General features: G+C 32.7%; 16 protein-coding genes and 3 long non-coding RNA genes across 26 annotated transcripts; 7 read left to right on the top strand and 12 right to left on the bottom strand.

Annotated features, from left to right (window-relative positions):
- Nucleotides 1-769: 769 nt before the first annotated feature.
- Nucleotides 770-2,632, bottom strand: LOC148623061 (uncharacterized). Its single transcript, XM_088574171.1, has one exon. The coding sequence runs from the start codon at nt 2,630-2,632 to the stop codon at nt 770-772; it is 1,863 nt and encodes a 620-aa protein (XP_088430297.1).
- Nucleotides 2,633-14,047: 11,415 nt separating this feature from the next.
- Nucleotides 14,048-18,632, top strand: LOC148623060 (uncharacterized). The gene is made up of 4 exons (XM_088574159.1): nt 14,048-14,057; nt 14,557-14,863; nt 17,957-18,061; nt 18,467-18,632. Exons 1-4 carry the CDS (start codon nt 14,048-14,050, stop codon nt 18,618-18,620), a joined length of 576 nt encoding a protein of 191 aa, XP_088430285.1. The 3' UTR covers nt 18,621-18,632.
- A 6,130-nt stretch (nt 18,633-24,762) lies between these two features.
- Nucleotides 24,763-69,326, top strand: LOC148623059 (mitochondrial outer membrane protein SLC25A46-like). 2 transcript variants are annotated; one of them, XM_088573557.1, is made up of 10 exons: nt 24,763-24,960; nt 30,122-30,164; nt 31,531-31,591; nt 32,189-32,266; nt 35,071-35,171; nt 38,859-38,915; nt 39,217-39,274; nt 49,181-49,405; nt 62,601-62,814; nt 69,180-69,326. In XM_088573557.1, exons 1-10 carry the CDS (start codon nt 24,801-24,803, stop codon nt 69,209-69,211), a joined length of 1,029 nt encoding a protein of 342 aa, XP_088429683.1. In that variant the 5' UTR covers nt 24,763-24,800; the 3' UTR covers nt 69,212-69,326. The 2 variants fall into 2 exon arrangements, with proteins under 2 accessions (XP_088429683.1, XP_088429682.1); XM_088573556.1 differs by lacking the exon at nt 69,180-69,326 and having other exon boundaries at nt 62,601-63,626.
- A 12,495-nt stretch (nt 69,327-81,821) lies between these two features.
- Nucleotides 81,822-94,221, top strand: LOC148623058 (homeobox protein orthopedia-like). Its single transcript, XM_088573555.1, has 3 exons — nt 81,822-84,419; nt 85,167-85,426; nt 92,923-94,221. The coding sequence occupies exons 1-3, from the start codon at nt 84,356-84,358 to the stop codon at nt 93,469-93,471; spliced, it is 873 nt and encodes a 290-aa protein (XP_088429681.1). The 5' UTR covers nt 81,822-84,355; the 3' UTR covers nt 93,472-94,221.
- Nucleotides 94,222-112,852: 18,631 nt separating this feature from the next.
- On the top strand, nt 112,853-114,674 carry LOC148623057 (uncharacterized). The gene is made up of 3 exons (XR_015920902.1): nt 112,853-112,979; nt 113,724-113,829; nt 114,331-114,674. It is a non-coding gene; the product is annotated as an uncharacterized LOC148623057 (long non-coding RNA).
- Nucleotides 114,675-117,652: 2,978 nt separating this feature from the next.
- On the top strand, nt 117,653-125,204 carry LOC148623056 (uncharacterized). Of its 4 annotated transcripts, none has more exons than XM_088573551.1 (2): nt 117,653-117,671; nt 121,931-125,204. In XM_088573551.1, exon 2 carries the CDS (start codon nt 121,937-121,939, stop codon nt 122,819-122,821), a length of 885 nt encoding a protein of 294 aa, XP_088429677.1. In that variant the 5' UTR covers nt 117,653-117,671; nt 121,931-121,936; the 3' UTR covers nt 122,822-125,204. The 4 variants fall into 4 exon arrangements, with proteins under 4 accessions (XP_088429677.1, XP_088429676.1, XP_088429679.1 ...); XM_088573550.1 differs by having other exon boundaries at nt 117,657-117,820; XM_088573553.1 differs by lacking the exon at nt 121,931-125,204 and adding an exon at nt 118,349-119,410 and having other exon boundaries at nt 117,657-117,820.
- A 22,320-nt stretch (nt 125,205-147,524) lies between these two features.
- Nucleotides 147,525-156,346, bottom strand: LOC148623055 (large ribosomal subunit protein eL36-like). The gene is made up of 4 exons (XM_088573549.1): nt 156,308-156,346; nt 150,974-151,077; nt 150,044-150,178; nt 147,525-147,843 (listed from the first exon to the last, which is right to left on the bottom strand). Exons 2-4 carry the CDS (start codon nt 151,073-151,075, stop codon nt 147,754-147,756), a joined length of 327 nt encoding a protein of 108 aa, XP_088429675.1. The 5' UTR covers nt 151,076-151,077; nt 156,308-156,346; the 3' UTR covers nt 147,525-147,753.
- Nucleotides 156,347-159,774: 3,428 nt separating this feature from the next.
- Nucleotides 159,775-188,362, top strand: LOC148623054 (uncharacterized). 3 transcript variants are annotated; one of them, XM_088573544.1, is made up of 26 exons: nt 159,775-159,842; nt 162,897-162,938; nt 164,567-164,954; nt 166,568-166,638; nt 168,192-168,376; nt 169,986-170,020; nt 170,849-170,930; nt 171,969-172,036; nt 172,853-173,001; nt 173,867-174,618; nt 176,552-176,611; nt 177,521-177,718; nt 178,169-178,287; nt 178,767-178,880; nt 179,150-179,248; nt 179,509-179,657; nt 180,304-180,441; nt 180,880-181,009; nt 181,284-181,479; nt 182,425-182,615; nt 184,797-184,926; nt 185,473-185,690; nt 185,991-186,120; nt 186,373-186,564; nt 187,723-187,844; nt 187,979-188,362. In XM_088573544.1, exons 2-26 carry the CDS (start codon nt 162,916-162,918, stop codon nt 188,201-188,203), a joined length of 4,164 nt encoding a protein of 1,387 aa, XP_088429670.1. In that variant the 5' UTR covers nt 159,775-159,842; nt 162,897-162,915; the 3' UTR covers nt 188,204-188,362. The 3 variants fall into 3 exon arrangements, with proteins under 3 accessions (XP_088429670.1, XP_088429669.1, XP_088429672.1); XM_088573543.1 differs by having other exon boundaries at nt 170,813-170,930; XM_088573546.1 differs by lacking the exon at nt 176,552-176,611 and having other exon boundaries at nt 170,813-170,930.
- A 4,149-nt stretch (nt 188,363-192,511) lies between these two features.
- Nucleotides 192,512-209,728, bottom strand: LOC148623053 (asparagine--tRNA ligase, cytoplasmic-like). Of its 2 annotated transcripts, none has more exons than XM_088573547.1 (18): nt 209,584-209,728; nt 206,537-206,616; nt 205,692-205,760; nt 205,299-205,391; nt 204,207-204,296; nt 203,545-203,623; nt 203,160-203,230; nt 201,568-201,654; nt 200,837-200,923; nt 199,611-199,667; nt 198,848-198,925; nt 197,645-197,722; nt 197,187-197,308; nt 196,467-196,602; nt 195,880-195,993; nt 195,361-195,492; nt 194,898-195,029; nt 192,512-193,974 (listed from the first exon to the last, which is right to left on the bottom strand). In XM_088573547.1, exons 1-18 carry the CDS (start codon nt 209,597-209,599, stop codon nt 193,843-193,845), a joined length of 1,653 nt encoding a protein of 550 aa, XP_088429673.1. In that variant the 5' UTR covers nt 209,600-209,728; the 3' UTR covers nt 192,512-193,842. The 2 variants fall into 2 exon arrangements, with proteins under 2 accessions (XP_088429673.1, XP_088429674.1); XM_088573548.1 differs by lacking the exon at nt 209,584-209,728 and adding an exon at nt 209,464-209,532.
- A 252-nt stretch (nt 209,729-209,980) lies between these two features.
- Nucleotides 209,981-248,391, top strand: LOC148623052 (integrator complex subunit 3-like). Its single transcript, XM_088573542.1, has 32 exons — nt 209,981-210,316; nt 213,652-213,735; nt 214,059-214,142; nt 215,804-215,917; nt 216,887-216,971; nt 219,468-219,534; nt 220,205-220,346; nt 220,679-220,808; nt 221,174-221,271; nt 222,519-222,566; nt 222,772-222,915; nt 223,789-223,876; nt 224,223-224,302; nt 225,622-225,713; nt 226,113-226,204; nt 228,538-228,675; nt 228,932-229,061; nt 230,300-230,357; nt 230,512-230,612; nt 233,436-233,480; nt 235,357-235,476; nt 235,984-236,077; nt 238,788-238,847; nt 239,560-239,628; nt 240,461-240,536; nt 241,471-241,584; nt 241,829-241,877; nt 242,406-242,573; nt 243,098-243,189; nt 243,991-244,063; nt 244,529-244,712; nt 245,320-248,391. The coding sequence occupies exons 1-32, from the start codon at nt 210,239-210,241 to the stop codon at nt 245,386-245,388; spliced, it is 3,066 nt and encodes a 1,021-aa protein (XP_088429668.1). The 5' UTR covers nt 209,981-210,238; the 3' UTR covers nt 245,389-248,391.
- A 925-nt stretch (nt 248,392-249,316) lies between these two features.
- On the bottom strand, nt 249,317-250,720 carry LOC148623051 (von Willebrand factor C domain-containing protein 2-like). Its single transcript, XM_088573541.1, has 2 exons — nt 250,388-250,720; nt 249,317-249,511 (listed from the first exon to the last, which is right to left on the bottom strand). The coding sequence occupies exons 1-2, from the start codon at nt 250,653-250,655 to the stop codon at nt 249,351-249,353; spliced, it is 429 nt and encodes a 142-aa protein (XP_088429667.1). The 5' UTR covers nt 250,656-250,720; the 3' UTR covers nt 249,317-249,350.
- Nucleotides 250,721-252,284: 1,564 nt separating this feature from the next.
- LOC148623050 (toll-like receptor 4) lies at nt 252,285-254,471 on the bottom strand. Its single transcript, XM_088573540.1, has 2 exons — nt 254,388-254,471; nt 252,285-254,030 (listed from the first exon to the last, which is right to left on the bottom strand). The coding sequence occupies exon 2, from the start codon at nt 253,853-253,855 to the stop codon at nt 252,329-252,331; it is 1,527 nt and encodes a 508-aa protein (XP_088429666.1). The 5' UTR covers nt 253,856-254,030; nt 254,388-254,471; the 3' UTR covers nt 252,285-252,328.
- Nucleotides 254,472-256,293: 1,822 nt separating this feature from the next.
- LOC148623049 (toll-like receptor 4) lies at nt 256,294-259,198 on the bottom strand. Its single transcript, XM_088574158.1, has 3 exons — nt 259,145-259,198; nt 256,950-258,786; nt 256,294-256,427 (listed from the first exon to the last, which is right to left on the bottom strand). The coding sequence occupies exons 1-3, from the start codon at nt 259,160-259,162 to the stop codon at nt 256,294-256,296; spliced, it is 1,989 nt and encodes a 662-aa protein (XP_088430284.1). The 5' UTR covers nt 259,163-259,198.
- Nucleotides 259,199-260,530: 1,332 nt separating this feature from the next.
- On the bottom strand, nt 260,531-263,955 carry LOC148623048 (toll-like receptor 4). The gene is made up of 2 exons (XM_088573539.1): nt 263,902-263,955; nt 260,531-263,543 (listed from the first exon to the last, which is right to left on the bottom strand). The coding sequence occupies exons 1-2, from the start codon at nt 263,917-263,919 to the stop codon at nt 261,051-261,053; spliced, it is 2,511 nt and encodes an 836-aa protein (XP_088429665.1). The 5' UTR covers nt 263,920-263,955; the 3' UTR covers nt 260,531-261,050.
- Nucleotides 263,956-265,658: 1,703 nt separating this feature from the next.
- LOC148623047 (toll-like receptor 4) lies at nt 265,659-268,712 on the bottom strand. The gene is made up of 2 exons (XM_088573538.1): nt 268,659-268,712; nt 265,659-268,300 (listed from the first exon to the last, which is right to left on the bottom strand). The coding sequence occupies exons 1-2, from the start codon at nt 268,674-268,676 to the stop codon at nt 265,808-265,810; spliced, it is 2,511 nt and encodes an 836-aa protein (XP_088429664.1). The 5' UTR covers nt 268,677-268,712; the 3' UTR covers nt 265,659-265,807.
- A 1,268-nt stretch (nt 268,713-269,980) lies between these two features.
- LOC148623046 (uncharacterized) lies at nt 269,981-273,576 on the bottom strand. Its single transcript, XR_015920757.1, has 2 exons — nt 273,411-273,576; nt 269,981-273,053 (listed from the first exon to the last, which is right to left on the bottom strand). It is a non-coding gene; the product is annotated as an uncharacterized LOC148623046 (long non-coding RNA).
- Nucleotides 273,577-274,731: 1,155 nt separating this feature from the next.
- On the bottom strand, nt 274,732-278,327 carry LOC148623045 (uncharacterized). The gene is made up of 2 exons (XR_015920756.1): nt 278,162-278,327; nt 274,732-277,804 (listed from the first exon to the last, which is right to left on the bottom strand). It is a non-coding gene; the product is annotated as an uncharacterized LOC148623045 (long non-coding RNA).
- A 1,190-nt stretch (nt 278,328-279,517) lies between these two features.
- LOC148623044 (toll-like receptor 4) lies at nt 279,518-283,002 on the bottom strand. The gene is made up of 2 exons (XM_088573536.1): nt 282,913-283,002; nt 279,518-282,555 (listed from the first exon to the last, which is right to left on the bottom strand). Exons 1-2 carry the CDS (start codon nt 282,928-282,930, stop codon nt 280,063-280,065), a joined length of 2,511 nt encoding a protein of 836 aa, XP_088429662.1. The 5' UTR covers nt 282,931-283,002; the 3' UTR covers nt 279,518-280,062.
- A 1,237-nt stretch (nt 283,003-284,239) lies between these two features.
- Nucleotides 284,240-287,756, bottom strand: LOC148623043 (toll-like receptor 4). The gene is made up of 2 exons (XM_088573535.1): nt 287,666-287,756; nt 284,240-287,308 (listed from the first exon to the last, which is right to left on the bottom strand). The coding sequence occupies exons 1-2, from the start codon at nt 287,681-287,683 to the stop codon at nt 284,816-284,818; spliced, it is 2,511 nt and encodes an 836-aa protein (XP_088429661.1). The 5' UTR covers nt 287,684-287,756; the 3' UTR covers nt 284,240-284,815.
- Between the last annotated feature and the right edge of the window lie 602 nt (nt 287,757-288,358).

Here is a 288,358-nt window from a genome sequence, read left to right as displayed (position 1 = left end):
ATTAAAGAAAATTTAACACGGATATTAAAATGGAAATTCATGTAAATACAAATCTCCCGTAGTATAACACTTGTTATAAATGTTTACATTGTTGTAAAAATATTATGTTTTGGTTTTTTTATAAAGATCCTGAAGGGGAATTGTGATTGACAAAATACCCTCCCACTCTTGTATTCTTTTTTATATTTTTGTATGTATGTCCATTCAGTGCAGTGCAGGTATATTGAAACAATCATTGAAAGTTGATGAGGTCCAGGTTTTTATTACATGTTGTAGTGAATGATATAATCAATGTAACCAATCGTGTATTACATGTTTTGCTTTTGTTATTGTTGGGTTTTTTTTAATGTCAAAATAATTAAGGAGTAATTACATTACGGACTCGGTAATGCAAGTTAAGAGGGAAATATATTATTAAATTTTAGCTTTTATCTTTATTCATCGCAGAATATAATATTGCACTTCCAACGTTATATCTGCTCGGGACAATATATTTACCAATATAAATGCAATAACCCAATACTATCATTACACGTTCAAAATACTTATCAAACCTAATTTGTAGGATGTTATAATAAAAATAGAACGTTTAAACAAGTAAATGTATTATGTACATCCATTAAGTACATATAGTTGCGTACAACTGGGAGAGAGTCGATCTATAAAGCAACATATTTAAAAACTTTTTTTTACTTAAAAACACAATGTATCACACTACTATTCCTCAGAATGCACCATATACATTAAAGCACTTCTAATACATATTAACTTAAACGGTCGCTTCATAGTCATATCTCATACCGTTTAACAGAGCAAGTTGGTCAGATGCCAGCGTTTTTATGCCTGATAAGTCTATTTTGCTCTCTTCTATTCTTAAGTATCTACACTTGTTTACATCTTTCCATGCTGCAGACGATCTTCTATATTTGTTTTGTTCGATTTTCTTTTGTTCTTCTTCAGTAAATTTCTTTTGTCGTCTGCGATTTACCCGCTTTGTTTGAGGGTTGTCTAATTGTCGTTTAACTAAATCATCCATCGTTAGCATTCGGTCATTGCTTATCCAATCTTCTTCGTCACTTTTTTCAACTTTTATTTTTGCATTCAATTTGTCCATAAAACTACAAATTTTGTCTTCTATTTTCATTGCGTTACTTTCCTCCTCTTGAAGTAATTCTTTTCGAAGTTCCCTGTGTAGGTCATGTCCCAAGTTACCTTCGATACAATCACGTGATAAGAACTTAGTTCGACCTTCTTCTAGAATGTTAATTTTAGACTTCGATTCTCTTTCAGCTCGCTCAGCTTCAGCATGGCAGTCAAATGGAGCCTTTTGTGGTCCTTTCATACAAGCAATGATATTTTTTATTGCCTCACTGCCTCTTTCTGATAATGCAGATAACCCTTTACTCGTACCTCGCGGAGTACAGGGATCATTACTCCCAAAAGAGGAAGCAGGTCTAATCTTTGAACTGCGCTTTTTCGTATTTGACTTATTTTCAACGGATGCGTCAAAAGCTGTTCGTGGACGTATTGTTTTCTCTGTGTTACTTCTCTTTATTTTAGCTTTGTCCTCTTTTGGTTTGTCATTCACGTACTTTTTCTGTGTAAAACTTATTGACCGTAACACTTTTCCTTTTTGTTTCGTGGCCGGAGTAGATTTTTCTGTTGGTTGTTGTATTTTTGAAAAACATTTTTCTGAATCGGATGAAACGTCCTTGACTTCGTTAGGCGACAATGGAGCTTCTGTCACCATGACAGATTGAAAAGTGGTGTTCGAAATGTGTTGTGTTGGTGTACTTTTTACTTGATTCCTTACATATTTAGAGGTTGAAGCAACCTTTGACTTGGATTTCTGTTTTCTTCCATCTGTTTCAGGCGGACTGTCGCTTTCCTGGTCTACTAATTTGTATTTCCCTATGCTAGTAGCCGGTCGAATATCATGGTCAACAGAATGTTTATTAGTAAACTCAAAAGCAGTGCTTGGTCTTAAGACCGTTTTGTGTTTTCTGGTTGCTTTACACAGAGATTTATTTTCATGCACAGCTACTTGGTCTATTTCATTTTGATCAAGCACATGTTCTGTAGTATGCTTCGTTTCTCTCTGTTCAGTTTCTTTGAAAGCTACGTGGCCTCGTTCCATCGCCCTTTCTCTCTCTGCAACAGCATTGAATCGTTCATTTAGTTCACTTATTTGTCTGAGAAGGATCTCTTTTCTCGTCATATCTTCTTCACAAAACGGATTGAGGCTGACTAAATCGTCGCTGTGCTTGGCTGATGACGCTGATTTCATGTCATCATAACCTATGTGCAACCGCTTTGCGTATGATGATATTCGTTGTGAAGAGTCGGGTTTTATGATTGACTTAAACAACTCAATTTTGCCCTCATCCTCCTGTCTTCGGTAGTCGTCGATTTCCTTAACATTAAGATGCGTTTTGATTTTAGAAACTTTGTCCTTCAGTGAATTATAACTAACTTTTATGTTTTTGTGTGTCTGATTGATCAGTTTGATAGAACATGCTCCTTCGTGTTTTAAACAGTTAATCTTTTTCTCCAGACACCTTTGCTCGTTATGGTTGAATCTGATGGCCTGTATTTCTTTCTCTGTACATGACCGCTCCCGTTCTGTTGGCATTATGTCTGAAATTAAGTTAAAACTTACTAAAACATTTTTCAGTTTTGTACTGTCAATGCTTTGAAGATGACATCAAAGTAACCGCCTTTCATCTTTAGAGAAACAAAAACAAAAACGAAGCAAATTTGAATTTTCGATATTAATTTTTGTTTGACATTTTGTTTATCTTGCCTGTCGATAATTTACGACACTGCAGAAAAAAAGGATCTCATTCTTGCTTTGTATCAATCTGTTTAACTATCTGTAATTATATATGTGCCACGTTTTACAAGTTCAAAATAAGGAGTTACTGACTTCAACAACCCGAATTTACTTACTCGTTATTGTCTTAATACGAAATGTAACAAATCAAATAGCACCCGAAAAGAATTTGTTTTTACACTTCACACTATATCAAACTCGAGTTACTAGTTACGTAATAATACATGTATTAAGTGATATAAAAATAGGAGATGTGGTATGATTGCGAATGAGTCATTCACCATAAGTCAAGCAACAAACAAAGAATCCAAAAATAAAGGAAGTGAAACTGTTAATAAAAAAACGAAAATCGACCTAAGCAATAGAAAAAACGTAAAACGAAAAAAAACACATTAACATAAAAAAACGACAACCACTGGACTGCAGGTTTCTGGCTTGGGGCAGGCATATATAGTATGTGGCGATGTAAAACATGTTTGTGAGAGCTCAACCCTCCTCTTTCTTAGGTCAGTGGTGGGAAAATACAACAATAATACGAACAATAAAAAAAGCTGTTGAATTCGGATTTAACTCTTGAGATCGGTACAGAATACAAACACTTTAACAAATATAACAAAAGACAACAAGCTGTATCTACCTCGATTCTGTAACCTACTTCAAAATTAAACAGATAAGCACACCTTAACTCAAACAAAAATATCAATAAAACACGTGCAACAGGATTTAGTGAAAATATATCATAAAATGTCTTAAGTAAAACAAGGTCTTCGTGCAAATGCAAAGATAAAAAGCAATGACGTTCACATGGCATATTAACATAATAATGTTACGTCAGATTCGTTAATCTTGAACTTTGTGGAAGAACTATTAAGCGCCACTGACATACTAGAAAACATGGAATAGAGAACCTTTGTAAAACACTTATTAATTCAATCGACAATGCAGTTGTCTGTACGTTAACCAATAGGATTCATTGAATAATATAAAATGTGTAAGTAAAACGAAGTCTTCGTGCAAATGCCAAGATAAAAAGTAACGACAGAAAGTAGGACGAAATGTAATAGAGTTAATTGATATTTAATTTATTAACAAAAGAGTCAATGTGTAAACAAATAATAACATAATTCAAACATTTAACCATGATACAATGAAGGTAACCCTTACGGATAAGTTTATTCAAATATTTTCTTTTCTCACTAAAAGGATTCTGTTGAAACTTTCGAGCTTTATTTATTACATTACCATAAAAACTAGGATGTGAAATCCCATTTTCGATTAAGTTACGACAAGTACAATCAAACTTCAGTACCAAATCTTTATATTTATGAAAGAATTTAGTTAAATTCTTAACTAATTTATGGTAACGAAAACCTTTACTCAACACACAATTTACAGGTAATATAGAGATTTCGTTCAATAAAATCTAAAACATCGCTACAAACACGGGCACATCGAACTACTTGAGAAATATATACACCATTGCAGCGGACAAATGAACGTCCCCGTCAAGGGAGGTAATATTATATAAATAGCATATAGCTAAGAGGGTGATAGAGCAATTTGTTACCCCGAGAAAATAGTTGTCACCCCGAGGGGTAACCGAGGGTGACAATGTATTTTCAAGGGGTAACAAACTCTCTATCACCCTATAAGGTGTATGTTATTTATTGTCGTTCTTCTTAAAACTAAGTCTTAACAAAAAGCTTTGTATTTTTGTCTTTGGTCTTTATATTTTCTTTTTCTTCCAAATTCTGTCAAGAAACTTTAACGTCCCCCTTTTGGGACCGTTATTCGATGTATCATCGATGGACCTTTTCCCTTCTCACAAACAGAAATGTGAATAGGATGTCTTTTTTGTTTTGTTTTGGTTTTTTTTGTATTCGTTTTGTCTTTTTTCTGTAATAAGTTTTCTTGTATTTAGTTAGTTCATCCAACTGTTTACGAGGCAGAATAAACAACAACAAAAACAAAATAGGTCCAGAATTAATACAGTGTATGGAAATTCGGTTAAGTTACTTAGTCCAGCGCCCTAAACCACCAAAAACATTGCTTTCGCTGGCCGGGTCATTCCTCCTTGTAGAATTGGATGAAATATATATATATATATATATCGTTCATTCGAATTCCGTTGAAGGAGCGACCAAATTGACATTGCCAATTTGCAACCTCGCATCGATTCTAGAGTTGGGTGTAGTTTAGACTATATATATATATATATCATCGTTTGTAACGATCCATTACCCCGTAAGAGTGATTATATATAACGTCTCAGAATGTGACGACTCTATTCGCTACACTGCTCCGTCGGATCAAATTGATACAGGGAAGACAATATAAACTTGTAGAAGGGTATGACAAATCCCAAACGATGTTAGAACTGTCAAAATTGCGAGTTTGCGAGTTTCGAGTCCCGTGTATACATACATACAAACACACACGCACGTCTGATGATTTTCATTTAGTAATCGATGTTATAGGAACGCACGTCGCGCATATTGATTCCTTCAAACGCAAAACTGACTAAGATTGAACTGGTACCTATTTTTACCGAAACCAGTTTAGCTTTTCACGAGAGGGGAATAGTAAAAAAATATCACCCTCTGAGACATGTGATAAAGCAGAATAATATGGGGTAGGCATTCCCTAAATCAGCGAGCACCGTGAGCTTTACCATATATGCACCGTCTGTGCGACATTACAAAGGGGGGGGGGGGTCGAACCGGATGAAAATGTTTGATTCGCTAGTACAGTATTATTATTTATATTTAAGTAACGAGCAAAATCAATATTTCTATTAGAAAATCTGTCTTGTTAATTAATGGGGGAATTTTTTTTTCAATAAATTAAATGAATAACTTGAACAGTTTATTTTCCCAAAATTCCAACCCCATGAGCCCTTTCCCTCGCTCTCAAAATGGTCAACAACTTTATAGCACTTCGCAATACTTTACTTTTTTATCCCTTAAGGGCATCTCTAGCAACATCCATTTCAGTTTTGGCCTGTCAGATTAATCTGTACAGATACCGGAAATATTACAGTTCTCCACGGATGGTGGGAATATTTTACACATATCATGTGACGTTAACAAAACTCAGACGACAGCTGCAGATTCCAAACAAGAAAATGATTGCATTTCCTATCTTAGAAAGGCTATGCTTCGATTTTTCCCGAGGCGAGTTAGGTTCTTGACAACAGCAGCAGTGGAACAGCGGAGATACACACATACGTACATCCGGCACGTGTTTCCCGAAGTTTTTATAATCAAAACATTTACTTATTTAGATAAGTAAAACAAATTAGAAAAAGACTTGAAAACTATCAGAAAAGATGTATTTATTTCTACTGAAAAGTAATCTTAACCTATATTTTTATGTGTTTGGTTGAAGGAAATTATGAAATCTTTGCGTGGGGACAGCCACTTTTTTTACTTCCGGGACGTGACTTTTTTCGTTAGTATTTTGGGGAACCTCAAGGGAAATTTAGAAAGTACATGTTATAACGGTAGAGCTCACACTGGTTTGCCGCGCTCGGTATTACCCTTGTATTGAACCAATCAAAATTCAGCAGATTGACATGATATATAATAATAACAACTGGAAACGGGAATTGTCAACTCTTGTCGTAAATTTTAGTTTTTAGTTTATCTTGTGAAATGGAAACATCAAAATCCAGAAAAGGACAATTAAAACTGTCCTTATTAGCTTTTATTTTAAGTCAATTCTTTAGGGTAAGTTTCAGCAGTTTATTTGAAAAAGGCAAGCGACTCGAATTTAATAGGGTTTGTAAGTCTCGTTCTGGCATCAGTTTCCCTTCCGGAATTTCTGATGTTGAACGTATTGAAATCCGAAGACCGATCTGCATTTTATTGTTTACTTCCGGGAAATCGAAACGCTGTAATCACAATGCAAAATCTTCTGTTTTATGCTTTTCTTAACATTTTTATTATGTAGAACTAGATATTGTCATTTGTTATCAGTATGTATACACACAAAAAATGCTTTTGATATTGAACCCATTGATGTCTTAATGACGAATATCCATGCATTTGAATGGTAGACGAGGACCCATTCTTATAAAATCACGGAGTCACGTGACGAGACTTACATACCCTATATCGGAGAAAATGTACGAACAAATGTATTTTGTGTCCTGTTACATTTGTAATAATGCGTTTTAAGACACGAACGAGCAATTTTCAATCCATTTTTTTAGTTATTTTTAAGACGTAAAACATAGAAATATTGCACAAAGACATGGTACGTATACGCTTCCGAAATATTATACTCAAAATTTGACAAAAGATAACATTTATATTGAAATATTGATTTTTTTCATGATCAGATGAAAAAATAAAAATTAATTTATAACCTGAACATCAGAAATGAAATTAATGATGCTATCGTTATTTAGACAGAGCATAAATATTGAGAAGTACAGATCAACATGTAATCGAACTCATGTTGGATGATTAGCCATGTAATTATTCGACCCGGGTAATTCAACAACGCTTTTAAATTGTTTAAAGCATTATGTCCTTATTAAATATCATAATCTCGACCTATAAGTAACAGATTAGGAAGAAAAATTACACGTTTTCGTTACAATAATCTTTTGTCTAATAAAGTACAAATGTATATGTTAATAAACCCCGGGTAAAACGTTTTAGGTGTAACACTGTCAAGCGAGAGAAATAAACGTGAAAAGATCGATATTATAAGTCAAATACTACAGTATCATCGTGAATGGGGGACGTTTAGGAGCGCGAACCACTAATTAGGAGATTTTTAGTTCATTTTTTCAAGACAAGACAATACTTTATTTGATAAACCTCAGACACACAGGTGTACAAGAGGACATATATACATTCAAACATAGTCACAACAAACAACTATTTTGTAAACCACACTCAATACATTCACAATTTTTACAAATACATAAAATTACATCACAGAAAACTTTGAAATCTTTTTATTAAATGAGCGAGGTCTTTGTACACTTCAGTATGACATAGTTTTAATAAATTAATAAATTTTTGTTCAGTTGGATATTGTAAATAATAGCTAGGCATATATTTTTGCCTAAGTTCTAGAATTTCTCTTTTCTGACAAATGAATAGGTAATGAAATTCATCGCCTGTTCCCTTTCTACATAATTGGCATGTTCCTTTATCTCGTGGGATTCCTGACCATCTCCCGGTTTCAATGGGGATCTTCAAATTTGAGCATCTGAATTTAGAAATAAACAGTCTATCTGCTTGTTGTAAACGTAGCAGGTAATTTTCTAGGCCAAAGGTACTCGAAGCATTGACTTTAATACTTTCTTTTCTAAAGGTATTTGGTCATCCCATATGAACGATAATCAGTATCATCAAAAATCGATTTAACATGGGTAATCCATTTGAGTTTGTCTGGTTCTAAATAATGTGATTTCTACATAACTTGATACATGATTGAGAATAGTTTTGTATTGTTGAGCAGAAGGTTGTTCGAAAACATTACCATTCTACATTTGATACTAATATTTAAATGAAATCGACCTAATTCTCCATAGGTCATATAGTTAGGCGTGGTATATCGAACTCTCAAAATTTTCTTACAAAATTTTAAATAAATTCTTTCCATTTCATCTGTTTTGTCGAAACCCAAAACTTCAGATGCATATCACAGTATTGGACGTCATATCAATGAGTCAAGAAGTTTAAGCTGTAAATCAATTGGTATGCTTATTTTTATTATTATTATTTTTTTTTTTTTTGCATACAAAGCATAGAGGGCCTTTTAGCTTTGACCACACAACCTTTTCTTTGTTTTGTGAAAACTTCCATTGTAACTACACACCTGAGTATGAATAAGTGCCTACAATATCAATATCTTTTCCATTAAGTTTGAATTTATGATTTAATATTGTTTTCTTTTTACTGAAAACCATAAGTTTTGTTTTACTTGTGTTCATACTTAATTTCCAACGCTCACAGTATCTTTCAAACCATGTCAAACTCTTGCATATCATTTACGCTCTCTGATAATAATGCCGTATCATCAGCATAAAAATAATAAACAATTTTACAAATATTCATATAGACTCTTGACATACCTCAGAAAAGGTCCTAAGACTTTCAACACTGTTTTCTGTGAAAAAAATCTTCCAAATCATTCAGAAATAGGGAAAATAAAAAAGAAGACAAATTTTCTCACCAATGTCTGACGTAAAAAGTTCGAAATTTCTTCACCCCTTTTAATGAACGATTTGGTGTTTTGATACATACTATGAATTACATTAAATAATTTTCCTTTGATATTTGACTTACGTAACTTTTGCCATAAACCAGATCACCAAACGGTGTCGAAAGCACTTTTAAAATTAATGAAAGTATTTGATAATTTGCAATTTCAACAAGCAAAGCAAAGATGTCTGTCGAAAAAATCATTTAAAAAGGATATGAAGATATGTTTCATTGATTTTGATATAGACAGTTCTCATGATTATTTTCCCCAAACGAAGTGGGGGAAAATGTTGTTTTGTTTGGTTGTTTCTTCTTCTTGGCATCATTATTACTGCATGCTTATCTCAAAGAAGAACTCATTGTGTTGGACACCAATACAGATTTTTTTCCAAACGTCCCATTGCCACGGGAGATCCGAAAATCAGTCTGTACGGTTCCATGAACTAAAAATATCTGGTTGTTGATTTTTTTTATTTTAATTTTCGACTGATGGCCATCTTGGAATGGGGATCATTTTTTATTTTATTTTTTTTATGTGGCCGATCAAAAGCTCTTGTGATTACCTATTTGTAAACCAAATATTAAATATTACGATTTTTTTTATAATTTTTTGTCCATTTAAACGGCGTCTAATTTAGATTTCTTGATATGATATTGCACAATGGCAGATAACGCCTGCTTTTAGTGCCAAATTTGGTTTCATTCTGTTCAGCCGTTTCTGAGAGCCTTCACACTGAAAGCAATACTGATAATAATATAAAGAAGAAGATACCGAACAGAACGACCATGTGAACTGTAAAGTGTGCATATGTATAATAAAATTATATGTAATAAAGAGGGAGTTTTAAGTCTTTTTACATGTGCTTGATCCAATTGGAAAATTAACCGCCCACTTAACGATCATTGTAAGTATAAATCAGTCTATACAATTTCTAAAAAATAAAAACAAATATGACAATAGATAGAGCATCTTAAATGTTATTCCCCATAGATTGTTAATCCTTAACTACCTGCAAAATTGAAAAAAAAATCCTTTTTCGTGATAAAATGTTTCCTTTTGCATTTTCTGACAAACTGTTTATCAAAATCATGAAACATTTCTTATATCCTGTGTAAATTGTGACCATTTGATAGGCACCCTTGCTTTGTTTGCATAAATTATAAATTCGTTATAATTGTTGAATAAGTGACAAAAATAAACTGAAAAGCAATAATTAGTGCTTCTCGATGCTAAATGTTGACTTGTATTATCGATCTGTTTACGTTCATTTCTCGCGCTTGATGGTGTGATGGGTTGTTACTGGAAGCTTGGCAAAAAAATTGATAAAACGATTCAAGTTTTCACTAGTATTCAAAGGTTTATAGAAGTAACTGTATTCAATGGTTAAATAGAGGAATGCTGGCGTTATCAGACAGCAAGGAACGCATTATGTTGCCAAAGCATTCATACCACTACGGGACATGCTTGATTGGTCTATATGAACACACTGAACGAAAAGCCATCGACAATGTCTGATGTTGGCGCTTAGAGTACGGAGATTTTCCAAAAAGGTCTGATGTTGGCGCACCATTTAAACTTACATTCAACGGTAGCTGTTTTCACGTCTGTTCTATAAAACTGTTTTGACACTGTCGCATATATACCAGGAAGTTGAAGTAACAATTATGTTATGATCAAATTACCACGAACAAAACATATATTAAGAGCAATTTCTTAGTTGTATTGCTGAAAAAAAACTTTTCATTTGCCGAAGGCTGAAATGAGATAAGTTTTAATGTTATACTGTTGCCTTTGAAATTCATCGACAGTGCATGAGTCAATTTTCAGAATGAGTGCTCCAAAATGTATTCAATGTCCAAGTATAGAAATCAATTTTTTTTCAAGCTGAAAAAAAGATATATACTTTCGAACGTCATGTGAGTATGTGCAACTGAAAATAATCCAATATTTGCATGTATTGTAATTCCGGTATTTTGTCATGCGTCACGTATATATATGTAGTTCCATTCGACTCCAATTGAGCTTTGTGCTATTATGTATCAGTATGTTCAATTATAGTTTACTGATACAGCACGAACGTTTTTAGTGTATTTGTGTATACGTTCGGATGGGATTGATGCTATATATTTAGATAACGTTCAGGAGTGGTGCATTGGACAACATTTGGTACAATGTACCTAGGGATAAAATAACAAATCGGTTTTAATGGATCAGTATTACAAGCAGACTCTGAAACAGAATAGCTAGTTTTGTTTTTTTTTTTTTTTTGTTTTTTTTTTTTTTTTTTAATTTTTATGACAACCTGCAGATGATAATTATATTAGAGTTTCATATGCAACAAAGAGTATCATATCGGTGGTTAGAACTGGGTGAGAGAGAGAATAACACTCCTAACAGATAACTTCCACTCTATTCTCAGAAGCATTTATACAATCGAGCACGTTTTGAAATGTTAAGCTAGGACCCATCAACAAATATTTGATAGAGTAGTACCACAGAACAATTAGACATTGGTTTTAAGTATTTACTAGTTGATATTACCCCTATTCAGAAGATATAAAGCGGTGAGGTTCAGTAACCATACAAATATTGTTTAGAACTACTTTAACATTTTTATAGCGTATTAGGAATTATAATTGGCATTTTATACTTGTGTAAGTTTGTAAGTGTTTAGTATTACTTTCTTTAAAGGGCACAAGAATCTCATGTAAAACGTGATATGTTACTGGGTTCCATACACACGAACGTACATGTAGGTTACAAGAATATTGAATAACAACTGAAGGATACATCACGAAATAGCCGTTATCATAGAGATAATGATGATGGCTTAAGCATTCTTCTGTCAAAAATATATTAAAATGGATACATTTTAACAAATATTCAACTTAAATTACATAATTTTCTAGTGCCTACCTAATAATCTTCACTTTCCTGTCTATTTACAACTTAACGTTGCCAATATGAATTAGGTTTTTACTGAGACTTCACTTATACACATAATCATTTAATTCTCTGTTGAGGGGGATTACCGTGTCGAAGCTTGGTAATCCTAAATCGCTGTTTACATGCATTGCTTCACGATTATTAATTATAATAAATAAGTTTTAAATTCAAAGTAGATGAATGTATAAATGTCTTCGAGAAGCAATGCTGTTTTAAATATTTAAAGTGATTAAACGTAATTGAACTCTTAACATGACAAGGGGTTGTAGTTTATCGCATAATATCCTCGTATATTGACACTTGGTTCCACCAGGATCGGCGCTATAAATATATCCAGAATAAAGATGTTGAATTCTGTGCATAATCATATCTTTATTTTGTTTGATGTAATATTTCTGTACCTGACCAGGGAAAAATAGATTACTATGTTAACCATCAACTTCAGCGCTGAATTATCCATACGGCATAATGGTGCGCTCATCATGCATGTAAATTTGATGGTTCATTAGTGTGTTTTTTTACCTATGCTAGTAATAGTTATTTTCATTAAAGTCATAAGCTGGCATGTTTATACTACTACCTGGGTCATTGGGATTGTCTTATTTCAAACTGTCTAAAAAATTGTGATTGATAACATTTTTCTCTCTAATAACTCGTCAAATATAGGTGCATGTTGATTGAATTTATTGCTTATGCTATTTATTCAAGTCAATATTTTATTTATAAGACATCTGTACAATTCGTCCCTGTCAATAAATTGTCAAACCGAAGTCTAAATTATGTGTATCACTAAGGCGATTTATTTCAAATTTGAACATAAATTACAGCAGTATGACATAATATTTGTAGATCGTTTTAATTAATTTCTTCTGATCCAGTTCTGTTAAAATGCATGAAAAATGCAATATTTAAAGTACCAAGTTCCTTTCAATCCAAAGGGACAAATATGTGTATAACAGATTACGGATAACCCGGAAAATATCACTTTTACATAGTAAGTTTCTTGTTCTTTTCCTCTCTGCCTAAACTACTATATGCATACATATCTACCATATATTCACTGCGATGATTTGCGTTGCTTCATAACGTGTGATTTTTTTAGCAGCGACTTTGAACTTCCATGTGTCTACGTGTCTAGGATTTAGACTTCAATGTGACTTTTTTTTATTTCTGTTTGTTCATTGTTCAGTGAAACACATCATTCAACGTAATGCACTACAGAGCGAATAATACGATATTATGAAGTCGGTTTAAACATTACAAGGCCTTTGAGGAAATACGCAGAGAATTGTGGTTATGAAGTAGCACATCATGTATGTCAAATTTGCATCTCTGTTCGTGGTAGAAAAGGAGTACTTTTATACGTATCTCATTAAAGCAATGGCATATAGCTGATTAAAGCGTTCTGTGCGCACTATTCCTTAACTATATGACCTATGATCTTCTTTGCATTTACGTGCGACCTCAATATTTTGTCTGCTATCAGGCCTTGGGTTTCATAAAAAAAAGTTCTTGATTTGAGGAAGGAATCGAGGAAAATCTTTTGTTCGACTGACCTGTCAACCATTACAAATAATGCTTTTGAGGATATTTATAATGCCTTGTACGTAGATCATGACAAAGGGGAAAAAATGACATAGGAACTATACAAACACAGGTTTTGGGGTAAACTTTGGTTTGTTGTTTTTAGGAGGTCTAAAATTTTCAAGTAAGTCAATTCTCAGTAAGTATATTCAAACAGAGTATACTAGTATTTTGAACCTTGAAAAAAATAAACCCAATCCAGTAAAAATACAGCAAAAAACACAATTGAAAAATCTTTGACTAAATTCTGTTTTGTAGTCATTTGAACCCTCTACATTAACATATTTATATAAATCATTATTTATGTCTGTAATTTATACATGTAGTATGTCAAATCATAAACTGTACAAACCTCTAATTAGCATACCAAAATTAGTTAACGATTAATTTAGTTATGTATGACTTACTGGACTGGAGAGTTCCCTACAGTCTCCAAATCTGCACTCTTAAAATGTTAACATGGATGAAGGTAATATTTTTAAACAGTAACTTGCTTACGGTTGTTATATTGTCCCATATATAAAAAGAAAAATGACAACATATTAATTTTAAAAAATGATAAAACTTTTCGATTAGTGAACAAAAACTACTATAATATTAAAAGAATAGGAATGAAAATGATAACATCGTCCTGTAGGTAAAAGATAATTCCGGACTGAAGATGAACTGACCATTTCCTATTGGTTAGAAGGCAGTGTTAGATAAACAATAGAATATCAGTTTCCTTTGCGTGGTTTGATCTTTAATAAAACATTTCTGACGTTATAAAATGAACCATTTGTTTTCCGTCTCACACAAATATAACTTCAAATAACATTTGGGGAAAATTATGAATAGCGGAGCAAATAAAGTAAAATATACCTTACAGTTTGATAAACTGCATCCTTTACTTAATACATTGTGTTGTCCGCCTTAGGTTTCCCTTTTTATAAAACCATTTCTATCATGATGTTTGTGCTTTGTTATAGGAAGAATGACGAAGTATCACTGGCTTGTATTCATGGTATTATGTTGCATTTATGGATCTTCAAATTCTTCTCATCAAAGATGGTGGAAAAAACATACATGTCACTGTACTCTGGAGCCTACTACTCCTACGGAGAAACCCATTCATGAGATTGTTAAAACGATGTTTCCCGGACTTCTTCTGAATTCCAATGAACTATCTAAGTTACCTATCATAAAACCTGCTGGCACGAAGCGTCATCGCGAGACTAGTTATGTGGAAAACATAATACCTAGCCAGGGATCTGTCAAGAATTCATGTTGCCAAACGTAAGTTTATTATAGGGGAATTTTAATGAAATTTCAACTCCTTACTCATGTTGCAATTGGTAAATACTGCACTGAAGTCTGTTGAAAAACATGTTTAGTCTCATGATTGAATATTTCACAATTAACAACTGTCTTACAATGCTCTGAAGGCGTCTCTTTGTCTCAAATGATGTTTTCGAAAGAGTCGAAAAATAATATTAATTCTTACTTTGACTGTTTTAGATAGGTGTTAGGATGGTCCGGAATTTGCAACGCATTTATTTTTGTTTTTTTCTTTTAATCTTTCTTCTATATTGATTATCCGTCTGATAGCTATTTGCAATTTGCGGATTATCTTGTGGTTATAAAAATTGTATTTAATTCATCTTTCAATTATACTATCTTAATTTGAAATAAAAAAAAATAATCATATAAATATGAAATTGCAAATACGATTTTAATATTATGCAACTACCAAAATCAGACCGTCTTTAAAAGATCTATAACAGAAAGCAATATATTTTTTTTATATTAAAAATTTAAATTTGTATTTATCTAATACTATTCTTATTTTTCTTTATAAAAAAAACTTTTTAATGTATGTTATTCGAAATATTACAATTTTTAATATTTCAATTTGTTATTTGAGAGAAACATTTTGTATTCTGAGAATCAAGTATATATGTATTTTCATTAATGTCCTCGGATCATCTGACCACAGATTGTCATTAAGATTATGGCCAGGATACAGTCTGTGTTCCTCAAGTTAGATACTGTCGAAACCTCATGCAGATTAAGTAGGGCTCCCAGTTTCCTTATACTTTCCATTTAGTTAAAATGTATTAAACGATGATATAATGATCAAACAATATAAACGTTATAAAATTAAGAAAATATTGTGTAAAATGAAAAAGTAATCAAGGGAACCAAGGTTATAGTGGTAATCAAAGAGTAATCAAGGGAACCAAGGTTATAGCGGTAATCAAAGAGTAATCAAGGGAACCAAGGTTATAGAGGTAATCAAAAGAATGTAAAAGGCTTCAAATGAAAAAAAATATTTATCTAGATACTATGTATGTAAATATGTATATGTTAAGGACACCACGATCGTTTAAAATCTAAAATCATGTCCTAGAACCATGTTATGATTTAGAACAAATCTCATGATAACTTTCCATTTGATTCTATCATACTTTGACTGTTTCTAGTTGTTATTTTCGTTAATTTAAAAAATATATATATATTTCTACATACATTACCCATTTATTGTTTATTTTATTATGTAGTCGGACGTTTTGTCGGAATTTCAAACCCTTTCCTCAAAAATAGTAAGTAACATAAAAATGTACTTATAAATCGAATTAAAAATGATCGGCAAGAATGTTAAGATGTCGAGCACTAATAACTCCAAAAAATTCTAAAAATTTACAAAAACAGCGTTTAAAAATAAATTAATCCCAAAAAGATTAAGTAAATAGAAAATATGACTTCCTTGTAATGGCACAGCTGCAATTGTCATAAATTGGAGAAAATGGATTCCGTCTCTAACTGTATTATGTCATATTCCCGATGACTTATAACTACAACAAATATCTACATATCTTCCAGTTTGAAAAAAAAACTGGAGATTTAACATAATTCAGATGCGATTCAAATACACGACGTCTCGTAAGTCTCATAAAACCTGTTTACCAATTAATAACCCGAATAATCAGTTTGTTACATCGGGAGGGTTGAAGAAATTGAATTAATAAATTGGCACAAGATATGCACATATTTACTGACATCCATGACAAGTTTCACACCTTCTTTGATTAAAACATTATACAAACTGAGCCCCGCGTGGAATCAATTAATTACTTGCTAATAAGTAAACTATTCACTTCATTTATAGAAATAAAAACTTTCAATTAGTTAAATACTTTCTGTAATATTGAATGCCATTGACACCTTTTCGATATTTCATATTCCTTTTAAATATATTTCCTTCGTATTTTTGATATGTAAATAGACCAAAGCAAACACATTTTACTCAGGAAATCGTTATATCTACATCATTTCTGTCTAATATATGTGTGCTCTTGATACATTGATTGTATGCACTGAATGAAAAGTCTTGTGGTCTAACCATTCGGTAGAAATTACCGAGGATTCAAAAATTGTTTTGCTTACGAATTTCTTTGAAAGTTCATTGTTCATTCACAAACGTGTATGTTTCACTGTTTTGTACATAAATTGATCAATTGTATGAAACCAGAATTAACTGTAAATATTTCCTGTTATTCTGACAGATGACTTTTATTGTGTGATGATTTGGCGAAATGTACTTTTTTAAGAAACCACAAATTTGGCTGCATATTTCTGATACGTCAATTACCATGTTTGATTGATTCCTGTCGTGTTTAGTGTCAAAAGATGTTATTTTTGGGATGAATATTTATTTTCTGGTAATAAATAATTATTGAATGTAAGTTTTTTCACTTGAAGATTTGCTTCATATTGCAATATTTAATAGACAAAGAAGGTACAGATAAACGAAAGATATATCAAAATCATAAAGCGTTACTGATGATATAAAGTGGAGAAGGTTATTGAACAATCTACGTGTCAAAATGACAGTTTTCTCATTGTCGTATGTTGTACCGAATAGACTTAATTTATAAAATCTGTGTCTAATTTTTATAAAACAATAAAAAATACCTATCCGTTATAACTTGATATTGTAATTGCCCGTTTTGTTAGCATTCAGCCTAGCACCGCTGAATAGAATACCAGTAAACACTGTAAAACCGGACCAACCGTACCTTAACAAATCGCACCATATCAATGTATGGGATGTATTTATCTCTAGCGTTTAGAGCATTTTACCGACTTTAGTGCGAGGTTTGCAGCACATTGTAAGCCTTGCTAAATCGTTGGAACTGTCTATTTGGCGATCTCGCTATAAATGTGTCCTTTTTTGTTCCTTTGAGAAACCTTTATCAGCAATAAAAGCATTTATCAGTAATTAACGATTAACGTACTAATGAGTTTAATTGTTTTCGTTTTACATATGCATGTTCTTTCATGATGCTCATCAGTGAAATAATAATTAAATACCTTTTTATATTGTAGAGAGTTCTCGTATGAGATAATAAATGATACAGTCTCAAACAACAGGAATTTAAAAGTTGTACATTTTAACGATGCTTACCAATTTGTTCCTACTGGAAAATGTCCGTAAGTAAACAACTCATATAGAACATGTTGAAAGTTGTACCACAACCAGCAACATTGACTGAATAACTAGAAAAGGGACGTGAATAATTTGATTATGATATGATCTAAACGATCCTTAAGTTTCAAAATCATTTAGGTCGAATATTAAGCAATTCAAAGTCCTCCTTAGTTTAAAAGAAAAAAAAATGGACAATATCCTTTCCCGAATCGTCTGGGAAAAAACACTAAAAAAATAAACAAAAAATGTGAAGATAAACGGTATGTACTTCAACTACATCATCTTGCTGACATGACAAATAACGTAGTCAAAGATGTCCTACAACTGGCGCATATTCTTCTGTATCTTGATTATGTATACATGTATTATTTTAAATGACTATTTATCAGTATATCCGATATTTTCAGAGAGAATTCCACATGTGGTAGGGGGAGTTGTATACAAATGTATCGCCATCAGTGGTTGCTGATATGGGATCATAATTTACCGCATTATCCCCCTGTTACTTTCGCTGCTGTTGAAGTCCCATCTCATTGTGAATGTGTAAACATTGGAACTTAGTATAATATATATATTGTGGTTGATGGGATTCTATCATGTGCCAAATAATATTGTATAAAATAGTGTGTAAACTCGTATAAATATACTTTATTATCTCACAATATTGTCATGCAATACTATTTTACCATAATTAAACCAACATACTGATATACATAATTGTTTTTAGCGTCGTAAAAATGTGTATAAGATAGATAATGATAGTGGAAATGATTTATGTAGGACAAAGGTTTTTGCATCTTTTCAACTTGTATGAGTTATTACTTATTAGTCTGTTTTGAATTCTATGGTTCTTCTAACATATTAGAAAATTTATCAATGATTTTCCCCGATTCCTTTTTTTTTCATTTTGATTCGTTTGCCTATTATTTTGTTTATCAAGGGAATCTGTTTATTTAGTTTATTATTGGGAATTTGTTTATTTATCATTATTATTTCTTTCAGTTCTCTCACCCAAAACAATAAATTACCGAATATATAAAGGGTCACATAACTTCGAACGTTAAATGAGAAAGATATTATAACACTGTCATGATTATAAACAATTAACCATACGCTACAACCTTATTGATAGCGAGTGGCCGATGGCAAAATATTCAAGGAGAAAAAAAGAAAGGTGCCCCTTTTGAAGGGAAACTGTTGGTGATGAATACCATTACATAGTAGAATGTAGAAGTCTACGACAAGATAGACAACTTTTTATTGATAGAAAACACTTCTATTCGTTACGAACGTTTTAAAATGTAACAGTATCATAAGCCAGAAACTACAATCAAAATTACGAAAACTTTGCTAGAACCATAAATGACAAAATGTTCTCTCTCTGGCCGCTGTTTGTCATGCTTCCTCAACTATTGTACAGTGTATTGATTTATTAAGCAATTTGTTTTATATGCAATAATTTATTTCCATAAACTCGAATAAACTGTCTTAACACTGACTGAGGAAATGGTAGCTCACAGCAACAGTTTATAAATAACACAATTAAACCTACCTAAAAATCAGTTCAAAAAGGTCGGACAGAAGCAGCTTATTACGAAACTATTTTCGTGTAGTGTTTTTAGGCTAACTGATTTGCAGTTGTACTAAACAGTAATTCAATATTATAACATTTTCAGTTCGAGTCTGACCCTGGCATTTAAAAAAAATTGTGTTTTTGGTTAAAATGTTATTAAGTGTAGGACATATTCACACAATGACGCTTATTTTAAGAGTTTAATAGACCGAAAAATCACACGGTTGAATTTGGTATCATTTTGAAGGTGTTTAAAAGGGGCTTCGATTAAAGCCTGTTTGAGAAGGTTTCCATGGTGCAATTTTCGAAGTTTCGAGGTCAAAGTTCAACACCAAAAACTTAATAGGATAATATAATTTGTGTGTAATTTTTTTGTCGTTTTCTTCGCGACCGTTTGACTAAACTTGACGAAATTTGTATACAGTTTCGCTAAGGCATTTCACCGAATTCAAAAAATGGTCAAAAATGTTTGCTTTTTTGATTCTTAAAATATGCATCATCCTTGAATACCGAAGAAATTCAAAGAAAAATTAAGGGATTCATGATTCTGGCAGAAATCAAAGAATGTAATCCAGGGACAAAGACCAAACATGAAAAAAAACAGACATAAACAACAAAGAACATATAATAACCAGAATAATACATACAAAATAATAAAAGTAAAATGAGCAACTCGGACTCCACCAAAAACTGGGAGCATGGGCAAGGTGCACCGTTAGGGTAAGCGTCCTCTGCTTTTCTAGAAACACCCGCCGAGTTGCTCATATAAAGTCAAGTCACGGGTAGACGAAAGACGGAAAGAAAAACTGACATGCCGTACAAATCAGTTCTCGATACACCATAACGATCCACGTTTTCATGATGACAAGCTTAAAACTTCTGTAGTGATGACTTCAACCTTGTAGCAACATAACCCTGTCCAGAAGCTTAATTGTAAGACGTGCAGTGCGATACAAAAACGGCAAGCTCTGGCTTAACATATGAGTTGTGATATTAAAACTCCATACGCAGGTGCTAAAGAGATGTTGCCACGGATAAAAGGTAAGTTGACAATACGGAATGCATTGCCTCATAAGAGTGAAGGAATAAATCAGCTAAAAGAGGAACATAGATTTTCCCCATTGGAATGCCGACTGTTTGTTCACCACACTGGACAAGTATGTTATCGAAAAAAAAATATTCCAGCATGTTGAAAACATCTTTGGTATGTTTGGAAAATAATTGTGAAAACAAAAGCAAAAATTATCGACCTTTAGATTTTGCAACAGAAATATATTGAGATATATTAAGACAAATCGGATGACAAAAAACACGGTTTTGTTTATGTTTGTCTGTGATGGCATAATTTACAAAATCAAAGTACTCATGTACTGAATCAATTTACTGATCGTTTGAATTTTTATACCTCGAATAGTCGTTAAACAAAACCTTTCATACAGGAAGTCACGATGACTTAAGTTGCAAATTAACAAACTCAATACATGTATATGGATTGGAATGCAACTTATGCGGTCTAGTATATGTCGGTGAAACACGAGAAAGATTAAACAAAAGAAGGTGCAGTCATCATTCGGGAATTAAAACCACCAAATTCCCGACAGTTTATCAACATTTTAATCAACATGATCATTCAATCCTCTCTATGAAAGTTCATATTCTAGAAAAAAATTACCACCCAACGAACAGTCCCGTTCTAAGTAAAAACAATCGCAGGAAAAGATAGGAATACTGGATACGCAGACTAGGTACTAGTACTACAATACCTTATGGATGCAACGACAACATCAAAGGTATAGGAAACCTTTCAAGCGAATATAACAATAGCATAAACGTGATGAATTTATTTGACAAATGTCCAAGACAAAATGGGAGTCATGACCATCGCCACTATACGTCACCTAAGATGCATGATGCCTCCAAAGATGGTCTCTTTCCTTTCATACAGAAACCTTCTGGACTTCTCTACTACACTCCTTTTACAAAACAAGTCTTTACACTCCTGTTTCTGAACTTACCTCATCATTATAAAGACTTGTGACCATCATTTTAGATATTGATTTTCACAGACTCTTTAAACCAGTTTGTGTGAAAGGTCAAGATGAAGAAAAAAGATCATTTTTTCCACTACCGTATGTCAACAAAGGTATAGATACGATTAATTTGGCTAACATCCTCCATTTCAAAAACGTTTCCAACAAAATTCCCCCATATTCCAAGGACAAATCAATACCGATTATTTCATACTCCTATACTTCACCTATTGCATCCAAAATTTTCAATTGTAAAGGTCTATTGTAGGACCTCGAGATTGCGGATTGGAAGGCTAAACCACCTGACTGTTCTTGCAAAACTCTCAATTCAAATATGGTTCTTCCAGTCACGTAATTACGGGAGATTTAAAAACATCATCGAAAACGAATCTTTTCGTGAGGTCCTTTCCAAAGGTCGCAAGTACCGTGAACAACGCTCCATAAATTGAAATTAAAACTTTAAAGTTCTTATGGATGCCGTGGAGGACTACGCAAGAAAAAGGATTAAACGAGAACAAGAAAACATGCATTTTCTGTCAGAATGGGTAAAAGCTGTGATATCTTTAATTTTGAATCGTTAGAAAGTTTTCAGTGGTCAATGAGTATCAATGCTACATCAGTTTTCAAAGACCCCGATGTAGTAAAAAACATTGTCTACTATACATGACAAATATGTTGTCGTACCAGCAGGCAAAACAAAAAAAACATTGTTTTTGTCTGCAAAATATATTATATCCAATGTTTATTATCAGGGGTAGATAAAGAAAATAATAATAGTGATAAGACCTGTACTGCTTACACACTCTCCAAAGGAGAGATAGTGTAAAACCATAAATCTGTGCTATCCTCTTTTGGTCTCTCTACCAAAGATGATGATTGTGATTCCTAACAAGAATCCATACTAACAACGCTACATAGCTGGATCTGAAAAATGTACCACCAGACCTCTTTCAAAACTTTTAACTTCTATACTCACAACTGTCAAAGAGGGTCTCCAGTTCTACCACGTAGTGTTGTTAATTCAATGTGGAAATTTGACAATTCTGAATGAAAAGTCATCATGTTTGTCGTAAAGTTTGGTCAATAGTCTTCCTTTTCCATCGATTTTTAAGTGTAGGTCAAGATATGAGGCTGACTTCACAGTGTATGTAGTATCCTTTATCTCACGTTCTTTGGGGTAGATGCTATGTATCAAATCCCCAAAATTAGGATTGTTTAAAGATAATATGTCTTCTTTATAGCGGAAACTGAGATTAAAGGATCTAGCTAAACGATATTCTTACTTTCTGATCAGATCAGCTATAAAGTCAGCCTCATAAGAGTAAAGGAAAAGGTCAGCAAGTAGAGGAGCACAATTTGATCCCATTGGAATGCCGACCGTTTGTTGAAAAACGCGTCCACCACACTAGACAAATATGTGGTCGATTAAAAATTCCAGCATTTTGTAAACATCTTCCTCTGTTTATTTGGAAGATGATATGGAATTACTTCTTACAACGTATGAGGAATCTCTACCAAGAACTATATATTTGTATCTAAGTGTACCATCTTTTTTGAAAAACAAACAACGATATATATTTTTTTAAGTCGGGATTTTAACTGAGTATGGGGAATAGAAGTATACAGTGTTGAAAAGTCATAGGTTTTAATGTTACTACTAGTATATTCTGATAATAGTGTTGAACTGATTGTCTCAAAAAGATCTTTCGAATATTTCAGGATCCACAGTGAATTAATACCACTACGGGAGTAACAAGTGTTGTAGTAGGACTACAGACACCCTTTGACAGCTGTGAGTATAGAAGATAAAAGTTTTGAAGACGTTTAGTGGTACATTTTGCAGATCCAACCAGAAATCGAGGGGTGGCATCACAAATACTAGTACAATGGTTATGTAGCCATCAGGGTTCTACCACCGAGGGTTGTTCGCCGAAGCCAGACATTCCCCTTCAACTCAAGCTTGTCACCGAAGGCAAGCTCCAGTGGTACCAGCGTAAGAAGAGCAGACAAGTCCAGGATAAAGTGTTTGCCCTTTGGAACAGCTACGTCGAGAGGGATATCAGCGCTAGTAGCTCTTAGGGGAGTGTGCCTTTACCTATGGACTCACAACAAAGTGAACATTATATGACTTGTGATGACTAGTGATGACGTGTGGTTATTGAAACAATATGCCTTAAACAAATTTGTGCAATGTCTTTTTGCCTTGTCTATAGTTTATATGTTTATAGTGCTGTGAATTACAGTAGTTGTATTGTATAGTGCTTCTATATCTATGGACCAACAGTACACTGAACATTATACTTCTTACAATGACTTGTGATCAAGTCGACTTAATTTTACTTTTTAATGTCTATGACATGAATTTATAGTTATTTTGTCTGGTGCTTAATATAATGATTATATGTAGTTCTCAGTTGGTGTGGATGTATATTATATCATGATATTAATTTTTTTTTTAATATATGCCATCTTTAATTCATAGTGCATTATGACTTAAAACTAATAGTAAAACCAAAGTCCAGGGTTCACTGTATTACTTCAACAAATATTTCTCCCTGTATAATCCATGACTTGACAGACTAGTCACTCCCACAGGTTATACAATATTTAGTATCCCTTCTTAAGATAAAAATACCAGAAACTCAGAGGACTTTCATTCGCTACCTTTGGAAACTGAAAATCGAATGAAAATCAAATTTTCGAAAAACAATTTAAAAATCAATTAATCTAGCCTAGCCATCATATCATTCTGTAAATGTGGACAAATTATCAGCTGGAAAGATCACGTAATGATGAAGAAATCGGCAAAAGAGTACCAGGCGCGGATCCAAGGACTTACCCTAAATCGGTAAGAAAAAGATTTTTCACCACAAGTTTCACCGCATAGTATTTTTTGCTTTGCTTTGCACGGCATTTAGTTTAATTAACGCCCCCCCCCCAGTCTCCCTAACCTCAAATCCTAGATCCACCCCTGAGTACTTGGGTACAGGGAAAATTGGTGCCGGTACGGGTGACGCATTTCGGTATTACCGTATATTCCCGCGAATAAATTTACTTTCGTTTTAATACCGGAATTTACCGGAATAGACCGAAGTAGGGAAATTACCCACAATGCTACAGTAACGGACACCCTCGAAAATGAGTGGCAGAAGTCTCAATTTAACGGACCCTTCTCATTCCGAAGAAAAATATAGAGAAAGACCTACAAGTTTACACCATGGAACACCGATATCTCACAAAGATGAACCATATCATCGTTGGACTAAAAATCGTCCTTCAGATCGACAACAAACGCCCGGTATTGATATATTTACCGTATCAGCCTCTTACTTTCACTTTATCTTGGACGTTAGGCCAGAGATAACATTGTTTGTTTGTTTGTTTGTTGGGGTTTAACGTCCGAGCAGCAATATTTCAGCTCTATTCAGCCGATGAACATGAAATTGATGATAAAATGAACATGAAATGATGATGAAATGAAAAATGGGATGGGACACAACGACAATGGGGTCGACAAATTTTGATTGCCACTGGAAATAGGGAGAGGTGGGTAGGGTCGGGCAATTTAGCCTCCTGTGGCGGAGCCTTATGGTTCCTACTCCGGGAGAATACCACAGTAGGGTTCTTTAACGAGCGAGGAACGTGGCATCTTTCCCAACACGGTGCACCACTATGGTTTGCGGTCAGCTTTTCCATATTATAGCCTGACAACCCCAGCATGTAAGACGCCAGGGGTACCCCATTCCACCACCTGGGGCACACACACCCAGTTGCTTTGTGGGCAGAGCGCCCTAGCCCCCGTCTAGGGTTCTGGGAACAAGCTATTTAGTCGCCTTCTACGACAAGCTTAGCGCTGCTGCAGGCCTATTCTTTTAACACCCGGACCTACACGGGGCCCAGAGAAAACAAGTAGATCTACTATCTTAAAAAAAAAGATGCTGTAAAATTTGTTCTTATTACTTATAATTTTCTACAATTTTTTCAGGAAATAATACATGGCACACAATTTCAATTTTTTCTACAGTTTTTTTTTTTGAAAGCCAATAAATTATCCTTAGACCTTACCTCACCTCTGTCCTCAGGATCAAAAACCCCTTCGAAGAGGAGTCATAGTCATAGTCATAGTTACTTGACTGCATTCAGCAGGTGCTAGTGCTCAATACATTATATTTGTGCTCTTCATTATTTTTGCCAATGAGCCTATAAATAGGCTTTTCATACCTCTATATTTTGCCAAGAGCCTATATATAGGCTTAACAACTGTCGTCTACACATTTAGCAAGTTGATTGTTCTGCAATATTGTCATTGATGTCACAGTTCTGACGTGATGATGTTTGGTGTGCTTCACAGGGTAGACTGTACATATTAAAACATAATCAAAATAGTTCCTTGCAAGTTGTGTTCTTATTTCTACTCGTCGTTATTTATTGATCACAATATATGTGAATATATATATATTCACATTTTATTTACTTCTCTTTGTTTTTACCTTTAGTGCAATCTCCTTAAATAAACCTGCTCTTCATGTATTTCGCTTTCGGAAAAAAAAATAGAAAAACTTGTAAAAGAAATAACAAAAAAAGCAAAACAGAAAAGAAAAACATATAATGATTAATTTTAAACTACATTTTTTTATACAAACAGATAATTTCAATGATAAGTTATCTAAATGTATTTATTATTTATAAAATCGGACATATTGCACAATGATTTCACTTAAAGTTGACATCGATTGTACAGAACATTTTGTCAGCTGAACATATGATTATGAATTTTAATCTTCTCACATGCACTAGCCCCAAGTATTTTTTTAGAAAAATAGGCCATTGGAACGAAGGTTATTTATTTCTAGAAGTTTTACAAAAGTTTTGAGGATTTCTTTGAAAGTCCCGAATAATTAGCTTAATTTATAAAGTTCAAGATCAAAACAAGATTCTGAGAGAATTGTACTGTGCAAGATTCATCCCCTCCCACTAACACGAAATAAAATATAAAATCAATATGTGTGACTATGTCAAAAGTAGATTATTAACTTTATTTATAACTGCTTACATAAACAGACCATTTAACCAAACACAACATTGCAAGCTAGATCATATAGAAAGAAAAAGAAACTGCTCCTATTTTCGAGCTTTGGAATGCAGAAGGTGTCATTTCATGCACCCCATTAGTTTGGATAAATGGAAGTAATGAGTAAGCTCTCTTGTAGGATTTGTCATAAAAATAAACGTAGGTCCAATTCAAATAATTAGGTTGTTTATCTTTAAAGTACAAACATTTTTACTCCTGTTTGTTTGTTTGTTTGTTTTTTTTTAACTATACTTATTTAAGTAGAATGAATATGAAATTCAACTTCTTCTTTGACGTTTTAATAGCTTATTATATCCTTTTCAAATAAATATCATTGTAAATATAGCGGCTTGTAAAATCTTTTTGCTTGCTAACAATGGGTTTAAGTATTAAAAGGTTTAATGTGATAAATAAGATGTATTTATTTTTTTTACAGAAATCAACAAGTGAAATGTCTAATTATATGATTTTTATGGTTTTTTTTTCACTTTTTTTTCTTTCCTATTTTTTGATACATTTTTATGTATGTAAGTACGTCAATGCGTATATGTACTAAGTTGACAACTTGACAGTATAAGATATATTTGAAAACACCCAATTGATGAATATTTTATGTCTATTTCTTTTTGCGTTCGATCACCCCGCCGTTGTGCTCTTTCTTGTGACGTTAGGTTATTGTTGACTTCATAAGCAGGACTGTTGAATTTGAATCTCAAATATTTCATTGGCAAAATAAGTAAAAGCCTTGGAACTCAAAGGGTTAATGTATCTTCATTTTAAAAGATTTTACTATCTAAAATTTTTTTATTGTTCTTGAAATATTATGCACCCTTTTATTAGACTGAAATGTAAAATTTTGAAAAGTTTACAATTCAGGTTTTCATCAGTATTTGGCCAATCAGGAAACAGAATTGCAATCAGGTGACATGTGTTTCCATGGAAGATGGTCTTTAAGGTCAAAGGATAAAAAGCAAAACTATACCGACTGCGTTGTGTAAAAACTAGTCTGTTAAGGTTACACTACCTACCCTAACGCACATTTTATTGGTATTTTCTTATGAAATGCCACTTTACCATCTATTTTAAGTTGAGCACTATTCAATTTTAAGTTTAGTACTATTAGAGTTGAGAAATCCTCCCATAAGCCATGATAAGCAGTTTGGGAGCAAGAGTCAAGTCCACTCAATACCTCAAATTAGGGTTAATCCCATTAAGTGGTAATAACCTGATGTGGTGCTCATTATAAAAAATTAAAGTTTTCTAAATATGAAAAATTGTTAAATAGTGGGAATACTTGTATAATTTTAAGTAACTTTTGCAAAAGAAATGTATCTTATTTTCTATATTTTAAGAGTTACAGACCCAACTTGGACCAGATGATAAGAGTTTTGATGGGCTCAATAATATATTTACATTTGATTGACACCTCCCATGAGGATATTGTCAGTCACAGTCGTCTGGTCTAATTACCGTTAATTTCCTTCAGTCGTAAATTGGTCATGATCAGTTAACTCCGACCAGGTGCCAACATAATTTGATAATTAGAGAAAATATCCCTTGCTGATAAACTTCTTGTCAATTTTATTATACAGAACTTAGGCGCCAAGATAATCGCCAATTGGTAATTTTTGTCGCCAGATCAAATAAAAAATCGCAAATTGCAACATTGGCAAAGCCCAGCACTACCCCTGCCAAGTAAAATGTAATATTTCAAGGCTCACATCTATTTAGATACTGTAAAAGTATTAATTTTCAAGGTAAATATAAAAGGGCGGAAAATAGTGCCCGCAAAATTGATTTTCAACACTATATAAGGCTTATCATTTTTTGAATTAATAGTGAAAATTGATACCCACAAATATTGTCACTTGACATAATCCTTGAAAATTCAGTGTTAGAAACTTAATTTTTGGTCAACATAGACCCATCATAATTTTATGTAGACCGCACTGTACATTTCAGAGGAAATTGAGCCAGTTTCATGGTAGACCTGCTTGAAAATTTGTAGACTTGGTCCATAGGTCTACTGCTAATTTCTTTATCTGAAAATTAAAATTTACAGTATAAGAAAAAAAGCTTACTTCCTTCTGAAAATACATTGTCTAGTAAATCAAAAGTGATGTTAGCACTGGCAAAAATTTCAAAGATTATGTGATGTAAAATAAAACTTTAATCATAATATGTATGATTTTAGTTTTGTATTGCATGATAAGGGTCTTAGACAACAAAATTTGAAACTCTCAGTTACATGTAAAATGTATTTCATAAAATTTTTGGTTGAATGAAGGTAAGGGATGTTGTCAGTGTTCCCGTCCATAGACACTTGGATTCATTATAATATCTTGAATATTAGTTGATTGATCTTTATAAAATTTTACAAGATTTCAAACGACAAGTGGAAGGTTGGTTTTGATGTTGAGCATTATGGTCCCAACCATTTGTGTAAATTGGCACAAAATCATACATTTCATAGACTTAATCAATATAAATGTAGTAAAAGCAAATGGATGTCTTCAATATTGTTTTACAATACTTTATACCACAAAGATTATACTTTGATTGACTTGAACAATTAAGGAATTAGGGCCAAAAAATGGGCCAGAAACAAATATTTTCGTAGTGTCAGGATGATAACTTGAGTTAAAGGGAAAGGATTTCTTTTGAACTGTACCACAAGGAGCTGTACCACAAAAAGAAAGACTGGGATTTATATTGGGGGTTAGGATGCACACTGAACAGGAATAGGGGCACCAAACAAGCATTTGATGATTTACAGACAATAACTTTATTTTATGGATCTGTTTGAATTTGTACCACAATGTACCATACCCCATAAGGAAAGCTGGAAGTGATTTTGGGGATTATACATGTAACTTGAACAGTTTAGGAATTAGAGGCAAAAAAATAAAGGGTCAGATTCATTGTGTCTGGACATCCAATTGATTATATGTGAATAAATCTCTTTGAAATTGTACATTATTTTGTACCTGAAGGTGCCATATACCAGATAAGGAAGGCTTGGATAATTCGATAGATTTTGGGGGTTGTTACTTGAACCATTTAGGCATAAGGGGCCACCTTGATTCTGGCCAAATTCTTGTAAATATTGAAATGCAATCAAAATTCAGAGCTGTATCAAGCCTAAAGATGTGTCCATACTTGCCTCAACTGTTCAGGGTTTTACCTTTGGGGTCATATTAAGCTGTACCTTGAGAAGCATTTTATTTAATTCAGTGATTGCAATAAAACCATGTATGGCTTGTTACACTTAAAAAACCTTTCAATTATTCCATTCAGTTTTAATTTCTTATCCCAGATCTATTGTTTAAAACTATTACATTCTTTTTTTTTTGCGATTGCCTATCTTTTTTTTCTTGTTTATTTCTAGATCAAATACAGACATTGGCAGGATGGGGTATTGGCATATCAAGGTATATATTTTATTATATATTTTCTGAATTGACATACTTCATATATTCACAATAATATCCTTCAATACTACAGATGTTTCAAATCAAAATAGATACTATAGTCAATGTTATTAATATAAACCTACTCAATGAATGGGTAAAATTGGAATCACCTTGTTTGTCCAACATTCTGCCTGTCTAAATTTCAACCCAATTACCTTCACTCCAGATGGATGCATTGATTTAGGATGTCAATTTATGGAGCTTACATGGTAAGCAAATTTGGTCAGATATCAGCTTTTCAAGTGGGGGTACATGTTGAATCAACAATATTGCTCGTTATTATACGCCCGTCTAAGACGGCACTTATTTTTGTATACCATTGTCTGTCTGTCCATTGTCAACACTTCGGACAATAACTCAAAATTACTTTCACTAACTTTTATGAAACTTGGGTGAATTGTTCATATCTATTGACGTAAGCTCCCTTTTGATTTTTATAAATTTCTGATTTTTCGTTTCTGTGTTGTGAATTTTTATACTAAAAAAAAATGGGGATTTCAAGTTTTCGGAAATAAATTGAAAACACTTTCACCTACTGTTATGAGGGCAACGAGTGTATCATGCTCTTAAAGCACATATTTTTATTAACAATGCTATATTTCGACCAAATACAATTAATTGGTAAAGTTTCATCCCCTCCCACCCCTAAAAAATTGACTAAAATTTAAAAAAAAAAAAAAATGGGGTGGGAATTTCAAAATTGTGATTTTTTTTCATATCGGTTTTTAGTATTGTGGTACTATAACACACAAATCTTCCATTTCTTGGTGACTAATATGATGTTTCTTCTTTGAAACTGATTTGGCTATGGATTTATAACATATCTAGACTTCAAGTAGCTAAAATTAGGCTAGCAAATATCTGGTAAGGTATAAAAAATAAAAAATAAAATCCTCCAACCACCCCATATTTTTTGTGAAAATCTACCATTTAAGTTTTCTTGGCCTTAAAAAGCTTAATAATTCTGTGAATAGAAGAAACATAAGACAATGAACTTATAGTTTTAATGCATGTAACTATGTAGGACTTACTGTGTACTAACTATTTTACCTCAGTTCATTGTTGGACATGCATATTTATAGTATTTTAATTTCAATTGTCAATTTTCAATTTCACCTCAGATTAGGTGTGCATTGAATCTTTTATGTTCTAAACATCCTGAATGAAATGTATACATGTGTATGACCTTTTCATTAGCATACGTCATATGATTCTAACCTTTTTTGCCAGTTAATAAGTACCACTGTACATCAAATTATTTTCTTTGGATTGATTTTCTATTGAAGTTATTTCAAACTATAGTTCTGTACAAATATGATTTTAGTGGAATTTTAGCAGAACACATTTTGGCACATCCATGCAAGGTCTTAAGACGACAATGTCAGGTAAGTCTGAATTTAAACTACTTATGAAGGAAGTAATGGGAGAGCCAAAATATTGTAACTAGTGAAACATGACCTCAAGATTAAAGTAATGGCATTTTTTCACCTAAAAGCAACTCATCAACTAGTAAAAAGGTCATGTGATATAGTATTTTATCTCCTGACATCCAGAATTACAATGTAACTTGATATTGTCCTTAAAGGATTGATACTGAAAATATAGCTCTTTTCAATTGTTTAAATGTTTTATCTTCAGATTTCCTTCTAAATTATTTAAGGTCACTTCTAAAGAAATTGATGTTAATTTAAACATGTGCAAAGACTTCATCAAATAGCATAAAACTTTGATACAACCACAAAAAATGCAGTCATATATGGTATCATGCTCCATAGACATTTTATGTCTGGATAATAAGTTGAGTATAAGTATAAATATTCCACAGGGTGCCATACCACAAAAGGCACACTTTTTTTTCATTTTTTTACAACAATACCATGCCTGCTTACTTATCATGGCATTTTATAAGTGCTTTTTAAGTTATTTTTAAATATTTTTGTATTAGTTGCATTACAACAAAATACTTAATACATTTTACAAAGGTGCACTACAACTCACAGAGATATCACCTGACACCTTTCACCATTCTACCTGTAATGTACAACCTTCAACAGCAACAGGTAAGGTTTATAGTAATGTCCTACATATGTACAAATGTAGATCCTCTGTTAAAATATGATTGGCTCAAAATCTTACTGTCAGAAGTGGTGTATGGAGTTAGGATGTGATAGTTTAAAACTTCTAAGGCTGACACACATCATGTGTTAATTCCTATTGGTCAAGATATCAGCGATATAACAACATTGCATTATCAATGAAGTTAAATGTGATTTGAGTACAAATAGGTCCGTCCCTCATAACCAAAGTATAAAATTATATTAAAATAATACTGGATGATTTCAAAGGGGAATAAAACTGAAATTTATGAAATTTGTTGCCCAGCCAGGTAGAAAGGGGGAACAGCTTCAAGAGGCCGCATTAAGTCCTGTCTACAAGTATCTGTGATTATTTTACCAGGTAACAATGATCAACTTGTTTCCTTAATCATTTAATCATTGAGTCACCAGGAAATTATTACTGCACAATAACCATTTGTTGTACTTTTTCGAATTTTATGCTGAAATCAGAATTTTGGTATAGAAAATTGAAATTGTGATATTTTTTTTCTGTTTGTTGTAAATTATCCTAATCTCATGAGTTTCAGCTGATACAATCACCTTGTTTCCTTGGGAAATAGTTTTAGTATCCTTTTATACAATCCTGTTTTTTCATTAAACATTATGTATGAATGTGTCCTTTGGAAACAATATATAAGAAGTTTCTTTGCAAAACTTATAATAAGCATTTTGTTGGGAAAACATAGCAGGAAGCATCATTTAACACATCCTCACCATATAAAGGCTCCTGTATCCACTTTTGTCTGAACATGATTCAATTACGTCAAAATGAAATACATGGCATAAATGTGAACACATGAAACAGACATACACAGTGTAGCTAACTGAGTGAAAAAAGATTACACATAAAAACTAAAGATAACGAAAACAAGAGGTCACACAAAAAAACTAAAGCACAAAAAATGGGAGTGACATCAGGAGCTCCCGAAGGGTGAGCGTGTCTTGTTCCACCAGCACCATCCACCATATTGCAAGTGAGTGTAATACGGTAATAATCTAGCAACAGTTATGCAGTTTCATGACTAGTTTCAAACACTGTTTACATTAGTGTGAAATCATTCATTTTTAACTAAGTATCATTTTGTAAGCAATATATAGTAGATAACATGGAAATAGTGGACAAATATTGATATTGACTAAACTAGATAAAGGTAACAAAAAAATCAGCATAAAACATAAAACGTAGCTGCTATCAATATATAGGGCCCCACCACAAAAGTGATCATTCAGTCGATCTGTCCATCCGTGCTTCTGTCCCTTACAAAATAGTGTCAAGACGTCAAAGTCAAATTCCTGTTAATTTAGTGACAAACTCATGTCAGGGTTGTAACTTTTTTGTCTTTTGATGTAGGCTTTTGATATTTAACATGTGGGTAAACTTGATATTATAAAGCAATAAAAATTAACATATGGCTGAAAATTTACTTGAAGATTGCAAAAGAAATAAAATGTTTATTTCTCTAAATGCACTACCAGGATAGCACAAGGTTTTCATATTACAGATAAAATGATTAATATTTTTTTAGCAGGACCTACATATGGATATTTTTGTACCTCGAATATAGGTTTAAAGCTGCATTAGCTGTCATTTTTGTAAATTTTTGTTTCTGTTGAAATATACCTTAACTTTTAATTATTTCTACCAAATTGTACTTTTCCTGTATAATTTCATTCCATATCCACAAATAAAAAGTGTTAAATACATGAAATAGGTTTCTATATATTTATTGTCTTGCAAGACAAAAAATCGACCTTGATAAATCCGTATGCAAGGGACTGCATGTGCTGAAATGGTCTCTTTTTTTTTTTTTAAAGCAAATCTTGATTGTAAAGCGAAATTGGTAATCAATGGCAATGAAGACCGTCGTATTCAAGCGTAAAAGACATAAGTTCGAATATAATGCAAGGATCCTTTTAAACTTTACAAATTGTGATATAATGTGGCACAAATATGGTCATTAACTGTCATTATTTATTTGAAAACTAATCAAGAAAAAAAACATTGTTTTCACAATATTCTGAAGGTATCATCGACATTCATTGCTTCAATTGCATTACTACAAACTTATTTCATTTTATCAGCAAAATACAGTAGAATCAAAACTGAACAAATTTGACAGCTAATGCAGCTTTAAGAACATTTTATTTAATTAGATATAGACTAAAACTAAAAATAAAAAGCATTTTGAAAATGCAAACCCGTGGCATTGATACAAGAGCACAGTCATTATCATATTGAAGTTCACTATCATTAGAAAAAAGTTAATTTTAAAACACATTAATTTCATGGAGAGGGTAAAATAAATTTTATCTCTTGGTGTCAAGTTAGGTGGGTACTCGATCCGATAAGAAGTCAAATCTAATTGAAGATATCTTGTATCATCTAGAAGATTGAAACTTCGTATTGGCTAACCGGATTGATATTACATGTTATGTAAAACTTAAGTTACAACTAGTATTTTTTCTTTAATGATTGCTTCAATTAGCACAAAATGAATTCAAAATTATTACTTTTTTTCAAAATTACCTAGTTAAATGAAATCAAAAAGGCATACTTTAGAATTATATTGGTTGTTGTTTAGAGCTTTCAATGACCTAGTGTTAAAACTTAGACATTTACTTATTGGTACATTTGTTTTTTTCAGAAATTTGGAGTAAATGAATAGTCTTACAATAAAGAATGAAAATAAAATAGTTGTGAATCAAGTATTATGTTGATCATATTAATACAGCTTGACATTTTTCAGGGAATTTCTGCTTTATGGAAAGGGATATCAAGTGTATTTGTATGTGATGGCATACAAATGGTCAGTGAAACTGTCATAAGTGAAGTCACTCCCCTTCCAAAGTAAGATAATTGTTACTTATAAGTGTATATGCACAATAGGAAAGAAGGACATTGCATGTAAGAGTAATCAAGGGAACCAAGGTTATAGCGGTAATCAAAAGAATGTAATTCAGGGACAAAGACCAGACATGGAAAACAGACATACACAACAAAGAACATAAAGTAACTAAAATCATACATACAAAGTAACAAAAGTAAATGAGCAACTCGGACTCCACTAAAAACTGGGAGCATGGATCAGGTGCACCGGTAGGGTAAGCGTCCTCTGCTTTTCTAGAAACACCCGCCGAGTTGCTCATAAAAAGTCAAGTCCGGGGTAGACGAACGAGGAAAGGAAAACTATTACCCCGTTGAATAAATCAGTTTTCATGGTGCTGATGGATACACCATAATGATCCACGAGTTCATGATGACGACCATAAAACTTCTGTAGTGATGACTTCAATCTTGTAGCAACTAAACCCTGTTCCAGAAGCCTATTTGTTAGAGTTCTAGAACATGTCCTATTCTTAAGATATAATGTTTTGCACCATTATATCTACTGCTGCAACAGGGACAAGGCAATGAAGGTCAAAGTGACATGGTAAAGATTAAGGCAGTTGTATATATTCATTTTTTTTACCAGTTTTGATAAAAGTTATATCAATAAGCTGCTCTGATTGCTACAACATTTTGAATGCTTTGCCATCCTTGGCAGATCGAATCCTTTGATCTTTATACCCTACTCATTAGGTTGGAAACTATATTGCAATTACCTTGTCTGTCTGTCTGTCTTTTCTGTAACAGATTTCTCAGCTTCTACGGGAGGAAGTGATTAGATATTTGGTTTATCGTTTTTGCATGATGACTTGAACCTGTGTCTCCCCTTTTCAGGTTTGTTGCTTATCTACTTTCTGTTTAACAATCTTCTTATTAGTTTTTTGGGTGATGTATAACGAAAATTTTTGCAACTGATTTCTCAGCTTCTGTTGGAGGGAATGCTTCAATATTTGGTGTATTGTTTTTTTTTCACAATGACTTGTATACTATCTTCTCTTTTCATGTTTGTCTCTTATCCACTTCCTGTTTAAAGATCTACTTAACAGTTTTTGGTTGTTGCATAAAGAAAATTTTGTCACAGATTTCTAAGCTTTTATTGGAGGAAATGCTTGAATATTTGGTTCATTGCTTTAAGTCTCCCCTTTTTGGATTTGTGACTCATCTACTTCCTTTTTAACAAATGACAAAGTGATTATTTAGGTCAAGTGTAATGTAAATTTTTGTAGCAGAATTCTCAGCTTCTATTGTAGGCATTTCTTAGATATTTGTTTGCATGATGACTTGTACTTTGCCTCCCCTTTCCAGGTTTGTCACTTTTTTCTTCCTGTTTACCGTAGATGTTTGAGTCAGGGTATTCTTAGCAAGATGTAGCATGCAACATCTTGTTGAAGCTATCCTAATATAAATTGCATTGTAAGTACTCTCATATCTACATTTATTGAAGTTTTTTAAAAATATCTGTTGTGTTGGTTTCCTGACAAAACTTAAATTTGAGTGCTGTACCATCATTTTTGTAAAACTACTATAGAAATTTGAATCATTGTAGATATTGAGTAGACATTGACTATATAAGTGAGCACCCTGAGCTTCAACATTCTTAAAATTTCATTTATTGCTCACCATGCCATAGGCCAAATGAGCTATTACCATCACTTGGCCTCTGTTGTTGTTGTTAAAAACTTTTTAAACATCTTCTCGTCTTAAACTACTGAATGGATTTGAATGGAACTTAGCATGTTGGTTATTTATCTCTTGCACAAAGTTTATGCTTCCATTTTTGATTTGTCAAAAAACATGCCATTACTTAAAATAGAACATAGGGGTAAGACAGCAGGTTTTTTTTTGCATATATCTAAAAAAAAAAAAAAACATTAGGTTTAGTTAATTTCTGACACTGCTAAAGTGTTCAGCATGATTAGATCTATCAATGGTCATTTTTTGGGGTAAATCTGTAGCACCATGTTGGAGTTTTTGCCCTTTTTTGAAGTTTTTTGCTATTTTTAAATCACCTGGCCATAGGCCATGTGTGCTGTTTTCATCACTTGGCATCCGTCCTCATCATTGTTAACTGTTTTTTCAAACACATCCTCTGCTGAAACTAATGAATGTGTTTGGATAAAACTTAGTTTGATTGTTCCTTGGTGTATCTTGCATAATACAAAAGCATGGTACCTGTAAGTACTTAGTTAATTGGGCATGGGTTGCTAGGTGAGCGATTCAGGCTCTTTGAGAGCCTTTTGTTAATGTAATTTCTTTAAAACTCTTCTCTTTTAAAACTACTGGGCCAATTAGAACCAAACTTGGGATCATTATTTGTAGGGTAGTGTGCATAGAACTCATGTGGGCATTTTTTAACCATCTAAAAACGTGGCCGCCATTACTAAAAATAGAACATAGGGTCAGACAGACCTTTTCCGCATATATATCTCCAAAACTATTAGGTTTAGTCAAATTCTGACAGTCAAATGCTTAAGTGTTCAGCATCATGAGATCTATCAATGGTCAATTTTTTTGGTAAATCTGTAGTACCATGTTGGAGTTGGAGCCCTTTTTTGATTTTTTTTTTGCTATTTTTAATGTTATTTTTTTCAAAAATTTTCTTGTCAAAAACTACCAGACCCTGTAGAAGCAAACTTAGTATGAATGTTCCTTAGAATGTTTTGCATAGAGCTGATCTGGGGATTTTTTATCCATTAAAAACATGGCTGCCATTAATAAAAATAGAACAGGGGTCAGACTAGTTTTTCGCATGCATCTCCAAAACCTTATGGTTAATCCAAATTCTTATCCAGGTAAAAATGTATAGCATTATGGGATCTACCTGTGGTCAAATTTTTGTGTAAATCTGTTTAGCTGTTTAGTTATTGCCCCTTTTCGACCTTTTTTTGATTACTTTTAATGATATTACTTTGAAAAAAAATTTTCTTTTCAGAAATTGCTGACTGAATTTAATAAAAATTGATATGATTATTTCTTTGTAATGAGCATTAGGAATTTTTATCAAAGAAAAAACTTGGCTGCTTTTACAAAAATATGATGTTGCTAGTTGAGCCAGAGGAGCCATTCCGGCTCTTTAGAGCCTCAAGTTGATGTTTTTATGCTATTTTTAAGATACATTTGTACTTTGGGAGTCCTGCTTAAAATAATCTTTGGATTTTTTGATTTTTGAAAAAGAGAGGTTGTTGTTAGGATATAACATAGGGGTCAGACAGCAGTTTTTAGCATATATTTCCTAAACCATTTGATTTCTTAAAATGAGATCTTTTTGTGGTTCAATTTTCGTGCAAATTAGTTCAACCATGTTGGAGTTATTGTCATTTTAAAACTTTTTTTTTTTGCTATTTTCAATGTTATTACTTTCAAAAATTATCTTCTCAGGGACTTTTGGACAACATTCTTTGAAATTTGATTGTTCCTATGGTATGAGCATTAGGAAGTTTTATCCTAGAAAAAACATGGCCTGTTATTTAAAAAAATTAGAATGCAGCATATTAAGCCTGGTGAGCAGTTCAGGCTCTTTAGTGCCTCTAGTTTTTGGTAAGCGTGATAATTTGTACACATAATCACTGGAACTTAAAGTTCTGATCTTATCTATGTCTTTACACTTATTAGTTTTCCTTCAATTTAGATGTTGGTTTTTTTTTTCAGGGAAATTAGTCGACATCATACAATCAAGAAACATGCTGAACATCTTCTATTGAAAGGGTTTGTAAAGATTAAGAATAAGAATGTATTCTGTACATCCAGATAACCTGATAATTGGAAAATTATGTGTAACAATGCTATACATCATATTGGTTTCTTTAAATTATCAGTAAGATCAAAGGAAAAAATATCTCAGAATCAGGAAGAAAAAATTAATATATATATATATATATATATATATAAAATGATTTGAATGATAATAATCTCTCAAAAATGACTTTGTACATGTAAATTGTTTCAGTGCTTAATGTATGATACATGACTACTATATAATTGAGTTATCAATATATTTATCTGGAAGGTTATCCATCATAGTGACAACACCATTTTTAGTATCAAGTCTGGTAGAAACTGTTCAGGTAAGGTATATCTGTTAGGCTTCTATATAACCCTGCATACAGAGCAATCATTCTGTCTGTCTTGTATATGTACCTTGAAAGTCTAAATCTTGAACTGTTCAATGGATTTTGATGAGATTTGATGTAATGATTGGGCAGCAATTGTAAATTTGCAAAGGCAAGATATTAATTCCTTGATGGAAGGGAAGATGATACTATAAGGTCTATTTGTACTTAATCGGTAATTTGTAACATTTTTCTTTAATGCATACCAATCAAAAAGGCTTGTTACAGCGTACTGGCCCTGATACAAAAAAATGACCGCTCAGTTTATGAGCAGGCATGCATGAAAAATCACGAAGGAATTCGCTCCTCAAAACATCCAATTAAAAGATTTGTTTTGTCACAATGAAATCTATGTCAGCAGGTCATGTCTATAAATGTTCTCACTTCAAATGTAAACAACACAAATCATTTATAAATTAGTTTTTAGAAAAATTAAAAAAAAAACAATATAAGGTAAAATTTCTCCCCTCAAAAGACATAAATCATAACTTAATGAATGTCCATTCACAGGTAGAATTTTCAATGAATAACTTTGACAGCAAATGAATCATATCACTCCTGGATCAATCCAGCAAAATTGGCAATTTGAAAATATTCTTTTTAAAGCTGAAATTTGGATTTTTGTAATTTTATTGACATACGAAAAAGAAAACAATTAACCGATAAACAGAATTTTCAAAGAATTCAAGTTTCAGATTTTTTTAAAAACATAAGCAGTCTTGTAACATGTTATGATTTGGAACATTTTGCATGGTGTTATAATTTTTTTCTCCTGGTTTTAGTACAAAAACTTGAGTAAAAGTGTACAAACCTCTCATAAATTATATTATCAGATTTTATATCACAAAAAGAAGGTTTCGATGGATATAGAGGATACCTTACATTACTTTTAAGAAATAATTAACAAAAATTGGGTCAGAAATGATCATTTTTTTTTTTATGGCTAAATACAAAATTAAAGTTCATTGACCACTTTTATTATGGTTAGAATCATGTCATACATTTACTCAAAATTAAGTGGTTTATCAAGTTTGATGTTGTGTCCATACTTGACCCAGCTGTTTAGGGCTTGACCTCTGTGGTCATATTGACCTTTCTCCTGCTGGAAGCAATTTATTTCATTTTAAAGTGCCTAATCTTACTTTACTTAATTTTACTTCATATGAAAGTTAGCAAGATTTGTTGCTGCAGTTATCTTTCTTGGTATTGAGAAATTGAATATATGCACATAATTGATGATGTGTAAATGACATTTTTGTTTCCCTTTTGTACAGACATGTGGATTTGTTATGGAACAGAATTTTAATGTCATATATTGGTATAACATTGTCATTCTCGATAGAAACTGTTTAAGTTATATGAAGTTCACTGCTACATGAGATTAGTTGAATTTATGAGAAATTGGACATTTAGGATTGAGTTGACAAAAAAGTTTTGTCAATTATCAAATGCTTTTTTTTTATTTTTGTTTATATCATATTCAGGATTTTACAAATCCCTGTACATTACCACCTGACAAGGGTATTCAGGGAAAAGTAGAGGAAAAATGATATAAACAAAGAGAACAAAGATTACAATGTACACTGACTATTAATTATATAACAATCTATATAAATTTATCTGAAGTAAGTATAACAAAAAATGTTGAAATATCACACATACACACAATCAATTCACATATCATTTTTGAAATCTCAATAGTTTGATAGTTTTGTTTGCCATTTACATTTTTATATGATCAATGAAAGAATAATAAAATATTACATGTTCAATTAGAATATGGTAAAAAATACTGAAAAATGACATTGAGAGGGGCCCAAAATCTCTCATGATTCATAAGTTTACCATTTTTAATTGTTATCAAATATTGGAAGGAATCATATTGCTCAATTTTTCACTGAACTCCAATAATGTTTGGTAAAGTTTCATTTAATTTACATGTATAAATATACTTTTTTTGCAATGAAAAACAATAAATTTTGATTCCTTGATATAACCAAGGAGAATGTCAACTTTATTAAGAGTACAATTCACAAAATATAACTTAATATTATTATGAAAGCATTTCCAGAACTAATGAGTCACTCTACAGCTATAAAATAAATGTTCTACTGTTTCCTCATCAGTTTTACAGAAGATGCATAATTTGGATTCCTTAAGTTTTACTTGATACAAAAAACTATTTGTCAGAATAATTCTATTTAAAAATTTATACTGAAAGTTGTATAGGTAGGAATCTTTACATTTTTTTTTTTCACAATAACAAAATATTCAGACCAATCTACAATTTCTAAAAATTTTGTAAAGGTAAATTTACAATCTTATTGATTAAATTATTGTACAAAAATTTGGGTTTGTGACATTCCATTAATTTCTCAACAAATTTGTCTGTAGATAATACAATACTATTTTTTTAAAGTTTTACTGACTGTTTTTGATTTCTTTAGGAATATTTATAGACTATAATATCGTAAAAAGTTTGCATATCCTAGGTTTTGTTGCATTTAGGCAAAAGTATGGAATTCCTTTGACTGCTTGTCAATAACATCATATAAGTGATCAACACCCTTTTTCCAAGCAGCATAAAATAAGATATCTGATACTGGACAAATGTTCAATACATCCAACGACAGTAAATCTTCCACATTATTATTAGTGTAATAATTTACTCTCTGTAAACAGGCAAAAACATCCTTCCAAAAATCATTTTTTTTATTTTTGAACAATGTCTCTTAACTTGTCTTTTTGCAGATAAATCAATCGCTCTCCTACATAGGGTTTTAACAATTTTATAAGAATTTTCTGCCAACTACCCTCTATGTTGGAAAGAAATCTATTTATCCGGCTAAGTTTCAAATATAAGGTGAATGACTCCAGATGAATCATTTGTAGTCCTCCCTGGTTTATATCACCAATAAGAGTGCTATGTTTTATTTTATTTTGTTTATCATTCCATATGATGCTATAGAACATCAAGTTTATTTCTTTTACCGTTTTTCACTAAGGTTGGGTAAAGCAGTTAACAGATGAACTAATTTAGGAAGTGCAAGGGACTTTACAACAGTAATCTTGCCAAATAGTGTCAGTTTTCTATGCTGCCAACTTTTTAATATACCTGCTAATTCCTTTATTTTCTTTGCATAGTTCAGTTCAGTCATATTGTCCAAATCTAGTGAAAAATCAGTTCCCAACAATTAGAAATTTGAAAGAGACCAGTTCAGATTTTTATCTGGGCAAAGTTTTAAATTTGAATACCTCATGCTTCCCACCCAAACAGCAAAAGTTTTGGATGTGTTCATCCTTAAATCAGACTTATCACTAAAATGATAAAAACAGTCAAGTGATTCCTTCAAGGAAGTTTCACTTCCATCTAGCATAAGAAAAGTGTCATCAGCATATACTCCTATTATAAAAAGGAAAGTGTCATCAGCATATACTCCTATTATAAAAAGAAAAGTGTCATCAGCATATACTCCTATTATAAAAAGATAAGGATACAGTAGGTCTCCTTGTCTACAACTGCTTTGTAATTGAAACAAAAAATCAGACTAATATCCATTATTTATTACACAGCTTGATATTTCAAACCATTTACAAATAGATGGACCAAAATTAAAACTTTCCAAAGCTTTTTCCAAAAAATACAATGCAATAGAATCAAAGGCATTTTCAATATCTATCATTAGCAACAGTCCTTCATGATTTTTCTCTTCCAGATTGTGCATTAACTTATATAATAGGTGTGTATTATCACCAATAAAACGATCTTTGATAAATCCCTTTTGTGTGTCACTAATAATGTTGGGTAACACCTTTTTAATACAATAAGCTATAACTGCTGAGGCTATTTTTATATCAGTATTTAATAAACTAATCGGATGCCAATTATTCATATAACGTCTGTCTTTCCCTTCTTTAGGGATACAGGTCATGATACTTTGGTATTGAAATTAGGAGAACCAAATTTGTCATAACCAAAGTTTAAAGATCTAAATAGTAAAGGATTAGTAGAAATCTGCAGTGAAATCATCAGAGCCTGGACTCATACCATTATTCATTAGCTTAAGAGCCTGAGCAAATTCATTTATTGTAAGACTACCCTCACATAATTCTTTTGTTCTTCTGTGAATTTAACATCATGATTAAAGAAATAATTGTCATAACTCAAATTTCTACTCAAATGCAGTTATTCAAAGAAGGATTTTTCTTCAAGGAGAATATCTGACTGTTTTGACAAATATCTTCCTTCATTATCAATGAATTCACACACAGTTTTTTGGACAAAATTTTTCTTATCCAATTTACAAAAATATTAATTTTTTTGAGCATTTTTCACCATACTCATGCCACTTTGCTCTTGATCTTAATAACAACCCTTCTATTTTTGTGACCTTGCCTTCTCAACCTCTGACTCTTTATCCTGTAAAGTTTTAAAGGTTGTGGTTTTGCATTTATCAAGTTTTCCAAATCTTGAATATCTTTCTCTAATTTTCTCATTTTCTCACAGCATCTTTTTCATGTTTTGATTTAGAGATGCCGTAATCAATTGATAATTATCATGTCTTCATTTTTAAAATTCCAAAAAAATAATTGATCATTACAAATATGCAACTTCAAATAGATCAGCTATATCACCAGAGACGTAATACTCAATTACTGTGTCATGTATACAAGATTTAACCTTTTCAATATAATCAGGCTCTGTAAGAAGTTTGGGAGTTAACTTCCAATATTCCTCCCCCTTTTTCTAACTTGGCTGGGTGATCTGTTCTATAACCTGGAAGTATAACAGAATTCTTTGAGAATGAAAATATATCTTCTGAAACTAGAAAGTTGACTCCGTTGTATTAGTGAGGATGCCATGTCTCATCTTGGGTGACAAGTAAGCCATGGATCAACTAATTCAAAAGAGGCAATAATTTCTCCTATTTTCTCCCTACACTGAAGGTTTCTGTTGTGTAATATATTGTATTTATCAAAGTGTGTATCCTGGACAACATCCCAGTCACCACACATAATAATACTTGTATTTTCAAAAGAAATGATATTCTGTAAAATATGATCAAATAAACTGTAATGATCTTTATTATATCTATATAAGGATACCAAATAAACTGTAATCATGTTTATTATATCCATATAAGGATACCAAATAAACTGTAATCACGTTTATTATATCCATATAAGGATACCAAATAAACTGTAATCATGTTTATTATATCTATATAAGGATACCAAAGTAATTCTATGATTATACAATGTAAGATCTAATATAATGTAACGTCCTTCATTGTGAATGTAGGAGTTGTGTACATAAACACCACCATCTTTTCCAAGCATAACACATACACCAGAACTTTTACTGTTACCATGACTGAGAAAACATTTGCCTCTCAATTGATCACACCATTCTGTTTCTACTTCCTTAACACCGTGTGTTTCTCAGAAGCATACAATTGAAGTGTTTTTATTTCTTGTCCAGTCAAATAAGTCAGTTTACTTTTTTATACTAGATAGTAGACCCCTCACATTCATTGACAGTAAAAGGATACTATTCATAACAATATATGAAGCATTGGCAAACAATTAAATATACAGAAGCACTCACACATACTCTATATTCATCCACACATACCAAATAACTACAAGTAAGATGGCTTTTTTGTTATATAGTACATTTTGTATGCATTATGTACTTGTATTTATTAGCAGTTAGATTGAGTTTTTACAATAAGAATTGAATTATATTTATTTCCTTTGATTATAAATGTGACATAGTCTCCCCTGGATAAATTATAGAATCCAGAGATAACCCACCATTTTAATCATCATAGTAATCCTCAACATAATTGTAATTGTTGTTTATAATTAAACAGAAACACAAATATAAAAATACACACACTAAGCAGGCAGTGCCCATTTTGTTAATTTACAAGATTGATAGATTTGTGGAGCTGTGACCAACAGAGGTCCAGGGCATGTGGCACAGTTCAACAAGCATAGCAGCAATCAAACAAAGCAAAACAAAAAGTAAAAAACAACCAAAAAAAACAAACAAACAAACAAGACAGCAACAACAACAACAAAATTGCAAGTGGTATAATGAATTAATGAAATGATAAATGACACTGAAAAACAGAAAAAAATGTTTTCTACAAAAGACCATTACTGTAGATAGTGAGATAAGACCCATTGCTTCTAGAAAATGAAGTTCAACTCAGACAAAACATTGTAGTGATTCATTATAGAAAGTCATGGTCCTGATCACTTAATTTTCTGTGTCCTTGCCCTTGTTTTTCTTCACCTTGTCACTGATGTTATCAAAGATGTCAAATCTAATGCCACACCCCTTTTCTGACAGTTTGGTAAACACATTACAATTGTAGAACCACACATTATAGAAATTATAGTCAACATCTTTCAGTCTTGTCATCAAAGCTAGGTTCTTTTGAGTGATATCATCTTCAGGTTTTTTTTCTTCCTCATAATGCTTATTTTTAGCTCAGTGTCTCTCACTTTGGCAATTTTAGGTTGAACTTGCCCTGGTTTTCCTGGTATACAATGGATAGCAACAACATCACTTCCTACCAGATTAACCTTCAAGTCCTCTTTCACCATATTTACAAATTCATCTTTTCGATTTTCACTTGGTTTCTCTGCATAGTTAATTATTCTGATGTTTTGTTTCCTACTATATTGTTCATTATAATTTGCTAGCTGCAGTGCTTCTGATGGTCATATTTTGTTGTTCCTGATTTGCTCTTCAAGTATTGAAATAGCTCCTTCCTTAGAGCAAACACTTTCCTTTCATTTGTTATGAGTAAAGGGTCTATCTGATTTTGAAGTTTACCAGTTTTTTCCCTGACTTTAACTCTCAAAGGTTTTGGTTAATTTTTCTTCAAAATCCACTAATAATTGTTTCACAGTGTCTGATACAATATTGTTTCAAATTGGATTGTTTAAGTAAACAGTTCATGGCATTGTCCAGATCATTCTTAGATGGTGTTTCCTTGAGGCATTCTTTAATCTCTTTTTGAAATCTTGTTGAATGCTCATCATATCAATGCCTTCAAGATTTTCTTCTGACACTTCAAGAATGTGAGCATTTGTTTAACTTTGAGGGTTTTTCTCTTGATTCATCTCCTTTAAGAGGTACTAATAAAGTTTGTACACTTTTACCTCCAGGTTGTTTAGACATGGTAGTTGTATGCTAGGGTAATAAGCTGAACACTCACCATATGTTATTGAATTAATATTATCCACTATTTTTGCAGTTTCAATTTTGAATCCACTATAAATACACCATTTTAATCCTTAATGAAAAATGATTCAGATGATACAAGTTCCACATCACAACTCAATTAAAAAACCCATAATAAACTAAAAAAATCTGCTTTCTCTACCTTGGCAGCCATCTTAATTCTATCCAATGCTTTTGTTTTGGAACCCATTTTGGGCTATCTTTTATGTTGTTCTGAATTTAATGTTAGTTGTTTTGCATATACTTCATCCAAATGATAAATGATTTATGGAAGGGGGCTCAAATTCTTTTTTTTTTAAGTGTGACGAATGATTTGTAACCAGGTTAGCACTAATAACACATTAATTATACACATGTATTCAACTTCTCAATACCAAGGCATAGATCACATGTCATGAAGTATTTTGCACAATCTTTTTGGACTGTTGAATAGAAGGGTGCCCCTCAAACACCAGCACTCTGTGTATTGTCTTTCTATGCCACCCGGAAATGTTTGTAAATCATGACCTAGGCATAGTATGGGCTGCTTCTTTTTTCTTCACATGGATTGGTACAGGTGTTGACTTGTGATTAATAGGCAGGTGAAGGTATTCCATAATAAATGAATTATGCATATCAGTTACTTTATGGAATTTGAAATACAATGTAAAACATTGCAAACTTGATACTCAATAAGCATGTGCTAGTTTTTACAAGAGCTTTTCTGGAACAGATATTTTTTGTTTGTTTTTTTTTTTCATTGGTTAGTAAAAATAGAAATTTTTATTATAACTTGAGGAACCTTTTTAAAACCGATGCAAAAAATCTGTTCTGATCAAACTTACACAAACCTGTATAACCGTACTTGTACCATGAACTTTATATTGCCATGTACTTGTAATTACACAGGGCTACACTTCCTGTGTAAAAAAATTAGTGAAAATCAATATTTTGACCATAGATCAAGATCTGAACAGTTTAATAGCCTGGAATATGAATATATATTATAAAAAATGGTGTCCATCCTACATGACAGAACATTATGAAATTTTCTGTGGGTTATTGTTTGGACAGAAGGGGAATCTTCTAGTCTTCAGAATAATTTATTTCTGATGTAGTTTCTCTTTTTTTTCAAAGTGGTTACAATTGATACAACTGAATGTAAAGATTTGCTGGCAAACCAGACCTTTCCCTTTTTTCACTTTTGGTTGTTAAAGATAAATATATGGACCCAATGCTGCTTTTTGTAATTAATTCAATATTAAAAGTATATATGAAAGTTCTGGTTCTGATAAAACTTTCCAGAATGTAAAGATTTGTCTGCATTAAATTATTTTCCATAACTTGTTGAGTCCTCTTTTCATTTTCTGATTTTCTTGGTTTTAAACTTACATTTCCAATACAATTGGTAGCTGATGAATGAAGAGTAATTTGAAAAAAATACACTCATGTCTTCATTAACATGGTTTTAGTTATGACAACTGGTTTATAGTGAGTATTACAGCATGTAATAATTTGGAAAATGAAATTGTTAAAATAATTTTTTCAAATACATAATTTTTTGTCAGACATCTAATGGTTTGCCAGTGATAGTCAATATTTGTTTGTCCACACATCATATCAACTTAAAACAGCTCAAGAAGTTTTAATATTTTCATGCTGCAATATTTCATTTTTTTAGGAGGAAGCTCTTTTTCCTTGATCTCATTATTCTATACTTCCTTTCAGAGTTATAGGACTTACAATTCAGCAATATCCTTGAGAACATTTGCTATCACCTGCAAGTGAATTTTTTCTGATGCATGTGTACATGTCACTGTTTACCAGTTGACGCTCGCCTGCTTCAAATTATTGAACACTGTCTGCTCAGTAACTGATAATGATATTTGTTTATTAGTCCCCTACTGGTGACTCTTTAGATTGGCACTTTGTCCATCATCAGTTTTCACCACACAAATGTTTATTAGATTTTTGGTACATCACTTTTCCAAGTAACAGTTCAAGTATAAATAGGGTAGGAAACTCACTCAAATTCTAGCCTGTCCTGAATACAACTTTTCAATACATTTACTATATCGCTATATAGAATTTTGCTAAAATTAGCCAGCCCTGCCAAAAAATAGCCAGTTTCGGGCTGCCGGGCAGGCTTCTATTTTTAACTTTGGTTTAAATATTGTTTAGTTCTGTGATTTGGGTTTTTTTTGGCTGACCTATGGACCTTGGACCTTTAAAAAAAATACAAACTTGAAGTTTGTTAAGAAAGTTTGCTTTTTTTTCTCTTCAACAGAAATTCCTTCTGATAGGGGACTTTGTATTGCTATACAATACTCCCAGAATGCTTGTTTGTTTAGAATTTCAGCATGGGACACTTCACTGAGTTACTATGTAGACTAATGCCCCCTCTACATCCTGTATTCCTACTTTCTTTATACACTTTATACATGTATTTACTGTTTTGGATACCAATAATATTGTCATTCCTTTATCACAGCTATTTGGCTATAGTATATGGTCTTATTTAAGCTCACGACAGGTAATCTAAGAATGTTGAATAAAAACAAGAGGGATGATATGTTTTGGTAGGAAGTAGCTCACAGTTTTGTTTGGTTTTTTTTTATTAGTCAGATATTTCCAGTGAGAGGCCAGGTGTGTTTAACTGTTTAACAGAAGGAGCTTCACGTCTAATGAGTGTTGGGACATCTCCATTTACCAAGCTTGTACCAATCTGGTGGCTGGCTCTCCCTTCAGGATTTCTTGGATTGGCTCGATATATTATTATACAAATGGCAAGATATACAGTGGTAACAGCCATACAACAGGAGGAACAGGAAAAACAAGAAAGAAGGGTAGGATTGTCTAACAGGTCCTACTAATAGTTCTATGATCAACATTATCTAGAACTATACCAAATCATTTATGCCCCACCTGTAAAAAGAAAAAAAATTCATGGAATTTTTCTTGTGACATTTGCAAGTTCCAATAGCACAATTTTTTGTTGAAATTAACTTGCCTATAAAGTGGTTTTTTTTCCCTTTATAGATGTCTATTTTATTAATTGTTTTTGCTATTAAGTAGGTTAGTTACTGTGTTACTGGCTTATTTTAAGAAAATATCTTTTGCTGAAATCAATTGGTACAGTGTGGTTCTACAGTAAAATATTTGGTACAATGTGGTTCTACAGTAAAATATTTGGTACAATGTGGTTCTAAAGTAAAGATATTTGGTACAAGGTGGTTCTAAAGTAAAGCTTATTTTGGAGCTTGCATTTCATATTGTAAATGTATTTTACTTCCTGGTGTTGCAAAATTATAGAAAATCCAACTATTTTAACCTGTGGTTATGGTAAAATTTGGCATACAGACATTTGACAAATGCAGGAAATTCAACTTCAAGTTAATATCTGCCTTTAGCACATACAAGCATCAATTTTAGTAGGCTATAGCTTTCATCAAAATGTCATAAAAGAACTGTTGGTATGTTGAGGTATTTGCCAAAAGAAAATGTGTGGACTTGGTCCTCTGTATATTTGGTTTCAAAATGATGAAAAGATTCATACAAAGCTGTAACACACATAGCTCCTACCATATAGAAAGGTTGGGATAGAATCTGGAAATTGTGGCGTCAACGTTAAGAAATTAGGGTTCAAGAGGTACCAAAAATGAATATTTTCATGAAGATTTTAATAAGAAGAATTGCTAATTTCTTGACTAAATTCTATAGGGTTAGTTTTAAAATTTGAGTGTAAATCATGTTTGTGTATCAGTTTAACTGTTTTAAATATTTAATACACACAAGGTTCCTTTTTGGTAGTATAAATTGTCTGATAGTGTAGAAATGTCAACACCAGATTCATAACAGCAGAAGGCAGTTTGATATGATTTTGGCTGGTGCAAGGGCCTGAAACAAGCTTTAAATATGTTAAAACCATCAAAAATAAAGTTGATGGCTTTTTTAAGAAAGCTCTTGATCTGTATGTTTTTCCACATATTTTGTAAGTGCAATTTCTCTTAAATCAATGAATTGATTTTGAAGAAACTTTATAAGAAGGATGTACATGAAGGAAGGTACTTGTAGTGTTATTGTTCAATACATGCAACATGATATAATTGATCTTAGATATTTACTTGTTTACTCTTTGTATACACAAATCCTCCTAATTGTGACATTGCGTTTGAAAAAAAATTATAGATAGGTTAGGCGTCATATGTAAATGTCAATAAAGAAAGTAATTAATGTCAGGATTCCTGCAAAGAGTGATGCTTTAACATAGAAATTTTTACACGTAAAAAGTTTGTAGGTGCAACTCCTCCTAAGCCGGGGATTAGTAAGCCCTTTAGTTTTTTGTAGGGTAATTAGTGCTGTTTTTTTTTTTTTTACTTTTAAGTACTTTTGTGCTGAAAAAAGTTATACTCCTTGTGTCTGGTAGTATATGCAATAAGAGCTACTTCCAACACCAAGGAGATAAGCGTTCTTATATCAAATTAAACACTGTACAAAATAAGAAGAATGTGATACATGTAACATTATGATGTTATGATATGAATTGTTTTGAAGAGAAATCAGTCCTATTTATGTAGGTGATCCGAAATAGGAATGGCTCAAAATTATTCTGTTGAAGAAGTGATTGCTTGATCTTTTACCACAAGTGCAAGTTTGGTTAAACTACTACCAAACATTTGGGTGGTATTATGTTATGATATCATAGTTTTTGTTATTTTTTTGAAAGACTGTACTTTAAAAATCTCTCATCTGATGGTTGTTAGTGAATTGATCCTTTAACATGAGCTTTAGGAAGTATGCTAGTAAGTTTACAGTTTTCATTAACTCTTTTTGAGAAGTTATTCATGGAAGCACCCTGAAAGCAGAACTTTTTACAAAATTAGAATATTGTACAATATTGTATCAAAACCAGCTGTTGTGTCCATAATGAATGGTAAGTCGCTATGTTTAAGTTTGTTTGAAATTATTATTGTGTCCACACTTGTCCCAAGTGAACAAATTTCAACTGGCTATGGTCATATCATGCTGTGCTTGGGGAATCTTTTTATTTTTGTTTTGTATTTTTGTATTTTTTTTTGGTTTATTTTTAAAAAAAATTTTAAACCAGCCACACAGCATGGCGATGTATTATGTTATACCCACCAAAGAGTTGCATGTCCTGTCTGTTTATGCCCAGATGGTTTCCAGATGATAACTTGAGATTCGATCATTGAATTTTTGAATTTGTACAGTTTAGTGCTTAAAAAAAAACAGGTCAAGTTAATTTTCAGCAAAGTTCTGAATGTTGTTTCAAAGTTAGGCCATTTTAAACAATTTGCTATCTCCCTTTTCATATGGCAGGGTATCACATTATGTTCCATTATTGCCCTTTATTTGTCCCCTGTTGCAGCTTTGAAGGGGACATAGAAATACTGGTATCCTTCTATTTTTCCCTCCATCTGGTTACACTTGCGGACTCAATTCCTGGAAATCTGCTTGATGGATTTTTAAAAAATTTTGTGGGATTGTTAGGTACCATTTGTAGTTGGTCACTATTTTGATACGACAAATTTTACCAGACTTTTGCACTTCAAATTTTTTTGCAGCAGCGGGGAACAAATGGCTACAAGTTGATTGTTATTTTTCATACTTTTTTTTTAAGGGATATCTGGTCTTATTACCTTTGATTGGCTCTAGTTGTAAATTGGTTTAGGTCAGTTAACTCTGATCAGGTGTCAACATAATTATTTAATTAGAGAGAATATCTTTTGCTGGCAAACTTCCTGTCAATTTTAATATACAAAACATAGGCGCCAAGAAAATCGCCAACTGGTAATTTTTGTTGCCAGATCAAAATAAAAGATCACAAATTGCGACATTGGCAAAGCTCAGCATGATTCCTGGGAAACAAATAAATGAAACAGGGATGTGAAATTACACACTTTTGACTGAAAATAAAAGTTAATAGCTATATTTGAAAAGTAATCAGCTTTTCAGAAATATGGTCGGGCGTCATGAAAAAATTATTATTAAAAACTGCAACTGGTAAATGAAATCTGCTTTGACAAAATTATCATTCATGTCACTTTTATTTTTCATGAGCACAAAAGCCCTTCCAATTAAAGTATTTGAAAAGTAATATACAAGCATTTTGAACTTTGTGTGTCAGAATGTGTGACTGTGTACCAATATGAGTTTCAATACAAAAACAAAGAGTAGAATCATATTATAGTGTTAGCCTGTATAAAACAATATTAGTATATTGTTTGTTATTGCTCCTTACTTAGCTATTAACACATTTCATTGACCTTATTATTATATCTTGACATTTCCATGCAAGGTCAGTTTTTCTAGAGACACTGAAATACAAAAAAGTTGTTGGAGGTTGACAAAATAACAATAAGTTCTTTAGGTGCTGTTCATTCAAATATGCAAGTCATTCATCAAAACGTGACGTTTCATGCGATATAATAGTCCTTTTTCATATTCCTTACTTTGACTTGGTTTTTTAAGATTTCAAGCAAAGGGTAGTAACTCTCCAACCTGATTGACTGGTTTACTGTATCATTAGAGCAATGGACAGTAGTAGACTTGAATTGACATTTTCATTCTAGTAATAACAAATGCAATAAATCATTCTTTTTTCTTTTACTTATATATTTTACTTTGTTATGGGCAACTGTTATATTCGACTGCAAAAAAATTGTGGTCATTTTATATAATGGTGCAGTTGTCTTTTTCTGTGTGATAACTTTAGTTGTGGATGGCCAATTGTTCTGAAAATTTTATATGATTTTACTTACCACTAGAGGAAGGTTCTCATTAAATGTGGACTTTGTTGCCCTAACTGTGTTAGGAAAAGGGGCCAAAAAGGGTAAAAATAGGTGTCTTATTCAAACCCATGTAGGATATCTTTTTTTCAGATTTTAATTATGGTTTTTTTTTTTATTGTATTCTTTATTTAATTCTAGTAAAAAAAAATTTATCAGCAGATTTTATGTGTTTTGGACAGTTTTAAAGTGATAGGGGGTCAGGTCAAAATTGGGCAAGGCCCAAAAATTCAACTTCTCTATTTTTGGTCCAATTTCAAGAATTCTTTTTTATTGGATTTCTCATAAAAATCCCTGCCTGCATTTCAAAAGCAGATTTCAGATATCTCTTACAGTTTTGGAGTTATGAAGGTCAAAATGGCTACACCAAAAAAAAATATACTTTTTAGCTCACCTGGCCAAAGTCCAGGTGAGCTATTACCATCACTTGGAGTCATCGTCATGGTTGTCGTCATCGTTGTCTGTCATCATCATTAACAATTTACCAAAACCCTTCTCCTCTGACACTGCTTGACCAATTGGAACCAAAGTTGGTATGAATGTTCCTTGGGGTATCTTACATAGAACTGATGTGGGGATATTTGATCCGTCAAAAAACATGGCCACCATTACTAAAAATATTACCTAGGGGTCAGACAGTAGTTTTTCCCATATATCTCCAAAACTGTAAGGTTTAGCTAAATTCTTACTTGGGTAGAGATGTTTAGCATGATGAGATCTATCAATGGTCAAATTTTCATTTTAATCTGTTTAGCAATGTTGGAGTTATTGCCCTTTTTCAACATTATTTGCTGTTTTTAATGTTATTTCTTTCAAAAATCTTATACTTGACCAACTGATCCATTGAAAAACATGGCAATTGTTACTAAAAATAGAACATAGAGGTCAGATTAGTTTTTCGCATATATCTCCAAAACCATTAGGTTAAGCCAATTTTTTTCAATAGCTAAAATGATTCGTATTATTAGGACTACAAAAGTCTTTAGGGATTAAAGTTGTCAGACAACTTCTTATTGTTATTGTCCTTGAAAGGGGAAAAATGACATTTTTTTAAAATTTTTTTAGTTTTCAGCCAATATTATGAAAACTATAATAGATAGAAAGAAAATTTCAATGGCTGAAATTATTCTTATGAAAAGTCCTACCAATGTCTTCTTGAGTCAAAATTGTTGGACAACTTCTTGTTAAATTTATTGCCCTTGAAAGGCAAAATTCAACAAGGTGAGCGATTCAGGCTCTGGGAGCCTCTTGTTTATATTTATTTTTATAAACAATTTATTTCAAACCTTTTAGGTTCTTACCAAAGTAAAAATAGTTTAAGTTTCAAAGAAAAATGTTTACTGTTCTTCCTTTCCCCAATCAGACTGTGAACCAAGTTGTCATGTGCTGGTGGGTAGTTCCTTTGAAAAACATGCTAAAATAGCTTGCATTTTGGAAATATGAAAAAAGAATTTTTATACACCCACTCACTAGATTTGGAGTTACTAAGTATCTTTCCAGTTTTCTCCCTTATTTACTTCTAGTTTACCCTTTGACTTAATTTGACAGATTGAGTGAGGTACTTTTAGCATAACGTTACAGCTTATTAATTTGAGTTACAGTTAGCAGGTGAATATAACATTTTTCTCTATTTTAAACTTGTTTTGACCAAAGGTTTACGTGAACTACGACTGGTCATTTTGTCTTTATCATTGTAACTTTTTTAAAAAATCTTCTTAGAAACCACTGTTGGAATTTCAATACAACTTTTGTTAATTTTCAGTTTCTGTAACTAAAGTGGATGAAAAAAATTATAATGATACTATCTACATCCCCACGTCAAACTTTTTCAACCATTAAATTTGCTTCTAAACTATGATGGATGCATGAAAAAAAAATTGTGAACAAGCACCAAAAGTTTGTGCACATAAAAAAAATGCCTATTTCTAACAAATGATTCATACCCCCTGCAAACAAAGTTTTCCTACAGCTTCATGTATACAGTGACCCCTGTTAACTAGGTGATCGACTTACTAACAGATCCCAAATAATCAAACCTATTTAGAATTAAAAAGCTATTAGTGTGAGGAGTGTTATCAGCAATATTTGTTTACTTGTAAAATGCAATGTAAAAATGTACCAAAAAAAAAAAACATTTTATGACTTAGACCAGTAAAACATAGAAGGTAATATTGTTTAAAACAAGATTGTATGGGGTAGATCCAGATGTTTTGAAAAAGGGCAGTTCTAGGCAAGTATTTGCTTATTTTTGCCCTAATTTTGCACAAAATTAACAAAATTTTACAGCAAAAGATTGTTAAAAGGTGATTTGCCATTATTGTTCATTTGCTGTTTATCCTGAAGTGCCATTTTTGGCTTAGTTCTTAAACCCATAAGGATAGAAATAAACTTTTATTGGTGTAAATATTAAAACTTCAGGCTGATGAACTGGTAAGTTGGTATGCCTTATAGTTGTTATTTTCCTTGAAAGTCCACTATGTAGGCCTTTAATGAAATGTTTGATAGGTTTACACAGGTTATTATTGGGTATAGGCTGTTCTGTAAGGGAGCTTTGGTTCTTGAGAAATCTTCTATATCTCCATTCCATACTACCAGTAAATAAACTACCATGGGTTACTAATTTGAAGTCCTTATGTTTCAGTAAAAAGTGTATGTTTAATTGCCTTTAGTATTATAACATTTTCTACTTGTATCTACCTGTGGGTAACGGAAGATTTTATTGACCATTTATTCACAGTTAGTCTGCCAGTGTTGATTTAACTTAGTTGGAATAAAAGGTCATGCTCAAATCCTACTTGGTCAAATAATGTGGCTGCTGAAAAAACTTATGTCCCAGCCAATAATTGATTTTGGCAATTAGTTTTCTTTGTCTGTCATTCAATTCTTCCACTCCAAACAGTCTTCCAGTCTTTTTTTAAAGCTTATTTATTTTTAGCTCACCTAGCCATAGGCCATGTGAGCTATTGCCAGAACTTGGCATCCGTCATTATTGTTGTTGTTGTTGTTGTTCAAACATCTTCTCCTCTGAAACTACTGAATAGGTTTGGATGAAACTTATCTTGATTGTTTTTTAGAGTATCCTGCACAAGATGACTGTATGGATTTTTGATTTCTTAAAAAAAACATGGCCACCATTACTAAAAATAGAACATAGGGGGCCAGTTTTTTGCATATATCTCCAAAACTGTTAGGTTAAACCAAATTTTGACAGGAGTGATATTTTTTGGTGAAGATCTGTTGATCCATGTTGGAGTTATTGCCCTTTTTTATGTTTATTGCTGTTTTTGATGTTATTACTTAAATCTTCTCCTTAGAAGTTGTTATACAGAATTCAGTGAAAGTTGGTTTTACTGTTTTTTAGGGTATCTTAAACAAAACGATTGCTTGGATTTTAAATTGATGAAAAAATTTGGTTGCTGTTACCAAAAATAGAACAAAGGGGTCCAAATACAGTTTTTTGCAAGTAACTCAAAAAACGTTGAATTTAGCAATACTCTGATGGGGGAGTAATGTTGTTCACTATCAGAATATGGACCTTTGCTGAAATTTTCAAAATGATTTATTGCCTGTTATAGGATTTATGGCCCCTGAAACATTTTTTTGTTGTTGAAATGTGTACAACTCTCTAAAACCAATTGCAACAAAACATAATAGAAGTTGGCGTAATTTTTTTAGTGTTTGTCCACAAACTGATCATTTAAAATTTTTCATTGATTAAAAAACATGGCCGTCATTACTAAAGAATAGAACATAGAGGTCAAAATGTTTTTTTTTTTGGCTATTTTTCCTCAACTATAGGAGAATAATGAAATTGAATGCTACCCATTTGATAAACATGTTATTCTGAGTTGACTGGCAGTATTGAAATTATTTTTTAGATGGCCATTTTATGACCATTTTCACCAGTTGCTCAGATTCCATCTGTAGGAAACTAGGTGCTTTAAGTGGAATGGTGAAGATGAAAGATCGTTCTGGGCAGCTATTTTCTTGCTAATTTTACACTTGCTTTGATTTCAATAATAATTGGTTTATATAGTAAACATGGTCTCCTGATATGAATGGTGATGATGAAAAATTTGAATTGCCATGGTTTAACTTCATTTTATGTTCTTTTTCAGCAAATGTTTACTGGGCTAATGCCCACTCAGACCTAGTGGAATACCAGGGCATGGGGGGCACCTGCCCAAATTTTTTCCAGAAATTCTGAAAACACTTAAAAGGCATTTCCAACATTTTACAGTGCCTTAGGTACTCTTTTGTAGTTACAGCAATCATCAATAAATGCTGTTTTTCAGCAATTTCTTGTCAAGCATTGTAACAAAGCATGATACCTTTAATTATTTAGTTAATGGGGTATGGTTTGTCAGGTGAGCGATTAAAACATTCACAAAATTTTTCAACCAATACATAGAACATTGTCAAATAGAGATGTACTTGTAAATGATTGATACATGCAGGTATCTATATTATATAGCAATATTCATCTTAAATTACGAAAAGGTCAGTACTCAACAATAAGTTGACTAAACTGTTGAGTAATTTGTAAGGGATATAGTTATGTCTAATCATTAAAGATATTATTTTGGTATTAATGACGTTGATTCACTCAAAAGCATCTTTATATAGAAACTAACACACTATATTTAAAGGCAGTTTTAGCATGACATGGTTTGCATGATTTATGATGTACCATGGTTCCAAACCCCGCTGTAGGTTTAAACTGGTCTGAAGCAGGTATTTCAATTAACTGCGAGTAGTCCTTAGTTTGTACATTTGTATAATTTTAATCAGTTTATTTTAGTTGTAACAAGAGCCTCAGACCTTTTTGAACTGATTTTTAGGTGTATGGGGGGGGAGGGGGGTTATTTGTGTTTGTGTTTCAGGCAAAAACAAAGTGAGCAATCTAAATACAGGTTATTTTGTGAATCACATGCTTCAATGTCAAGTGTAGGGCCATCTCTCTTATTTGTTTTTGATAATGTATATTCAAAAGATAAACTTTTAACAATGTATTTTCATGACTTTTTATGAGCAAGTCGGCGGGTGTTTCTAGAAAAGCAGAGGACGCTTACCCTACCGATGCACCTGGTCCATGCTCCCAGTTTTTAGTGGAGTGCGACTTGCTCATTTGGTTTTGTTACTTTGTACGTATGATTTTAGTTGCTTTGTGTTCTTTATTGTGTATGTCTGTTTTCAATGTCAGGATGTCAGGTCTTTGTCCCTGGATTACATTCTTTTGATTACTGCTATAACCTTGGTTCCCTTGATTACTCTTTCAAAATTAAGTAATTACATGTATATCTTAAAAAACTTTCTATGATAAGTGACATTATATTGTTGTTAATTGATTTCCCTTCATGTCTTGTTTGACAGCAATCTGTTTCAACCCACTCATATATTTTCATGGGAAAAAAGGCCACTATGTTCAATCTCTCAACAGTTATGGCATAGATTTTCACACATAACAGGTGATACTGTTACAACTTGTAAAGACATGCCTCTCAGGTTTTTTACCATCAACTTCTTCCAAACATTATTCTAGATTGAGTAACAATATAAACATTCCAAAACAATGAATTTAATTGGGATATATTAGCATCTCTTTATGGATATTATGTCTCCCCCCACTTTGGTCTCTTTGACTTTGTATCACAAGGTGTCATACTTACCACCAAAGGAAGGCTAAGATTGATTATTGGGGTTGTAATATGAATAGTGTAGGAATGATGGGCCAGAAACAAGTAGTTTTTTGATGTTCAGACAATAATTTGAGTGATTGTGAATTTCTTTTAGATTATAGCATATAACATCACGAACTTCAAACAACAAATAAGACGACATATACGAGAAAATCATAATTTTATTGACAATTATAATGCATAATATCAAATTTTATTGAAAATAAAACCCTATAAACCTTTACTTCCCCACTCCCTTTTGTCAAATTACCTGAAAAAGAAACGTAAATAGTATCATATGTATCTGAAAATAGCCACATTTATCGTCAATTTGGGTGCGTTTTATACTCGGGTGCGCTTTATATGTGGATTTTATCCTTATTTTCCACAAAAATCAACCCTGCGCCTTATTCACCGGAAAATACTGTATGTGTCATTCCACAAAAATCAAGTTGGGGTTGGATTTGGAGGTTGGGACTTCAACCGTTAAAGAATGAGGACCTAAAATGGGCCAGAAACCTTACATTTTCTTGTAAAATTGACTGCATCTCTTTGAAACTGTACCATAATGTACCAAACCATCAAGAAAAGTGTGGATTTATGATGCAACTGCAAAAAAAAAAATTGTGTTCTTTAATGAAATCATACTGTCATGTGGTTTGCATTGTCATCCGTAGACACCTTCATGTCCAATCAATAGCCAGAGTATAAGTGTTATACCATAAGGTGCCATACTAACAAAAGAGAGCTTGGGATTGATGGCTTGAGTCATTGAGGAATCAAGGTCAAAAAGGACCAAACACAAGTATTTTCATGATGTCTTTTCAATAACTTGAGTAGATGTGAATGGATTTCTCTGCAACTTTACCACAAGGTGCCATACCACAAAAGAAATGTTTGGGTTTGATTTTGGGAGTTGTGACTAGAAGTGTTTCAGAATAAGAATAGGCATTGTCCCGATACCTGGATAATGACTTAACGATAAGTAATTGGATCTCTTTGATATTGTACCACAAGGTGCCATACAACCAATGGAAGGCATAGGTTAATTTTGGGGGTTATGACATAAACACCAGAAATGAGGGGCCAAATTTAGAGGCCAGAAACAAGCATTTTCTTCATGTTTGGACATTAATTGGAGTAAATGTGAATGAATTTCTTGTAGATGTCTTTGAAGGAATATCTGATGACTCCTAAGGAAGATAATTGAGCTGTTAGGCTAACTCCATCATTTGAGATCTCACTAATCACTTCGAACGTTCCCATTACTTTACATGTAAAAAAATAATTTTCAAAGTTTCACTGTGAGTTCCCAGGACAAATGACATCTTAATGTTGCATAGTATTGTGAAGGTTGGAAAATAAGGCTTTCAAAATTATTATGCTATAAACGATAATTGCTGAAATTTTTCACAAATTTGACTTGAATAAATAATACTGAAAATCTACATTTTTACCTTTTCTGCTACCTGATAGCATGGAGGCAAATTACTCACACATGTAAACAATATATTCATACACTTTTGTGATAAACTACAAATATGATTTTAAAGACAACATACTCAGCTGCAACTAAAATACAGATTATGCTCTTACAATGCATAGATCTAGGTTCAGTGTGTGTTTGGTACTATATAGGGGAAAAGCCATTTGACTTGGAAGGGGGAAGTGAGACCTGAAGCAAGGGGAATCTGTTTGTGAGTTTGCTCACGGTATTTCTAATTAACACTGTTCAGGTGTTCACTGGTGTTACTATTATATCATTGTCTTGTCCCAGGTGGTCTTACAGAAATGAAACTATGGGTATTCTTTGATATGTTTAATTTTTCAGTTATGAATATTGGGTCAAATTCAGGAAATGTTTCAATGGAAGTTTTAAAGTTCTTTGAACAGTTCCATTCTCTGTCAGAATCTTATTCTGTGTTAAGTATTTAATCACAATGCAAATTCGAAACTATATTAAACTTGAAGGTTTTGTCCATATTTCCCTCAACTGTTCAGGGTTAGACCACTGCAGTCATATCAAGCTGCACCCAGCAAAGCATTTTATTTGGGAGGGTTGTGACTTGAACCAATTTCCTGTTGTCCAGACAGTAATTTGAAATCTCCTTAACTTAAAACTATACCTCAAGGTGCCATACAGTAAAAGGAAGACAAGGATTGATTTCAGGATATTCAAGGGGCCACATCATTTCTGGTCATATCCTGTGTCATACCTAATTCAGAGCTGTATCAATTAAGCTTAAATGGTGTGTCCATACTTGTTGGTATTGAACCATGTGTTTTTGTCCCATGTGGTCTTACATAATTGATACTACGTTTTATTTGGCATGGTTAGTCTTTGAATTATGAATATCAGGTCAAATTAAGGACCTGTGTCAGAATCTTATTCCGTGCCTAACATTTAATCTCAATCCAAACTCTGAACTGTATTAGGCTTCAACATTGTTTCCATATTTGCCCTCACTGTTCATGGTTTCATATCAAGATGTACCCTGTGAAGCATTTTATTTATTTTTGGTCTGATTTCAAAATTATTAGTTTTATTGGATTCCTTTAGAAAAATTCTCCCAGCAGTATTTAATTGGATTTCAGACATCTCTTATGGTTTTTGAGTTATAAGTCAAAGTGATCACACCCCAAAAAATTTACTTTTTTCAATCCAGTTTCAAAAATTTTTAATTGAATTTCAAATTTGTGCTATATTGTGTCCAACCAGTTGTTGTGTCTTCCAAAAACTGAGAGTCCCTATGCTTAAGTGTTTCAAAACTAATTTTATGTCCATAAATATGGCTATCTGATGTTATTTTTGACATATATTCATACCTGTTCATCCATCTATTGGTGATATGAGTTGTTTTTTAACATGCATAGTAATTAACAGTCATTTTTTTTAGAAATAACTTTGCTGACAAGGTCTGGTTTTAAACCTTGCTTTTATGGGAAAAAAAGGAATACATTGTCAAATGTAAAGTATAAAAAATATTCTGTACTCGATTTAAACAAATTATTTGACTATTAAACCCCCACTAAACTAGTGGATGGTGTATTGGAATCACCTTGTCCATCTGTCTGAATTTTAGTCACAATTATTTCGGCTCCCATTGGATGGATTGATTTCAGATTTGGTGTGTGACTTTATATTAGATGGGGCATATATTGTAAGCAGTTTTGAGTTCTGTTCGATATCAATTTTCTGTTTAATAGGACTTTGCCATTTTTCATTTTATTGAAGGATAGTGTGTCACAGTGTGTTGCTGATGGGGCATACATTGAAAGGGATTGTGAATGATGTCATATAACCTCCTATATGAGTGGGCATATCCCTAGAAAAGACAATGTGTGTAACTTTATGTTCTAATTCATATAAATAAATGAATATTGTTTGTTTTAAGCATGTTATTTTTTTCTTTTGTTCAGATATCTACACATGATATTTTTGATAGTTTCCTCACCAGATATCTTCACATATTTTTGATAGTATCCTCACCAGATATCTACACATGATATTTTCAATAGTATCCTCACCAGATATCTTTGTTTTCTATTCATAGCCTGGTCATAATGAAGAATGGATACCAGCCAAGTCAATGTATGATATTCACTTCCCTGAGATGTTGGCTAGCTTTACTGGACATTTACTTGCTGACATGATGCTGTTTCCATTTGAGACTGTGCTACATAGACTTTACCTACAGGGAACCAGAACTATAATTGACAATACTGATTCTGGGCTGTCTGTTATTCCATATTCCACTGACTATAAAGGTATCATAGACTGCTTCCGTGATATAGTTTTAAATGAAGGAATTGCAGGACTTTATAAAGGTATTGGAGCACTTGCTCTTCAGTATGCAGTTCATGCTGCTATACTTAGATTGGCAAAATTCTTTTTTAATAAAATTTCTGATGAATATTATGCTAGAAGAGAAAGGCAATAGTTTCAAGGACTATATATGTTGGTGTATTTTTAATATATGGGGGTATTATCTCACCTGGAGTTTGATGACTCACCTTATTGGCCATGAAAGTGTCACCTCACTACCTACTTTATGCTGTTACATCTGTATCTTGTTTTTAACCAAAAGACTCTTGTGTAAATATATGATTCTATGCAATTATGTATTTCAAAGACTAGAAATTACAAAATTGTTACGGTAAGAGTATTAATTTCTGCGGTTTACAATTTTTTGCTGTTTTAAAAGCATGAAGATTAGTTCCTGCAAAACTGACTTTTAACACAATAATAACACTTATCATTTTTTTTAACTGCAAGAATTGATACATACAAGTATGTTCACTTTACCCAATCCTCAAAAATCAATATGTTTACAGTATTCCATACTCAATAACATTTATTTTATTTTTTTCCACTAGTATTTAGTACTTTGCCTTTTATTGCCTGTATACAATGATGTTTTGTAGAAATTTCATACAGAATTCATTGATGTTTTTCCTTTCTGTTATTATTTATTACTGGCTATTAAATCTAGTTACATGTAGTAAAGTTGACTTTATGTGAGCCACTTGGTTGTAGTAATAGATGTTGTTCTGATTAATAAATACTAGTGCCCTTCACACTTGGCATGTTTTTATAAAATATAAAACAAGTGAAAAACTTAATAAAAATGGATGGAAGTTGTACGACAATAGTAGACAATAGTAGCACCCTGTCTCATTGTTATCATTGGCATCCATTAACTTCAATTTATTTACGAAACTTGAGTAAAGCATTCAATTGTTTTGAAATTTTTACACTTTGTTCCCAGGAACATTGCAGAGGACCCTATCGTTTTAGAGGTTTTCGCCCCACCCCTTTTAGAAATAAGGGGCTTAAAAAGGGGAAAAAGGTGTTATCATAAGATTCGACAGAAAAAGCTTATTGATGGACCGATTTTTGTGATTCAGATGACAATCTGTTTCTTTTGAAATCCTGTTTTATTTTTTTTACAGGGTAGGCTTTTCTCTTGCCGTTTTGATGTTAAAGGGTTACGAAATTTGGCCACGGAAAAAAAAAATAACTGGATTTAGAATTTTTTTCACTGGATTCCTTATGAAAATCCCTGTCTGCTTTTTTACTAAGATGATATCTCTTTCAGTTTTTGAGGCCACACCCCTAAAAATTTACTTATCATTTTTGGTCCAATTTAGAAATTTCTAATTTAATTTCAGATATGCTAAATTGTGTTGAAACCGGATGTAGCTGTAAGCCCCTTTGCTTAGGTGTTGCAAAAAAAAACTTATTTAGTGTCCACACCTGCCCTTAATGAACACAGTTCATCATGCTCTTCGTTGGCTTATTATAATTGCTCAGATATGATAACTGATAGAGAGAAATACAAAGTGCAATATACTATTATACATAAAAAGTTTGTTTGAAATCATTAGTTGAACGTTTAATCCTATTTATTACTACTTTCAAGTTAAAAGCCCAAAACTGCATAATTGCCTTTCCAGATAAATAACTCGTCTTAATCAGGAATTTTTTAACAACTTTTGCTCAATAATTACATTTATTATACAAATAGCAGTGTTTTATAGAATTTTCCCAGTGTAATAAATTTCAATAATTCACACTGTGAAATAAATTCGGTAATTTCACTCTCGCACTTTCTCCCGCTGAAACTTCACAGTTTATCAGTCCGCCAATCACAGAATTTAAAATTCATATTAAAAACATTGATAAATTATGAAGAAAATATATATAATAAATAGGATAATCAATTGGTTATCGTGAATAATCAAAATATTATCATTTGTGCCAAGAACACTTGAGGATTTAATTCAAGCGCGGAACAAATTCCACACACTCGTTAAAGGTTACAGACCACCAATTCAACCAATGAGCATTCGGAACGTACGCAAAAATAGTCCTACGCAGAAATTACCCCTGTTCCTCGTAGTGCTGTGAAAAAAGTTCTTATTTTATTTTAAAAATGTAAACAGTTTCTGAAAGGAAAAACATTTCTGTACATTTTATAGGTGATTTTGCTTCTTGTGATGTGAAGCCTAATCTCCATAATGATTTCTAAATATACCCTTATCTTGTGAAAACACTGGGATTTCCCATGCTATTTATAGGTTACAGACCACCAATTCAACCAATGAGCATTCGGAACGTACGCAAAAATAAGTCAAGTTTTGTGTAGATTTGAGCAAAAATTAGGTTAGAAATGAGGAAAAACTCACTTTCATTACTGCGGTTAAGGCCATATAAGCATTCCCCTATGGCAACATGGAAAATCCATTATTGAGTACTTTTTTTGCTTTAGGTGCCCTTTACTGGTCATGTTTTAATGTGAAAACACTGTATTTACAAATTTAAAGCCAAATATATCACCTTTTGTGAAAATTTAAAGATTTAGGATTTTTGACATGTGATCAAGAAAAAGGGGGAGGCATGTCAGAAATAAATTTTTAAAAATAGACCAATTTCTCAGAAAATGATTACTTTTAAATCTATCTCTTTATTAATATTGTTAAAAAACAAGTTGTGATTGATTTTTTTTATTTGAAAAGTCAGAAAAAGTTCTTTGCAAATATTTAATGCATTTAAGTATGGTAGAATATTGTCACTTTTTTGCTCGCGCAACTTGGTTACCCTATATTTAAAAATCTAATATTTAAAAAAGTGCTTGTCACATTTCACTGAAACTTTGCAAATGCATTCAGTATGTGTGTAGGAAGATACCTGTATAGTTATTTATTTTTTCTAAGACAAAAAGTGACCTTTTAGGTTACAGACCACCAATTCAACCAATGAGCATTCGGAACGTACGCAAAAATAGTCCTATGCAGAAATTACCCCTGTTCCTCATAGTGCTGTGAAAAAAGTTCTCATCTTATTTAAAAAATTTAAACAGTTTCTGAAAGGAAAAACATTTCTGTACATTTTATAGGTGCATTTTGCTTCTTGTGATGTGAAGCCTAATCTCCATAATGATTTTTAAATATACCGCTATCTTGTGAATACACTGGGATTTCCCATGCTATTTATAGACCCTTCACTTCCGGTGACCAGTACTGCACTGCAAGTCTGCTAACCCCACATGCCATTCTGAGGAATGTGAGCTGACACATGTAGAATCATGCTGATATATAGTCCTGCAGGTTAAAGTTAAGGTAAAGTCCAGAGAAGTCATTGAATATTGTGAAATTTGTATAGAAGCCTATGGGAAGTGGAATTAGTGGTTTCTAGCCTTAAATCTAGGCGTTCTTTTGCGCTTGATAATACTTTGGTTATTCACTCTCTCCAATTAATTATCGTATAAATAATTACTGTCTTTTGTTGAGGTAAATGGCACAGTGTTACTGACTAATGGGAGAAAAGATCATATTCATCGTATGGGGAGGAGAATATCTGAAGGCAATTTGTGGGCCTAGCTAGTAATAAGGATATTTCTTTAATGATAAGTTTCTTAATATCAATAACAGTTTTCAATATGTAAATCGTATTATTTTTGTCCACATGTGGGGAATTTATTTGGAAATTCGGTATGGGTCAATAAGTGTGGGTCAAAATTTTGATCTCGAACTCAGTTATTTAAGTTCTGCATGTACGCTTAAGATATAAAAAAGTGACAACATAGAAGTACTTGTATATAGTTAGGGCCCTTTTGGTGATATAGGAGTCTCCGGTTGATACGGCTTTGACATGTCATGTCCATTATATCATATATTTCGACTATACTTAAGTGTGTTACCTTTTGGGGGTTCGATAAAGGTCTAGGGTAAACGATATAGGGTTAAGCAATCACTTATAATGCATATATATAGAAAAAAAAGTTTTATTTTAATATAAGTCAATAATAACAAATAATCAGAAAGTTTACTTTTTCACTTAAAAAATCGGGGTATCATGAATTACCAGATTAATCTTTGAACGTTCTATTTTCAGTCACTATGTATAAATGATTTCTTGGGCATACCATAAATTGTTCTTTAAAAGGTTTCATACACCTTCTTTTATCCTTCTATAACATTTTATCACTGAAATTCGGTTAACATTCTTCTTTGAAATTTTTAACAAACCTTGCCAATTGTTTATGGTAATACCTTAAATTTTAATATAATAGTCCTGCTCTTCTTTTCTCTCGTTATGTGCACGTGCAAAACATTGTGCACGTGTTTCGAACTTTGATTTTAATTCGAAATGATAAATTGATTGATTTTCATTCAAAGTCACAATTTTTCATTGCTTTTATAAAGGAGTGAAGAAAGCCTCTAATCCATAAACCGGAAGTTTTACTCTGAAACGCTTCTCGTTTCCAATTCTGATATTCATTTGCATTGATAAAGTTAATAAACAGAAAATATCGCCTTTTATACAATTAACTGTTAATTTACCAGGGAAAGACGCTGGATTCCGTCTGGCTAAACACTGTAAATTTCTATTGAACTTCGCTATAAATCGAGCCAGCTATAAATGCGATACATTTGCAAGCTTCCGCTTAATAAAGTTATTTATTTAATCTTATTTTCCCCGCGATTTAACTATTTGAAAACGGCGTCTTTAGTGCAATTAATTTTAGGTCAAAGCTTGCTCCTATTCTTAAGACTTCACTTATATTCAACTTTAGAACAAACTTCAAACCTTGGAAAACATGTCTTCTTAGCATGTCTTTACAAATGTAATTTTGGACTGAACAACACTGGAGCAAAGGTAATTGGGAAGGGAGACAACTACCATAGGGTTGTTTTTATTATTTAATTAAGAGGTTAATCAAATGATTCAGCTATAAATGACATTGAACTGAAAAAAAATATACCGGTAATGTGCATGTACTAGTATTTTAAAATTTAACTTGATCAAGCAATTCAGGTCTTCATCTTCAGACTACATACTCCTACGATGAAAAGAGCTGCCCAGTCAATAGTTCGTTTAAGTGGTACTAAAATAAATTGGGTTCATCTAATTTTGTTGAAATAAAACAGTGTCCAGAAAGGCAAAATCACGTAAATTGTCCTTTATGAAGTATATTTTAAAAAAAAAACATTTAACTTTGGAGGTTCATGATTTATAATTACATGATTATTTAGGTTTTTTATATACATATAAAGCAGACAATAACTATGTCAACATAATTGAAATTATTACCGTGGTTTTTGGCGTAATGGATATATTCTGTTTTAACCGTTTCCAGTCCTTCTAATGCCATTGAAATGACTAACTAGATATTTTGTCTATCCCTAGCAATTCATTTTACACTTTCTGTCTTATAAGTGCATGAACTGCAAGCAGCAAACATCTGTCTACGTTACTTTGATTGTCAGGGACGAATTGGATACAAACCGAGTACACTCCTATGGATACAAACCGAGTATACCCGTATGAATACAAACCGAGTACACCCCTACGGATACAATCCAAAAATAAAACGGCAATAATACATAAATTATGTTATCAAAAAGGTATGTCAAAGACTAAATTTTTAAGGAGACTGAAGTTGTTTGTCGGTAGATTTATATGAGAGAATATATATATCAGATTTATTAGACCTATGAATGATAGTGACTTTAATCTGTTTACATGTACACATGATTTTGCTATTATCACGTGATTATCATATGATTTCGCTATGGATAGAATAGTAGTGAGCCAAACTCGGTGTTTTACCGTTAACTGTTGAGTTTCTGTATTTTACAAATGCTTAATGTGTTTGAAAGCGAGATTGAGTTACATATGAGTAAAAATCGTCGCTATGATTGATCAATTCAGTCGGCATTTAGTATTTAAACGAGTTCATCGGCGCGGTTTATCGCTTCTTCTATGGATAGCCATTCAGGTGTGTAGCACACCGTTTTACGCTGTAAGACTTACAGTCTGTATGTTCTTTGCTTCTAACTTATCTACGGTTATGCCGTTTTCTCATAGGAATGTAACATTCCGAGAGAATACTTTGGTTTAGATTTATTCGGACCTTTCGACTTCTTTATACACTAAATTATCATGAAATTATATGTATTTCTGGTTTATGTCGAGCTACAAATAGTGTTAAGCCTTTCCGGTTAATTTTGAAGTTATTAAGCGTTATGCATTTATAAGCGATATGCACCATAATTGTTTTATATCAAATGCTTAGCACTTGGTCAAATAAACTATGTGTTTCTAAAAAGAGTTTTCATTTTTACAGGCCCCATGCAGGTCCGGGTGTCAAAAGAATAGACCTGCAGCAGCGCTAAGATTGTCGTAGAAGGCCACTAAATAGTGCTCAGGAACCTAACCGGGGACTAGGCGCTCTACCCACAGACCAACCGGGTTGTGTGCCCCAGGTGGTGGAATGGGGTACCCCTGGCGTGTTCCATGCTGGGGTTGTCAGGCAACGGTACGGAAAACCTGACCGCAAACCATAGTGGTGCACAGTGTTGGGAAAGATGCCACGTTCCTTGCACGTTAAAGAACCCTGCTGTGGTATTCGATAGGAGTAGGAACCTCTGTGCTCCGCCACAGGAGGCTAAATTGCCCGACCTTACCCATCCATCCCGTTTCTAATCGCAATAAAAAGTTGTCGACCTCATTATCCATGTGTCCCATATTCTTTAACAAAAGTCTAAAATACCTGCTTGGGCGACAGATACCTGTTTTTGAGTTTGGATTAAAGTAGTCATATTTTTACTTTTTACCTGATAAATTTATTTAAATTACAATCATTATAGTTAATTTTATAAATAAAATTGAAATACTTGGGAACATTTCCTTCAATACCAATTACAGTTCAAATGTGCGAGTACGGTAGATGGCACTGAAGATCTTACAAGGCTCTCCATGTAGGTACACGTATTTGAATTATATTTCAATTCATTATGCAGCAAGTGTATGTTTTTTTAATACGGAGGTGCAGTCTCGTATAGATAAAATTGAGACTGTTCGACTTCACTTTGTACAGGCACACATTTGGGGGGGTATGGATACGTGAATACTGAGGGATACAAAAGGGAGGCGGTACGGACACAGGAAAGTCGACTTTAAGGTGTTGGTTTAAAAAAATGAGATAGTTAATTGAACAAGCGATTATTTCCCGGAACACTTTAATTATCAAGCGTATTTTTCGTTATGTTTCTGGTGGTGACAGTATTTCATAAAAGGTCGAACATATCAATAGTTCAGGGTGGGTGTCCATGCGAATATCATATGTTTAAATCTCATTCATTTCCCTGTGATTTATTTCAATTATAATTTATTTACATTTTATTGAGCTCTTTTGAACGATCTAAAACAAAAACAAAATAAAATTTGGATTTTAAAGCCTTCACAAGACACAAAAATCCAAATATTGCGTATGCCGACTGGGGTTACAAATCAGTGAAGATAGGGAGAAGGAATATACCTTAAATACGGACTTTTATAAGATATTGAAAACTAAATCGGATCAGTTGGTGTGATGTGCATACTCTTTAGAGGGGTCTCTTATTTGCTAGATTTGTTTTACTGTTACGGTTATTTATTTTTGGTTAAGGTTCACGTGAATAGGAACAGGGTCTTTTGCAGGACTTTAGATGGCTGTTTAGATCTCTAAATATTTTTTTTAACTTTTTTGTTCTCGTGTCTTCTTTTATGTCTGTCTAAAGCGTACTTGTCTTTAAACTGTCACATACATCACATAATTTTGTCATTTTCTTTATGTTTGATTATTCCCGGATCTCGACCCCTCCGCTCCACATTGCCCTTGCTCCTCGTCCCCCATATATTCATTGCAAAACTAAGTAAAACTATTTTTAAAAATGTAAATTTACGGTATTAACAAGAAATCGACTTTGTTTCGAGATCGTTTTATTACCCCTCCCCAATGGTGTTGCGTGTGGAAATTGGTACCCTATCGTCAGCTTAAAAAGGTAGAACAATGAATATGCACAGCAAGATCTTTATAACTATTTTCAATGTCTTGCATCAAAGGTCATGGTCGATATGGAACTTGTTGATTTATTGCCGATATCGTTATGAAAGTTATAGAATAAACATCCATCAAAGAATTTTAACCAAACTTATTACGATGAATGACTTACAAGGTCAGGCAACAAAGGTCAAGCTTGTTAAGTTTGTTTGTTTGTTTGTTGGGGTTTAACGTCCGAGCAGCAATATTTCAGCTATATTCAGACAATGAACATGAAATGGATGATAAAATGAACATGAAATGAAAAAAAAGGATGGGTCACAAGGATAATAGGGTCGACAAATTTTGATTGCCACTGGAAAAAGGGGGATGGGTAAGGTCGGGCAATTTAGCCTACTAACGTTCCTACTCCTATCGAATACCACAGCAGGGTTCTTTAACGGGCGAGGAACGTGGCATCTTTCCCAACACGGTGCACCACTATGGTTTGCGGTCAGGTTTTCCGTATTATAGCCTGACAACCCCAGCATGTAACACGCCAGGGGTACCCCATTCCACCACCTGGGGCACACATTCCAGTTGCTGTGTGGGCAGAGCACTATTTAGTCGCCTTATACGACAAGCTTAGCGCTGCTGCAGGCCTATACTTTTAACACCCGGACCTGCACGGGGTTCAAGCTCGTTAAGAGACATATTTTTATATTTATTCTTATATTAACCTAGCCATTTTTCCTAGTGGTTTAAAAGTGCTTTTAAAAGCATTTCCAGCATTTAACATGCACTAACCCAATTCAGTTAACAATTTCCATGAGGTTCTAACAAATACTGCAAGTTTTAGTAGATTGTCTTTACATAGTTAAACCATAAAGTATGCTTAGTCCGCCCACTCTACATGTATCAGAAACTATATAGAGTGTCCATCTTGGTTCGCAAAATATTTCGTGGCGAGGAGAAGCAAAGATCGGCGTTGCTCTTGTTATGTCAGATTTGTTTTAAAGGGGAGATGCTTTAAATCCAGAGCAAAGAGAAGCATACATTTTTTTTGTCTTGAGCCATTGGCCCAGAGTTTTCTATTTTCATGAAATTTTGCAATTTTCAACAATTAGCAAAGGCTTTCGGTTGGTCTTGTATTATCATTTTCGTATCCTATAATAAAATGTACGTACATGCATATGAAGGTGTAACCTCCTTTGAATACTCGGTACTTTGCCTGTTTGTAGGGACTACTTCGGACATTGATTACCGTAGTCTGAAACTTAAATAGAAATAGTACTCAAAATATTTGTTATTTGGTACTTAATGCTTACATTTCAGAGGTAAAAATGCAAAACCACAGGCTATAATTCAACATTTTTACTGTTAATTTCAAAAGTTACTAGCATGTCTAATGTTTCGTTCAATTCTGATTTGAGTTTTAATTTTTTCAACGTTATTTTGAAGTGTTGAAACAAAAACTAACAATGATTAATGACAAAAATGTTCAATGAAATACAAAATTAAGACATGAAATAACCCATGATCAAGGACACTGTACGGATCCTTGCTGGTTAACAAAAGCAAGAGTATGGAACCAATTGTGGCAAGTTCAGACAGTTCATAGAAATGAATACTAGTAATATATGACAAAATATTTATAAGCAACAAGAGACCCTCTAAAGTGTATGAACACCCCACCAATTTATCAGAAATGCCAATTTAGTATTGAATTTCTTATAAAAGGTCGTTTTCTAAGGTATATTCCTTCTCCTCTATCTTCACTGAGAATTGTACCCCCAGTCGACACACGCAATATTTGGATTTTTGTGTCTAAAATCCCAATTTTGTTTTGTTTTTGTTTTAGATTGTTCAAGTGGGCCCAATAAAAGGTAAATAAATTATAATTGAAACAAATCACAGGGAAATGAATGAGATTTAAACATTTTATGATCTGCGCACAGACCCCCGTCCTGAAATATTGATATGTTCGGCCTTTTATGAACACTTTCACCACCAGAAACACAACACAAAATACTCTTGATAATCATCGAGTTCCATGAAATAATCACTTGTTCAAATAACTATCTCATTTTTTTTAAACCAACACCTTAAAGTCGACTTTCCTGTGTCCGTATCGCCTCGATTTGATACCCACGGTAACCACGTATCCATACCCCCTAATGTATGCATGTACACGGTGAACTTGGTGCTGCTAGAATCATCACAGGGACAACGAAACTTACATCCATACATTATGTGGTAACTGAGTGGGAAAAAAATGACATGGTCACAACACGCCGTTGGACTTCGGCTTGAGGTATTTTCAATGTTTTCAATGCAACTACTGTATCCAAGCCATACGACATATGGGTGTAATTGGCAATAAAAAATACATTTTCTTAAACTATTTAAGATGCATTGCCTCGAGCCTATAATAAGATGTTGTTCAAAATAATACGTCTTGTTTTGATTTCAGTCACTTTCTACAAACTTTCAATAACTAACCCGCTAACCGTCCAATAATACCAGTATGTAACCAAGGGTAATAGACTGTCATTAGATGTTTTGTTTTTTTTTTTTTTTTGTTCTTGTGTCATTTAGACCGCTATTGTTTTGGTTTCAAGTTCAGTGATGTACACTTGCTTCTTACATCGAAAACTTGTACACCTTTCTTGGATGGCTAAATTAATGCTCCAAATGAAAAGAAAATTATGATTGAAGATAAATCAAAATTGCACATTTTATTTTACATCGTTATTAATTTGTGCTAAGGCTCGTCGTAAGATTTGTCAAATCCATCATTGTCTGCGGGATTCCATGTAAATCGAATTCTGTTATGGCAATGGTAATATTTTATTTATTTGAGGAACTTGTTTTGAGATCAAAAGTTCGTGTTGGTGCTATTAAATCTAATAATTGGATGATTATATTTCGTGGAGAAGACAAACGTGTTTAAAATCAGGAATTTATCATCACTGTCTAACTAATGGCTTTTATATTAGGGATTGTACGAATACAATTACGGAATGAATTTCTTCGGCTTTCTTAAGTGTAACACTGCAATAAACGAAACTTTCTAATAACAATTCAGAAAAATAAAATGTCTGTTTGAACATAATGTAGGATATGAAGTGGTATTAATAGGTAAACATGGGTTAATATTTTGAAAACTCGTCCTTCCCTTATGTTTAGTTGCGAACCGCATTGGAAATACAAGAAAATCGCCAATCATAAGAATGTCGAAAATGTTTTCAAAGTGTAGATAAAATCGGTTGTCTTACCATTTGGTGGTTTTGAACAAATAAAGAATCAATGTGCATTTCATGACGCGAAACTATTTCTAACTACCAACATATACATGTTTTACACAACAAATTTAGTTGGAGAGATTTTTTAAAGCAATTTAATTAAAAATAAACAATATATGTGCATAATTTATGGCACACCGTATTTACGTATATTCCAATTTGTATATATCTTATAAAGTATATGAGATATGTTATATACTTTATCGTTTAGCTGTCGGATCCTTTATTCTCAGTTTATGCTTTATTATCTTTAAACAATCCTAATTTCTGGGATTTGATACATCGCATCTACCCCAAAGAAATTGAGATAAAGGATACTTCAGACACTGTGAAGTCAGCCTCATATCTTGACCTACACTTCGAAATCGATGGTAAGGGGAAATAATAACCAAACTTTAAGACAAACGTGATGACTTTTCATTCAGAACTGTCAACTTTCCTTTCATCTGTGGCAACATCCCTGCAGCATCTGCGTATGGAGTGTTCATATCACAACTCGTATGTTATACCAGAGCTTGCCGAAACTACAGAGACTTTTTGTATTGCACTGGACTTCTAACAAGTAGATTCTGGAACAGGGTTATGTTCTACAAAATTGAAGCCATCACTACAGAAGTTTAATTGTCGTCATCATGAACTCGTGGGTCGTTACGGTGTATCCATCTACGCCATGGAAACTGATTTGTTCAACGTATCATAGTTTTCCTTTCCAATTTCGAATACCCCGGACTTGACGATTTATCAGCAACTCGGCGGGTGTTTCTAGAAAAGCAGAGGACGCTTACCCTACCGGTGCACTTGGCCCATGCTCTCAGTTTGTAGTGGAGTCCGAGTTGCTCATTTGCTTTTGTCCTTTTTATGTATTATATTAGTTACTTTATGTTCTTTGTTGTATATGTCTGTTTTCCATGTCTGGTCTTTGCCCCTGGATTACATTCTTTTGATTACCGCTAGAACCTTTTTTCCTTTGATTACTCTTTTATAAGATATCTCATTAAAAGAATTTTATTTGATGTCTCATATGGTATATAAAATATCTAATTAACTTCATAAGATATCTTTTCAAATATTCAAGATACCTTCTTATCTGATATACTTTATAAGATATAATATATATAAAATACCTCGAACGTCTCCAACTGCTCCCTTGCTTGACCGCTTCAACTGCTGGAGCGTTGGTTTTGGTCACCTATTGTCAAATATCATGAGGCATTTTCTATGGCTGCACGAATAGCATTCAACAACTGCACTTTCTCGTCTTCCATTTTTGTTCTGTTTTCGAGAATTACATGATTAATTTTCTGCGGTCCTAAATTAAGGGATCCTCTATTGTTACTATACCACTGAAAGTATGTAATTTGTAAGATATCTCATATAGATATTTTATATTAAAAACGTTATTATAATAAGATATCTTTTAAACTATATCAGATATCTACTAAGATTTCTACTAAATTAAAATCTTGGTTCTCTTGATTACTCCTTTATAAGATATCTACAAATTGGAATAAATTTTAAGTATGACTTGCCGCAATAATTAACCTCTATATTGTTATGCACATTTGTTGTCGAAAATAAGAAAGGTTACCATTGTCTACAGTATAGAACCGCCATAGTAATAAGCATGCAGTATACGTTTATATTATTCTAAGAACGAAGCGTCATCACTAATTGGTTAAAAGCCCCGTATAAATGTGTTTTCCGTCTTCAAATTAGAATTGATTTATTACAGAGGGATTTGTTCCTGTTAAATGTTATGACAGAGAGACATTAACCCAGTGTATTGCCATGCAATTATCCCATTAAACATGTGAAATGCAAATAGATAAGAAAGCCAATACTTCAGACCAAAAAAAAAAGAAAAGTGTTTAATTAATTCTTCAGCATGTTGGAACGTTTTCTTCTTATTCCGGTTTTGCATTACCCTGTAAGACTTTGTGCGAATGAAAAAAAGAAAGAAAAGTAATAATTGGTATCTATCAGACCACTGAATTAGAATAAACAACTATACACTAACATTGGCAGGGTTACTCTAAATCTGAGATCGATACATTGTGAATAGCTAACACCCTAATTTGAGTGTGTGGAAATATTTTCAACATAAAATAATAGCGCTTTCGGTGAGTTTGAGTTGAAATAATCGATATTTTCAGTATCTATATCATTACTCCTCAGTTCATCATATTCCAATATTTTACTGGTTTAAATTTGAACTGAATTAAATTAAAGATGTATGAGTCCATGTTTGATTCAGATTCCAATATTCAGTCCTATCCTTTGCTTTACGTATGCACAATGAATGGATACTATTAGTCTTCTGTACAAATTTTACACGTGAAAAGAGAGTACAACAAATATACTTGGTTAAAATTAGGCTTCGGTAGGTTTGTGTGGGCATTCCTTACATACGATTTATGTCGTTGGGTATCATGTTCCGGGATTCGTGACTGGTGTATTTTTATAATTGTGGGTTCCTGCGTCAATTACACGATGACAAAATGTCACGACATTGGTTGTCATTACCCTGTTTTAACTTTTGAATAATAATAAGCCGAACTGTGGCTTCTAATTTTCCATTAACGGATCATATTTCACCCAATTCTGACATTTACGAATTTTGTACGCCGCTTCTCAGGAAGTGAAATTTCTCCAACGGAAATAGCTGTATCGTCTTGTTGTGATGGTACGCCCGCAGTATTCAATTTCAACAAACTGATTAGGCATGGACGAACAGGTAGCGACACGTGCCAAGCTAAATGGTCCAATATTTACAGTGTCAGTAGTAAATACCATTATCTGATAGCAATATTCTTTGGTTTAGATGGCTTATGACAACAAATCGTCACAGGTGACTACAAAAGCGGTCCGTTATTCAGTTAATTAATGCGAAGTTAATGGTGGCGCATTAGAGAAAACGATTTCCGTTTTGATGGCGGTCGGCAGGCGAGATGATTATCTCTTTCGTTGATCTTGTTTGATCACAAAACAAATCGACCAACTAATTCAATGGTAACGGATGAAATTGAAATGTGAATTTCTGATCCAATAAATTTGTATTTTACTTTGATTGAAGCTACATTTACGAGTGACAAAAGATTCAGTCCTAAAACCTGACATTGGTATTCATGTTTTATATAGCTGTCCCTGGTGTTAGCAATATGCAGTAAATCTTTGTAACAATACTTTATGACCAATCTTGTTAATTCGTCAATTTCGTCAAAAGATTAATTTTATGACGACCAAATCGAACATTTTGGCAAAACAGAAATATTGGGATTAATCTACAATTTATTTGGAATGTAAATGTCAACGTTGCTTAGACAAGTTTTATGTAATGTCATATTGGATCAATCAAACTGAGCAGAAAAAAATACGATTGAAATTCCCATTTTCCAGGGCATTTCAGAAATGTTTTGATATACTATAGAGAAAATGTCTTGGTGTCTCACTTCGGCGATCGCTTTGAGCATATATAAATTAGTGGTCTAGGGCGCTAGACTTTGTGCTGGCGGTGTTGCGATAGATGTCACAGCGGTACTAGTTCGAGTCCCGCGGAGGGAACGACCAAAAATTTGCATTGCAAATTTGACAGTTCTAACATCGTTGGGAATTTGCCACAGAGCAACTGGGATGTGTGCCCCAGGTGGTGGAATGGGGTACCCCTGGTGTGTTACATGCTGGGATTGTCAGGCTATAATACGGAAAACCTGACCGCAAACCATAGTGGTGCACCGTGTTGGGAAAGATGCCACGTTCCTCGCACGTTAAAGAACCCTACTGTGGTATTCTCCCGGAGTAGGAACCATAGGGCTCCACCACAGGAGGCTAAATTGTCCGACCCTATCCACCTCTCCCTCTTTCCAGTGGCAATCAAAATTTGTCGACCCATTGTCCTTGTGTCCCATCCCTTTTTCATTTCATCATCATTCCATGTTCATTTTATCATCAATTTCATGTTCATCGTCTTGGTATAGCTGAAATATTGCTGCTTGGACGTTAAACCCCAACAAACAAACAAACTTTAGCGTGATCACAACCCTCCCTCTTTAAAATCTGGCCACCGTGGAAAAAATATTACACACCTAAAATCAGTTCAAAAAGATCTGAGTTCCTTGTTACTACGGAAATAAAGAAACTAACTGGATATAAATTACACAAATGCACAAACTAAGGACTACTAGCAGTTAACTGACATGCCAGCTCCAGACCAGTTTGAACATTCAAAAAGTTAAGTCCCCATTACATATCAATCCTAATTCTTCCCATTTGAGGTTTAGAACCGCAGTACATCATTAGTATAGATTACAGACTATGTAGGTAAAAATATGACTGTTGTCATTTCGAGTGATTTTTTTCATCAAATCTTTGAGCTTTTCCGCAAATATTTAATTTCAATGAGTTTGATTCGTCGAAATTTTTGTTTAGGAAAAAATGCAGAAAATATCAAGTTGAGCTATGTTACATGTATGAAACAGGACACGTTGTCTAATGACTGCTTAAAGGCGTTTAAAATATCATCCTCCGTCCTTATATACACAATTAAAACTCTGTTTTGGGGGATAAAGTGCTGGTAAATCAAAACACAGAATTGAACACTTTCGTAAAACTTTCGGATCCTCGTTCCATCATATTTTTTAATTGATAACCAGATTCAATATAGTCGTTCTTTATTGCAGAAAAATGGTGATCAAAGAGTTTGTCGCACAATATCATTTATTATTCCTTTTGACGACGATTGCAAAACTGTAATATAGACTCGCCAGAGTATTACCAGAAAATTTTAGTCTGAGTTGAACATTAATCATGTTATCAGAATTAATTTTATTCTGTAGTGAAGAAAGTGGGATATTTTATTAAAGCTGATGTATGCTATCAACGAATCATTCTTTCCTTAAACAGTAAATTTAGGTCCAATATCTTTATTCATTTAAGCAATTTGGTTCGCCTAATGAACCATTTAACTGTGCGCCCCTTCAATTTGCAGTCTCATAAACAACCCACCGCAGTGTGTTTTATTTAATCATGACTCTCTGTCGCAAGAGAACTATGCTTCAGAGTAATATATATGTTTTCTATGTGGAACCCCTTCTGGTTTTCCTATCTTCTTACCGAGAATCCAAATGTACTATCACACAGATCCGGATATTAATCTCATAATGAAATTGGCGGGAGACTTCATCGTGAACAAACTGAGAATGTAATGAAAGAAATAAAATATTTAGCAGCCATTCATTTCTCATGTTAGCAAACAGTTGGAAACAGAGAAATTGAGAAATCTTTCTAAAACAACTTCGTTTTTTGACTGTGTCAATTGTCTCAAACTAATTTTTTCCCGGGGTCATAAATATCGGGAGAAAAAAGGCGGCAAATGAGACCATGCAAAAAAAGAAAAAAACAAGGATAGAAAAAAATAATAAGTTAATTTAACTTCAAACAATAGTTACTTTTTATTAAAGTGTAAATACATACACGTATACCAGTCATGTTATCTGGAAGTATTTTGTCCACAGTTGTGTCAATACATCGTGTTTTCGTGGTCGACGACGCCCGAGGGCAATGCTCTTTTACAAATATAAATTGTGTATTTTCGCCATTTTGTTTGGATTTGCCCATTTTTGTTGCACTTTTCACGTCACTTCCCATGTTACGAATGCATTGATTGCAAAACAGTTTTATTAGAAATAAGCATATATTTTACCAAACATCGAGGAAAAACTTGTTTTTATAATTTTAAACAGGTTATACGAAATAGCTGCGAAAAAACTTTTAACAATTCGAAGTATAATGGCAGATTTGTCATTTGATTTATAAACCGAACTCACCATGCACTTTCAGTGTATTTTGTGTGTGTGGTGGACGGGGGTCCTTTTGTGCCAATTATATAGATGTATCAACTGAGCCACAAACCTTTTTCTAATAGTTTGAATTGCGTCAGAATAGGTAGTCCGAATTTCCTCTGACCCTTTTTTATTTGGATATTGATATGCCCGACCACGACATATCAATATCCAAATAAAAAAGAGGAAGGTTGCAGTGCCAGAGAAAATTCGGACTATTTGAAACTCGCTTGCGCATGTACTAGTCTGCCGGCACAGGTATTGTGAATGATAGTATGTATCATAAATGTATGAAACATGTTTGGTAAGCAGACGTACAAAAATTTAATAAGTACTGGTATATGAACTGTGAAATAAGTCGTCGAGAAAATGTGTCATGCCTCAATTTAAACAATTCTTATGTTTGAATGTATTTTTCGGTTTGTCCGTGTATAATTTGACTTTTTATGTGTGTTGACTTTGTAGTAAGATAAAAAAAAAAGATTTTTAAAGATAGAAATCAAATCATTAAAATAAAACAACTGAGGGTATTTTTATCATATTCATTATACAAGTGCAGGCGCGGATCTAAGGACTGGCGTATGCCTCCTCCTAAATCGGTAAGAAAAAAAATTCACCACAAGTTTCACCCCATAATATTTTTTGCCTTGCTTTGCACGGCATTTAATTCAGTTTACGCCCCTCCCCTCTAAAGTCAAATCCTGGATCCTGAAGTGGTGTAATTGAATACACAACGCATTGCTTTTGCGCCAGTGAGTACCTCTTTTGCGCCACAAACCATATTTCAATTGCGCCAAAAATAAATTATTGTATTTGTGAGAATTACAGGTGATTTTTATTATAATTTGTCAATACTATTTATAACATTGTTTAATGGAACAAGCAATTGCGTATCGCCTCGAATACAAATTAAGTTTACGTTACTGTAAAAGTGGGTTGCGAAAATGATATACTGCCGCAAATAAGCATTGGCGCAAAACTGGAGCAAACAGATATCTCCCGATAGCGGGGACTAGAAAATGTTCGATTTCATATATGACTGATGTAATCAAATATTACCGTTCCTTTATAAATCATATATAGTACGTTAGTTTCTTGTTTCTACTTATCTCTTTTGCGTTTTTATTATACCATCTGCTAGAGATAATTGAATACCTGTATAAAGATTATGTTTTATCATTATTTGCGTCAGAAGTAAGACACCACGTTATATTCGTTCATCAATATCTCATACTTTTCAAGGATTCTCGAACAATTTCGTCAGTTTGTCTTTTTCATAATTTCATTGTATGGACCGTTGTTCACGCATTTTGAAATGACCAATTTCAAGTGTTACCGGTAATTGTCAAATAAATCAGTTTGCATCAGATATTAATATCATGTGGTTCAAATGTCAATATATCTTTACTTTCTTGGTGATCGTTGTGAAACAAGTGTCCTAATACTAACTATGTCAAAAGAAAAATGAAAAAAATTGTAAAACAGATAGGGAGGAAAAGCTCAGCAGACAATGACCCCACGTGGTCTAGTAAATAAACTACAAATATAAGCAACAGTCACAACATTTTCCTCATCTTTTCATGATGATGATGATAAAAATAATAATATTTATTATTATTATTATTATTATTATTATTATTATTATTATTATTATTATTATTATTATTATAAGTGTTATTATTATTATTATTAATATTAATTTTAAAAAAGCAAATTCAAGAGCTGTGAAATCTTAACTTTTTTAGCTGGGACCGTGGCAGTTTGGAATGTTATTGGAAATTTCTGTATTCTTTTCCAACACATTATTATAATTATTATTATTATTATTATTTTTTTTATTATTATTATTATTGTCGTTGTGGTTTCGGTGGTCCATTTCTGTATATTTAATTAATTCGACTCCTGCTGTCTGTTAATATTAAATATTATAATTTCTTGCTGGTGAACATTTTTGACTGAAAGACCAACTTGAACTACCAAAGCGTCCAATGTTCCGGAATCTAAACCTAGTTTTGTCTAAGGAATAACTCTTTTCATAACTAGTTAATTATTTTATGATAAACAAACAACACCTTACCTATTCTCGTTATATAATGTATTGAGTTCTATGTATAATTCAAAACATTTGGTCAAGTTCTTCATCTCTGGTCATCATTGTGCTGGAATACCGGTATTTTGGCTACTCCCCTCCTCCCCGACAAAATTCAGAAAAGACAAAGAAAATAAAGTCGCGGGAAAAAGTTGCAGAAATTCAATTTAATGTGAAATTTTAATATTAAAAAAATGATAGATTTATTCAGAGTAAATTTTAGTAATTGCACTTTTTTAAGTGACAAAAAAAAAAAGGATAACACAGTACGCATCTGTCGCATGGCGTGATCAACGTCCTTTTTTGATATTTCGAACATCAGAGGGTCTTCGGTTTCGCTAAGTTCCTAGTTGGAAAAGCGAAATTTTCAACATGTAGTAAGATCCCTCCTAATTCAAAGTTCAATACACTAACTACCCATCTATTCCCCTCGTTATATATTGATTTTCAGTTTTCTTAAATATGTATTATACTCGTAGTAATGTGGTAATCCTGACAATCTTAAACACTTATTGACACGCGCACCTGTTTTTAACTTCACATTATATTGAGAGAAACATCTCTGTCAACACTGTTTTATGCAACATGCCAATAAATGTTTTTTTTATTGTACCATGAAAGCTGTGGTATACCACTACAAAAGGTGAAATTTTCTTATCGGTTTTCAAATTCCGTAAAAGATTCATAAAGCACCTTTCTTAACACCTGTCGAATTACACAGTTCCGCGCCCATAGTAAATAGGCGGTGAGAAAAACACAAAACATCTCAGCGTGAACATAACTGGTATTACAGGCAAACCAATCCTCAAGAACAACATGAAGCTATTGATAAAAGGACTCGTTCCTTGAAATGTCAGAGATAAATCCCGTAGTAAATATTTCAGCAGGAATTTTTCATTACGAGACAAAAATACAAAATACCAATGATCACTTTGAGGCAGTCATAACAGTTGTTTTAGCTTTAGAGAGAAACTTTGAGATATTTGTTTTATTTATCGATTTTCATTTTTAAAAAAATATTGTTTTTATTTTGAACAAACAAATATATTTTAGGACGTAAAACGTTTCGGATGTTTGTCATAAAAAATAGATATTTACGGCACAATAATTTAAGATATATTTGTACAGTATAAATCAACATAAATGGTTTTTGGACAATGGAATTTTTTTTACATTTGTAGACAACATTATTCATTTTTGTCTATACATTTTTTCTGCTTCTAATTATCGAGAATGATTCACACACAAAAACAACAATCATATAATATTTCATCGTTACTCTTAATATAGTTTAATCTAAAAATAAGGAGTTTTAAAAAAAAAACCTCATAATCAGTTTTAAGATGATAAGTTTCCGGTGTATAATTCCGGGATTGATTATAACTTTCACATTGCATATTTTCGTCAAATCTTTTTTTAACTCTTTTTTTTTTTCGTTGTTGTAACTTTTACTTTCCTGTAATGTCAATAATCCTTACATACATCTCCGTTCCATAGTTATCTTTGAAAAATCTCCCGAAATGTATTCACTCCTTCAGACTTTATGACATATAATTAAAATGTTTAATTTCTGTTATATCTTGTGTATGTTTCAGTATTCGACAACATTTTCCTAGTCATTTAAAAAAAAAATTGTTTTATTCACATTAGAAATTGAAAATATGATTTTTTTTTTAAATAATTTTTTTATTATTCTCAATTTCAGCCTCGTAATTTTACATTTTTATTCAATTCCTTCTTATATTTATCTACAAGAGTTCGTGTGTAGTGTCAAAAACAGCATAATTTCATTAAAAGTTATGCATGCAAAATTTAATAGCGAAGTATTCCCTCGCCCAAATTCAGAGGAAGAAGTAATATTTGAATAACAACTACAATGGTACAAATTACAGATGAATTCGATTTGCCTTTAAAGGCCTGTAATATTTGAACAGGGCAAATTTGTACATAATTTTCTCGGTTTGGTATTATTGTCAACGTTTATTGTATGCTAAACTAATAATTGGTAATGTTTTCTTCTGGTATTTTATCGGATAAAACAATATTATTTCTCTGTACGAAATCTCTTATTTTATTGACTACATTACACTGGTCTTGGAATATCGGAGAGCCAGCATGACTTCTAACAGCGCTGTCCACTCATTTCAAAGAAAAATCTCGACCAATCAGATCCCGTGTTTTGCAACAGCCAAGACACTTGACAGAGAGTGTTAAAAAGCAATTGGAAAGAAAAATCTAGCGCAACTTGTATTTCTGGCGTGTGCAGAAATGGATGGAGTTACAAATTCTTCATTATTTTTTCAAGAGCCACTTTCGAAGACGTCTAAAACGGGTAAGATCAATTTTCAAATATTTCTATATTTTTCTAGAACAAGAATCGCCTTACAGGTTGATAGTTAACGTTGACCAGTGAGACCGCGTAGTTTAATTGAAGAATTAGACACGTCAAGGCGGTTGGTTTATCTCTTATTCAATTTATTTGTTGGAAAATTAAATCTTTTCCTTTCTCTGCTGGATTGTTTAGAAGAAAATTACCTAAATTTGATTAAATTTTAGCCTCGCTGTGACAATACATTATTACAATTTCGGTAACTAATATAATTAATTATTACTCATTAGGTCTCCCATTGATTTTCTATTATGATCTATATTAAGTGATAATTGCCAGTGGCGGATAGAAAGAACGATCTTCTTCTTCAAAAGACGAATACTGAAGATGCAGCTATCTTTTTGTAACTTATATATATACATGAATAAATAAACGCAACCGTTCTGACGGCTTTTTATGTTGTGACGATGTTGACTGCAATTTTATACAGTTGAAACATTTATTCCTCTCAATTTTCTTATTGTAAAATACTTTAATTCTATCCCAAATCTTGAAATAGCGGTCCATTGTACAATTATGACCACGCTTTCATTCAGCATTTGTATATTAAAATAATTCTGCATGCAACATAAATAAAATAAATTTGAACTTGTACGCCATTTCTCGTATATTATAATAATAAGAAATTTTATTTAAAAAAGGTCAGTTAATACTTCAGTTTTATTTTTATTTTCCTACTTGATATTACAGATTTGAAGCCAATAACCCCAATGAGTAGTAACCCTCCTCCAATGATAACCAGAGGTGATAGTGACAGTGGGTCCTCAAAGGAACCTGATAGCGGATCAGAGATAGATAACGAACGTACTAAACAGAAACGGCATCGGACGAGATTTACTCCAGCTCAACTCAATGAATTGGAAAGAAACTTTGCCAAAACGCATTATCCCGACATTTTCATGAGAGAAGAACTTGCCCTTAGAATTGGATTGACCGAGTCCAGGGTCCAGGTAATTTTAACAGATATTTGTAAATTTGTAGAGTGTTTAAAGAGTTTCCGATGCATAAAACTGTTTAAAAATATATATGTATGAAACTGTGATGAATCCACTTATTAACCTATGTCATTATTAAAACGAAATATTATAATGTAATGATGTGGACATATTTAGTATATGAATATTTTATACATAGATTATACATACAATGAGAATATGTAGTATATATGTCAGACAACAACCCCACCGGGATGAAAATGTGAGCTATACATTTTCATGTTAGCTAAATATCGTAATTCATGAATTTCGTTAATATGAATAACACTTTTAACAAATAATTATTTAAAAGTAGTCTTTCAATGGGAACAGTTAAAAGAAATATTTGGTAACCCCAATTTTATAACTGCGAGTCGCAAGTTCTAATTTCGGCTCTAGGATGTACCCCGTGATAGTCACCACTTACTACGAGACTTCCGTGTTTTAGTACTTTCGTAATTTTTTTTTCAAGTTTCAATTTCAAATCCTTTATTTGATGCATTGAATTCAAAGGATAATATACGTAAATATTGTGTTAATTTTTACTTTCGCGAGAAGAAATACATATAGATACATTAATATATTTAAATCAAAGAGATATTTTAGTTACAGTTAAAAACTCTTTCAATCGTACTGCAAAAAATTGACGGAACATAATGTAGTCGGTGGTACGTGATGTATGTATAGAGAACAATGATATTTTAATTTTTTTGTCGTGTTTTATGACTTCATTCAGTTGCACTTCAGCGAGAATATTTTTAGAATAAGTCTATTTGTCCCAGATAAATAAGAATTCCCGACCACTTGCTTTGAAATTGACCGACGATTATGAACCTTTTATTTGGAATTGTCAACAAATAAAAACTTTATGCTTAATATTTAGAAAAATAGTTGGTTGTTTGAATTGCCCGGGTCAACTTTCTTTTGTTCTATATGGTAGCCCACGAGTACAGTTTAAATCACAAAGTACCATAATCAGTACCAAATTAAAGGATGTAAATCCAGTACACCTTGAAAGTATTTTCTACTTTATGAGTAGTTTTGTCATGTTTGTTAAACATTGATAATAAAAAAAAACATTCAACAACATTACAAAAATAATTCTACATTGGCACACCTGCTGAAGCGATGCAGCATTAGTGAAGTGATTGAAAAAAATGGGCAATATTTGAGGATCGCCAGAGCATTCACTAAACTGAACCAAGTGTGTATTCCTTTTGTATTTACAAAAATGACCAAAAATATCTTTTCACGTTATTCGTAAGCGATCTATAACTACTTATTTTTCATAATCGCAATACATTTTTTTATTTTGTAAGCACTATTGTTTTGCAAAAAAAAAAAAAAATAAATAAACAGATAAATTACAATTTAAACGAAGTATTTCCATAGATCACAATCATAAATATGAGTGTTAATAAATAAAATACTAACAAATAAAAAAAATGAATAACAATCTTAGACTGTTCTTTTTATAGATTATAAAGTTTCGGTATAAAATAGTTTCAGGCAGTTCTGTTTTTCAGTGAACGGAGAATTACATAAAAAAATATGTTTTTACAGAGGATCTTGACTTACTAAATACGATGTTATCTTTTTCGTTGCTAGTAAAATTAATTTCGGCCGTTTTCAACTGTAAAACAATTAGTGAAAATACAAAAATGATTTCTAATAATCCAAATTTATTTGAATTAGCAACCATATGATTAATACTTTATTTTTTCCAAAAGCAATTCAGCTTATAGGTATAATTCATACAAATTATAACAAATTCAATAGCATTCACCACACAGATAAGTTAAATATGGACATTTTGCAGATTATGAATAGTATTAATCATCAAAATTAATAGAAAATTTTGCTTTAGAAAATGACTATATCACTAAAGTAATTTTTCAGCCAACATAAAGTATTTACCTATATTGCTAAGTTCTTTGACAGTTGAATAAGTTTATACATTGATGGATTTCTCCAGTAATAAATTTTAATTTATTTTCTTTTAAGATCGACATATTTTTCATATTAGTATAACAGCCAGCGAACCATACGAAAATTTCTTTATGAGATGAAAAGAAATAATGATGGTTTTCTTGATATATTTATTCCATATAACGAATTGTTTGATGAGTACCCATTCGTTGGTACGTATATAAAATACGTTGTATCTGGGAATATGATTTATTTTATGATAATGATAATTGTTGAATATTATGATTCTTGTTTTATTTAAAGGGATTATAACTATTCATTTACCTTAAATTCGTAGACTTCAAATGAATGTTAATTACTCTATTATAATAATGCCTAAATGTGATGATATGGTTTTCCATTTGTTTGTCTAAACAGGGTTCTGATATATGGATGTCACACTAGAAATCGACACCATTATTATCATACAGATTATATTATATCCTTAAAGAAATGGACTTCATTTTCATTTGACACCAAGATAATTAGACTATTAACTTTTCTCAGCATCATTCTATGATGAAATACACCCGAGAATCTTCAATTTCATCCGCGTGTGGACTGAAATATTAGTTGGAATTCTCTAGGTTTTACAATTGCGTGCTAGTAGTCACGATTGTCAGTGAAAAATACCATGCGGGTAAGATTGGAGACTCTTCCCCGATGGCGAAAATAGGTTCGGAATTGATAGCTTTCCATGTTTTCATAATATGACACGAGAGCTAGAGGATTAAACTTTCTTATTTTAAAGGCAATATGAAAGGGAATATAATCGCTATAGGAAATATGATAAAAGTTTTTTCTTAATATGCTATATATTAAATGACTTCTTTTAGCAGGAGTAAAAATTATGATGTTAAATAATAAAAGTTTGTGTATCAAAATAAAGAAGATTGGACTCCTGTACACCTTGGCATGTTTAACTAGTATTTTTACAGACAATAACACGGCACAATTCAAGTCATATGTTTTTTTTTATTAACCTTTAACCAATTTTAGTTTATCAGTTTATCAGTTTATCATTGAAAGTATAACTATCTATAATAGGGAGTAGTATGTTATAACAAAGTCAGGGAAGAATAGGTTTATCAACTCAATTGTTACATGTCATTTCTAATTTCAAAAGCATTAGTTAAGAAAGTGTTTTACTCGAACTACAGAGAATTTGTGGAACAATGTAGTAGTCACAATACCGTTATTTGATATGTTAACATTTCATATACAGTGCCACTAAAAGACTTATGAACAAAGATTAAATACTATATTAATATAAAAAGCTCCGTTTGAGTAAAATATCATGTGAGAAGTATACATTGTCATTGTAGAAAATAGAAATAGGTTTTATCCTAAGATGTGTATAATGAAATTATCCATTATGTCAATAAAATGCATATATTAACGTGATGAGTACAGTTTCATCCTAGAACGCATAATTTTATCTCCAATACTACAACAGTTTAAGCTACCATATAAGTCTGCTATAAAGTATTGGTGCGACACCACTCCTAATTTTAGAAAGCGATTTCGTATATATTTACCAGGGGTGGGTTTCTCGAAACTATCTTAAGGATAAGACGTGTCCTAAGACTATCGAAGCCATCATAAGTTAAAATGAGTCGCAATTTTCGTCCAAACTTTAGGACGACTAAATAGGCGTTTTAAGATCATCTTATCGAAAAAATTACCACAGAATGACCGGCACGCATCGGTTCAAACATATGTTTAAGGAATGTGCATGATTTTAAACTATGACCTGATGTTTAATGATTCAGAGACACTTTATTAAAAAATCTAAAAATATTGCTAATTTCCTATTTTCTAATACATACATGTAACAATCGGAAATAAATAACTTCATTCAGTTTTTAAATTCATTCACATGCATATAATTAGGAAGCAATCATTTGATTTTTTTTGTTCACCAAAAATGTGAAACAAAACTTTTTTGGAAAAAAATCCATAGCCCCCCTCCTTACCCCGATAATCAAAAGGTTTTTGCTTTATCATATGTGCATTTTTGTTTATTTGATATAACAATATCAACCATTTACCCGCATTTAATATTTTTAATAAAAACATAATATAAATAATAATTTAAGCATTTCACAAAATATACTTAGGATGACTTTATGACGTCTTAACTTGAGACATGTCTGAGATAGCTTCGAGACACAATCTAACGTCCTAACTCCATCCTAAAGTTGGTCTTAGGACGTGACTTAAGACATATCTTAGGATAGCTTCGAGAACCCCACCCCAGGATGCTTAGTTGTCTTAAAATTGTACAGAGTGGGGTTGATGGCATGGAATCATTTTGAGAACATCTGTGACACAAGGGTCGAAGGTTTTTTTCTACAAGTATGATATACTACTACGTCACTTCAATTTGATAAATGTCTCTTAAAGGGAACGAGAAAATATACTCAAATCAAACAAAGAGATCATTACATTTTAAATTGTAATAAGAATAAATGAATAAAGTAAGAAGAAGATATATCATAAACACTTTGTGTGAAATGATGTGATAAGAATCAATATAACTCCGACAATATAGGTAAAATGTGTGTGGATGCGAGTACCAATAGAACTTCAGTAAATTGTATCAGAGGCTTTCAATAGATACGATTAACAAATACAGATTCTCGTAATGTCTGATCTAATAAAATAAACCTGCGAAGAATTCTAAGATGCTTGGAGACTGAGGTACGTAAGTAAAAATTATTTTAGAAATCTTTCTATCTCAGCCCGAACGTGATTTTGAATATACATCGCAAGCGATCTTTCAAACTGACTATAAATATTTGCAGAACACCGACGTTCAGAACTCGATAGCACAGTCATTGTTACATGTCTAACAATTAATTGTATTAATTCTTAAATCTTTTATGGATGTGTTTTATTTGCTTTTTGATTTGAATATTAACAATGCCATTGTAAAAGCCCTTTATTGACCGTCAATTAACTAATGCTGTGGTCTGAGCAAATAGAGTCAAATTCCGGATAAATTTATAGAAGTGATAGCCTTTAAATCGCCGACAAAAAGCAAACAGTGTAGAAAGTTGTGTAATAACGAAGCTATTTGTTATTAGAATGAGCGTGCAACTACGCATTTTATGTATTTTTAAAACCAATATTAAGTAGGCTTGAATTAAATGTTTTATGAAAAAAAAATTTTTTCAGTCACAAAGTTTCTGTAATTTCTTTTATTAAGATGGATAAAAACGCAATTATTATTCTGACATCGGTTTAAAATCAAATAAACAATCCTAAAATCTGTCTTAAGATTAAATATTTCGTCGTAGACCAAGTAACCTGAGTTTGGAAGTTCATTCAATGATTAAACTTGGCTTGTGTAATTTTTATCATGGTAGAGGTCGCTTATCCATTGTATGTGCGTCACTGATTCTCACGTATTTTAGCACTATGCACCCTAGCAAGCTAGCAATCTCCTGCACAGAGGGTATATTCGTTATTTCAAATTAACACTCAGCGTTAAACTGACCCCTGTATGCAAATTAGTACAGTACAACGGAAACAGCTTCGCGGATTTGTAATGAGTAGTGCCACGCCTTGTATTTTTTCATATCCTGTTCAGAGGACTAGCGGAGTGATACATAGTAAATCTGGAAGCTCTGATGAATAGCTAGCTAGATGAATCGTGAACTTGACCAGTAAAATCACACAGCAGGAAGCTATGATGAATAGCTCAACCAACTATTTAAGCCTGTATCTTAGACGTGTCGGTGATCCTAAATTAAATCTGTTGATTGAAATAATCTTAAATTTGGGGATAATCTACATTTCATACTAAATTTAGCACACTTGTGGACTTCACTTAGAATAAATTCACAAAATCTCATGTTTAAACAAATGAGGCTGTTGCACGTTAATAATAAAAATTGTACATTAATTACATGTATTTAATTACACTCAGTTTTGCTCTGTTTCAGTTCTAATTCTTTACTTACTTAAGTCATATTCAACTATACAGGTGTATATAATTTTATTACAGGTTTTTGTTTGTTTGTTTGTTGGGGTTTAACGTGCGATTTATTACAGGTTAACACTCAAATACAAGTAGTTTGAGAATGATATAAACAAATAGTAGTAGTACAATTCATGTTTGATTTTGCATGCAGACGTATATACAAATCCCCTATTCATCATAGTATTCTTCAAATCAAAATGAAAATGTAAAAAAAAATCCGTTATTTTCCGATATGTATATTTTTATGGAAAATCCGTCTTTTTAATTTTTTACACAATATGAAACATTTGGCTTATTGATAAAACACGTGCAAAATTACTGAAAAAATAGTCTTTGTTACACTCTACCTAAATTCGATAACTACAAAAGTTTCCTTCAATTTTATTTTTATTTACAAAAACAACGATTACCTAAGTGATGTGTATGCATATCATCTTTCGATTGTTTAAGGACAATCTTCATTATGATTGTGTTTAAATGTGTTGTTGAAGACATGCTTTAAAATGACCCTAAGAAAGTCCTTATTAGCCTTATCTTAGTAGAGTTTCATTAAACTGCTTCAAGATATTAAAACAAGAGAGCGAATGTAAATTGATCTTATCCGAATATCACACTAAAAATATTTAATTTTCACAAAATTTATATATGTATAAATTGAAAATAAATCATCAAATCAATGAAAAAAACACAAATAATGAAAAAAGGTTAGTGCATTAAATCACTCGTAGATTAATGATTTAATTGTCTTACAATTTAACATTTCAATTTCCTTTGTTGTACCAATTGTTTTATGTGCGCGCGCGTGTGTTAGTGTTTTTGTGTCTGTGCGGGTTTTTTTTGGGGGGGGGAGGTACAGAATAAAGAACCTTAAATCCTAATATTTTTACATGATTAGGAAGATGATAACATGTTTATAAATAAAACAAGAAAATCAATGTTGACGTTGAAGGTAAAGCCCACTACACTGGGGGAAAGAATTAGCATATCACGGAGGATCAGCGTCTGGTGTGCACATCCCAAACGGTTTAAACAATCAAAATAGGATATAAAAGTTGTCACGTTTCTGATTTGGCTTGCGTGTTTGTTGTCAGTGAGAAGGGAAGACACAACTTATAAAGTAAACAGCACTACTGAGGATCGCCTCGCATGGCTCCAATATAATTGGTTTCTTAAAAGTTTGCCTTTAAATGTCCCTTGTAAGAAAATAAAGCTTTGTAGTCATTGTCTGTCTTTATGTTTACAGTACTTAGATAGTGGTTGATCTCTTTGACAATGTGTTGTCTCAGGTTCATTTTCTGTGTTATATTTGGTTTATGTTGCACATTTTTCAAGTTCCTTCAGATTTGAGACCTTGGACTCATGTCCACTGCTAACGCAATATTACCACTTTCTGTTTGGCGCAAATATAAATCGTGTCTAATAATTGAGTTATAACGTGTAGATATTAACACAGCGTAATCTTTTTTTTACAGTTAATAAATTTCAGAATATATTGATTCCTTCTCTATGATTTTAGGTCTGGTTTCAAAACCGACGGGCCAAATGGAAGAAAAGGAAGAAGACAACAAATGTGTTCCGAACGCCGGGAGCTTTACTACCATCTCCCGGACTGCCTCACTTCGGATCGATGAATGATGGTATCTGCAGTTTTCACCCTTCAGATACACGTTGGTCTGGAATGTCAGGGATGTCTGGAATGTCTAATTTAGGAGGGTCGATCAACGGTAACCCTCTTACTTTTCCTACGTCACTACCAAGACAAGGACTTGGTCAAAGCTTTGGTTCTCAAGTTTCCATTACTGGACTTGCCGATGCTGTAAACGTGTCTCTCGGTAACAATTTGACTATGCCAAATGGAAGTTCCATCTATAACTCGGGATATGGTGTCCAAGTTGCTAGTTGTTCGTCGCCTATACAGTCTAATTCTAATTCACCACCGGCAATGTCGACCACACAGATGACCTGTGGCATGCAGGAAATAGGCGAGGCCTGGCGAGGTACAAGCATTGCATCATTACGGAGGAAGGCGTTAGAACATACTGTTACTCTGTCTGGGTTTAGATAAACATATTTTTACTTCGATGTTAGAAACTTTTTAGTAATGTAAAAAATTGAATCTTAGTGTCTAAGCTGGTATTTTATCCATCAATGGCTCTGTATCAATAATTACAGTGGATTTTTAACGTCTCAAAACAAACAGAGAAAAGGCGCTGATTCTTTTCTGGTGCGAAATAATTAAAGCTTATTCTTGCCATAGTGAGGGTTCTATCCCTTCTTCAGCAACAGTGTATTTAGTGCTAATTTCCCCCTGTTTCATTATATTATATCCGGATTTATCTGTATATTATCATACTTGTTTGTTGTCTACATATTACTTCAGCACTCAGTATACAGTCATAGATCTGAAGATACAACATAGATCGAAATTTCCTTTGAAAGTCGTGTTTCTATTCTAATAGTAGTTACAGGTTTTACGCCCCTTTTTACGTCTTAAACACAATTTAATATATTTTTACGCGAAATTAAGTTTAATATCAAAGTGTCTGGAATAGCTGAACATTCGAATAACACCAGTCAGAGAGCTGGAAATAACATATTTATTGTCAAGGATTATTTTTATTCACAAAAAACTCTGTTCAGACACTATACAAGCATATTGTATAATACACTGTATAGAGAAGTGATGCGTGGTAGCTTTATACATTGCCATTTACATGTAGAAATACACATTTGATTCATCTTAACACGACACGTTATTTTAGCGTAATTAAGAAACTTGAAATTTGTAATTTATTTTGTACGGTTGTTGTTTATATTGCTGTTCTTAATGTTTAAGAATAAAATTTGATTGTCATATTTAATTTATCTTTATTGAACAAATTGGTAAATATCACGAACTAAGCACCCTTCTATATGCGTGTGGTTGATAAATGTATTTTATAGAAATACTTCCTAAAACTTCCAAAATGTGAAAGAATGTTCTGACATTGCACAAACAATGAATTCAAAAATACAACTTCTTGATTTCCATATGGCTTTTATTATGATATTCAAATACATTTCTTAAATTTAATGTGAAATTGAGAAATACGGTTCTTCCGTTTCCGTTTTCGTTGTTCATGACAGACAGCTAAGACAGACAGGTGCACGTGACCGTGTCTGTCATGGGTAAAATAGCCAATCGAAACACGCAAAGTGAAAGTAGTCCAGTAAAGTTCAAATGAATAAATTAATCCATTTCTTTTGTACGCAGGTCTACATCTTTGTATGACAATGTTTTTTGATATATTCAAATTATACAAAAACTTTAAAATTAAATATATACTATATAACGAAATTTTCAAGGTGATTACTGTTAAACCGCACGTGATTAATCGGTGCCCAGTACTGCGACACATATTTTATGCAAATTGCTCATTGAGCTCCATTGTAATACCACAGATTTTGGTCGTAAAACGGAAGAAATGCGTTATTACAATTCCTAATCTATTGAAGATCTGGACTTTTCTTCATTCGTGTGAGAGATTCTTCGTCTTTTCACTCGTTGCTCAGCGCTCCAATCGTAAAAAAAAAGAACTTTCTCACACCCGTAGAAGAAATCCCAGATCTTCAACAGAGACTCGTTCAAGAACCTATTATTTAATATTACTGCTCAGAATTATTCCCATTTCAGTAATTCTGACTTTGTGTCATCCTCCCAAGGCAAGATTTCTAGGAAGCGAAGAAGGACTCGCATGCTTGACAATGCTGTTGGAGTCCCTCGCTCTTTTTCCACCAACAGTATTCCCAGTCTGAATTGAAAAGGTCCTTAATTTAGAAAAGCGGACAGATAGGCAACAAATGCATCATCGTATAACCTTAATAAAAATAGTAAATACTTACAGAGATCACCGAAAGGTCTTCAATAAGTGCATGTAAACGCACCTTTAAGTAAGCTCTGATAATAATAATAAAAAATAATAATCAAATCCATGGTGACAGAACGATGACACTTCTTCAAATTAACCAAAAATTTGATGTAGTGCAATTCTAGAAGCCTGAATCGCTCACCTGGTTAATTTTTTGTTTGCATTTCAAGGGCAATAACTCTAACAAGGAATTGTCCGACAATTTTGACTCAAGAAGACAGGTATGATTTATTTCATCAAATTTCTCTCTATCTTTTAGAGTTTTCAAGATATTGGCTGAAAACTGCTAAAAACATCACTTTTCACCTTTCAATGGCAATGATTCTAACTAGGAATTGTCCAACAGCTTTGATACCCGCAAACTTTTGTAGGTCTTATCATAAGGATCATTTCATCATTTTAAATTTTTTTCCTATCTATCATAGTTTACAAGATGTCGGCTAAAAACTGTAAAAAAAAACCGCTATCTTTCACCTTTTAAGGGCAATAACTCTAACAAGGAGTCATCTGACAACTTTGACTTTTGTAGGCCTTACAATAAGAATCATTTTGGCAATTTAAAGAATTGGCTAAATCTAACGGTTTTGGAGATTTATGAGAAAAATTATCTGACTGACCTCTTTGTTCTATTTTTTAGAAACAGCGGCCATTATTTTCGACGGATCAAAAATCCCCATATCAGATCTATGCAGAATACCATAAGGAATATCCATACAAGTTTGGTTCTGATTGGTCTAGTAGTTTCAGAGAAGAAGAGTTTTTAAATATTGTTGACGACGACGGACGCCAAGTGATGGCAATTGTTCACATTGCTTATGGCCAGGTCAGCTAAAATGATTTAGTTTTTACGTAGGGTTATAATTAGGGGTCGAATATCTGTATTTATGAAAACAAGATTGAAATGATAGACAATGAGTTGAAAATCATATTCTTTATGAACAAATCAATTAAGCAGTTGATAAATCCATCTGATTTTATATGCAATATTGCCTTTAAAAAAAAAGGGTGAGCAACACCATTTTTAATTAAGAACCTACAAGTGCTATTTTATATTTGTATCCAACTTTTGTAACGGTGAAAAAAACTAATGTTTTAGAAGTTTGTAACGGAAATCGGTACCGCTGGGGCAAAAACTTTTCTGTGAGGAATCTATTGCGTTCATTAAAATCTGGCACGTTATTACAAATACGAAGAAAGGAGGGTGCTTCGGAAATATCATCATCTGGGAATGGAAAATAAACAATAGGAAAATCAGTCGTTTCTTCTGTCATAATTTCTTGTATGAAGGCTGCCATTTTTTAGGGTAATATCTAAATCAAGAAAAGGTTTACGGGTACTGTATGTTAGACTTGGTAGTGAAAAACAAAACAAACATTACTTCCGTGTCATTCTTAAACATCACTAGATCCTTAAATATCACTAGATTATCACTACCCACACCTAATGAAACCGAACATGTTACAGTGGCGAACCCAGATGCGGTGCAGGAGGTTGGAACACCCATATTTATTGGAAAATTTGTCATTTAAATGTGTAAAATTGACAAAAAATGGCAAATAATGTCTTCACACTCCACATTTTTCTGAGGAACCCCCCGCTGGCACCTCTTCTTTTCAAAGTGTCTAGATCCGCCCTTGTTTTATAAGTACAAGTGTTTACCTCCACATACCGCCTAAACCTTCCCCGACCAATTCCCTCGACTTTGAAATTGCAACAGTAACAACATAAAATATAAAAAGAGTGAAACAAAACAATAACAAATAGAACGATATGATAGGTTTTAAAGACTCAGCTTTATTGGTTTAAAAACCTAGTAAACTTAATTGTAATTGGCCATAACGTGTATAACAAAATGGATTGGAGACAAGTATTGATATAAAAAATTTACACATGTCAGCCACGTCATGAATCACGAGGTACAGGAACGTGCAGAAAAATTCAAAATGTCACAAGAAAAAGGAAAAACTTAAATCTGAAGTGTTGACGATGTCTTATAACAATTAGTCATAAAACATCAGACTTCGTAGTTCTATGCATATATGAAGTCGCGTAACTTCAGTGAAATGTTTTATGACACCCAGAACAATGTGTGATTTTTTTTAACAACAGAATAAATATTTATTAATTCATTATTTATTATTGCTTGTTACAATATCACCAAGAATCCAGGCTCTTCAAGGTATTTCCTGTATATTCCACTGACCAACCATGAAAGTAGCCAGCTGAAGTATAAAAAAGTACAAATTACATATATTCAAAGTATTTTTCAATGTGTGATTAAGTAATTGTGAATCTTCCGGATCTCTTTATAAATTCGTATCATAGGTTAAATTTATCTTGTTTCCGAAGTGTAATCAAGGGAACCAAGATTCTAGCGGAAATCCAAAGAATGTAATCCAGGGATAAAGACCAGACGGGGAACACGATACACATAACAATGAACATAAAGTAACCAAAATAGCATGTACAAAGCAACAAAAGCAAATGAGCAACTAGTTCTCCACTAATAACTGGGAGCATGGACCTGCTTCTGTTTTTCTAGAAACACCAGCCGAAATGGCCATAAAAAGTCAAATCCCGGGGTAAACGGTAGAAGAAAGGAAAAATGTGATACATTGAACAAATCGGTTTTCATGATGCAGATGGATACACCGTAATAGTTCTCGAGTTTATGGTGACGAGCATAAAACTTCTGTCGTGATGACTTCAATCTTGTAGCGACATAACCCTGTCCCAGAGGCCTGATTTTAAGAAGTCTAGCGTGGTACAGAAAGACTGCGAAGTTACAACAAGCTCTGGCATAACGTGTGAGTTTAGTAGGTGCTAAAGGGATGTTCCCACAGATTAAAGGAAAGTTGACAATACGGAATGAATAGCCATCACGTTTGTCTTATACCGGTAGTTTGGTCAATAGTTTTTCTTTACCATCGATCTCTAAGTGTAGGTCAAAGTATGAGACTGACTTCACAGTGCCTGGAGTATTCTTTATCTCCATTTCTTTAGGGTATATGGGATGTATATAATCCTCGAAATTAGGATAATACGTCATTTATATAGCGGAAACCGAGATCAACCGAGAATCTGGCTAAGCAAAGTTCCTTCCTTTGGATCCGATCAGTAATAAAGTCAGCCTCGTAAGAGTAAAAAAAAAGGTCAGTGAGTAGAGGAGCACAATTTGTTCCCATTGGAATGCCGACCATTTGTTGAAAAAAACACGTCCACCACACTGGACAAATATGTTGTCAATCAAAATATTTAGAATTTTATAAGTGCGCGAAGCCCACGTAATGAAATTATAATTTTATGAATAAACTTCAGTAATAATTATGTATACTTCCTAAATTCCTCCCAAAGGAGCACTTCAAAGCAAAGAATCATGGGAACGAATTACCCATGATTCCTCCTTCTAAATGAGGCTGTTTAGGGAAATACTTGGATTTTTTTTCCGTGTGTGTGTGTTTGTGTGTTTTGTTTTAGTGTTTGTTAAGGGGTTTCTCTTTCTTTTTTGTTAATATATTGATTTTCCTGCTAACTATTAAAAACTGCAACTATAGACTGACCTTAATATCGATCTGACGTGTTCTAGATTTGTGATCAACACTAACTATGACGTAACGGGCACCTTGTAATTGTGACGTAGCAGCTGTCTTAGTTCTACTACCACTTTACGAGCACCTTGCACTTTTTAGTGGAGTTCGAGTTGCTCATTTACTTTTGTTACTTTGTATGTATGATTTTAGTTACTTTATGTTCTTTGTTGTGTATGTCTGTTTTCCATGTCTGGTCTTTGTCCCTGGATTACATTCTTTTGATTACCGCTATAACCTTGGTTGCCTTGATTACTCTTGCAATTGTGACGTAACATGCACTATGCAGACTTTCCTAATCCCAGTATTACCGATTATCTTTTTGACATATTCCTCGTTTCCATTCTTTTTACTTTTAGACTCATAAAATTTAAAATCTTAAATATATACAAAATATATTGTCAAATGTCAATTCACTCAATAAACCTTCCTATCATAAATTCAACTTTTTATTTCCTGCCTTCTCTTCCGAAACAAATTGCTAATTCCAAAAATTTATTTTAATAACAAAACTTTCTCAAAGAAGGAAATTGCCTCTGAATTTCTCTCGTCAAACCCAGTTCTGTTAAACACTGGCTGAAATGTCCGTGCAAATCGTCGAATGGTAGGTAAACAGTTTTTTGGTCAGGCTACTTCTTGTGTTGCACACTGGAAATGATGGAAAAAGAAAACATGGTAAATATACATGCAATCAATGGGTGGGAGCTCCGGGTGGGAGCTTACCTTACTTAAGTTTATTCATAAAATTATAATTTCATTACATGTTTTTTTTTTGTTTTTGTTTTGTTTTTGTTTGTTTGTTTGTTTGTTTATATATACAAGCATTTACGCTTTTTTTTTAACACTTAAGGACAATTGATTGGAAACTTTGGCTTTCTTTATCAGTTGACTTGCGATAAATTTTTTTCAAATGTTCCCTTGTTCCCTTGTTTTGAGGTTTTATAAAATTGATCAACAACTGTCCGGAGTCGATATCTCGAATGCTTACAGTTCTGTCAATGTAACTTAGGAGACACTGCCTAACGTCAAGATTGTCGTTTTCATGGAACGATTTGAAAGTAACATTATGGGGTAATGAACCCGTTTTCCGATTTTTTGTAAGCTTTATAATTGTAAAAACGATTTCATCGCCCTGTATATCCATGAAATTTATGTCAAGCTTTTGTAAGTCGGATGACCTGCCTGCTGAAGTTAAAGCCAAAAGCATTGTCAACTTGGTCGTCAAATCCCTTGGACTCAACTGTTTATTCGGCTCTAAGCCGTTTGTATGTCTTAAAACTATATCCACGTTCCATGTTTTGGTGTATCTTGGAAGAGGGGGGCGTTCATTAAATATCCCTGCGAGCACTCGTCGCAGTAAGAGATATTTGCCTATTTTCTCGGAATTAACCTCATCCTGAAAACCTGAAATCGAAGACCTATAGATATTAACTGTACTATACTCATAGTCAAGATAGAATAAATGCGATAAGAAGTTCGCTATAGATTCCACAGAGGCCTGAGTGGAATTATGGTCCCGTTCACTACACCAGCGACCCCAGTGTCGCCAGCAGCTGTTACAAGCTGATTTCGAACCTGGTCTCCATGAGCTGACCAGTAGGTTGGAAGCTTCTTTCGAAAGTAATGCTGTTTCTCGACTAAGCCGGAAACCTCCCATGCCACTAATTTGAGCGTTTTGGATTGGTTAACAGATTAGCCATTGGCGGAAGCAAAATCGGTACGGATATCGACATTACCAGTAGCATGGGTTAAAATGTTTGTGTTTGCCACGCAGGGGTCACAATAACTAGGGTTGCTTTCTCTTTGTTCACCTTCGCGGAGACACCGCGCAATCAGGCAAAATGGGGGGAACGCGTATGGTTTCACATTCGACCAGTTCATTTGAAATTGATCCGTAAGAAAAGTAAATGGGTCCGGTCTCCAGCTGACATATTTGTCCAACTGTGCATTCAGTCGGTCCGCAAACATGTCCATCAACTCCAGGCCCAGGATTTTGTTTATCTGAACAATACCGTTTTGTTTAGCATCCAATTGTTGGAACTTTCCGTGTGGCGGGATTCCCAGGCCGCGGTTTCGTTTAAGACCCCGGGGATGTATTCGGCAGAAAGGGTTTTACCTTTTAGGTGAAAGTATTTCCAAATATTGCGACTTATTATTAGAAGCTGGGGAGAACGTGTGCCGCCCATTTTGTTTATATGCGCGACAGTGCTGATGTTGTCCATTTTCAAGTGAACATGTATGTTTTTCTGTTCCTTTGTCAGAGCCATGAGACCGAATTCCGCGCGGCTTTTAGTTCTAACGCATTTATGTGTAACAGTTTTTCTTTTTCTGACCAAGGGCCGCCCATTCTCATATTCTGGGCCACGTTTACAGCCCCCAACCGGTTGTACAGGCGTCGCTTTCTATTACTAAATCCGGGCTTGGGGAGGTGATGAATTTCCAGTTCCAGTTTTTTAGGTTTTGAACCCACCAGATTATTTCGGCTTTGCATTCTTTGGGAAGCGTGATTAACGAATGGTAATTCTCCATTTTCAGGAGGTATTTTGTTTTGCACATTTGCATCTCCCTGCAATACAGGGCTGCTGGGATGACCGCTTCGGCCGTTGCGTTTAATGTACCTATCAGACTCGCCAGGTCGTGAATTGATATTTGATCGGATTTCAGTTCGTTCTGACATTTCTGAACTATACCTGAGCATTTCGTTTCCGATAAGAATATTTTCATTTCTATGGAGTCGATTTTCATCCCATGAGTTTATATTTCCGATTTTGTCCAGTTCAGGACCCACCCCAAGTTGTGTAGTACCCAAACCTGAGTGTTTTGATCTCTTATCATACCTTCTTTGTTTTGATTCATTATCAAAATGTCGTGTCCAAACAGATAACTAACCTCATACCTATCCGCCTCATCAGGGCTATAATTAGTTTCATGATTTTCGTAAAGATTCGAGGCCCACTCCCGAGGCTAAAAGGGAAAGTGCAATATTGGTACATTTTTTGACCATTGCGGAATCGAAGAAATCTCCTGTGAGATTCCAATATTGGGACACAAGTGTAAGCTTCCTTCAGATTTAGCTTCGTCATCCAGTTCCCCCGTTTCAAAAGGTTTTGACTGTTTGAAGACCCTTTATCTTGAAATGCTGGTATTTTACATTTTTGTTCAACTCTTTGAGGTTCAAAATAGGTCTGATACCCCCGTCCTTCTTTGGTCTTACAAAGAGGTGACTCATGAACTGGGGTTTGGTTCGTTCTGGCTTTTTACCTCTTCTATTGCACCTTTTTTTTTATCATTTCTGATATTTCTTGATCTATGCATTTTTGTTCTTGATTTGAGAACCGTGGTGTCATATACCTTGCTTGTATTGGTTTTTCTGTAAATTCTATTGTGTAAGAATTCATGCTTTCCAATATTTTTTTTTTATCTGATGTCAACTTTTTCCAGTTTTCCTGGAAGAATTGTAAGCGACCCCCTAGTGTGATATCTATCTGGTTTATTGTGATAAACTTTAGTTCTCTTATTGGATGGTGTATATTTATTTTCATTGTTTGTACTTTTTGTAACTGATCTCTTATCAGAGAAGAAATTGTGCAATCTCTTTGAGAAAACATACCTTCTATTGTATCCTCTCGTTTTTGTACTGGAGCCGAGACCTCCACATCTTGGGAAACCTCTGTCGTTCTTAGAGTCTGAAGTTGTACCCCTTCCAGTCCCTTTCGCTGGAGCCTGTTGAGAACCGGAAGGGCCGGGCCGAAAGGACGAGTTGTCCCTACGCCGTCTCTTGGTCAGACCCATCTTTCTTGCCATCCCTCGAGCCCTTTTCCTGTTCTTACTCTTTTTGTCCAGTATGTTGTAAAACTGGTCTCCGATTCCACTGATTCTGTCAGAAGACCCTGGCTCTGAGAAAGAGTTTGATTAACGAGTTTTAGTCCTTTCAGCATTTTCGCCATGAAATTCACCCTCTGCTGGTAAAGACAGGCAACATTTACTTGGCCGACCAACAGAACGGTCTTCTCAATCAATTTTAGCACCTCTTCGATCGACATCTCCGATGCTTCTTTACCGTGGTTAACACCATCGAGCTCGCTCCACACTTTATACAGGGGACCCATAACTTGGGCCACCTTTTTCTGGATAAATTTGAAACTATTGTCATGTAACTTCATGAAGCGCCATGCTTTTCTGTCACAAATTAAATCCTCAACGAATTTGTCCACATTCGGTGGCGTAAAGATAGCATTGTCCGGTATCTGAGAATCTTCCAGAACTTTGTCCTTTACACCATTTTCTGACAAATGTGTGTTAAAATATTTTTCAACGTAGCGGGCCATGCTACCCGAAATAATCATCTTTGATGATGTTTCCAACGGGTCAAATCTTTCGCAATCGGATTCATCGTCCGGTTTTCCCATTGAACTTTCCGGGTTTTTTTCATGGTCATTTTCTTGATCCGATCCTGAAATCTACCCGTCTGAACTCAGCTCTTCATAAGGATCGGTTGAATCCGACAGCTCATCTTCGGAATAGTCCTGGTAGACACATTTACTTGTACGAGACTCTTTTTAGGGATTTTATAATCCTTTAACGATTTGCCATCTTGGCCATTTTTCGCTGTAGACGTTACGTACGCTATTGCGGCACATGCGGTAACATCAGAATTCGACGTTTTTCGACACTTTTCGTTTCTTAGTGGCTTGTTTATTGAAGCACGTTTACAGTAAAGCAAAATATACAATAATTTTTGATTGGTAGCAATTAAAACATCTTAAACATTTCTTTAAAAAATCGAAAAGATCAATTAATTTGATTATCAGTACTACGGGTAAATTAAATTTGCAAATGCGTGGAATGCAACCGCCACACATATGCACACTCTGTCTAGAGAGGGTACATAGCAACTTTCTCCTGCGATAAGTTAAAATGTGCATTTTGATATACATGTATGATTTTATGTTACAAGAACCAATAGCAGAATTTGGACCTTTCACAACTTAGTACTTCGATTAAAAGAGCTTTCTATCCATCAGAGAATCGGGCATCAACATCCATTAGATAGCCACTCATTTATTTCCTTTTCATTTGCTTATAATTCCTATAAACTATAAGAAATTATTATTATTATTATTATTATTTTTTTTTTTTTTTGGGGGGGGGTATTCTTTCGTTTGTTAATAACACAAAATACAGATACTCTTAGTCTTTTTATATCCCTTTCGATTTTTTTGTCTCTTTCAGTTGCATATGTTCTAAACTTGTAATTGCAGAGACGAGTATAAGTGTCTAGTTCTTGTTATCTAAAGCGGAAATTATTTCCGTTTCATTTTCCCATTTCCCGATCAACGAAAAACGTTCCAAACGTTCATAAAGTGAAAGTTCGACAAATCGCTAGACATCTGTTTTGTTCGAAATTTATCCGTTTTGAACGGTTTAAACAAGAAAAAAAATGAGATATGTGTGTTCCTAAGTGTATGTACATATACAAAGTATTATCATTTCATAGAAGACATTGCCAATTGATTGTAGAGTTGCGTTGGAGCTTGACATTTTCTTAACGAACCCGGAAAATATTGACATCTGACATTTCGCTAGACATTTTCAAAAACTTTTTTGTTCGTACTGAAAATGTTATCAAATGTCGACGTAGAATTGCTGAAAGTATGTACATTTTTAGGAAATATCAATTGGAATTGAATATTGTGTAAATAAGTTCTTACATTAATAACAGAATTTGATTACTGAACACTTTTAGAAATCTGACCATTTACAAAGAGTTTTATTTTTGCATTGAATATTTTTTTGCCTAAAATTAATGCAATTTCGATCATTATCTCAAAAGGAACATATATTATTCTTCCATGCAAAATTTGGCGAATTTCGTACCCTCTGCAATAGCGCAATTCACTATTTTAGCTTTTTTGAACCTACACTGTGTTACACCTGACATACGGAATTATGACGTTTTTTACGGGTTTTTGGAAAGTTAATCGATTATAAAGAAGTAGAAGTACTTCTGTCATGTGTGACAAATATTCAGAACTTATTACTTGTCCTGATTCCAACAGTATACAGCTTTCACATAATCACAGTTTTGATTGTTTACAATAGTCATTTGTAGTTTAGATAGGTGTGTTTTTATAGCGCGTGCAACGTCTGTAGCAGACGACCCCGATGTCGACGGAAATTTCATGTTGACTTCTGTCCCAGAATCACTCATTTTTACAAAACAGTGATTGCTCAGATGCACTTTGTGCAATATTTGTGTAATCCTTTTGGATATTTACAAGATAGGCGTAGATGATTGCCGATTTTCGAAAATAAAAAAATCCAAGTTCGACTTTCCTGTTTGAAAGCCTCAAGAAGAAGGAGGAATCATGGGTAATTCGTTCCCATGATTCTTTGTTTTAAAGGGCTCCTTTTGGGGAATTTAGGAAGTATACATAATTATACCTTACTTAAGTTAATAAAATAAAATTACAATATTATTTTGGGAATAGAAGTAATAAGGGTTGAAAAATCATGGGTTTTAATGGTATTGTATTCTGATTATTATCTTGAATTGAGGATTTCCAGAGATCTTTCGAATTTTTTTTAGGATTCACATTGAATTAATACCACCACGGGAGTTACAAGTGTCTTGGTAGGACTGAAGACCATCTTTGACAGCTGTGAGTATAGAAGTTAAAAGTTTTGAAAGAGGTTTGGTGATACCTTTAAACAGCTATGTGGCGTTGTTTGTATGGATTCTTGTGGAGGAGTAATCAAGGGAACCAAGGTTGTAGCGGTAATCAAAAGAATGTAATACAGGGACAAAGACCCGACATGGAAAACAGACATACACAACAAAGAACGTACAGTAACTAAAATCATACATACAAAGTAACAAAAGCAAATGAGCAACTTGGTCTCCACTAAAAACTGGAAGCATGGACCAGGTGCACCGGTAGGGTAAGCGTCCTATGCTTTTCTAGAAAAACCCACCGAGTTGCTCATAAAAGTTTAGGAATCCAGTACATAGACAGTAGATCACAATCATCGTCTTTGGTAGAGAGACCAAAAGATGATAGCACAGATTTATGGTTTTCCACTACATGTATCTCTTCCTTAGAGAATGTGGTAGAGTATATGTCTTGTTACTGCTATTATTTTCTACGTCTACCTCTGAAAATAAACATTGAATGTAATGCGTTTTGCAGACAAAAACCATGTTGTTTCGGGCAGTGTCTGCTGGTACGACAGCATATTTGTCATGTTCAGTAGACAATGTTTTTGCTGCATCGGGAGCTTTAAAAACAATGTTTTTCAAAGCCATATGTGTCCATGGTAGCCAATAAAACTATTTAGAAGTTCAATTGTTTTTTTTTTTATTTTGTTTTGTTTTGTTTTTCTGTTTGTTTGTTTGTTTGGTTTTTTTTTTAAAAAGAGTGTATGCAACTTGTCTAAGGAAATCAAATCTACATGACGTAGATTAGAGTACACAGCAAAAAGTTCCACGCATGAGAATAATATGAATTATAAATTATAAGTGCAACATATGTTAGTAAGCAAATAATAATTAAGACTACCCCCATAACTATGTAAATTATCTTATGATTATCATTTGCTTCTCGTAGGAGTCAAGCAACATATAATTAGCATGTACGACACTTTTTGTTATGTAATATGTATATAAATAATTTAAAACCACATATATGCTCATAAAGGGTGATTCCTGCATTCTTAATACCAAATATTGTTTATTGCAAATCTTTCTGTAGGCCCCATAGAAAATGTATTAGGATATATCAATGCTAATAAAAGTAGTTCACTGGAGATATTTTGACTTAAAATTCGGTTATGTTCTACTACAGAAAAGGTATGGGAACATTTTCCGCCAGAATGTTTACACTATAACCAGTCAAAAAATATTTCACGATAAGTAGCAGATCCAAGGACATGAACGTAGGGAGAGTTGTTTTTAGGACCAAACGAATTTATTTATACAGTTTTATTGATTATCTAAAGATATGATGAATAACACCCCCCTTTTTGCCAGGTTTTTAGGCAGAACCATATTAAATATCTCTTACAAAAATAATCCGAGCACAAGTTACTGGTAATAAAATTTCTGAGTATCCAGGCCATCTTAGGTCAGTACTTGTGATAGGCCTAGTACTATATAGTTTATAATTTATTCTATTTCAGGATCTTCTAAAATATTTCTGGATGTCCTAAAATTGAATTGTGGAGGTCCAGAAATATTTGAGGACCTCCGGAAACGAAACAATTGTTTACGGAGGACCTTATATTCTGCTAAACCTATGTATAAACACTGATATACAGATAAACATGCATATTTTACAATATTAATGTACAGTTGTTGAGGAGCAAAGATTGAAGTACAAATTGCCAACAGACAAAAAAGTAAAACAAGATAAATACAGTGAGGAACAAAGTTTAAAGTAGAAATGACAAAAACTAACAAAAAGTAAGAGAGATAAATACAAAGTATCATATAAAAAGATGTGGTAGGTAAAATCATGGTGATGAGTAAATGGCTAAATGAGAGAATTCATTTTCTTATTGATCATTCTGATAAATTGACACAACTTGCGGAGTGGAGACTTTTTTGTGGTATTCATTGCAATTCACTATAAACTTCTTATCTATATATATTTTTCCTTCATCATGAAGGACCTGCATTTTAGTATATAATGATATTCATCACCTAGTTTTGAAGTTTTTGATTTATGAGTCGAAATTTACATAGCGTTGCAATATCTTTATCATTAAGTATATCAAAATATTTTTCAATACCATAATCTTTTTTGAATAGTCGGTAATTCAATGTTTTAGAACCATTTTCAATATTTGAATACCACTTTGGATGAAGTGGTCACGAAGATTTTTTTCAACAGTGCTTTTTAGCCGTTTACCATTGTAGACAAATTGATAGTCTCATATGTATTGTAGCTGTGACGAAAAAGATGTCGTGTTTGTTAGGTTGATTATCAGCTTATAAGTAATGGTACAGAGAGAGGTATCTGAAAACTTGGCATAGTATAAACAGCATTAAATAGCAAGCGAACATGTCAGAGAACACACAAAACAACTCAAATCTGGAAACAAAATGATTTAATGATATTTTTTTAGATAAAAAAAATCCTGGTCCCAAGTGCCTGTGTAATTTCATTATTACCAAAGCCCCATATTTCACAACCATACAGTAAGATTGGCTAAAATTTATCAAACAGATCCAGCTGGAATTTAATTGAAAAATTGTGGACTCGCCCTTTTTCAGTAGACTATACATGGCTTTATTGACCTTTTCAGCTAAATGATGTTTGCAGGTTTTAAAGTTTCCTTTCTTTGTAAATTGTGCACCCAGGTAATTAAAGTCACTTATAAAGTCAATAAAATGACAAAAAGTTTAAAAAATAATTCTAATTCCTTTTCAATTGCACTAGTTATTGTATTTAAACCCATAACATTTCTCTCGCTCAGAAAGTTATCGAGATCATTCAAAAATAAAGACAATAAGAAGGGGGACATATTTTCACTGACGCACTCTTATTTCACACCATTATAATTTATACGAGATTTATATTACTTAAAACATTTTCCCGTTTGTATTATTAAGTATCATTTTTTGCCAAAGGGCGTCTCTTTACGGTATCAAACGCCTTTTGGAAATCTACGAATGCACAACATAAGATCATCAAATAGAGAATGAAGAACAAATATAGTGTAGAATATCCTTCTCGGAATCCACAATGGTTTTCCTTCATCAAGTTCAAGATTCATCCGAAAAACTATTTAGCCTTTTATTTAGTACAGACGTGAAGAGTTTTCCAAAGCAGCTCACTATAGTTATTGGTCTATAGTTTTTTTTTTGGATTATAGTTATCTCCTTTGTTTTTATAAAAGGGTTTTATAGTTCCTACTAGCCACGACCCTGGAATTTTACAGGTTTCAAATACCAGTTAGTATTTTCCATACACATCAATAAATTTTATTTAAAGTGGCCTTAATATATTCGTTAATTATACCGTCATCGGCAAATGCTTTATTATTCTTTAATTTTTTTACAACATTTGTATATTTCTTCCTTCGCGATTGGCATATTTATTTTCTCATTATTGTTTTTAAAAATTATTATCTTCTAAAAAAGATCTTTCACTAGTACCACTGAACTTATCAGAATTTAAATCTTTAAAAAAAAAAAGCAGTTTCGTGTTGTCAATATTAAATAGTTTGCAGATGTTATCAGACTTTTCTTTATTTCGCTTTAGTTTTCTAAACTCCTTCTTGCAACTTTACTTTATTAAACCTAGGTTTATTTTTAAAGGTTGCATGGAAATTGTTTCTTTCGCTTTCAACTTTAATTTGTTTAGTTTCAAAAGTTTTAGAAGCTGTTTTGTAGAAAACCTCTGCAATCTTATCTGAGACAGAATTAACGAAATATTGATCAGCTTCTGTGTTGTCCTCTAATTCTTTGAGAAGTAAATTTATTTCTTCGCTATCTATATTATCTAAAAAAAAACACTGCTCGATTCATTTCATACCTTGTTAAACTCGGGGTTTACATAAGATCTTACTATTTCACCATTTTGAAAAGAATTTGAAAAACCTATTTCCATTCATACATCTTTTAGGTGATACATGGAAAACAATTGTGCATTCAAATCCAAATGGAATGTTTATAATTAGCTTAACGTGAATGACCGACTTTGTGAAGTAATTCACTTATAACAGTGTAATATATAATCCCTTGCTTTCTCATGCTTTAATTGACAGAATTGGAAGGTTCGAACACGAAAAACAACTAACTGCAATATTTTGGCAGGTAATATTAGAAAAAAAATCATATCTGTTCAGTTTGTCATTTTTATATATGCCACATGCAGAAATATAGAAGTCTTTAGTGGCATGTAAGGAAATGATAATGGTACAATTGGTTCAATCAATTGTTTAACATATCATAACAAATATTTCTGGTATACGTTCAAAACATAATATGTTTGATCAACGAGTAATCTGCTATCAGAAATAATTATAAAGTCAAAATTAAAATGTAACATAATTCACAGAAACAACTTATCGCTGATATTGTAACGTCACTTGAAGGAGTAATCAAGCTAGGAACCAATATTTTAGCGGAAATCAAGAGAATATAATTCAGGGACAAAGACCAGACACGGAAAACAGACAAACACAACAAAGAACATAAAGTGACTAAGATAATACATACAAAGTAACAAAAGTGAATGAGCAACTCGGACTCCACTAGAAACTGAGAGCATGGACCAGGTGTACCGGTAGGGTAAGCGTCCTCTGCTACTCTAGAAACATCCGTCGAGCTGCTCATAAAATGTCAATTTTATGTCAATTGTCCAGGGTAGACGAAAGAGGAAGGGAAAACTATGATACGTTGAACAAATCAGTTTTCATGGTGCAGATGGATACACCGTAACGATCCATGAGTGCATGATGACGGCTATAAAACTTCTGTAGTGATGACTTCTATTTTGTAGCAACATAACCTTGTTGCAGAAGCCTAACTGTGAAAAGTCTGGTGCGATACAAAGTCTATGTAGTTACGGCAAGCTCTGGCATAACGTATGAGTTGTGATATGAAAAATTCCATACGCAGGTGCTGAAGGGATGTTGCCACAGATGAATGAAAAGTTGACAATTCTGAATGAATAGTCATCTCCTTTGTCGTAAAGTTTGGTCAATAGTTTTCATTTACCGTCGATCTCTACGTATAGATCAAGATATGAGGCTTACTTTACAGTGTCTATGGTATCCTATATCTCAAGTTCTTTGGGGTAGATGCGATGTATCAAATCCCTGAAACTAGGATTGTTTAAAGATAATACATCATCTATACAGCTGAGAAATTGAAATTGATCGTTGATATATTCTTAAAGTCGCATTATCAAATATTTTATTGTAGTGATGCTTGAGTTCAATATATATTCCTTTTTTTCAAGTGACCTGAATAAACATAAACAAAAAATAATTCATCAATATCAGTTCACGAAGAAGCTTTTATATCGTTTTTGTGCTTACTTAATTTTTGCAATGATTAAATCGTTTTTGAATGGCGTTTGCTTCTTGAAAGGTATTTCTATCTTTGTTTAGCATTAATTTAATGTTTCTCACGACAAGTTTCATTTAAAACCATTTTTTGTAATCAAAATAAACAGTTTATGAACAGGTGAATTACGTTACAATGTTGTGAATTACGTTACACCGTAATATATACCAATGCTTGATTTATATATCATACATAGCAATATCCTATTGTCATAACACCTTACCAATACATCTATTCTCCGTTTCTAAGTTAAATTAAACTGAAAATTAATAATATCTAAATATTTGCACGTAATAGAAATAAAGGGCACCTACGACTAGAGGGAATGTTTACATCAGGAACGCCTTTACAATTGTTCCTGCGTCACAACTTCCTTTCTAAAGATATCCGTATGATAGGCGATGTGACTAATAGTGATTTATAGTTAATTTGTTCAGAGAACAGTGTTTTTATCCGTTTAAAAGAAATTACCGTAACGTAATCCACTGTAACGTAATTCATGGACTTGTTCTTTACCAAGGATGAGAAAAAAATATGTAGCACATGAAAATCTGTTTAAGAGTCATTTATGACTGACATTGGTGTGTGTATAATTAAGAATATGGAAAGTTTGCTACTACCATTAACAGATGCAAGAGACGACGTAACGTAATTCACAATTAAATGCACATTTGGAAAAAAAAGATAAAAAATCATGCATTTTTTCAATAAAAAACATTATTCTTTACGTGTGAATCATTCATTTTCCTATTGTTTATTATTTTATGGTATTTTTCTTCACACAGACGTACTATATGTGTAAGTTACATTTTCATTACAGCTTCAGGAAAATTGTAACGTAATTCACTGTGTTTCATGGGACATCCGTATCTTGTGGAAAAAAATTAAATCGTTTTCGATGTAAAAATAACTGTTAAAATTGTGTTTTCTCCTAGAGAAACTTATTAAGCGTTGTTCATTTGGAGTATTTTATATTTTCTATGTATTTTTTAGGGGAACCCTAATTCGTGACATAGGGTTTTTGTCGATTGAGTCTTAGATATTTATGAAGTGAACCCGATCAATGCCCTGTAAACTATGTTTTTACAATCTGGCATAACCCTGATAGTAAACTGAACCCAAAACTATATCAGGAAATAGCTATTTATCTTTGAAAATAGCTTGTGACTACGAAAATTGGCTTTGGCGCACTAACACTGAATTTGAGTGATATATTTCCTATCGTCTTGGGACCCCTCCCCCATTTTGATGAAAAATTTAGTTAAGGGCCTTATTTCATTTCGTGCAAAATTTGGCAAAAATGAGCAAACAAAAGCCGGGTCCCCCTTTTTATACAATCTGCAATCATTGCCTTTTCTAAAGTTAAGTATCCAGCCCAATACGATTCAAGTCTCTTTTTTACGGAAGCCCGTTAGTACCACGTGAAGCTCATTTTTTATCTTGTTATAACAACTTAACTAACTTGTTATATCAACTTAGCTAACTTTTTATATCAACTTAGTACATGTATATAAACGATTTAAACGGCCACATCCCAAAACAATTGCATTAAAAATGGACCGAGAAAGGATATGCCGCTTTTATTTTGACCTTGGATTTAGATATTCTGAAATATTGGAGTTTTTAGCACATCATCATATTACTATAAGTTAGCTGATATAACAAGTTAAATAAGTTGATATAACAAGTTAGCTAAGTTGATATAACAAGTTAGTTAAGTTGTTATGACAAGATAAAAAAAAAGAGCTTCACAAGATACTAACAGGCTTCCGTACTTTTTAGCTTTTTTATCAGCATTATCTCCCTTAGTTAGTTATTTCCGCTGAGCAGTAAAGGTAGCAGCCCATGGAAACAGAAGTTCGGAATTCTCGGACTTTTACATGACTTTTGAACTAAAATCAGACTTTCGAACGGTACTTTGTGAAAAACCATGCTGTCACATTGGGTGGTCGTCTGAATTTGAGTTTGGTGTACTCACATATGGACATATATTCCACAAAAGGTAAGTGACACATTAAGGTGAATACAAATGAACCTGAAAATCGTAGAAATGTACTGTATACATGTTCCATAGTCCATACAAACATTTTTATAAAGACATGAAGAGTTGTCGTTGAGTCAATGACTGTTGATTTTCATTTAAATGAAACAGTCTATGATACAAACTTGTTGAACATGATGAGGGTAACACAAACAAAACCTTACAAGAATCTGTTATTTGTGTATACAGTACCCCATATTTCATTTCTGAGAACAAAAATAAATTCATGTACAAGGTCAAGGAAACTCCAGTGAAATAAGTATTGCTGAACAGTTGACCAAGAGCAATCAAAAGCAATATTTAATGTTCCAATGTATTGTACATGTAAGTCATATGAGAACATTTCATACATAACTTGAAGTAAACTACATGAATTATATGATTTGGAAATTAATCTAAACATTAACATATACATTTGCATGACCTTGTATATGACACAATTTTCAATTTTTTAAGAAGTTTATCGTGCTATTATTTTTTTACTTTTTTAATAGATTCATAAATACAAGCTGTTGACTTACATTGTATATCAGTAACTAAGGATAAGGAACTAGTTTTATCAGTCATCAGATTTCTTTTGCACAGTATGTTGTCATGAACATGTACAATTATACCACAGTGATCACAGTATGATAAAAGTCTATCCATGTTGATTTTCAGTATCTCTTTCCATATTAAAAGGAAATATGTTTTGATATTTTCCAGAAAATTTTGGATGCAGCCGTCATGTTCAACTACCAATGATACAAGTTACCAGTCAAGTCATACATAACAGCAAGCTCTGTTCAAATGAAGTATGATAATAGATTGTGTAGGTATTTGAGGTTTTGTATACAATATTTTTATTTTTATTTTGAAAAAAAATAATATTGATTTGGGGTGTTCCAAAGGTAGGAACTACCTCTTTTGTTGGGAAATGTTGGAAGTAATGTGGAAATTTGTTGCAAAAATGAGGAAATTAATAGCTTGGACACCCACTTTCAAAGTCTTTTGATTGTTCACTAGAAACTCTGATTAGTCAATTTATTTTAGAAATGTATTTGTATTATTTCTACATGTGTAATGTAGATAGATCACATACCTGTTTATCGCTTAAAATGTAGCACTACAGTTCCCATGACAATTAAATGAAGGTTGTAACATAGACATAATATTTTAACATAATGGGATGTTTTGTTTGAAGAAAAAAAAACATCCAATGAGCCATATAATGTAGGGTTTACTTAAATAGAGGTCTACTTCAATACAGGATTCATGAATCACAATAACTTTGAGTATTATGTATATTTATTACTGATTTTTATACTTCCAGGTCATCCGTAGCATATATATGACTGAAAAGAATTCATACATGTATAATTCAGATGATCTTCAATGCTGTTCAAATCTCTGCTTGCACTGTAATGAAAGCTGATATGAAGCTGAAGTTTGAAAAAAAATATTTTCAAAATCATATTTCTTATGCAAATGTACAAGGTTTAAATGTGTTGTGCTTCAAAAGTAAAAGTCACTTTCATACATGTATACAATAACAGCTATGTATACTTCTTGACAGTACCATCCTGGAATACAACCTAGAATCCCTTGCACTGCAAGCTGTCACTCTATCAACTGAGCTGAATAATTACTTCATTGTTTTCTGTAGATTAGGTTGATTATGGTCTTTTATAAATAGTTTATTTGTTTTTGGGTCTTTTAATAGATTGCTTAATGGTATGTGGTTTGCCCATTATTGATATCCATGTGGTGATTTCACTTGTAGAAGCTTAATCGTTACTTGCTTTGTTTTTTGAATGACTATCTCATTGGCAAACATAAATGGTACATGTATTTAAGTTTTCTACTTATGACTAGTGAGTGCTAAATCTTTCACTACTTCTCAAACAAGTAATTTTGTGTAACAACTATTTGGCTAAGCAACTGTTGATTCTGTGAGATAGCACTATGAAACCGCCTCAAAATGTCATAATAGTAGAGTAGTATAAAGCAGGATCATTTCATACAGTAAAACATTCTTGTCCTGAAATGCAAGAAATAATTGCAATATGCATTGAAACCACAACCAATCAATAAAAAAAAAACAAGTTCCATGGGTAAATAGAATAAAATATAAACATTCACGGACATTAAACATTTTGAAAAAGAAGGATTTATTGTTGAATTTTGAGCTAATCATAATTATGCCATGTACTTGCACCTATAATTTACATTGAATTGATCTGAATTCATGGTTTCCTTGTATAAACTCTACAAGACTGGTAAATTGTGATTTTTTTTTTGTTCACAAGTTAAGAGAGATGTTGAGATGAGGATAACCATACCATAAGCTCATGATGCACCTGTTTAATAGGACATCTTATCGAATGATAATTATTAGTCAACTGTGCTGGTAATACCTGTTCATTGATCAGAGGGGGTTGGCACACCTCCTTTTTACCAGAAAATTAGTCATTTTCATGTGTAAAATTGACAAAACATGGAAAATAATGTGTTAGCATCACCATCACTTTGGCTTGCACCCCTCCTTTTCAAAGTGTCTGGAGCCATCCCTGTTCACTAATCTGTAAATAACTTTCATCATATTTTGCTTTAACAGTCTAGCATGAAACAAGTTGCCTGTTTTGAAACTATTTTAATATTCTCCATAAAAGCAATAAAGAAATATATAAAAAAAAACAATACAATGCTTAGGTAGCAAACCATGTTGTACTCCAGCAATGCTAAAGGTTGTCTGGCAAGCTATTTTCTGACTTAGTGCCACCCTGGGGTATAGAGGAACGGAATTCCAACCTCTTACGTTGTCGGAGTCACAGTAAAAATTCTGCCGAGCGGAGCGAAGTGACACAAATTTTGAGGTTAAATTTTTGAAACATTATAGAGTGGGTGCAATGTAGATATCTTTTGTGGTAAAATTAGCGAGAAATTTTAAGTTTCAACTTGAAACCGCCTAAATCTACCCATGACAACCCATGCTTTGCAAATTTTAGGGGGCGCACTCCCCCACCAGAATACGCCTCCGAGTAACTTTGTTGATTTTTATGATTGGGGTCGGGGCTAGGATCACATTTGAAATAGAAAGGCAGGACAATGATATATGATTTTATATAAATACAAAGATGCAATAGGCGAAAAAAAGGTTCTGGTTTGAATATTACATAAAAAGAACCAGGACACAAAATTTGACTATATAGCCCCCTTTTTCCCCTTACGATTCAAATGGATATAGAAATTTATCATTATTTACCTGGGAGTGGGGACTGGTCATTTTGAAATCATATAAAATTTTCTTGACCCCCCATGATATTTTCTTATCCCCCTTAAAAACTTTTTTTTAAATGTGATATCCCCGCTATTAAACATGCGTATGGAGTTTTTATATACATGTAACAACTCCTACATTATGCCAGAGCTTGCCGAAACTACGCAGAGTTTTTGTATCGCGCTAGAATTCTAACAAATAAACTTCTGGAACAGGGTTGTGTTGCTACAAGATTGAAGTCATCCCTATAGAAATTTTATGTTATGGTCGTCATCATGAAACCGTGGATTGCTATGGTGTATCCACCTGCGCCATGAAAACTGAATTGTTCAACGTGTCATGGTTTTCCTTTCCTCTTTCGTCTACCCCGGACTTGACTTTTTATGAGCAACTCGGCGGGTGTATCTAGAAAAGCAGAGGACGCTTACCCTACTGGCGCACCTGGTCCACGCTCCAAGTTTATAGTCGAGTCATAGTTGCTCATTTGCTTTTGTTAATTTGTATATTTGATTTTAACAAAATTTCATGTCCTTTGTACGTCTGTTTTCCATGTCTGGCCTTTGTCCCTGGATAACATTCTTCTTATTACTGTTATAACCGTAGTTCCCTTCACTACTCTTTGAAGCAAAAGCAGTTGAGATGTTAAAGAATTCTTACAATAAAAAATTCAAGTCTTCAATTCCAAAACTTGATACTTTGGAAAAGTCTTATCAAAATCAAGCAGAATCAGACACAGCTCTTGAGATTCAAGATATTGGTAAGGAAATTGAATCGTAAGCAGATAAGTCGGACCAATTTGATCTAATAACTGTAAATGTTTTAGGTCCTGATGCCAGATGGTTATGTTGATGTGCGAACTTGATTTTACCAGAGATCATGCATGTGACAATGAAATAAAATGTTTAATGGTGGTAAAATATGTTTCAATTTGACTGGTGTAATGCTCTGCTTAACTAAAAATTTGGATCCCCCTTGAAATCCATGTGCAAAAAAATGACCCCCTTCCTTTGAAGTTATAAAAAAAAACTGAACCCCCTTTTCCACTTGCAGAAAAAAATGTCCCCCTGGATATATGTACTTGCTTTGTTTAAATTTTCAAATAAATGTCTACGGTTTGAATATTATTTGTAAATTATTATATAAAGGATGCCGAATCTAGAGGTTTAACCTAAAAAAACCAAAGCTGTTATGCACGTGGCTAATTAAAATATTCGTTATGTTTCGGCTAAGTTTACAGTGAAATGAACATCTCGTTAGCGAGAACACAGCGTTACTTTATATATTTATCGGGCATTTTTAAAGAATCCAAAGCTTTTCCGAGAGGAAATAATCGCCATTTTCTTGCGGCATATTTCTCTGTTTCCTTCCCCTTTCCCTATGATATCCCCTGAAAGGTAGCGGCCAAATCAGAAAATAGCTCTGGACACTGAATCCCAAAAGGGATTATTCTGCATCTTGTGCATGTTTAATTTATGCAGATCATGTTAGCAGTGTATTTTTGGTTCTAATTTAATCGTATGTGGCCAGTCAGACTCTGGTGCAGGTATAATTCCTCTATATTTTTTTCAGTTTAAGTAAGCATGTCAGGGGCGGATACAGGATCTCAGGTTAGGGGGCGTGAATAGAATTAAAGAAAATTTTGTGGGATCTCCTGTATTTGGCGATCACAATACATGTATACATGTATTGTTAACAATACGTGTATATTAATTTTGTACAAGTATTGTTGATTTTCATAAAAAAATATATACCTTTGTTGGCATGTTAATGGCTTCTTTATATTTGTTAATTACTTGTATTGTTGATTTTCTTTGAAAACCTAACCTTTTTCATAATTATTTGTTTGGCTAAGTAATTAATGGCTTCTGTGTATTTGTTAATTATACATATACTTTGATTGTCATGTCAATATAAGGTGTCAATCCAATACCTGTCTGTGTCAATCGAATACCTGTCTGTGTTTGTGTTTATTATATATAAAGCATTATAGCTCTTATATTTCCCTGAAGTAATTTTTCTTGGTAAAATAAGTACATGTACTTTCATCCTTATGATTTTGTAAAAGATATAGATAATGGTATACTTAAGAGTTTGACCCAAGCTAAAGATGCAGCAACTGTTCTATGGAAAAACATTCTGTTACATATGACAAGAGTAAGGCTGTGCAAGTACCTTCACTAGAGACAAACGGCCACGCAGTCCTTAAGAAACGACGTAGTACTGAAACACAGTATCAGTACAGAAAGAGACAGATGACGGAGAAACGACAGGCACCACATGAGAGAACTCCAGTAGATGAAAAATCAGCTGCAGTTGCCTTCGCATTTACAACAAGTGTCAAAAGCATTTTGCAATTAAAGAAACAACAGATCAAAGATAAACTTGAAGAAAAGGCGCAGACAGTTGTCGATTGAAATACAGTGCTGAATTAAATTTGTGATATTATAACTTTGTTTTTTTGTGTCTCATTGTATGAATCAACTACAAAAAGTCTTTAATTGTTGACAGAAAAAGCCATATTACATTACAAAAGCCATATTTCATTACAGAAGCCATGCAAGACATTATTAAATAATTATACTTTATTTGCAAAAATACACCCATGTGGGTCAATGCATACAAAATCACAAACAATACATAATTACAATACAAATCTAACCCTTAATTAGATACACGGGTAAATTATAGGTAACAATACATGGACAATACATAGAGGAATACTTGTACAAAATTAATATACAAGTATTGTTAACAATACATGTATACATGTATTGTGATCGCCAACTACAGGAGATCCATTTTGTGGGTAAAATTTGTGAAAAATCAAGATTTTATGCCAAATTTTTTTTTCAATTCTAGGGTGGGTGGGTGTGTAAGTCTGGCAAGTGGCATGCCTGTCCTTGGTTCCGCATCGGCATGTCATCCTGTCACACTTGACTTATTAAAATTTAAAGCGGAAGGAATGATTTTATTTTTTTTTCTGTTTGCATGAACACATTTACAGTAAATGGTTAAAGCATATCAACACATATATCAAACCAGGAGTGACCTTGGGTTTTACCTGGTGATGCATGTGACAATTGGTATCACCAGAAATGTGAAAGTTTAAGTAAAGTAACTTTTTTGAGGAGGGGGTGGGGGGGGGGGGTGACAAAACCATCTATCAATGGTCGATGCATATGCTTTATAGTCTAGTCATTCTTTTGGTGAAAAAATGAAACATATTTTTTTTATCACCATTTTTTGTCCAAATGTTGTCCAGTGACCCAGAGTATAAATTATGGCATGTTTCAGAGAAATATGCATAATTTGATGAAAATTGCCTATTCTTGTCATTATTTTCATTTCCCATAAAATCAGTGTAGTCATATAAGTAATCTGGCTATAGTTTAAGAAGTGCATTATGCAAGGTATTTTAAATAACAACATAGCAACAAGATTTTTATCATTAAAACTGACTCTCAACTTAATGTCATCCGTCATTGCCTGGGATATTCAAAGTACTCAAATGGTCATAAAGCACAGAATGATGAAATATGCATGATATTAATTGTGGAAACCTGTCCTTTTTTCATAATGGTCAATGATATTTATTACTACAACTTCTTGAATTATCATAGATATCAAATTGGTATGACAAGTTACCTAAATAGTCATTTTAAGTAATTTAGGGAAAACATCACTGAGGGACTTGATATAAAAATGGCCATTTCTTTGTAGTCCCATGTCTGATTATAACAGTTTTGGCCTTATTAAACTTGCAAAACCGCAAGCTTTCCTAAAATGTAGAAAAGGAAAAACATAAAAACATGGTCAAATGGCCACCGTCCTTTGTAGTACCAAAAACACACTGGAACTAGATCTATGAATTGTACGTGTATTAGTTGTGTTTTTAGCTCACCTGGGCGTAGGCCATGTGAGCTATTGCCATCACTTGGCATCCGTCGTCGTTAACAATTTTTCAGAACTCTTCTCCTCTGACACCACTTGACCAATTGGAACAAAACTTGATATGATTGTTCCTTGGGATATCCTGAATAGAACTGATGTGGGGATTTTTGATCTATTGAAAAACATGGCCACCATTACTAAAAATAGAACATAGGGGTCAAGGATCATACCAAGTTTGGTTCCAATGGGTCAAGTGGTGTCAGAAGAGAAGATTTTTGAAAGAAATAACATTCAAAATAGCAAAAACGTTGAAAAGGGGCATGAACTCAAACATCACTTAACAGATTAAAATGAAAATTTTACCACAGATAAATCTCATCATGCTGAATACTTTTACCCCATGACAGAAATTGGCTAAACCTAATGGTTTTAGAGATATATGGGAAAAACTTCTGTCTGACCCCTATGTTCTGGTTTTAGTAACAGCAGCCATGTGGGGATTTTCGATCCGTCAAAAAACATGGCTGCTGTTACTAAAAATAGAACAAAGGGGTCAGACAATAGTTTTTCACATATATCTCCAAAAGGTATAGCAAAATTTTTTTTTATAGCTGAAATGACCCTTACAATAAGGCCTATAAAAGTAGTCAGGTGACTCCTTGTAAGAGTCATTGCCCTTGAAAGACAAAAAATGACAGTTTTTTTTTTTATAGTTTTCAGCCAATATCTTGAAAACTACAACAGATAGAAAGAAACTTTCTATCGCTGATCCTCAAGATAGTGTGATGCAGTAAAATTATGATTAAATAAAAATTAAAAATAAATAAAATTGCATTTTAGTGTAAGAAAATTGATAAAGTCTTGACATATTTGTAAATTTAGCCGAAAGAAAGAAATATGTGTAATATCAAATAATACATAATATATGACAGGAGACTGAATAGGTTTGAATTATTTGGTACTTGCTTAATTGTCTTGCTAATAATTTAAGTAAACAATTGACACTTTATAGAGATTGGAAAAATGTATTTAATTGCTGTAGGTAATAGTTTCCATTGTTTAAGGATAAATAAATTAAAAAAAAGTATTAGACATGAAAGATAAAGTAAGTTTGACTAAACGTAATCTTACATAACCAAACGTCCCATATACTCAGGCATTATGAATATTCATCTTTTATAATTAAATAAAATTAAGAGATTTCATTGGTAAATAAATACAGGTCCGACAGCACGTGATACTGGGTTTTTAAGGGAGCTTAACCCAGCCCTGGTATCACTGTGCACGATTAGGACATTAAAGAGTAAAAACTTTATATCTATTTACCAGGCCAGCCTCAAAAGCATGCAGTGTCCAATGGGCCACGGATACGAAACAAAAGTACATGTATGCCAGAGTTAGCAAGAAAATCCCACTACTCCACCAAGACTCGTACCATGAACTAGTTTTCCCCAAACAGCAAAAATGACAGTCGAAAAGCATGCCCCCATATAAAACGTGCCTGACGGGGAGGCAGTTGATGTCTTGAGAAGCCATGCCATGCCCTCAACCTCTCGGCATCGACCGCACTCATTTTATGACATTACAATAGTCCTACCTAGGTCTTCTTGAGTCAAAATTGTTGGACAACCCCTTGTTATAGTTATTGCCATTGAAAGACAAACTTAAACCAGGTGAGCAATTCTGCTACTGGGAGCCTCTTGTTTTAATTGTATGAATTTTTTACGCTATTTTTTTTTTTTTTTTTTTTTTTTTTTTTTAGGATATAATGGTATTGTTGTGGGCATCAATAAACCTCGGAAGTTACGCATTAATGAGCCTTAAAGTTGTGGTTTCTAATAGCATTAGATATTTGTCTGTTACAAAAACGCAGATAACACCTTTGTTGACATTGCGGGAGGTGAGGAGAAAGGACCAGAGCGAAAATAATGGCCTTGAATGTAAACCTTTGGTCCTTATGTTCGATTGGTTGTATGCTCCCCAGACGGCATTAAGCAAATATTGTGACTTGTACCATAATCTAGGCTTAGATGTAATTACCGTAAAAGGAAAATCAATGCATTTTCTATGGCCTCCAAGGGGTGAAGAATTGGCAAAATCATTGATGAATCATATAATGAATGAAAGGCCGAACAGAGAGAAGGTATTAGTACATGCCTTTTCAGTTGGCGCATACAACTACACTATTTGCAAGACTCTTGGTTTAGAACAGCCAGAACTATATGGAGCTTTCAGAGCTAAGATAGTAGGTCAAATTTATGACAGCATAGTATTGGGGTCATACGACAATATGTCTACTGGTATTGCAGCTGCTTTTCATGGAAGTGGAAATCTGACAAAGCCTATTATTGCTCTAATGAATCTATACTACAATATAACTAATAAGCGGACACAAGTTGTGTACGATAAATTGGTAAGAAACTTTAGGGAATCACCGATAACAGTTCCCACATTGATTTATTATTCACACAATGATCCTATGTGTGATGTACCAACTATGGAGGAGATGATTGTTAATTGGCAAAATGATTTCCCCTATTTCGATGTTACCGTCAAGTCGTGGGAGAAGTCAGTACATGCTGCACATTTGAAATTCCATCGCGATGAGTATTTAGCTTGTTGGAAAAACTTAATTAACAAGGTTGTATTGTGACCTTGGAGGCATTTGATAGAACTCCTAATAGCTACTAGTACTTTGTATGGCAGCATTATCCTAGTCTTTGAATTGATTTGCTGATGATATAAAGTACCTGGGCCTTGTTTTTGCGGGATTCTAATCACAAGAAGGGCCAATTTCAAAAACTTAATGAATGTCCATAATTTTCAAAGTGAAGCTACCAATGTGATCCTCTTTAGTTGGCTTCAGAAGTTCCAAAAGTAAAATAAATGTTTTGCAGTGCAAAGCTTGATGTGACCACAAAGGCCGACGCTGGAACTATTGAGAAAATATGAACACACAATTCAAGCTTTAAACAGCTCTGAACTTTTAATTCAGCAGCGGATCCAGCGGGTCCCACGGCGCACAGGCCACCCCCTTGTCGATCCTCATTTTTTTCAAGATGTAATTTTCTCAAAGAACAGTGGTAATTATTTAATTAACCTTCATAGTAATACTGAATATCAGTGATATTAGTTTTGAAGAGGTTTTATAGGTTTTGAATAGTGCTAAAGATGGAAAAGCTCCTGGTTTAGATAAGATACCTGTAGAATTATATAGAAATCGTGCATTACCAAAGCTTATGCAAAAAATGTTTGTGCTTTAAATTTGGCATGATTCCAAAGTTATGGAGTAAAGGTATTATTACATCTATACCCAAGTGTTCAACATCTGATCCCAGAGATCCCTTAAGTTATTGTGGTATAACACTTGCACTATGTGCATATAAATCGTATTGTGGTATTTTAAATCAGAGATTGGTTAATTGGTTAGACAGGAATAATGTAATACTTGATAAACAAAATGGTTTTAGAAATGGAAGGAGTACAATTGATCATTTGAATACATTAACATATATTATTGAGACAAGAAAATTAAGAAAATTAGCAACCTTTGCTGCTTTTGTAGATTTGAAAAAAAGCAAATGATACAGTTGGTAGAAGTTTACCATTTCAAGATTTAATGGAAGTTGGTATTTAGTAGTAAATTTTTAGATGCTATTAAAGCTATTTATAAATATGTAAAATCTGCAGTGAAATTAAATGGTCATATGACTGAATGGTTTACTGTTAACATTGGATTGAAACAAGGGTGTCTTTTGTCTCCTGTTTTATTTACTATATTTTTCAGTAGTTTAATATCAGATATAAAATGTATGAATATTGATATAAATGGTGAAAAAATTGGTATACTTTTGTATGCAGATGATATTGTATTACTTACAGAAAATGAAAAGGATTCACAGTTATTAGATATGCTATATATGTGGTGTAGAAACAAATCATTAAGGTGAATTTGGAGAAAACTAAGATTGTACATGTTAGAAATCCAACTGTTCAGCAAATGTAAAGAGAGTTTTTATTTGGTAATGAAAAAATATGTATTGTAACAAGTTATCAATATCTTGGTTTATTATTAACAGAATTTCTGGATTATAATGAAATGACCAAAGTAGTAGCTAGGTCAGCAAGTAGAGCTTTGAGTTTATTGATTGCAAAGTGTAAGATATATGGGGGTTTCCAATTTAACACTTTTTCCCTATTATATGACATTATGGTCTGGTCAGTAATTAGTTATGGTTCTGCTATTTGGGAAACAAAAAATATATTCATGTATAAATGCTGTCCAGAACAGAGCTATTAGATTTTAATTGATGTGGGTGAATACACACCTAAAGATGCTATAAATGGGAATATGTGATGGAAACCCCCCTTTTCATGCAGTTTACTGGTATTTTTAGACACTGGTCTAGAGTTAGTGGTATGGATAGATGGATTAATTATAAAGTATTTTTGTGGTCTTATATGAGTGCAAATAATAATAAGAAAAATTAGTGTTATAAAGTTAGGGAGAAGTCTAATGAGTGTAATTTTGAATGTTATAGTAATTTGGATACGTTTTTGCCAAAAAGTTCAGTTCATCAGCTGGAAAATGTACTATTTGATAAGTTTAAAGTAGATCGGCAGAATAGAATATTTTTACAAGATGCTGGAAAAAAGTTAAGAACCAATAAGCTTTTCAAGGACACTTATGAGACAGAAAATTATTTGTTAGATACAATACCATATGGATTTGAAAGTGCTTTCCCAAAATTCAGTTGTGGAGTTGTTCCATTAAAGAAACAGGGCGGTATGAAAATAAAAAAGGTTGAGGAAAGAGTATGTAATATTTTAAGTAGAAGGAACTCTTTTATATATTCATAGTTTTAAGGAACAGTCATTCCATAGTACATTAATTGTATGTTTTTATATGCAAGTTGTACATTTAATAGTTCTTTATAGAATGACACTTGTATTTTAATTATATTCATGTCTTGTATATATAATTGTATTGTATATGTTTTACAAGTGGTGAGACTTGAATAAAAATATTGAATCTTCTTGATTTTACAATATCCTGAGGTGTCAAAATGGTTTACCTGGTATTTAACTGTCAAAACAACCTCTGGATAATTTACTTTTAGGTCATCAAGGTTCCAGTAGCAAGTTAGAGCAGGATGTCTTGATAGTGTTTTAGCCGAAAAAAGTTACACTTTTCGAATTTAGCAGAAATCAAGGGCGCTCATTTGTTCAAAGCATCACTTAAAAAATATTAAACCATCTTAACTTCTGGCGATTGCTGCTAAATATGGTGTTGGTACATGTTCTTGCAAACATTAACTCGGCGATGAACAGAAATACCAGCTTTTAATGGGGATTTCTATAGAAGACTTTAAAAATAGTTCAGAATGAAGAACTATTTCATTCTCAACTATAAATAATTTATTTAACTTGTTCCTTAGTATGTGTTTTTTGGGGAAGTTTTAAATTCTTAGTTAAAACTAGTCATTACGATAAACAGATCAATAATTCTACCTGAAACATCTACCTGTAAATCTAAACGTACGTCGTTAATTAGTGAATAGTTTTTTCAACTGAGAAGTCCATTTTGAAAATATTTTTGAGTTCCCTTCCGACCCTCCCTCTTTTACTTTTCAATATTTTTTTTTTTTTTGCTTTTTTGTTTTTTGTTTTTGTAAATTAATATGATAGATTAATGTATCTTTCAGTGATTTAGATTTGAAATTATTCGTCGCAGGAGAGTCAGAAATAATCACAAACAGTAACATTTCAGATATAGAGCGTCAAGGTAGATTGCAGTTATTAAAGAAAATTCTATATTACTCAAATGTTTCCAGCTGGAAAGGGCTTCTGTCTTATTATGCAGCTTGGCTACGAAAAATAGAAATGGGTAAATAAAGCTGAGCAGATGATGCTTATTGTATTGCCGCTTTTGACGCTATATATTTTGACAAAAGTCAGGTCTGTTCAAACATCAAAGGTGCAAACTTATGGAAAACAAAAAGAAGTTTGGTTTGTACACTTTACAATAGAAGTAGATGTACAGTTAAAACTTCTACACATTCCGCAATCATTCAGGCTCAAACAAAGCAAGTACACCATATTTGTGCAATTTGGTGAAGAAAGGACAATAATAAACTTTACCACCCAGAGTGTTCAAATGTCCTAACTTTCCTAAAACTTCATGACTATCAAAACTTAATCCTGATGCAATGGAATTTTATCCAGAATATTTGAAATCAAACTCCATTATTCAAAATAAGATAGTAACGTTGATTTTAATCAAAATGCTTTGACTTTGGATAACAAGAATGAAGAAAACTGTCATCTTATGCTCAGAGCTTATAGTAGATGTAGGTGAAGAGAAGCGTTATCTGAACAGCGATTGAGCAGCATGAGAATATTTATAATTCAAATCTATATAATTTAGAAGGTTTAAAATTACCAGTACAATCAAATTTGAACATTGACGTCTTTCGATTTATGTTAGATGGTTATGAAGATAAACAAATTTGTGACTTTTTAGAATTCGGATTTCCTTAGGGTGTCAACATGTTTGACAAATCTCAATTTAAAAATGATTTTGAAGAAAGAAATCATAGGGGTGCAGTTGAATTTCTAAATGAAATGTTAAAATACACGAAAAAGGAGCTATCTAAAGAAGGCGTATTGGGCCCTTTTCATCAAAATCCATTTTCGCATGAGCTATTTGTGTCGCCTTTAAATTCTGTCCCCAAAAAGGATTCACTTGAGAGACGTATAATCCTAGATTTAAGCAGCCAAGTAGGGAGTTCAGTTAATGCTTTTATAGACAAAGATGTTTATTTGGGAGATTTAGTAAAATTAAAATATCCAAACGATGATGCATTAGTACAATTGATAAAGGTTAAAGGGCAAGGTTGCTTAATTTTTAATCGAGACCTTAGTCGGGCTTACAGACAAATTTTTATAGATCCTAGGGACATAAACTTGGTAGGTTTCATATGGAAAGGTCATTTATTTTTTTACTGATCTATATATATATATATGGGACTGCGTTCAGCGGATCAAATTTGTCAACGGGTTACAAACGCCTTGGCGTATATATATATAGATCTTTAGGTTTTGAAGTAGTCAATTATTTAGATGATTTTGCTCGGACAGAAAGTCCAGACAAGGCAGTCAATTATTTAGATGATTTTGCTGGGACAGAAAGTCCAGACAAGGCCAATAAAGCGTTTTATGAATTAAAACAAGTTTTGAGATCATGTGGTATTGATGAATCAGAACATAAAGCTAGTGCTCCAAGTACACGCATGGAATTTTTAGGAATTATTTGTAATACTGGTCATTTAACTCTTGAGATACCACAAGATAAGCGTAAGGATATTTCGGAGTTGTTAACAAAATGGAGTAATATCAAAAAAGCTAAGCTGAGAGACATTCAGTCGTTAGTTGGAAAATTAAATTTTCAGGCATCTTGTGTACGTCCAGGTAGAATATATTTATGGCCAGAATTTTAATTTGGCTAAGGGACGTGTATGATGTAAAAGGTTGGATTAAAATCCCGAAGTATATTAGAAAAGACATTTTTTTAAACAGTATTTTATTCAGTATAAAGCTGAAATGGATTGGGCAGAGGCTAAGCCTATATAAGCCCTCTCCATGATACAAGGTACACAATTACAATTATCAATATAACGCAATATTTCATATATGAATTATTATTCAATAGACATGTGGCAGCAGGCCATAGCCATTTTGGACAATGAATTTTAGATTTTTCAATAGAATATAAATGATTTGAATTATTACTAATTACTTGTCACTATATGAAATGACCTATTGCCACTGCATTTTATTACATAGAAACTAAATTTTAATTTCTGAATTAAAGTACATAGGATAGTACATAGTCCAACAACAGTTATCTTCATCACTATATTAATGGTGTAAATATTGTGAGAGAGAGAACAAAACAAAAGAAAGAAGAAAGGAATTTTCAAATGAAACGAAAAAGACCAAGTACAAGAGAGGGAAAAATACAAATATTACTGACAGTAGAAATGTAAATAATAAACTATTTGGCAATAGCAGAAAATTTTCATTTTGATGTAAATTGTAAATGGAAACAAAAAGAACAAAGATGTAAAGTATATACAAATAGTAGGCATAGTTGATGTTTGAGAAAAAGGTTTACAAAGTCACAATATCATTTAACTGGATGAAAGAGTGTCAAACAAAACTATTTGAATCTCTAATATACTGATGAACTTGTTTAATAATAAACATGTTGTTCTCATAATTCAAGTTTGGGTCACCAAATAACAGGAGATCAAGGTCAATAATCACACACATATGTGACAGATTTTCAAAAAGAATGTTTCTAATATCAATATATGCTAGGCAGTCAAGAAAGTAATGAAAATTATCCTCACATGGACTAGAGCAGCATGGACAAGAGGATAATCTACTAAGAAATCATGAAACAAGTGGGAAATCACTGGCTTCATTTCTCAACTGACAAAGCATGATATTGAATTTTCTTATTCCATAGTCAGAGTGATTTGGTGGAGTATTTGGTTTATACTTTTTATCAAGTTTTTGAATGAACTTATAGTTGGTGAATTCTTAGTTTCATGATCAAGTTCATTCCATAATCTAATAGTAGCAGATAAAAATCCATTATAATAAGATGATACCCAGCATTGAGGCAGAATAAAGTTTTGACCTTCCTGTCGCAAGGCATAATTATGTTGCCTTGGATAATATGGAGCGACCATTTCTCGCATGCAGTCAGGTGTAAGACCATTCATTATCTTGTTAAATGTTATACGTTTATGTTTTTTTCGCCTGTTGCAAAGTTTCTCAATGCCAAGTTCAGCATACAACTTGTTAAGAGATTTTGTTCTCCTTCAACCAGTTATAATGCGAGCAGCTTCAATTTGAACACTCTCTAATAAATTTGACTCCTGTTGAGTACAATTGTCCTAGACAGAATCTGCGTATTTGACAACTGGTCGTATAAATGCTGAATAAATAGTAATAAGGGATTTTCTATCAAGTGAGTGTTTCAGTTGTCGCAATATACTAAGTCTAGAGCAGGCCTTTTTATAAATAGTATTAATATGCAACTAACAATTTGCATGGTTTTGGAAATTTACCAAGATGACAATAATGGTCAACTTGCTCAATTTCTTCTCCACCTTGACCAAAGTTAATAACAGGGAAGTTTATGTTTCTTCGTGGAAAAGTCGATCATGCTATCAGTTTTACACGGGTTAAAATTCACAGCCCAGTTATTTGCCCATGTATTAATATGCACAAGATCATTTGTCAAAGATTCAGAAACATAATTAACATTATTATCAATTATTGCAAATAGTGAGGTATCATCAGCGAAAAATCAAATGTGATTGCTTACATCATCAACAATACTGTTTATATATATCAAGAATAAGAAGGATCCAAGTACTGAACCTTGTAGTACACGTGCTGAGATACCTCGTGTACTAGAGGCAAAACCATCAAGAACAACCTTTAGACATCTATCATTCAAATAGTCAGCAATCCACTGGACAAGATTATGATGAATACCATAAGACTTAAGTTTATGTATTAAGCCTCTGTGCCAAACCTTATCAAAGGCTTTAGATACATCGTAGAAAATAAATCTGACATCTTTGCCCTGGTCAAGGTTGGAAATAATAATATTATAAATCCCAAGGAGCTGATTCACAGGTTGAAACCCTGATTGATATTTAGTAAGTAGGTTATTAAACTTCATGTAGTTGAAAATGTGCTTAAATAGTATCTTCTCCATAATCTTCGAAACAATACTAGTAAGAGAAATGGGTCGGTAGTTTAAAGTATCATGAGGAATACCTTTACCCTTATAAATAGGCGTAACAGGAGAAATTTTCCAAGCGTGGGGTACCCGTTTCAAAAGAAGAGAGCAGTTAAAAAGTTTTGTGAGGAGTTTAAATATCCCCAATTTAACCCTTTTCAATACTCAAGGTGAAATACCATCAGGACCAGCTGGTTTGTTTGGGTCTAAAATTTTCAATTGGTCATGAACTTCATTTTCATTAATGATAAATTCCTCCATCATAACTGGAGGATCTGGTATATCACCAGGTAACTCGGGTTCATTATCAATCTTTGATATATTACAAAAATGAGTATTCAGTACCTTAGCCTTGTCAGTTGGATGGAGCAGTATTTGACCATCAGACTTTAAATGGGGGGTTGGTTGATGACTCTTTGACAATTTAGAGACTGATTTTAAAATTCGCCACCATTTTCCAAGTGGAAATGACTTATCAGTAAGTTCACTAGTTAATTTTAATCTATATTGTTCCTTTGATTTTCTAACCATGTCTGTTACTTCATTTCTCAATTCCATATATTTTTGCCAATGAATAGGGTTTTCAGATAATTTAGCTTTGTAGTGAATTCTATTCCTGTCTCATCTTCCTATGTACAGCATTGTTAATGAAAGGTTTATCTGAAGGTGTGATTGTGACCTCTTTGGTGGGAATGAATCTGTCACATTGTGGGTATAGACATGAACAAAATTAGAATACGTATCATCAATATTATTGCAATTATCAAACTCTTCATCCCAATCAATATAGTTTAACTCGTCAACAAAACCATTATAATCTGCAATATCTTTTTTTTCTAATTGTTCGTTTATATGACAGTTGCTTATAAGCCTTAAAATTTATATCAGCCATAATAACAGAGTGGGAACTACATAATGGACTTAGTACTTCTACAGATTTAATCATGCTTCTGTTGTTTGATATAAATAAATCTATGCATATCCCAGAAAAGACATTGAATGGTGGATAACATTTTTGCCACTTTATAATGGCGTGTCAACAATAGCAATAGAAGAGTTGTCAAGGCCTGATTTTAATTTATCATCAGATGCTTGTTTAAGTGGGTGTGGTAGTTGGTTTGAGGGACTTTACTTTCATACAGAGTTTCCTCAATTTATCATTGAACAAGACTTGCATATAAATGTATTGGAACTATTGACAGTTACAATGTTTGAAATTATGGAGAACTGAATTAAAACATAAACGATTGAAAATATTTTGTGACAATTCAATCTCAGTTCAAGTCATAAATACTGGAAAATCTAGAAACAATTATTTGCAGAGTTGTTTAAGAGAAATTTGTTTCTTAGCTGCAGTACACGAGTTTGAGATAAGGGTAGTACTTTTGAAATCAGACTGTAACCGAATAGCTGACGTATTATCGAGGTAGCATATAGTACCAAATAGCAGTGAATCTTTCCAACAATTAGTAGAACAAGATTCATATCAAATGTCTCATCTTAATCAGTGTTATATTTCGGACAGACATTTTGAGTTTCAACATAGCTGGTACACTTATTTGTGCATGTATTTTTGATAAGTTGTTGTTTTTATTTAATTTACAGAGTTTGAGTTGCATTGTTTAAATAAGGACACTAGAGGGTCAACTATGTCTGCATATGCTAGCAGTACTAAGAAAAATCTTAAAATTCAGTGGAGATCATTTTTATTATTTTGCTAGTCTTCAAACAGTGTGTCTATTTATTCAGTTTCTTAGTAGATCTTTTAAATCTATAGAATCAATTAAGAATTATGTTAGTGGAGTATGTTCATTTCATTTATTTTTGTAATTACATTTTCCATCATCAGATGAATTTCGTATTAAGTTATCATATCGTGGAATAGCAAGGGAGAAGTGTCATCTTCCACGAAGGGCTTTGCCTATTACTCCTCAAATTTTAATGGAGATAAAATCCTTTTTTTAATTTATGTGACCCATTTGATGCAACTATTTGGTGTTTCTTTTTGCCTTTTATCTGATGGCTAAAAAATTCAACTTGGTTCCTAGTAGTGTTTCTAGTTCTGATGTAGAAAAATATTTAACAAGAAGTAACATCGAATTACATGATGAAATTATAATCGTGACATTTAGATGGTCAAAACTATACAAGTTGGACAAAGCATTTTAGAAATACAAATGTACCTATGATTCGTCCTAAAAAATCTACTTTATGCCCAGTTTATGCATATGAAAACATGTGTAAATTAATTCCTGCAGAAAAAACATCAGCAGCCTTTCTGTATAATAAGAATAGTAAATACATTCCTGTTACTTATCCAGTATTCCAACAAGCTCTTAAGATATTAATGAAAAAGACTGGAAGAAACAGTTCAGAATATTCTAGTCATAGTTTTAGAAGAGGGGGTGTTACGTATAGTTTTCAATCTAATAATACATTAGAGCTTATTAAGGTTCGTGGTGATTGGGCTAGTGACGCATATTTAATATATTTAGAGTTTTCTTTAGATGATAAGATAGGAGTTGGCGGAGTCGCTGGTATCGTAATTTCAGATAAATTCAATGTCCTCATGATCTCAGACTCTGCGGCCAAATATATAGATGAGGTGGATCACCTGACTGTAATACCAATTTCTGGAGCCCATATAAGAGATGTTGAAGAGAAGATAAAAAACAGGGAGTTCAATATAGAGGGGTTTTCGCATCTTATTCTTCACCTCGGTACAATTGATATTTATACAGAAAAATATAAGATCATGAGAGATAATAAATTTTTACTAAGAGTTTGTCTAGAATACTTTGTTCATCATAACATTTTATATTCATCTATTTTGCTTCGTCTGGTTAATTTCAATAAACCAGAAATATTTGTTCAGAAATTAACAAGAAACTTCAGAATTTATGTATTAGAAATAAAGTTGGATGCATAAAATCTTACAAGAGATTTTTGAGTAAGGGCTCACCTGTACGCAGTTATTTCGCAAAGAGAGATGGAGGTCTGCATTTAAAATTTGAGGGCACAAAGCAATTCAATTTCGTTGGTGTGTAATCAATGTAGTTAGGCATTTAGATATTTAATGTACTTTTTCATTAACATGTTTTTGCTTTTGTTATCACACAGATGTTATAAAGTATGTAAATATATGTTTCAATATGGAATTTAAATGTTTCAATATGAATGATTTATACAAGTATATACCTTCTATCTTTTTCGTTTTAGATTTACTTCTACTAAGGAGAACTTAATCCTTTGGCAGTGTCACTCGTATCGAGAGTAGATTATTTCGAGGAGTACCGTGCGGCATATGTTTGGTGGGCTTGTTTGGCGGATTTGTAATTTTGTGCCCGCCATTTATGAATTGAGATGTAATGGTATTTAATAAGTCAGCATGCTAGCGAATAAATTTATTTTGTGTACAAGAACATTTAGTTCTTGTGATAATGGCAAATAATAAATTATCAATTTTATTACTTGTTTTGTTTCTGTATCTTAAAGTAACTGGGACGTTTTAAATTCTTAGTTAAAACTAGTAATTACGGTAGATAAACAGATCAATAATTATAAACGTACGTCATTAATTAGTGAATAGTTTTTTTCACCTGAGTTTGAAGTCATTTTTGAAAATGTTTTTGAGTTCCCCTCCGACCCTCCCTCTTTTACTTTTCAATAAATTTGTTTTTTTAATTAATATGATAGATAAGGCGGATTTGTAATATTGTGCCCGCCATTTATGAATTGAGATGTCAATGTATGATAGCGAGTATGATAGTTGGATATTTTGTAAATTTATTATTGTGTACAAGAACATTTAGTTCTTGTGATAATGCCAAATAATAAATTATCAATTTTATTACTTGATTTGTTTCTGTATCTTAAAGTAATTGTCAGAAGTATATGTTGGTCTCATATGTCTACCTTCTTAAAATTGCTGCTCTTACACTTCAATTATTTTTCCTTATTTTGACCAAACGATCAGGTGTTTTGTCACAAACCACTACTTATTGCACATGGTCCGTGCAAACGTCCAAATTACAAAGTATTGCTCTGAAAATGACAAGAAACCCTCCCCCTTAAAAAAAAACAAACAAAAGACCCGAAAAAAGCCAATTGACGTTCATTTGGGATCACAACCAGTTTTTTTTTGTTCTGGATCCGTGTTTATTTTGAAATATTAGACACGAAATAAGGCTTTCACCATTATCGAAGTGGCCCCTTTTGGTCTCTATTTGTGAATGGTTCCAACACAACCACAAAATCAATCTCAGCCTTCATTTTGTGGCATTGTACCTATATAAAAACCATACCTTGGCGAAGCTGGTATATTATTGTACATGAAGGGTAAATTGATCATTTTACATATTTATTCGCTTATATTGAGTGATTGCCCGGACATGGAATGTTTATGTACGCCGACGACGACAGCATGATACCATTATACGACCACATTTTTTATTTTATTTATTTTATTTTGATGTCGTAAAAAAAGCTAAATTAGAGTCCATATCGAACATGAGAACAGAAAAATATGTAATTGATAGTACAGTTCTTTTATAACATTTAGTGATGTAACCTAACTGGAGAAAAATACCGAAGCGTCAATAATTGGACAATTCAGATATATCCAAATTCAAGTACATGGCCTGCACATGAAAACGGGTAACAAAGACGATCTACGTGCACAATGTAGAGAATAGAATGAAATAGATTACATATAAAAACTGAAGATAAGGGTAACGAGACGTAAATCAAAAATTGAAACACTAGTAATATGAGCTCCCACAAAAATACAGGAGTGACACCTGGTGCTCCGGATGTCCTGCTTCCCCAGCGGCACCTATCACATTGCAAGCGAATATAATCCGGGGATAGTCTAGCAACAATGATGGAGCTCCTCGACACGAGTCACCAAGGGATCCCATCAAAAACAACGGAGTTACTCGCATTTAAAATTGGGCGACCGTCATTTTATTCAACAAATGGTGGAAAATTAGTCGAATTAGCCGTATTAAATTAAACCTAAATCACCATAAAGCATGAGACAATGCGCACTGTTTATAGTTCGTATATGTATATGAAAGTCTAATAATACATTATCTATATAACGGGGACTGAAATTAAAAGGATTTGGCTGCTCGTTTCTTTTAATTCTGTAGTAGCATTTGTAAAGATCTGGCTTCATACGAATATAGGAACAGATCGACCCACAATTTGTAGGACAATGGTATGCTAGAATAACTGTCCCCCAACTAAGATAAAAATGTTGTAGATCAGAAATTGTGACATTTTAACATCATCATACTCGGAGTATTTTTGTTAGAAATATGCCTCCTTTCTACCTTATACTAGATAAGCATACAGTGAAATTCTCTGCTTTGTATAGAAATATAAGAATTTAAATAGTTCTGGTGTACAAGGTAGATGTGGTAAACAATGACCTACCTGATGAGAAAATCTAGCAATCCTGGAAATCCTCTGTAAAAGCAGTTAAAATGAACTTCATATTTGGTCTTCAGCTTTTTGAGTGTGTAATTCCGGATTTTAAAATTTGCGAAATGAGCATATCAAATTAACCAACGAATTGTCTTTACCAACTTAAAGTTCGTTTTGTCAAAAATATATTGTATTCCGTAAAATTAGTGACCTAATTCAAAATTGCTGGTCATTTTGACAACTGTCTTCATTACAAATGTTTTCTAGGTTTTTAACAAATATTTAGGATTTTTATCGTTCGATTTCCAGTAGGTTAAACTTCTTTTATGTAAATTAAAGACATGATATATTTTAAAACACATGTTTAGCTAATTAACATTTGCGGTGGCTCAAGTTCAACATGTCAGATGCTAGAGGTTAGGATGGCGCCAAGTCAGGAAATAGCTTGCCAGACAACCTCTAGCATTGCTGGTGTAGTAGAATTAACTGTTTTTGGAGTGTTAAAAATTCGCTTGACGTGCTTTTTAAACTACATGCCCGTATGGGATCTTTCGAATCTGTTTTCTACCTTATACGCTACATTTCCACATAATCTCGTAAAACAAAAATTCGCATATCTTAAAAATGATCCTTTGATAAATCGGGATGTGAATATTTTTGTTTGAATTCTTTTAGATAATGTTTTAGTAAAGAAAAACATAAAAACTACGCTAATTCTTTTGATATGCTAACAGTACTCGAATTCCTGTTAGACAACAATTTCGTTCGCTTCGGCGATATCGTTTATCGTCAAATTATTTTAATTCCCACGGGTACCAATTGTGCAACACTTGTTGCGGACCTTTTTCTGTATTGTTACGAATCACAATTTATGGCTAGAAAAAATTAAGATCCTTCCAAACAATTTACATTCGGTAGAAAACTTAAACATCTTCAGACATTTGGACGATATTTTGGCTTTTTAATAACAACGACAAATTCGACATTTATACTATAGATATACCGGTATATGCAAAACTTTCTTAGAACAGAGCAAATACTGATAATAAAAAATGTTCGTTTCTTGATCTTAGTAATAAAATCAATAATGGTAAACTTAATACTAAAACTTACGATAACAGGGAAGATTTTTCATTCCCTATTGTTAACTGTCCGTTTATAGATGGTGACGTCCCCTTGTCACCATCATATGGTGTTGAATAGGTTTGCTCGTCTCAAATAGATGTACTTGTAAACGATTAATTCATGCGCGTATCTCCCGCCCTATATTTTATGGTAGTATTCCCCACAAAGCACGGGATGTTCAATACTCACCCAACAAGCTGACTATACCTTTGAATAGACTCATTCGTTAGCAATATAGTTATGATATTGTTGTCAAATCGTTTAAGATAGCATTTGTGGGTACATGTATTAACATTGATTCGCTCATAGGGTCTTTGCATAGAAATTAACACTATATTTAACAGTTTTTGGCACGTCATGGGTTGTGTCCTCAATACATGACTTTTCCACAGTAGTCAGATTTAAAAGGGGAGGGTTGTGATCACGCCAAAGTTCTTAAACCCTGTCGGATTTTGTGCGCCTGTCCCAAGTCAGGAATTTCTGGCCTCTGTATTACTCATTCATTTTCACTTATAGTTTACTTTTAAGTTGCTTGAGTCTATAAGGGCAACTGTCTCGCTGTACCTGTGTATAATGTTGTTTGGGGGCAGCTGCAACATGTTCAGTAGTGTGAGGGTTTCCTCGTTGTTCATTGTCTGAAGACCCATGGGTAGTCTTAAGTTGACATGTTTCATCCCGATGGGGATGCTGTCTCTGACATATTCACCATATCCATTCTCGTTATATATGAAGTGTATATTAGACAGAAATAACTTGCTTTTCAATTCATAAATCCTACATAGACGATAGAGTGAGGTTACTAAAGAACAAATCACGTTTACTTTCATTCTCTAGCAATTGTACTAGTATCTGAATTATTAACCTCTACTTCAACCACTATTTAAAAACTGTGAAATTGTAACAATAAAATGTTCTGAAGACGATGGTTTAAACTATTTTGGAGTGTTAAAAAATCATTTGAGGTATTAGATTGACTCGTAACTTTCAAAATCAATTGCTGAAAGATGTAGTACATGAGGAATACTCTTACCCCATGAAAGAATTTGGCTAAACCTAACGGTTTCGGATATATATATATATATATATATGTATGCAAATAAATTGCTTCGCCGAGCGTGGCTTGATACGAGTGTTGAGATTGAACACTCAGTTACATATAGGCGCACTGTTTCACACACCAAGTTGACCCGGTCAAATTTTGTAAAACTAAAATTAAAAATTGAAATTTGGTGGATATACTGCTTAAATGCGGTTAAGCATTTACACATAGACATATGTGATATATATGTTATAGTAAACAGGTGTAATTCAAATTTAGAATGGTATCCGGAATGTTTCAGTCCCCTGCCGTATTAGGTTTTCTCCTCAGCATCAGCTGGCTGATTTTCAAAATACCTTATTTCACACGAACTTTAGGAACTAAAATTACGAGAAAATGAATCGAAAAGGGTGTTTTCATTTTTAAACACGAACTTTAGGAAGTAAAATCACGATAAAATGAATCGAAAAGGGTGTTATTATTTTTACCCTTTTCCAGCTCCTCCATGCACGCTTTCATCCTGTGCTAGGGTCTAAGTGCTTGATATTTTTGAAAGGCACCCTGATTTGTACTAAAACTCAGTAATATTTTTTCAGTATGTTACCATGGCCACTGGATTTTATGACAATAATCTTTAAATGACTTTCAAATTACTTGAACCTCCACACACCAAGGATTAGAAAAATATGTACTTTTTAATGAAAAAACTGGGACACGTCCTTTTTAAGTAGACTGGTTCCCGATCGCTATATCCAGTATGTTACACATATACAAATAAAACGACCGGTAGGGACTTCACGTTACCTTGAACTTCTTTACAGCGCTCTTCGAAATCGAAGGTATTTCTATAACGAACGTCAGTTGGTGGACTTGTACAAAACGACGCTCTTTCAACCGATATTTCACAAAACCACATCCCATTGACAAAAAATAAAGTAATTAAACTTAAACTTTTTTTCTAAAGCCTGCGAGAAGACATAACAATTTGAAGGAACGATAATGAATAAGTGAATAAGCTATGCAAATCTCGATATGATATATTTTAGCATTTCTGCCATCTGTCATGATCTGGATATATGCATATGAATCAGAATTAGAATTTTATTAGTATAAATATCAAAACAACTGGATTATCACCTTAAAACATATATGCAATTTAACAATACAAATTACAATATTTAAAGTACATGTGAACATAAATTGTATTTAAGTTTTCTGTAGGTCCAAAGAAATCTTGGTTTGGTTGGTTGATTGATTGTTGGAGTTTAACGAGCAGCAATATTTCAACCATATTCAGGCGATGAACATGAAAAGAATGATAAAATGAACATGAATGATGATGAAATGAAACAAGGGATGGGACACAAGGATAATAGGGTCAACAAATTTTGATTGCCACTAGAAAAAGGGGGATGGGCAGGGTCGGGCAATTTAGCCTCCTGCGGCGGAGCGCAAAGGTTCCTACTCCCATCGAATATCACAGCAGGGTTCTTTAACGTGCGAGGAGCGTGGCATCTTTCCCAACACGGTACACCACTATGGTTTGCGGTCAGGTTTTCCGTATTATAGCCTGACAACCCCAGCATGTAACACGCTAGGGGTACCCCATTCCACCACCTTGGACACACATCCCAGTTGCTCTGTGGGCAGAGCGCCCAGCCCCGGCTAGGTTCCTGAGCACTATTTAGTCGCCTTTTACGACAGGTTTTGCGCTGCTGCAGGTCTATTCTTTTGACACCCAGACCTGCACGGGGCTCTTGGTTTGGAAGGTTGAGTCGGGTACCGTTATAATACAAATAATACGTAACAAGGACACAATTAAGGTTCTCCATTTAACTACCCTTATTTCTTGCCTTTTTCTGTAAAATTGAAGCTAAACTGTAATATTGTAACCGTATCTGATAAAATAATTTATAATAATATTTGTCTCGATTTTGGAAAGACTAGCATGTAGTCTAAACTTTACTGTCATTATTGTCCGTTACACGTGCATGTAATCATTGATAAGATAAGGCAATTTTGAATTGGAAACTCCAAGAATCGGAATTTCATACTATAACTCACAACTTCTTCGACACAGGGAAGTCGACTTTTAGGTCATGGTTTAGAAAAATTGAGATAGCCATTTGAACAAACGATTATTTCACGGAACTCTATGATTAAGCGTGTGTTACATTGTTTCTGGTGGTAAAAAGCGCTTCATAAAAGGTCGAACATATCAATAAATGTATTACACAGTGCAAGCTACATCATCATAGCAGGGAGTGTATATTAGAGGAGAAAACACTTGTAATAATCTATGTACTGTAGAACACTGCTGTTGCTAATTGGCTGTTTATTAGCAAATTTTCTCGAACTTCTATGTTGAAAATATGGTAACTTTGCCAAGGGTATTTGTAAAAACCACTGGATGGATTTAGATGAGTGATACTGATGTCCCAAATTAAAGATAAAAGAGTAGAGAATTGTAACATATATTTTTTATTTATTTAAAATAAGAGGGATATAAATATTTCCATTTCAAAATTATGTCTTTTTAGACACATAAGCAAAAAAAATTACTTTTTAAGGTTCATAAATTGTGATTTGTCATTCACTGTAAGTGATAAATATTGCATTTATTAAAATGAATTTAATATCAAATGAAAGAAAAATCTGCTGAATGGCAATGGGTATTAATGTTAAGTGTGCTTTGAATAACAATAAAATGATACATATATATTAATTGTTTACATAAATACATTACGTATGAATGAATAGGTGTCAGTTTTCATTGTCAGAATATAAGAATGGGGTGGGTAAAAATTTTCTGGGCCGCACACCCATACCCTTTTACCTGTTTAATACCCCCCCCCTTTGTGAATAGTTGTCAAAATCCTTAAATGTTACTTTATTAAAGAAGGGAACATGCTTACCATTATGTGTATAATACTGTGCATAAAAGAATTTAGGCTTTTAACATAGTTTCAGGGACATGCATGTGATATTTGCATTATTGAAATTAAATATTATAATGTACCGTATGATACCACGACTAAACAGTATCTTGACAGATAATATTCCATATTAAGACTTTAGCTTGCGTTATCAAAATATTGAAAAATAGAGTTTTTCTTAGAAAATACAAGAAAGATTTCCACTTTTAGTAACTAAAACTGGCTCGTTCTCAACAGGGTCGTTAGGGGTCCGAGATTTAAGGCCATGCACATTAATCATTTGTAGCTAAAATATTCAAATTATCACTCAAATCAAAGTAAACACTTGAAAGCAAAAGTGTACAAACTCATGGAGTTATTTTATGCCCTATGTCTCAAGAATTAAGAACATTTGTTAACCTGAAGCGGCTTCCCAGCCACTTATTTCCGGTCCATTATGAACATTGAAAATAACCCCGTAACAGGACCTCATGGGAGTGTATTGCTAGTAGCTAATACCTGGAACGTTGTCCTGGGAACCAGGATATTTATTACTTATTGGATAAGAAACTCAGGAGTCACAAGATCGGTAAATTAATTCCGGTCCGGATACGGTAATTCCTGATAATTCAAAAATCGCGTATTGGCCCCAGTTAAAACCTCAAATCAATCTAAATCTCCCTTTAGGGGTACGGCACTTTGTAGTTTCTTGTCCTTTTGTGGTCCCTAATTTGGCTCTACTCACAACCCCAAATATTAATCCGAGTCTTTCTTTTGCAATATGACATCTTGTAGTAAAATTTATACAAGACCCATTCACTTTAACTCAAGTTATGGACGTTGCGAAAATGCTTGTGTCGGGTCCCTGTTGGCCCTCAATTTCAAAAGGGCTCGAGTATCAACCCCCAACACCAGTATTTTTTAAGTGGAATAGCACCTTCGAATACGATATACGAACGTTTCAAGTCGGTCAATAAGTGTCAATGCTACTTATGATTTCAAAGACCCTGATGTAGCCAAAACAGTGTCTATTATACATGACAAATATGTTGTCGTACCAGCAGATAAACCTTAAAACAATGTTTTTGTCTGCAAAACACATACCATCCCATGTTTATATGCAATAATAAGACCTATATACTGCTACCACACTCTCCTCAGAAGAGATAGTGGAAAACCATAATTCTGTACTATCCTCTTTCGGTCTCTCTACCGAAGACGATAATTATGATCTACCGTTTATGAACTGGATTCCTTAACTCCACAAGAATCCATACAGACAACCCAACATAGCTTGATCTGCAAAATGTAAAATGTACCACCGAACCGCTTTCAAAACTTTTAACTTCTATACCCATAGCTGTAAAAGATGGTCTCCAGGCCTACCACGATACCGGTTACTCCCGTAGTGGTATTAATTCAATGTGGAATCTTGAAAATTTCGGAAGAACTTCTGGAAACCTTCAATTCAAGATTATTATCAGAATACAATAGCATTAAAAAGCTATGATTTTTCAACTTTTTATACTCTTCTTCTACATCGTTGTTACTCTAAAAAGGGGTACACCTAGATACAGATATGAAGTACTTGGAAGAGATTCTTCATATTTTGTAAAAAAAAAAATATTCCAAATTATTCTCCAAATATACCGAACATGTTTTCAAAATGCTTGAATTTTTTATCGACAAAATATTTGTCCAGTGTGGTGGACGTGTTTTTCAACAAACTGTCAGCATTCCAATGGGAACAATTTGTGCTCCTCTACTCCCTGACCTATTCCTTCACTCTTCTGAGGCCGACTTAATAGCTGTTCTAACCCAACATCGTTTAGCAAGAACCTTGATCTAGGTTTCCGCTATATAGATGACGTATTATAGTTAAACGATCCTAATTTCAAGGACCTTTTAGGCTAAAAACCACTAATTCCACTTCCCATAGGCTTCTATGCTAATTTCACAATATTCAATGGCTTCTCTGGACTTTACCTTAACTTTAACCTGCAGAGGACTATATATCAGCATGATTCTACATATGTCAGCTCACAATCCTCAGAATGGCATGTGGGGTTAGCAGGCTTGCAGTGCAGTACTGGTCACCGGAAGTGAAAATAAATAACTATACAGGTATCTTTCTACACACATGCTGAATGCATTTGCTAAGTTTCAGTGAAATGTGACAAGCACTTTTTTAAATATTTGATTTTTAAATATAGGGTAACCAAGTTGTGCGAGCAAAAAAGTGACGATATTTTACCATACTTAAATGCATTAAATATTTGCAAAGAACTTTTTCGGACTTTTCAAATAAAAAATATCAATCACAACTTGTTTTTTAACAATATTAATGAAGAGATAGTTTTAAAAGTAATCATTTTCTGAGAAATTGGTCTATTTTTAAAAAAAATATTTCTGACATGCCTCCCCCTTTTTCTTGATCACATGTCAAAAATCCTAAATCTTTAAATTTTCACAAAAGGTGATATCTTTGGCTTTAAATTTGTAAATACAGTGTTTTCACATTAAAACATGACCAGTAAAGGGCACCTAAAGCAAAAAAAGTACTCAATAATGGATTTTCCATGTTGCCATAGGGGAATGCTTATATGGCCTTAACAGCAGTAATGAAAGTGAGTTTTTCCTCATTTCTAACCTAATTTTTGCTCAAATCTACACAAAACTCGATTTCAAGTGCTTATTACCACCATAATTAGGTAAATATAGCCCTCAAAGTTTAATATTTGATATTTTTACTAAATTTTCTACACTTTTTACAAGATAGGACATAAAAATCAGCCAAAAAGACCAATTTTCCATAATTTGGACCTATAACTTAAAAAAATGCATATTTTGAAGGATTTTTGTAGTGTATTCCTCTCATGGCAAAGTTAACAAGATCTTCAAGTAGTTTAAAGCTATTTCAAGAAACTTTTCATTTTGCCATGGCTTCAGCTTAAGGCTAAAAACCACTAATTCCACTTCCCATAGGCTTCTATGCTAATTTCACAATATTCAATGGCTTCTCTGGACTTTACCTTAACTTTAACCTGCAGAGGACTATATATCAGCACGATTCTACATGTCAGCTCACAATCCTCAGAATGGCATGTGGGGTTAGCAGATTTGCAGTGCAGTACTGGTCACCGGAAGTGAAGGGTCTATAAATAGCATGGGAAATCCCAGTGTTTTCACAAGATAGGGGTATATTTAAAAATCATTATGAAGATTAGGCTTCACATCACAAGAAGCAAAATGCACCTATAAAATGTACAGAAATGTTTTTCCTTTCAGAAACTGTTTAATTTTTTTAAATAAGATGAGAACTTTTTTCGCAGCACTATGAGGAACAGGGATAATTTCTGCGTAGGACTATTTTTGTGTACGTTCCAAATGCTCATAGTTTGAATTGGTGGTCTGTAACCTTTACATCGCATCTACCCACAAAGAATTTGAGATAAATGATACCACAGGCATTGTGAAGTCATCCTAATATCTTGACCTACACTTAGAGGTCGATAGGTAAAGGAAAACTATTGACCAAACTACCAGTATGACTTTTCATTCCGTATTGTCAACTTTCCTTTCTTCTGTGGCAAAATCACTTTAGCACCTGCGTACGAAGTTTTGATATTGCAACTCGTACGTTATGCCAGAGCTTTCAGAAGTACGACGACGTTTTATACCGCGCTAGAATTCTTACCATTAGGCTTCTGGAACAGGGTTATGTTGCTACATGATTGAAGTCATTACTGCAGAAGTTTTATTGGTCGTTTTATGGTTACGGTGTGTCCACCTGCACAATGAGAACAGATTTGTTCAACGTGTCAGTTTCCCTTTCTTTTTTCGTCTACCACGGACATGATTTTTTATGAGTTATGAGCAGCTCGTTGGGCGTTTCTAGAAAAGCAGAGGACGCTTTCCCTACCGATGCACCTGGTACATACTTCCAATTTTAAGAGTTGCTCATTTACCTTTTGTTTTTTTGTACGTATGATTTTGGTTATTTTATATTTTTTGTTACGTGCGTCTATCTTCCTCAAGTTATTGCAGGAAATGCATGTTTCTGGTCCACATTTTGGCCCCTAATTTCTAAAATGTTCAATTCTTAACTCCCAAAATCAACCCCAGTCGGGACTAATGTGGTGTAGAATATTGTGGTAGAATATTATAGACATTCCTGTTCTTTTTCTTTAGTTACTAAGTATATTGATAAATTCTACGAAATGCATGTTTTTGGCTCTTATTTCTAAAACGATTGGGGCCATAGCCCAAAAAATCAAAACCAACCTTCTTTTGTGGTTTAATAGTGCAATGGGCAGTTAAGAATTTTTATGACTTTACATGTTACCTGTTTTCCGATTACTACAACGCACGAATTCACTTAAGATACTTGTCGAAGTGTATTGGGGTCGATTGATCTTTGACCCTTCCTCCAACTAATGCAAAATAGCAGAAAACTTTACCGTTTTTCACTTTGATAAGTACAATACTAAAAAAACTACATCGGTTTGTCTGTCCATTGGCATATGATATAGCCGTGTACCCTGTAGACCCATTACACGCGAAATTCAAAGCACTCTGTAAGTTGCTAATATTGTTAGCGACTTTTTGCACTCGTATTTTCAGTACTTAATATTCGCATATGATTTCCATAAATATGTAGTTATACGCCACGTAATGCTGTAGATCCTCGCCGTGTTTACCACCATAGCTTGTTTAATCTTGTTCCGGATGATTGAAAACATTCGGGTCATAACTATTACGAAGGAGTACGCAAAAATACCAAAGGAACAAAGATTTTAGCGGAAGTCGCCCGATTTTAGAGCATTTGGCATTTCTACCATTTCGGATGTTGAAAGTAAGCCAAATTCAGCGACAGTGAATATTTGACGATTAGCGACTTTAAAGACTTCAGTCTTTGATTTAATACCTGTCCGCAGCACTATAGACTCGTTATAAAATTTCAACAAGATCAACCAACTAAAATTTATGTTGTCGCACATAATCAGATGTCTACAGACGACCGCAAAATTCGTATTCTGACCATTATATTACATTTTAGTAACGGTGATCATCTTTTTTGACAACAAAAAATCCCCACATCAGAACCGGCAAGAGAAAGCTATATTTTATATAGCCTAGCTGGCCAAGTGGTCCAAGGCGCTGGACTTAGTTTAGGCGGGATTGCCATATATGTTACAGCGGTACGTATTCGAGTCTCGTGGAGGGGACGAATAAACATTTGCTCCGCAAGTTCGAGTCTAAGGTTCTACTATATAGAAAGGTCACTGCAGATAACTTCATGAAAACTTGTGGTTAAAAAGATATATCCAGCAAATCCAACAATGTTTTCCTGTAAAAAAATATATTTTTCCAAACCTTACATTATGGAGATCCATAAAAAAGATGTTCATTTCTATTTTGTGAAAGGTCTGTAGCCATGGTAATGTAATTAAACAAAGATATATCAATTTTCATAACATTTTGGGTGTGATCCAAAAATTCATGGTCGAAGTTTTTCTAAAATAACGGGCACTTAAAATTGCCAGAAAAAGGAAGCGGGCATGGTATTATTACAATAAAAAAAACATATAAAGTGTACCTTTCTATGCTCATTTGTACATGATTTTAATTCTTCTAATAAGTTTTGCATTTTTTGAAAAGCAGCCAGTTGATGCTGGGAAGAGAATCCAATCCGGCGAGGACCTAAATGTTTTCCGATAGCTTAAACATGCATTTAACACCTCTATACATTCAAAAGTATTGCATCTATTTATGTACGAATGCTCTACTACCCACAATCAATGTCTCCACGAAGTTTCATTTTTTTTTATGTTTTACCAAATTAGACCAGTCAATTTTGTGTGCTAAACCGGGCAGCTCAATCCCATATGTGTAGTGCAACTTAATATAGCAGGGAATTGTTCAGACCCTTCTTACGTTATCTTCCCTATATCAATTGGATCTAATGCAGCAGTGTAGCGAATAGTCACGTCACATTCTGAGACATGTTTCTATATAAACCAAAGGAAACTAAACTAGACATTGCCTCTAACAGGACTGATACCCCCGCAGCCTGTTGAACCATGCACATTTGGGGACCAATGTGGACATATGTGTCATATTGGACACAATTTTAAGGGTGAATAGATTAAGCAATTTGACACACAGTGCTCTCATTTCTAAAACGCACTACTCCATACAGCAATCGGTATCATTTTTTTTTTTGGTTAAGAGTTATGCTGAAAAACACTTAGTCAAACGGACGTCGTTTCTACAATTTTTGTCCTAACATAAATTCCTCATAATATACATAATATCCATATAGTAATCCAACACTCCATTGAGTTTCATAACAATCCTGCAAATCGTCAAGGAGTTGCAGACAGCGCATCAGACCAAGTTTGAAAAATGGCCAATTTCCCATGGTCATCATTCCTAAAATTTTTGTCTAAAAATATATTCCCGACAATATGCACACCCTAATTTGGTAATTCGACACCCCATTAAGCTTCATAACAATCCTGTAAGTTCTGGAGGAGAGTTGCAAACGATGCTTAAGATCAATATTTGCTGAAAAGAAATGCTTAAGCTCAAAAGCCATCATTTCACAATCATAGATATCACAATGGTTGTTTGCGTTTTTAAAGTGGTGGTCTGACATTTTACAACATGTGAACTATATCACCAGCAACGAGAAGGTGTTAGTACAACTTTGTTTTCATTTTAATACTTTAAGGCCTTTCTTTTTTAATATATAAATTATAACCAAATTTCAAAAAGGTCAGGAAGTGATTACAAGTTTTATGTTATATTAGATATGAATTTGATTTTCCTTCACTCTACTGAATTAATGGAAATGTCATAATGGTTAATACACATCCTGATGTTTAATTCATGGGAGGTAATTTAGACACAAACCACGCTCATCTTAGAGCATGCTTCATACATGGCAATTAAAATTTCAACCACAGTTGTGGTCTCAAAGCCTTTAAAGGACCTCATATCACACAACATTCATTTGGCATTTTTTTTTAGTTTTGAAACTGTATTTCAATTTAATATATTTTTTTTTCCAAAAAAGGATCCAATCCACCAATGGCAGACTGCATACATGTATTAATTAATTTTCTGAACCCGAGTTCCCTTTTAAGTATAAATCACATTTTTCTTTGATTACCAACCAATGTAATGTAGTTGTTTCTGAAAACTACATGCAATTTCAAACACTCAGATTTTTTTCTTATTTATTTAGTCTATTTATGAGCCTGTTGGGCCTTCCTCATCTTCTGTAGTACAGACTGCATTTCTTCCCTCTTCTTCTTTCCTCTGAAGTGGGTACCCAACTGCAAATGAAATTTGAGCCTGATATAAAGAGTTATCAATTAAGGACACAACCTCCAAGATCAACCCACATTCCTTTGGGGGTATGATACTTTGTTATAGAATTTCATAGAGATCAATTCCAATTTACTCAAGCTATCATCCAGAAATCAGAAAAATCCTTGTTTCTGACCCCTTTTATTTAATTGGCTCAAAATCAATCCCAGTCTCCTTTTGCACTATGACACTTTGTCATACAATTTAAAAGATTACTGTTCACTTTTATTGGACATCAGGAATAGGCTTGCTTCTGGCACCCTCCACCCCAAGTTCTAATTGGTTCATGTCATAGCCCCAAAATTAATCAAAGCCCTCTTTTTAAGGTATAGCACTTGGTGGTGTAATTTTAAAATGAGCCAATTTCTTATAGTCATAATGTTGTCTGGGCATCAGGAAAATGCTTGTTTCTGGTCCTAAATGGTTCAAGTATTAACCAACAAAATCAATCCCAGTCATATCCTTTTACTGGAGTTATAGAATTTAATTCTATAAAATGCTTGTTGCTGTCCTAAATAGGGGCAATAACCTCCAATACCAACCTTTCTTCTGTGATTTTGGAACCTTGTTATTTAATTCTATAGAGATCAACGAACTAGTACAGGGCTCAAGATACTTGGAGGAAAACAGGAAGAAGTGACTTCTCTTTCAGAGAGACACTAGGGAGAAGTGGGGATGAACAAGTGAATGCGTACAAGCATCACTTACTAATGCTTTTAAAAAATATATGAGTTGTATGTTACTTTCATTCACACAATATAGGCAAGCATTTTCATATATATTCATTTTCTTTCATTGAGATAAATGTTACTTTCAAGCTACATATGTAAGTAACTAAATATTTTGGACAAAATGAAATTGGCCTGCTGACTGATTGTATCCTATATTCATGAAATTGAATTTCTAATCTATACCTCTACCCCTTACCTAATTTATTTAACAAAATTAATATATGATTGAGCAAAGCAAAGCTTCATGCATTGTATTGTGCTGTTGTTTTTGTCATTTTAGCAGCACTGGAACAGAAAATTACAGGCAGTTACATTCCATTGTAATTTTCATTTTGTTTTTTTCCTGATCCCACTTACTCCATAATGATTTCTTGTTCAAAATATCCATTCTGTTGATATAACTTGACCAAGAGTATCAACAATCTTGTTAAAAACTTATTACTGACAAATCAAGACTGAAACTTTATTAGACACATATTGTAGTGGTTGGTATGAACTCGTCTCAAGCTTAAGAAATGTTCCATCGAAATGGAAAATTTACTGTTCTGTTATGAAACATGAAGAAACGCCTCAGGCTTCTACTGAATTATCAGTTGAGATAAATGTAACCTAAGTCCAAAGAACCTGCACAACAAATGTGCACATTTCTTAACGAAATGTGAATAATAAAACATCATTTTTTACCATGGACTATAGTAAGCTGAATTGAAGAATGTTCATTCCGTATCCTGTCTTAAACATTTGAAACAAAACACTGATACTTGCTTATAACTGATAATTCGATACATTTCGAAAATTTTTACTATTTATTTTCTTGAACGGTCGCTATATTTGTTTGAATTTGTTATCGGAAGAGAGATAACTCTGGTCAAAATACTGCTAAAAGACGGAGTACAGTACCGATCATGGGTGATGTCTGAAAATAACAGGGCAACTTCACTGCGCTATTGGTGTCGTCCGAGGGCAAAGTGAGTGACTCAAGGGCAACTACTTCGCCCAAATCCCCCAGTAGCATGAGCCCTGATAGTATCAATGCTTTAGCACAGAAACCAAGTGCCTACAGCATTTTTGTGGCTCTTGCATCTTTTGAAAGTTTTTACAATTAAAGATTGGACAATTTATGATATGAAATCTGTTTCTGGTATAAAAACTTGCATACATTTACATTTTTAAAAATTAAAATTACTTTTAAAAGTCAGTGAGGTTTTTAATTTAAACAATTAGATCATCCCATGCTTTCAAACTACATCTTTATATACATGTATGTGTATTAAATCTTTTTACAACATGACAGGAGTTCTTACAAGTGGTGGTCCCAGGTCCAGTATCCTCAATTTCTGAATTGGGACCTTTTAGTGTTCATTTACATTGGTCCTGGATTTTTAACCTTGTTCATCATCATTTTATTGAGAACATTTTTATTCATTATACTTACTCTTCTCTTTGCAAACTTCAGGGCTCTTTTATCTTTTGAAATTCTCAACAACTCCTGCATTCTCTTCTCATATGGAGCAAATCCTGTGATTTCTCGGACTAAGTCTCTCACAAATTTCGCATGTTTTGTTGCTTTCTAAAAGTAATTAAGAGACATTAATAGGAAAATTATAATAAATTATTGCTCTCATAATACGAAGTAAGAATCAGCAGCACTTTTCCACTGCCCCCACCCAACAAGTTGAAAGGTAAAACAATACCTGCATCTCTAGAATACATGTAACTAGAGAATAAAACGCTTTGCAGGACCAGCTTGATATGACTGCAGATGTTGAATCTGAACAGTTGGGACTAGTATGAACACACCATTAAAACTTGAGACAGCTTAGAATTTTGATCAAGATCAGACAAGACACAGGATAAAAATTAGGACATAACCGAAGTGTTACCTTTCGGCTGTACCTGTTAAAACCTGCAAAATCAATCCCAAAAATCCAGAGGGTATATGGCATCTTGTCGTACAATTTCAAAGCATCCATCCCCTTGCACTCAAGTTATTGTCCAGAAATCAGAAAAAAACTTGTTTCTGGCCCCTTATTCTTACTTTAAGTCGCAACCCCAAAAGTCGATCCCAGTCTTTCTTTTTTAGAATAGCATGTTGTAGTAATATTTAAGATATCCAATCACTAAATTATACAGGCAGAAGGAAAATGCTTGTTTCATGCCCCCTTTATACATCCTTGTTCATTATCAGTCCATTAGGAGCTGCTTATATGACAGCATCAACTTAATTTCAGCCCTGGTTGACATGGTGTGTGCCATGCTAACATTTTGTTTACAACTGTGTGACCAATACGCTTTGTGTATCTATGAGGCAACAGGTCCATTCCATTCATCAATACATCAATAAACCCTTATAAGCAATAGCTACCCCTTTTCTATATGATGGTTTCAATTTCTTGGGATTCGGTCCAACTGTTGTTGTTTTATGACCCTTGTTAAGGCCTACAGCCATTTGGTACTTCACAGCCATGACTGAAATGAATAAAAAAGAGGATTATCATATTATGTAAAATCTAAATGCTGTTAATATTCATGGACTTTGTCATGCCTAGAATTAAACATGTATGCCCATTTCAACAGCAATCTTGTTGGTTCATTTTTTTTTTGCCTTAAAACTTCCCTAGAGACACTATATTTAGTGTAATTGAATGATTGTAAATTACATCATACAATGTCAAAATAAAATGAAATTCTGATGTTTTGAACTATCACAGGGAATCTAATCTTTATTTTCTTACTTCGTTCTTCTGTCCCTTCTCACATACAATGTATGCAAGGACTTCAATGGTCTTTTAAAACTAGCCAAAGAGGGGGACGACAACAGTGGAGGGAGTGAGTTAGTTCAAACTACAGTCGAACCTCGTTAAGTCGAAGTCGAGGGGACCATGCAAAAAGGTTCGAGTAATCCGAGGTCGGTGATAAACCGGAAATACTAGTACGTGTAGTTCGGTCCATGGTTGTTTCTGTATTTACATCATTTGTTGTGCTTGTACATGTACATGTATTTCACTTTACACGGTACTTCGTAATGTCATGCATTTCATATCGGAAGATATTTTTGTATATGTTTGAAATATTGAATGGCACCGAGTGTTTTAGTGAAATTTCCTTTTCTATTTTTTTTTATCTAAAACGTCATAGTTCAGTGCCTGAAATAGCCACTCGCCCACTCGCCAGTGGCGATTAAAACCTTATCTGGGCGATTGAAAAGTGCTAAAAGTAGATGAAAAGCTGGCCCAAAAAAAACTGTCTGGGCGATTGATAAAAAATCGATATAATTAATCAGAATACTTTGGATTTTATCGTAGCGATCGGGGTTTATCTTAACCGCTAACTTAATGCGGCAATGTCGAAGTAGTAAAACATTGAGCATGGACAAATCGTGGTCTTTTTTAAAGAGAACATCGACAGCCGATGAAAAGAAACAGTCAAAATATGCAAAGTAAGAACCCTACATATTATGATTACATTTTTCGGAGTTGTAGCGTGTACTGATGAGGGGGAGGACAGCACATCGAGGGAGATGGGAGGGGGAGGGATAGAGAAAAGAGAAAAAGGGAGAGAGAGGAGAAGAGAACACCCTGCACACTTTTCAATTAACCTGTATCTTTTGTGAAATTTATTTATATTTCAGTTTTAACATGTTCAATCTATATTCAGACCCATACATCAAATAATTTTTGGGGCAATTTGTTGCTTATTTGGATTTGGGTGTGGATTCCACATGTTGATGTTAATGATTGTACTACAAGTTAGGATCATTCAGGTCTTATATCTCTAGTATCTATGCAATTTCCTTATTGGTCATCTCTGCTTTCACGTAAGTAGCCAACCATGTTCGAGTAATTGCATTTATTCTCTACTCATTGCTTGGCAAAAAAAATTGGGCAAGTCATAATCATTTTGGGCCAGTGACTTCAAATTTTTACTAGCCCAAAAAAAATTTCAGGCACTGTAGTTCATAACATGCTGCTTTGTTTGATTCACAATCAGGAGTATCGTCAAACCATGTGCTCTACAATATTACGATAAAATTTCAAATTCACTAGCGAAACGAATGTAGTCATTGAAATACCCTTACTATTGTCTATTTGATTTTTCATTAAATAGTCAGATACCATTACAATTCATCCATATTTTTTTTTAAGTTTCAAAATATCAAAATATCCGATATCACTATTGTGTAAATTCTGACGTGTTATTAATAAAATCGTTTCTTTTAACAACACATGCAATTTTAAATTAATTAAATAAAAAAATCAAACCATAAAGAGTGTCAACAAATTAATTTTAAAAGCCACACTAATTGTTGTTACAACATACTTCAATCATGGTTTGTAATAAAGCAATCAAATTTCTGACTAATTAGTTGACTTGGAGACATCAGGGTTAATTAACCTCGAAGTCCTATCGAGGGGACTGATTGATTACCTCGAGTTATCTGAGGTAGAATTGTATTGGAGTTACGTGAGTTTTGCTGAGACTTTGTAATTAGTTCAAGTTATCCGAGATTTCAACTATTCCGAGGTCGACACATCAAGGTTCGACTGTATTCACAACTCGGTAAAAAAAATTTTATGAACCTCAGCTCTAGATAAGTGTTTGGATAACTTGAAGATGTGATCTTTATTGTTCAATTCGTTCGTTAATTTGGTTTTGTGAACCTTGTGCACATATTTGTGTGTTCCGATCTTGTTTGCCATCTCGATACCCTTCTTTGGACCTTTTCTTATGCTTCTATATCTTTAATTAAATATGTTGACCATGTTACAGATCCATTTTCTAAGATAAGATGCACAAATGAATTAAACAGTATAGACATTTTCTCAGTCCTTAAGTTGGACATGTATAAGACCTAAATGTTTTTTTTTTCACTACATGTGAAATATGACAAGTATATATGTGCAAGTCAACTGAAACAATAACACCTAAATCTCCTTAAAAGACTTCTTTGGTTAAAAGTTTACAATTCAAACTGTATACAAAATCAAAACTTTTGAAAATTTTTAAAACAATACATTTTGCTTTGTTGAATTTCAATGATCAATTTCGAGACCAAGCTGACAAAGTGTTCAAATCTTTTTTTGTAAAGCTTGACAAGTCCTCTAGAGTAGAGTCCTCACAGAACAGTTTTGTATCATTGTTGAAGAGTTTGCAGTAGAGCTTACAGTGTCTGGTTTATCATAAACATATGTCAGAAATAATTCAGGATCTAAACAGAACCTTACAGAACACCAAATTTGACATTTTATCCATTCAGACGAACCCCAAGGTAAAACTACTCTCTGGTGACACTCAGTTAAAAAAGAGACAATTCAACACAATATGTTAGCATGAATACCAATGTTTAATCTTTAGGCCAAAATTAAAAATTCCTTAGTTTCCTTCACGCAACCGACTATTTGAAAAGGTTGCAACCAACTTTTTTTTTTTTGTAATTGGATGTCATCTTTTTTCCAATAGATTGTCAAACAGGAATCGTTCTGTATATTATTGTGAACAGTGAAGTTGTTTCCGTTGTTGTAAACACATGTCAAACGATTGGAAGTACTCGGATATTTTAGATAATGTCAATCGATAAAGTCTGACTTAAATGACTGGAGTCATTATTTGAAGATGGCACCTGCCGTCGTTAACAATATTCAAAGACGACCATGAGATCACATTGGTAGGGTAAACGTCCTCTGCTTTTCTAGAAACACCCGCCGAGTTGCTCATAAAAAGTCAAGTCCGGGGTAGACAAACGAGGGAAGGAAAACTATGACCCGTTGAATAAATTAAAAATTGTTATACAATTTAAAAAATCAGACACACCTGAATTAAAACACTTTTTTTTAATTTAACTGAAACTTATTATGAGAAAGTCACATACCTGCCAACTTTTGAAAATCCCCATGGGGGTTTTAAGGTGGGAAAACGTATGAATTGACATATTCAGGACATATTATGCAAATTGCGTGGGTTTTATTTTACATGTAGTAATGTATAACAAGTCTATCACTATAACATTAACGGGCCTCTTTCAGTTGAACAACATGTGCATGCACTATTATAGATCGAAGTTTGTAAGCCTCCTATTTTGTGTTTGATTACTCCAAATCTATTTAAAATTCTGAATTTTTTTTTTTCAAATTAAAAAAAATAAAATAAATACATGAGGAAATTTATTTACAATCAAATTCATTTCTACTATTTGAAAATTAATACATTGAACACCTGTTTCCTTCTTTCCATTAATGTTTGTTGAAGGTGAGTTGGTATTCATCATGTTCATGTTATGAACTTGAATTCTACAGTTCAGTAACTATTTTGGGGCTAAATAAGTCTAATGAGGAATGTATGTCAGTATGATGCTGTTCAGTTTCTCCAGTACAGATGAAGGGAAACTTGGGCAACTCTTACTTTTCATTAAATGCTACCATGTCGTGCAGTATATGAGGGAAGGTAACAAATATTCAAGAATATTGAAACTGAATTTCCAAAATCATCACTATTTCAAAGGAATAACATTTTTTAAAAATATTGCAAACGAAACTTTGGGGAAATTACTGCATTGTTGAAATTACACGAAATGTGAAGACTGCAGGGTAGGCAACTCATTTTGTACAACATTTTGTTTACACACATGGTTCTACAAAGTCAAGACCTGTTCAGATAACAGTATTGTCAAATTAATTGAGGAGAAGAATTCAATCTTAAGAAAATGATTGGATGTTCATAAAATTGTGGTAGATCCAATCAGGATTCATTTTCTAACTGTCTAACCCTGATTAGCTGATTGCTTTTCAGAGATTTTTTATCTGTCATAAAACGTACCCTTAGGCCTTCCCTGTTTAGGTGCAGCACCATGCTACTTTGCTTTACATTTAACTCTACCTTGAAAGAAGCCCCATAAAATAAAACACGAGATTATATAATCTGACAGACTCTAGTCAACTTTCATGTTGTTGTTGATCATTGTTACCTGCTCAATTTTATAATTGTTCAATGTTTTATCAGTTCATGTTTTGAATAAATTTTAATTCTGTTATCAATACAGTATGTTTATATCAAAGTCATTCAAGATATCAAGGTTCACAAAAATCACGGACTATTTTATAAATATAATGGACCAAATTCTTTACTAATCATTTGAAAATGTTTAAAGCATATTTCATAAGATTAATAATAGTGCCATGAAACCATAGTTGATGCATTGGACAGAAATTTATCCTTTATATTTTTCCTCCCATTCTCAAAAAAAAAATCTACCGATCAATGTTGGAAATAATGAACTTGAAGACTTAGAAAAGTGTGTATGTCTTTCCAAATATACATTATACTCAATATATCTACTTGAACTTTTTTCGTGGAGCAAGAGTAGAAATACTTAACGATTCGGTTCAAAATAATGACAGACAACATAAGCTCAAGTGAGCTTTTAACCGATAAAAAAAGAGAAAACTGAAGTGAAAATCAATACTTCCGCTCCTTGGGCTGTCACAAACCTAAAAGCATTTTACCGAAGATCTATGTTAAGGGATAATGTCGTGTGATAAACATGAAATTAAATACACATAACAATGTTGTTCAAATAAAAATAGTGATTTCATAACTAACCAGGCGTTAATTATTCGTAATACAAAGTTATAAATTAGTGTTCATGAGTTAATTCAACAAGGATTGTGGCAGATTGTTTAGCAGACTTTCATTAAGCACTAACCGAGGCTGATTTCAACCGGAAAAGGAAGTTGTAAATGGAAGGGTCTCATTAATTATTGACAAGAAGTGACAAGAAGCGACAAAAAGCATTGGAATTGCGCATAGAAGTTTTTTTATTTACGGTAAAATAAAAATTAATGTAAATATATTTTGATAAAGTGACACGAAAAACTTAAGCTCAAGATATTGAAAAATGAGCATATATTTTTAAACAAGAAATTTTTTTTCAAATGTTATGATGAAAAGATGATAGATTGAATAAAATGCATGTTTATAGTTGATAAAAGAAAGATATAACATTTGTTAAGTTGCAAGAAAAAGAGTTCCAGATTTATTAATGATCAATGATTAAATAGTTATAATCTAGAAAAAATGATAAAAAATTATTTGTTTTGAATAAACAAGATGTTATGATACAGAGACTTGCCATAGTAGATCATTTGTGTGGGTATTATACTTTTATTGCTGACGAGTTCAATACAAGTTAAAACATGAAGTCTGCTTTGCCAGACTTTCGTTGCCCGTAATATTCAATGACAAAGAGTTAAAGAGACAATTGCCATCACTAAACACATTAACAGGTTTTCTATTTTTCATGAAAATATTGTATTCATTTAATATTTGTCTCGAAACCTTGTCCTCTGCTGAAGCAGAATGAACTATATATGTGAAATTGGTCTCGTTAGTGATTCGTGTCAGTGCTTCGCCCCTTAGTAATTTTTTTTTTCAAACTTGCACTGCCTCGGTCAGCAAGTTCATGGTTCCTATTTGGATATTTCTCTAATATAGTGAGAGAAAGATCATAATCAAATGTACAATCTGTAGTTCGACACCATTTTGAGCAGATCTGATGTAGACTACGTCTTTGCATTCTGTTAAGGCGTTTTAATGGTCTTTATTTAGTTTCTGACATTTGTTGTGAAACCATGTTTCACATTGATCACTCAATACACAGAATACTCTGCATTTTTAAACTTAAAGACTTAATGAACTGTGACCGGTTTGTAGAATTAACAAACTTAATATATAAGTATAAGTATATATTTGGGCACATTTGACAATAACCACAAGGGTAATTCGGCATACTTGTTCTTTATTCCCTTGCCCAAGGGGTATGAACCATGTTCCTAGGGTTAAAATTTAACCCCGATAGTATTAATCTGAGCGAACTAATGTTTCCCAAGGGGTACGAACTCTGTTCCTAAAGATGTGAAGAAGTTTGAACACGATCTTAAAGCTTTAGAAAATTTTAAAAGTGAGAGTATCCAGTTAAAAGTGAGAGTACCCAGTTAAAAGTGAGAGTACCCAGTTAAAAGAACACATTATCGATATTAAACTAACAACAATGTAGAACAATTTGACATTTTATAATTTACCAGAGAAAGAGGGTGAAATTTGTGATGTAGTCATCGATTTTTGTAAAGATACCTTGAAGCTTGAGAATGCAGAACAAATCTGTGTCTCCGAAGCCTATCAAATTGGGAAAATTGGACCAAAAATAAGACCTATATTCTTGTGAAGTTATTGTTTTATATCACTTGAACATCGAAAGTCAGTGCACAAGAATGTCATGAATCTCAAGGGTTCAACTTTTGGTATTTCAGAACAATCACCGATCGAGATTCAAAATCGTAGAAAGAAACTTTTACCAGTATGAAAGAACTGCGGGATCGTGAAGTTAAGGCATCCTTTGTCAGAGACAAAATTTACGTGTCCGGAAAAGAGTACAAACCATAGCGGTTACACAACTAAAATGTTTATCTTGGAACTTTTATGGTCTAGAATCTTGTCATGATGATATTGATTGATTTAGTAAATAATTATGATGTCCTATTTTTCTGTGAAACTTGGTTAGGTAAGGATAATTTATTGGATACTGAGGGTTTTACAAAGGTTACTTATGTAAATAGAAAAATATAAGCCAAAGACAAGAAGGAGGTATTGCTGTCTTTTGTAAAAATAATGTTTATGATGGTATGTCTGTTGAGAAAGATTGTGATCATGGTATAGTGTTAACAAAATTTTCAAAATTATTTTTTTTAATTTGAAAAATAATATTTTCATTTGTTTTTCTTATATTCCACATGAAAGGTGTGATTTTTATAATATTTCTGAGAATGATTTTCACGATGACATTGTTAATATTATCCTTGAATATAAGATAAAGGTTCAATTTTTGTTTGTGGTGATACGAACAGTCGTACGAGTGAAATATCTGGTTGTCTTGAGACTGATAATTTAGATAGGTTTGTTGACAGCGTTGAGCCTGCTGTAATACCCAAAATTTCTAAACGATGCTCTATGAACTAAACTGTTAACGCATTCGGCCGAGAGTTGTTAAAGCTGTGCTATGAGAAGGTCATATTATTGTGAGTGGTCGATTTGGTACAGACTTACAGGGAAACTATACATTTTGTGCTTCCAAAGGTCGCAGTGTTAATGACTATTTTCTCCTAAATCCAGAAGACTATGAACTAGAGAGTGATTATGATGTTTTAGACTTTACTGAATTTTCAGATCATGCCCCAATGTCATTGGACTTACGTATATGTAGTGACATTTTGAATGGTAGTTAACCGAGAACACATAATTATTTGCGTTGGGATTCAGACCGAAAACAAGAATACATACAACTTCTACCATAACAACGTGAACAATTGTTGGCGTTGGTATATAATGTATCGGGTAACGCCAAGCAGTAAAGGAAGTTAGCAATATTTTATATGACATTGCGTTTAAGATTTTCGGATATAGTGTAGTGATAGACAATTATACAAATGATAACGAATATGAATGGTTTAACGATAATTGTAAACACAAGAGGCGAAAATTTCACGCGATGCGTAATTTTTATCAACGCCTTCCGACGGACGCTAATCGCCGACAGTATATTATAGTCAGAAATAGATAGAATAAAACTAAACGTGTAGCTCGGCCTATAGATATAAACGTGCTAAAGGTATTGAGCTTTGTGAGATTGCCAGAACTATCCCACGCAGATTTTGGTCAGCAGTTAGGCCCCGAAATAAATCGAAAAACTTAGTTGACAATGACTTGTTACTTAATCATTTCGAACAATTACTTGGCGGGAAACCACCTGAAATTTGTGAGGAAATTATTAATTTAATAGAAAATTCGTATTTAAATGACATTACAATTGACTTTCTTGATTCTGACATTTCGGAAGAAGAATTTACTAGGATGTGTTTGATTATCATATAAAATCTATTTTTTCCTTAATTCTTCCTTCAATATTTCATTTTTTTTCTTTTATGTTAAATTCTTCCGATCAAAATTGTATTTTCAAAATCTTAAATCATTTTCTTGACACTTTACTGGAAAATCTTTAGATTCAGTTTTATTTGACCTAAAATTAAAAAAAAACTTCTTGACGCTAATTTTTCTTCTTGTCGCCTTTTCTAGAATTCTTGTCACTTCTCATCGCTCCTCGTCGCTAATTAGAGAGACCCCAAATGTAAACTTCCGGTGTTGGCAGCGCGAGAATTAAACAGCATAACAGCAAATCTTAGTTAAATGTAATTAAGTTATTCAGAGGCTATTTATGTTACAGTTTATTCATATTTACGTGTCAGTTATTGAAATCTAAAAGCCTACTCTTTCAATTTAATAGACTTGATTGACAACTTTGTCTTTGTAAAAAGGGCTATAACTAGTATAAGTACAAATATGTATATGCCATAATATGTTTTTTTTTATTATGCAATTTATGTTCAGGGTGTCACAACTGTTACAGAATACTTGCCATAATAAGAAACATTTATATGAAAATTGTATCACACATGTATGTTCTTTCTGTAAATTTTCAGATATGTTAACATATATCATATGTGATAAAGTGGTTCCTTCAAAACTGAGATTTGTCATTTTTCAGTTGGAGATTTGGTTTTATGAATATATCTCTTTTTCCTGTATTTAAGACTAAGAAACTTTATTTTAAGTCAGATTTTAGTAACATACATTTGTATCAATATTTGTTGTGATGCCCTATGTTCTTTTTTGACTGATCCCAACATCCTACCCTTTGGCCAACCAACTTGCCTTTTCTGTTGACCACCCTAGCTGCTTTAAGAGCACATGGCATTGTCGATATTTTTGCTTTCACTTTGTGTCAAAAGTTCATATATTAATATATTTTACAGTTTTTTTAATTATATGGGGCCACACTCCAAAAAATCAACTTTTGTTCTAAATTGTGTCCAAACCAGTTGTTGTGTTCATAATGAACTGTGAGTTCCTATGCTTTAGATATGAGATTTGCATATTTAACATAGCCATTTTTCTGCAAAATATGCTGAAGATGGTACTATTAATGTTATGGGCAGAACCTACTTTCTGTAACTCATTAAGTATTGATCGAATATTATTCAAACTTTGCCTGTGTTTATATACATATTGAAGATATGCAATCCCTATCAGTGTTCTTCCTAGGTCCTTAAAGTGCTGCACTTTTTACTGCTATCGAGTTTGAGCACTGCGCTGTTGACCTCAGTACTGTGCTATCTTGCTACCAGCGCTGTGCTATAAAGTTAAATAAATACACGTATGAGGATTAAAATCCAATTACAACAGGAAACGTGTGCCCAAAGGTTATTAACTGGATCCTACAAGGTAATTAGCTCTTGAAACTGTTAGCAGTAAAAATTCTATGGTCTGTTGATCACAGCATAACCGCACAGGTGTCTAAAGCCAATAATAATTATAACATTGACAAGATTCTTTATCAGTTACCCCAGGCATCAATCAGATACTAATATCCTATACTGAACCAATCAAAACTGATTATTGTCAAAGGTAACTTAACCCTGGTCAAAAGCATGTGGCTATTTATAAATGCAAAAACAAAGTTGAATGTTGTACAATCACAGGATGTTTTCACATCACTGATTGGTGGGTTTTTCTAGAAAAGCAGAGGATGCTTACCCTACCGGTGCACCTGGTCCATGTTCCAAGTTTTTAGTGGACTCCAAGTTGCTCATTTGCTTTTGTTACTATGTATGTATGATTTTAGTTACTGTATATTCTTTGTTTTGTAAGTCGGTTTTCCATGTCTGGTCTTTGTCCCTGGATTACACTTCTTTTGATTACTGCTATAACCTTGGTTCCCTTGATTACTCTTCCAATATTAAGAAGCTGATTTACCTTATAAAAGAATGTATTAAATTCCCAAACAATGTACTTCCTAAATACTTTAAAAAGAAAATGGAAATGGCCGTCTCTTGTTTACATTGCCATGTTGTTGTCTATCAGGAGCACATGGTTTTTGGCGGGAAAATCAGTTAAGAAATAGATCATAAAATCCCCCAGTATGAAAACAATACCACAGGTGTGATGAAAAAAAATATGGACTCACATTTTCGTAAGTCATGATATGGGGTTTCTGTCATAAATAAACTTTATTTTACCATAATAATAATTAAAAAACACATAATACAAAACAAAACAACTAGTATATCAAATTTAAATAACAAGAATAAGATTTATGTTTATTCTTGGTAACTAGGTTAGCTCAAACTACTGACTTCCTGAAAATGTTTGGTAACATGAATTTTAAGACCTGAGTATTCTATTACGTGTACTTGATTACATAATTCTAAATCTATAAATATATTGAAAGTTACAAAGACTAGAAGAAGAGTTTAATAGAGAATGCTCTTAATCAAATGATTATCACATTCATATTAGCCATTGAGGCCCCAAAACAAATAAAAAAAAATGCAATTTCTAATGAGTCTGCTGTCAGCAAAATTTTGCAATGAAGAACTCTGGGTTTGTGAGTTTATGAATTAGAGGAAATGTTTATGAAGAATTACTTATCATAATTTGATAGAATATCTTTTTAAATTTTGTGTTAAATGTAAAAAGGAAAAATAAAAGATAGTATTAAGTTATAATTTCTGTAATTGAAGAAAAAGGTAAAATATTTACCTATGAATAATTCATATTAAACAGCAATGTACAATTTTTCATTTTGAATACACAGAAAAATTTTTAAACAATTCATTAAGTACGAAGTGGCACGTTTCAACATGAAACCTATTAATGTTGTGTCACACGCACTGAATGCAATGTTATAGAAAAATCCTTGGGAGAACACTGCCAATTACATACATGTATGTATTGACAAGTTGGATTTTTTTTAGCATTTTTACATGACAGGGAATTGGGGTCATAGTATGTTATGATGGTATCCATGAGATTGTTTAGTTGTGGTGAACCAAATTTTTATATATTTTTACATGCTGCTAGTGGAAGCTTGTTACAATGAATTTAAAATGGGGTCACTGGGGCCTACTGTTTTGCATAAAAGTCATTATGTTTGTGTCGAAATCCAATATTGTTTCCAAACATGCCCCAAGTGAACAGAGTTCAACTGGCTGCGGTCATCTGTGCTCGACAAAAGCTTCATATTAGCATGCTGAACTTACCCATGTGTTTAATATTACTTAAGTTAAGGAATATGCAACCCACACTACAAATTTCTGGTTTGGAGAAAGCAGTTAAAGAAAACGTATGACACTGACTGCTAACATAATTTTTGTTGCCTAATCTGTACTCCAAATCTATTTCAGATGCTCGAAAGATACAAAAATGAGTAGTGAAGAAACTAAACGGTGAGTACTGTTATACAGGTATAATTATGTCTCTTCCACTTTGGTGGAGAGACATATATTTTTTTGTCTTGTCAAACTGTCTGTCACACTTTTTTAAATGCAACTCCTCAGAAACTACTGCACTAAATTTCATGAAAGTTTGTAGGTAGTTAGGACAAGATATGTAGCTGTGCATGTTTCCAGGAATTTATGAAGCTGTGGAGGGGTGAGACTTACATTTTTGAAGGCAAAAACAAACTTTAATTTTATTATCTACATGTTCAATGTGCTGATATAGTGGTTAGTTTGTTCGTCTGTCCTTTCTTCCATCCATCTGTTCTTCTTCACCAAGATATCCTTAACTATAATGCACTTCATATTTTTTTGTGAAACTTTCGGGAAATGTTATTTTGGTAATGCCTATATGAACCTTGTATTTTTATTTTTTTATCTCAATGAATTTGAGGTTTTCGTTATCATAAAATAAAATGGACTTTGCCTTAAATTTAGATGGATAATAAAGGATACTGGTTTTGTATCACTATGCTTTCCTAAACCATTTGAATTTTTTTAGATAAAAAAATGCACTTATAATACATGTAATTATATTATATAATGTAATAATTAAAGATTTATGAGATTTTACTTTCTCTATTTACTGTGTTTGATCATAAACATTGGAATGGATAACAACTTGGGTTGCATTTGACAGTGTGTTAAATCTTTTTTATTCTTCTTGCTGAAAGGGCAAATAACTTTCAATTTCAACTCTGCAAAATAAAATTTCCCTTGTTCTGGATATGACCCTGAGCACGAATTGTCAGGTTAGTGGAAATTTGTTTTGATGTTTACAATTGTAATGTCCAGTGTCCTTTAAGTGCTAATGAGGAAATTATCACTAGCCAAATGCAATTTTTACTTGCCTTTTGCGAGTTGGACGATGGAGGTTTCCAACGCAGGTCAATCTAATTAAAATTAGACCTATCAATAGTTCCATTCAGTCACTGCATGTAGGATCTAACAACACTCCATTTTATTTTCTGTTCAGATAACCTTTTCAGAATCCTCAGGTTTTGACCTTTGAATAATGATTTCAAAATCATGAAAGATGAAATATAATTGGCTGGTTGGAAAGTTCCATAGCAGAAAGTAGAATGGAGTGTTGTTAGATCCTACATGCAGTGACTGAATGGAATAATTTATAGGTATAATTTTGATTCGATTTCTACACTGGTTAGGTGCATGTGCACCCCCTTTTCTGGAATTAAAAAAAAAATCTTAGTGATTTCTTTGTAATTTCTTGCACTTGGACTCTTAATGTGTATAAATACATTCAATTTTATAAATGCTGGCAAATTGTTGATACTTTTTACTCTTTCTCATTCACTAATACAGAATTTCAAAATTGGAAATGTCATAATTATTGATTTCATACGAGTTTCTCTTCTCAAGTAAGGAATAGGGTGATCTTAATGGCAATGATGCAACAGTGTAAACTTTACTTTTAAAATGCTTTTATGTTCATACCAAAAATAATGCTCTACCACTTCTGAATTTATATAACTAATGTTTTAAACATTTTGTGGTAATGTTTGCTCCAATTAAATTTGATTAAAATCCATGGATCAATTCAAATTTTATATTTTCAGAGTATTTAAATTTAAAAAGCCAGGAGTAGCATTGAGTTTGAAAAAATCTTATGCAGAAGATATTTTTGTTGGAAATGATGCTACACAAAGGTCTGGAGTTGTTCAGGAGGATGCTATTAGAACATCATCATTGACTGACATAGGGAGTACACTAGAGAAAAGGCTGACAAAGAATTCGTCATTTCCTCAAGTGTCATTCCAGCCATCCAACTGTGACTATCCTATTAAAACATCCAAACAGACCATTGGAAAAAATTCTGGTTCAACAAATGTACAAAAAGAAAGATCAGCTTTTATTACACTTATTGATGATGATTTTGATTCTGATTTCATACCAACCAGACACAGTGGTGGCATATTGTCTAGTCAGAATCCCAAATTACAGAAGGTCAGTAACTAGAGGCAGACATATATTTTTAGGTTTTATGATGGTTGTGATAAGACTTACATAAGAACATTTCCTTCTAGTAGATTACAAGTGTTATCTCTTTGTTTTTAAATATGGTGTAAAGATTGGATTTTACCTGCATCACAAAGGTAAAAAGCAGGTCTAGAGCAATGTAGCTGCTCAACTCAGTGTGACCCTCACGCTTTAATAGATGTACATGTTTTATGCAGTTTGTCAGTTGAACTGTTTTGGACCTATAGTTTTCAAACTTTTAATAGTGTATATATATATTTATTAAAGTTAATCTGGTCTTTCTCTGGCACAATAGACAAAATTTTTCAAATTGATCTTATCCATTATAAACAGAATACTGGTATGATATAAACAGTGTAATCTGCAATTTCAACTGTATTGTACCCATATTTTAAAATTTTTCCTTAATTATATACATATAGAAGATGTGCACCTATTATTGACAAATTTGACATTTTTTTTTGCCTGTGATAAAAGTCTCAGAAGGCGAGACTAGGGTATTGCTTTTCTGTCGTAGGTGTTTGACTTCAACAACTTGTGCTAGGTCAACCATATTTGGTATGCATTGTATTAGCATACATTGTAACTTCATCACAGTTATATATCTGTTTAATTAATATGCCCCGCATTCACTATTTAATTCTGAATAAAAGCAACCATCTGTGACGGGCAATAATTTATTTTTACATTTTTAGCATCTATAATTAAGTCCTATTCTGTCACTACATGTACTTTGTTACTCAATAATTAATGAATGATTGTTGCACAGTGTTTTTATAGATATTACAGTTTTTAGTTTTGAATGTTGATTTTTGTTGTGGGAAAATCTGTTACTAATTATTATTTCTCATAGAAAGCCTGAAATTTCTAAAATTCTCGAGCCCAAATGATCTAAGACAGATTTCAGTTTAACATTAGTCAACTATACATGTAACTTTAAAGATGTTTTATTTTTTTAGGTTTAGGGCAAAGATTTTTCCTTGAGTATGAAATTCTAATATTCAAAATGTTCGCCATAAAATCACTGAAAATGTATTAATTACAGTTTTGTGACTTAATGCTAAAAATTGATACATGAAAGTTAAATCAGTTATGTTCATTACTTTCTGTTAAGTAGCACTCCAGGTAAGAATCATGCAAAGTGTGATTCATGGAGGAAAGCCTACATATTTTTATTTTTGATATTTTGTTCAAAATGTTATAGTGAACTGAAAATTACATGTGGCTTTTAATATAACCCTTGCTCTTATGAGATGTAAATTAAATAGAATGTACTGTAGAATTTAAATTAAGGGAGATAGCTCTGTAAATGACTCTGAAATACAATAGCAACTATTGAATTTTCAATGTGGATTATCTCCTAAGAACAGACAGATTTAGATGAATGATTATACATTTCACCATATAAACCTATAAAGCTACTTAATAATAAAAAATTAAAACATGTAGCCTTTTTTTGGGATGTATCACATATAGCAGAATTTGCATGATTCTTATAAAGACTACTACTTAAGTTTTGAAATCTACAGTAATTTGAAAATGCATCTGCATCATATCCATTATATTTTTCTTTATTGTAGAAAAACAAATTACAGACATCAATCACCAGCTTTGCAAAGAGTAAACCGATTGCAACTGTAGCTCCACAGAGGTTAATTATAGTATTTATATTTGGGTATAATTATTGTATATTTTGATATATGTATTCTGCCATGCAAACTGTCAGTTTTACTGATGAAACATCACTAGGACTGACATCTTGAGAAAAAACAGTCAGATAAAAGTGAATACCCATGGCTGAAAAAATAAGAAAAATGAAAGAGGTGTAAATATATTTTCATTGTGAAGTATGTGTCTATCAAAAGTTGATTAGTTGGCTTATTACATTGTATAATACCCCCACTCAAAGATTGGAATCACCTTGTCCAACTGTCTGTCTGTCTGTCCGTCAAAATTTCATCGCAATTATCTCTGCTCCCAGAAATGATTTCAAATTTTAGGTTGTGGTTTTATATAAGATGTTGTAAGCTGTTTTTGAGTGGATGTATACCACTGTATGTAACTGCTGTCAAAAGTACTGAATATATATGTAAGACTTGGAACTACGATGGTATGAGGAAGTACAGTAGTCGCACAGAATTATGATGGCAATATGCTGTTGTGTTTTGTGATCACGCTGAACTGCGATGGTTAGAAATGATAGTTGACTGCCAATAACAATGTGGAAATGTTTTGGCCATTACACATTTTGTACTTTGCTGAAATGGTTTGACTCACATGTTGACTTTTTCCATTAATATTGTAAATATACGAAAAGCTTGAAATGCCTTAATTCATGGATATATACTAGTTGGGCTGCATATTTGATAGTGGGAGCATATTTCCAATTATTTAGGAAATTATAAAAGCTAAATTTATACTAATTTTATCTCCATTTTTTACTACACTTTCACTAAGGAATACTAAAACAGTTACCAAAAATCCATGATTTTATGTAAATGTCCCACCAAAGTTCACTTAACTCGATAATGGATCCAGGACCCCATATTTTGATTTTATGTTCTGACGTATCATTTGGTAAAAAATGACCATATAAAGGTTAGTGATGCAGAAAGAAAGTTGATTCAAGTAACATGTTCCATTTACCAGCACTTATTTTGGAATGTTGTTTTTCTTCCTCAGAAGAGTATTGCATTAAACATTTTGTTTAATTTCCTTAAAACTTGTGATACAAAATCCTGTGATGCTGATATCTGAACATACAGACATTATTTTTCTTATAGATTTTTGTTGCAGTATTTAGATGATAACAGTACACTGGTTCACACAACCTTACACTTTCCCATGGTTCTAAGCCACATTGAAATATTGGTTTTATGTCAAATCAGTGCACTGTTACTGCCTATACCAACATTCTTTTACATGGAAATCGGGTGTTTTAATGTGCAATGAAGCCTTAAAATTCTTGAATGGATCATTAAAGAATTCAGAATGGTCAGAGCAAGGATTACAGTAACAATTGTTCAAAGACATTTTGTTACTGTTACTGTTAATTGGTTGGTATTCTCAGATTAGGTATTTTTCACAGTACTGTAGAGAGAAACAAGAACTTTGTGTTGGGGTTTGATAGTCCTAATTATAACCTTTTATTGTTATATTTTGACAATGTAAATATCTTATAATTGTTCTTTTATGACATTGTAGATCTCCTGTAAAGATAGCCCCTGTAGTACCCTGCACAGGAACCAAAAGAAAAGATATTTCACCCTTGTTGTTTCCAAATGATGATAGACGACATCAGGACAACCATGTTCATGATGACACTGTGGCCAGTATGTTTGGTGTCTCTGATGATGAGGAAGATGATCTTACCAATTTTGAAATGCAAGGTTTGTATGTTCAGATGTCAGCATCATAAGACAGTGTATCTCAAGTTTTAAGGACTTAAAACAAAATTATATGTTCTAATGTGATACTATTCTGCTTAAAATTGAAAAGATTTAAAAGCCTCATGATATAAAAAACTGTTTCGGTTTTTTAGCTGTCTGCCTTTGTTTTTAACAATTTTCAAATATTCTCACCTCTTAGTCTACTGGACCAATTGAATCCAAACTTGGTATGAATTTTCCTTAGAGTATCCTGCCCATCACTGATGGGGATATTTTTGATACATTGATAAACATAGCCGCTGTTACTAAAATATACCCTAGAGATCAAACAGCAGTTTTTTTTGTTTTTTTTTTTAAATATCTCTGACACCAATTGGTTCAGGCAAATTCTGATGCAATTGATATGTTTAGCATTTATCTATTGCAAAATTGTAGGCAAAATTCTTTTGAACCATGTTCTTTTTCTTTTGCTATTTTCATGTTTACAAACATAGCTGCAATTCCTGAAAAAGACCAATGGGTCAAACAGCAGTTTTTAGCTCACCTAACCCATGGTTGTAGTCCGCTAACAATTTTCCCAAAATCTCTGAAACTGCTGATTGGAATTATAAGAAACTTTGCACAGATGTTCTTTAGTTTATCTTGGCTAAAAGTTGTGTTTAGAAAAAAAACATGGCAGCCATAGCTAAAATAGAACAGAGGTTGGACCTTATGTTTTGACTTTCATCTTTAAAACCATAACAGATAGAAGAAATTTGAGACATCTTAGGCTCTTTGGCTGGACGAGACCTATGATTACTGAAAATTTATGATAATTGAATAACCAGATTTGGAGTTATTGCCCTTTTTATGCAAATTTTATCTATTTTGCAGTTTGGGTTACTTATTTGAAAGTATAGCAGTTAGCTTTACCGTCTAAGGTCTACAAACATTTTATTGGGTTGAAGTTGTCATACAACTCTTTATTAGAGTCATTGGTCTTGAAAGGAAAAAAAAAGTCAATGTTTTTGCAGTTTTTAGTTTTTATTTTGAAGGATCTTTTGAAAGATTATTATAAATAGGAGGATACTCATCCAGTGGATGACTATTGTTTTGTGGATTTATCTTTTGACTAGCTGGACCCAGATTTCAATTTTTCTTAATGTGTGTGATTCAGGCTCTTTAGAGACTATAGTTCTTAATTTTTTTTAAAGGAAAACAAAAGGGCTAACATAGTTGTAAAATTACACACTTGTCATTAGATGTTCAAGACTGTTTCAAAGGTCTATGCATGGTTAGACAACATCATCAACAGTTGTCATTGAGTATAACAACTATTAAATGGTATGTGATCTATCAAAATGAATCACTGAAAACTTTTCCTGAGCATTATTTAAAACCCTTCCAGTTAAAGTACTTGAAAGTGTATACATGTATTTCAATTGAGGATGGTTGGCTTTGAATGTGTGACTACTTGTATTAGGATGAGGTTCAACACAAATAGCTTGGTCCCTCTAAAGCAAAGCCTTAAATCATTTTTTCTATACTCAAGTCTAAAATATCTTAATAAAGAAGAAGTTTCCCAATTAAAATGCTGTCAGTAATTTTCGGCTTTCTTTCTTCTTTACAGCATCACCAAGAGGCACAAGACAGTCTCCAGCACAGGTACCATTTGTCTTTATATCAGCCTTACACTTTATTTTTATTTTAAGATAAGCAAGGGTTGTTTTTACCAAAAAGTTGTGGAACTGGAAATCATGATAAACATGTCAAAAATGTAGTTCAGTATATGAATTTTGCTGTCCATCTGGCATCATGTCTGTTAAGTAGTTCATCTCTATCTCACTTTGGTTTCTAATCAAATATATAAACAACTGTTTGACTAAGTCTTTGGTAACCATAAAATACAGTGTTGATTGCTGTGAATTTTGCATTTACTGAACTGGAGGTTTCTATGTTTTGGTAAGGTTAGCGCCATCATCTAATCTACATTAATAAGGATTATCATAAAGGGACTTTTTGATGCAGTGTTTCTGCACTTAGATTCCAGGTTATTTTACCCTATGCAAGCTAATTTTATTGGTATATTGTAATCACCCTTTCCTGTCTGTCCATACATCTGCTGGACTGTTTGTCCACAATAGATTTTGATGTAATTTTGTGGGTAGGTTAAATATTATATGTAGATTTACTTTAAGAAAAATTATTCTCTGATGTTTAAAATTTGACATAATCCAACTAAATGGTCTACAAGTTTAAAATGTTTCTGCTTATTTGATAATGATTTAAAGGCTTCATATAATAGTTGTACATAAATGAAGATGTTTAATATGAAGTCCACTTGAAGCTGGGAGCTTTCTCTCTGGGAATCTGTAAATATTAAACTCTGTTTAATTTTATCTTCTGGTCACACCATTTTGAAGCTTGATTTGCAATATTTATTTCTTGTTATTTCAGAAATTAGCTGAGAAAGAATCTGACTGTATTTTACAGAATCCAAAGAGAAGAAGAACATTACCCGTTATTGAAAGTGATGATGAACAACAAAGCAAACACCCACCCACTGGAAATACAGGTTTTATACTTTTTGCTAATTATAAAAGAGAAGCAGTCATTCCCTGTGTGTTGTTTTAATTATTTGAAATGTGCACTCTAGAAACATGCTTTTACATTTGGTAGGGCTCCGCCTTAGGCGTGTCGCCCTATAGTGATCAGTTATACCGTCCGTCCGTAACAAATTCATGTCCGCTCTATATCAAGAGAACCGTTATGATTTCATACTTTATACTTAACATGTATATTAACCAACACAAGAGGGTGTGTCATAATGTATGTACAACTTCCTAGGTCATAGGTCAAGGTCAAAAACTTTGGTTTCAGTTGACAACCCCTTGTCCTGTGGTAAAGATCGTGTCAGCTCTATATCTTGAGAACCGTTATGATTTTAAAGTTTATATTTGCATGTATATTAACCAACACCAGAGGGTGTGTCATAATATATGTACAGCTTCCTAGGTCATAGGTCAAAGTCAAAAACTTTGGTTTCAGTTGACAACCCCTTGTCCTGTGGTAAAGATTGTGTCCGCTCTATATCTTGAGAACCGTTATGATTTCAAAGTTTATACTTGACATGTATATTAACCAGCATCAAAGGGTATGTCAAAATAACTTCAAATAATGCTTCATCTCAGGTTATTGACAGTGGGGCCCACAGAGATGGCTCCCATCTCAATGATATCTAGTTCCTGTTGCCTGTGAAGTTATGGTGGGTATGATTACCCATCCATTAGTGTTTTGTCACTATGTTGTGGCCTGGATACAGCTCTCAGTTTTCTAGTTCTTTAACCTCACACTTTGTTCGTCATAAAATTATGCTTTGTCAAATGCTGAATGACAATCCAAACTTCAGAGATGTATCAAACTAGACTTACCCCAACTGTTCAGGTTCTAACTTAACAAGCCTCCAAGTGGCATTTCATTTTTAGAATATTTTAAAAATTATTTACAATATCTTTTTAATTGATGTCTGTATGTTTTTCACATTAGCTGTCAGTAATTAGATAAAACATTCTTTTCTAGAATTATGTTATATTGATTTACATTTTATTCACAGAGTTATGTCCCCCTGGAATAGAGAAAGTAGAAGATATTACAAAGCATCCACTTCTGACCAAACAGTCTGTAAGTATCATTTTGTTACATGTTGATTTGATCTACTCAGGTTTTAATAAAAAAATTCCTGAGGACTTGATTGAAGACACAGTGACACTAAATGATAAAAGCAATTTCAAAATAAAAAATTGATATTATTCTCAAATATTGATAAATTTGAAAAATATTTTATATGAATCTTTACCTGTTGAACTTTTCCATTTTTCAGTAGTATGCTGTCATGGTGACATAATTTTAATGGTGTAACAATTTCACTCCATCATGATCCAATACATATCAGATATGGCTGATTCTTGGCTGATTGTAATTGTCATGTTTACAGATGAGTCATGTTTGTGTTATTTCATTACATTTCAGTGAACTATTAAAAAATAATGACATATTGTCACATCCATAGGTAATGAATAGCTTCTATTCACTAAACTTTAATCAAATCAAAAGTACTTTACTCTGTGGATTAAACTTTCAGTTTGAGAAACAAAATTTCTAGCTGTGAATACTCCATTCTTGACTTCCAGTTAAGCTACATGTAATTGATGAATCAGATCGATCAGAATTGCAAAAATGATTTTTGTATCGATTTTGAAATTTGTGTTTTTGTAACTCTGTTTTTTATATTTTGACTGTATGATTACTAGGTTGGGGAGCTTGAGGGTATCCTTTAGTTTTTCTAGTTCCATCTGTGATTATTTCAGTCTGTAATAAATAATTCAACTATACATGGTGACTTTCTATTATATAATACCCATAAAAATGTGTTTTTGTACTGGTGCAGAGCTTAATTCTGCCTTGAAGCATTCATAGAGATTTAATGTTTCCTTGTAGCATTCTCCTGAAGAGAAGATAGAAATGGTGACTGTACTGTTAAAAGTATTGGATGAAATATGCAGTATAATAGGTAAAGTGAGCACCAATGATTTGATGTCTGTGGTATGGCAGGATTATTCTAGGCTTCAGACGTTAATGGCTCTAAGGTATGTACTTGAGTTAGGGCCCCTTATCACTAATGTGGATGTCTTATGAATTAACTTTATTGTCTGTCCATCTGTAATACCAGCTGTACGCCTAAATAATTTTTGTAAGTGCAGAAAATCAAAATCAATGCAGAGTGCTGAGCTGAAATTGTATAAGATGTGCATATTGCCTTATAGTCAAACTTTGGTAATACAATTTTTTTGTAAAAACTTTTTTAATGAAACAACAGAGGATTTTGAAATTAAGGCTTAAGGAGCACTAAATCTAAGAAACTACAAAATTGTTATACTTACTACACTAGTTGCTGTATAAAGACTAGCATTTTAAATTTTTGTCAAATATGGACGAATATTATTGTAAGACCTTCATATTTTTTTGTGGCAAATCATAAAATCAGAGTTTTTGGGACAAAATCTCACAAACTAGACAAGATAATGAAATTTATCGTATACTTCAGTTTAACTTCCAAAATAAAGGTAAAATAGTTTATAACAGTATAAAGATATGCATTGGTTCAAATGGGTATTAAAATGGCATTTTTTAAACACTCATTTAGAACAGGGCTCTTTCTGGTTTTAATAGTAATTATTCTAGTTATCAATTTTCAGTCTTGAATAAATAGTGAAAACATTGTTTTGAAGTCATGGTAATACCTATACTTCAGTTAAAGTTAACTCCCTTATTAATCATAGTTGAATTTTTGCTTGGGGTTTCTATAATAAGGATTCATTATCTCTATGTACATGGATGATATAAAAGTGCTTAACCAGTGGAAAGACCACAGTTCCATAAATGGTTTACTGAGTAATATACTTTACAGTTCACTAGAAAAAAATGAACATAACATTTCCTTTTGCTCAACAGGAAAAGAATTACTGATCAGTCATCAGTAGAAGAATCATGTACATTGGTCAAACATGGAGGAGTTCAGCAAGACATTCAACAAAAAAAGAAAACCAGCCCAACTTGTAACTTGAAGAAGTCATATAGTCCTTCAGCCTTTTCTAGGAACAATGGTTCTGTTACATCTACTCCAACATCTGTCAATACATTATCTACAGCAGACCAGTCTAGTAGAATCTCAGATATTTTACCATCTACACCAGACATGCCTGCATCCAGGCCTATCCAGTCTAAACGTGTATCTATTATTAATTCTTCAGCCATTACTTCACCTTTTACTTGTGGTGAAAGTTTCTTTGAAGGAGATGCTCCAATGACTCAGTCACATGTTAGTTATATTTCATCAGTCAACAGGAAATCTCCTGGGACAGACTTTACTTCTACATCAGAATATATACCTAAGGGAAGTGGTTTGTCTAGTCCTGTGTTCAATTTCAATAAAAATGCTGCCACCATTTTGCACTATGATACCTCCGATTACAATGAAGCAGTTCAGCATTCTCAGAATGAAGACAATTTTGAATTTGGATACAAGATATCTGACGATGTCCCTCCTATGAAAGGAAGTAAACCAGTTGTGAGAGATGGATATAAGGTGAACACAGATAACTTTTCTGATGATGACATGTTTGCTGTTGATGATTTTGATGATGAATTCACTGAGGAAATGGACCTCCCTACCATAACTACTCCCAGTAGACAAAGAAAGCCTGGTATGAATACCCAAATTAGATTTTTTTATTTCTTAATAATACTGGTACATTTGCATTATTTTATACATAAATTCTGAAGTTTAATTCAATAAATTGCAGTAAAACAACTTAATAATTATATTACAATGAGTTATAAACATAAAACTTCAGGGAATAGAGTTGGTCTTCCCTTGATTTTATGGCCATTCATGTGCATGATGAACCCTTATATAGTTAAAATGACAAGTTACAAAGAGTGATTTAAAACTTTTACCAAACTTTGATTAAAATACATATCTCCTTAATGATTGCCCCGTTGACTACCTAAGGCATCAGGTAATGGTCATTCAATCAAGGGAAGGCTAATTCCTTAACTATTTCACATACTCACATAATACAGGGTTATTGCATGCATATAGAGATAAATAGACTGTTAAGTTGAATGTTATGTGAGGCATAAAACTTTTACTTTACAAAAACTTATGCAAGTACATGTATGTCTCATAGATTGGAATACCCTTTATTACACCCCACACAACTGGAGGGTATATTGTTTTCCGGAATTTTTTTGAAACACTTGCAGAAATTTACGAGATTTTGGTATATATGTTCACAAGTTACAGGTCAAGTGTAACTTTCGTTCTGCTCCGAAGATTTTTACTGAAATTACGGGCCTTGAACTAAGAGAAATAACAGGTTTCTGGACTTTTTTTCTAAATGCTTGCAGATATTGACTAGTTTTTAAGATATAAATTCACCATGATAAGTTACAGGACAAGTTTGTGTTTGGTTCCGCTCTGATGAATTTTACTGAAATTATGTGCCTTGAACTTGGCTAAATTCACAGAAATAACCGTTTTTCAGACTTTTTTTCGAAACGCTTGCAGATTATGACATGATTTTTGGTATATTAGTTCACCATGATAAGTTACAGGTCATGTGTGCATTTTGTTCGGTTTTGATGATATTTACTTTGGATTAATTAAAACTCAAAGAAATCACAGTCTGTAGTTTGAAACTACCATTCTGAGTAACAGAACGTAGTTAGAAGATAAAGAAAAAAATCTTTTTCAATAATCTTTTTTGAATTTTATTTAGTTTCAATCTTTTCTAATGCCAGAAAAAACACTCTAATTCATTTTTTATCAGGGTCCTTCTACATGTATTTCTCTTATGAACCAATTTACTTGAATATCCAACTTGTGGACGTGTGGGGTGTATGAGCGCCCTCACGAAGGCAGGGTTCTCAATGAGCTTTAAAGTAGGTGGCATATTTGAGGGCCTTCATTTACCAAAAGATACCTAATTTTTTTTTTTTTTGGAGCAACAAAATAGCCGGCGCCAATGTCAAAGTAGACGGCAAAATCGTTTTTGTTGATTTTGAGGTTTAGATAATCAGTGATATCTTTTTATTTAATCTCGAAGCCTTTATGAAGTCATAACTGCAGAAGTGCAGTAAATGAATTTATTTATTGTAACATTTACTTTTCTTACTTTTGTTGGAAATAATATGAATGAGAACTAGTACATCTCACTTTTGAATTACTTTTTCTTTCAGTTTCATTCTTTCTATATTTATCAATATTAATATCCATCTGGAAGATCAGTTTGGGAATGATTGACACCAACCATCTTGTATTTTCAATACAGTAATACAAACTTTTCTGTGCAAGATGAAGAAGGGAATATTTATCACTGTATAATGAAAGCTTCTATTTGATAAGTAACTGCTTTGTTGTACTTGCTAGGATTCCCTATCACCAGTCCAAGTGAATATCTGAGTTATTTATTATGCTCCACTTTTCTTATGACAAGTTGAAAAATTAATTTTCCTGAAAGATTTGTTTTGTTACAGAAGCAGATGCTTATTTGAAATTTGTGGAACCCTACTATTTAAAGAAAAAACAGTGTGTTATGTGAGCTGTGACTGTGCTAATGTTTAACCCTTTTTTAGGTTTGTTAGGAGACACATTAAATAGAAACTCCCCAAATGCATCAACTTCCAGTGTAAACAGTATGTACTGACAATAATAGTTTCACTTATCCTACTTTATGTGTGTATTAACTTAATTAATACAACACATGTATTAACACAACACATGTATTAACCTAATTAACACAATGCATGTATTAACCTAATTAATACAGCATGTATTAACCTAATTAATACATCATGTGTTAACCTAATTAATACAGCATGTATTAACCTAATTAACACAATGCATGTATTTAATTAATACAACATGTGTGTTATCCTAATTAACACAACACATGTATTAACCTAATTAAAACAACATGTGTATTAACCTAATTAACACAACATGTGTATTTACCTAATTAATATTCTATGTAGGGATCACGACAAGTGCCTACTTATACAATAATAATAATATGATATGAAAAGTCACTATGCCAGTACTCAGAATGATGTTTTTTTCACATTGTGTTTTGTAATATAAAAAATTAACACAATATCTTAAGATTTTTTGACTCAAAATGTAGGATTTATTACAATTTTCTAGTGGACTGCATTTGTCTTTCAAGAATTCTGCTACTTCAGAATATTTCACCAGGCATTGCATGCATAAGTGTGTAAAATGTCTTCTTTTGAAGCAAAGATTTACTCATGTAGTTGTATATTTTAAACAAAAAGAAACAAATAATCTGTTTGATAATGTACTGAATATTGACTAGTTTGATGGCTACAGTCAGAAGTTGTGCCTTTGCAAATATTATTAGGTTGAATTTATTATGTAAACATATTATCTAGCACATGAACATGATAACTTGTTAGTGATGTCTTTTGTAATCAGGTAATCATATTGAGCTATGAAGATATCCAAGCAAAACTATATATCAATAGATTTTGAAGTATTTGAATTCTGTTAAATATTATGAATAAAAAATCATTATAATATTACAGCATCCATTGTACAGAAAAGTGCTCAAAAGAAGAGAGATGATGAGAATAAGATCTTTGATTCCTTTGAATTCCCTCACTGTAAGGAGATGATGAAAGTATTCACGACTGTCTTTGGTCTCAGAGAATTCCGACATAATCAGCTAGCTGCCATCAATGCTGCTTTACTTGGAAATGATTGCTTCATACTTATGCCTACAGGTAATGGTCCAAAATTATCTACAATTCTATTGTTTTGACATACTTTGAAAATTTCTGATTTATTTGTTATCGTATTCAAAATTTATGAATCTGGTATTATAAATAATCTTAAAAACTTCTTTATCAATCTAAACATAGAAAATGTTTAGTTATTATGATAATGATATGTTATGCTATAAAAAGACCAATTTGACCTGATTAATATACTGATGTTTGGTCCAGTTTTTACTGTGAAAGTACTATTATTTGTGGGGTACCAATTTTCGTGGTTTTCGTGGGTAGGCCAAATAACGAAATTTGGTTTCCAACGAAAAGGAGAATCCCCTCTATGTGAACATTAAAAACCTCAAAACCACGAATTCAAGAATCCACGAACTTGTGTTTCTTCCCTAATCCACAAAAATTGGTATCCATGTAAGTACTTTCACAGTATATGAAATTGATTTTTAGGTGGAGGTAAAAGTTTGTGTTACCAGCTGCCTGCATTAGTAAATGGTGGAGTATCTGTTATCATATCACCCCTTAAAGCATTGATACAAGACCAAGTCACAAGACTCAATTCTATGGAGGTTTGTATCAGAACTATTGATATAAATATGTAATTTGGAAAAAAAATTAGAAAAGAATTTTCTATTGTGAGATTTTTTCACACTTTTTTACCCCTTTTCTTTTTTCGGTTTGGTGAATTATTTAGAAACACAAGTATACTTGTTAAATAACCTAAGTACAATACCAACTTATTTCCTCAGTTTAAGATGTCAATCCAGTTTAGCAGCTATCTAATATCACAACTAATACTCTTAAAGATATATTTATAGATTAATGCTTGGATCTTTTAATATTACCTTTGTTATAAACCTGAGATTGTGATATACCCCCAGAGGGACGATAACAAGGGCAATATTAAAAGGACCACATATTAACCGATTTATCACATATTTTAAAGTCCTTCTCACAATATTCACAAAAATTTGTTTGCAGTATTTGTGCAAAAAACTTTTTAATTAACACTTGTACATTGAATAATATATGGGTTTGATATTTACAGATACCTGCTGCACAGTTGACATCTGACATAGATGAACAACAGACAGCCTTTATATACAAGAAACTTCACTGTAGACAGCCTGGAATTACTTTACTCTATGTTACTCCAGAAAAGGTATTTAAATCTTAAACATAAAAGTTTTGAAATAAATTTTAAAAACTTTTGTAAACCTTTAGATACTTGAATTACCTGCTAGGCTGTTATGTTTTCAATATTTTTTATTACAGTACGTTATTAAAAAAAAGACATTTTCAGATTGATCATTATTTGTCTAAACATTTCTAGATTGGTCAGTAATTGTCTAAACATTTTTAGATTGATCAATATTTGTCGAAATATTTTTAGATTGATCAGTATTTGTCTACCATAAAACTTATTTCTAGATATCAGCTAGTGGAAAGTTAATAAGTTGTTTCCAGAATCTCCACCAGAGGGGACAGTTAGCTAGATTTGTTATAGATGAAGCTCATTGTGTTAGTCAGGTATGGAGTGTACGATAATACAATTAGGTTGTATAGATGTAAAAATTCAGCTTTCTATAAACAGTTTTATTTTTAAAGATTTACTGGGTACCTATCAGAAGTAAACAATACACAGCAACTTCTGCTTAAGACTGTTTGTACACATGTTGTAAGTTCTCATTTGTTGAATCTTGTAGCATGTAAGCATTGATTTTAAATATATGATTGCCAAAACATGTGAGAAGCCAAGCATAACCTTCATGAATGAATTGATATTTTAGTGGGGACATGATTTCCGTCCTGATTATAAGAAACTGAATGTATTGAAACATAAGTACCCAGGTGTACCAGTAATGGCATTGACAGCTACAGCAACACCCAGAGTTAGGAAAGATATTATACATCAACTCGCAATGAAAAATCCTAAGTGGTACGTTTATATACATGTATTTATATGTTTTCTTTGTTTTTTTTTTTTTTATGTTTCTTTGATGGTTGGAGACATATTCCTTCCTGAACATGTTTATTTCTCATACAATTTTTTATGCCCCACAGCTAAAATTTCAGAGGCGTGTTGTTTTCTCCTGTCATTTGTCCTACAAGTTTTCACTCATAATACTTGCACCAGCTTATAAAATGTTTATATATTACATCCATAATGGGAAGCTTCCTTCAGTTTTTTTTAAATATTTCTTTGCAAAAGTTTTTTGGGTTATGGAAATTTATTCATAACATAAAAAGGGTGGTGTTTTCCAGTTTTTGCAAATAATTGGAGAAGTGATAAAAACTATCCTCAGCAGCTCAGTGAAAAGCGGTTTATGTATTGTGTTGCCTAGGTCTTTAATGTGACATCATAATTGTTTTCCAGACACTGAGATGTCTCTAGGATACTTCTCAGTGTTTTGGCTAAACAATTGTGAAGTGCAGGGGCATCACTGTCTAGTTTTTATTAATTCTCAATAATGTAGACCAAATCTCTAGGTATCGTAAGGAATACTGATGATATTGTGATACAGCTTTCAGTGTCATTTGAATAATTATATTAGCCTTTAAAGTTATTGTTGTTGTTATTTAAGGTTTGTACAGAGTTTTAACAGACCTAATCTGAAGTTTTCTGTGGAGACGAAGAAACCTTCTACTTTAACTGCTGATATCATCAAAATCATTAAAGAGAGGTTTCCTGGAAAATGTGGTATTGTCTATTGTCTTTCAAGGTATCTGTAAGGAATATTTATACATGTATATGCATATTTATTATTTTTTCTGGTACTTTGCTTTGATTAGAGTTTGTGGCCTGTACTTTTTGATAGATACATGTATGTCTAATAAAATTTTCCAGCCTTTAACTTTTTGTCATTCAGTATAGGCTTTTGATTTTAAGGTAGAGCAAAAAATGGTTGGGCCCACAGAAATAGATTCTGTCTCAGTGTTGTAACATTGTTTGTAGAAAATGAATATAGATTTAAAATAATCAATTTACAGCTTAGCAAACACTCCACATTATAAGTCCTTCTGGTAGGAAATCATGCAAGCGTGTCTAAACTTTTTTCATTGTAAATCCATTGTAATGAATAGAATTTGACAATTTAGGAAAAGAAGTTTTATGATAAGTAGTAACAATAAATGAGGTTTTGTTTCAATGTTATTATAAGGAATGAATGTGATACTGTTGCTGGTAATTTGAGTAAAGCTGGAATACAGGCTGTATCATACCATGCAGGACTAAGTGATGGAGAACGTATCTCTGTGCAGGAACAATGGCTCAATGGATATAGGTGTAAGGTAAGCAAGTATGACGTAGGATAGAAATTGAGGTATTTAAGTACCAAGTCTTCAGGTACAGTATTGATCAAAGTTGAGCATGAAACTCAAGTAGAATCAAACAGGGTCTAAAAATAACAGAATTATTAATGTCAAACAAAGTTAAGAAAACTTACATGAGAAATTAGAAAAAAGTTTTTGAGGATTTTAATACTCTATCTGCTTTGAAAAGATAACTGATATGTATTAGTTATCAAATTGTATTGATTGGTTAAAAAAAATGATACATTTGTAGGTAATTTGTGCTACCATAGCATTTGGTATGGGTATTGATAAAGCAGATGTACGGTTTGTAATCCATTATTCACTGCCTAAGTCAGTTGAGGGGTATTACCAAGAGGCAGGACGAGCTGGCAGGGATGGACTTCTAGCTCACTGCATGCTGTTCTACAACTATCAAGATGTTAAAAGACTCAGAAGAATTATTGACAGTAAGTTTTATTTAAGTGTTAATTAAGGATAATGGGGCCCAGGGGAAGAAGTTGTGTACAATATCTTATGATCAATATAAATCCCTTAATGTTTTGTAAAATCAAGTGTAGGTTTGTAACTGTACATCAAATTCTAAAAAGATTTTTAAGAAAATTTGAATTGTAAAAAATTAATTGTATGTAAAGATGCTTAGTTTTGGACATACATGTTATATGCGTGTTCTAAAGAATTCAATAAAAAGCCATACCAATGCACAAATTTCATTCTTTGTAATGAGTTAATGTACCCCCTGCAAACAAAGATTTGGGATATATACATATGCTTATTCTTCTGTTTTGTCTGTCCATATAAGCACTCTCTTAAATTGCTGATAGTATCTTGATGATAATTGATATCTTGTAAGTCTAACTCCTCCTGAACTGTTGAACAGATTTAGATGAGAGTTGGGTATTATATGAGGGCATGCATTGAGGAAAATAATCAAACTTCAGGGTATTGATTTGTTCACAGTAGTTCAGCACTACTCTTAAACCACTGTTTTGTTTCTGATTGAACTTTATAGGAAGGTTAGGCATCATATAATAATGTGCCTTAGGGATGGTGCCTGCAAAGATGTTAATCAAACTTTATGTTTTTCATATGTCAACAGTTTGTAAATCAACCTAAACAGCTCAATGAATTTTGATGAAATTTTAGATGCATAATGAAAGATATCTATTATTGGATGATTAACGTATTGATTGATTTGCTCACTGCTAATTGATACATCTCCTAAACAATGGTTTTTCGTGATACTCTATAGGAAGGTTTAGATGCAGATATACATCAAGAAAGTTGATGTTTTGAAGTTAAAACATCTAATATGTTATAAGATGATTAGATGGTGTTATTTTTGTATTTCTATTTTATTTAATGAAAGTTATTTTAGTGTATGTCTATTTCAGTGGATAAAAGTCCAGGAAGTTGGGATTCCAAGAAAGTTCACATCGATAACTTGTTCAGGATGGTTCAGTATTGTGAGAATGTAGCAGACTGCCGTAGAGCTCAACTTCTTCATTACTTTGGAGAACATGATTTTGATACAGAAACTTGTAATGTGTTTAGAGGCTCTATCTGTGATAACTGTGTTTCCAAGGTTAGATTTATTTAATTGATCTTTGGGAAAATTTGTGATTTGTTAGCTCCATATGAAATGGTAACAATCTGTGAATGGACTTGATTTCTTGAAGCACAAATTACCCCTGAGCTGTAATAATTGTAACAGTATCTAAACTTTCACATTAATCTGTAAATTTTAAAGTGTGATTTATTTAAATATAAATACAGCCACCTTAATATTTACTAAATATAGATTTAAAGTGAAACTAATTAAAATCAAGGTTTGAACAATTCAAATGTCAATGATCAAATTTAAACAAACTAAAGTACACAGAAATAAAACTGAGGATCTCATACTCCAATGAAACTATGGATCAAGTACACAGTTGAGAAATAAAACTGAGGATCTCATCCTCCAATGAAACTATGGATCAAGTACACCTGTTAGATACAAGTGCTGGGCTGGGAAAATATTTTCATAGCATTTTTTTTTTTACTAAGAATAGAACATAGGTCAGACAGTAGTTTTTCACACATATCTCCAAAACTGTTAGGTTTAGCTAAATTCTGACATAGTAAAAGTGTTCATTATGGTTAAATCTAAATGTGGTCAAATTTTTGTTTTAATCCATTAAGTCATGTTTGATTTATTGCCCTTTTTAATGTTTTTTGCTGTTATATTTCTTTCAAAAATCTTCTCCTCAGACGCTACTTGACCAATTAGAACCAAACTTGGTATGAATGTTCTTTTAATTGCTGAAATGATCCTTATTTTAAGGCCTACAAAAATCTCCGGGGATAAAAGATTTATTGTAAGAGTTATTACCCTTGAAAAGGGAAAAATTATGTTGTTTTTTTTTTTTTACAATGTTCAGCCAATATCTTGAGAACTATGACAGAAAGAAACTTTCAGTTAGTAAAATGATCCTTATGATAAGTCCTACCAAAGTCTTCTTTAGTTAAAATTGTTGGACAACTTGTTAAATTTATTGCCCTTTAAAGGCAAAATTTAACCTGATGAGAGATTCAGGCTCCTGGGAGCCTCATGTTGATGTTATTTCTTTTTAAAAATTTTCTTTTCTGACACTACTTGACCAATTGGAACCAAAATTGGTATGAATATTCCTTGGGGTATCCTTCATAGAACTGAGATGGGGATTTTTGATCCTTCATAAAATATGGCTGCCGTTACTGAAAATATTACATAGGGGTCAGATAGTAGTTTTTCGCATATACCTCCAAAACAGTTAGGTTTAGCCAAATTCTGACTTAGTAAAAGTGTTCAGCATGATGAGTTCTATCTGGTCAAATTTTCATTTTAATTTGTTAAGCCATATTGGAGTTAATGCCTGTTTTGGATGTTTTTTAGCTGTTCTTAATGTTATTTCTTTCAAAAATCTTCTCTGAAACTACTTGACCAGTTGGAACCAAACTTGGTATGAATGTTCCTTGGGGTATCCTGCATAGAACTGATGTGGGGATTTTTGATCTGTGGAGAAACATGGGAGTTGTTACTAAAAATAGAACATAGGGGTCAGACAGTAGTTTTTTCACATATTGTAACTCTAAAACTGTTAGATTTAGCAGAATTCCTTCAATTGCTGAAATGATCCATATTAAAACAAAAGTCTCCAGGGTTCAAAGTTGTCAGACAACTCCTTGTATGAGTTATTGCCCTCGAAAGATGAAAAATTAAGTTTTTTAATGGTTTTTTTTTCACAGTTTTCAGTCATTATCTTGAAAACTATAATAGATAGAAAGAAACTTTCGATTGCTGAAATGATCCTGATGATAAGTCCTACCAAAGTCTTCTTCAGTGAAAATGATGTTTTTTTTTCATACCATGTTTCACCCACTGCTTGATCCTTAAACAGACTGACACTTAATATGGAATGACAGATTTTTTGTGTGAGAAAAAGAGATTGTGTAATGTAAACAAACAAACTGGAAGTTGAATGTTACTAAAAGAAAAGTTATCAAACCATCAATACATATTCAAGTATGTTTGTATTGAATTTTAAATGGTGTGCAAGGTTTTTCTTGTGTGCAACTAGAAAGGCTGAGTAGTTCCAATTCGAATAAATGATCCAAAGAAGAAACAACAGTTAGATGTGTTATTATGTTCTCATTTTAAATTGATATAACACATTGCTCAAACAGACTTTCAGTATGTGTAAAAATTCATTAAAACTATGAATCATTTTACATTAATCTGCAGGGTGCTTTCACTATCAGAGATGTTACAGAGGATGTGAAGGAAATAATTAAAGCTGTGAAATCTCTTACAATGGGAGGCAATAGTAGATCCAACAACTACACCCTCTTACATTTTGTTGAAATATTCAGAGGTACTCTTAAGTTTTTAAGATATAAAAATGTATAGTATTTACAATGAATTTCATCATTGTGTGGTGGAAATAAAAATATAAATAGAAAGAAGAAGTTGTCACTGAAGATTTAGGGTGTTTAAAGTTTAACACTATGACTTTTAATATGACTGGATATAATTTGGGATTGTATTTTGTGTTTGTAGGCACTTGGTATTCATGTTAAAATTTGAGTATTAGTTGATCTTTATAAAATTTTATAACAAGGTTCCAAACTTTAAAAGGAAGGTAGGTATTGATTTTAGGGGTTATGGCTCCAACCATTTTAGAATTAGGGGCCTACAACAAGCATTTCATGGAATTTAACTACAGTCGAACCTCATTAAGTTGAAGTCGAATGGACCATGCAAAAATGTTCAAGTTATCCGAGGTTTCCATTCATCCGAGGTAAAATTGTATTGGAGTAAGGGGAGTTCTGCTGGACTTTGTAATTAGTTGCGATTTCATCAAGAACAAAAGTCTGATATATGTTATGAAATTTGTTCAAGTATGTATTAATACTTGAAGGTGCTAAGACATCCAGGATCTGTGATGCAGGACATGACAAGATTAGTTTACACGGACGTGGTAAAAGTTATAGTAGAGGTGATGCTGAACGTTTACTGAGAAAGTTAGTGATAGAGTCTATACTGGCTGAAGATTTACAGATCACTGCTGCTGATACTGCAGCTTGTTATGTCAGACTTGGGCGAAGAGCAAATGATGTTATGTACAACAAACTTAAGGTGGGTTCTTTACCTCATTCATGTAAATATAATGTTGTATACATGTAGTTATTAAATACTGATAAAATTATACCTCCTATACACAATGAACTATGAACACCTTGGAAGCTATAATGGCTAGTTGTAGTTCTATGGTATGAATAATGGTAGTTAGCATTTCCTGTCAAACTTTACATGTATAACATAGCTTGTGATTCAACTTTCTAGTTCACTGAATATTTATATGTATTTGTCAGCTCCATTGATTTCTCCTTTGATGTCAACCATTGGTTTGTCTGACACAATTTCTGTTATATACAGATTGAGTTACCAATACAAGGAAGTGGTAGAAGAATGGAAGTAGCCAAGATAGGCAAGGAACCAGTCAGTGAGAAACAGAATCTGATTGATAAATGTTACGATGAACTTACAGATAAGGCCAAAGAAATTGGTAAGTCAACATTTTAAAGGGGGTGTTATTTAGTACTTGTTTTTATCCATGTCATTGTTTTGATAATCTTTGTCATAAAATGAAGTAAAAAAAAGCAGGTTGTCACAGGACCAAACTATTTAGGTTTCAGACGTAGATTTTGGATACTGTAAATTAAATTAGTTTTATTTCTCAATTTTCTTTTAATAAATATTATGCATGTAAAACTTTTATCTGTTGTACCAACTGCAGTTAACATATTTCTTTTTACAGCTGCTGAGTTCAATGTTCGTAACTTTGTTACAATTTTCCCTGTGGCTTGTCTGAGACAGATGGCAGAGATAACTCCCAGTACTGTTGATCAGATGGTCAAGGAGATAGACAACATGCCAAGGGCAAAGGTCACCAAGTACAAAGCAGATAGATTCTTGGATATTACCAGGAATTATAAATTTATGATTGAGAGTATGTTTTTTTTTAGAATTATCTTATATACTTATTCAGTGAAGTCTCATATTATAACATAAAAATATAGCCTTTTAGTGGTTACAGTTTTGTTTTATACCCCCACATTTGTTGATCACCTTGTCAGTCTGTCATTTGGTCTGTTTGTCTGCCCATTTTTCGGCTCCCAATGGATGGATTGATATCAACTTTGATGTGTGTCTTTATATAGATAGGGCATATGTTATAAACAATTTTAGTTGATATTAACTTCTGTTTTGTGGAATTTTGCCATTTTTCACCATATGGAATGATAGACCAAATTTTCATCACAAAAATCTCAGCTCCCAAGTAATGGTGGATTTCAGATATGGTGTTTGGCTTTATATAGACCATTTGTCATAAACAACTTTTGTTGCTCTCTGATATCAACTTAGTGTACTAGTGAGGGTATACACAGGTGCAACTTCTTGTTGCAATCCAGTCACAATGTTTCTAATTTATAAGAACAAAAAATAATACTGTATTGCAGGTTTGAAATTTGACAATTTTGAACCAAAAAACGTATAGGAAAAGGTATATGAAAAATTTTGGCATTTCTAATTTTGGCAGATAACACTGAGTACTTAAGCCCAGAGTAAATACTTTGCATAATTTATTTTGGTGCTTTTAGACAGACCATTAAATGTGCCAAAATTAGCACCCCACAAAAATTACCTGTTATACAGTACTGTCTGAATTTACAGTACATGTATGTGCATTCTATAATTGCCTTGTTCTAATATATTCTGCCAATTGATCAGTGTTGGAAGAAAAAGACAATACCTCCAGTGAATTTTTAGTTCTCTGATATAGATTGGTTGAAATTTATTGTGATGTGTTAGTATCCCAGAGATGCACAAGGTTTCAGACTTAATCAACAACATAGTCATAGTTAATCTGCTACACTGTTATCCCCTATGGTTTCTGGGGGATAGGGGTTCGACCTTGTGACCTTTCCTCATAGATTTTCTAGTTATGTTTGGCATTAGTCTCAAGATAATAATGCTCTTCACATACAAATGCTGGAGTGAAATGCTATAGAGACTGCTTATGAGGATATCAAATGTAACATATCCTTTGTTTTTTTTCCATTATATAAATAAATTTAGGTATATTTTGTGTATGATTATATTACAGATATTGAGGAGAATACATACTCAAGCAGAACTGAGGAGGAGTTACCTCCAGAATGGGCTTCTCCATACTTTGTAGATGAATCAGCTGGGCATGCATCAAAGAAAAAGGGTGGTTTTAAAAAGGTAAAACTTTCTGTATAGACTTGATGCCTTTTATGTAATTCAAATAATACTGAACATATATCTTTGAACTTTAGATTTACATCTGTTTGCTACCGTTCATCATTTCCAATGTTAATGTATCAAATTACTTCTAGGGAAAGTTTAGTAAGAAGAAAGGAGCTGGAGGAGGAACAACCAAAGGTAAAACTTCTGGATTCAAAGGAGGCTTTGGTCAATACCAATACAAGGGCAGTGCCAAGAATAAAAAGGGAACAGCTGCAATTCAAGGTGGAACTAGTGCCATACCTGGCATGATGCCTGTCCCAAAGACAAATAGAGCTTTTCTTGGTGGTGGGGCATTCAGTTTTAAACAGACATAATTTCCTTGATATATTACCGAAAAGAGATATCTCAGGGAATATTAGTTTCAGAATTAGCCTTATAGTGTTGGCTGATTTGACTTGTATAATAGTAGACCTTATATGATGTATGTTGTCATAAGTACTAGTCTGGTTAACAAGATAAAATGTGTATACTGATTTCATTTTTGAGACTCGCCGATAGTACTAAATTGAAGTTCCTACCTTTTTTTCTGAACCATCTTTTGAAAAGATATTTACACTGATCCAAATCAATTAGGGGGTTCACATTAGCAAAATATGAACAAAGTCGTTTATGATTATGGGGACACAGGGGTACCCTTCTCATATCTGACATTCTGTTACTCCTTCTACACCATTGAAAGAACTTTTTTAGACTTTAACTGAACATTTATTACATATTTCCATAGTGCACCTCCTATTTTAGATTTTGATCCAAATAAAGGTGCATGTTATCAGAGTGGGGGTTTCAACTTGGTGAGCATTGCTCAGTTGTTCTAGTTTTTCACGAAGGTTTTGATAATGCTGAAATGTCAAACAAGCTGATGAGAGTGGTATATTGGTATATGACACTTATCTGTCAAAATGATAGCATTAAAATTGTTTTTATGCAACTTTCATTAATTTCTTACAAAATTAGGAGGTTTGCAGGTAGTTTTCCATCTGGACAAATGGGCTTCATGCTTCAATTAACTAAATATATTGTCAAAAGTTGTCTTAAGCAATTAGCTTCTGTTGTTTTAATATTTAAGTTGTTGAAGCATGTGGCAAAAGGCAAAAATTTCTGGCAAGAAAAAATGTAATGAAATCAAGTACTTTTCTCAAATTTGGCAGAATTAACATTTTTGCTTCATTTTGCACCATGGTTTCCATGTAATGTGTGGATGAACTGAAAAAATAGTTTGTTGGCAGAGTGAGCTTACACTGATTTGACTAAAAGTTGTTTTCAGGGCCAAATTGGATGTAACCTAACATAAACCCTTTGGTTCTTTACAAGTGAGATGTTCATTTTAAATACCCCAACATATTGCAAATTTTTCTTAAGTGTTGTCACACATCTCAGTGAGTTCTTTAAGTTGTTGAGAGAGGCAAGTCAAGTCAATTGAAGGTTAGAAAGTTATGGTCATTGATTACGGTTTACAAGTGTTTTTTTTTTACACAATACATGTAAATTTATTGAAATTGCTTTTTATACCCTCTGTGTGGTATATAGTGGTCAAAGTGTCTGTTCCTCATGTATCTATTGATTTTTTTTGTACAAAAATCTATCATTCAAATCAGTCTTCTCAAAATCTTCTCTCTTCATATAGATATATTTATATATATATATTGAATTAACTTATCACATATTTTGTTACTGTAAATATCAGATGTAATTAAATTGTTCCAAATGAATATAATTTTATGCCAATGGTACAACGTACCTACATTCTAGCCATGTGTTACACACAGAAACCAAAAGATGAATAATTTAAACATGTTACAATATATTTGTTGTCAAGTTTCAATGGTGCTTTTTATGGTTGTAATTGCAAAAAGAACTCAGTAAGCCAACAGAGCAACACAGTAACTTATCTTTTAGAGATCATTGATTAGTCTAATTTAAGTGTAGAGAAGTTAACCTTTGTTACACCTAACCTATGTCCCCACTGCTTATGAGATTTGAAGTTGCATGTGTCCTGAAACTCCAAAATTTGTTACAACAAAATGGTAATGTGCACATCTACATTAACAATATATTTTACAAAATGTAGAAAGAAATCACCAAGCAGTATTAAAGGAAATGTATCCCTACTTAAGAGTTTCTACGGTTGAAAAATAGCTAAATCCCATAACTCATACCAAAAAAATGCTGTATTTAATATATGCATAACAAATATGGAAGAAATCTAGGAGTTGTGATCACAATGTATTTTTTCTATAAGAAACATAAAAAATAGTCCTATAACTCCATAAAAATGGCAGTACAGCATGCCCAATCTACATTTCTTACCTACAAATCTCATTGTAGGAACAGATTCAGGGGAGTTCATAGAGATATTAAAAGTCATATGATTACTATTACCATGTCTCTCACTTCACCAGAAGAGACATAAATTGGACAAAGAAAGTTTCTCCAATCAGGTAGAACTAAAATCAGATAGAAAGATCCAGCTGAATTTGTGTCTAGTACAGAAATTAAGTTAAAAATAAATTTTATCATATTTCAAAATTTTGTTAGGAGACACCATTGTCACACCAAAGGTTGATCCTCATTAAATTTCTAAAAACCCTTTTTGAAAAGCAGAAATGTTGGCCAAATAAAAGCCATTCCGACCTTTGTTAATCAAAAACCAGCCATTCCACCCTTCTTCTTTAATCAAATACAAGCCATTCCACCCTTCTTCTTTAATCAAATACGAGCCAATTCCACCCTCCTTCTTTAATCAAATACGAGCCAATTCCACCCTCCTTCTTTAATAAAATATGAGCCATTCCACCCTCCTTCTTTAATCAAATATGAGCCAATTCCAGGTTTCTTCTTTAATCAAATACGAGCCAATTCCAGCCTTTAATCAAATACGAGCCAATTCCACCCTCCTTCTTTAATCAAATACGAGCCAATTCCAGCCTTCTTTAATCAAATACGAGCCAATTCCACCCTCCTTCTTTAATCAAATATGAGCCAATTCCAGCCTTCTTCTTTAATCAAATGAGCCAATTCCACCCTTCTGCTTAAATCAAATACGAGCCAATGAGCCATTCCACCCTTCTGCTTTAATCAAATATGAGCCATTCCACCCTCCTTCTTTCATCAAATACAAGCCAATTCCAGCCTTCTTTAATCAAATGAGCAATTACACCCTTCTGCTTTAATCAAATATGAGCCATTCCACCCTTCTGCTTTAATCAAATACGAGTCATTCCACCCTTCTTTAATCAAATATGAACCATTCCACCCTTATTCTTTTATCATATACGAGCCATTTCACCCTTCTTCTTTAATCAAATAGGAGCCAATTCCACCCTTCTTCTTTAATCAAATGAGCCAATTCCACCTTTCTGCTTTAATCAAATACAAGCCAATGAGCCATTCCACCCTTCTGCTTTAATCAAATATGAGCCATTCCACCCTCCTTCTTTAATCAAATATGAGCTAATTCCACCCTCCTTCTTTAATCAAATACGAGCCAATTCCAGCCTTCTTTAATCAAATACGAGCCAATTCCACCCTCCTTCTTTAATCAAATATGAGCCAATTCCAGCCTTCTTCTTTAATCAAATGAGCCAATTCCACCCTTCTGCTTAAATCAAATACGAGCCAATGAGCCATTCCACCCTTCTGCTTTAATCAAATATGAGCCATTCCACCCTCCTTCTTTCATCAAATACAAGCCAATTCCAGCCTTCTTTAATCAAATGAGCCAATTACACCCTTCTGCTTTAATCAAATATGAGCCATTCCACCCTTCTGCTTTAATCAAATACGAGTCATTCCACCCTTCTTTAATCAAATATGAACCATTCCACCCTTATTCTTTTATCATATACGAGCCATTTCACCCTTCTTCTTTAATCAAATAGGAGCCAATTCCACCCTTCTTCTTTAATCAAATGAGCCAATTCCACCTTTCTGCTTTAATCAAATACGAGCCAATGAGCCATTCCACCCTTCTGCTTTAATCAAATATGAGCCATTCCACCCTCCTTCTTTAATCAAATATGAGCCAATTCCACCCTCCTTCTTTAATCAAATACGAGCCAATTCCAGCCTTCTTTAATCAAATGAGCCAATTCCACCCTTCTGCTTTAATCAAATATGAGCTATTCCACCCTTCTGCTTTAATCAAATATAAGCCATTCCACCCTCCTTCTTTAATCAAATACGAGCCAATTCCACCTTTCTGCTTTAATCAAATATGAGCTATTCCACCCTTCTTCTTTAATCAAATACGAGTCAATTCCACCCTTCTGCTTTAATCAAATACGAGCCAATGAGCCATTCCACCCTTCTTCTTTAATCAAATACGAGCCAATTCCACCTTTCTGCTTTAATCAAATATGAGCTATTCCACCCTTCTTCTTCAATCAAATACGAGCCAATTCCACCCTCCTGCTTTAATCAAATATGAGTCATTCCACCCTTCTGCTTTAATTAAATACAAGACATTCTCCCCTTTGTTATTAAAAATGAATTGTTTGAAGTTTTCTTATGCATTATTCAGATGCATATAAAAATATGCTTTAGTGTTGATGGTATGAGACCAAACAGCAGTATTACTGACTTCTTTGCCTACTTCACTCAGTTGGAAATAGAGAACAGGAAAATTTACTGTTACCTGGTTTATTCATGTAATTGGTAGTACAAGAATGATTTTCACATTGCACAGAATATACTCAAGATAGAGACAATAAACTAGAGGCTCAAGAGAGCCTGAATCGCTCATCTGGTTAACCATTTGCTTATTTGAAAAACTTGAGGAATGAGACAGGCTAAGTTAAAATCAACTGAATTGTCAAATGCAGGAAATGCTTTCATAGCATTTTCATGACCTGAACCAGAATTTTGCCAAAACAACAATTTTTGAATTTTTTTCAAAACCGGTCTTATGACCCCTGTTCCATTTTTCGTACAGGCAGCCATATCTATTCACGAATTAAAAATCACAAAAGTCATTTTGAGCACAATACACTAAAGAACTATTATGCTTATTTTCATTCAATGATCTGAAATGGTTTTAGAGAAGAGATTTTCAAGTTGTACATGTGAAAAAAAAACAACAAAAAAACTGTTTCAGAGGTTGTAATTCCTACATTAGTCAATGAATGATTTTGAAAATTTTGAAAAAACTGCCATCTGACCCCTATGATCTATTTTTAGTAATGGCAGCCATGTTTTTTCTTGAATCAACAATCATTTTGTGTGGGATACCCTAAGGAACATTAATGCCAACTTTCACTGAATTCTGTGCAATGGATTTTGAGAAGATTTTCAAAGTTGCACATGCGAAAAAAGCATAAAAAACTGTTTCATGAGCTGCAACTCCAACATCAATTCACCAATCGTTTTGAAAATTTAAAAATATGTCCATCTCATGATGCTGAACAATTTTATCCTTGACAGAAATTTGCTAAAGGCAACGGTTTTTTAGTTATTTGCAAAAAAACTGCAATCTGACCCCTATATTCTATTTTTAGTAACAACAGTCATGTTTTTTCATGGATCAAAAATCCCAACAACCATTTTGTGCAGAACACCCTAAGGAACAATCATGCCAAGTTTAAAACCTGTCTGTCCAGTAGTTTCAGAGGAGAAGATTTTTTAAAATTTTTAAAATTTGTCCACGTCGATGACAGACGCTAAGTGATGGCATAAGCTCACTTGGCCTTTTGCCAGGTTAGCTAAAAAATTACAACCATAACAAAAGTGATAATGACAGCTTATTTGTCATATTGAAAGGTAAGACATGACAGTCTACTAGGCAAGTTGATTTTGTGTTTATAATCTAAATCCAAGTGTATACTACTAGGCAGATGTATTTGACAAATCCATGTTTACATTAAATGTAAGGCAAGCTTATATAAAAAAAAACAGGTAGCACTTCATTAATATCCATTCTAATGAGCCATATTTCAATAAATAAATAAAGACTGTTTCTTCATGGTTTACATCTTTCTGTAAATCTGGGATACAGCACAACATCTCGAATGTGGTCTATTTTTAGTAACCAACAAATAAATCTCTCCAATCCTAAACCATAGCCTCCATGGGGACAGGTTCCATACTTTCTCTGTCAAAATATCACAATCTACAGCGATACTTTATGTAAGCATTAATTTTCACACGGAACAGAAAGCATGGGAAAAAGTACCCATAAAATTGATAATGAACACTACAACTCTTATCATATTTTAAAACTGAGAATATGCTAATTTGACAGAATCTGTTAAAATTAATACTCTTACAGTAATTGGTTAACTTTAAATTTAAATGTATGTTTTTATACCCTTGCTTTGTGGGAGGTAAATAGTGATTATGTCAGATGTTTGCCCATCCACAACTCGAATGAGTGTTGCTCACAGTTATTGTAGTTCATTTCTAAGTTTAAGATGTAAAGCAGCCTTTCTCCTTGACTTAATAATGTTTTGGTCAATTCAATTTTTTTTTCTTTTGATCCTAAATTTTTGCCAATGTATTGTTGTGGTCCACTTATTGTCAGCATCTGTAGACACTAAGCTTCTATGCAATAGTTTGAATACAAGGTGGATCTTGAAAAAAATGACAAAGTTTCTATCAAATTAAATGCTTCATGTGAAGCAGCTTAAATGATGTGAAACTTAAGGCTTTAAAGTTTAATACAGCTCTATATTTTGGCTTATGATTAAATGATTAACACAAGTTTCTGAACATATTGAAAGACTTTAAAGTTAGCAATTTATACATGAAGGACTTTGATACCAATGGGGAAGAACATACATTTTCAAGGTTTCCAGTCAATAACTTTGAGTAAAACCATAAAAATCTGTGAAATTAAACTACATATATAAGGTTTCATATCACAAAAGGAAGACTTTCCTGTGTAACTGATATCATGATACCACATCTTTTTAGTACTAGTACAATTAGAACCCCTGCAGCATTTAGTTTTAAGATATTTAAATCAAGTCGTATAAGTTTGTAATTGAATCTCTTAAAAAAGCTTTACAATATTACCTGGTCAAGATACCAATAGTACGGTTTGGGGTCAATACCCTCTCGTTTAAATCCTTCATGCAACTCTTCCTCATGCCAGATTCTCATTGATCCACCAACAATTTCACCAACTCCTGGCATCAAAACATCAACCTAAGTAAACATTGTAAATAGATAATTTTGTATGTCAAGTAAAAGAGTGTCAATAAAATGATTGTAACTGTAAATTTAGATGTAGGAAGCCTTTATCATTCCCATGTAGAAATAGCAATAGTAAATCTAACATTGAATTCTTATCAAACTGAAACCTTACATCAGATTTTGGTCAACTAGAACTACTTAATAGTTCAGAACTTACACCAGACTTTTGCAACTTGTTTATATTAAGAATCTTATCCACAGCAACTGCAAAGATTTTAGTTGCTGTCTTTCAGACATTAACTCAATACTTATTTCTACAATGTCATTTTAGTATTGTACTTACTGATTCTGTGACTTGTCTATCATCTTTACATTTCTGCATGTAAAAAGATTTTATTTCAGCTGGGAAATGAGTTAATAAGATTGGAAGGTTTATTTGGTCAGTCATTTTTCTTTCTGGTGCCTCAGGAATATCCTACAAAGATATAACACATAACTGCTGTAAAACATAGTAGGTGCATCAACAGTGCAAAATTGAAACTTTGTGTAAGCCTTGCGTGCATTGCTTATCATAATGTAACCTTCCATTTCTTTTGTATACATGAACTTCAATAACAAATAATTTACCATTCATGAAATAATCAAGAATGAAACAAATTAGTGAATGCTTATCTGACAAAGTTACCATACACTAAAAACATGCTATATTTGTGTCTACCATGTAATAGTCTGTCCTACTTATATAATTCAAACATAAAATTCTAACATGTATTTGAATTGAATTTCATCCGACATAAATAATAGCCCAAGATTTGTCACTTTGAATAGTTCAGTTCTGGGTAAAATTATGCTATGACCCTACCTCTCCAAATTCATAGAAAGTGCCATCATCTTTCTTTATGTTGTTATTTTTCAGGTATTCTATTGCTTCAGCATACTTCATTCTCTTAAATGGTCTCTTAGGAGGCTGAAATTCCTATAAGGAAAATATTTTTTTTTAACTTCAAATGCATAAGATTGAATTACATCAGAAAAGGTATCTCATTACTCTTTTATTGTTATGCATACTGCATGTCATAATGTATAAAGATATAAGGTATTTTCATTTAATTAACTTTAAAACATTTACGATGAATTATTTTTTCACATTGAAAATATGAAAAAATATCAGATCCAGAATGTTATTATTGCAAATACAGAAACTTGTAATGCCTTAAATGTCTAGAATTAGTTTTATTATAACCTCCAAAAAGCTTACAATCATTCTGTCTGATAGTGTTTGTTTCATTGGCATACATGAATTGATAAAAATAATCTCGTCTTGGAGACAGACGTGTGCAGATTTTCTTGATACACTTTACAACAACAGTATTCAGAACCCATACTGATACCAAACAACTAACTAGGTCTCTGACAACTTAATACAAAATACTGATATAAGTGACTTACTGGGTGTAATTCTTTGACTATTTTACCATAAGGAGATGCCAATACTCTGTCAACTACACCACATATAAGGTCTTCTATATGCTGTAACAAATCCTCAAATGTGATGAATGGTAACTCTCCTTCTATATGGGTATACCTAATATAAAACATTTCAAATTAATTCATTCTAAAGTGTATTTATGTACCAATCAATATAAAATTCAGACACTGCCATTGGTAGAAGAGGATTCATGGTGCAGAAAAACCCACTGAACAAACGTCGTTTTTTCCTCTTTTACTAAACAATAGTCCTTTCTGTAATCAGATCTGTATTTTAGAGAGAACGATATATTTATCTCCCACTAAAATCATAATTTCCTACACAATCTATGAATGCAACGTTACGAGTATGTAGTGATTACGAGGGGTGTATTGGTTACGAGAGGTGTATTGGTTACGAGGCTGTAGTGATTACGAGGGGTGTATTGGTTACGAGGGTGCATTTTCAATCCAGACATATTGGCCACATGTTTAAGTAGTCGAAGCATGTAGCAAATATCTTATTCAAAGTAAAATGTAATGAAATAAGAAAAAAGCTTTATCAAGCCCAACTTCTACTAAATATTATGCAATTTCTATATTGATTTGACCAATGATGTCTTGCCACCACTATGAAGTGGGAAGATCTCTGTAAATTTGATCAAAGTTTTTACTGAGTATAATCTATTATAAATTGCTTACTCAGCTAAATGTCGTCTTGTCCTAGAATGTTCTGCCCTAAATGATGACATTATACAGAACACATCTCCTAATGCTGGTATAGCAGTTTCTAAATATAATTGTGAAGACTGGGTGAGATAAGCCTAGAAAAAACATTATCATTTAACATAACTGATTACCTATGGCTCAAGTATCATCAACGATGTTAATTACTGTAAAAGTATTAATGTTTGCGGTGTACTAATTTTACAAATACGCAATTTTTTTACACTATAAAAAGCTGATCATTTTTTTTTGAATATGCTCACTTGGCAGAATCTGTGAAAAATTAATATGTTTACAGTATTGTTTACTGTTTAAACTTTCTGAATGAAATACATCTTTTCTGAAGTTTTTTTTTAAAATTATTTGGTAGACAGCAAACATCAGGCAACTGTTAAAAAATGAAAAACTAATTCCTTATAATAAAAAATAACTACCTCCTCTCCAAAATAATCTAATTTAAACAATGTGGCACCTCCCTCAACCTGGGTCTGTACAAGTGAAGGTGGTGTCATCTAAATATAATAATAAAATAAATATGTAAAAACAAATGCTCTTAAGGAAACAGCTAGATACAACCACAGTGGTCAAACTCTGAGAGGCCAAGTATTGACACACCATGCATACAGCTTTGAATTTAGATTGTAAGTAGACATTTGACGCCCCAAAACTTCTAAAACACTTAAGTCTGAAATAATTCTTAACTGTTTATGACATATCAAAGACTTTCATTGGAGTTACCATGGAAGTTAAGAATATTCTCAATTTTAAGTATTTTTCAAATTTTGTGGCCCTGGACCATGAATTGAAGTGACCCCATCATTTTGTGGTAAGTCACCTAGTAATACAATTTGAATAAAATTCATTTTACAGTTGGGAATATGGTTGTTTCTGATCCTTTCATTCACTCCTAATTCCTAATTGGTTCAAGTTGTAACCCCAAAAGAGATCCATTTTCTAAGTTACTGTCAGAACATTGGAGAAATGCTTGTTTCCGTCCTCTTTTTGGCTCCTAATTTTAGAAAGGTTCAAGTCTTAACTGACTAAGTAATCTGACCTTTGTGGGAACAATGTCGTATACACTCATATCATTTTACTTGAGTTACATAGATAAATTCTATGAAATGCTTGTTTTTGACCCCCTATTCAAAAACCGTTGGGTCCATAACCCTAAAAATCAAAATCAACATTCCTTTTGTGGTTTCGAACCTTTTTATAAAATTGTACAAAAATCAAGCAAGAAATAAGTTATCGCATGAAAATCATGTGACAACAGCATCATACCATTAAACAACCACAAATTTTTATGCAGTTGTGTAAAAATCCAATAATTGGGCCCATTTTTGTTTTGTTTTGTTTTGAATAAGAGTGTATGTGTGTATCTTTTTATTGTTTTGTTTTGCTGTTTATTGTGTTAGCAAGAACACAATTCTCACAAATAATAGGAAAACAATGGTTAAGTCATATGCACAGCAGATAATTTCTAAAAATTGCTGGAAGAAAATCACATAATACAATATAACCTGATAAAACTATTTAGTTCAGTTAAATGTACTTTCAAGTAGTATTATAATACAACCATTCTCCTAAACGCCTGTGATTCATAAATTTAATAAGTATTTTAAACATAAAAATCTCACCTCAACAAATCCTTTTTCAAAGTAGAATTCTCTGAAACAGTGCATAATGACAGATCTCATCCTCAACACTCTAGATGTCTACAATGTAAAATAGAAATGACAAAATACTTCAATGATATTTTTTGTTTCTCTCTAACTTTTTTCTTGAAACTAATGAACCAGTAAGTTTTCCATTTTTTGGCAAAAAAAAAACACGTCTTTCCACGAAATCTTACTCAAAATGTTACCCGAAATGCAGAAATGGCATTCCTTTCTTTTTTAAGCATCAGTTATTGGAGGTATAAATTATTTCATCATCAAAGTCTTTATCATTCTATAGTAACTTTGAACTCCCTTTTCTGGATCCTCTAACACTTAAGGCTTTTCTGGAACCTCTGACACTAAGACGAATGAACTGTCAATTCGTCTTCAATAAACTATACAATGTGTGTCCACATTGTCAAATTCATGTTTTTTTCTGAGAAGGATTCATTATTTATTTCAATTTTGCCTGGTTCTTACAAAGAATAGCACTTAAGGTGAATGTTTGTTAACAATTTATTATGATAGAAACCTTTTTTTCTGCAAAGCATAAAAACAAAGAATTCCTCAGATAATAGAGAAGTATTTGAAAGCCAAGCAGTGTCCTCTTTCAACAAAAATTCTGACTGTATTTTCATCACCACAACTACTTGGTTTATTGGTTTACATTTTTCTTCACTACACATAATGTAGCAAAAACTAATCAATTCCTTTCTTAACAATACCCAAATCAAACACTTACATTTTCTCCTCTAATCATCATGTGTCTGTTGTCTAGTTGTACATCTACATGTGCTTCCTACAGATATATAGTTACTAATTAAATTCTGAATTTACCTTTTTCTTGTTCAATAAATTACAAAATATATCTAAAGATTAGTCTTTCTTCCCTGTACAATAGTGTTCGCTTATAACGTACAGGCTCATAGCCAATTCAGGTTTATAACGAATTAGAACATACTTCCCAGTCCCAGTGATTTGAAACTAATGCATTTCGTCCTTGATTTTAAGAATTCGAAATCAGGGATATAACGAAGTATTCCTTATGACCCGGCCACAGATTTATTGCTGAAGTTTGCCTGGATAAAAAGAAGAGTCAATTTAATTGTTATGTAAACATCAGACACCAGTTGTCTGTTGCTCATGGTAATTGATTAATCAACAATTTCACGGTTGATGAACACACAGTTAGAAGATCAGCTAATATTACCTGTATTTTTGTTTTATTACTCATTAAAATATCAATCAAATAATGACACACAAGCCATCGAAAAATTTAGCCAAAGAACATCCCAGATTGTGAACTTTTATCACTTTTGATTTAATGATAAGGTTTGTTGCTAGTCCCATCATAGAAATATGTTTTCAAACTTCAAGGGGTCAAACATGCTGTGTAAATTACTACAGACTCAACAAGATTTGATGCAAAAAATTCTTCACAAAATTGAAATTCCATTATGAAGAGAAAGGCAATTTATCTCCATCCAATGTAACCAGGTAATGCTATTCTTTGCTTATCTTTGTTCTTACAGTCATGCACATAGATGGGCAAACAAGGGAGCACAGAACAAAGATAAAAGAGAAAGTATGCAAGTTTATGCAGAGTTTATAACAACAACTACAACAGCAACAAAAACAATTGTTTTCTTTTTTATTCATCATTTATAATAAAAACACATTACAAAACCATTCTTTAATTCATGGCTAGAAAAAAAGCGCATTAATATTGCTACATCTTAAACGATAATGCCACTTTTGAGAAAACAAAAGGGGAGATAAACCTAATTTTGAAAAAAAAGTTTCTGATATGCATATAACAAAGTAACTGAGACAGTCCCCTGAGATTCGTTATAAACGAACTCTACTGTATTTATTTTTTCAAGTGAAAATGTATACCTTCATAAAGTATCAGGTAATATATTCAGCAGAATCATAACTCATTTATGTCTTATCCACCTTGTAACTAACCTCGTTCAGAATGTTATCAGCACCACCTGGAGGAGACGGTCCAACTAATTCCCAATAATCTGCATTTAGTTCATGGCCATCAGGAGCCTACAACAAACAGTGTTACAGTTACTTTAAAAAATAAGTACCTTTACATTAGAAAATCCATCCCAAGTAGGTTTTTCTAGGCAATTAAACATATTTTATTATTTATTATCAATATAGGTAACTAATGGATTTGATAAGAATTGTCCCAATGTACACATATCGTATTTCCTAGATGGTCTTTGCAGAATAATATACCTGTATCAAAAATCAATCATTATTTTGATTATTGCCACTCACAAACTTAACATATGCAAGTTTCACAAGCTAGGCTTGTTTACAATCAATAGATGATGTATTTATTAACATAAATTGAAGTTAGTTTGTAATGATATGAAATTAGCAGTCCATTTATTATCTTTATTCCTTCATCACTAATTTTACAATACTAAATCAGATTCACATTACTGCAACAACATTAAAAGCTTGGCATCTTATAATCTACTGCCTGTCTATTTCTCCATACAATTTGACAATTCAGGGGTTCAAATTAGTGTAAGTCTGAGGTCTGGGACCCTTGGTTTAAAAGAGTAACATTTTTGTACAATGTCATATGTCAACAACAGACTACAGAAGCTAAGTGATGGCAAAAACACTAGCATAGACCTTTAGTCCAGATGATCTTATGAGAGTAATGATTGACTTACATTTTTGCCTTCTGGCACCTCTTTAATGGTACCCCAAACACATATAGCTGCTTCTGTGGCCAACAACAAGGCATCATAAGTTTGACACTGTAAACAAAAACAAATCTTAATCAACTGTCAATGCTTAAATCTTGCAAAGAGAACCACATAACCATAACTGCAGGTTTGGACACAGTTTTTTTAATTTATTCGTTTGCAATTTTTTTTATTTTAAGTTACACTTTGAACAGTGAATATAATAAATACAGTGAAATGTGTTTTAACGGAAACTTGTCTATAACAGACACTTTTTTAAGGCTTTCAATATCAATTTAAAAGTGTTTTGAATCTTGGTAAACGAACCAATTTTAGTCTGTGGTTCCGTTTTGATAGGTTTCACGTTACACCCATTATATTAACTAAAATACTGTTTTAAGTGGCGGAAATTGTCTCCCGACTCTACTTTTATCTTTTTCTGTTTATAAAGTATCAATAAAAATAACAGATGTAATGGTGCATACAGTCTTTATTCAAACCATTAAGAAATTATATATTTTATCTGAATGTTGTTAACTGATTTATCGTACATTAGGGGCCCTTAGCCACACACACGGCAGTGACACAGGACACAAGTACTAAGACTTAGATATTCAGGCACCCTTAGGCACACACACAGCAGTGACACAGAAGGACACAAGTACTAAGACTTAGATATTCATGCACCCTTAGCCACACACACAGCAGTGACACAGGACACAAGTACTAAGACTTAGATATGAAGGTACCCTTAGGCACACACACAGCAGTGACACAGGACACAAGTACTAAGACTTAGATATTCACGCACCCTTAGGCACACACACAGCAGTGACACAGGACACAAGTACTAAGACTTAGATATTCACGCACCCTTAGGCACACACACAGCAGTGACACAGAAGGACACAAGTACTAAGACTTAGATATTCACGCACCCTTAGCCACACACACAGCAGTGACACAGGACACAAGTACTAAGACTTAGATATGAAGGTACCCTTAGGCACACACACAGCAGTGACACAGGACACAAGTACTAAGACTTAGATATTCAGGCACCCTTAAGCACACACACTGCAGTGACACAGAAGGACACAAGTACTAAGACTTAGATATGCAGGTACCCTAAGGTAAACACACAGCAGTGACACAGGACACAAGTACTAAAATATGGATATTCGGGCAGCCTTAGGCAAACACACAGCTGTGACACAGACGGACGAAGTACTAAGATATGGATATTCGGGCACCCTTAGGCAAAGACACAGCTGTGGCACAGATGGACACAAGTACTAAGATATGGATATTCATAATGTTTTAATTATTGTTATATCATATGTTAATGGGAAACTGATCAACAGAACAACCATAATACACCTGAAAATGTTATGTCAAGACAAAATTCCTGAACCCTTTATGCTGTAGTTTTATAATAAGTGAGACAAAATTCCTAAACCTTTTATACTATAGTTTCAAAATATGTAAAACAAAATTCCTGAACCCTTTATGCTGTAGTTTTACAATTAGTGAGACAAAATTGCTAAACCTTTGTATTATTGGTTCCTAGCACTTACCATCATATCAGATAGAACACACTGAAGAAATCCTGTACCATCACGTAACACAATAAATATCAACGATTTACCTACAATATAATACAAACAAATAAAGGTCTAAACATTAATAATCATTTATGTTCTGGCTTCTCATTTGTTTTGTATTCATATTACTTAAATAACCACATCAAATATGCCTGTGTGCCTGCAGCCAATGTGGCCTTGGGCTGACATTTTCATCACGGTGGGGCTGTTGTCCCTTTGACAATACACATTCTCGTTATATCAAATATTGGTAATTTGTGGAATAAGGCTGTGTCAGCAGTTATAAAGTGTAAAGGTTCATTACCAGAAGACAGCTTCCCAACACTTTAACAGTGGTTAACTGAAAACCTGATATTACCTTGTCGTCTCAGACGGTGTACCCAGCCATATGCTTTTACTCTACTGTTTCTATTGGCAACAGACTCTCTGATTCTTATCTGTAATGATAAAATGGTGAACATTTGACATTTTGAGTTTTTTTAGTTTTTGTAATAACTGAAGAATAAATGTCAAAAAATCCAACTGCTAAATAAGAAACCTCATCAATCACCTTTTTCTTTGTCTAACCTTTTAAATTTTTTTTATAAAAATCCAGGATTGATTAGGTGGAGTTGTGTTTACAAGATATATGGACAAAGGATTAAACTGACTGACATAAACATTGATACCTAAATACTCCCCAAAATGTATTTAAACAGGTAATATGATTTTAGGCTATGCCTATGATAGATGGAGCTCAATATCTTATTAAAAGACAAACAGCGCCTACGCACTTGCGCAATCGTCTACTTCAATGTCGACAAATTTGATCCCTTTCAATTTCAATCAGAATATTTTTCTAGCCATTCATAATTTGGTCTTACATTCTAAATATATAGGAAATTCTGTCCATACATCCCTCTTTCTTTGTGACCTTGGTAACAAACCATTAAACCTTTCCACTTGTTTTGTAACTAATTCTAAGTATTATTTGTTAACAAGGCAACCCCATATTTTGTCTACTTATGTATCAAAACTAACCCTCTTTGCAGCAGGCAAACTTTCATCCTCTTTAATTGTAATATTTTTAGCTTCTTCCAAATTTTTCTGTCTTTTCTCAAGATCCTCTTTCTGGAAATAAAACAATAGTATAAGTTGATAACAAGATAACAAGAGTAGCCACAGTATATTGATAATGACATATTCCTCATGTGATCCCTAAATTGGTTATGAAGTAACAAAGAACATATCTAAAGCTATCTCAATCCTTTTAAGTTCCTGTAATGAACAATAATGTACAGGCAAAGTTAGTTAAATTTTGGTTTTCACACAAAAACAGTAGTGAAATTTAATTATAAAAACAATCAAACCCCATTCAGTTTTGTAAGAAAGAAGATGTTATTGACTATACATGTATATCCAGAAAAATGTCAATAGATTTGCATAGACTGCATTATATATTGTAGTGATATAAAACAACATGTCAAGTCTTACAATTTAGGAGACATTTTACTAATCTTACAATTCTATTAAAGATCTCATTAACCATTTTCTGTCAATACCATTACTTTACATGTATTATTAAAGGTCTCATTAACCATTTCTGTCAATACCATTACTTTACATGTATTATTAAAGGTCTCATTAACCATTTCTGTCAATACCATTACTTTACATGTATTATTAATCATTTTCAAAATTTCACTATGAATTCTCAGGACAAATGATAATTTAAAGGTCCATACTATCACAGAGCATGGAGAATATAGAACATAAAACCATGTTATAAAAGTACAATGAACATACACATTTTTTAAAAAAGTGGATTTGAATAATTGATATTGAAAATCCACATTTTAATCTTTTCTGCTAATTGATGGCATGGAGACAAATTAATCACACATGTAAACAAATTCATAAACCTAAGTAATACATGTAAATAACAAACATGTCTCCAAAGTATACATTCTCAAGCTTTACCTTTACAACTTTTGATCAACATACACACAGAGTATGCACTTACAATGCATCTAGGTTCAATGTGTTTTTAGCTAAATAGAGTGGTGGCTATTTGGCCTTGAAGTGGTAAGCTAGGCGTCATATAAATAAGCTGAAAGTCTATGAGGTACTTACCTCCCTTTTCTCTTTATCTGCAGATTTATATTGCTGCTGTTTAAATATCTTTGATACTTTTTTCAACTGCGACTTTGAAACAGTCTCAAACTTCTGAAAACAAGTTTGAATTAAACTAAAAACAGTCTACGTCATTACCGACAGACAATATAATTATTTTCTCATTTGAACAGTTTTGGCATACATACATGCAACTGATGATATTCTAAATTACTTTAATAAAAGTTAATTAAGGATTCAATATTTTCTCTTCATGCATTGCATGTCTCTATAGTGTCAAAGAAATATTATGCAAAAAAAGAAAATTTCTGATGTTAAGAATTATATTGACTTGGATCACAATTCTATAATTATTGTAAACATAGTAAGGTTTGAAGTATAATAAAAACAAACCTGATCTCCATCTTTTGTACAGTCAACCATTATAGGAGGGAATGGATCACCACCAACATGTCTCATAGCCTACAAATTTCATGTACCCAGTACATATTTGCAATGTATGTATGATTCATGTCATATACTTTCACGTAAGATAATTACAAAGGTGTAGAGACAGTTAGAAAAAGTAGACCTTTAGAAAATGTACTAGAAAAAAACAATTAAATGGTTACAAACTACAAATCTTCTATATTACTAATCATGAGATTCTTCATGCTTAAAGCCTTTTTTTATTGGTCGAGAACGTCTTTGCCAGAAGTTTCATACTTGCATGAACTTTGCCAAATCGTTCATACTTGCATGAACGCCAGTCAACCTGAAACCAATATGGTGACCGCGTAGTTTGAAAGAGTGTGGCAACAAAATAAACTGCATAACATAGCCGTAAGAATAGTTTATTACATACACATTGATTTTACTGGTCAAGTTTGTTTACAGAGGGTAATTTTCAGCCTGGGGAAAGACACTTATAATTGCTTAAAATCTAACTATCAGTAAATTTGCCCCAAAATTAAATTGTCCCAGAATTAGATTTCATAGATTCATACCGGTTCAATACATTTCAAGGAAAATAATTCCCATTTGTCGGGATAGAATTATAAGGATTAAATTGCTATTTACGGTCATTCATGCATGTATGAACCGATCTCTCCACTCCCAAACATTACATGGAGGGCCTTTGGCTGTTCATTCAGTTTGGGAGTGAAGAGATCCGTTCATACATGCATAAACGACCAAAAATAGCTGTTTAATCCTATAATAAACTTCAGAAGCTATTTAATTCTACAAGTCAATCTTACTTGTAGTACACTTTTAAATGGTTTGTTCTCTGTACCATCACCAGATTCGTCACTCCCAGACTTTTCTGATGTATAAATTGCTAAAAATAAACAGACCTAAAACATTCAAAAATTTTTTCATGTGTATACATTTGTCAGTTCGCATTAGTCCATTTCCTTTAACTGCCACTATTATTGGTAAGCAAAGAATTTTGAGCAGTCATATTTATAAATAAAGGCTATCATTTGAAAAAATAACATGGTTTATTATGATCACACATTGCAAATCAGCACTGTATATCCAAACTATCACTCATACCTGTCATAAATTGAATGTACTTCCCTACATGCAAATCAAATAAGAATTGTATGTAAATGTACACAATACACATGGAAAAGTGACTTACCTCTGATGGGTACAATATAAAATGTGTTACCTGTACTGATACATATGTTCAAGAATTTGGCAAAATTATCAATTTAATATAGTGAAAGTGCATTATAACCAGAATATAATAAAGTCTTATGTCCCACTCATGCATTTAACATCACCAGATATGTGTAACTGCATGAAAATAATTCATGCGCAGTTTTCTTTCTTGCAGAAAATGTATTTAAAGTATAGAAATACATCTGTATATGTATATCATTTTCATTTACAACAAGAAAAAATGCATCATAAATAACTGATGAATTTTTATTTCACATCAGTTTGTCATGCAGAATATTGTCTTATAAAATCATTTGAATAAATCATATCTACTTATTACCACAAAAATTCAACTTAAAGTATTTCAAATCACATGAATATCACCACGAATAAAACATTTAAACTTTACAAAAGTTCATACTGCTCTGTGAGTAAGTTTTGGCTGCAGAAATTAATTTCAATATTGACAAAGCATACATGTACCTCGGTATATTTAATCAGTTGAACTATTGTGATCAGCTCCAATGAAGGGGAATCTAACATCAATAGCAATAATTTTCCAAAGTTTCATGAAAATAGATGCAACCACTACTAAGTTACCATTATAGTCTGAAAACTGTGAAATCCTTCCTTTTATTTGAACAAAATACCATAACTCGGAATCATAAAAGAGGAAATTTACAAAAATTGAAAGGGAGCTTACTTCAATTTAAAGCAACAAATCACCAAAGTTTCATTAACATTGCTGCAAGGGCATCTGAATTATAAGAATAATAAATATTTGGACAATAGCCACAATTAAAAGGTAAAAGGAATTGAATACAAATAAAATTCAATTTAAACCTACTGGTACATGTATTAAAACACAAAAAGCATCAGACGCCCAAATTTTTGCTGTACGGCCTTCATCAGTAGCAAAAAGACTCTTTTTGAAAATTTTGGCCTCAGTTTGGTACATATAAAAATGTGTAACCCATGCCTGTACCCATACCAATTTTTCCCCATACCCAAATACTCTTTTGCCAATTTCTTCATTATTACATGTATATGATATTTCCAGCTGATAATTTGTACACATTCACAAAAAATTATGCTTTGCTAGAATTAATAATTTTTACAATTTTTTTCATAATTTGATTTGTATTTTATTTTCAGTTTTCAAAAGTACCGAAATGTGTAACCCAAAATTCCTGTAACCAAAACCTAAGTCTGGTATATTTGTTACTTGTACAATTTTATTACACATTTCACATTGGAATACCATGATATTATTAAAATATTCAAGGGCTATTAATTAAAGTAGAATTGGATTCTATTTATGAGACTTTCTTTTTCATTCATGATAAGATCATATCCGTTATTTGCTGGTACAGGAATTCATGCTACAGTACGGTATGGATTTAAACTCCGACATTTCTTTTTTAAAAATATTATGAAATATTTCAAATCATTATCCAAAGTCTTAAAGTTATATTTAATCTCTGAATGTTCTCAGAAACATGTAAATTATGGACTGGAAAATGAGAAATAGTCAAATATAAGTTTGATAGTGTAACTTACGGTTACACATTTCGGGACTTTTGAGAACATAAAATCAACTGAGTTTGAAAATATAATAGATGTTTTCAACTAGTTTTAACTCCAATTGATTTAAAAATCATACAGATCTTTCAGATCAAGTTAAAGTATAGGAGAGTTCTTTGTGATGTCATCACTTACCTGTGATTTGGTTTTGGTTGGCAAAAAACACATTGAGTGGCATAGGGCATCAACTTTAAATCATCATAACTTTTTCATTTTTAAAGATAATTCAATAATATTTTTGGTTCCCCAAACTGCAAATAAAACTCTTTTTACCCATGGAATTTTTAAATAAATATTTAATAAATAGACTTTTTGAGCATAAAATTTTAATAATAATTTTATATAAAAATAGAGGTTTACATATAAATATCATTAAAAATTTATTTTTAAAGTAAAAGAGTTCTAAGTTCACATACAAAATATGAATTAATTTAGATAAATGAATCATTTACAGAACCAAAATTGGATATAAAATAACAAAGTTATGAAGTTTTGAAAATTGGTATTATAATCATGGCAATTGTTTATTTAGTTGTTTATTTGCCAACCAATTTGACACTTAATAATATGCAAATTAGTGAATATGACATCACTAATGAGATCAGCGAACTCTCCTATAAAATTACTAACAATAATAGAAAAATCAGCGATATAGTGATTTGAGTACGGGGATTTTGGTACGGGTACAGGTTACACATTTCAGGGGTGTACCTCAATTTGGTTTGTCTTTCATTTCAATCGGCGTTGGCGATAAAGGTTGTGTAGGTCAATTCATGCTCTGCCATTACAGTTACACAGTCACAGGTATTAATTCATTTTTTTTATTTTTCACAGAGCAAATTACCAAACTATGAGAAGACAAGTGAAAATACTGTGAAATCAAAACCCATTGTGACAAGAATGACCAGCTAGCAGCCTCTCTAATTCGATGTACCTCTGGTTGACAATTACATGCAACTGTCACCACAGTCAACACTGATCATGCCATTCATGGTTCGCAGGCAGAGACTGAGAGACTTATTCCATAATACAATAACTTTTTTTTATGTCTTACCAGTAGGCGAAGCCATTGTCTGTCTTTTGACAAGAACTTCTGTAAAACACACAACGTTTCAAATGGTACCAAATAAAATATATATGCTGTAAAACTGATGATGAAACCACATGCAAATCGGAAGACTTGCTAAGTTACTTCCCTTGCAGTTCTGTTGTAGAAATTATTTTCCTCCTTCTTATAGGGACACATGCGATTTTTTTCTTTTTTAAATATTCGGTTGGTATGGTAATTTCAAAATTTTATTACACTTATAAACAATAAATATACTATCATAATTCGTTAACTGTCTCCCTACAACAATGATTTAACTTGTTTCGATATAATTTGAGTGATCGTAGGGTGTATTACATCTTAATCGGGATCGAAGTACTCCTTTTAGAAATTAAATGGACTATAGATTACACTTCCGGTTATCCAAATAGAAAAGAGAAGAGAGTATTTTTCTTATTTTAAGCGCTTTGTGCACTTATACTTGCTGTTTCAGAATTTGTGGTACCTAGTTACTAAAAGAATCACAACTGTCATGTATTGTTTTGCAGTGTATCCGAGGTAGAAGCGGTTTATTTGTAATTTAGATTTACTTCATGTTTTAACAAGAGTTTTCTCCCTTATACCATGTTTTCATCACTTTTGACTGAATTTCAACTTACAGATGGAGACACAAAATAAATCCCAAGCTTCAAGACTAGTACAGTCGTCTGTGATCGAACCAAAGGATGAGTTGTGTGAGGTGTGTTATCATCATATACATATTCCTTTTTGTTTCTGTCACGGTGTGTGATACAGGTTCGGTCAGTTTGCCCTGAGTCTTGTTCACCCTAGTATCTGTTTGTCCAACTACTTTTTTTATTGCCATGATCATATATTTTCTGGGCTATTATTTAAGTAAGAGGAAGGAAATGTTATCCTGTTATTGGGATCTGTAATGTCTGCAATAAGAAGGGAAAAACATGTAAAAAACAAAATTTTTTGTTGTATGTGTATTTATATTTAACAAGTTGAAAGCATATTGTGCAGAATACTGTACTCAAGCAATTGTTATTTCTATATGTATGTTGAACATAATAGATTTCTACTTTCATTTATATGTTTTTGTGTGATCAAATAATTTAACCTTAATATTGAAAGTTAATTATTTTAAAAATGAATTTTTAAGAAAAGTATGGCATGGTTATGGTTGCAAGAAATTAATAATTTTCATTTAAATGTAATTCATTTTAATACAATGTTTTGTCATGTAAATGCATTTTTCATTCAGTTGGTGTAATTTCGTATTTGATTGCAATATTTTATTTAATTGATATAATTTTTGATTTGAATCGATTATACATTACATTGTGACATTATGAAGTAGTGGGAATTAGAGTAAATTCATGAACTGGAAACACCATTTAGTCCATATTGCATAATTTGCGTGGACCCTTATTATGTTAGATCCTTTCATGTTACCATTTTTGGTCTCCTCTTACATTCAACTGCCTTCAGAATCATAGTAAAAAGACAAATGGTCAAAACTTGCCTTACTAGTACAGATTTTATTCAAATTCATTTACTATTTAATTTTGCAATATTTAGAATGCTGAATTTTGTGAAAAATGGTTATCCTATTTAAAAGTTAATGAGCCTACAATATTGTCCGATCATTCCATTGGAAATATTTTTTTTCAAATAATTATTTGTTTGCACTAGTTTTAAAGTAAAAGATTCATATCACTTGATTTTAAAATGAGTAGGTTAAAGTCAAGGTTGTAATAACTAAGGTCTCACTAACCACTTCTAACGTTTCCATTACTTTACATGGTAAACAAGTAATTTTCAAAGTCTCACTGTGAAATGCACCTCTTAAAATATAGCCAGATTACCAATATCACTATACTGATTTTATGGGAAAATGGAAATAATGACCAGGAAAGGCAATTTTCCTCAAATTATGCATTTCTCTGAAATATGCCATAATTTGAATTATGGTCTCACTAACCACTTCTAACATTTCCATTACTTTACATGTTAAAAAAGTAATTTTCAAAGTCTCACTGTGAATTCCCAGGACAAATGACATCTTAAAGCTGCATACCGTTGCGAAGCTTGGAAAATAAGGCTTCCAAAATCATTAGGCTAATGGTACGATGATAGTAGAAATTCTTCACAAAATTTACTTGAATAAATAATACTGAAAATCCACATTTTTACCTGTTCTGCTAACTGACATCATGGAGGCATATTACTCACACATGTAAACAATATTCATACACTTTTGTAGTTAATTACATATATGATTTTAAAGTACACATTCTCAGCTTTATTTTGACTACTTTTAATCATAATACACACAAATAATGCACTTACAATGCATATGTCTAGGTTCAGTGTGTTTTTGGTACTACATAGGGGGGTGGCCATTTGACCCGGAAGTGGTTAGTGAGACCTAAATATACTTTTTTGACATTAAAATATTTTTTCTGTTTTTGGGACTACATATGTATTACTTAAGATCTCTGAACTAAATCATACCTCTAGGTTTCGTCCCACAAAAGGAAGGCTAAGATGAATTTTTTTTTATTTATGATCATTTTTTTGAACTGTGGGCAAGAAGTCTTAAAAAAAAATGTATAAATTGCTTATTTTTTGCAAGTTATCAAAGTTCTTTGTCACGTTCGCTTTAGTCAGAAACACTTACTGTTTCAAAAATTAAATCATAATCTAGATTTGTAGCTTATCAACCTGAACTATTATCCGTTATTGTCCCAGGGTTCCACCTATGTGGTCTGCACCTTTCAAATAACACTACCTGTTATTAACAGTCATTAAGCAACTTAATTAGAGATTTGTTCCTTAGGCTATCCAATAAACAAGTACTTCGGCAGCATTTTATACAAAAAAACGTAATATTTTGCATTCGGTTTGGTATAATTTCAATAGTTCGAGATTATGAGGTTGTGTTTCAAATTTTAATCGACTTAATTGATTATTTTTATCAAAATCTTCTCACATGATTTTCTGTGTTATTTGGTCTTTAATATAATTATGCTGCAAGTAGTCAAATAATAATCAAAACAGCTGACAGCAAGTTGAGAAAGAAAATTACACACACAAAAAAAAATGTTGTAACAAGAGTTACCCTTGTTTAATTGCAAACTTGAAAGTTTTGATATGAAATTTACTAAAGTTCTGTTTTGGTATACTTTTTATACCACTGCAAAAAAAATGCAGTTTTATGATATCATGCTGTAGTTGTCTGTAGACATGGGCTGCCCGGAATTTACTTGAGTGTAAAACATGTAGATCTTTATGATATTATACCACATACCATTCCACAAAAGGAATGTTTTAGGGAGTTGTGATTTAGCCTAGGATAAAAAGGGGGCCTGAAAAAAGCATTATCATGATATCCGAACATTGACATGAGTAAATGTGAACACAAGTTGTCATACAAAGGAAGGCTTGAAGGATTTGGGGGTTGTGACTTGAGCTGGTTATAAATGAAGGGCTAATATGTAGCCAGAAACAAGCATTTTTCTGATGTTTGGATAATAACTTGAGTAAAAGTGAATGGATCTTTTTGTATAGTACTACAAGGTGCAATATCACGAGCAGAGATTGATTTTGAGGGACGTGACTGGAACCATATAGGAATAAGGAGACTAATAGGAGCCACTTCAGTTATGGTCAAATTCTTATACTTTGTCAAATATTTAATCACAATTAAAGTTCGGAAGTGTATCAAGCTTGAATGGTGTGCTTAAATGTTCATGGTTGACCTTTTTGACTGTGCTCGTATCAAGCTGCATTCTGCAAAGCATTTAGTTTTTGATGATATTGAGGATACAAAACAGCAATTTTGGGTCAAAATGTATCCTGTTGTAACTAGTTTGAGTAACTTTGACTGGACTATAAAGATTTGAGTAATTATTTCTGACTTAATTTTTATTTACGGGATTACATGACATGTATTGTTTGTTAGATTCATAATTTTGTTGTTAAGCACTAATCTTAGATGCTACAAAATTTGGTATGCCATGAATGATAATGAAACCACAGTAAGTTAACTTTGAAATTTCATTTTAGAAAATAGAAAGATCTTACAATGTAATATGTGCTCTGACTGGTGGATTATCTGAAAGAGAGTCAAATGATGCTCTAAATACTCATGTAAGTAAAGATGTAAAATTCAGATATTATTATTGTGTGCTTTCAGGAAATTAATGAATTAATGGACTAATAATTTGAAGTACAATAAAGCCAAATTCGTCATAAGGACTAATTACAAAAGATATTGCAATTATATGCATATAGAGACTGTCTTTCTACATTGATTTTTTTCATTTCTTAAGTGTCATTTGAAATGGACCAAGCTCAAGGTAAAAATATATTAATTGAATTATATGTAGATTCTAATAGTCCCTGCCATTTAATATGAGGTCAATGTTTAATGTGTAATGTTTATTATTATGTTTTTGATCTTTGAACTATAGATAAGTAAAGGGGCGTACCAGTATGAAGAAGTTCAGGTTGGATTATGGTGTTCTATATTAGTAGATCCTAAATCTGCCGCCAGAGTGAGTCTTGTTATAATTCATGATACTTTTTTTTTATTTTGCCACCATGATACCGGTAAATGTCTGGGCATTACATTTTACTGCTGTCTGAGGCTCAGCCCTGATGTCTATAATGTCTCTTTGATTTATGTCTGTCCTGTAATTTTTTTATTTGCTTAAACTTCTGAACCCTTCATTGCAATGGCACAAAGTGTGTACTATACCTTCATTATTATGGGCTGTACTGTGTAAGACTTGTTTCAGTCGAGCATCTAATACTTGTTTACTGACCATTATAAGTTAGAGGAATGATGGGGGAAAATGCATCAGAAGATCATCAAATTAAGAACAATTTTAGTTGCAATGTTGCTGTTTTAATTTATGATTTTGGAAAAAAATCTGAATAAAGAGGGCATAGTATTGACACATGTATTTGGATTATGTAACTATGTTTTATTAAAAATCATTTTAAACATTCAAACTCACAAGGAAATTCATATGACAGTTACTTTCTTTGTGCTGCATCAAAAAGTATGGGCCCTAAGATTTTCCTATTCCCAGTCTGTGAACTTTTTTATCTGTAGGGAAAACAGTAGTATTTATTTTCCAATAGCCGACAATACTGACCTTTTCAAGTTTTTCAGTAATTTCTAATTAAAACTAGGACTCAAAAACCATTTTTTGTTGTAGTACTATCATTCAGAGATCGAAAAATTACCATGGGAATAGAGGTTGACCATCTTTTTTTTTTCAACCACCATCAAAAGTTTGAAGGTACTGGAAGTTTTGCATATTTTTGGTTCCGCACTCATTTGTAATATGCAGTCTTTTTAAAATTTCATAAACTGTGCATTTTTAAGGATAAAAAAATAAACTTTTTTTTTTTTTAAACTTTATCCTTTAAGAATCTGACAGAGAAAAATCATCATTACAAACTTTGTCAGTACACCAATCTGTCCTTTCAAAGTTCTACTTCCTTTCATCTGAATAGGGTACATGATTGGTCAACCTAATGTAGGGAAATAAATACTACTATTTTCCCTGTATTGCTTCAGTTTTCACTGTGCTTGAAAGATTTGGTTAGGTCAGGGTACATGGTGACTTGTTAGTCAATAGGCTTGTTTTGCTTTTTTTATCTTCAATAAGTTTCAGAGTATACAGTTTATAGATTCAGCTTTTCTGCAATGAAAATCAAATTAGCTTCTGTAAAAAAAAAACAGGATTGGAAAATTGTGTTTAAATTAATAGAAGCAATTGGGATTATATGAAGTTGGTCTGTCTTCTGTTTGTTGAACTCTTCAATTGAGTCATACTTTAGTCTGAAGAAGTTGTTCCACCAACCCTTATAAATTCCCCTCGTCTGTCAGAATTGTCAGAATTGCATTTTTTGGCTAATACTTTTAAAAAATTTTAAGAATTATATTCAGATAATTGACAACTGTAATAATGAATTATTGAAAAATAAAGGCTATATTTACCTGTGATGGCCAATACCTTATAGAATATATGCTGTTATATAAAATTATACTTGGTCCATTTGAGTGAAGCCAGGTAATTAGAGTCTCTGTCTTAAAAAGTTTTTAGCATGTGGCTTCTCCTTGTGTCAAATTTTATCATGTTATATTAGTATTTTTGTGCAGCCTCCTATTTACTCAGAATGAATACCTGTTATCTGTTAACAGAGCTACCGAGATCTTACACTACTTAGTCGTGATGGGATGACTATAGCACTTACCAAGACCAACCAGCTGATATTTGAGAGATGGCTTAAATTACTAGACAGTTCAAAACAACAGGTTGTTAATGCTTGTCAGAATATACTTAAGCTACTGATATTTAAGTTTCCATAATGTAAACACATTAATTTTTGCATTGCTAATTTCACGGATTCTGTGATGTGGAGATATTCACAGATTTCAATTTTCAAATTTTAACAAAAAATTGTAAGATAGGGTTAAAAATCAATTTTGCTGACACTTCTGTCTAGTCTTTTGTTTTGTTTTGTTTTTTTGTTCACCCGAAAATAGCAAAATGTAGTACTTCACAAAAATTAAGATATTTACAGTTTTTAAATTGAACCTGGGTGAATGAATTATACCGATGTAAACAAAGTTTTGGAAGTATATAGAAATAATGATTTATTTGTTTGTTTGCTTGTCCATCTTTTTACTTCCACATAACTGTTCAAGGAGTTTAAATGAACTTTTTTAGGAAGGATAGACATATGTAAATGTGATGAAGAGGTAGTTTTACATGTTAAAACCTAAAATACTTGACTCCTCTTTATCTGCTTAATTGGTTTTAATGAAAATTAATAGGAAGACCAGACCCCTTATGAATTTCTGTGCTAATATACAATATATTTACCTGTACTCCTTACAAAAAAGCTAGAAATTGTTTCAAGGTTACAGGATGAAGATGAAGGGCACATTGTCAAATATTTAAAATATTTTAGAGATAGTGACAATTTATGTTGCCCTAATTATATATGTTTATTGTAATTGGTGTTTCTTCAGCTGTATAGGAAGAGAATGTTCCGATAATACCAAGTCAGCCCCCCCCCCCACCCCCACCCCCCCAAAAAAAAAGAGAAAAAGTGATGCTTTTTAAATTCAATAGCTGACTTATTATATTATTGCTAAATATAAAACTTAAAACTACAAAACACTGAAGTTAAGTTTTATTGGAGTTTATGCAGCTATTGTAAAATCAGTTACAAAATTATTTGAATATGTAAAATATTAGCTTTTGTGTTATAATTGCAGATCATTTGGTTCTGTAAAGAGTTGGTTAAGAACACTGTAAATGGAGCTGAGAGTGTATGTTCAAGTCTCATCAGACAAATGGCTGGTAAGTTGTGTAGCTTTTTTAATTTTTTATTGGCTGTCAAATATCAAAATTTTACTGAACCATAGAGCTTTGTATTTCAATTTATGTAAATATATCTAACAGCTACTTTATTTATTGTTCAAACATAGCGTAGTGTTTTTATACATATTGAAGATACACATCTATAATTATAGATGAATATGATTTTTACTTGTTGAGTTTAGCCATTTTTTAGCAGTATATGTATATTAGGTGGTTTTTTTATTTACTTATTGATATGCATATATTAGGAAAATTATGTACTGACTTATAAGATGTTATCTATAATTACAGGTGAAATGGAAGAAAATATGAAATTCCAAAAATTCTGTTTTATGAAAAGGTCATTATTGTCATTTTGTAACTGAGAAATAATTGCCTGAAATGAGCACATTTATTGAATACATCAATGATTAAAACAATAGTATCAAACATGTTTTTTACATCGTTCATATGCCAAAAATTAAATTTTGGTTCATGTTAAGGATTTTTTTTTCAGGGTTGTTTTTTAGGCAATTTTTCTCTTAATTGGACTTGAAAAAGCTCAAATAAATGTATATATAAATTTTGATACCATATAAATGTACTGTATCACACAAAAGCTTGTTTAAACTTCATTATTTAAAAAAATTACAATAATGTGTGATATAGAAGAAAATAAAAAATTCTGAAAATTTTTTTACGATTTTTTAATATGATTTTACCCACAAAGGGAAAATCTAAGCACTTGAATTAATCTGATATGTTGGATATATCATTATCTTAATTATGAATGCCTTAAATATAAATTTTACAGTGTCAGTATGCTGTTATGAGAAATTTGTTTGATACTGAGACCAGGTTTCTAGGGGCAGGGATAATATTTCAACTCTTTTTTTTAAATTCTTTAATGAAAATTAGGTTTTCTTGGTTTAATTATGTAGGACATTGAATTATCTATTGAATGATACCAAATTTGAGATGTGTGGGTAAAGCAGTAATTTGTAAAGTTAAATTTATGCGACTTTTTATGAGAAAATCAAAAATGCAATTTTTTTGTAATTTTTGATAAGTTCTAACCTTGAAAGTTGCCACAAGTTATCAAAAGAAGCCAGAAGTAATCAGTTGGTAATGGTACTTAATATATCAAAGAAGCCATTTTTACTGAAGCATACAATATAAATAAAACAACAATAAAATGGATTTTTGCCTCAGCATGTTACAAAAAGTGACAACAACATACAAAAATGTTTCAGTTAATATTTTGGGGACAATTCATAACTGGAAGGTATAAGGGTACATGAAAATCATTTTTGGTTGATGCGTGTGTGGGGTGCTCATACTCAGGGGTCACGCTGGGCTTTGCCAATGTCGCAATTTGCGATTTTTTATTTTATCTGGCGACAAAAATAGCCAGTTGGCGATTTTCTTGACGCCTAGGTTTTGTATATTAAAATTGACAGGAAGTCTATCAGCTGGTCAGAGTTAATTGACCATGACCAATTTATGACTGAAGGCAATTAAAGGTAGTTAAACCAGGCGACCGTAACTTATATCCTCATGGAAGGTGTCAATCAAATGTAAACATATTATTGAGCCAATCAAAACTCTTATCTGGTCAAAGCTAAACACAATAAAGGCACATGGCTACATACAGGTTTCACAGCCCTGTTTAACCATGTAATACATTCGGAAACAGACTTACCTAATAACAGAATAAATTAAATCCAATTAAAAATGATTATCTCATCAGGAAATGTCTCAAAACACTTCGAAATGAAAGAATTGATATAAGAAAATGGATGACATTTGTTTACCCTTTTGCATGTGACTTCTTTGGCGGGAAAATCGGTAAACAAATAGAATGGGGATTCCGGAAATTTAATTAAAGAAATGCTATTCAGATATCAAGATAATTAAACAGGGACTCAATTAATGGCCCATGGTACAAAATGTAGTTTGCTAGAAATTTTATCACTTGAAAAAAAAAGTTTGTTAAAAATATTTTAAAAAAAAGCAAATTATATTGTAAGGTAAATTGGACCATTAAGGACAAAGGTGAACAAAAATGTTTTAAAATCAGGGACTAAATGAGAATAGTAATATAAAGTCCTTGATAGAAGTAAAATACCTGTTTCTGGAGTACTACTTTAGTATTTTATGCATATGAAAGTGACAGACTAGAGCAAAAAACCTGCTTTGTACATGCATCAAGAGTGAATCTTGGGTACATTATGTCATGAATGGAGAGGTTTTTTTAAATAATTCATCAGTGGACTTAATATTGTTACAATATTTTTAAAAAAAGTGTTTCTTTTTTTGGCACCCTTTGGCTCTTATTTATGAAAATTGGCGACAAAAAATAGCAGCTGGCAATTTTTCTGGCGACAGAATTTTGGGAGCCCCTGATACTAATATGGTAGTTCCATCAGGCAGGCTTTAAAATAGTTTTTCTGATGTGCGATAGTATTTTAATTTTATTTTCCTCTGTTTTTTCAGGTGGTGATGTATCGGCAAAGAATATTTGGCTGGTTGAGTCCTGCTTAGATATATTCTCAGAATATAGGTATGACATGTTGTTATGTGTGCAACACTTTCTTTTTATATAGATGGCAAATTCAATAATTGTTTTCAATCTATTGTTTTGACTGTTGAACTATTATCTGACAATAATTGTTCAGTTTTTTTTCCATGAGATAGAGTTGGATTCAAAATTAAAACTTCTGTTTCATTGGAAATTTTAAAGACATAGTCTGATTATGATACTAATGGTACATGTTTTGTCTTCTGTCTTTCCCATTTGAAGAAACTAGTGACATTTGGATTAATACATTCATCAATTGTTCATATAAATTGATTTTTGTCAGATAACTTCAGTTCAGTAATTGTAATGAAACTTGCACAAGTGAAGCTGGAGTTTTCAAGAAAGACACCTATCAGTAATAAGGTCAGCCAGTCAAAGATCATGGCCTCCTATACTTAAAGGAGAATCTGGAGAAGAGAACTGCCCTTGTTATTATTTAATGATCATTTTTACAGGATGGGGGCATGAGTTTTTCTTTTTGAAGAACTTGTTTTGACAAGTTCCCCCAGCTGTGCTCTATGAAATGAGTTTATTTTACAGGACTTGGTTATACAAGTTCCCCCATCTATGCTCTATGAAATGAGTTTATTTTACAGGACTTGGTTATACAAGTTCCCCCATCTATGCTCCATGAAATGAGTTTATTTTACAGGACTTGGCTAGACAAGTTCCCCCAACTGTGCTCCATGGTAGTCTACACATATTTAAGACTGACAATGGACCACACATCACCAATGTTAGTCAATCTTAGGAAGAGAGAAGTTGATCTCTGTGTATCATTACTGAGGGAAAAGGTATTACATATTTAATTTTATGTTCCTAATTGCTTATGTTCCTAGAACATTTGTATTGATATTTTTTCCAAATTATGGGGATTAGTTTTGGTTATCACATTCAGTTATAATAATGCTTATTTCTATGACTCTATTGTCTATTTATTGTTTTTTTTTTGTTACAATCTACTTTTGCCATTATGTTTTTTTGATTTTTAAATGTATGTGGTTAACATTTAAACAGGAAATGAAATTTTCGTAAGTAATATTTTACTAGATCCAAGGAAAGTTTAGGGTAAAATCAATCTATTGTTTTGACTGTTGAACTATTATCTGACATATAATGATTACAGTGGACAGACTGTGCTGTTATTGGTCGAGATTTGGTACGGTTATTACAGTATGTTGCTAGGATACCAGAAGTTGAAGGTTTATGGAAGGATATGTTGAGTAACCCATCATCCATCAGTCCACATTACACAGGTTAATTAAGTATTCTTTCAATCTTTATATATACAAGTCAAAGTTCTGTTCCTTGATTTTACATTTCATAAGGTTATGATATTATATGTTATATATTTATTGATAATTCCTTGTTAGATATATTTGTTACCCATTCTATTACATTCAAACTTTACAATTATAACTTGATTGTTAATGTACAAAATTGCATCTTTGAAATAGAACTTAGAATCCTCTAAGTAAGTTTCATCATATGTCTGTACAATCATAGTATTTTCAATATTGAACAAGATACTCTGTAAAATTTTAACATTTTGAGTTAAAATGAAATTTTGTATAATACAAAATCTAGAGTGAATCATATTACCAGGCGGTATTTTGTGCAGGTTTGCCCCAACTGATGCAGACCAGAACATCGAAGAAGTTTCTGATCAGTCGTCTCACTCCTGACATGGAAAATAAACTTGTTTTTCTCATAACTAAGGTTTGTTTTTATATTGAAATTAATTGATAGATTTTCGTCCCCACCCACCCCTCGAAAATAATCTTGCCCTGATATTTTTATTTTTTCAAATTTTCGATTTCCAGATTTTTAGCATGTCCACGTTTAGTGCTTTATTGGTTTCAGAGTGTTAATTACACTTCCTTCTAACAAAAAAATGGTGTTTACGATGCTCCGCTTTGTTGTCAGTATAAATAGGGAGTAGCTGATATGGCAAAGGTCCTGACTTGGTACAGGCATTTCAAACTAAATGGTGGGTGAAATCTAGGTTTTCCATCGTGCCACACCTCCCTCTTCAATTGCAGTGTGAATATACTGATGGTAATTAAATAGCATGCTGTAGTGTCATAAGCGATAAATCAGTGGTCACATCAGCACAAAGAATAATTTACAAAAGCAATTGTTACTCACTGTTTTAGAAAGTGAAAATGTGAATGACAGATAAATGACTCGGATGTTCAACCTGGTAACATTCAAGTGTTGTGCTGTTGGAAGCCACATTAAACAATAAGCGTCCCCTGTGATTGCTTGTTATACTGTAAACAAAAGTTGACTTAGGGATACTATGTTATTTAACATCAGTTTGTACCAGAATGAAGTTAGTAGCAATGACAAAATACTTTTTTTTAAAGAAGAAAAAAAAACAGGATTTATTAATTTTAATCTGGAAAAAAGCAGGAGTTTTGATTGCTGAATGGATGTATCAGAGAAAAATTCCAAGTTATAGGAATTGAAATCACTTTAGTCTTTATATAACTGTATTAAATATCTGTGATGTGAGCATGTATCAACAAAGTAAATTGATACTATCAATTTCCTTCTCAAAATAGCTTCAATTCAGCAATTCATTATATCCAAAACACAGACAAGTTACGATAACAATTCTTTTTAGACCCTCAAACCACAAACATTTATACTATAAAAATAAATGAAATAACATTATGTAAAACAATTCCAAGTTTTATGAAAAAAAACTTTATTACAAGGTCCTCCTGAATGTTATTTACCTGATGTTTCAAAATTAGTTCCTGTAATGACCACTTCAATAGAGAAGGTTTGGTACATGTTATATTAGATGTAATGTATTACTTTTGTCAGTGATAAAGTATTGATATTAAACATGGATGTATTTAAAAAAAGTTAATGCTTTTACCTGTAATACATTACATTATTAGTTTACTACATTTTTTTTATTTATTTAATGTCTATTTGTAATGCTTTCATTGTAGGTGAAATTTGGTCAGCAGAAAAGATATCAAGACTGGTTTCAAAGACAGGTGACATCTTTCTACCAGATAGATACTGTACATGTTTCTTAATTTACGTTTCCTGATTAACGTCTTGTTGGTTTAAACCTTTGTTTTTTATACTTAAAAAACAAATATATGGGTTATTTAAAAAGATGAAAAAACAAATTATAAGTTGATTATGGCTTTGTACTTTTGGCATTTTAAATCATACAATAATCTTTGATTTTTACAGTACTTGTCAACCCCTGAGAGCCAATCATTACGTTGTGATCTGATACGCTACATTTGTGCTGTATTCCATCCACCTAATGAACTGCTTTGTTCAGACATTATCCCTCGCTGGGCTGTTATTGGTTGGTTGCTGACAACGTGCACGGTAAATATTTTCCAAGACCCAAGTAACGACTTTGTTGAGATTAGTCACACTACAGTTAAAATATTTTGAAAATTTTTTGAATTATGAATGTATTAATAGATCGTTTACAATTTAACATTTTAAACCAAATGGTTCATTGTTTCTTACAATCTTTTCAAAGTGTTCTGCTTTTATATTATAAGTAAATGTTCCAAAACATTACTGACTTAATGCCACAACAATGTTGAAATAAAATTTGGTACATAAAGTATGCTGTGTATTAAAGCTATGGTACATAAAGTATGCTGTGTATTAAAGCTATGGTACATAAAGTATGCTGTGGTACATAAAGTATGCTGTGTATAAAGCTATGGTACATAAAGTATGCTGAGTATTAAAGCTATGGTACATTAAGTATGCTGTGTATTAAAGCTATGGTACATAAAGTATGCTGTGTATTAAAGCTATGGTACATAAGTTATGCAGTATATTAAAGCTATGGTACATGAAGTATGCAGTATATTAAAGCTATGGTACATAAAGTATGCTGTGTATTAAAGCTATGGTACATAAGTTATGCAGTATATTAAAGCTATGGTACATAAAGTATGCTGAGTATTAAAGCTATGGTACATAAAGTATGCTGTGTATTAAAGCTATGGTACATGAGGTATGATGTGTATTAAAGCTATGGTACATAAAGTATACTGTGTATTAAAGCTATGGTAAAGTATGCTGTGTATTAAAGCTATAGTAAAGTATGCTGTGTATTAAAGCTATAGTAAAGTATGCTGTGTATTAAAGTATGGTACATATGCTGTGTTGTCATACTGAGTAGACTTGTTGTCATACTGAGTAGACTAGTTGTCAACTGTTTTTTTTTCTATTTTACAGTCTAATGTTGCAGCAACCAATGCTAAACTTGCCCTGTTTTATGATTGGTTGTTTTTTGAACCAGAAAGAGACAGTATCATGAATATTGGTAATTAATTATAGGCATCATGTATCAGTTTTATTATCCACCTTTCTGTTTATTTCCTTTATGACTAAACCATTTTCTAGCATACAGAGTTATCTTCCCCTTTGTGATATGAAAAACAAATGACTTGTTACTGTTTCTGTTATAACACAATTCTGACTATGGATAGTGGATGTTGTACCATTATAACATGTTGGAAACAATGTACTAAAAGCTAAGTACAAGGTACATTAAATAGAAAGTATTAATATCTACAAAATCATTCTTCATCAGAAGTAATTATTATTGTGATGTTAATCATTTTGATTTCTAATTATAGTTGTTATTTTAATTACATACTTCCTTTCAGAACCAGCTATATTAGTGATGTATCATTCCATCCGACCCCACCCTGCTATAACTGCTACCTTGTTGGATTTTCTTTGTCGGGTAAGTACAATGTTCAAATGGTTTGTGTCATGGAAAGGAAAAAAATGTATACATTTGTCTTCTTGTTAATACTTCAATTCAACCAATATGCCTCATAAACTTAGCTTTATTTATAGTATTTTGTTGTTATTTTTTGTCTTTATTTTTGTCCTCTCTAAATATAACAATTTTATTCATTTCTGCATTTTCTCCTTTAAATTTATGAATGTTTATAGTTTTAAAACAAATTGAATGCAAAATAACAAGGAGAGTTTACATAACTTTTTAAAGAAACAAAAATAATGTCAGGAATATTTGAAAATCTAACTCAACTAGTGAAAGAGAATTAAAAGTACTTATAATACTTACTTTATGAGAGTTGTATATTGCAGTCAATTTTTATCCTATTCACTTTTGTTTCACCCTCAGAAGGTAAAAGTCCAGAATTTATAATAGGTTGCAACGTAATTAAATATGAATTGTCGGTTTAAAACATACAGTCGAACTTCACTCGCTCAAACTCGGATTGCTCAAACACCCAGGATTTCTCAAACACAATTGAAAGTACCCAAAATTTTCTCCTATATAATCAATATAAATAATCCTGGATTTCTCGAACTTCAATTTCTCGACCACTCGATGGACTAGTCAGTCTATTTGGTAATAAGTCTTAGAGAATATCCCTCACTAACTAGAACTCGTCAGCCATTTTGTCAGCTTGGGTAGTAAAAGGTGTGAAAAACTGAAACTCTATCATTAATCAGTGTCATTTTAGTTATTTACCGGTAATATTTAATTCATCACTAATTATGTAGTTTTGATTCTTAAATACTGATTGAAGTTCGAGAATGTTCCAAAGTAGGTTTGATGAAAGCATGAAAGAAAATCGGAAGAAAACAAATTATTGACCAAGAAACTCGAACTCTGAAGGTTTTTAAAACCGAACACAGCATTTTTGATGTCCACAATTCAGCATAATCTTCCGAAAGCGAATGAAAAAGACCCAAAGACTAACACAACTTCATAGGAAATAAGCAATTTTGAATGATAAAGTCGAACTCGGACCGGCAACAAAAAAAAATCCATAAATATACAAACTTCAATTTCTCGAACTCCGGATAACTCGAACACATTTCAGTGGTCCCTTGGAGTTAGAACTACCGAGGTTTGACTATATATATTATGATCATATATTTTATTTCATAGAAATTTGAAATACAACAATCACTGCTGATTACAGCTCATGCACATACAAAATTATATCTATATATAATACTGTCAAAAAAGAAATGCTCTGCTGCCTACTCCATATGGAAATACATATATTTTTGTCTTTTTAGATTTTAACGAACTTCAGTTTGCCATTAAGTGCTCAGGTTAAGCATGGAATTTACACAGCATTTAGAGTTATTTTAGATAAAAGGGTTCTGCCGTAAGTATTATAGTCTTAGCTACCTTATTTGATATCTGCCTCAAGAAATAAATATATTCTATCATAATTATTTCCACTTTTAAAATACATGTAGGTAATATTAGATCTATTACTGATTTTTTACCATTTTAAATGTGCATAAATTAAAATTAGATTTCTAGTTGATCAATATATTGCTTTTTTTTAAAACAGTAACATTCAGTAGAATTTTGAAAAAGTGAGCAATAAATCAAGCAGTTTCTTTGTTTAAGTTCTATAAGTAGTTTATTATGTATCTGTATGCTTATGGTATCTTTCATGATATGATGGCTTTCTCAAATATTGCGACAAGCAGGGAACAGCAACAATACCCAATATATGGAATTGTGTTTGTATAGTATATTGTTATTTCTGTGATAGGGCACTTGCACCATTGTTGGAGAGTAGCAAACTGGACAGAGACTTACGAATGTTAATTAGGGAAAACTTTGCTGAATTTTGCTCACAAGATGGTAAGGTTTTCACTTATACATATATTTAAGACAGCTATATGTTTAGCTTAATACCTTTTGTCCAAAAATTTCACCATAAAAGTTAATAAATAAGTTTTTGTGAAGAATCAGATCTCTTGTTTTATTATTCATTATCTCTCCTGAACCGAAGATCCAAGTAATATTTTCCAATGACTTAGCATCTGTCCTTCGTGGTCTTTTATCTGTAAACTTTTCACATCTGTCCTTTGTGGTGTGTCATCTGTGCACTTTTCACATTACTCGAGGACTTGAAAATCCCTTGACTGATTTCACATACCATGGCAGGAATGATGTATGAACAAATTTCACAAACATTCCCTTTTTAGCTCACCTTGCGAAAAAGGCCATGTGAGCTATTGCCATCACTTGACGTCAGTTGTCGTTAACAATTATACAAAACTCTTCTCCTCTGAAACGACTTGACTAACTAGAACCAAACTTGGTATGAATGTTCCTTGGGGTATCCTGCATAGAATTGTTGTGGGGATTTTTGATCCATCAAAAAACATGGCCGCCATTACTAAAAATAGAAAATATGGGTCAGACAGTAGTTTTTCACATATATCTCCGCCCCGTGCAGGTCTGGGTGTTAAAAGAATAGGCCTGCAGCAGCGCTAAGCTTGTCGTAAAAGGCAACTAAATAGTGCTCAGAACCCTAGCCGGGGGCTAGGGCACTCTGCCCACAGAGCAACTGGGATGTGTGCCCCAGGTGGTGGAATGGGGTACCCTTGGCATGTTACATGCTGGGGTTGTCAGGCTATAATACGGAAAATCTGACCGCAAACCATAGTGGTGCACCGTGTTGGGAAAGATGCCACGTTCCTCGCACGTTAAAGAACCCTACTGTGGTATTCTCCCGGAGTAGGAACCATAGGGCTCCGCCACAGGAGGCTAAATTGCCCGACCCTATCCACCTCTCCCTATTTCCAGTGGCAATCAAAATTTTTTGACCCCATTGTCCTTGTGTCCCATTCCTTTTTCATTTCATCATCATTTCATGTTCATTTTATCATCAATTTCATGTTCATCGTCTGAATATAGCTGAAATATTGCTGCTCGGACGTTAAACCCCAACAAACAAACAAACATATATCTCCAAAACCGTTAGGTTTAGCAAAATTCTGACGGTAAAAATCTTCAGCATGATGAGATCTATGGTCAAATTTTGGTTTTATTCCGTTAAGCTGTGTTGGAGTTATTGCCCTTCTTCAACATTTTTTGCTATTTTTTGTTATTTCTTCAAAAATCTTTTCTTCTGACACTACTTGACCAATTGAAACCAAACTTGGTATGAATATTTCTTGGGGTATGCTGCATGTCATGGGGATTTTTGATTTGTCAAAAAACATGGCTGCCATTACTAAAAAATAGAACATAGGAATCAGACTAATTTTTCACATATATCTCCAAAACCGTTAGGTTTAGCTAAATTGTGACATGGATTTAAGTGTTCAGCATGATGAGATCTATCTGTGGTCAAATTTTCATTTCAGTCTGTTAAGCCATGTTGGAGTTGTTGCCCTTTTTCAACTTTATTTGCTACTTTTAATTAAACGTTAGGTTTAGCGAAATTCTTTCAATAGCTGAAATGATCCTATTATTAGGACTACAAAAGTCTTCAGGGATAAAAGTTGTCAGACAACTCCTTGTAAGAGTAATTGCCCTTGAAAGGGAAAAAATTACAGGTTTTTTTTTTACAGTTTTCAACCAATATCTTGAAAACTATGATACATAGAAAGTTTCAATTGCTGAAATGAACCTTATGATAAATCCTACCAAACTCTTCTTGAGTCAAAATTGTTGGACAACTTCTTGTTAAATTTATTGCCCTCGAAAGGCGAAATTTAACAAGGTGAGCAATTCAGGCTCCTAGGAGCCTCTTGTTTGATCAAAAATAATCTCTGCCAGATGCTATTTACAGTTCTGATACACCAAAATTTTTATATCAATTTATCAGAAACTACCAGTTTCAATGTTTTAAAACTTTAACAGGTTTTGTGCTCTTTACAAATACTTCAGTTTTTTATGGCTCAAGTAGCTCAACAGTTGCCTACGATCACTCAAAGTTAGCATATATCTCTGCCAATGATCTCCTTAGATTTATATATCTTGACAGGAATAAGTTGTGGATGAGTAACCTCCATATATGTTTTATTTTCAGTCAACTTATCTAATGATACGTCTACCAGATTTTGAATTTTCTTGGTGGGCTATTCACGCTCTTTAGAGCCCCAATTTGATCTTATGAAAATTATTTGAATAAAAGCAGATACAGTGACATATTAGAGTAGAATCTTTTTCTTATCTTTAAGTAAAAGATGAGACTGTAAGTAATAAAGAACCACTAATGGGAATGACAACAATGATAGATATTGACCCAGAGAACCATATTGATAATAATTTGTCTGATGGGGCTGCATTCAGTGATGAGGAGGATGATATACCATTAGGTTTGTAAACTCTTGTTTACTTCAACATGAATTAATTACTGCATCATTATTTACTGTCTTCAAAAAAAAAAAACATTTATTAACATGTTAAAGTATGAGTCATCAAGTAAAGAAATGAAAATGTTATTTAGATTATTTTGTTTTCTTGTGTTCTTGTTTTATTTTTTGCAAATTGCACATTCAATCATAGATTTACAACAAAAATATATTGTTCATGTGCTCCGTATGCTTTGTTATATGATGTAAACATTTGTAGGGAAAATAAAAGAGGAAACAAAGTTCCAGCCGATTCAGGACACTCGATATCAACCAGTGGATATCAATGATTATCTCCCATTACTGAACGGTGACTTGTCTGAATATGTAGATCAACTACTCACAGAAAAGTTAGTCATAATTTATCTTGATTTCTATCTCCCATGTATTAAGAATAAATGATATGTCTGACAAATGTTTCAATTAGTTACCATGATGATATTCTTATCCCAATGATTCAATAGAATGATGACTTTGAAATTTGAAAAATCTGATATGCAAAGTCAGCAGTTTTAAAAATTTGAAAATTTAAAAAAAAATTAAATGCCAAATAATGATTTGTATAGTGTCTACAACTTTACATTACCTTGAAAAACTATATGTTTTTTGTATGAGTATTGTTTTTGTTTTTGTCTTTGTTTCTTTTTTTTATTGTAATTTTTAGCTTTGCTGCTGAAGGCCATGTGAGCTATTGCCATCACTTGGTGTCCGTCGTTGTCATCGTCCATCGTTGTCGTCGTCAGCAATTTTTCTAAACTCTTCTCCTCTGACACTAATTGACCAATTTGAGCCAATCTTGGCGTGAATGTTCCTTGGGGTATACTGCATAGAAATGATGTGGAGATTTTTGATCTGTCGAAAAACATGGCTGCTTTTACTAAAAATTGAACATGGGGGTCAGACAGTAAGTTTTTCACATATATCTCCAAAACCGTTAGGTTTAGCTAAATTGTGACATGGATTAAAGTGTTCAGCATGATAAGATCTATCTGTGGTCAAATTTTCATTTTAATCTGTGAAGCCATGTTGGAATTATTGCCCTTTTTTAACATTTTTTTGCTATTTTTTGTTATTTCTTTCAAAAATCTTCTCCTCTGACATTACTTAACCAATTGGAACCAAACTTGGTATGAATGTTCCTTTGGGTATCCTGCGTAGAACTGATGTGGGGACTTTTGATCCATCTAAAACATATCTGTTGTTACTAAAAATAGAACATAGGGTCAGACAGTAGTTTTTCACATATATACCCAAAACTGTTAGGGTTAGCCAAATTTTTTTCCATAGCTGAAATGATCCTTATTATTAGGACTACAAAAGTCTTCAGAGAAAAAAGTTGTCTGACAATTTCTTGTAAGAGTTATTGCCTTTGAAAGAGGAAAAATGACAGTTTTTTTTTTACAGTTTTTGGCTAATATCTTGAAAACTATTTAAATTTACTGCCCTTGAAAGACAAAATTGATCCAGGTGAGCAATTCAGGCTCCTGGGAGCCCTTTGTTTTATTATCAACTCCATGTTAAATCCTTTTGAGATGCATTTCAGTAATTAAGTTTTAAAATAGGGTTGACTTTAATTATGTTGTTATAGGGACCAAGAGATACAATGTGAGAGTATGGACAGACTGATGCAGATGGTTGTCAAAGATGTAAGTATTCTTCACACTACTTATTAAAACTGTTAAAATTCTGTTAGAAATTATCGTACTTATGAGTTATGAAATTTGATAATTTATGTAAATTGCTTTTTACTTCAGTATAACATTTTCATACTTGATATGTTTGATACTGTAATATTTTTAGGATGAGTTTGAAGAGATGGTAGACCCATTATCCCATTGTTTATGTCAGATTCTAGTCAATCATTTCAGCAGTAATCTGTTTCCTGTAGAGTTGGATGATGAGTAAGTAGGAATTAAAAACAGAGAGTAGATATAAATAATGAAATATGATAGGTTCTTCTACAAATCCCTATTGATGATCTTAGATTTCTTACTGAGTGATTATAATTTATCTTGCACAGTGAAGCACAGCGGAACTAGTGAAAAGATGATAAATTTCTCTCACAAGTGGAAGAATCCCAGAATTTCATCAAGGACAAGTGCCTATTGCTGTATTTTATTAGCAATCTGCCTATAATTAGGAAGAATTCCTTCATCATGTTCATCATCTAACAACTGTTATTTTGACAGTCTGGGTGTCAAAAGAATAGGCCTGTAGCAGTGCTAAGCTTGTCATAAAAGGCAACTAAATAGTGCTCAGAATCCTAGCCGGTGGCTAGGCACTCTGCCCGCAGAAAAACTGGGTTGTGTTCCCCAGGTGGTGGAATGTGCTACATCTGGTGTTTCTATGCTGGGGTTGTCAGGCTATAATACAGAAAACCTGACTGCAAACCATAGTGGTGCACCGTGTTGGGAAGGATGCCATGTTCCTCGCACGTTAAAGAACCCTGCTGTGGTATTCAATAGGAGTAGGAACTTTTGCGCTCTGCCACAGGAGACTAAATTGCCCAACCGTACCCATCCCTCCCTTTTTCTTGTGGCAATCCAAATTTATTGACCCTATTATCCTTATGTCCCATCCCATTTTCCATTTCATCATCATCAACATTTCATGTTTATTGTATCATCCATTTCATGTTAATTGCCTGAAATATTGCTGCTCGGGCGTTAAACCCCAATAATCAATCAATCAATTACAAATTGCCTGTAACCTTGGCAATTTGTTGATTGAATACAGAGTACTAACAAGAGGGCATGACCTCATCTTATACTGCTTTTAATTTTAAATCATCCATATAAAGAAGAATGAGTATTGTAATAGCCGGGTTTTTTCCAGCATTTTGAAAGCTTTAGTCATTTTCACATTAGAAAATGAGGATCATTTTCATGATATATTTTAAAGTAGTATTTGCATTTGACATAAGATATTTAAGTATCATCTGTTATTTACAGCACTGTGTGAAGACATGAAATAAAATTTAAAATGTACATCGCATATGAATAAAGCACATTATTTTTTTCCCACTATCGTGCAAGCATGTTTTCCAGACATTAAAAATAGCATACCTGAGATTTAATTTTTTTTTGTTTTTATTATTTTTTCTAAATTTTCCAACAGTCATATACAATCATCATTACATAAAAACACATAACTTATATTGTTCTCAAATATCACAACACGATTTAGTATACGAAGAATACATATACTCATTAAGAAATATATATATTGTTGAAAAATATTTTTGTAAATAATGGGGGTTTTTACAAAAAAATCAGATTTAATTAAAAAAGAAACTCCTCAGTCTGTAAGAATGATCAAAAATACAAATCCCTTGACACTCTTTAATCAGTGACATACATCCCAGGCATAATTTTTGAAGTCTGTAATGTAAAAAACAAATGCTGTTTTCTGCATGGCAACCTTTTGTAGAAACACCAATTTACATCTAGCGAAGTGTAGATATATAACAATTTTAGATATGAACTACCTTAACAGATGCATTGGACAGATAAAAACAGATTCAAATAGGTAATACCTCTGTGTTGCCTCATGAGATTCTATTTTTAGCACAATTTTTACTGTGCTTTTGGAATCCAGACTGAGTTGATGACAAATTTATGTCATTATTTCACAGTTACATTTAGTATTTGCCCCTGAGGAGTTCATTGATAGCATAAATGATATTTTCAAGATCGTAAATAAATGCCGACATGCAACTTCAAAATATATTGAAACCGAAGTAACGACCAAATTACCCACATTTGGTTTACACTTGAGTTTGATGTACAAATTTAAATGATAAATAACTTCTTATGTCATTTTGATACAATAACCAGAAGTAAAGAAATTTTCCCAGCAGAAATTTCACCAGGATTTGAACTTTCTAGACCTTAAAGTCAAGAGATCAACATTTACTCTACATGCCTGATTAGTGTAATTGGTGAATTAGGTGATTGTTTACACAAAATTTTGACACATGTTGAGAGTTGTAATTAGCTTAGGGTAATAAAATTGTCACTTTGGTCTCTTGAACCAATGTTGGGCTTACAGCTCTTAATGTTTTTAGTACCGGTACTTTCAAATATTTAAAGTGACGAAATAAGACTACCAGTAGATTTGTCTGAAAAGTCTTTCATCAATGACGAAAATGACGAGTGCTAGAAAAATTACTGTGTAATAGCCACAAGCTAATTTCTCTACCCTCTTACGAACCTACTTTTTGTGGACTTTCTTGAAATTGTAGGATGGTACTAAGTATTACTAAACATTTTTTTTTATTCCACAATTCTACTGAATCTTTAATAGATTAGCATAATTTCTTTGCTCAAGGCATTTCCAAGTTAATCATCATTTTAACAGTGGAAAAGGTTAACAAATGATAACAAATACTCATAATATGGCTGCTAAGGTAACTGTTAAAAATTACAAAGCCCAAATTTAATAATTAAATGCACCATAAAGTCTGGGACTTAAAAGAAGTTTCCAGTCTTCATAACTAAAATGTTTTAAATGAATGCCATCAGACAAGTCTTTTTTGAGGTTGAAAGTGGTATAAATGTATTTTGTTCTACGAACTTGTACACTTGGTAACACATCAGTAACAATGTTTATTGGTACACTTGGTAACATGTCAGTAATATTCTTTATTGGTACACTTAGTAAGATGTCAGTAATATTCTTTATTGGTACACTTGGTAAGATGGCAGTAATATTCTTTATTACAGGTCAATAGAAGATTCAATAGGTTCACCATTATTTGTCATATTTAGGTAAGTATTGTTTACAAGTTTATGGAAATACATAGAATATAAGATTACCATTATAACATTGGTATGTGTTTTTTTTTTCATTTTGGAAATGAAAAGTTTCAGTTAAAGATCATACGTGGTAGATCAATGCATGGAACTGATCATGAACAGCCAAAGACCTCATCGCAGCAGCCCTTATTATCCTTATTATCATAAAGCATCAGAATCCTTTAAAAAAAAGGTATAAATTTTTGGTGAAAATTCCACTTTTTTCAAATTTTGAACAAGCCTTCTATTCATATAGGGGGATGCAGTACAAGATTTGAAATTAAAACTTGCCAATTGATCCTAAAATTTATTTGGGCTACTTAAATTTCTACTGTGATTGTAAAAAACTATTCATATTGGCTACCAACATTTAAGCTGTGGGCTACCAAGCCTAAATTTTAGGTTAAAACCCTGCAGTGTAAGACCCTTGTACCAGAATGGGGGAAAAAGTGTTATTAGCATAATGTCTCGATTTTCAGAAAAATTTCATAAAAAATTTTTTTTCCTTGCTTCTTTTGGATGTTCCTATCCCAATTCTGCTGCCTTGAGGTGCTTACACATTGTCGTCTTTTGTTTTGATCAGTAGATAAAATCCCTTATCTTTTGTCAAAAAAATCCTCAAAATTCCTTTTATTATCCTTTATTTTGTAAAGAATTTTGTCCTAAAATATGCCCTTACTTTTAAAAAAATGTTGCTAGAAAGACTTAAGGTGCTAAACCCAGTAGTTTATATTACACTGCAGTCGTACCTTGTTATGCACAATGTTTACCCAAACATCTTTTTTTTCAGTAAAGTTCCCAGTGACCTTATGCAATCACTCTGCAAATGTCATCTGTCATTAACTTTTGTAATTTTGCTCAACTATATGAAAACCCCTCGACCAATTTTAACCAAACTTGAAATGAAATGATGTATGCAAGAGCTTTTACAATAGATCCACTTTGGTTCTACTTGGTTAAACAAGATGGCCATCAGAGGCCATTTAATTTTCCGATTGTCCAGCAGGTGGCTGTTGACACTCAAAGTTACCCTTGAAACCCCATTGGGAAACACATTTTGGCCTTTATCTTTGCTTTAACTGAGCCAACAGTGACCCAACTTGGTAGAAATAATAACAGAGACAGCTTTAACATATGATAAAATTCTGGTTCCGATTGATTAAACAGGATGGCCACCATAGGCCATTTAAGCCTCTGATTGGCCAATTTTCAAAGATGACCTCTAAAATCACAGGTGCTAATGTCTTAAAATTTGATAGGGTTAATGTCCTAAATGCCCTCTACAAACAATGTATTTTTGTGTGGCTCAGGTGGCTCGGCAAGTGGCTGCTGCCCCTCAAAGTTGCCATTGAAACCCCATGGAAATACACATTTGCCAATAGTCACCAAACTTGGCAGAAATAATGAAAGGGACAACTTTAACATCTGATAAAATTTGGGTTCTGCTTGATTAAACAAGATGGCCACCAGAGATTACTGGTATTTAAGTAAGCTTTAAATTTTTAAATGATATGACCACATGATTTTAAGTTCTCCAGATGAGCGATTCAGGCTCTCTAGGATCTCTAGTTTACTATTAATCTCGTTGCAATCAACTCATGAAAAAGAAAAGAAATTCACACATCAATGTCAGAACTCATTGATCTTAAACAGATACTACAGTAAGAAACTACTAGTCTTTCAGATTTTGAATGATGAAACCTCCTTTTTATTTACATGTATTATTCTTTATATTTTGGTTAAGGGTAATTCCAGATATAAAAGATTATGTCGACAACAGATTCAGTTATTTATCCATTAGTATATATACATGGTTTACATCATCATTTTCAATGTGTTTTTTGTTCAGATATTTAGCTTCCATGCCAGAAGAGGACCCTAATAGGCAGCCTATTTTACAGCTCCTGGGAGAAATGTATACCAAACAACCACGTATTGGATATCACTTACTCTATTTCCTGAAAGTTGGGTAAGTATTTCTTTTAATTATTATATCTTAGTATATATATATTTTTTTAAAGTAAATCAAGAGTTACTTTTAAACTTACTCCAAAGGTCCTAGCTATATCTGTTTGCCTGATCAGCAGTATTTTGTGTGTGTTTTTTTTTTTTACAATTCTCATTGGCATATCGAAGTTCAAATATTCTTCAGATTTATTCCTGAATAACATTTAAGCCAAAACTGCATAATCTGACAACAATCAACAATTATGGTCCTGTTATTCATTTCTTGATAATGAAGGCATCTTTATAGTTCAGTATAATTTGACTGCTCATTCAAGAAACAGTAGATTTATTACCCTGAGGCAATCCAACTATTATCTTAGGTGTTGCCTCAAGTAATAGTTTGTATTTCTGGGTGGTAAATTTACTGTTTCCCTTCTGACCATTCAACAAATGTATAATCGTATAATTGCTGTTCTTTAATTAAGTTCTGATTGAGTTCATATATTTTTCTACATACCATTGATTTTAGGAAGGCAAATGATGAAAAGATGTTTACTTATAAAGATTTCTGTAAAAGTATGGACAATAAGGACTTAGAATCCTGTCTAATGTCTGATCTCAAGGTAGGAACCTTAGCTAAAACTAACCATATTGATTTTACATCAATTATGATTTTAGAAACATGAAAATTGCTGAATAGATCTGATGCAGCACAACCAAAGTGGCACTATGATTTCATAATGTAGGTCTTGATTACTAGGTTGGTTATCAATGTCAGAACAGATGTGTCAGGATGTCAGTATAGATGTGTCATGATGACAGTATAGATGTCAATATAGATGTGTTAGGATGTCAGTATAGATGTGTCAGGATGACAGTATAGATGTGTCAGGATGACAGTATAGATGTCAGTATAGATGTGTTAGGATGTCAGTATAGATGTGTTAGGATGACAGTATAGATGTGTCAGGATGACAGTATAGATGTGTTAGGATGACAGTATAGATGTCAGTATAGATGTGTCAGGATGACAGTATAGATGACAGTATTGATATGTCAGGATGACAGTATAGATGTGTTAGGATGTCAGTTTAGATGTGTTAGGATGACAGTATAGATGATAGTATTGATGTGTTAGGATGACAGTATAGATGTGTCAGGATGACAGTATAGATGATAGTATTGATGTGTTAGGATGACAGTATAGATGTGTTAGGATGTCAGTATAGATGTGTTAGGATGACAGTATAGATGATAGTATTGATGTGTTAGGATGACAGTAAAGATGTGTCAGGATGACAGTATAGATGACAGTATTGATGTGTCAGGATGACAGTATAGATGTGTTAGGATGTCAGTATAGATGTGTTAGGATGACAGTATAGATGATAGTATTGATGTGTTAGGATGACAGTATAGATGTGTCAGGATGACAGTATAGATGATAGTATTGATGTGTTAGGATGACAGTATAGATTTCAGTGTAGATGTGTCAGGATGACAGTATAGATGATAGTATTGATGTGTTAGGATGACAGTATAGATGTGTTAGGGTAACAGTATAGATGATAGTATAGATGTGTAAGGATGACAGTATAGATGTGTTAGGATGTCAGTATAGATGTGTTAGGATAACAGTATAGATGACAGTATTGATGTGTTTGGATGACAGTATAGATGTGTTAGGATGTCAGTATAGATGACATGGCATTATAGATATGTTAGAATGACAGTATAGATGTGTTAGGATGTCAGTAAAGATGTGTTAGGATGACAGTATAGATGTGTGAGGATGACAGTATAGATGACAGTATAGATGTGTTAGGGTAACAGTATAGATGTCAGTATAGATGTGTTAGGATGACAGTATAGATGTGTTAGGATGACAGTATAGATGTGTTAGGGTAACAGTATAGATGAAAGTATAGATGTGTTAGGATGACAGTATAGATGTGTTAGGATGACAGTGTAGATGTGTTAGGGTAACAGTATAGATGACAGTATAGATGTGTTAGGATGACAGTAAAGATGTGTTAGGATGACAGTATAGATGTCAGTATAGATGTGTTAGGATGACAGTATAGATGTGTTAGGATAACAGTATATATATGTTAGGATGACAGTATAGATGTCAGTATAGATGTGTTAGGATGACAGTAAAGATGTGTTAGGATGACAGTATAGATGTCAGTATAGATGTGTTAGGATGACAGTATAGATGTGTTAGGATGACAGTATAGATGTGTTAGGATGACAGTATAGATGTGTTAGGATAACAGTATAGATGAAAGTATAGATGTGTTAGGATGACAGTATAGATGTGTTAGGGTAACAGTATAGATGTCAGTATAGATGTGTTAGGATGACAGTATAGATGTGTTAGGATGACAGTGTAGATGTGTTAGGGTAACAGTATAGATGAAAGTATAGATTGTTAGGATGACAATATAGATGTGTTAGGATGACAGTGTAGATGTGTTAGGATGACAGTATAGATGTGTTAGGATGACAGTGTAGATGTGTTAGGATGACAGTATAGATGTGTTAGGTGTTAGGATGACAGTATAGATGTCAGTATAGATGTGTTAGGATGACAGTATAGATGTGTTAGGATAACAGTATAGATGTGTTAGGATGACAGTAAAGATGTGTTAGGATAACAGTATAGATGAAAGTATAGATGTGTTAGGATGACAGTATAGATGTGTTAGGGTAACAGTATAGATGTCAGTATAGATGTGTTAGGATGACAGTATAGATGTGTTAGGATGACAGTGTAGATGTGTTAGGGTAACAGTATAGATGAAAGTATAGATGTGTTAGGATGACAGTATAGATGTGTTAGGATGACAGTGTAGATGTGTTAGGGTAACAGTATAGATGACTGTATAGATGTGTTAGGATAACAGTGTAGATGACAGTATAGATGTGTTAGGATGACAGTATAGATAACAGTATAGATGTGTTAGGATGACGGTATAGATGTGTTAGGATGACATTTAATGTTAATGTTTATTTCTTTGATAACAACAACTTATTTTTATCATTTGAACAGAACATCTTTAGGTTTAAGATTAAGTAGAATTCATACAGTTATAACCCTGTTATTTCAATTTTTCCATGTAGTAAGGGACTATGTCAGTCTATATCCAAAACACTGGGCAAATTGCAACTAATATTTTGAAAACACCTGAAAAACATATGTTTTTCATCAAAACATAAACTTCCATATTGATCTTTAACATACTGTATGTTTCCATATATTTTAAAACATATGAAAACTTATGGTGTAATTTTTCTGTGTACTCTCATAATCTTGTTTCTACTTTGTAGTTATGTCAAGAAGATGATGTTAGATTATTTACCTTTTTAATGCCTGATATTTATAATAATGTAAGTAATTATGGTTCATATTAACAAAAGAATCCTGGTATAATTGGTATCTGTAGATGATAATGTTCATTAAAGTGTTGTTGTTTGTTAATATGTGAATGATATAATTATGAAGAAGGCCTCACCTTAATTTTTATCAAAGCCTTCATGACTCTTCAATAAAATGTAGAAATAATTATTTGACAAATCACTTGAGAAATATCCTTAAATGGATAGGGCACAAGCTTTTGAAAACTAGGAATATAGGAAGCTTTGATGTACAGCAAATGAAACAAGCCTGTTCCTATACATCAAATACCCAAGATTTCATACAAGAATAGAGTAGACTTTAATTATGTGATCAACAAGACTTCCAATGACTTCACACATTTCAAGTTATAATATAAATCACAATAGTGAAACATTTTTCAGCATCACCATGTATACCAGATTTGATATCTCTACTATATCTACTTGTTAATTGTAACTAAAGTATGTCAAAACAATTAAATTTTGATATTGATCAGTTAAGAAAGAAAAGGTAAAACTAAGTTTAGATCGTTAAAAATTTGATTTTTAAGAAAGACTCGAATTTCATCCTTAAAATAATGTAGATTTTTGGCTTATTATATTTCAGAATAAAATTCTATTGATATTTATTGAACTTTGTTATGAATTTTTGTTTTACAAAGAACATTTGATGTATTATAAACAAGGATCTTCTTATTTTCAGTTCCAAAGTTTGGCTCTTGGGAATTCCGAGTTACTTCACATGATTGTCTCAGCAATAGATGGTGCTCAGGTCAGTAATGGATCAAGCAACATTTAAGGGACAACATTACCTTTCGATAAAAATTGGGCTCACCGCAATTCTTCCTCTGACTACAGACAACCCTGTGTTTCTAGAAAAAAATTAAGGCATAGAATGCTCTTGATATGAGAAATTTACATTAATATTATGTAGAATTTTAAAATCACAAACTGACCTGACTATTGCTGTGCTGTTTTAACAATTCTGCAGAAGATAACAAAATAAACTACTGTAAAAACTGAGTCACTCATTTACACTGTTTATTTTGTGATTTGCATATAGGTGGCTTTTGTCCTTCTATTGACCAACATGTCAGTTTTAATAGAATTGATCTTTAATATTATGATTTTTGTGTAATTCTGAAAAGTTCAGCATTATCAAGTAACATTGTCCATGTGTGTATGACCTATCAAAACATTACCTCAACTTACTTAAGCACTCTCTGCACAGTTGATAAAAACTACACGGCAAAATCAAGTTAAGATTATTTTAAAACTGAAATTGAATTTTAGTTCTAATTATCTAAGTCTAGCCATGATTTGATTTCTTTAAAAGTGCTCAGGTTTGTCTGTATTCCGACGTAAAATTGTAGTGAAATAAGGCCCATATTTGTCAAAAGGTGATGATGAATCTCAAACTGTTGCTCTCATATTATTTTAATGCTGAAGTTTTTACATTCTATTCTTGTATTGTCTGGAAAGGTTTAAAAAAAAATGTATCTGGACTTGGTAATACATTTCTGGTCAATTTGTACTGAAGTGAGTTATTTAATTTTCTGCTGTTAATATGTGATGATCATAATGTTTTACATTGTTCTTCTCAGCTCCAGGAGCTTATATGCCAGATTCTACAGGGCCATTTGATAATGTTTAGAAAGGATTCCTTCTTGTCAGTCCTTAGTAAGTAAATACAATGTAGCTAACAGTAGTTGTTTTTCTTTTTATCAAAAGTATAATGCATATTCTTAGTTTTCAAGGGTTTCATACCACAAGAGCAACATAGTTTCTCTTTTAATTTGTACACTCTGATGAATATAATGCCATAGCATATGTAGTGATAGGAACATTTGTACACTCATGATTTAAGTACCAGATCATATGAAGTGATTGGAGCATTTGTTCACTGTCATAGTTACAGTACCAGATCATATGTAGTAATAGGAACATATGTATATACTCATGATTAAAGTACCAGATCATATGTAGTGATAGGAACAATTGTATGCTCTCATGGTTAAAATACCAGATCGTATGTAGTGATAGGAACATTCGTATATACTCATGATCAAAGTACCAGATCATATGTAGTGGTAGGAACATTTGTATATACTCATGATTAAAGTACCAGGGCATATGTAGTGATAGGAACATTTGTATATACTAATAATTAAAGTACCAGATCATATGTAGTGATAGGAACATTTGTACACTCTCTTGATTAAAGTACCAGATCATATGTAGTGATAGGAAGATTTGTATATACTGTAAATTTAGAAATTGTTGTATGCATTAATCAATACTATTTTGTAATTTTTGCCAAAAGATGTCATTTTGATTTTTGCAGATAGTAGAAATATCCGTCATGAGCAATGTTAAAATTTCTATCAGTTGCATTTTCAGCAATAATAAGATCATTACAGTAATTTTGGATTTTAAATTTGTTGAATTTTACATGAATAATGAAATGTGTGTGCCTTTGTTCTTACCTGTATTGCTGATAAAATATCTATTGATTGAATTGAAGAAGTGAATAAGTATGAATAGTTTAAGTGGATACATCTGCTGTATAAAGGGAATAAAGTTTTCAGTGATGATCTTGTTTTTCTGTCTACAGATGCCAGTTTAGACTGGGAAACATTAGAACAGTACTTTTTGTGGCAGTTAATTTCAGCACATAACATACCAGTAGAACATATTATGCCAATTTTACCCAAGCTAGATTTTACACGTAAGTGTCTTGAATAGTATTATCTAGATGAACTGAAATATAAGTATTACAAGTAATTATTATAAACCTATTGCAATCTTAACTCTAGATCTATTTGTTCAATTCACATGATCCTGTGTAAAATTTAGTGAAACACTTTGTTATGAAATAATGTAGAGGAATTAAGTGATTAAGGAAATATGTATATATGAACAAAACCAAGCACAAAAATGTTCTTCTCCCATCATATTATATTTTATTTCAGAGCATGCAGAAGCACTCTCTAGTATATTGGTTCTCTTGAAACAAGAATGGTTAGTACTTTTCATTGTTCATGAAAATATAAATATAAAAATTTCTGGATATGCTATTGTTCTATATCCATTTCATCATTAAATTGAATGTGTTAATTTGTTTGCATAACAGTTCTTGTTGAGTTCAAATAGATTACTTTTTTAACTTTTTTTTTTGAAAAATGTAAATGTTATAACACATGGAAAATTTAATTGTTCCATTAGGTTGGTTTGATTTTATACCCTTGCATGCAAAGTTTTGAGGGTATATAGGAATCATCTTGTCTGTCTGTTCAGCCCATACTTCCTTTCTTCCATTACACAGAGGGGCACCAATCTTTTATCTGTTACTACTCCTACACTACTGAATGGATTTTAATAAAACTTTCACAGAATCATTTTTACATATTCCCACCCAGTGTCCCAATTTAGATTTTGGTCCAAATCAATGTTGAGGTTAAAAGATGGGTGAGTAGGGGTATCAAGTTAGTAAACAGTTTTTCTCTAGTTTTATGTAGACATCTGTTTTACTAATGTTATATTTTTCAGCCCCTCGAGTGATTTATTAAGGATTATTATGTGTAGAGACTGTAAAAAATCTGACTATTTTGTGGTATCTATATTGAAATATTGGGCTCAGGAATTTGAAGATAAATTAGCAGAGCACATCAATCAACAAGTCAGCAAGTTTAATGGCACTCCAAAGAAAAGACAGAGGTCAGTATTTAATATAATTTGGATAGATTAGTTTTTATGTGCTTGCCTACAAAGTACTTTGTACCATATTAGAATTCAGTCAGCTTTGGATTATTGTTTTGCTTCAGCACATATGCTAAACAATTTTGTCCCAATAATACATATCTTGAATGTCCCTTCAAAGAAATCTAAGACATCATCATTCACACATGTATAATTGGATACTGGTAATTGTGTTTACATGTACACTTAAACAATAAATGTTGCTTGTATCACCTGTTTAATTGGCAAATACTTGTATTTTCAGTTTATTAGTGCATAGAAAAATTTGATAATCATATGATTACTGGTTGTCCAGACTATGGTCTGCTATTCATGTTAACTATGATGAAATGTTCAAGGATCTCTTTTAATGCATTCCTTGAATAAGTGCACTATTGATTATAGAATGATTCAAGGTTTGAATAGTTGTTGTATAATAACATGCTAACCTTCAGCTTGTCAGTAACATTGATATTATTAGATTAACTTTATTAAATTTACAGGACTGGTACCTCTTCTAAAAAGGATATGCCTAGTGTTGAACAGATTCTTCTTCATTTAGACCATGTTCGACAAGTTTGTAAAAATATTTCTTGTAAGTTCACATTTAACGAAACGTTATATTAGGCATCATCAGGCTTTCAATGGCAAATAATCCAGCTTTAGGATTTATATTGGTAGCTTGATGAGATAAAATATCTTCATTTATATTTATGTCTTATGTGATTGACAACCCACCAAACTTGACACTTTTACTGAACTTTATTCACATAAATTATGACTGTTTTCCACTGGTAAAGAAAGACTTACTTAGCCATCCTTAGGACCTAATGTACTTTCAGTTTTTTTAAGGAACACACATTGCCAATGGTTTATTTCAGTGGGTGTCAGGATTTTTTTTTCAGTTTTAAATGTAATTATATTTTATTCTATTCTGTTGTGTATATTGTGTATGTGGATTGCGTCTGTTTCCTCCTGTTTTAATGTTAATGGCCAGTGTTTTTGGATAACAGTATTTTAGAGGGCAAATTAGATATGTGAATGTACTCACTGAAGTCTTTTTTCCTTCTGTGTTTTGAAAAAGCATAATGATGAATATTTAAAACATGGATGTAATTTTTAACAAATAAATGTGTTAGAGTATTTTATTTATGAAATGCTAAGAAGGTGTGATATAGGAGTTTATATATTTCTTTTTTTCTTGTAAATACCAATGTCTGAATTACTGGCCTTGTGGATAGTCACCATTTTCTTCTCATTGAACTGAACTGGTTTACTAACCTCTATAAGATATTTGATTGAACTGAACTGGTTTACTAACCTCTGTAAGATATTTTATTTTTTCATCTGTTGTGACTTACAATGTGATTGAATTATATAATTGGTTTCATTTCAGTTTTAAATAATGAAAACATTCAGCATGCTCTTCAGCAAGTCCAGCAGACAGCAAGCGAATCTCTCAAGACCAAGTAAGTTTTATTGTTAAGAGAAATGATCATATAGAGGTAATTATAGTTCTCTTTAACTGTTTACAAGTGATTTTACCAAAGTGTTAACGAAGTACATTCCAAAAGTAATGGAAATTGTATCAAGGTTTTTTTTTTTTTTTTTTTTTTTTTCAAAATATTTACAATCATTTAGCAATAATGTAGGAGTACTGGGGAAAATTGTTCCAGGTAACATTAACTAAGAGTGATAATGATCCTTTACAATATCCAGTAATATTTTTATTTTAGAGTATAGTTTTGGTTGAATTACATTGTAGTTTTCAATTGTTTTATTCATTAAGATTTACCAGATATTTGCACTAACGCAGTTTAGGATTTATTGAACACTGATAAATTCTTTTTATATCATGGTGCAATACAATAAAAATAACAACTTTATCTGGAAGGTATTCAATAGACTGAAATAAACAATTGGTATACTTTCAGATTTAGTGATCTTCTAGCCCTTGCTGAGGATATTGATGATATTAAAAGTACTCGAGTTCTGCGAGGCCTTCCTGTCCGTAAGGCAGCCAGTGCCAGTGCAGCCATGGGATTAGACATACGTCCACCAAGATCAAAGTCTAAAAAAGTTCAGGAAAGCAGTGAAAGTGAATCTGATAGTAGCTCAGTATGTTTCTCTACCTTCTTTATATTGTTTTATGTACAAAATGATCTGTTGTAAAGAACATATGGCTTTCAAACTTCTATAATCATGGTTAGTTTTAAAGAAGTTATTAAAACTCAATTCAGTTTTTTCATTGGATATTTACTGCATTACTGTTTCTTTGAAGCAGAAAAAAAGCTGTAAACACAACTTAAGATTTACTTATTATTTTTAGCTCACCTTGCCAAAGGCCATGTGAGCTATTGCCATCACTTGGCGTCCATCATTGTCATTAACACTTATACAAAACTCTTCTTCTCTGAAACTACTGGACTGATTAGAACCAAACTTGGCATAAATGTTCCTTGGGATATCCTGCATGCAACTGATGTGGGGATTTTTGATTCGTCGAAAAACATGGCCACTGTTACTAAAAATAGAACATAGGTGTCAGACAGTAGATTTTTGAATATATCTCCAAAACCGTTAGGTTTAGCCGAAATCTGACACAAGGATAAAAGTGTTCAGCATAATGAGATCTATCTGTGGTCAAATTTTCATTTTAATCTGTGAAGCCATGTTGTAGTTATTGCCCTTTTGTATTCATTTCTCTTTTATTTGTAAAACTCAGGAGGAAGATATAAAGCCAAAAGCTAAGAAGAGGAAGAAGGCAATACCAGTTGATGATGACAGTGATTAAACTTTCATTGACCTTGTGGACAATCACTGGACTATTTAAGGTCAAACATGGTTTGATCAACTGATATGTTATAAAGATCTGGTACTCCTAATTCAACATCAATTAATCAGTCAAGCAATTTTTGACCTTAAGAATTTTAATCACAGTAAAAACTACTGATGTCTTGTTATTGATTTTTAGCCTTTATTGGGCATCTCATCTTATACCTTGGAGGAACCCCTGACTAGATGTCAAATTTGAGTTCAAGAGATTGTTGAAACAAAAATTGGTATACTTTATCATGGATCATTTGTTTATACTGTCATTTCATCATGGTTTCTATTAAATATGTTTATAATATTATGACATGTATTTTTGTATTTGATTTGCTGTATAACAAAAAAAAAACCTAATTTTTTGTTTAAATGATAACAAAATATGAGTACCAAGGGTCTGGAAATTTTGACAACCAATGCCTGTCATTTTATCAAACTTCAGCAGACGTTTGTGTCAGTCTTTTACATGCTCAGATCGAAAATGAACTTTAAAATTTTTTTTTATAAAATTATTTTAAATGAATATTGGATTTTGTGTTATTTCATCACATACTCTGTCTTCTACAAAATATCAGATTGAGTGAACAAGTTCAGTTTTGACCACATGTGGACATTCTAACATGTAAACAAAACATCATATCTCTTGGACTTTTTCATCACAACATCAAACAGGTGATCAATTCTAGTTACAACCTTAATATTAAATGGATCCTCTTGAGAATATGTGTTTCCAACGATTAAGGGTATTACACAGGTGACTAGAGGTATCCTTAGTAAGCTATCCTCACCACAATGGCTAATAATAGTAGAAGTAGGAGAAGTTATTTATAGACAGACACATTTTAAAGGTAGATTTATCCCCAGGTAGGGTGGTTTGAATTATTTTATATAATAAAATTTTGGAATGAATATACAAGCTAACTAAAACCAAAGTGACACTTTTTGAACTTCAATATCAGAAGTGGAAAATTATTTTAAATGAGAACTTGGCTAAAGAAGGTGTGGTTTCTTTCATGAAAATTGAAAAAAAGATATAAAATGGCAAGAAACCTTTGCATACATTTTATCACTGCATTTTGGTTAAAAAGTCATGTGATTTTAAACCACTGGCAAATGGAGGTTTTTGTACGACCACAAAAAAAAATCGTGTCCTATAATGGTATTACCTTGTCTCTGTTGTTGGCAACCGTTAACTTAAATTTATATGATAATTCCAATAAAACTTATTCGATATTTATGGGATTTCATTGTTCCTAGGGACATGACGGAGGGCCCTATAGTTTTAGTAAGGGGTTTAAACGGGCGGATGCAGGATTTTAGATTAGGGAGGGGGTAAATTTCTTGAGATTAAAAAATTTTTGAGGTTAACCCATGCTTCGCAAATTTTAGGAGGTGCATGCCCGCCACGCCCCCGCCTGAATCCACTCCTGCTAACAGGGGAAAATGGGTGTTACCATTAGAGTTGATAGGAATAGGTAATAGTTGATCCATTTTTTATAATTCAGATGTCAATCTGTTCCATTGAGGGATGTTTGAGTTTTGAGTCCAGATATGGATTTTTTCTGAATTTTACATTTCCAACTTTGAAAATCTCCTAGGGACTACTGGATGGATTGTAACCAAACATGGAGTGGATGTTTGTAAGGATATCTTTAACAATCTGAGTGTAGGGACTTTATATCTTGCAAATAAACTTGGCTACCATTACTAAAGATAGGGGGTCAAATTGTAGAATTTTGCAAATAACTCAAAAACAGTTGGCAGGGAATTCAATTGTTCAGCATGATACTATGTCAAAACTTTCAGAAAGATCTGTTGGTAGTTGTTGGAGTTGTGGGTTCTGAATGATCTCTTGAAAATATGGTACCATGACTTAAAAATGAGGATTTGGGGAAATAACTGGAAAACCAATGGGTTCAGCCAAATTTTTATGGGATGAAATTTATCAGCTTGGCTAGACGGACCTATGCCGAAATTTTCATAAAGATCTGTTATTCGATGAGACATTTATTTTATAATTTGGAAACTGAGTGGATAGCTAGGATACTCTCAATTGATAAAATGATTCTTGTGACAATAGTACAGAAGGATCAAGAAACAAGAGTCCAGTTTTAGAGGGCTAAAAAGACTATTAATTCTTTATTATCCAGATGATTAATTCAGGCTCTTTAGAACCTCTAGTTTATTTTTGGTCCGATTTTTTTTCATACATATTTCAGATTTCATATATCTCTTCTGGTTTTCGGTTTATAAGGGATCAAAGGGGCCAGACAAAAAACAGCTTTTAGCTCACCTGGCGGCCATATACGTCGATGTCATCACTTAGCGTCCATCATCTGGAAGTGAACACATTTTAAAAAATCGTCTCTGAAACTACTCGACAAATCATAACAAAACTTGGAATGATTGTTCCTTTGGGTATCTGGCACATAATGATTGTTTACTACAGCATTACTAAGATAGCAAATAGGCGTCAATCAGTAGTCTTTTGCAAATATCTCCAAAACCATAAGGGGTAATTCTAACGAGGTAAAAGTGTTCAGCATGATGAGATCTATCTGTACAAATTTTTCTGTTGACATTTTAGGAATTATTGCCCTTCTTCATATTTTTTGACAGTTTTGATGTTATAACTTTCAAAATTCTCCTCCTTTGAAACTACTGAACAGATTAGAACCAAACTTGGCTTGATTGTTCCCTAGAATATCCTGCACTAAATGATCATGTAGGGTTTTTTTTTTGTTTTGATCGGTGAAAATAATACTAAAAGTCAGACAGGGGTCAAATAGTTATATGTGGCTAAATATTATGAAGAACAAAAAAATGTTCTAATTCAAATAACTAATGTGTGTAATTTAGTCACAGAGAACATTAGCTTTGTAAGCAGTATTTATTTACAATTAGAGTTAAATCTGTCTCAAGGATGGTCGTATTGTCAAATTTGATAAATAAAAACAAGTTTACAGTGTCTCTCTGATGTATTATATGATGTGTGCATTTGAATCTAAAAATACCAAAGATGTTTTCAAAATGCTTGAATTTTTTTATCGACAACATATTTGTCCAGTGTGGAGGACGCGTTTTTCAACAGATGGTTGGCATTCTAATGGGAACAAATTGTGCTCCTCTACTCGCTGACATTTCCTTCACTCTTATGAGTGCCTTTACAGCTGGTCTGATCCAACGGAAGGGGCATCGTTTAGCCAGATCTTTTGATCTCATTTCTCGCTGTATATATTATCGTTAAACAATCGTTATTTCGGTGATTTTATACTCACATCAACCCCTAAGAACTTGAGATAAAGGATACTACTGACACTGTGAAGACAGATTCATATACACGTAAGAGATCGAAGGTAAAAGAAAGCTATTGACTAAACTATACGGCAAACGCGGTGACTTTTCATTCCGTATTGTCAACTTTCCTTTCATCTACGGCAACATCCCTTCAACACTTGCGCATGGAGTTTTCATATCACAACTCATATGTTATGCTAGAACTTGTCGTATACAGATTAAAGGTTGAAGTCATCACTACAGAAGTTTTATTGTCGTCATCATGAGCTCGTGGACCGTTACGGTGTATTCGTCTGCACAACCAGAACCGATTTGTTAAACGTGTCATATTTTTCTTTTCCACTTTCGTCTACCCAGGACTTTTTATGAGCAATTCGACGAGTGTTTCTAGATAAGCAGAGGACGCTTAACCTGGCCCATGCACCCTGTTTTAGTAGAGTCCATGTTGCTCATTTATTTTTGTTTCTTTGTACGCATCATTTTGGTTATTTTATGCTCTTGTTGTTTTCCCTATTTGATCTGTCCCTGGACTGCGTTATATGTCGCTAGAAACTTCATTCCCTTGATTACTCTTTCAACAAAATATATGGCTTAAAAAGGTATGTGGTAATGTTTATTGTTTGTTGAGAGTTAAATTTTGGCAGTGGTAGTTGGAACATTATTTGTACACACGGCGTGATGTGCAGGCATTCCAAAGCCTATGTTTGGAGGGCACCGACAGACTGTGTTTTCATCGATCTTGACATCTTTCCCAGCCGCTATTATTTTATCACCTGCATAGCAATTTCTTCCTAGAATAAAATTTACATGATAATATACCCAGAAAGTGAACATTCCTTCATGATCAAGAAAGCAAAATTGAAGTGATAAGAGTTGTGTGTTATACAAGTCCATGGCACAAGCATTTTTAATTTAAGAAATAAATCAAGGAAACTGGATTTTATCATTTTTCTTGTAACACAGACTGGTCGTTTAAGTCGCAAAATTTTATCCTTAAAATATCCGACTCTATTCTCTACACTTCTGAGATTGATACAGGGAATATAGGATCTGAAAAATTCCCAACGACGTTAGAAACTGTCAAATTTGCGAAGCAAATTAATAGTCGTTCTTTCCGCGGGACTCGAACTCCTGACATCTATGGCAACACCGCCTGCACAAAGTCCAGCGCCCTAGACCACTCGGCCGGCTAGGCTATATAAAAATATAGCTTTCGCTATAAGTGAGCGAAACTGCGAAAATTTCCTACAGAATCTATATAGAATGTAAAAAATCGTCTATATATAGGCCCAATGATCTTGAAATTAAGTTCGGTGACCAATATTTGTTATCTTGTATTTTATAGTATGATCGTTTAAGGTGATCTTTGAGACAAATTTGACAAATCTTTCCACTTAAAGTATTAGGTATGATCTTCCTTAGAATAGTTCAATAAACAATCAAACAACTTGGCGTTGTATCAAAAAATAAGTGAATTCGCATATTTTTTTAGAATTTTTTTAATGAGCTATTGTAAATATCTGGGTCCCCCCACTGTCGGCATTGTAACCCCGACTACTGCAGCATGATTTTTCAGCCCAAGTTGAGGTGCACATTGATATATCAACATTAAAAGAGTGGTTATTGGGGGACTGTGCAGTGTCCTGCAGCATCTGTATTTTTCTTACCGTTTGGACACACTGGGCAACATCTGTTTGGGTCGCGAATAGAATCTACACACTCAATGATGAAACAATCTGCTATCACACATGCAAATCTGCCAGAATAACAGTCGCAAAACTCGCAAGGCGAAACCTTTAGATGATAGCCCTCAGGGTAAGACTTTCCGTCTCTTTGACACTGTGGTGAAGGAGGTGTTTGAGGTATAGTTAACGACTTAACCTCTTGAATATTATTTAGGCTTACGCTTACAATAAATATGAATAGTTTAAACATGGCTGGAAAGCTTGGACACAGAAATGAAAAGACTTATCTATCAGTCTTATCTTCCGGAAACGTGGATGAGTCACTGGAATGAACTTTATCTTAAGACTTTTCAAAACTACAAGAAATAAACAAGGACTTATATTAATACACTTTGACTTAAATGTAAACATGAGTTCCGAATGCAAAGTATTGACTTTGACAATCACAAAGATCTTTTATCATATGTAAACTATTGACTTCGACCCCAAAGCCATTGAGACGATGTTTTACCTTATGTGAAATATTGAGTTTGACCCCAAACCTAGTGAGATATTTATGTGCAAATATATGATACAACATTTAGAAAAGTAATGACACATATTTATCTGAATGTTGATACAGTACATGCATATTTAACAACAAAACATATTGTGAAACTCGACCAATGTGGACCTTATACGTTCACACTTCCATAGTCATAACCACATTGTTATTGTTAAAAATCTTCAGTGTGGTTTTATCTACATAAGATCTTCAAAGAAAAGATATTACTTAAGCATTTAATTAACAATATAGAAAGAAGTAATGTTCATCATGATATATTTGACATTAAAAAGTTATAAACATTGATAACAGAACGTCAACCCACATTCGTAAACGTATTACATTTATATCATATTTAATACAATAATAAAATATTACTACTACATTGTCTCCTATCATCTACTCTGGAATTGGCTTTTTATGAGCAATTCGGGCGTTTCTAAAAAGTAAAAAAAAACTCTTATCCTACCGTTGCACATGATCCATGCCCCCAGTTTTTAATGGAGTCCGAGTTGCTTATTTACTTTTGTTACTTTGAATGTATTATTTGATTATTTTTTTTTTTGTGTGTAATGCCTGTTTTCCATGTTTGGTCTTTGTCCCTGGATTACATTCTTTTGATTTCCGGTAGAATCTTGGTTCCTTTGATTACTCTTTCTGAACATAATTCTCGTTTGTAATAAAATGTCCTCTTAAACATAATATCAAAGTTTAATTATACTCGGCGTCACATAAATAACATACTGTTAAAATTTGAATAAAAATATTTTCTACGACTTTATGGACACCTACCGTCGTTTAAATTGTCTTAAATGACTTGCTCATTCGTTTAGCCAAACGGCTTCTCCCTAAACATTGAATCGTTAAATTCCGGTCAGATTTTAATTCTCGGTGCCAATATTTACATTGTAAAAAGTCGGCCATGTTTACAGTGATCGGGTTGCTAGGAGATGTTGTTTACGTTTAAATGGTTTGTCCAAAAACCGAAGAACCCAGAATGCATTTCGGCGTTATTTCGGATATCTCGGATTTATTTTACGCGAACAACGTACAATACCGAGAAGTTAATCAAGCAGACGATTGTCACCGGAGTTCGACGGGAACTTACGAACTTCGTTTGTAAACAAATTGTCCCGTAGAAACCAACATGGCGGATATTAGTATGGGATTTTCCCGTAAGGATTTGTTACGCATGATTTAAGTTAAAAGCGACTTGTTCAGGGAGAAGCCGTTTGGCTAAACGAATGAGCAAGTCATTTAAGACAATTTAAACGACGGTAGGTGTCAATAAAGTCGTAGGAAATATTTTTATTCAAATTTTAACAGTATGTTATTTATGTGACGCCGAGTATAATTGAATGAAATTAATGTAATATGAATCATATGAAAAAATTCCTGGCAGATTCACTTAATTCAAATATAATGTTGCCTGATAAATCTAAATTAGACAGATTATTCATATGTTCTACTTGAAAAGTAACGTCATCAAGCATATTTTCTGCCAAAGATAGGTTTTCTAAGTGTATCTGGTTTTTAAAAAAGTGAAATGGAAGAAAGGTTATTCTGTTTCCTGAGGCATCCAAAATTTTAAGTTTGGTCGAATACTGAAATATTTCACCTTTTGTATCGGAACTAAACGAAAGTCCAAGATAATTGTTTTGTATCTTCAAAGTTTCCAAATTTGGAGCCCCCATGAAAAATATTTTGGATACATTTGAACAGAGATTATTTGATAGAACAAGGTATGACAATTTGTTTGTTTTATTTATCGGCCCAATCCAGGAGTAAAATGTGTTGTAACTAACATCCAAGTATTCAAGAGAATTCTCTGTTACATCGATATATGGTATCTCAAATCGCAGTTTACACTGTTTGTAAATTATAGTTTTTAATTGGAGTGGTAATGGCATTGTCGAATGGAACTCTGTCATCGTGTTTCTTTTGGATTGGTTGTCCGTCATCGCGTTACTCTGGGGTCGGTTGTCATGAGTGTACAAAGAATTTTTTATGCATTTTTCATCTGGTTGTTGTTTATGTGCTGTAAACATGTACGAAGCATTGAGAAACTTTATAGTAATGACTATGGCATCATTAAGGTAGTTTCCGTAGGAAAACATGTTATCACTAAATGATAAATTTTGCATGGTCAGAGGAAGTAACTTTAAAGCCCCCGTTTCAATAAGCTGGATTCGGTTACTATCTCCATGTAGTTCAACTAACTTTGTGTTATGTAAATCTGCTATATGTGACTTAAGGAGCATCGTGTTCATCTCAAATGTCTGGTGAATTTTATTAAACGACAGATACCGTATTGAAGTCGAAGGTAAATCCATTGTCACGTTCTGTAACCCAGCAAATTTTAAACAAGGGTTATAAGAAATATCCAACCTGTAAAGGTTCTTCAAGAAATCAAGAGAATGTCTGAATATGTAATTGATTCCACATTGCGTTATTTCGAGAACTTGTAGATTTGGGACCTTCTTAAAAGTATCCCTTGTAACAATAGACATATTGCATTGACCTTCAAATCCAGACAAAGTTAGTTCCCGGAGACGATTAATTGCAGTTTTGAACACTGATGATTTATAAACAAAAGCATCGGCGTGAAGTGATTTCATGGATGACGGGAAGGTCACTTTTGTCGACGACCAGTTGATGTGATTATTCTGTATATAAAGTTGAACCATGCTGGTAATATTCTCAAAAGTATCAGACGCTAATTGTCGTATTTGATTGGAGTTTAATCTCAAAAGAATTAGTGCTGTAAGGCCTTCAAACGTTTCTCTATCCAACGCCACAAGCTTGTTGATTGATAAATCCAACTCAGTTATATCAGAATAGTTTGAAAAATACTGTTTTTTAATGTAACTAATATTATTGTTTTGGATAATCAGCAATGCACACATTCCCTGGGATGACCGGTAGCGTTTGGAGCCCAGAATTCGAGCAATCAACTCGCAAACATTTGTCAACCGTTTCGCTAAACGAGCAATTCGTTGGCTTCGTTTTATACAATAATTCTGTGCTGTTAACCACGTTTTTAATTACAAACATGAGAAACATCAAGTTCACACTTCGGCTCTAAAATCAAAATAAGTCTTGTTATTAAGACTACTGTTGTTGTCTTTGTGATACATGTATAATAACGGCAAGACCTAAGATTTAGACCGTACTTACATATTTTCAGGTGTGCATTTACATGCTTTCCGAAACAAATCACACTGGCTGTTATCGTTAATTATAAAAATATAGCATCAATCATGAACTTACCGAAAAGACGACATTGTTTGTCAAGGAGAAAACTTAATTACTTTCTTTCAAAAAAACAGTACTATCGGTCATTGATCATCAAACAATATAAATTACAACTTTTTAGAAGACGAATGAAATAAGGAATATGGATTTCTTAACAGAAAAAAGATACTTTTAAAAACCTACCATAACGACTATTGTCATCTTTTTATCTGAACGAACAGGCAAACTTTAATTCATTTTTATTTACAAGAAAATATTTCCTGGTGTGCGCTAAAAATTTCCGATAGCAAAGATATATTGTTTATAACTTCAAGGTAATTTCTAAACTCTTCCTGCAAAGGTAAACAGTTTGTTTGTTTGTTGTGGTTTAACGTCCGAGCAGTTGAACAATAACACTAAAACATATAACATGTTGGACCTTTTTGTAACACTTTTTTTTTTATTTCATTTTTAGCAAATTCTAGTTGAGTAAGCTTTACTTGAGTTCTGAGTCATTTAAGTTGAAAACCTTTAAGCAGTTAACGCGTATTTTCCTTTTGTAGCAGCACTTTATATGAATTGTTCACGACGAAAAAAAATTACATGTTCTACGAACATAGTTTGATGTGACAAACACCAGACACTGTAACTAAAGTTCATAATCTTTAATGCTGTTATCAAATATTTGACACAACTAAGGTATTGAAATATATATTGTTGGTAAATCCACCATCATAGCTTTATCTTGTAGCTAAACTGCTTACATCGATTATAATTTTTATGCATTGAATATTGATTCCCTACTGTATTGCATCGAACTTAATCACGGTATTTTGAAACAAATTTTGAATGCTCTTCTGGCAAAATTTAGAATATCTTCACGATAAAGTCACAATTATACAATGCGTATGATTTGCAAGTTCCGAAATTATGCTATTCACTTTAAGAAATTGATCTTCAACATTTTAAATAAAGATCAAACGAGAGCCATCTATATCGAAATTAAACACAGTATTTCAAACACTGGCATGGCACTGGTTTATGGCAAACAGTCTTTACTTTCATATCTTTTCAAAGATATACCATATACTTTAAAAGTTCTTTTTTTACTTTGTTTTATTTATCGGCCCTATCCAGGAGTAAAATGTGTTGTAACTAACATCCAAGTATTCAAGAGAATTCTCTGTTACATCGATATATGGTATCTCAAATCGCAGTTTACACTGTTTGTAAATTATAGTTTTTAATTGGAGTGGTAATGGCATTTTCGAATGGAACTCTGTCGTTGTGTTTCTTTTGGATTGGTTGTCCGTCATCGCGTTACTCTGGGATCGGTTGTCATGAGTATACAAAGAATTTTTTATACCATATACTTTAAAAGATCTTTTACTTTTTTCTATACAAGATTTTCACATAAATCTTTTAAGATATCTTATAAATGATTTAAATATCTTCTAGCGTAAACAATATGAGATATCGTATAAAATTTATAAGATATAACTCATAAACTTAATGAAAAACAACATATAAACTATATAATATATTTAATCTCATTAGACATCTCCTTAGCTTTATAAGATATTAAAAAAAATGTAAGATATTTTATAGTGTACAGTTTATAAGCTATCATAAGACATGTATGTTTTAGTGTTTGCATTGGAATCAGACTCCTTTTGAGAGTTTGATATTATACCGTGTGCATATTTTGCTAGAGGTGCGGAGGTGTACTAGTTCAACCCACTGCATTTTTTGCGACTTAACTTAAAATTGAACTCGAGTGAAAGAACATATAACCATTGTCAAAAAGGAAAAAAAATGCTTTTTTGTCCTAGTCGAATAATGACGGAAATGTCATAATTAATTGAATAAAATTGATGTAATATGAATCATATGAAAAAATGACTATTTGAACAGTTTTAGTACAAAGCTCACTTGATTTTCTCTATTCATACTAACAGGAAAATAAAATGAAATCGGTTCTAAAGCGAAGTTCAAATTTCACAATCGCAGTGTCACTGAGACTTGTTGGTAAGAAACCTCACTGAACCTGCGTCTGTCAGAATCTGGGACCAACTTTTTAAAAAAATTAGCGCTTGCTAAAAAAATACTATCATACTTTTAACGCTTCCACAAGCTTCTGAAAGAATACCTGGTCTCCATACTCATCGTTCGGGTACTCGATGTACGATTTTGATTCAATCTGTTCTAAAATTTGCAGCGGCAGATCCTTTCCTGACAGCTGCTCTATGAACACGAGATACAAGATGTTTTCTTTGCTTCTAGAATAGATACTTTCAGTTTTAGCCATGTTGTATTCGAATAGACCCCAGTTTGATCTAAGATAATTCCGCGACATAATAACAACCACTTTACGGCTATGGTGTATTGACACGGTAATATTTTCTGCAATATAATACCCTGGAAGGAAATCCCGTTTATGTATGCATAACTTAAATCCAGAAGTTTCTTCTAGGATTTTAACAAGCTTGTTGTGCACAAAGGAGCAATCTTCCTCCGCGTAAGAAATGAATGCATCATACTTGTAACTTCTACCTTCGCAGGCTTCGACATTTATCTTAAATTTGTTTTTCGTTATGTAAAAAATATAACGAAGCTTCCAGCGATAGCGGTATGTTATCCCTAAAAACAATACTACCAAAAACAACATTGAAAGGGACACACTACATATAATTATAGCCGTATACTTAGAGCACGCTTTGTTCAGAGTTTGAAAAACTGATTCGGAATTAGAAAGTAGAACTTTACCCTTTGGAGAAAGACAAATATAACTTTGTAAGTTACTGAATTTTATGCTGGTTTCTGACATCCATCTGATAAATTCGATAGTTTCACACGAACAGCGTAGTGGATTATTGGTTAGATCTAGTGTTATTACATTTATTCTGTCAAATTGATTTCTGGCAGATTCACTTAATTCAAATATAATGTTGCCTGATAAATCTAAATTAGACAGATTTTTCATATGTTCTACTTGAAAAGTAACGTCATCAAGCATATTTTCTGCCAAAGATAGGTTTTCTAAGTGTATCTGGTTTTTAAAAAAGTGAAATGGAAGAAAGGTTATTCTGTTTCCTGAGGCATCCAAAATTTTAAGTTTGGTCGAATACTGAAATATTTCACCTTTTGTATCGGAACTAAACGAAAGTCCAAGATAATTGTTTTGTATCTTCAAAGTTTCCAAATTTGGAGCCCCCATGAAAAATATTTTCGATACATTTGAACAGAGATTATTTGATAGATCAAGGTATGACAATTTGTTTGTTTTATATATCGGCCCTATCCAGGAGTAAAATGTGTTGTAACTAACATCCAAGTATTCAAGAGAATTCTCTGTTACATCGATATATGGTATCTCAAATCGCAGTTTACACTGTTTGTAAATTATAGTTTTTAATTGGAATGGTAATGGCATTTTCGAATGGAACTCTGTCATCGTGTTTCTTTTAGATTGGTTGTCCGTCATCGCGTTACTCTGGGGTCGGTTGTCATGAATATACAAAGAATTTTTTATGCATTTTTCATCTGGTTGTTGTTTATGTGCTGTAAACATGTACGAAGCATTGAGAAACTTTATAGTAATGACTATGGCATCATTAAGGTAGTTTCCGTAGGAAAACATGTTATCACTAAATGATAAATTTTGCATGGTCAGAGGAAGTAACTTTAAAGCCCCCGTTTCAATAAGCTGGATTCGGTTACTATCTCCATGTAGTTCAACTAACTTTGTGTTATGTAAATCTGCTATATGTGACTTAAGGAGCATCGTGTTCATCTCAAATGTCTGGTGAATTTTATTAAACAACAGATACCGTATTGAAGTCGAAGGTAAATCCATTGTTACGTTCTGTAACCCAGCAAATTTTAAACAAGGGTTATGAGAAATATCCAACCTGTAAAGGTTCTTCAAGAAATCAAGAGAATGTCTGAATATGTAATTGATTCCACATTGCGTTATTTCGAGAACTTGTAGATTTGGGACCTTCTTAAAAGTATCCCTTGTAACAATAGACATATTGCATTGACCTTCAAATCCAGACAAAGTTAGTTCCCGGAGACGATTAATTGCAGTTTTGAACACTGATGATTTATACACAAAAGCATCGGCGTGAAGTGATTTCATGGATGACGGGAAAGTCACTTTTGTCGACGACCAGTTGATGTGATTATTCTGTATATAAAGTTGAACCATGCTGGTAATATTCTCAAAAGTATCAGACGCTAATTGTCGTATTTGATTGGAGTTTAATCTCAAAAGAATTAGTGCTGTAAGGCCTTCAAACGTTTCTCTATATAACGCCACAAGCTTGTTGTTTGATAAATCCAACTCAGTTATATCAGAATAGTTTGAAAAATACTGTTTTTTAATGTAACTAATATTATTGTTTTGGAAATCAGCAATGCACACATTCCCTGGGATGACCGGTAGCGTTTGGAGCCCAGAATTCGAGCAATCAACTCGCAAACATTTGTCAACCGTTTCGCTAAACGAGCAATTCGTTGGCTTCGTTTTATACAATAATTCTGTGCTGTTAACCACGTTTTTAATTACAAACATGAGAAACATCAAGTTCACACTTCGGCTCTAAAATCAAAATAAGTCTTGTTATTAAGACTACTGTTGTTGTCTTTGTGATACATGTATAATAACGGCAAGACCTAAGATTTAGACCGTACTTACATATTTTCAGGTGTGCATTTACATGCTTTCCGAAACAAATCACACTGGCTGTTATCGTTAATTATAAAAATATAGCATCAATCATGAACTTACCGAAAAGACGACATTGTTTGTCAAGGAGAAAACTTAATTACTTTCTTTCAAAAAAAACAGTACTATCGGTCATTGATCATCAAACAATATAAATTACAACTTTTTAGAAGACGAATGAAATAAGGAATATGGATTTCTTAACAGAAAAAAGATACTTTTAAAAACCTACCATAACGACTATTGTCATCTTTTTATCTGAACGAACAGGCAAACTTTAATTCATTTTTTATTTACAAGAAAATATTTCCTGGTGTGCGCTAAAAATTTTCGATAGCAAAGATATATTGTTTATAACTTCAAGGTAATTTCTAAACTCTTCCTGCAAAGGTAAACAGTTTGTTTGTTTGTTGTGGTTTAACGTCCGAGCAGTTGAACAATAACACTAAAACATATAACATGTTGGACCTTTTTGTAACACTTTTTTTTTATTTCATTTTTAGCAAATTCTAGTTGCGTAAGCTTTACTTGAGTTCTGAGTCATTTAAGTTGAAAACCTTTAAGAAGTTAACGCGTATTTTCCTTTTGTAGCAGCACTTTATATGAATTGTTCACGACGAAAAAAAATTACATGTTCTACGAACATAGTTTGATGTGACAAACACCAGACACTGTAACTAAAGTTCATAATCTTTAATGCTGTTATCAAATATTTGACACAACTAAGGTATTGAAATATATATTGTTGGTAAATCCACCATCATAGCTTTATCTTGTAGCTAAACTGCTTACATCGATTATAATTTTTATGCATTGAATATTGATTCCCTACTGTATTGCATCGAACTTAATCACGGTATTTTGAAACAAATTTTGAATGCTCTTCTGGCAAAATTTAGAATATCTTCACGATAAAGTCACAATTATACAATGCGTATGATTTGCAAGTTCCGAAATTATGCTATTCACTTTAAGAAATTGATCTTCAACATTTTAAATAAAGATCAAACGAGAGCCATCTATATCGAAATTAAACACAGTATTTCAAACACTGGCATGGCACTGGTTTATGGCAAACAGTCTTTACTTTCATATCTTTTCAAAGATATACCATATACTTTAAAAGTTCTTTTTTTACTTTGTTTTATTTATCGGCCCTATCCAGGAGTAAAATGTGTTGTAACTAACATCCAAGTATTCAAGAGAATTCTCTGTTACATCGATATATGGTATCTCAAATCGCAGTTTACACTGTTTGTAAATTATAGTTTTTAATTGGAGTGGTAATGGCATTTTCGAATGGAACTCTGTCGTTGTGTTTCTTTTGGATTGGTTGTCCGTCATCGCGTTACTCTGGGATCGGTTGTCATGAGTATACAAAGAATTTTTTATACCATATACTTTAAAAGATCTTTTACTTTTTTCTATACAAGATTTTCACATAAATCTTTTAAGATATCTTATAAATGATTTAAATATCTTCTAGCGTAAACAATATGAGATATCGTATAAAATTTATAAGATATAACTCATAAACTTAATGAAAAACAACATATAAACTATATAATATATTTAATCTCATTAGACATCTCCTTAGCTTTATAAGATATTAAAAAAAATGTAAGATATTTTATAGTGTACAGTTTATAAGCTATCATAAGACATGTATGTTTTAGTGTTTGCATTGGAATCAGACTCCTTTTGAGAGTTTGATATTATACCGTGTGCATATTTTGCTAGAGGTGCGGAGGTGTACTAGTTCAACCCACTGCATTTTTTGCGACTTAACTTAAAATTGAACTCGAGTGAAAGAACATATAACCATTGTCAAAAAGGAAAAAAAATGCTTTTTTGTCCTAGTCGAATAATGACGGAAATGTCATAATTAATTGAATAAAATTGATGTAATATGAATCATATGAAAAAATGACTATTTGAACAGTTTTAGTACAAAGCTCACTTGATTTTCTCTATTCATACTAACAGGAAAATAAAATGAAATCGGTTCTAAAGCGAAGTTCAAATTTCACAATCGCAGTGTCACTGAGACTTGTTGGTAAGAAACCTCACTGAACCTGCGTCTGTCAGAATCTGGGACCAACTTTTTAAAAAAATTAGCGCTTGCTAAAAAAATACTATCATACTTTTAACGCTTCCACAAGCTTCTGAAAGAATACCTGGTCTCCATACTCATCGTTCGGGTACTCGATGTACGATTTTGATTCAATCTGTTCTAAAATTTGCAGCGGCAGATCCTTTCCTGACAGCTGCTCTATGAACACGAGATACAAGATGTTTTCTTTGCTTCTAGAATAGATACTTTCAGTTTTAGCCATGTTGTATTCGAATAGACCCCAGTTTGATCTAAGATAATTCCGCGACATAATAACAACCACTTTACGGCTATGGTGTATTGACACGGTAATATTTTCTGCAATATAATACCCTGGAAGGAAATCCCGTTTATGTATGCATAACTTAAATCCAGAAGTTTCTTCTAGGATTTTAACAAGCTTGTTGTGCACAAAGGAGCAATCTTCCTCCGCGTAAGAAATGAATGCATCATACTTGTAACTTCTACCTTCGCAGGCTTCGACATTTATCTTAAATTTGTTTTTCGTTATGTAAAAAATATAACGAAGCTTCCAGCGATAGCGGTATGTTATCCCTAAAAACAATACTACCAAAAACAACATTGAAAGGGACACACTACATATAATTATAGCCGTATACTTAGAGCACGCTTTGTTCAGAGTTTGAAAAACTGATTCGGAATTAGAAAGTAGAACTTTACCCTTTGGAGAAAGACAAATATAACTTTGTAAGTTACTGAATTTTATGCTGGTTTCTGACATCCATCTGATAAATTCGATAGTTTCACACGAACAGCGTAGTGGATTATTGGTTAGATCTAGTGTTATTACATTTATTCTGTCAAATTGATTTCTGGCAGATTCACTTAATTCAAATATAATGTTGCCTGATAAATCTAAATTAGACAGATTTTTCATATGTTCTACTTGAAAAGTAACGTCATCAAGCATATTTTCTGCCAAAGATAGGTTTTCTAAGTGTATCTGGTTTTTAAAAAAGTGAAATGGAAGAAAGGTTATTCTGTTTCCTGAGGCATCCAAAATTTTAAGTTTGGTCGAATACTGAAATATTTCACCTTTTGTATCGGAACTAAACGAAAGTCCAAGATAATTGTTTTGTATCTTCAAAGTTTCCAAATTTGGAGCCCCCATGAAAAATATTTTCGATACATTTGAACAGAGATTATTTGATAGATCAAGGTATGACAATTTGTTTGTTTTATATATCGGCCCTATCCAGGAGTAAAATGTGTTGTAACTAACATCCAAGTATTCAAGAGAATTCTCTGTTACATCGATATATGGTATCTCAAATCGCAGTTTACACTGTTTGTAAATTATAGTTTTTAATTGGAATGGTAATGGCATTTTCGAATGGAACTCTGTCATCGTGTTTCTTTTAGATTGGTTGTCCGTCATCGCGTTACTCTGGGGTCGGTTGTCATGAATATACAAAGAATTTTTTATGCATTTTTCATCTGGTTGTTGTTTATGTGCTGTAAACATGTACGAAGCATTGAGAAACTTTATAGTAATGACTATGGCATCATTAAGGTAGTTTCCGTAGGAAAACATGTTATCACTAAATGATAAATTTTGCATGGTCAGAGGAAGTAACTTTAAAGCCCCCGTTTCAATAAGCTGGATTCGGTTACTATCTCCATGTAGTTCAACTAACTTTGTGTTATGTAAATCTGCTATATGTGACTTAAGGAGCATCGTGTTCATCTCAAATGTCTGGTGAATTTTATTAAACAACAGATACCGTATTGAAGTCGAAGGTAAATCCATTGTTACGTTCTGTAACCCAGCAAATTTTAAACAAGGGTTATGAGAAATATCCAACCTGTAAAGGTTCTTCAAGAAATCAAGAGAATGTCTGAATATGTAATTGATTCCACATTGCGTTATTTCGAGAACTTGTAGATTTGGGACCTTCTTAAAAGTATCCCTTGTAACAATAGACATATTGCATTGACCTTCAAATCCAGACAAAGTTAGTTCCCGGAGACGATTAATTGCAGTTTTGAACACTGATGATTTATACACAAAAGCATCGGCGTGAAGTGATTTCATGGATGACGGGAAAGTCACTTTTGTCGACGACCAGTTGATGTGATTATTCTGTATATAAAGTTGAACCATGCTGGTAATATTCTCAAAAGTATCAGACGCTAATTGTCGTATTTGATTGGAGTTTAATCTCAAAAGAATTAGTGCTGTAAGGCCTTCAAACGTTTCTCTATATAACGCCACAAGCTTGTTGTTTGATAAATCCAACTCAGTTATATCAGAATAGTTTGAAAAATACTGTTTTTTAATGTAACTAATATTATTGTTTTGGAAATCAGCAATGCACACATTCCCTGGGATGACCGGTAGCGTTTGGAGCCCAGAATTCGAGCAATCAACTCGCAAACATTTGTCAACCGTTTCGCTAAACGAGCAATTCGTTGGCTTCGTTTTATACAATAATTCTGTGCTGTTAACCACGTTTTTAATTACAAACATGAGAAACATCAAGTTCACACTTCGGCTCTAAAATCAAAATAAGTCTTGTTATTAAGACTACTGTTGTTGTCTTTGTGATACATGTATAATAACGGCAAGACCTAAGATTTAGACCGTACTTACATATTTTCAGGTGTGCATTTACATGCTTTCCGAAACAAATCACACTGGCTGTTATCGTTAATTATAAAAATATAGCATCAATCATGAACTTACCGAAAAGACGACATTGTTTGTCAAGGAGAAAACTTAATTACTTTCTTTCAAAAAAAACAGTACTATCGGTCATTGATCATCAAACAATATAAATTACAACTTTTTAGAAGACGAATGAAATAAGGAATATGGATTTCTTAACAGAAAAAAGATACTTTTAAAAACCTACCATAACGACTATTGTCATCTTTTTATCTGAACGAACAGGCAAACTTTAATTCATTTTTTATTTACAAGAAAATATTTCCTGGTGTGCGCTAAAAATTTTCGATAGCAAAGATATATTGTTTATAACTTCAAGGTAATTTCTAAACTCTTCCTGCAAAGGTAAACAGTTTGTTTGTTTGTTGTGGTTTAACGTCCGAGCAGTTGAACAATAACACTAAAACATATAACATGTTGGACCTTTTTGTAACACTTTTTTTTTATTTCATTTTTAGCAAATTCTAGTTGCGTAAGCTTTACTTGAGTTCTGAGTCATTTAAGTTGAAAACCTTTAAGAAGTTAACGCGTATTTTCCTTTTGTAGCAGCACTTTATATGAATTGTTCACGACGAAAAAAAATTACATGTTCTACGAACATAGTTTGATGTGACAAACACCAGACACTGTAACTAAAGTTCATAATCTTTAATGCTGTTATCAAATATTTGACACAACTAAGGTATTGAAATATATATTGTTGGTAAATCCACCATCATAGCTTTATCTTGTAGCTAAACTGCTTACATCGATTATAATTTTTATGCATTGAATATTGATTCCCTACTGTATTGCATCGAACTTAATCACGGTATTTTGAAACAAATTTTGAATGCTCTTCTGGCAAAATTTAGAATATCTTCACGATAAAGTCACAATTATACAATGCGTATGATTTGCAAGTTCCGAAATTATGCTATTCACTTTAAGAAATTGATCTTCAACATTTTAAATAAAGATCAAACGAGAGCCATCTATATCGAAATTAAACACAGTATTTCAAACACTGGCATGGCACTGGTTTATGGCAAACAGTCTTTACTTTCATATCTTTTCAAAGATATACCATATACTTTAAAAGTTCTTTTTTTACTTTGTTTTATTTATCGGCCCTATCCAGGAGTAAAATGTGTTGTAACTAACATCCAAGTATTCAAGAGAATTCTCTGTTACATCGATATATGGTATCTCAAATCGCAGTTTACACTGTTTGTAAATTATAGTTTTTAATTGGAGTGGTAATGGCATTTTCGAATGGAACTCTGTCGTTGTGTTTCTTTTGGATTGGTTGTCCGTCATCGCGTTACTCTGGGATCGGTTGTCATGAGTATACAAAGAATTTTTTATACCATATACTTTAAAAGATCTTTTACTTTTTTCTATACAAGATTTTCACATAAATCTTTTAAGATATCTTATAAATGATTTAAATATCTTCTAGCGTAAACAATATGAGATATCGTATAAAATTTATAAGATATAACTCATAAACTTAATGAAAAACAACATATAAACTATATAATATATTTAATCTCATTAGACATCTCCTTAGCTTTATAAGATATTAAAAAAAATGTAAGATATTTTATAGTGTACAGTTTATAAGCTATCATAAGACATGTATGTTTTAGTGTTTGCATTGGAATCAGACTCCTTTTGAGAGTTTGATATTATACCGTGTGCATATTTTGCTAGAGGTGCGGAGGTGTACTAGTTCAACCCACTGCATTTTTTGCGACTTAACTTAAAATTGAACTCGAGTGAAAGAACATATAACCATTGTCAAAAAGGAAAAAAAATGCTTTTTTGTCCTAGTCGAATAATGACGGAAATGTCATAATTAATTGAATAAAATTGATGTAATATGAATCATATGAAAAAATGACTATTTGAACAGTTTTAGTACAAAGTTCACTTGATTTTCTCTATTCATACTAACAGGAAAATAAAATGAAATCGGTTCTAAAGCGAAGTTCAAATTTCACAATCGCAGTGTCACTGAGACTTGTTGGTAAGAAACCTCACTGAACCTGCGTCTGTCAGAATCTGGGACCAACTTTTTAAAAAAATTAGCGCTTGCTAAAAAAATACTATCATACTTTTAACGCTTCCACAAGCTTCTGAAAGAATACCTGGTCTCCATACTCATCGTTCGGGTACTCGATGTACGATTTTGATTCAATCTGTTCTAAAATTTGCAGCGGCAGATCCTTTCCTGACAGCTGCTCTATGAACACGAGATACAAGATGTTTTCTTTGCTTCTAGAATAGATACTTTCAGTTTTAGCCATGTTGTATTCGAATAGACCCCAGTTTGATCTAAGATAATTCCGCGACATAATAACAACCACTTTACGGCTATGGTGTATTGACACGGTAATATTTTCTGCAATATAATACCCTGGAAGGAAATCCCGTTTATGTATGCATAACTTAAATCCAGAAGTTTCTTCTAGGATTTTAACAAGCTTGTTGTGCACAAAGGAGCAATCTTCCTCCGCGTAAGAAATGAATGCATCATACTTGTAACTTCTACCTTCGCAGGCTTCGACATTTATCTTAAATTTGTTTTTCGTTATGTAAAAAATATAACGAAGCTTCCAGCGATAGCGGTATGTTATCCCTAAAAACAATACTACCAAAAACAACATTGAAAGGGACACACTACATATAATTATAGCCGTATACTTAGAGCACGCTTTGTTCAGAGTTTGAAAAACTGATTCGGGATTAGAAAGTAGAACTTTACCCTTTGGAGAAAGACAAATATAACTTTGTAAGTTACTGAATTTTATGCTGGTTTCTGACATCCATCTGATAAATTCGATAGTTTCACACGAACAGCGTAGTGGATTATTGGTTAGATCTAGTGTTATTACATTTATTCTGTCAAATTGATTTCTGGCAGATTCACTTAATTCAAATATAATGTTGCCTGATAAATCTAAATTAGACAGATTTTTCATATGTTCTACTTGAAAAGTAACGTCATCAAGCATATTTTCTGCCAAAGATAGGTTTTCTAAGTGTATCTGGTTTTTAAAAAAGTGAAATGGAAGAAAGGTTATTCTGTTTCCTGAGGCATCCAAAATTTTAAGTTTGGTCGAATACTGAAATATTTCACCTTTTGTATCGGAACTAAACGAAAGTCCAAGATAATTGTTTTGTATCTTCAAAGTTTCCAAATTTGGAGCCCCCATGAAAAATATTTTCGATACATTTGAACAGAGATTATTTGATAGATCAAGGTATGACAATTTGTTTGTTTTATATATCGGCCCTATCCAGGAGTAAAATGTGTTGTAACTAACATCCAAGTATTCAAGAGAATTCTCTGTTACATCGATATATGGTATCTCAAATCGCAGTTTACACTGTTTGTAAATTATAGTTTTTAATTGGAATGGTAATGGCATTTTCGAATGGAACTCTGTCATCGTGTTTCTTTTAGATTGGTTGTCCGTCATCGCGTTACTCTGGGGTCGGTTGTCATGAATATACAAAGAATTTTTTATGCATTTTTCATCTGGTTGTTGTTTATGTGCTGTAAACATGTACGAAGCATTGAGAAACTTTATAGTAATGACTATGGCATCATTAAGGTAGTTTCCGTAGGAAAACATGTTATCACTAAATGATAAATTTTGCATGGTCAGAGGAAGTAACTTTAAAGCCCCCGTTTCAATAAGCTGGATTCGGTTACTATCTCCATGTAGTTCAACTAACTTTGTGTTATGTAAATCTGCTATATGTGACTTAAGGAGCATCGTGTTCATCTCAAATGTCTGGTGAATTTTATTAAACAACAGATACCGTATTGAAGTCGAAGGTAAATCCATTGTTACGTTCTGTAACCCAGCAAATTTTAAACAAGGGTTATGAGAAATATCCAACCTGTAAAGGTTCTTCAAGAAATCAAGAGAATGTCTGAATATGTAATTGATTCCACATTGCGTTATTTCGAGAACTTGTAGATTTGGGACCTTCTTAAAAGTATCCCTTGTAACAATAGACATATTGCATTGACCTTCAAATCCAGACAAAGTTAGTTCCCGGAGACGATTAATTGCAGTTTTGAACACTGATGATTTATACACAAAAGCATCGGCGTGAAGTGATTTCATGGATGACGGGAAAGTCACTTTTGTCGACGACCAGTTGATGTGATTATTCTGTATATAAAGTTGAACCATGCTGGTAATATTCTCAAAAGTATCAGACGCTAATTGTCGTATTTGATTGGAGTTTAATCTCAAAAGAATTAGTGCTGTAAGGCCTTCAAACGTTTCTCTATATAACGCCACAAGCTTGTTGTTTGATAAATCCAACTCAGTTATATCAGAATAGTTTGAAAAATACTGTTTTTTAATGTAACTAATATTATTGTTTTGGAAATCAGCAATGCACACATTCCCTGGGATGACCGGTAGCGTTTGGAGCCCAGAATTCGAGCAATCAACTCGCAAACATTTGTCAACCGTTTCGCTAAACGAGCAATTCGTTGGCTTCGTTTTATACAATAATTCTGTGCTGTTAACCACGTTTTTAATTACAAACATGAGAAACATCAAGTTCACACTTCGGCTCTAAAATCAAAATAAGTCTTGTTATTAAGACTACTGTTGTTGTCTTTGTGATACATGTATAATAACGGCAAGACCTAAGATTTAGACCGTACTTACATATTTTCAGGTGTGCATTTACATGCTTTCCGAAACAAATCACACTGGCTGTTATCGTTAATTATAAAAATATAGCATCAATCATGAACTTACCGAAAAGACGACATTGTTTGTCAAGGAGAAAACTTAATTACTTTCTTTCAAAAAAAACAGTACTATCGGTCATTGATCATCAAACAATATAAATTACAACTTTTTAGAAGACGAATGAAATAAGGAATATGGATTTCTTAACAGAAAAAAGATACTTTTAAAAACCTACCATAACGACTATTGTCATCTTTTTATCTGAACGAACAGGCAAACTTTAATTCATTTTTTATTTACAAGAAAATATTTCCTGGTGTGCGCTAAAAATTTCCGATAGCAAAGATATATTGTTTATAACTTCAAGGTAATTTCTAAACTCTTCCTGCAAAGGTAAACAGTTTGTTTGTTTGTTGTGGTTTAACGTCCGAGCAGTTGAACAATAACACTAAAACATATAACATGTTGGACCTTTTTGTAACACTTTTTTTTTATTTCATTTTTAGCAAATTCTAGTTGCGTAAGCTTTACTTGAGTTCTGAGTCATTTAAGTTGAAAACCTTTAAGAAGTTAACGCGTATTTTCCTTTTGTAGCAGCACTTTATATGAATTGTTCACGACGAAAAAAATTACATGTTCTACGAACATAGTTTGATGTGACAAACACCAGACACTGTAACTAAAGTTCATAATCTTTAATGCTGTTATCAAATATTTGACACAACTAAGGTATTGAAATATATATTGTTGGTAAATCCACCATCATAGCTTTAACTTGTAGCTAAACTGCTTACATCGATTATAATTTTTATGCATTGAATATTGATTCCCTACTGTATTGCATCGAACTTAATCACGGTATTTTGAAACAAATTTTGAATGCTCTTCTGGAAAAATTTAGAATATCTTCACGATAAAGTCACAATTATACAATGCGTATGATTTGCAAGTTCCGAAATTATGCTATTCACTTTAAGAAATTGATCTTCAACATTTTAAATAAAGATCAAACGAGAGCCATCTATATCGAAATTAAACACAGTATTTCAAACACTGGCATGGCACTGGTTTATGGCAAACAGTCTTTACTTTCATATCTTTTCAAAGATATACCATATACTTTAAAAGTTCTTTTTTTACTTTGTTTTATTTATCGGCCCTATCCAGGAGTAAAATGTGTTGTAACTAACATCCAAGTATTCAAGAGAATTCTCTGTTACATCGATATATGGTATCTCAAATCGCAGTTTACACTGTTTGTAAATTATAGTTTTTAATTGGAGTGGTAATGGCATTTTCGAATGGAACTCTGTCGTCGTGTTTCTTTTGGATTGGTTGTCCGTCATCGCGTTACTCTGGGATCGGTTGTCATGAGTATACAAAGAATTTTTATACCATATACTTTAAAAGATCTTTTACTTTTTTTCTATACAAGATTTTCACATAAATCTTTTAAGATATCTTATAAATGATTTAAATATCTTCTAGCGTAAACAATATGAGATATCGTATAAAATTTATAAGATATAACTCATAAACTTAATGAAAAACAACATATAAACTATATAATACATTTAATCTCATTAGATATCTCCTTAGCTTTATAAGATATTTTAAAAATGTAAGATATTTTATAGTGTACAGTTTATAAGCTATCATAAGACATGTATGTTTTAGTGTTTGCATTGGAATCAGACTCCTTTTGAGTTGGATATTATACCGTGTGCATATTTTGCTAGAGGTGCAGAGGTGTACTAGTTCAACCCACTGCATTTTTTTGGACTTAACTTAAAATTGAACTCGAGTGAAAGAACATATAACCATTGTCAAAAAGGAAGAAATTGCTTTTTTGTCCTAGTCGAATAATGTCGGAAATGTCATTATTAATTGAATGAAATTGATGTAATATGAATCATATGAAAAAATGACTATTTGAACAGTTTTAGTACAAAGCTCACTTGATTTTCTCTATTCATACTAACAGGAAAATAAAATGAAATCGGTTCTAAAGCGAAGTTCAAATTTCACAATCGCAGTGTCACTGAGACTCGCTGGTAATAAACCTCACTGAACCTGCGTCTGTCAGAATCTGGGACCAACTTTAAAAAAAAAATTAGCGCTTGCTAAAAAAATACTATCATACTTTTAACGCTTCCACAAGCTTCTGAAAGAATACCTGGTCTCCATACTCATCGTTCGGGTACTCCATGTACGATTTTGATTCAATCTGTTCTAAAATTTGCAGCGGCAGATCCTTTCCTGACAGCTGCTCTATGAACACGAGATACAAGATATTTTCTTTGCTTCTAGAATAGATACCTTCAGTTTTAGCCATGTTGTATTCGAATAGACCCCAGTTTGATCTAAGATAATTCCGCGACATAATAACAACCACTTTACGGCTATGGTGTATTGACACGGTAATATTTTCTGCAATATAATACCCTGGAAGGAAATCCCGTTTATGTATGCATAACTTAAATCCAGCAGTTTCTTCTAGGATTTTAACAAGCTTGTTGTGCACAAAGGAGCAATCTTCCTCCGCGTAAGAAATGAATGCATCATACTTGTAACTTCTACCTTCGCAGGCTTCGACATTTATCTTAAATTTGTTTTTCGTTATGTAAAAAATATAACGAAGCTTCCAGCGATAGCGGTATGTTATCCCTAAAAACAATACTACCAAAAACAACATTGAAAGGGACACACTACATATAATTATAGCCGTATACTTAGAGCACGCTTTGTTCAGAGTTTGAAAAACTGATTCGGGATTAGAAAGTAGAACTTTACCCTTTGGAGAAAGACAAATATAACTTTGTAAGTTACTGAAGTTTATGCTGGTTTCTGACATCCATCTGATAAATTCGATAGTATCACACGAACAGCGTAGTGGATTATTGGTTAGATCTAGTGTTATTACATTTATTCTGTCAAATTGATTTCTGGCAGATTCACTTAATTCAAATATAATGTTGCCTGATAAATCTAAATTAGACAGATTTTTCATATGTTCTACTTGAAAAGTAACGTCATCAAGCATATTTTCTGCCAAAGATAGGTTTTCTAAGTGTATCTGGTTTTTAAAAAAGTGAAATGGAAGAAAGGTTATTCTGTTTCCTGAGGCATCCAAAATTTTAAGTTTGGTCGAATACTGAAATATTTCACCTTTTGTATCGGAACTAAACGAAAGTCCAAGATAATTGTTTTGTATCTTCAAAGTTTCCAAATTTGGAGCCCCCATGAAAAATATTTTGGATACATTTGAACAGAGATTATTTAATAGATCAAGGTATGACAATTTGTTTGTTTTATTTATCGGCCCAATCCAGGAGTAAAATGTGTTGTAACTAACATCCAAGTATTCAAGAGAATTCTCTGTTACATCGATATATGGTATCTCAAATCGCAGTTTACACTGTTTGTAAATTATAGTTTTTAATTGGAGTGGTAATGGCATTGTCGAATGGAACTCTGTCATCGTGTTTCTTTTGGATTGGTTGTCCGTCATCGCGTTACTCTGGGGTCGGTTGTCATGAGTGTACAAAGAATTTTTTATGCATTTTTCATCTGGTTGGCGTTTATGTGCTGTAAACATGTACGAAGCATTGAGAAACTTTATAGTAATGACTATGGCATCATTAAGGTAGTTTCCGTAGGAAAACATGTTATCACTAAATGATAAATTTTGCATGGTCAGAGGAAGTAACTTTAAAGCCCCCGTTTCAATAAGCTGGATTCGGTTACTATCTCCATGTAGTTCAACTAACTTTGTGTTATGTAAATCTGCTATATGTGACTTAAGGAGCATCGTGTTCATTTCAAATGTCTGGTGAATTTTATTAAACGACAGATACCGTATTGAAGTCGAAGGTAAATCCATTGTCACGTTCTGTAACCCAGCAAATTTTAAACAAGGGTTATAAGAAATATCCAACCTGTAAAGGTTCTTCAAGAAATCAAGAGAATGTCTGAATATGTAATTGATTCCACATTGCGTTATTTCGAGAACTTGTAGATTTGGGACCTTCTTAAAAGTATCCCTTGTAACAATAGACATATTGCATTGACCTTCAAATCCAGACAAAGTTAGTTCCCGGAGACGATTAATTGCAGTTTTGAACACTGATGATTTATAAACAAAAGCATCGGCGTGAAGTGATTTCATGGATGACGGGAAGGTCACTTTTGTCGACGACCAGTTGATGTGATTATTCTGTATATAAAGTTGAACCATGCTGGTAATATTCTCAAAAGTATCAGACGCTAATTGTCGTATTTGATTGGAGTTTAATCTCAAAAGAATTAGTGCTGTAAGGCCTTCAAACGTTTCTCTATCCAACGCCACAAGCTTGTTGATTGATAAATCCAACTCAGTTATATCAGAATAGTTTGAAAAATACTGTTTTTTAATGTAACTAATATTATTGTTTTGGAAATCAGCAATGCACACATTCCCTGGGATGACCGGTAGCGTTTGGAGCCCAGAATTCGAGCAATCAACTCGCAAACATTTGTCAACCGTTTCGCTAAACGAGCAATTCGTTGGCTTCGTTTTATACAATAATTCTGTGCTGTTAACCACGTTTTTAATTACAAACATGAGAAACATCAAGTTCACACTTCGGCTCTAAAATCAAAATAAGTCTTGTTATTAAGACTACTGTTGTTGTCTTTGTGATACATGTATAATAACGGCAAGACCTAAGATTTAGACCGTACTTACATATTTTCAGGTGTGCATTTACATGCTTTCCGAAACAAATCACACTGGCTGTTATCGTTAATTATAAAAATATAGCATCAATCATGAACTTACCGAAAAGACGACATTGTTTGTCAAGGAGAAAACTTAATTACTTTCTTTCAAAAAAACAGTACTATCGGTCATTGATCATCAAACAATATAAATTACAACTTTTTAGAAGACGAATGAAATAAGGAATATGGATTTCTTAACAGAAAAAAGATACTTTTAAAAACCTACCATAACGACTATTGTCATCTTTTTATCTGAACGAACAGGCAAACTTTAATTCATTTTTATTTACAAGAAAATATTTCCTGGTGTGCGCTAAAAATTTCCGATAGCAAAGATATATTGTTTATAACTTCAAGGTAATTTCTAAACTCTTCCTGCAAAGGTAAACAGTTTGTTTGTTTGTTGTGGTTTAACGTCCGAGCAGTTGAACAATAACACTAAAACATATAACATGTTGGACCTTTTTGTAACACTTTTTTTTTATTTCATTTTTAGCAAATTCTAGTTGAGTAAGCTTTACTTGAGTTCTGAGTCATTTAAGTTGAAAACCTTTAAGAAGTTAACGCGTATTTTCCTTTTGTAGCAGCACTTTATATGAATTGTTCACGACGAAAAAAATTACATGTTCTACGAACATAGTTTGATGTGACAAACACCAGACACTGTAACTAAAGTTCATAATCTTTAATGCTGTTATCAAATATTTGACACAACTAAGGTATTGAAATATATATTGTTGGTAAATCCACCATCATAGCTTTAACTTGTAGCTAAACTGCTTACATCGATTATAATTTTTATGCATTGAATATTGATTCCCTACTGTATTGCATCGAACTTAATCACGGTATTTTGAAACAAATTTTGAATGCTCTTCTGGAAAAATTTAGAATATCTTCACGATAAAGTCACAATTATACAATGCGTATGATTTGCAAGTTCCGAAATTATGCTATTCACTTTAAGAAATTGATCTTCAACATTTTAAATAAAGATCAAACGAGAGCCATCTATATCGAAATTAAACACAGTATTTCAAACACTGGCATGGCACTGGTTTATGGCAAACAGTCTTTACTTTCATATCTTTTCAAAGATATACCATATACTTTAAAAGTTCTTTTTTTACTTTGTTTTATTTATCGGCCCTATCCAGGAGTAAAATGTGTTGTAACTAACATCCAAGTATTCAAGAGAATTCTCTGTTACATCGATATATGGTATCTCAAATCGCAGTTTACACTGTTTGTAAATTATAGTTTTTAATTGGAGTGGTAATGGCATTTTCGAATGGAACTCTGTCGTCGTGTTTCTTTTGGATTGGTTGTCCGTCATCGCGTTACTCTGGGATCGGTTGTCATGAGTATACAAAGAATTTTTATACCATATACTTTAAAAGATCTTTTACTTTTTTTCTATACAAGATTTTCACATAAATCTTTTAAGATATCTTATAAATGATTTAAATATCTTCTAGCGTAAACAATATGAGATATCGTATAAAATTTATAAGATATAACTCATAAACTTAATGAAAAACAACATATAAACTATATAATATATTTAATCTCATTAGATATCTCCTTAGCTTTATAAGATATTTAAAAAATGTAAGATATTTTATAGTGTACAGTTTATAAGCTATCATAAGGCATGTATGTTTTAGTGTTTGCATTGGAATCAGACTCCTTTTGAGTTGGATATTATACCGTGTGCATATTTTGCTAGAGGTGCAGAGGTGTACTAGTTCAACCCACTGCATTTTTTGGGACTTAACTTAAAATTGAACTCGAGTGAAAGAACATATAACCATTGTCAAAAAGGAAGAAATTGCTTTTTTGTCCTAGTCGAATAATGTCGGAAATGTCATTATTAATTGAATGAAATTGATGTAATATGAATCATATGAAAAAATGACTATTTGAACAGTTTTAGTACAAAGCTCACTTGATTTTCTCTATTCATACTAACAGGAAAATAAAATGAAATCGGTTCTAAAGCGAAGTTCAAATTTCACAATTGCAGTGTCACTGAGACTCGCTGGTAATAAACCTCACTGAACCTGCGTCTGTCAGAATCTGGGACCAACTTTAAAAAAAAAATTAGCGCTTGCTAAAAAAATACTATCATACTTTTAACGCTTCCACAAGCTTCTGAAAGAATACCTGGTCTCCATACTCATCGTTCGGGTACTCCATGTACGATTTTGATTCAATCTGTTCTAAAATTTGCAGCGGCAGATCCTTTCCTGACAGCTGCTCTATGAACACGAGATACAAGATATTTTCTTTGCTTCTAGAATAGATACCTTCAGTTTTAGCCATGTTGTATTCGAATAGACCCCAGTTTGATCTAAGATAATTCCGCGACATAATAACAACCACTTTACGGCTATGGTGTATTGACACGGTAATATTTTCTGCAATATAATACCCTGGAAGGAAATCCCGTTTATGTATGCATAACTTAAATCCAGCAGTTTCTTCTAGGATTTTAACAAGCTTGTTGTGCACAAAGGAGCAATCTTCCTCCGCGTAAGAAATGAATGCATCATACTTGTAACTTCTACCTTCGCAGGCTTCGACATTTATCTTAAATTTGTTTTTCGTTATGTAAAAAATATAACGAAGCTTCCAGCGATAGCGGTATGTTATCCCTAAAAACAATACTACCAAAAACAACATTGAAAGGGACACACTACATATAATTATAGCCGTATACTTAGAGCACGCTTTGTTCAGAGTTTGAAAAACTGATTCGGGATTAGAAAGTAGAACTTTACCCTTTGGAGAAAGACAAATATAACTTTGTAAGTTACTGAAGTTTATGCTGGTTTCTGACATCCATCTGATAAATTCGATAGTATCACACGAACAGCGTAGTGGATTATTGGTTAGATCTAGTGTTATTACATTTATTCTGTCAAATTGATTTCTGGCAGATTCACTTAATTCAAATATAATGTTGCCTGATAAATCTAAATTAGACAGATTTTTCATATGTTCTACTTGAAAAGTAACGTCATCAAGCATATTTTCTGCCAAAGATAGGTTTTCTAAGTGTATCTGGTTTCTAAAAAAGTGAAATGGAAGAAAGGTTATTCTGTTTCCTGAGGCATCCAAAATTTTAAGTTTGGTCGAATACTGAAATATTTCACCTTTTGTATCGGAACTAAACGAAAGTCCAAGATAATTGTTTTGTATCTTCAAAGTTTCCAAATTTGGAGCCCCCATGAAAAATATTTTGGATACATTTGAACAGAGATTATTTGATAGATCAAGGTATGACAATTTGTTTGTTTTATTTATCGGCCCAATCCAGGAGTAAAATGTGTTGTAACTAACATCCAAGTATTCAAGAGAATTCTCTGTTACATCGATATATGGTATCTCAAATCGCAGTTTACACTGTTTGTAAATTATAGTTTTTAATTGGAGTGGTAATGGCATTGTCGAATGGAACTCTGTCATCGTGTTTCTTTTGGATTGGTTGTCCGTCATCGCGTTACTCTGGGGTCGGTTGTCATGAGTGTACAAAGAATTTTTTATGCATTTTTCATCTGGTTGGCGTTTATGTGCTGTAAACATGTACGAAGCATTGAGAAACTTTATAGTAATGACTATGGCATCATTAAGGTAGTTTCCGTAGGAAAACATGTTATCACTAAATGATAAATTTTGCATGGTCAGAGGAAGTAACTTTAAAGCCCCCGTTTCAATAAGCTGGATTCGGTTACTATCTCCATGTAGTTCAACTAACTTTGTGTTATGTAAATCTGCTATATGTGACTTAAGGAGCATCGTGTTCATTTCAAATGTCTGGTGAATTTTATTAAACGACAGATACCGTATTGAAGTCGAAGGTAAATCCATTGTCACGTTCTGTAACCCAGCAAATTTTAAACAAGGGTTATAAGAAATATCCAACCTGTAAAGGTTCTTCAAGAAATCAAGAGAATGTCTGAATATGTAATTGATTCCACATTGCGTTATTTCGAGAACTTGTAGATTTGGGACCTTCTTAAAAGTATCCCTTGTAACAATAGACATATTGCATTGACCTTCAAATCCAGACAAAGTTAGTTCCCGGAGACGATTAATTGCAGTTTTGAACACTGATGATTTATAAACAAAAGCATCGGCGTGAAGTGATTTCATGGATGACGGGAAGGTCACTTTTGTCGACGACCAGTTGATGTGATTATTCTGTATATAAAGTTGAACCATGCTGGTAATATTCTCAAAAGTATCAGACGCTAATTGTCGTATTTGATTGGAGTTTAATCTCAAAAGAATTAGTGCTGTAAGGCCTTCAAACGTTTCTCTATCCAACGCCACAAGCTTGTTGATTGATAAATCCAACTCAGTTATATCAGAATAGTTTGAAAAATACTGTTTTTTAATGTAACTAATATTATTGTTTTGGAAATCAGCAATGCACACATTCCCTGGGATGACCGGTAGCGTTTGGAGCCCAGAATTCGAGCAATCAACTCGCAAACATTTGTCAACCGTTTCGCTAAACGAGCAATTCGTTGGCTTCGTTTTATACAATAATTCTGTGCTGTTAACCACGTTTTTAATTACAAACATGAGAAACATCAAGTTCACACTTCGGCTCTAAAATCAAAATAAGTCTTGTTATTAAGACTACTGTTGTTGTCTTTGTGATACATGTATAATAACGGCAAGACCTAAGATTTAGACCGTACTTACATATTTTCAGGTGTGCATTTACATGCTTTCCGAAACAAATCACACTGGCTGTTATCGTTAATTATAAAAATATAGCATCAATCATGAACTTACCGAAAAGACGACATTGTTTGTCAAGGAGAAAACTTAATTACTTTCTTTCAAAAAAACAGTACTATCGGTCATTGATCATCAAACAATATAAATTACAACTTTTTAGAAGACGAATGAAATAAGGAATATGGATTTCTTAACAGAAAAAAGATACTTTTAAAAACCTACCATAACGACTATTGTCATCTTTTTATCTGAACGAACAGGCAAACTTTAATTCATTTTTATTTACAAGAAAATATTTCCTGGTGTGCGCTAAAAATTTCCGATAGCAAAGATATATTGTTTATAACTTCAAGGTAATTTCTAAACTCTTCCTGCAAAGGTAAACAGTTTGTTTGTTTGTTGTGGTTTAACGTCCGAGCAGTTGAACAATAACACTAAAACATATAACATGTTGGACCTTTTTGTAACACTTTTTTTTTATTTCATTTTTAGCAAATTCTAGTTGCGTAAGCTTTACTTGAGTTCTGAGTATTTAAGTTGAAAACCTTTAAGCAGTTAACGCGTATTTTCCTTTTGTAGCAGCACTTTATATGAATTGTTCACGACGAAAAAAAATTACATGTTCTACGAACATAGTTTGATGTGACAAACACCAGACACTGTAACTAAAGATCATAATCTTTAATGCTGTTATCAAATATTTGACACAACTAAGGTATTGAAATATATATTGTTGGTAAATCCACCATCATAGCTTTAACTTGTAGCTAAACTGCTTACATCGATTATAATTTTTATGCATTGAATATTGATTCCCTACTGTATTGCATCGAACTTAATCACGGTATTTTGAAACAAATTTTGAATGCTCTTCTGGAAAAATTTAGAATATCTTCACGATAAAGTCACAATTATACAATGCGTATGATTTGCAAATTCCGAAATTATGCTATTCACTTTAAGAAATTGATCTTCAACATTTTAAATAAAGATCAAACGAGAGCCATCTATATCGAAATTAAACACAGTATTTCAAACACTGGCATGGCACTGGTTTATGGCAAACAGTCTTTACTTTCATATCTTTTCAAAGATATACCATATACTTTAAAAGTTCTTTTTTTACTTTGTTTTATTTATCGGCCCTATCCAGGAATAAAATGTGTTGTAACTAACATCCAAGTATTCAAGAGAATTCTCTGTTACATCGATATATGGTATCTCAAATCGCAGTTTACACTGTTTGTAAATTATAGTTTTTAATTGGAGTGGTAATGGCATTTTCGAATGGAACTCTGTCGTCGTGTTTCTTTTGGATTGGTTGTCCGTCATCGCGTTACTCTGGGATCGGTTGTCATGAGTATACAAAGAATTTTTATACCATATACTTTAAAAGATCTTTTACTTTTTTCTATACAAGATTTTCACATAAATCTTTTAAGATATCTTATAAATGATTTAAATATCTTCTAGCGTAAACAATATGAGATATCGTATAAAATTTATAAGATATAACTCATAAACTTAATGAAAAACAACATATAAACTATATAATATATTTAATCTCATTAGATATCTCCTTAGCTTTATAAGATATTTAAAAAAATGTAAGATATTTTATAGTGTACAGTTTATAAGCTATCATAAGACATGTATGTTTTAGTGTTTGCATTGGAATCAGACTCCTTTTGAGTTGGATATTATACCGTGTGCATATTTTGCTAGAGGTGCAGAGGTGTACTAGTTCAACCCACTGCATTTTTTGGGACTTAACTTAAAATTGAACTCGAGTGAAAGAACATATAACCATTGTCAAAAAGGAAGAAATTGCTTTTTTGTCCTAGTCGAATAATGTCGGAAATGTCATTATTAATTGAATGAAATTGATGTAATATGAATCATATGAAAAAATGACTATTTGAACAGTTTTAGTACAAAGCTCACTTGATTTTCTCTATTCATACTAACAGGAAAATAAAATGAAATCGGTTCTAAAGCGAAGTTCAAATTTCACAATCGCAGTGTCACTGAGACTCGCTGGTAATAAACCTCACTGAACCTGCGTCTGTCAGAATCTGGGACCAACTTTAAAAAAAAAATTAGCGCTTGCTAAAAAAATACTATCATACTTTTAACGCTTCCACAAGCTTCTGAAAGAATACCTGGTCTCCATACTCATCGTTCGGGTACTCCATGTACGATTTTGATTCAATCTGTTCTAAAATTTGCAGCGGCAGATCCTTTCCTGACAGCTGCTCTATGAACACGAGATACAAGATATTTTCTTTGCTTCTAGAATAGATACCTTCAGTTTTAGCCATGTTGTATTCGAATAGACCCCAGTTTGATCTAAGATAATTCCGCGACATAATAACAACCACTTTACGGCTATGGTGTATTGACACGGTAATATTTTCTGCAATATAATACCCTGGAAGGAAATCCCGTTTATGTATGCATAACTTAAATCCAGCAGTTTCTTCTAGGATTTTAACAAGCTTGTTGTGCACAAAGGAGCAATCTTCCTCCGCGTAAGAAATGAATGCATCATACTTGTAACTTCTACCTTCGCAGGCTTCGACATTTATCTTAAATTTGTTTTTCGTTATGTAAAAAATATAACGAAGCTTCCAGCGATAGCGGTATGTTATCCCTAAAAACAATACTACCAAAAACAACATTGAAAGGGACACACTACATATAATTATAGCCGTATACTTAGAGCACGCTTTGTTCAGAGTTTGAAAAACTGATTCGGGATTAGAAAGTAGAACTTTACCCTTTGGAGAAAGACAAATATAACTTTGTAAGTTACTGAAGTTTATGCTGGTTTCTGACATCCATCTGATAAATTCGATAGTATCACACGAACAGCGTAGTGGATTATTGGTTAGATCTAGTGTTATTACATTTATTCTGTCAAATTGATTTCTGGCAGATTCACTTAATTCAAATATAATGTTGCCTGATAAATCTAAATTAGACAGATTTTTCATATGTTCTACTTGAAAAGTAACGTCATCAAGCATATTTTCTGCCAAAGATAGGTTTTCTAAGTGTATCTGGTTTTTAAAAAAGTGAAATGGAAGAAAGGTTATTCTGTTTCCTGAGGCATCCAAAATTTTAAGTTTGGTCGAATACTGAAATATTTCACCTTTTGTATCGGAACTAAACGAAAGTCCAAGATAATTGTTTTGTATCTTCAAAGTTTCCAAATTTGGAGCCCCCATGAAAAATATTTTGGATACATTTGAACAGAGATTATTTGATAGATCAAGGTATGACAATTTGTTTGTTTTATTTATCGGCCCAATCCAGGAGTAAAATGTGTTGTAACTAACATCCAAGTATTCAAGAGAATTCTCTGTTACATCGATATATGGTATCTCAAATCGCAGTTTACACTGTTTGTAAATTATAGTTTTTAATTGGAGTGGTAATGGCATTGTCGAATGGAACTCTGTCATCGTGTTTCTTTTGGATTGGTTGTCCGTCATCGCGTTACTCTGGGGTCGGTTGTCATGAGTGTACAAAGAATTTTTTATGCATTTTTCATCTGGTTGGCGTTTATGTGCTGTAAACATGTACGAAGCATTGAGAAACTTTATAGTAATGACTATGGCATCATTAAGGTAGTTTCCGTAGGAAAACATGTTATCACTAAATGATAAATTTTGCATGGTCAGAGGAAGTAACTTTAAAGCCCCCGTTTCAATAAGCTGGATTCGGTTACTATCTCCATGTAGTTCAACTAACTTTGTGTTATGTAAATCTGCTATATGTGACTTAAGGAGCATCGTGTTCATTTCAAATGTCTGGTGAATTTTATTAAACGACAGATACCGTATTGAAGTCGAAGGTAAATCCATTGTCACGTTCTGTAACCCAGCAAATTTTAAACAAGGGTTATAAGAAATATCCAACCTGTAAAGGTTCTTCAAGAAATCAAGAGAATGTCTGAATATGTAATTGATTCCACATTGCGTTATTTCGAGAACTTGTAGATTTGGGACCTTCTTAAAAGTATCCCTTGTAACAATAGACATATTGCATTGACCTTCAAATCCAGACAAAGTTAGTTCCCGGAGACGATTAATTGCAGTTTTGAACACTGATGATTTATAAACAAAAGCATCGGCGTGAAGTGATTTCATGGATGACGGGAAGGTCACTTTTGTCGACGACCAGTTGATGTGATTATTCTGTATATAAAGTTGAACCATGCTGGTAATATTCTCAAAAGTATCAGACGCTAATTGTCGTATTTGATTGGAGTTTAATCTCAAAAGAATTAGTGCTGTAAGGCCTTCAAACGTTTCTCTATCCAACGCCACAAGCTTGTTGATTGATAAATCCAACTCAGTTATATCAGAATAGTTTGAAAAATACTGTTTTTTAATGTAACTAATATTATTGTTTTGGAAATCAGCAATGCACACATTCCCTGGGATGACCGGTAGCGTTTGGAGCCCAGAATTCGAGCAATCAACTCGCAAACATTTGTCAACCGTTTCGCTAAACGAGCAATTCGTTGGCTTCGTTTTATACAATAATTCTGTGCTGTTAACCACGTTTTTAATTACAAACATGAGAAACATCAAGTTCACACTTCGGCTCTAAAATCAAAATAAGTCTTGTTATTAAGACTACTGTTGTTGTCTTTGTGATACATGTATAATAACGGCAAGACATAAGATTTAGACCGTACTTACATATTTTCAGGTGTGCATTTACATGCTTTCCGAAACAAATCACACTGGCTGTTATCGTTAATTATAAAAATATAGCATCAATCATGAACTTACCGAAAAGACGACATTGTTTGTCAAGGAGAAAACTTAATTACTTTCTTTCAAAAAAACAGTACTATCGGTCATTGATCATCAAACAATATAAATTACAACTTTTTAGAAGACGAATGAAATAAGGAATATGGATTTCTTAACAGAAAAAAGATACTTTTAAAAACCTACCATAACGACTATTGTCATCTTTTTATCTGAACGAACAGGCAAACTTTAATTCATTTTTATTTACAAGAAAATATTTCCTGGTGTGCGCTAAAAATTTCCGATAGCAAAGATATATTGTTTATAACTTCAAGGTAATTTCTAAACTCTTCCTGCAAAGGTAAACAGTTTGTTTGTTTGTTGTGGTTTAACGTCCGAGCAGTTGAACAATAACACTAAAACATATAACATGTTGGACCTTTTTGTAACACTTTTTTTTTTATTTCATTTTTAGCAAATACTAGTTGCGTAAGCTTTACTTGAGTTCTGAGTCATTTAAGTTGAAAACCTTTAAGCAGTTAACGCGTATTTTCCTTTTGTAGCAGCACTTTATATGAATTGTTCACGACGAAAAAAAAATTACATGTTCTACGAACATAGTTTGATGTGACAAACACCAGACACTGTAACTAAAGTTCATAATCTTTAATGCTGTTATCAAATATTTGACACAACTAAGGTATTGAAATATATATTGTTGGTAAATCCACCATCATAGCTTTAATTTGTAGCTAAACTGCTTACATCGATTATAATTTTTATGCATTGAATATTGATTCCCTACTGTATTGCATCGAACTTAATCACGGTATTTTGAAACAAATTTTGAATGCTCTTCTGGAAAAATTTAGAATATCTTCACGATAAAGTCACAATTATACAATGCGTATGATTTGCAAGTTCCGAAATTATGCTATTCACTTTAAGAAATTGATCTTCAACATTTTAAATAAAGATCAAACGAGAGCCATCTATATCGAAATTAAACACAGTATTTCAAACACTGGCATGGCACTGGTTTATGGCAAACAGTCTTTACTTTCATATCTTTTCAAAGATATACCATATACTTTAAAAGTTCTTTTTTTACTTTGTTTTATTTATCGGCCCTATCCAGGAGTAAAATGTGTTGTAACTAACATCCAAGTATTCAAGAGAATTCTCTGTTACATCGATATATGATATCTCAAATCGCAGTTTACACTGTTTGTAAATTATAGTTTTTAATTGGAGTGGTAATGGCATTGTCGAATGGAACTCTGTCGTCGTGTTTCTTTTGGATTGGTTGTCCGTCATCGCGTTACTCTGGGATCGGTTGTCATGAGTATACAAAGAATTTTTATACCATATACTTTAAAAGATCTTTTACTTTTTTCTATACAAGATTTTCACATAAATCTTTTAAGATATCTTATAAATGATTTAAATATCTTCTAGCGTAAACAATATGTGATATCGTATAAAATTTATAAGATATAACTCATAAACTTAATGAAAAACAACATATAAACTATATAATACATTTAATCTCATTAGATATCTCCTTAGCTTTATAAGATATTTTAAAAATGTAAGATATTTTATAGTGTACAGTTTATAAGCTATCATAAGACATGTATGTTTTAGTGTTTGCATTGGAATCAGACTCCTTTTGAGTTGGATATTATACCGTGTGCATATTTTGCTAGAGGTGCAGGGGTGTACTAGTTCAACCCACTGCATTTTTTGGGACTTAACTTAAAATTGAACTCGAGTGAAAGAACATATAACCATTGTCAAAAAGGAAGAAATTGCTTTTTTGTCCTAGTCGAATAATGTCGGAAATGTCATTATTAATTGAATGAAATTGATGTAATATGAATCATATGAAAAAATGACTATTTGAACAGTTTTAGTACAAAGCTCACTTGATTTTCTCTATTCATACTAACAGGAAAATAAAATGAAATCGGTTCTAAAGCGAAGTTCAAATTTCACAATCGCAGTGTCACTGAGACTCGCTGGTAATAAACCTCACTGAACCTGCGTCTGTCAGAATCTGGGACCAACTTTAAAAAAAAAATTAGCGCTTGCTAAAAAAATACTATCATACTTTTAACGCTTCCACAAGCTTCTGAAAGAATACCTGGTCTCCATACTCATCGTTCGGGTACTCCATGTACGATTTTGATTCAATCTGTTCTAAAATTTGCAGCGGCAGATCCTTTCCTGACAGCTGCTCTATGAACACGAGATACAAGATATTTTCTTTGCTTCTAGAATAGATACCTTCAGTTTTAGCCATGTTGTATTCGAATAGACCCCAGTTTGATCTAAGATAATTCCGCGACATAATAACAACCACTTTACGGCTATGGTGTATTGACACGGTAATATTTTCTGCAATATAATACCCTGGAAGGAAATCCCGTTTATGTATGCATAACTTAAATCCAGCAGTTTCTTCTAGGATTTTAACAAGCTTGTTGTGCACAAAGGAGCAATCTTCCTCCGCGTAAGAAATGAATGCATCATACTTGTAACTTCTACCTTCGCAGGCTTCGACATTTATCTTAAATTTGTTTTTCGTTATGTAAAAAATATAACGAAGCTTCCGGCGATAGCGGTATGTTATCCCTAAAAACAATACTACCAAAAACAACATTGAAAGGGACACACTACATATAATTATAGCCGTATACTTAGAGCACGCTTTGTTCAGAGTTTGAAAAACTGATTCGGGATTAGAAAGTAGAACTTTACCCTTTGGAGAAAGACAAATATAACTTTGTAAGTTACTGAAGTTTATGCTGGTTTCTGACATCCATCTGATAAATTCGATAGTATCACACGAACAGCGTAGTGGATTATTGGTTAGATCTAGTGTTATTACATTTATTCTGTCAAATTGATTTCTGGCAGATTCACTTAATTCAAATATAATGTTGCCTGATAAATCTAAATTAGACAGATTTTTCATATGTTCTACTTGAAAAGTAACGTCATCAAGCATATTTTCTGCCAAAGATAGGTTTTCTAAGTGTATCTGGTTTTTAAAAAAGTGAAATGGAAGAAAGGTTATTCTGTTTCCTGAGGCATCCAAAATTTTAAGTTTGGTCGAATACTGAAATATTTCACCTTTTGTATCGGAACTAAACGAAAGTCCAAGATAATTGTTTTGTATCTTCAAAGTTTCCAAATTTGGAGCCCCCATGAAAAATATTTTGGATACATTTGAACAGAGATTATTTGATAGATCAAGGTATGACAATTTGTTTGTTTTATTTATCGGCCCAATCCAGGAGTAAAATGTGTTGTAACTAACATCCAAGTATTCAAGAGAATTCTCTGTTACATCGATATATGGTATCTCAAATCGCAGTTTACACTGTTTGTAAATTATAGTTTTTAATTGGAGTGGTAATGGCATTGTCGAATGGAACTCTGTCATCGTGTTTCTTTTGGATTGGTTGTCCGTCATCGCGTTACTCTGGGGTCGGTTGTCATGAGTGTACAAAGAATTTTTTATGCATTTTTCATCTGGTTGGCGTTTATGTGCTGTAAACATGTACGAAGCATTGAGAAACTTTATAGTAATGACTATGGCATCATTAAGGTAGTTTCCGTAGGAAAACATGTTATCACTAAATGATAAATTTTGCATGGTCAGAGGAAGTAACTTTAAAGCCCCCGTTTCAATAAGCTGGATTCGGTTACTATCTCCATGTAGTTCAACTAACTTTGTGTTATGTAAATCTGCTATATGTGACTTAAGGAGCATCGTGTTCATTTCAAATGTCTGGTGAATTTTATTAAACGACAGATACCGTATTGAAGTCGAAGGTAAATCCATTGTCACGTTCTGTAACCCAGCAAATTTTAAACAAGGGTTATAAGAAATATCCAACCTGTAAAGGTTCTTCAAGAAATCAAGAGAATGTCTGAATATGTAATTGATTCCACATTGCGTTATTTCGAGAACTTGTAGATTTGGGACCTTCTTAAAAGTATCCCTTGTAACAATAGACATATTGCATTGACCTTCAAATCCAGACAAAGTTAGTTCCCGGAGACGATTAATTGCAGTTTTGAACACTGATGATTTATAAACAAAAGCATCGGCGTGAAGTGATTTCATGGATGACGGGAAGGTCACTTTTGTCGACGACCAGTTGATGTGATTATTCTGTATATAAAGTTGAACCATGCTGGTAATATTCTCAAAAGTATCAGACGCTAATTGTCGTATTTGATTGGAGTTTAATCTCAAAAGAATTAGTGCTGTAAGGCCTTCAAACGTTTCTCTATCCAACGCCACAAGCTTGTTGATTGATAAATCCAACTCAGTTATATCAGAATAGTTTGAAAAATACTGTTTTTTAATGTAACTAATATTATTGTTTTGGAAATCAGCAATGCACACATTCCCTGGGATGACCGGTAGCGTTTGGAGCCCAGAATTCGAGCAATCAACTCGCAAACATTTGTCAACCGTTTCGCTAAACGAGCAATTCGTTGGCTTCGTTTTATACAATAATTCTGTGCTGTTAACCACGTTTTTAATTACAAACATGAGAAACATCAAGTTCACACTTCGGCTCTAAAATCAAAATAAGTCTTGTTATTAAGACTACTGTTGTTGTCTTTGTGATACATGTATAATAACGGCAAGACATAAGATTTAGACCGTACTTACATATTTTCAGGTGTGCATTTACATGCTTTCCGAAACAAATCACACTGGCTGTTATCGTTAATTATAAAAATATAGCATCAATCATGAACTTACCGAAAAGACGACATTGTTTGTCAAGGAGAAAACTTAATTACTTTCTTTCAAAAAAACAGTACTATCGGTCATTGATCATCAAACAATATAAATTACAACTTTTTAGAAGACGAATGAAATAAGGAATATGGATTTCTTAACAGAAAAAAGATACTTTTAAAAACCTACCATAACGACTATTGTCATCTTTTTATCTGAACGAACAGGCAAACTTTAATTCATTTTTATTTACAAGAAAATATTTCCTGGTGTGCGCTAAAAATTTCCGATAGCAAAGATATATTGTTTATAACTTCAAGGTAATTTCTAAACTCTTCCTGCAAAGGTAAACAGTTTGTTTGTTTGTTGTGGTTTAACGTCCGAGCAGTTGAACAATAACACTAAAACATATAACATGTTGGACCTTTTTGTAACACTTTTTTTTTTATTTCATTTTTAGCAAATTCTAGTTGCGTAAGCTTTACTTGAGTTCTGAGTCATTTAAGTTGAAAACCTTTAAGCAGTTAACGCGTATTTTCCTTTTGTAACAGCACTTTATATGAATTGTTCACGACGAAAAAAAATTACATGTTCTACGAACATAGTTTGATGTGACAAACACCAGACACTGTAACTAAAGTTCATAATCTTTAATGCTGTTATCAAATATTTGACACAACTAAGGTATTGAAATATATATTGTTGGTAAATCCACCATCATAGCTTTAACTTGTAGCTAAACTGCTTACATCGATTATAATTTTTATGCATTGAATATTGATTCCCTACTGTATTGCATCGAACTTAATCACGGTATTTTGAAACAAATTTTGAATGCTCTTCTGGAAAAAATTAGAATATCTTCACGATAAAGTCACAATT

This window comes from Perna viridis, chromosome 3 (assembly GCF_037379345.1).
Source record: "Perna viridis isolate PV_CMFRI_1.1 ecotype Kerala chromosome 3, ASM3737934v1, whole genome shotgun sequence".
Classification (NCBI taxonomy): Eukaryota; Metazoa; Mollusca; class Bivalvia; order Mytilida; family Mytilidae; genus Perna; species Perna viridis.
The sequence above is the reverse complement of the archived record's forward strand: the minus strand, read 5'-3'. Positions and strand labels throughout refer to the sequence as shown.

What these genes read in the sequence shown, in the direction of transcription:
- LOC148623056 (XM_088573551.1), top strand. Translation starts at nt 121,937, where the DNA reads ATGGTATTGTTGTGGGCATCAATAAACCTCGGAAGTTACGCATTAATG.
- LOC148623049 (XM_088574158.1), bottom strand. An exon ending in TATTTGTCTTTCTCCAAAGG is followed by an intron (nt 256,428 to 256,949) that starts GTAAAGTTCTAC and finishes TCGTGTTCATAG; the next exon opens with AGCAGCTGTCAGGAAAGGAT.
- LOC148623053 (XM_088573547.1), bottom strand. An exon ending in GTTTGCCTGCTGCAAAGAGG is followed by an intron (nt 203,624 to 204,206) that starts GTTAGTTTTGAT and finishes TTATCATTACAG; the next exon opens with ATAAGAATCAGAGAGTCTGT. An exon ending in TTGAAAAAGGATTTGTTGAG is followed by an intron (nt 197,723 to 198,847) that starts GTGAGATTTTTA and finishes TATTATATTTAG; the next exon opens with ATGACACCACCTTCACTTGT.
- LOC148623058 (XM_088573555.1), top strand. Translation starts at nt 84,356, where the DNA reads ATGGATGGAGTTACAAATTCTTCATTATTTTTTCAAGAGCCACTTTCG. An exon ending in TTCGAAGACGTCTAAAACGG is followed by an intron (nt 84,420 to 85,166) that starts GTAAGATCAATT and finishes TTGATATTACAG; the next exon opens with ATTTGAAGCCAATAACCCCA. An exon ending in TGACCGAGTCCAGGGTCCAG is followed by an intron (nt 85,427 to 92,922) that starts GTAATTTTAACA and finishes CTATGATTTTAG; the next exon opens with GTCTGGTTTCAAAACCGACG.
- LOC148623060 (XM_088574159.1), top strand. An exon ending in AAGAATTCATGTTGCCAAAC is followed by an intron (nt 14,864 to 17,956) that starts GTAAGTTTATTA and finishes TTTATATTGTAG; the next exon opens with AGAGTTCTCGTATGAGATAA. An exon ending in GTTCCTACTGGAAAATGTCC is followed by an intron (nt 18,062 to 18,466) that starts GTAAGTAAACAA and finishes CGATATTTTCAG; the next exon opens with AGAGAATTCCACATGTGGTA.
- LOC148623050 (XM_088573540.1), bottom strand. Translation starts at nt 253,855, where the DNA reads ATGTGTGCATTGCTGATTATCCAAAACAATAATATTAGTTACATTAAA.
- LOC148623052 (XM_088573542.1), top strand. Translation starts at nt 210,239, where the DNA reads ATGGAGACACAAAATAAATCCCAAGCTTCAAGACTAGTACAGTCGTCT. An exon ending in ATCCTAAATCTGCCGCCAGA is followed by an intron (nt 214,143 to 215,803) that starts GTGAGTCTTGTT and finishes ATCTGTTAACAG; the next exon opens with AGCTACCGAGATCTTACACT. An exon ending in ACTCCAAAGAAAAGACAGAG is followed by an intron (nt 242,574 to 243,097) that starts GTCAGTATTTAA and finishes TTAAATTTACAG; the next exon opens with GACTGGTACCTCTTCTAAAA.
- LOC148623061 (XM_088574171.1), bottom strand. Translation starts at nt 2,632, where the DNA reads ATGCCAACAGAACGGGAGCGGTCATGTACAGAGAAAGAAATACAGGCC.
- LOC148623055 (XM_088573549.1), bottom strand. Translation starts at nt 151,075, where the DNA reads ATGGCTGTGAAGTACCAAATGGCTGTAGGCCTTAACAAGGGTCATAAA. An exon ending in AACCATCATATAGAAAAGGG is followed by an intron (nt 150,179 to 150,973) that starts GTAGCTATTGCT and finishes AATTACTTTTAG; the next exon opens with AAAGCAACAAAACATGCGAA. An exon ending in TGAAGTTTGCAAAGAGAAGA is followed by an intron (nt 147,844 to 150,043) that starts GTAAGTATAATG and finishes TTTCATTTGCAG; the next exon opens with TTGGGTACCCACTTCAGAGG.
- LOC148623054 (XM_088573543.1), top strand. Translation starts at nt 162,916, where the DNA reads ATGAGTAGTGAAGAAACTAAACG. An exon ending in CAGACGTTAATGGCTCTAAG is followed by an intron (nt 173,002 to 173,866) that starts GTATGTACTTGA and finishes TTTGCTCAACAG; the next exon opens with GAAAAGAATTACTGATCAGT. An exon ending in AGATAAGGCCAAAGAAATTG is followed by an intron (nt 186,121 to 186,372) that starts GTAAGTCAACAT and finishes TTCTTTTTACAG; the next exon opens with CTGCTGAGTTCAATGTTCGT.
- LOC148623059 (XM_088573556.1), top strand. Translation starts at nt 24,801, where the DNA reads ATGAGTGGCAGAAGTCTCAATTTAACGGACCCTTCTCATTCCGAAGAA. An exon ending in ACAACCTTCAACAGCAACAG is followed by an intron (nt 32,267 to 35,070) that starts GTAAGGTTTATA and finishes GACATTTTTCAG; the next exon opens with GGAATTTCTGCTTTATGGAA. An exon ending in GAAGTCACTCCCCTTCCAAA is followed by an intron (nt 35,172 to 38,858) that starts GTAAGATAATTG and finishes TTTTTTTTTCAG; the next exon opens with GGAAATTAGTCGACATCATA.
- LOC148623051 (XM_088573541.1), bottom strand. Translation starts at nt 250,655, where the DNA reads ATGTTTAAACTATTCATATTTATTGTAAGCGTAAGCCTAAATAATATT. An exon ending in TTGCCCAGTGTGTCCAAACG is followed by an intron (nt 249,512 to 250,387) that starts GTAAGAAAAATA and finishes ATTTTATTCTAG; the next exon opens with GAAGAAATTGCTATGCAGGT.